We start from the raw sequence: 260,580 nt of genomic DNA on the forward strand, positions 1-260,580 counted from the left end.
GATCATTACAATCTTGCTCTCCTTCCTATTGCCTCTCTGGCACGAGGAAAACACTGCTGTGGTCACAGTGCTTGTCCCAGAGAGGGACACGTCGTGGCCAGACTTCTGTACGTCGGCTTGTACTTAAAATTAATGCTGCTTGCCACCCTATACGAGTGATGGAGAACTCTACCTTGAACATCTTTATCCGGATACTTCATTTTTTTTGTAGTAACACTTTCTTCCTGCTGCCAGCTTCACCTTAGGAAGGTAGCATCGGTGGTCTACCTATTTGGAGTAAGCTGAAATATTCCAAGTTGTGGAAGAGACTGTACAAAAGGCACTAAGGCAGGGACAGAGGTGCTAATGTCTGTGCACGGTGTTGGTGACAAAGCAGCAACGCAGAAGTTGGCTGCACAGCCATTAACCGTGGGTACTGCCGCTGCGGGGGTGAAAAGACTGAACTGAGCTGGGGGGGCTGGTGCGTAGCAGCAGGGTGAACGTCTGTAAATGTGTGGGATGTGGGGCTGTCTGAAAAAGTGACCGACCACGTAGTGCTTGCTGGTGTGGCTCCTGGGCTGCATAAATAACACAGTTATTGATGTATGGTATGGAGTACGAAGGTACAGAGTATGGCTGCTGTGGAGTATGAGGCTCCTGGGCTGCATAAATAACACAGTTATTGATGTATGGTATGGAGTACGAAGGTACAGAGTATGGCTGCTGTGGAGTATGAGGCTCCTGGGCTGCGTAAGTAAGCAGTAGTGATGCTAGGGCAATGGTGGTTTACCGACATCTAAACAGATTTTATTATTTTTTTTTCGGTAGAGGTAATTGCTTTTATTAAACTAATAAAGTGGTAAAAGTAGACAACCATTAAGGTATATCGCCTTGAGATTTGAAACGGAAGCCACAAGCCTCAAGCCAAACTGTAACTTCAGAACCATTGCTCTGTCTGCGGTAAGCTGCTCCTGGTGCAGGAACAGCTGCTTTCGATGGCTGGGCAGCGCTGCAAAACAGGGGATTGTTCCGACACCCCTTCAGGGAGTCGCTGCTATTTCCTCCGTATTGGATCAAAGAAAGGCCAGGCGACATCCTGATCCTTGCAGGGCTGGCAAGGGACGAGAAGCCCAGCAGGCGCTGGGGTCAGAGGCCAGCTGGCACGCAGGCACTCGGGTCTGGCTTGCTGAGTTTGCAGAGCGTGCGGGACGGAATCCGGACTTTGGATACGGCAGTAATAAATGTTAACTTGCGTCTGTGATAAGGTAGTCTTCCCTCTATCACTCTTCTGCTATTAGTTCTTGCACAGGGAAACTAGCTGATTGGTACCCACTGCAATTAGAGATAAGCTGTAAAGGGGATGTTGTTTTCCTTGGGGTTTATTCTTGTGGGGTTTGCTTGATCTTAACAAATGTATGTGAATATGCAACAGCCCTAGCATGGATTTAACAAATCAGTATTGGTGTGCTGTTCAAGGCCCTTAACGGATTTTTTTTTTTTTTTTTTCCAACCCTGCGAAGTTAAGTTTTTGATTTGACTAAAAAGCACTGTCCGCAGCATGCAACTGTCTCTGTCAAAATTCCTCAGTCCTCCTCTGGAGTGACCTTGTTTCACAATGCAAGCATTTTAACCTTTGACCTTATTTCACCCTGATGAGACTGCTAAAATAATTGACAATTGTACTTACTGTTGTTTAAAGTGTTTGCTCTGCCCCCTGAGTGTTCAGAGCAAACAATATTGGGCAATGCCGCTTTGAGGTGATTGGGCATCTGAGCCGTCTTGTGGGATTGATTATAAATTGGGGGAGACAAAAAAAAAAAAGGCATTTTGGCTTGGATAAGTTTCTAAATACCACAGCTGTCACCCAAAAAGGGTTACGCAGCTTTCCAAGTTGTGAAAGCTGCTTAGAGGTAAGACAACTTGACACTACATAGACATAACACATTTGAGGGAGAGTCACAGTAATAAACTTTTGGAAGTGTAAAAGCTGATAGAATAGAACAAAAGATAGAATGTGATATTTCTCCCCCCACCCCACCCACAAGTATGTGAGGTATTTTCAGACTCGGATGACTGGTCTATAAATTAGACAATCTTCAGCTGCTCATTTGAAGTGCAAGTAACATGGATCCATTCTAGGCATCATTCTGTCTTCATTGGTTATAAGATGGGCTGGTATTTCCTCTAGGACCAGGGTATCTGTGCAGGTTATTCCAGGATAGAGCATTTGTGTGGATCTGGGCTGTAGTAGTCTTCTAAATTTCTTTCCCATTTCCACCTATGGCTACTGGATTTTTGGTTACTCCCAGTACACATACATCTATTTTACAAGGTCTGATGCTCTTAGTGCTTGTTAGGGCTGATTCATCTCTTACAACCATCCCACCATCCAGTGTAGCTTTAGAGCAATCCTTTGCTGTCTCAAGAATACCTGAAGATGTACAGAGCTGTTCTCAAAATCATTCAATATGTCTTGCCTCTAAGGTTTGAAAGCCTTCCTGTGCTTTGGACTGTCCAGAGTAACGGCGAAGCCATTCAGAAACACGGTATCATTAATGAGCATGGGCCTGGGGAGAAACAGATGGTCAAAATTCCTGGAGCTTGGTAAGCTCGTGAAAGAGGTGATATGAAAATCTGCCTGAAAGTGGAATCAGTGGCTCAACAAATCCCTTCCAATCCTTATGTCAGCAAGGATTACTTTAGCTCGAAGTGCTGCCGCTGCAATGGGGAGCTCTGTATTGTTAAGTAAAAGAGCCCAAAGCCCTGGCACGCTCAGATATTACACGATCTCTTTGCCTAGTCAGTTCTAAGCCAGGAGCTTATTCTGTTTCCAAGCCCGGATTTCCTCAGACAGGTGATTCCACACCCTGGAAAGAAAGAAAATGATATTACTTGGAGATACTTTATTTGTCTCACCAAAGCGTGCAAGACACTGACTTGTACCGTGTTCCCCAGAAGGCAGAGACAACGGAATGCCATCTCCTCCTGACAAACACTGCTCGCTTGAGTAAGTTCTGAATCGGAAAGCTGTGCTCACCGGTTTAATGTACTCTCTATTTTTAAATCTGGGTTTTTAGCTGCATTGATCCGAGTTTGTACTGAGAGAAGAAACATGTATGACAGCTGAGAAACTGAATAATATGATTTCCCCCAGCTCATGTAGTATTGAAATATGGACCAAATTCTTTCTAGTAGTGCTAAAAGGGCTAAAGTTTTATTTTTTGTATCGAATGTATATTTCAAAGCTTCAGTTTGTCACAATGGGCAGATGCAAGTAGTTTGAGGTATATCCGAAGCCAGAGATCCCTGAGAAGACCTGAATCCAAAGCAGAAGGAGCAAGCACCCCGTGTTGGGTCTCCGCAATGTGATGCTGAGCTAGGTCTAGAAATGAATCGGTTCTTTCCGGGATACAAAATGTATTCCTTTAAGCTTGTCCTTCTGCTTAAAGTCTCTCTTCTTAGAGTTAGTTGGGGTTGGGGGTAGAGTCACTGTAATGAACTGGTGTGTTATCACCGTGTTTCTAACTCAGCTGTGAGCGCCTTAAGGGGTATCATTTGGTTCGGATGAGCAAGAGGATGCCAGGCTCAGCGGTGGGTGTTATTGCCGTGTCCAGCAGCCCAGGTCTCTCGCACAAGTCCAGCAGTGAGTAGGAGATCCTGGGGCTGCAAGGACGGAAGCCTCTGGCTGGGTGAGCAGTCTGCCTTCCAGTGGCACTGGCAGGAGGCAAAGTCCAACAACCATCTGGCCCAGGAGCTGTCTCCTCTTTACGTGCTTCGCTGCATCTCCTCTGCGTGCTGGGACGAGGCTGCCCGCTTGGCTGCAGTGATGGGAGGAGAATGGTGAGCCAAAGCAGTTGTGACAAGGGGTTGGTCCCTTTCGTTACATGTGCTGCCCGGGGCGCTCCTCACTGAGGGTGACTGTGCCTGCATTCCCAGAAGCTGCTGGTCTCGAGCGGCTTCTCAGCAGCGTGCTGACTTTTTGCCCCGTTCCAGAAGCAGTGTTTCAGCCCAGCTTGGGTGAACCCAGCCTGAGCTGCATGCAGCAGCTTCTGCTTGGATTTTCAATCTACTGCCAGAAAAAAAGGAGAGAAAAAAAAAAAAAAAAGCTGCAAAAGAATAGTGGCACAAGACAGGTAGTCTCTTCCTTATAAAATGTTTTACGTGCTCACTTTTTGGGGAAGACATGAATAAAACCATTTTGCTGCTCATACAGGCCTTGGGCATGTCCCAAAGTCTCAGTCTGCAAGATACTGAAGATCTCTTTGTCTCCAAGATCAGGTCAACTTCTGTCTGGACAGACCCCTTGAAATAGGGATCTGATAAAAATGAGGATTTAAATGCCTACCCAGATCAGTTGCTACGCCAGGAATTAAAGAAGAGAGCAGAAAGCATTTTACTCCACAGAAAAACGCATTTACAGAGGTAACCAACTTGGAGATAAGACCAACCTGTGCTGGTGGTGACTCAGTCACTTGTGTTCCCCTGTACCTCCAAGGGAAATACTTCACTGGGTGACCGTTCCCTAAGCCCCGGTGACTCTCAGACTTCAGTCCTGAACCTCCTCCGCGCGTCTGTGGCAGAAAAGCTGGAACAGATTCTTCAGTGTTAAAACTTCTCATGGTTTTAAGTGAACCAGATGAAGCTGTTTTCATGTTTTACAACAGTCTCTGGTAATTTCCATTATTTATTAACACATTTCCCTGAAAACTTTCTCTCCAGGGATAGGATGTGAAATACTTGCTTAAACAATAGAGAAAAGGGACTTTCTAAACAAAATAATGAAACTGGCAATACACCAAGAACTCTACATTAACACAGCTGAACCAAAAATACATCTGAAGTACTTTAAAGGTCATTTACCTTGTTGTTATGATGTAGGTAACATATTTTTCAGGCAAAACATAAACTCTTGTTTTTCTTTTTGAAGCACTGAGCTCTTTTTATTGTAAAACACTGTATTCGCATATGATTTTCCAAAAATAATAATCTCGAGGCATTTTTCTCTGAGACGATTTGTCTTGTCTTCAAGCAATTCTGTTATTTTTTTAATCTTTAAAAGATGAAGAATATACTGGTTATGAGACAATGAAGATAAAGCTCCTTTTTCCGTTTGGAAAAGGTGCACAGTCCTAGCAGGCTTGAGGAATCCAGGCATCTTCACCAGAAGGCTTCTCCAGCCACCCAACCACAGAAACAAAGTGTTAATAAACTCTCAGTAACTGTTCTTTTTTACACAACTGTTCCGATCGTCCTCCCCTCGGTGACTTTCAGTAAGCAGTGAATCTGAAAGTACCGATTCAATGCTGATATTAACGATGGGTCGAGTTCTGGTTTGTATTTTATATTTGGGAAAACTAAATTGAATACAAAATATTAAAGCCATTTTGTGCGTGCAGCAAGAGTACCGTTCCCAAAGCAATGGGTTTTCCCTCAATGGAGCTGCTCGGCAGATTTATCTACTAAAAGATCCAAGTGTGACGGGGGGCAGTTTTAGTTTCAAAAGTAATAGCTTTTAAGTTCCTCATTCTAGAAGGCTTTTTCCGCACGTGTTTACTCATGTGAGCCTTTACCACAGGCTTTTACAGAAAAAAAAATTGTCTTGCTCAGCAGGATACACATCGCTATTAAAATATTTTTTTATTTTTTTGGAATTGCTGAAGTTATTAGGATGACACACGTTTTTTAAGGCAGATTTACGCTTAATAATTTTGCTAATTGGGGACCAAATTGCCTAATGCTTTGCAGGACTGAGCCTCCGTTGCAGAAAGCATTAAGTCGTGTGAGGTTCTTGCCAGATAAGAGTTGGTGTATTTTGTCTGGCCCGAGCCTGCGTTTGCTCAGCACGGTTAGGTGCAAGCAGAGTTTGTTCGGTTCACGCAGTAAATGGGACAACAAAGGCTGCTCGTGCTTTTTGAGCCAAAAATACATCGATATTGTTGAATTTGGAACTTTAGAAGTGCGCAGGTCTAATGGCAAATGCATGCGATCGGTCTGAACACCGCGATACGGAAATGCTGGTTTAACCTGCGGGATAAACAGCCCAGGGTGTTCATAAAGCTGTTCTATCAGCCCATGAACCTAAAATGAAAGGGATGTGGCAAGCGTGGAGCCCGCCAGCTTGGAAAACATGCTCAGAAAACAAAAAATGTTGCAGCCCACAAACCCACAAAAGAAGTTTTAACAACAGACCTTGCAAAAATTTGCTGTGTTGCAAAAGCAGGAAATCCTAATTCGGTGTTTGATAGAAATATCATCTAATAACGTATACAACTTTGAAGAGAAACAATTGAACAAAAGATTTTGCAGGAGGAGGGAAAGAAAAAGGTCAGAATTTATCACTAAAATGAGAGGTACGAAAACCGAAGTAAACATACTGCTCAGAACACTCCCTCTTACTAGAAAGTGTTACAGAAAATACCCCCAGCCACATCGTAACAGATATATATGTATTTTTAAAGGAAACATAGAAAACCCTTGCAAAACTGTGTCGAGATTAAAATAATGAGGCGATCTGTTTAGGCTACTGGTATATTCAGAAATGGAAGCTGGAAGAAACATAAAGTTACCGTAACTTCTACCAGCCCATGGTGGAGAAGGAAATTGTTCCAGCTCCTTTCGGCTAAAAAGGGAATGGTCGAATTCTGACCCCTGCTACGAATGAGGGAGGCCCAGAACAAGGACCCCTGAGTCCATCCCCTGGAGCTGTGGAGTCCCTGCAGACCGCCCTGCTGGAGTCTAAATCAGAATCTGGCAGTAAAACAAGAGTTTCTGATGACACAGCAAAACCCCCAGCTTCCTTGAGCTTTTTTAAGTTGTTTTGACCAAAAAAGAAAAAAAAAAAAAAAAAAAAGTAAAGCAATCAGTAATTCATTAGAGGATGGCAAAACGTGAGTGAGAAAAAGAGCAAGGGCGTAAAACTTTATGAGCAGAGAGGTTTTTGCTGACGGTACAGGTAGAGATACCTAAGGTGAAGTACGCCGGTAACCGATAAGAGAGCGCACACGGCGAGAGGCCGCCGAAACACCATCCCCGAGAGCAGCTGGAGCTGGGGAAGGGCAGGAGGGGGCGGTTTTGTGTTCGGTGGCTGGGTACGGCCGCGATGCCCGGGCCCTGCGCTTCTGCCGGGGCCGTGCTGAGGGACACCTCGGCCACACGCTTCTGGTGAAGAGCAACCCAAAGGGCTGCAAACCGACGGCACCGGGCGGTGGACAAGCAGGTCCTGGGCTTCCTCCCCGTCCCGTGAAGGCCTGGCATCGGGGCAGCAGCGAGAAACAAGCCCCGAGCTCGCCGGCAGCCGGTGACACAGGCGGGGGGGGACGAGGTGCGGCGCGGGACACCTTGTCCCCGGGCGGTCGTGCTCTAGAGCGGGCACGGACACGCCGGTGCCACGGGACAGGGCAGCTTTGCCCTTCCCCGCTCCGCCGGGCCGGGGAGGGGGGAGATCGGCCCGGCTCCGCCCGCCGGGGCCGCGCTGCTGACTCAGCCGCGGGGGGGCCCGAGGGCGCCCCGGCCCCGCGGGCGTGGCGGACGGGCGGGCTGCCCGCCGCCCTCCGGGCAGATAAAGAGCCGCCGCCGGAGTCTGCCCGCCCGCCCGTCCGTCTCTCGGCGCTACCGGCAGCATGACCGCCATCGGGGCGCAGGTACGTCGCCAGCCGGCACTGCCGGGCGATGCCGGGGGGAAGAGGCGCCGGCCACCGGGGCCGCGCATCGCCCCGCCGTGGGGCTACTTATTCGGCTTGTCCCTGCACGGCCGGGGTCGCCCCGACCGACCCTCCCCGGAGCCGCGGGGTGCAGCTGGACGGAGACACCCCCTCCCCGGACAGGCAGCAGGTCCCTCGGCTCCGTGGCTCCCCCGTCCCCACCGGCGGGGCTGCCGCCGCACCACCGCTGGAGAGGGCTGCGGGGTGCTTGGCTTAGATTTTAATTAAATTTCGGGCCCTCTCGGAGGGTTTCGGTGAGGAGGGGGTGCGTGCTGCCCACGCTAGCCCTCGGGGGCTACAGCCGGAGTTACCCCCGCAGCCCCGAGGGAGCCGAGCCGTGCCGGCTCCGGGATGAGGAGCCGGGTCCGGACCGGTGCCGCCGCCGGCAAGAGGAGGAGAGCCCGGCTGGCTGCAGCCCAGGAGGGCTGTGGGAAAAGAACGGCAGTGGGAAAAGCAGGGTAGTGATGGCAATCGGGTGTCCGTCTGTCTGTCGTCCCCCCCCTCTCCTGCCGCCTCCCCCGTCCCAGCCGTCGGCTCCATCCTCCCCAGGGGCCGGCGGTTTCCTCCAGCCCTGCCAGAGCAGGAGGCTGTGCCGTGGGGCAGGGATCCTGCTCAGCCCCGGGAGCCTTTGTGATCCCGAACCCGGGCCTTGACGTGGGAGCATTGTTCCTGCAGCCGGGGAACCGGCTTCACCCACCCTTCCTTTCTCCCGGGTACAGGCTGTAACTGCGCCGCCTTACCCTGCGAGAAGGGCTTTGATGGGCACAAGCAAATCACTTCAAACGCTGAAGTCCCACAGCTTTGTCGCGCTGGTTTCATTTCACCCTTAACTGGTGCTGATAATTCAGGGTTTTTTCTTCCCCCTTCCTATCCTTTAAGGCGCAGAGGCTGCTGGCACACCGGAGACCACAGAAATCCTTCTTTGAGACGTTCATCAGGAGCCTGATCATCTTGTGCGTGGCCATAGCAGTGGTCTTGTCGTCCATCTCCGTCTGCGATGGTCGCTGGCTGTTCGCGAGGGGGCAGCTCTTCGGACTGTGGCACTTCTGCACGGTTAGCAATGGCAGCGTCCTGAAGTGCGTCACTGACCTCAGCCTGGCCAAGGTGGAGGGGCTGAGTGTGGGGGTGATTCCCATCAGAAGCATGGTTTCCTTTGCCGTTGTGGTTGCCATATTTGGCCTGGAGCTCTTGATGGTGTCCCAAGTCTGCGAGGATGCCAACGCAAGGCGGAAGTGGTCAATGGGCTCGGTTCTCATCCTGGGCTCTTTTTTGCTGTCGGCCACTGGGGTTCTGAGCTTCTCCATCCTCGTGAAGGATCACCTCACCTTCACGGGCTTCACGCTGACGTACTGGTGTGAGTTCATCGCTGCCTTTCTCTTCTTCCTAAATGGGATCAGCGGACTTCACATCAACAGCCTCACGCACCCTAGGAACGGGGTAGGCAAAATCTAGGCGCAAAGGGTGCCTTTGTGTAATCAGCTTTGCCAATTAGACTGGAAAAAAGGGAGTCTAATGAAGTTTGAAAAGGACACCATGTCTTAAAATTGTGTGCAAGGAGGGGAAGCGTGAGTCAGTCTTGATGTCTGTAGAAGACATACCTACCCAGCGGGCAGCGTGCAGGGCTGCACAACATGAGCAAAGCAGAGACTGGGGCTGGCTGCTGCTGAAATGTGGTTTTCTGGAGGAGTGGCTTCAAGAAGAGGGCATCCTGATGAACATGCAGAGGGGCGGCAGACTGTGATCTACACACGTGGACTCAATTTTGAGGCTTACACAAAGCCTGTACTGCTGTGGGTTTGGTGTTGCTGTGCTTTCCCCTGTACTCGAGCCTGTAAGGTGTGACACATATTTGGTGTGTCTCATGGCTTCGCTCTGTCTCAGGGACAGGTGATTTGTGCCCAGCCGTGCTCGCTGGCTTGGAATATTGAAAATCTTCACTGGATCTTACTCCTCCATTTCTCTTTCAAAAGAGAAGGCACACAGATCTTGAATTTGTTGCTCGTTTTGTTTCCTGCTGGCACGTTCCCTGCATCTGTCCTTCTCTCTGGGAGTTTTTCTGGGACACGTCTGACAGGGGCACAGGGACATGTAGCTGTCTTGGGGCCAGGGACAGGTGTTAGGTGATACAGGTGTACGGGGAAGGGTTCCGATGCCTTCCTTGGGCAGCAGTGCACGCTCCTGTGCGTGTGGCCTCTCCCTGCTGTCACCACTCGTCTGCTGCCTCTGCAGGACACGTGACAGTCACCCAAAGTGGCTCCCTCGCAGCCCTTGCAAAGCTCTCTTTAACGGGGCATTGCTTTTCCTGGTTTCTTTTTTGTCCCTTTGCGGCAAGAGGGACAAGCTCTGCAGGGACTTTAGGTGGGCGTTGTGGCTAGGCAGACCATGCTGAGACCACTGCACCTTCTGGGGTATGTTTTGGTTGTCAGGGTTTCACGCTGGGTCAATGGGAAATCTCATCGCATAGCTGAGTCTCCTGTAGCATTTCTTCTGGGAGGAGGAAGCTGTAGATCCCCCTGACCAGACCAAATCCTTTTCATCCCCTGATTAACAGTGGGCCTGGGAGGAGAAGCCCAAGATTGCCTAAGAAGGGGCTGATGGGGACAGCTCTAATCCGTCACAGCTGATGGAAATCCAAAGAGAATTGGCCAAATTATATTTAGGCTGGTCTTCCTTCTGCTAATAATGCCTGAATCAAGGTTTCTACAATTGCTGCAGCTTGGGGGTTCCCTATGCTGTCTGATGTAAAAGGGGAGAAGACCTCAGCAGGTGACCTCAGAGGTTGGGTTGGCCCACCTGTGTTCTCTCTGGCCAACTGCACAGCACTCCATTGCCCAGATAAGTGTCTTCAGAGTATTTTAGGGTTTCTGTTTTAATGTTTGTTTTGTATCTGCTGGTAAAAATGCTTATATTTTTGTTTTAGGACAAATGTTTTTACACGTTTCGCTTCTGTAGCTTGTCTGATGGCTATTGAGCAAGGTTTTCACTTCCTGTGCAGCAAGTTTGACAGAACTTCACCTGAAACAAAAGCATTGTAGCGCAGAGGCTGAGAAGGCTGTGTAGGCAAGCCATGAGTAAACAGCTTTGTGTTTGAGAGCCACAAATTGTATGGTCAGGCAGGACTTACATCGACGCTTGCTGAACATGCTCCTGTGGACTTACTTGCTTCCATGAGGACAGTCTCCACTCCTTCTCAGATTTCCGTAACTTTTAAAGATAACGCTCCTAAACCTGTTTTGGAATGCAGTTTCAGACCAGGCTGGCTCTGGACGGTGCCAGTTGTGCTTTTGCATGAGTCTGCCCAATTTCTGGTGAGATAATACGCAGAGCTGTGCTACCCAGCCAACTCCTGAAGGTCTTGCGATGTTCAGGGCTCTGTTGGGGTTTATTGACTCTCTCTGAAGGACAAGGACCTTGTGCCCTTAACCTGCCTCTGAAAAGCTGCACTGTGATTGTGTGTCTCTTTGTGAAGGTGCTTTTGATTTGCTGAATTGCACTGTTGAAGACATGCTAGTGGGCTGGACTCGCAGATTCTTGTGTGAACAGTGCTGTTGGCTGTAGCAGAGCCACTTACCCCAGAGAGATTCCGCAAGGTCTGGCCCCAGATGGTTGCACTTCGGTGTTACCAGGTTGTAGAGTGCTTTAACTAACCGATAAATGAGTTGTGGTGCCCAGGGGTGCCTGTTCCCCTACACGAGGTGAAGGGGTATCCATGGCTTGTCTAGAAACATGGATTTAACTTCAGAGTGCCTTCTTGGTGACATCCCAAACTGGAAATCCATTCTGCGTGTACTCCCCTTCCTGCTAGTGGGAGGCTGTGCCCCCAGCTCCTTCCCTGGGGGAAGGCAGCCGTAGCCAGGCAGAGTCTCAGGCTGGTGCCTCCCACTTGGGTTAGAGGGAGGCAGTGGACAATTGGCCATTAAGTTCACCCAAGACTTGGTGCAATTGTGAATGGTTTTAGGATGCCCTCTGCTAGGTGAAGACGAGGCCTTTTCTTGGGGGTAGGGGATCCTCTAGGGAAAATACAGTAACTTTTTTTTCCAACTGGCTTTGTATAGTACTGCTTGACTTACTAATGCTGGGAGAAGATGCATTTTGGTGGCTAAATACTACAAAACAGGATTGATTATCTCGGAGATACCCTTATACAAAGCAACCTGTACAGCAATGGGTAACTGTTCATTTTCTGAAGCCTGTGGAAGCGTCAAGCAATATTCCTGAAGTTTGTGAAATAAATTTCTTTGAAATAAGATAACTGTAATTCTCTCTTCTTACATTTAGATGTTGGGGTGCAGATTTAAGAGGATGAGTGGGGTTTATGTAATCTCCCAGGCGCCAGTTCTGTGTGTTTACCCAGCTAGACCGATGAAGAAATGACTGCTTGGCACTCTGCCGAGCTCCGGACCAAGGGAGCCGAGGCTGCTGCACACTCCCCTCTCCTTTCCCTTCCTTGTCCACACCAACCCAAGCAGCCAGCACCGCTTTCTTGGCTTGCAAAACAAGAGGGGCAGTCAGCTGTGCTGCTTCGTGGGAATTAGAGATAACCTTGTTGGCTCTTAATGATTTCCTGCTGTTGCATGTGCTCTGTTTACCAGCTAAAGAGCTCTTTCCTGTGTCCTTCACCTCCCTTTTCCCACACCGCACCCTCTCTCTGAAGCATCCTTGCTCTTTTCCCCGGCTTTGCTTATTTGGCCTGCAGAACTTGTATCTGAGTACAAACGGATTTATACAGTTTTGTTTTTTTTTTTTTTCCCTGAGCTCATGGTACTAAAAGGTTTAATTAAATGTCAGGAAAACAGATTTCCACCTTCACTGCTGAATTAGTTTATGTAATCTCAAGTAAGTTAATTAGCACCTGGTGTTCTCTTTCTGATGGGAGAGGTCATTGGCCTGTCTCAGATGGTTTAACATCTCTTAAAAGCTGGGTAATGAACATCACCTCTTGTTAATGAGCTGTTTAGACTTGCTCAGTTACTGACTTTAATTGGAAACTTGTGCATAAACCATTGCTTGTGGATAAGAATACGGAAATAATGGCAGAGGGCATGCTAACTAGGGAGGTATCTGGACTGTTAATGGTATTTTAAGTCTACAGTACCTTCATCAGCTGTGCTTGGAGGGACAGCTGGTTTGGGGGTTGAGCACTGCTTGTTTTTGTGAGTCAGGGCAAGGTGATTACAGAAGATGACTGCCCTCTGCCTTCTCTTCCCCTCTGCTGGGGCTACGGTAAGCAGGTAATGGCTTTTCTAAACCTTCTACATCAGCTTGCACATGGAAAAAGGGCCTCCTTTCTGGGCTGAGGACAGGTCTGCCCCGCGGCGGGGGGGGGGGGTGTCCTGGAAGGGGGGGTGCTGGTTGGATTCCTGGGCCCTCTCGCCTTCACATGGCTCCAACCCCTCTCAGTACCACCCCCTTCTCAAACACTTGGGCTCAGCTCCCCCGAAGCCCGGTGAGGCGTTGCACAATGTAATTATTCACTGCACAACAATACTGCTGCTTGCGTCTGACGTTTCGCTGGGAACTTCCTCGTTGCTGTGTTGGGAGAGAAAAACTATTAATCACTTCCTTTTAAATTCAGCTCCAGTTTGTAGACCGCTGATCTTCTGGCTGCTGGAGCTGCTGCCTGCGCTGCTGGCTTGCAGAGCTGGAACTGGCTTCTCTGGGGACGTGGAGTGAATAGCCAGAGGCTGTCACCAGTGTCCCAGAACAATGATGACCACTTGTCTGGAAGATGGTGCTTAAGCCCTATTTACTGATAACAAACGCCTGCTTTACATGGAATACCGAGGAGCAAGTGTAGAGAAAGGGAAGTTGGTGAACTCTGAATATGGAGTTTGTGTTCAGCTTGTGTTAGTAGTTTCAGGCCACAGACACTGGAGTCTGCATGTTTTGCACCCGTTCATCTCCCCACTTTTTTGCAGCGCTTGCTGAGATTTACTTCCCTGTTCCTCTTCATCTGCTTATAAATATGTCAGTGCTCCTGGAGCTAAGTAGCTCTTTTCTTTAGTATTCGTCAGTACACTTTATCGAGAGGTCCCCAGCAGGGAAGGTGCTTTTGCATCCCTGTGCAGAACATGGGCGTGGTGAGAACCCATCTCACTATGGTGGTGTTTGGCTGCAGCTTTCTACATCCAGATCACAAAGTCAAGGACTCCCAAGGCCAGCTGACATCTGAGGGTTTTTATGGAGCCTCAGGTCCATACAAACCAGGCCATCACTGAATGCCTGAATCAAACATGTAACGCAGAATCTGGAAATATTTCCTTTTTTTTTGTTTGTTTTGTCATTTTTTTGTTATTTCAGGCAAGTCAAATAAAACCAAAATGGGCATGTAAAACAACTACTTATGCTAATACTTTTTTTTTTTTTTAAATACAAAAAGCAGCAACATTTTGTTTTGGGGCATGTGGTTCACCGTTGTTTCACTAGGACTCCTGTACAAATAGGTATCATGCTCAGCCTGGGCTCCACCCGACCTTGTGCCATCAAATGCTAGTCCTAACCATGCACTGCAGGGCTCAGCTCTTACACTGGCTTGTGGGAGAGCCAATAATCGCATCAGATCTAATTAATTACATGTTATTCCATCTCTGAATCTATATTTCTTCATTTATGCCAGAAGAAAGCACTTGCATTTAGAACAAACAGCTGCTTCGGCTCGACTGGTAAATGTTTAATTCTCAGAGAGGGAACATACAAGTTGTTTCATTTTTCTTGGTCTTACTTGTAGGCCAGAGAAAAAATTAGGCTGATGGTTTTATCTTTTTGGATGAATCTGACTTGCTAAATGCGCTGGGACAGAGTGAACCCCCAAGAAGGCTGAAGGCTCTGCTTGGCTTGGGTAAGTCAGCAAGAAGCGAGGTCTTTCACCCAAACATGCGTGGAAGGACCTTCACTTCTCCCTTGGTCACGGGACTGATCCTGCTTCTGCTCTTCCTTCCACTTGCTTTGCCTGAGATTTAAAGGACAAAGTCGACTCAAAACCTTACTATTTCCAAAAACGTAAGTTGAGAAATAAGTCCTGGAAATGTTTGCCAATAGACTGCTTTATATTTGATTATTTTTTTTCTTAGTTTTAAAGAGGTTCAACTCAAAAACCTGCTTCAGGTAATTTAACTTTGAAAGCATCCTTTGCATTTCTCTGCATGTTTGCCTTCTGCTAAAGTGGCAGAAGTCTACCATGATGGTTTGGCGTGAATAAAAGTTCCTTAGAGCAGCTTTGGCAGAGAGGTTGGGGAATGCCGCCGGGTCAGCATTTGACATACCATGCATGTTTTGCCAATGTCTTGTAAGTGATTGGGAGGAGGGAGAAGTGTGATAAAATGCCACTTGCTTTCTGCTCAGACATCTTTGCCCTTGAAGAAAACCAGGCAAGAATTGCCCCAGCTGTGGAAACGCAGATACGACATCATGTAGGAGGCTTGACTGCATTTGTTCGATGAAATGTTTTGTCCCTTTCCCCCTCAAACCAGGGAAACTTGCTTAACAGTTATCCTTAAGAACATAAAACTGTAATAGAAGCTCAGATACCTTGTGACAGTGTATTACAGTGCGCAGTCTTGCAGATTTCAGCACGCTGAGGGATCATAGACTCTAAAGAGATTTTTGCCAGCCACTACACTGTTGTTTTTCACAAGACACTTTGTACTGTCCAGTTCAATTGAGTTTTAAATGCCTCAAGGGCTTTCACTGCTTCCCTTCAAAGACTAACTGGACAAGTCTCAGAGGTACAGACATGATAGGAAAGAGCCATCTTACTAAAGTTTTCTTGGCCACCCTTGGAATATGCTACAATAGCTTTTTTACTATTTCAAAAAGATACGAAGCTCCGAATTGGACCACTGTTATTTCCGAGGTCTCCACTGTCAGAAGAGGCAAAGGAAGAAAACTGAACCTGCCGCTGGAGCATGCCTGAGCAGCAGATATGCAGACAGAGAGGAAACAGGAGCTCAGCTGTACTTTATGTTCTTAGTGTCCATCATCCATCACCACCACAGAAAGACTTTGAATCTTGGTAAATTTTAGCGATGAATTAATTTTGCATTTCAAACCTATGGGCTGTGTTAAAGGATGGCATGTAACCTTCATCATACAAAATTGAATGTCCACCCAGCTTCAACAGCAGAAGAAATAGACAACATCTAAAACTCACCAGCCTGGCTTAGCCTGGAACGTGTTGGAGAACCACACGGGAAAATGAAAGGTCACATTTAAGGTAGAAATAGCAGCTGAAAAATATTGGTGTGGAAAGAAACACAAATGACTGTGGCCAGAAACCCAAGGAAGAGCATAATGTTTTGGCCCATTTTGCCTTGCAAAATAACTCTGGTGCTGCACAGGATATAAATGAACAGATGTGCTTCAAGAACTATTGATCGGCAGCCAAATCCCACTTTTGGATACATACACAAGACTCCCAGCACGGTCCATGGGACTTAACCATGTGTATCTGAGCATGGAGGTATCCTCCAGGCGTATGGTGTTAAAGCACGCTTGATCTTTGGAGGGTTGCTCTCCTGTGCTCTGGTGGGCTCAACCTCACCATCTGCATCTCTTGAGTTAAGCCACTTCCTCCGTTACTTGCTGAGGTGCTGAGATGCTGACGCAAGTGTTTGCTTAAATGCCACTGCCTCCATTTTCTCTGAACTTCCAGCTGAACCTAGGTAGAAAGGTCACAAAATACTTAGTTCAGCTAGTTTATCTTGGAGCCCTGCACTGCAGAGAGCAGTATAACAGGAAAAGGAGAGTGGGTTACTTTTGCCAAGGTTTGGATTTATTTATTTAACCCCCAGTTTAAGGGGTTAGGGTAGGGCCTGTTTCTTGTCACTTCTAGTGATATTGTTGTTGCAGCCACACGATTTTCTGTTAATTTGTTTTTCTGTTTACTTCCAGATGAAACTGTTCACAGAATTTAGCAGGCCTTAGTGTTTGATTTACATTTTTCCAAGATTTTTATTCTAGTTATAAAAACTGGACATTTTGGCACACTAAGGTAAAAAAGTGCAGATTTTCTTTTCAAAACAACTTTTTCTGAACCTTGTTAAAGGATGAAAGTATTTCAAACTCCCCTTCCCTTTTAAAATGACTTTTTCTTCCAACCTTAGGCACCCTAATATGTTTGGTGTTTTTTTCTTCCTTCCAATAACCTCAGGATCTCCCAGGTTTGGATAATGTTTCCCCCACCTCTACCAGCAGCAACATTTCAGGGAGCAAGTTCTAGCCCAGGAGCCTGGGAGTTATCGTATGGCTACACAGGAAACGGTCCCTCTTCCAAAAGCTTTACCTTATGAGTCCAAATAAACTTGGACTGGATACAGCTTTTGATAAATTCTCTCCCAAGGATCAAGCAAAGAAAACAGCCGTGGGATGACAGATAGTAGCACTACACGTCAGAACCAGTTGATTCTCAGTGTGACCGTGTGCGGGATGGTACTCCCACCCTCTGTTCCCAGACAGTAGTAATTCTATCTGATTTATGAAAGGTCTGCAATAGTTGAGAGGTGAAGTTTGCATCTGGCACGCAATTACTTAGGCTTGCCAGGTCTAGGAGGTATTTCACAAGTGATGTTAGGTAGCTGGGAAGAAAACCCTCAGATAAAATGTATAATTCATTGGAGAACATATCCTACTGATTAATGAGGCACGCTTGAGCAATAAAAGAAAATGTTATATACACAAAACTCACCTCACCGTTAAGAAAACAATAAAGTACAGCCACGACAAAGCCCTAAAAGATAAAAGAACCATGGTCACAGAATTAGAACTGCAGTTTCAGCTTTGAATGGGGATGAGGCATCTCAAGGGAAATCAGACAGTTTGGCTTTGCCATTGGGACTCTGTTGCAGAGATATATGTTATGCCTCTCTTTGTTTTTTAATTTTTATTTTAAAGAAGTAATAGCTTGTCAAATATTACCTGGAATGATCCAAGAGCCAATTCAAAAAACAGCTGGATTTCCATTGTGCCACTGCTTGCGTCTTCAGGGAAAAAAGCGAAGATGATGTAGTGGACCCCAAAGAGAGGGATGAGGAGGAGTGTTGACTTTGCAAGTCTCCTGAGAATGAAAACAGAGGGAGAAGCCAGCATAGAAGGAGGAAGAGGGGCTCAGGTGGGCTCACATGGCATAAAGTTGTGACTTAAGGGACATACTTGTATTGATTGAAATCACTGCCTCGTCCTTCAGGCGACCTGAGCTTCCTCATCAAGATTCTTAAAATGTTGACAAAAAGAATGAAATTAACCTGAAAAAAACAAAAGGAAGGACATGAAATAAATAAAAAAAAAGGCAAAAAACCCAATGCCCCAGTGCCCTGTCACCGCTTATGTCACTGCTAGGTATCAGCAGAGCCAGTTTGGGCTGAGCAGGCAGAATAGAGGGGCTGGGGCTGGCCTGCCCATGTCCCTGTCCCCGTCCCAGACCCTGTCCCTGCCTCACCAGCCTGCCTGGCCACCCTGGGCTTGGGTGCTGGCTGCTTTCCCTGCCGGTTTGGCGCAGCTTTGGTTATGGGGACAATCAGGGCTTATTATCCTGGCAAATCACCAAAGGGCAGGGAGATCAGGCACATCGGTAGGATCCCTTCTGGCTGTGGAGTTCAGACAGTTTGGATGCCCGCAAATGGGCAGCACTGGAGCTACTGCTTGTTAACTGGGACTGCAAATGCTGTTTGTTCCCTGCCGAAAGACACAGCGTGGTTTGGGGTGATAGAGGCAAAGTAGTTAAAAGTGGGAATAGGAGAGAATCAACACTGAAGTTCTTCCTTTTGCATTTTCCCCCCCGTCTCCAAGGGTGGATATCAGATAAAAATGCTGATCTGCTCAGTTTGAGCGAAGGTGAAGCAATAGCTGTTTCTGCTCATTTGACCCCCAGGCAAAGAGCAGGAGTCACAGGGGAGGCAGAGCCTGAGCATGCCTCTCTCCTATGGCCAGCGTGTAGCGACCTTGGGTGTTATTTGCCCTTCACGTCGGGACTCCCGACATGGCTCTGCTCTCCTCCTGCACCCACACAGCTCCCCAACACACACCCACAGCCCTTCTGCAACACCCTGCACCGTGGCAGGCCCTTAACCCTCCCCTACACCTGGAAACGCCATCACAGAGGTGTATTCTCTTCATGGTGGCTTGTACGTGACTGTGGGTGCTGGAGCAGGGCTCTGAGGTAGTGTGTTTCCCTAAGAGAAGCCATCTGCTGTAGATGGGACAGACCCAGGATGTCCCCAGGTTCCCTAAACTATTGGTTGAAGAGGGAAGAATTGTGGCTGCGTGGTCTGGGCCACTGAGGGTGACTGGAGAGGGCTGGAAGTTTGGGGAGCTGGCAAGGGGTGAGGAAAGTAACAGAGCTTGGAGGAGCTAGGGGTGGGGAACGTGAAGGAAAGACTGAAAATCTGGGGGATGTTGGTAGGGAAAAAGGAGGTTCAAGCTGGGGATTCTGGGATTTTTAACCCACTAGGCCAGGCACGAGCAGTGTAGGCTGAGTAGGACTTTTTGCTGATGAAAACTACTGGGGAAGGGGGGACAGAGGAGATTCCTGCTGGTAGGGATTGCCCACGGGCAGCACAGCAGTGAGTGTTAGCCTAGGAGCACAAAGGAGTTTATCGGTGTTGATTTTCTGCCCTTTGAACTGCTAAGGACTGTGCGCTGTGAGGAATAAAGAGATTAGATCTAAATTCTGAAGGGACTGGTTGTTTGTTTGTCTGTGGCTATGGGCTTGCGAAAAGCCTCTTTTAGGTTAAAGAGGCAGAGCCATGTAGGCGGCTCCAGCCTTAAGAGGCGAAGCTCGATGTGATCAGGATTTTGAGGAAACTTGGAAGGAGATAGCGGGTGGTGGCTGTCAAAAGATAAATTTAGATTGTGCTTTTTGCCTTCCAGAATGCCTGGGCCTTGTTGGCATTTAAATATTGCTGAGTGGCTCCTGGCGCATAAGGGTTGTTTCATTAAGAAAAATAAATGCTGTGGCCTCGTTAAGTTGATCCTGAATAATTTGTGTGGTCTTCCGCTTGTCTTGTGGGAGTGAAGGATTGTGCAGTGGTAAATAGGAGAAGAACTTTAACCCACCACCTCTGCTGCTTGGGTTTCCAAGAGAACATGCCAGTGTTGCAGTTTGTGTTTTGCAAACATAATGGCTCCTACTGGCAACACAAAAACCTCAACCAACTCTTGGGTTCTCATTTGGAGTGTCAGTGGGTTACTGGAGAGTAACTAGCAATTTGCATGTTTCTGGACTAGGGCTTCAGATAGATCGTTGCAGAGTGGTTTGCCCCAGAGCATCTCTGTTGGGCAGAACAATTATGTCCACAAAGCAGCTCCAGCCCCTTGGTACCTAAGGCTCTGAGGGTGAGCACCAGCAAATGCTCACACCATAGCTGCTGAGTATTATATGTACCAAATTGTTCTTGACATCACTATTGCCTTGTACTGGGCAGGTTCACTCTGAGCTTCAGTGCCTATGCCTTATTTCAGTGAGCAATGCCATCATAGTATAATTGCAATCCACTAACATATGGTGCATGCAGCCTTTGAGCTGCTTTCATTGCTGAAAACAAAGGCTAATGGTCATGTAAGGCAAGTTGGTTTTGGCTTTGCTGAGAGGGGGATTGACCGGGAGACACAAAGGCAATTGTACTGATGTACAGCCACTTGGTTTCTCCTCCAGAGCCCTCCTTGAAACAGTCCAAAACAAGCTTCCACAAGCCAGCCAAGTTCATATGAAATCAACAGGATGTGGAAACCTGATCTTCTTGAGGCTCTTGCTTCTTGGGAGGACACTCTAGCTTTCCTTGTGAACTTAGCTTCAGGGCATTTGTTACTGACTAAATCCTGCTGAGCAGAAGTTGCTTAAGCAGTAATTCATGTGTCACACCAGTTCAGGCACATGTCTAAGATCAGTTCATTAACACACTTCTAAAGCATGTTGAGTAGATGATCTCTTGACTTCACAATATTTGAAAATACAGTTTGAATCTGCTTGTCCCAGAAAAGACTTACAAAAATAGACAAAACTACAGGGCCTCTAATGATCCACCAGGTATTGGCATCAGTGTTAATGTCCCAACACCTGTAAAAATAGAAGAGAAGGTGCAGTCAGTTATGAAAACACTGGTGCCTTTTTCAAAGAGGTTTAGTCTGTTTTGCGCTTCAGATAGGCCCCTATTCCCTTCTTCTATGAAATTAATTTCCTGTTCTCACTTAGCTGTACAACATTTCTGACAGAAAACTGTCCACCTGCACAGGACAAAAGTACATCCTGCCCTTACAGTGGAACCACTGTTCAAAAGTTTGAAAGGGAGAAGAGAAAGGAACAAAGTTTCACTGATCAGAAAGTCAAATAGAGATACTGAAAACAGCATGGGCTGAATTCATACTTGGAGACTACCTCCTACCCCTGAAAATGCTTGAACAACATTTGAGGCTCTTTCTCAGGTTGCTCAGCTGGACCTCTACTCCCGCCCATGCTAGGATCCAGGCTTGCACCACAGCGGGGTGGTGATTGCTTTGCTCGGCTTCCAGACATTAGGAACAAGCAGGACCCAGTGGAGCAGCCTCCATGGGGGCTGCATGCTTTCCCCTGGCGTGCCACATGCCCCCCCTTCCATGCAACTTACCCAATATTTTCATGGAGTTGCCTAGCAGTCGCCCATGCAGCCACAAACACAGTTGGGGCACCTGTGATTGGAAAAGCTAGTTACGGCTCTGCAAGTCCACCCCAAAGGCAAAACAAATCCACAGTTATTCTTACTGAAAGGATAACCAGTACCCCATCCGAGGGTGATGAACCTCCAGAGAAACTTCCTTTCCGAGAAGAAAGAAATAACCAGGAGAGTGTGGAGGTACAGTCCCTCCACGAGGAGCCAGCTGTAGTTAGACATGATGCAATACTGAAAGAAGACCATGGTGAGCTTACACCCAGCCTGAGGAAAGAGAGAATAATTAGCTTCTGCCTGGGTTTGTATCTATTTTCTAAGAGAGCACAAGCTGTTAATAAATCTTGGCAAATAGAGATTTTATAGCAATTACGGGACTAAATGGGTGGCCTTGAGACAGGTGTTCACATCACAATAAAGCATGGCTGGCACTTGTAAATCCATTAATCAACTAATGCGTGAATGTGTCATGGACACTGGGTTTGGGTTACTGTCAGAGGAGTTTCCCTATTACTACCTTACTAGTATCAGGAACACTAATATCACCTTAGAGAAGGACGTGAATGTATTTGTCAGTCTTTTTATCCTAAGAAAAAGGGTCAATAAGGACAAGTTAAAATTTGCTGAAACTGTTTTTCTTCAACAGCAAGAATCCAGCAAATCTGGAGGGCTACAACAAAAAAAAACAAAGTACCTTGTTTTGTTTCCTTCTCTAATTCTCATCTTTTATCTCCAGTGCTCACCTCCAGTCCCTCTTACCTCCCTTTCCCCCCCCAGTTTTCAAGATATTTTGCTGGCAATAAAAAGAAAAAGGAAAAAAATTCAAAATTTGGGAGGTTCCTTTTCCAGGCTCTCTGGGTGCAAATCCATATCTTACTGCAGGTCTCACACTGCAGCATGTCAGCAATATTTAATGTGTTCTCATACTTTTCCTGCCAGCCCCATCTACCAGGACCTAAAATCTATGTGATCTCCACCCTGGTGGTGTATCCTGTGTTCACAGCTTGAGACACCCATGTTTAGGCATTTCTGGGTAAACGTGCTGAACTCCTGGTGTCTTCCGTGGCCATCTAGTCAACACACTCAAGATGCAAATGCAGGTACCTTTTTCGGACTGACCTGGATGCCCTCTGCTCCAATACTTTTAAGGGCATCTATAGCTAGGAGGAGCTGCGCCTGTGTTTCTGTGTGTATGCCGCAGCCTGAGCAGCTTTTGCATCCTCATGCCTCCCTCACCCACAAAGAATACTCCAAAACAGGAAAATCTCAGACAGGAACAACCAACATGTGGGATCAAGTGACAGAGAAGGGACAGGGCATACCTCTCTTTTCTTATAACCTCTATAACATGCTGAATAGAAAGCTGGGACAGAGATTTCCTTCCCTGCACACTAACTACTGCTAGGATCCTGCTGAGAAACCGAGGCATGGAGCAAGCTGGAAGGCAGAGGGTTACCGTGTATGCCCCGCAGTAATTGATGTCTTCAGAGGAAAACAAAACAGCATCCTTGATGAAGTTGGACAAGGCTCGCAAAATGAATGATGTGAAGAGATGCATGTGGATGTAGTTCCTCGTACAGCGAAGTCTTCTGTTACAAAAGAGAGGGATATCCTGTGAAGTTACATTCCTGGCCACCGCAGTTAGCTTGTGGCTGTAAACAGCAGGTTTCAATCCTTGTTAATGCTAAACTGACAAATTAAGAACACTGTTTTTCTGTCTGTGAAAGGAAGACAAATTCATTTCCCAAGAGGGATATCCTAGGGAAGACCTTAAAAAACTGAAGTCACATCTGCTCCACTCAGGTACTAAAACAAGCTGAACGTTGCCAGAAGAATTGAGACTTTATGCCAATATGCTTGGTCTAGCGTCCCTCCCTCCTTTCTGGAGTAACATGAAGCTAAGGTGTTTATCCACACCTGGGTGGATTTATTTGATTTGCCTGCACAGTGCACTTGTGCCTGCAGTGTTTTCTGTATTAAATCTCCATATAATCTGGATCCAGAGGCTGTGCAGCCTGAAGACAAGTTTGAAAAGTAGTTGAGGTTCCTTCTGCCTGGAGGTGACTCCCTAATACTGTAAGGGAAATTCATTTCACTGAATCAGCAGCAAAGTACAAATTCCAGGCTATAAGGATGCGTGAAGATAAGCCGACTGTCAGATCACTGCTGTAAACCTGAAACACCTTCCCAGCAGTCAGTGCAGCAGCACTTAGAGCAAAGTTTTACCCACAGTCTCAAGTAGGGAAAAGAAGAGCAGAGGGAAAGACACTGTCCAAAGGACACTGAAGTCATGAGAAGACCTCAGCAGGGAGGTGGTGCAAGCACCAGTCTACAAAATACATCCAGCTACATTTTGGAAAGGACAGGAGAGCACAATATGAGGAGCAGCCATCACATTTTCTGGGAGACAAGACTCAGAGATCATTTTTCTCACTGATTTCTGTGAAGGTTTTCAGAAATACTTCAATTTTTAACTTGCCCTGAAAGCCAACAGAAGGATCTGTGTCAGCTGAGATGACCAGAAGTCCTGGCCAAACAGAAACCAGAGATGCTTCTCACCTGAAAGAGACCAGGACCACTAACGCTATCACCAGCGTCACGAGGGAGGTGCAGTATCCAATGGTGTACATGGTCTTCAGAGTCATGAAATACGAACGCTGCAGGGAAACGCATTCACATCTTTATCTTTGACTGTCTGGTAGAAATCAGCCCACACCAAGAGTCTCCTCCTACTTAACAAATAAATTTCCTTGTAAAATCAGCTACTGAAGTTTTACCCGGAGCAATCCATTCTGATCATTTGGAGGAAGCATTTATGCTGAAAAACACCTATAAGAATAACCCCACCAGAGTTAAGTAATTCAGTCTCTCCTTAACATGGTCCTCCCCCAGGGCCCCAGACCAGCAGATCTGTGGTCACAGGAGCTCAGACTCACTCTCGCCTCGTTTGTCGTGTCATTGACATTGTAGCCACAAGCGATATCAGGTCTTGGATACGGGTCTGACCAACCCTCACTCGTACAGTTTCGGTAGACAAAACCTGTGTGGTAACAACAACAAAAAAAGACAGAATCAGGTGTGATCATTTCCAATTGTATCTTTGTTCCCCTTGGGGGTCAGTCACCAACGTGTAGGGTTGCTCCAAGAGCAAAGAGAGTATTTTCCTTCAGGCAGTGCACTCTGCATAGCTGGAGGTGAAATGCAGCTGAGCTGATTATGTTGATACTTGCCCAGTGTACTTGTGTGGGTCATAATATTGTTTGCCAACTCAGGGATGACTGTGATGGATGTGTTTTTATTAATTGCAATATAAATAATACTGTTCGGTACATCTGGTGTTTCTTGGCCAGCATTCCAAGATCAGCAAACACATGACTTGTTCAATCACAGATTCATACTCCACGCAAATCTGATACTTTCCTGAATGCTCACACCGCCTTACTGTGGTTTGGCATGGTCTGAAGAGAAGACAAAAACTTTAGATGGTCATAGATTTTTGATGAGATATAAATGAAAACTAAAAGGCTTTTCCTCACAGCCAGGCCTGGGCATTATCTTACACTGTTGATTTCCTTGCTTACTTGAAAATTAAAGACTAGGATAGGATTCCCCTAACTTTAGTTAGACTTCTGAAAGCTAAGTGCTTGAGTCCAACTGTGTCCCCCATGGCTGTCTTTCTAGACAGTGGAGAAAAAGAGGCATTTGCAGAATTCATCTCATTTTCAGACAGACATACTCAGCGGGCAGTTTGTTTGACCCACTTGTGCTGGGATGTCTGACTTTTACACTCCTAAAGCTGAGTGAAATGGATCCTCAGCCAGTTGCACGTGGTTGAATAGGACGGGTTTGAACACATCCATATTCCTGTTTGGCACTAAAGTGGAAGTGGGAAGTCCTGCCCTACACACCTTACAATCTCACTGGAAGAAAATGACCCTAGCAGGCATGTAGGTTATGTGCTGAAGAGAAGAGAAACTTTACAAAGAAGTAAAACCACTGCCCACTGGCCTAATCACATTCATCTCTTAGGTAGGAGCCACACTTTAGAAAGATGGAGTAAAATCCTGGCTTTGCTGCAGTAACGGCAATACTAGCAAGGACTTAGAGAGGGCCTGAAATCAGCAGCCTTTCTTAGTAGAAGCCTGGCCAGGAGGGACCATAAAAGTCTACTTTTGCCCACACATTTAGCCATGGGGACTCTATGGCATCCAGTCCCTGCAAAACATGCTGGCAGTGCTGAGGGAACAGAGGGAGATGCATATGAAGCAGTGTTTGGTGCTGGTTTATGCTGTCTGGAGTTCTGCTGGGACTGTCAGTACAGAGTCAGGGCTCCTGCTACCTCTGGCTAATTCTGGTGACCTGACAGCATGTCTGCACTTGATTTGAACTCACCTCTGTGAAACTGCAAGGCACAGCAACATGCTGAGATCTCCATGTGGGAAGAGCTCTGGGTGTGTCAGTATCAGACTATTATTCTGATGCTTTTACGAACATCTTGTTCCAGCTTAGCATCACTGGAAGGGCCAGAGTTGCTTATACGCTGTTTTCTACCCAGTGCAGCCACAACAGGAGAGAAACAGCTTTCCCAAACAGCTCTCCCCAACCTGCCTTGGCACTCAGCAAGGGAGTGGTATGGTGGCATATTCTCTGCTTCAGCTGCAATTATTAAGATACACGTATGTAGAGCAGAGTGTTGTACATGTAAGTGTGCCTGTAACTGGTTTTCACCTGAGGAAGTCAAAGTACATCAGACAAGAAGAGGTGAAGTTCTGCGTTGGTGTGTGCATGCAAGTGCATTACAGGTAAAGCATGGGAGATTATGCAGGGCATCTTATACTGGTGGATGTGAGCACAATTTTAACAATCCTACTTGCTTATGGGTGACACACACACCAGGGAAACCTCAGCATGCCCTGCTTGGAGCAGACTCAGGGTCTGCAGTCTGTCTAACCATCAGTGCTCAGTGTTTGCTGGTGCCTTGGAGCTGCCTAGGCAAGGGGGAGCACTGGCTAAAGGGATGGCCATGGAACTGGGGTTATCCTATGTGGCCTTCTCCTCTGCCTCTGAGTCCCCACAGTCGTCACACCTTGGCCCGTTTCATGCCTGAGACGTAATGTGCAGGTCTGGATGTGAACTTCAGTTATGTTACTTGTTTCCAGTTTATTATGTTTCTCTGGTCTGTTATGTGGGAAGGGGCCAGACAGTCTGGGCTGCAAATGCAAGTCTATATGTCAGCACAAAGCTCAACAGCACTGAGACCAGGGTCTGGTCAGAGCTCAGAGCTATCTGCGTCCCTTAATGTATGGGCCTTTGGCATTTGTGGCTGCCCATCTGCTTTGTAAGTGGTGAGGAGAGAAAACTTTTGCTTTTTTTTCAAGCAAACAGATCTCTGTTTTTCTTTTGCAAAATTGCTTCGAACAGGACGACTGTAGCAGTAATTAAACACGTGAGTCACAAGCCAACCACAGTATAAAGTCAGAGAAGAATGTGGCTGTGAGAATGAGAATAAACTACTGCTGACTTTGAACCAAAATGCCAGATGCAGAGTCCGAAATAAGATGCAAATGCCAATAGACCATGTCTTGGGTTTCTGTTGTGAGCAATGTCACTCTGATTTTTGCTTATCAGAAGTGGTTCAGCTCTCAGCTTCTTGATAAGGAGGGCAACTAGAGTTTAAAGCTGTTAGACTATCTCAAAGATAATGCAATGCGCATTTAAGATGTAATTATGACCTTTGGATGTACAAATTCCTGTTTTCCTCACTGGTGTGAAGGCCAGAGGCAGGTAGAGGTTCCCTCTAGTGGCTGTACCAGCAGGGAGTTCATTTAATACAGCTGAGGGCCGGTATCATTATGCTAAAGATTTGTGAGCGCATGCCAGACGGATGATTTCTTCAGCGATCTGTGTCTTTGTGTAGTTTATTCTCTGTCTTTAAACCAGATTATAGGATTCAATTGGCAGCTACTGTTTGTGTGTACAGAAAGTAGTACAGTATTTATTTTAATCTGAATGGCTCATGTCTGATTTTATTTAAAGAGCACTAAGTGCTTCTCCTCTGACTTATCTAATCTTTATTAGACAATGTAATACTTTGTCTCCCATTCCTCCCTCCATAAAATGAATCTGTCTGCTTTTTTGTAAGTACTGGACCTCATTAATCCGTGTCCTATAACCGAAGAATGCAAAACCTTCTTCCGATCTGAATCATTAACTCGCTAAAGAGAAATGTGGACGTCGCTGAAAAGCAGAACTGAACAGAAAGCAGGCAGAAACTCCTACTTAATGGCTCACGATTACTGTAGTATAGTGGGAATAGTTCTCCCTTCATTTCTAGCTTACAAATCCCAGAGAAAGGACAACAAACATTGCTTGAGCTCATCTTTTTGAGTAAGTTGTTTGGCGAGCCATGAAACCTGAGTTCCCATGAATTTGTGCCGCTTTTGTGGAGCCTGTCACAGCCAAGGGATGAATCCCCAGTGCAGATTTCCTCTTGATGGAGGAAAAAAAAAGAGATCTTTTCCCCCACCTGGGTGGCTGCTTTGCCAAAACTTGTATGAACTGTAACACTGTGTAAAGTTTTGTCCCTGTCAAGCTCAGCTGAGATCAGCCACTGGCTCTAAGAGTTATGAGAAGGGGAAAGACGAACAGAAATAGATGAACACAGAGCCTGAGTGGAGAAAACATTTTCCCTTAAGAAACCATGCTAAAAAAACCTGCTTTTCAGGGTAGCATTTATTTCCTGCATTTTCTCCACCTGGCTAACAAAAATAAACACTTAAAATATCTTGCTACTTTACTTCCAGGGTTTCCCCCATTTAGCTTAGTGCTAGAAACAGAGCTGCTAAGTGACCATCCGTCTTTAAAAGCAGCAGGGACACAATTTCACTTCAGATTCAGACCTTATTATTTACATATTTGTAAATAATACATTTTAAAATAAAATAAAAATAAAAAACACCTGGGCAAGAAAAACCATATTTTTAGTGTTACCTTTTTTCCCAGTCAGCATCTGGAAGAATTCAGGGCAGTGAGCGTTGACAATCTGTCCCACTGCAGATGAAGGCCAGCAGCTCATGTTATCCCACATTCCAGAACATCTCCCTGGGGGGGTAACAAGGAAACATTGTGCAGCATCTCCCATGAAATGTCTCCCAACAATGAAACACTATGAAACATCTCCAAGCAACGAAACACCATGCAATGTCTCCCAAGGACCAAGGCAGCTACAGGAACAAAGATGCTCAGTACTCTGAAAAGCAAGCTGGATGAGACAGAACAAGTCCTGCTGAGACCCGTCGAGACCTGGATAGGGCAGAACAGCTCTTGCTTGCTTCAAACCAGCCCCAGCAAGCTCCAGGCCTGTCCCGTTCTGGTCCTTGACTCCACCATTCTTTACTAGCCAAACAAAGAGCAACTTGGGCCCTTGTAAACTTTGCATCAGGCCCTTGGCTACCCATCTGTCTTCTGGTAACTATTGAATGGCCCTGAAAAGATGAAGGAAACCAGATGTGAATTTTTTAGCTCACTTTTCAGCCTTCCTAAAGCTTCCACTTTGACTCACCCTGATGTTTTCCTTACATAATCCTTTTGTAAACAGAAGAAGATACAGCTTGACTAGGAGTTGAAACAGCTTCAGAAAGATACTGGGGGAAGGGCAGAGAGGAACAGTATCAGTGTCATCCTGGTATCACCATAAATACTCCTCTTCTTGTTCATCTCTTTCATTATGCCAAGGCTGCACTGGAGTGAATAACGCTAATAGACTACTTGCTGGGCTTGGCTGTGGGTCTCAATGGCTTTTCTGCTGCAGGAGAGCAAAACTCTGCCAAGCTCTGTCACTCCTGTGGGACTGTAAAGAGAAGGTCATCACATTTACAGGCCAGGGCAGAACATGGATGCACATCAATATTCTGGCAAAATCTGACCGTACTGTTCTTTCCAAGGCCAGGCCCCTGAGAGTGTAGAAGGACCCATCTCAGCAGTCAGTGAACCTGGAGTCCTGCTGGGATCTCTGCAGGCATGAGCCCGTGGCTCAATTGCCCTCCCTGCACCTTCTGCCACCTGAAGCCTCCGTCAGCTGCAGGGACTGACCGACACGTCCCAGCTTCACCCCATTTCCCTCAGGTAGGTGCAGGAGCTGCTTGTATTAAGTCGTGGTTCCCTCCAACAGTCAGCGTTTGAGGTGGGCTTTTCCAGCTGCACCCTCAGCTTGGCCGTGTTGCCTTCTGGCAGGGCTGGTAGAGATGCATCAGGGAGCCTATGGTCACTGGAGTACAGCATGACAGTGATCTCAACTTAGACATCTTGCTTAGGTGCTTGAAGCTGGCATGGATTAATTTTGGCCTGCAGTGCAGAGCGTTAATAGAAAAGATCTGCAGTTGATGCCCCTTGTGCCACAGAGAAACTGCAAATCTGGTCTTTCTTATTTTGCTCTTCTCCAGTCATAGGCTGAAATCATTCTGGCTGGTTCTCTTTTGCCTCCTCTCATTGTCATTGGTTTTAGCAAATCCTCCTCTGTGGGTTTGGTAATATGATGGGAAAGAAAGAGGCCACTGGAGCATGCCAGTACCACCCTATGCCTGGTGGGTCCCTGCGTGTGCTGAATGCCCTGCATGCTTACTGAAAGCGAAGGGGAGTGCTGAGTGCTCTCCTCAAGTGCTTTGTGCTTCATAAGGCCAGCTTCCAGTAGCCTGACAAAGATATTTTCATTTCCAGAAACGTATTGATTTCCTCCTGCACAACAGTCCAAATGCCTGGAATTTTCAACAGACAGGGCACTCAGCTCTGGTGTCCCCCCTGTGCCAATGTTTATATGACCTGGTAACCATTTACTTCAAAGCAATAGTTTAAATGCAAATTAAACATCACCTTGGGTGATATTTATGCCTAGCTGTGTTACAGTATTTGGGTTATCTAACCTTCATACCAACACCACTGATATAAAGCCCCCAAATCAGACTCAGTGCACAGAAAAACCTGTTGGGATGGTCTTCTCCCTGGAGGAGAAAACAAAACCCGGCAGAGCCATTCCTCCTGCAGGAGGCAGGAGGGCTTCTTGCCAGCCCTCAGGGAGCAAAGCCAGTGCCACCCACCCCTACCTACATAAAGAGCCTCCTGGGTGGAGGCAGAGCACAGCTCTTCTCCTTCCTACAAGCTACTGGTATCACAAGGACAGAGGTAAAATACTGAGTCCGTTATACTGCAGCGAGATAAGAAACACTGCGCCGGTACCTTGTACCTGATTCACTGGCAACTAATCCTGTGTGTTTGTACCATTTCCACAGGGATGTGAGCGTCACAGTAGAGACAGCTCTGTGGAAGCTTGTCCCCTGCCTTGCCTCTCTTCGTACCACTCCACTTGATGCTGCCAGCCCACACCATGCAAAGCTTCTGGGGAAGATGCAGGAGCAATGGGGTATGGAGGGCGACCTACAGCTTAGAAAGCCACCTTACTCTCTCCCTACATGATCCACCAGGAACATGCACTGGATACCCAGAGCTTTGTTTTTCTCTTCTCCAGACTAAATTCCCTGTATGGGATTTTCTCCACATGGACCTCAGACATGCAGATAATCAAAGGCTGGAGGTGTCTGCAGAATACAAGCAAATATTTTCCAGAATAAAAGCATTATTCCATAATTTACCGAGGTAAAAAACCCTCCTCGAGTAAAAACTAGCAGAAGGAAATTTCTGGGCTCCCTCTTCAGAAACCAATACTTGGGGAAAGATATGTATCTTACTCCTGTTTATTCTTCTGGGGTTTCACTGCCAGGAGGCGTGTTTGCACAGTTACAGAGACAGAGAGGGGCATAGTCACTCTGGCCACTTCCAGCTTAAGGCTTTCTGCTACGTGAGTAGCCCTGAGCCCACGGCAGTATGCCTTGTTTGATCTGAGTTGCCAGAGTTACAAGAGCAATTTTAACAGCTGTTGGAAACACTTTCTCAAAAATTTAACATAATCCTATACTTTTACCTTCTCTATCTATAGATTTGGGGAGAATAGCACAGAGGGTAGAATTATCCTGTTTAAAAATTTCCAGTAACAAAAGGCCACAGGGGAATTTTAAAGATTTAGACCCAACTTAAAACTAGATTAAGTCTCTGCTGAGGAGCTATTATTTGCCTGAGATAAAACGAGACCATCTGTAAAACGGTATTGCCTGCTAATGCTAGTGCTGGTCCTGTGAAGTTTAACTTGTTTGCATCTTTGGAGCTCTGGTGCAGAGGAAATGCAGAGCTCAACATGTCACAGGATCAAAGTCAAAGCAGACAAATAGGTAGGTTGTCAAACCACCCTCCTCTTCGGTGAAGGGCACCAGGGAAGGAAACAAAAAATACTGATTTATTCCTATCATCAAACTTCTTATATGCAATGAGACCCATCTGCATTCTGGAGTCTCTGGCAACCTGCCATAAGGCACCCTGTCACTGCTACATGGGTGTAATGCCCTGAAGCTGTGCTCACACCCACCAGTCTACAAGGCTCACAGGGATAAAACAGAGAAAAATGCTTGGCATGCTAAGAAACCAGGCAATGGATCTTCCCTCTGAGTCCTGCCCTTGTGCCAGGTCATACTGAAACAGTTCTGTGTCCCCATCACTCTCTGCTAGAGTGTTGAAGGCTTTGAAACTAAGAAAAAGCCTCAACTCTTGCTCAACATGGTAACTTATCTCTGGCCAGGACACCCTCTACCCTGCACATCTCACAGGAGCTCCTTCACTTTCCACACTGGTGAGGACCTCATCATGTCACAGTCCACAAGTTACCCAGAAACAGTTCAGTCTGCGAGATGCTGTGAATGACACAGACCCATTCTTTGTGGTGATGGCCGGTCACACACAAAAAATAGTCACACCTGTTGCCTCCATCCAATGTAGTCTGTGAGACGCTGACCCGACTGCTGCCTGGGGGAGCGAACCCTCAGTTCATTGGCAAGCTTCTGTAATTGCTTGCAGTTATCTCTCTGACACCCCTGGCACGTGAACACACTTGCTCAGCTGTGAAAGGAAAGCTGTCTACATGATGAAGACTCAGTACCACTAGATGTTCTCAGGCCAAAAAACTCCTCTATATGATGATAAATCCTCTCTGAAATGCAACAGCTCTGTTACATGACAGTAAGGTAGAGCGAGGAGGAAGCAACAAGAACCTTCAAACCACGTGATTTAAATGTTGGCTGCTGGTATTGATTGATTTTGAAGGCAAATATAGTTAAGTAAATTTGCACTTGCTGGGCTGACTTTATAAAAATATCCTTGTCCAAGTTGAGAAGAATTCCAAATCCTCTGCAATTTGCAAGATTTTGTTGCTGATGCGCTCCCTAGTTGTGAGGACTGCAGTTGAGCAGCTGAGTTAGAAGGCTCCTGCGACTCTGGCTGTCACAGTAAGGTCAAAATCCAACTCTCGGAGCCTTATAACAGATCTTACCTGTTTTTCTGCTCCTAAAAGAGAGATGCACACAAGACGCATGCCTCCTATGGGAAGGAATGCGGGGTTATCTGATTTTGAGGCCACCCAGATCATCTGAAAACAGTTTTTATCCTGCACATTCATTCAGCCTTTACCTGAGCTCAGGAGTAGATCGTTTTCGGGCGTTCTGTTCTTTGCCTCCAGGGAGAGAGTCTCAGCACATTTTTCTTCCTCCTTTTTCAGGACACTCAAGAGGTCGCAGATAGGTGGGACAGCTCTGACCTGCAAATTTTAAAAGCAGTGGAATCACTTTTCCTCTTAAAACTTACGTCCTTTCAACAGGATTTACCCTTCTTATGCTCATAATCCCCACGCAACCCCATCAACTGATTGTGGGCAATATTTCCTTGAAATAGTCAATTTCCTTAAAATACAGTCAATTTTCCTAATTAAGTCTGCTTTTTTATAGTAGCAGCAGGCAAGCACAGACTTTCTGCCTTCTCCTTTTTGCTGACATTACTGTTATTGAGAAAAATTAATGTGTTATCCTGCTAAATTAAGTACAGGAGCAGGATGCTCTTCCAAAAGACTGCAGAAACATCCAGGGCACTGCTGGACTCTCCTAGAGCAACAGAGAATTAATTACTTGCCCCTGGCAGTGTTAAACCATAGACCTGGCAGCTCATTTTCCTGGGCACAAGTGATCCAAATATGTCCACTGGGTGCAGACCATCCAAGCCTGTTTCACTGCTACTGATCAGGAAGCTGCAGGAGCAAACCTGAAAACAGAATCTCACCCAGATTTTTGCAAGAACCGAGATGGTAATTTATCCTAAGGTCATTTTCTTCACCTTCCCATCTTGCCCCATCTTCCTTTCTGACAAAGCAGTATGGAAATGTTAGTCTTAATTCAATCCTGATGTAACAATTAAATGTGCAGTTTATGTTACGTTTAGCTGGACCAAAATGAATGTACAAAACATCTACTGACCATTAAAATGGCATGTATTAAATGTTATTGCAAATTATTTGTAGGACAATGTCCCAGTTGTTATGTCTTGCAGTAAAAAAGTACTTCTACCATTTCTATTATTTTACCAGTTTCTATTATTTTTGACAAAAAAACCCCCACCTGAATATAAGCAGGTTCCCATTATAACAATGTAGATAATTTTTCTCCTCATGAACAACCCCAAAAATCTTTATACATTCCCACTATGGAATTTATATGTACATATATATGTGCATATGTATATACACACACATACTTAAAAGATTAAAAGCAAGTCATCAGGATGTATTATTTGAGAAGTAGCAGATGATAGATTTTTTTTTTTATGTACTTTCCATAGGAAAAGTTAACCCAGCAGCATCATATTACTACTCAATCTAATCAAACTCCTAGTATTGCTGATCATTTTCAGATTAGATTTAGGAGAGACAATAATCACTGAAAACCTTGTAATGAAAACTATTACTTTTCTACAATTAAATTTTAGCCTAACAGACATCGGCGACTATACTCCCACTCACTTCGGCTGGAAGTATTGTGGATATTGTATTTCTGAACAAAGTTCAGTCTTTTCAGCAGTGTATCATGCCTCATCTAATTGGTCTGTTGTGTTTAACTTCAGCGTCTTTCTCCCTTGTCTTCGTGCGTCATGAAATAAATAAAATACAAATGATTTGGTTTTGCATATTGTAATGAATTTTCTGGAACCACACATGCAAGGAATTCAGATAAAATAAACAATCCTCTGATGCCAGGATTTAAGTGCACTTTTAATCTACGTAATATTTGAAAAAAATAGATTTTTAAAATCCATTTAGTCTTTGAATAACATAGGAATGTCTGACTGGAGTAACATGTCTAAAGAAATGTAATTGAAGCCTGAATTTGACAATTTCTAAATATTGATAGATTCTTAAAATGTTCATTATTTACCACTCTCTGTTGTTATCTATTTGAGTACCAATAGTAGAGCAATTTAGTACATTTTCAGAGTTCACAAGTACAAATTTGACAGTTAAGACCTACAACATGCTTCTGCCGTAGTAACTCTGTCCAGAAGTTGCCTTGAAAATACATTAAAAAACAACACCAGTGCTGAGTATTTGAAGTGGCCAACAGGATTGGTTTGGTCTGCATGCAGGTTTTTCAAGATGATACTGAACATACATAAAAATAAATGCTAGCAATCACGTTGTAATAATCTTAGAAACAGGAAAATTGTTCATCTTAAATAAGCCTATACATCTTGTGGGCACCGTTTCCTTTTAAGAAATGTAGGTCCTTAAGAAATCTTTTATTCCAGAAAGAGATTTAAAGACTACATTATTTCTTTATGGCTAGAACGAGGCCACACGCTTTTAGCACATTCAGCTGCGAAGACCACGCTGATGATCTGATACAGTGCTATTTTCTTACATAAAATGCGTTGCTCAAGCAGGAATGTGGTGTAGTTAATGCCTTACAATTAGTTTTACCCTGACAAGTGATGTCCACCCTATTCTTGTGATCAGATAGATACCACTGCCTGGTAACAGACATGAAGGTAACAGGATATTAAACCCAGAGAAAGCAGGGAGCCTCCGGGTGCTGGTTTAAAGACCCTGCTTTCCACAAACGCTGTCCCTCGGTCGGTCTTTGCCAACGCTGGCATCCGAGGGGTCAGGCTGGGAGCGAGCGAGGCTGTGGCAGGTCCGGCACAGCTGTTTGCTGAGGGACACGAGATCCGGATTCCCACGGCCAGATAACCCCACTCCACTGTCGGCTGCGCTCAGTCTCACTCGTGTTTACCGTCCGCAACCGGGAGCAAACAGCCTGCCCCTGCGCCTTGAAATTGAGGAGAAAAACGGGCTTCTCTCCATGTGTTTTCTTCGTCCCTTCCTAACCAGTTCACTGAAACAGCTCCCAGGCTGTCAGATTTTGATGACGGGGCAAGACATCCTCATACTTTGTTTGACATATTACATGTCTTTTGTTTAAAGACCATGTAAGATATCAAAAACGTTCCAATCAGAAACAGCTGTGCTAACTAGATGTCCAGAACGGGCAGAAACCTGCAGTTTGTGATATTAATAGCAACAGCCAACTACAGTTTTGAACCTGTGAAATGAATGGACCTAAATGCTATTTAATATAGATAAGATTTGCAGCCACAGAATTCACAACCGTTTAATTTGAAATTAAGTGGGTTTAGTTTACTGAGAGGACTTAAAGGAGAACAAAAGATGTCTGGCAAAATCAAAATAGGTATTTTGAAGGAATAGAAAAAGAACAAGCGAAGGAGGTGCTCTCAGTGGCACCCTGAGCAATGGCATTTCTTTACAGAGTCCCTTAAGTAGTACCTAAGAATAAGAAACCAAAATTACAATAAAGCCATCACAGTCGCTATTTTTACTGTGGAAGATGATCAAAAGGCAAAAAAGTCTGCAGATTGCATTCAGTCTGCAATTAAAATGTCTAGGCAGAGCTCAGGTTTTCTCAGAGTTTGAACCAAATCCCCTGCTGGGACAAATAGATTGATTTTTCTGTTAGTTCCAGTGAGACAGTGATTTTTTACATTGGCCAAGAGCTTGATCCTTTCCCAGCTTCTCACACCCAAGCTGGACATATTTCAGCCTTGGTTTTGTATGCTTTCAAAAGCTGAGCAAGCTGAGCAGCACCTGGAGATCACAGCCCAGGTTCAGCTTTCCTTCCCATCCGGTCTGAGCACCTGGAGCTCAGCAGTGACAATCTGCCACATAAATACCCAGTAAAGAGATAAAGCTAAAAGAAAGAAACCAAACTTTGCGGGTCAGACATTGCTATGCATTCCTTCAATCTGAATCAAAGGAGGCTTCGGTAATGGTGGGCATTGCCCCTTAGGGGATTGCTTGCTGGTGTAACTCATCAAAGCTTCTCTAAATGGAATTAAGTTTTTTCTCCTTCATCACAGAACCTGCTCTGTTTACCAAAGCAGGTTAATAACATGGCTGTCTTTATACAGATGGGGAAAGTGAGGCATGCTGCTGTCTTTATATAGGTGGGGAAACTGAGGCATCCACCATCTAACCACCTGGCCACCATCAATTAGTGCAGGAAGCAGCAGAAGCAACAATTAAAAAAAAACAATTAAAAAAAAATCCCAGCTGCTACACAGACCGTTTTAAACAAAGACACCACGACTTCATGGAACAGAGGTATACTTACTCAGACAACATGTGATTCCATGCAAATGGGAATAGATAGCTCTGAGCACCTACCAGGACGGCTGAAATCCAGAAGATGATCACCCAGATGGTCCACATAGTCAATCACAGTCTGTTTCCTTCACCCCTTGCACACTAGAGGTCACCAGGCTGGCTGGCTGTAGGCTCTCCAGTGTGGCTCTCGCTCCTTTCACTTCAACCCTTTCCCTCCTTTCTTTTTTTCCTTCACAGCTTTGACCATCCTTAGCCAATGTTTTTCTCCAGCTGCTGAGCCCAATAGAGCATCAGCAATGACAGGACTCCCCTGACCACCCTCCAAGCTCTCCTCCTCCTCTGCAGAAGCTTCCTGTCCCAAGAATAACAGCACCTCTGTTGAGCGTGTTCCTACTATCGTCTGCCTCCCTTCCTGGCTGTTATTCACTGTTATCGATGGGTGTCACTGGGGAATGGTCATTCCTCATGCTCCCATGAGAGGAGGACAAAGCAGGTGTAAGATGTCAGCCCCACAATGGCCAAGGTAATCAATCAAGGGGAAACACAGCGCTGGAAAAAGTGTCCTGCTGAGAAACAGGGTTGGAGGAATGTGATGCGGGCTGCCTGCACTGCTTCTGCTCCCGACAGCTCTGCACATGCCTCCTGCAGCGAGCACACATCCCCCAGAGCCAGAAATCAGGAGGCTGGCGGAGCCTGCTGCAGGAGAGCCGGCTGCCCGCGCCTCCCACCCAGCCCAGGCGAGCACAGCTGCCGGAGCTGAAGATGACCTTCAGCCTGGGGTATGCACCAGAGAGAGGGCAAACGGGGGATCTTGTCTTCCCACCCCTTTCAAAGAGGACTCTAAATGCTCCCTGGACTTCACCCTCTCATGCAACACCCAGAGAAACAGCCAGTCTGCATATCGTCCCGGTGCTATAGGTTGCAAGATGTCATTGTGTTTGGATCAGTGTCATACGTCGTTGGTGGGATGTAGATTCCAGCTGTCCTGGGCTCCCCACGGGCAGTTCCTCAGCAGTCCCCTTCCCTGCAAGCAGGGTGCTCTTCGTTTTTCCAGGTTTTGTTTCTGAGGCAAAACTATTGCAAACGGGCTGTGTGCTTGACCTGGGTGTGGGCTCCCAGCTGCCAGAGTAGGCGCTCCAAACCCTTGCTTGCCAAGTTCACTTGTAGCACAATAATGAATACAGCCTCAAAAAACAGCCAAAGTTTGCACCATGCACTAGTGCTCTTTCTCAAAGCACTGCACTCCTCAGTTTGGCAAAGTTTCTCGAAACATCTTTTACCATCTTTTCCAATTTACCATTGCCCGTGATCCCCGACAGGTCAAATGTGATGAGTTGCTGCCCAAAACTTAAGGTCTGCTCTCTAATCTTCTGAGGGTGCGCTCCAGATCTACCAGCAAAGTCAATGACTGGCCATAAAACATCTGGCTCGTTACCTGTGAAAATCCAACTATTGCATTGAGCGAGTCGTCAGCTGAGCAGCACAATGAAGGAATCTGGGTTCCTCTGACCACTGTGACTCCAGCTCATCTCTTACATGTTCTGCTTAGAACCATTGAATTGCAATGCTCTGTTTCCCTACACGCCACCCTCATGTCTCCCCACATCCCCAAAGCAGGAGTCGGGCAAGCAGCAGCATTTGCTCTAACCCCACGCGACACCTCTCCCTGCCCAGTGCCGGGCTTGCCTGTGCTGGCTGCCCGGCTGCCACGCTCACACAGCATCGTTTCCCTTGCAAAGGGCAAACATTTCAGCCTTCCTTGCCCCTGTCGGCACTAAGCTTGTAGAAACTTTCATTTCTTAAAGAGCTCTGCTTTCCCACGGAGTTTGGTTGAAATTGGTCAAAGGGTTAAACAAATTGTTAAAAGGGGGGTCTGAGAGGCAGCCAGACAATGTCATTACAGTAGTCTGAAGAAACCACATTGGTAATTGCTGCATCATCTCGGTGGGGTGCCAAGTCATTCTCTCTTTTCCTTTGGCTCAAGGAATATTTTATTATTCCATTCATATTGTAACAGCTTCCCCTGAAAGCCACCGCTCTTGCTGGCATTTGTGGAATTGAGGGAGCTTTGCTCCTGAAGGTACTTCTGAATGTGGGGAATTTTCTGAAGTAGGCAATGGTTGCCCGGGAGTTTCAGAGAGAAGACGTTGGATTTAAACACAAATGGTGTGACTGGAAAGGCTAATATTTTGTGACCCTCCCATTGTACTCATGTGCAGGCTGAGCATTTGAAAGAAGCTGGATGCAAAATAAAACCTGGAAAATTCTCACCTGTGCAAATGATTGCTTGACTTGCAGCGCAGCAGATGTCAGCACAGCTGGACAGACAGCGTGGGCTGGGAAACCTAAGAGCAGCAGCAGACTACAGAGAACTATTAACAAGAATTCACATACCCTGAAATGAGGTGTTTGTTTAATTAAACAATGTAGCATTGCACTTGGCTGTGTGCATCTGCCTTCATTCCTACTCAGTGTATTCGTGTTAATTTGTCACAGCTGCAATTTCTTTCAAGGCTGTAATCTAAACCAGAAATGAAACATCAGAATTTGCTCATGCATAGAATCATAGAATTGTCTAGGTTGGAAGGGACCTTTAAGATCATCTAGACCAACCATATGCAATCTTGAAAGACTTTTAATTGTAACTTTAGGATAAAAGAAATTACTTTGCTTTGTATTACTCTGATTGTAGGACTGTTTACTTATCAAACACTAACCAACTTTGATATTCAATATTTATTTATTAATACTTAATTTTCCATTAGAGCTTCTGTCTAATAATACATTTTTCTCCCTTCTTTGTTAAATAATTAAATTGTTTGTAATGGCTCTATTGCAACTGGACAATCAGGACATGCATTTTTCATCTGAAGTTTGGAATATAGAGATAAAACTGAGGTGAGAATCACCTATTTAAATCCTAGTTCACAGTCTTTATTTATACTAGCTGTCCCAAGGAAATCTGCAGATTTGCTGGCTGATAATCCCCTCTTTCCACCTACCTTTTCCACTGATTTTCTACCTCTCAGGAAACTTTACAGAGTGCTTTTCCAGAGGCGCATCATATTCACCTCCTCTGATGTGGAAGCGGAGATGGATTCTGGTTCACACTCGACCGTCATTGTGCAAACAGGCAGATGTACATACAAATTATGTTTCTCTGGGAGGAGAATCATAGAATCACAGAATGGTTTGGGTTGGAAGCGACCTTAAAGATCATCTAGTTGCAACCCCCCTGCCCTGGGCAGGGACACCTCCCACTAGATGGAGGTTGCGGATGCCCCATTCCTGGAGGTGTTCAAGGCCAAGCTGGATGGAGCTTTGAGCAACCTGGTCTAGAATCCATCTCTGCTTTCACATTGGAGGAGGTGATTATGAGAAACACGTTAACATGCTATTTGCTGTACTATGCTCCCAAAGTCTTTTTCTTCAAAACAGGAACAAAAACCCGGCAAACCCATGGACCTAAGCAAGTTCAGCATGGGACGCTGTGATCAAGCTCTGGAGCTGGCAAGTTCATTTTCAGTCCAAAACTGTGCCACGTAAAAAACACAGCATTTTGCAGAGACATCTCCCTTAGCCCTGGAGAGCTGAGTCAGGCAGCCCAGCCCCCTGTGAGGGTTCTCCAGCAGATCCATTCTGCAAGAGAAAAGTATTTCAGCCATCTCCCCAGCTTGTCAGGTGAAGAATAAATTGTCTGCCTTAGTCTAATTTACTCAGGTGAGGTAAATGGATAGTTTGGAAAAGCACTAGTTTGCTTTCTCCCCTGATGTTTGAAAGGGCCAAAGCTCCATCAAAGCCAGATAGAGCACATGGAGCTACGAGGAAGAGGTGCACGCACCCAGGAGAGGAAGGCTGAGACAGGAGGTTTGGTCAGGCAGGAGGTGTTTTAGGTACCTCTCTGAGGGGTTACACACCTTTAGGGTGATGTTGCACATACATAGGGGAGGGGAGAACCAGCTCTGACAGAAAACGTGCCGTGAAATGGTGGGGTAGTGAGCTGCTGGAGTTCACGTGAAGCTGGTGTAGAAGCTCATCCTGAACTTTTTCCTAAACCCAGCTTGAATGCAGTCATCACTGGGCATTTCTTCCCAGCCTCATCAAGGGGATAGGCATCATTCTTTCCTAATCAACAGCAATTACATTTTACTAAGTATGGGAACTATGTTCTCGGAGCTGAATTTTATGATCTGAAGTTTTTCTTCCTTCCTTTTTTATTCAAACTGAGCGTTGGTTTTGGTCACATTTTACCTCTATGTTAGAAAAGATGAAAGAAAAGAACTTTATTCTTAGAATATACAAGAAAAAAAAAAGTTCTGGAAATACTTCTGGCTTTCTATATTAAGCCTGTATGTAAGACATAATGAAAAAAACAGCAGGGCCATGAATACAGGTTGCCCCAAATGCACATTGATGCCCAAGACAAACGTAATATACCCATGGCAGAAGGAGCCGGGGCAGCCAATACTCTCAAATGTACTTTTTGTGTTACCTACTGCAGGATTCCTTTGGTGCTAATCTTTCTCTTTGGCTCCTCTGCCGACTCTGTTGGGAGCCTGGAGGGTTTACAGGTTTGGGACAACACTTACAAGGGATGCCAGGGGGTCTTCAGCGAAAGAGGTTGCGTCTACCCACACAGCAACACTGTTGTGTTTAAATTCAGCATTTCTCAGTCTCGTCAACCTGTCCACATCGCCTGTCTGGAGAAAGAAAAACAAGAAGAAAATTGTGGTTTCCCTTCTCCCCTGTACACATGTAGTTAAAAGTAAAAAAATTATCGGTAGCAAGAGCGATACACTGAAAAATGTTTTCAGGATCATGCGTTAAGGGACTGCTCTGTAATACTGAAAAGTGAGAATTTATAGGTAGTGGTAAAAGACATGGCCTCTTTTTTTTTTTTTTTAAATATTGTAATGAAAGTTTCCAAGTCCGTTTTAAGCCAACGCAGGCCCCGATGGGCACTGCTCGATCCCGGCTGGCTTCGCGTCATCTCACCTCAGAGAAGAGCCTTTATTTGCGCCTTATCAAGGAAGAACAATTTATGTTAATTAATTATAACAGACGAGTGTTTTTGAAGAAAAAAGTGCCTCTGTCGTGTCTGCGGCCACACTGTAGTTCCTGAAAACGACGCTCACCAGGGGAAAAAAAAAAAAAGGTGGGTTCTTTTCCTTTTTGTACTTTTCCCCTCAGAGCCAGCTGACCTGCAGCGCTGGCTCCCCACCGACCCTGAGGGGATCTCCCCCCGCCCGCAATGGGCGGCCCCGAGCGCGGGGGGTCTCCCCCTCACCAACACCAACCCTCCCCCCCCCCCCAGCCGCGAGTGGTGCGGCCCAGCTGGGGCTGCCCTGTTGCCTAGCAACCGGCGCGGCCAGCCGCCGCGCTGAGGTGAGGGCCGGGGCGGGCCGCGCCGCCGGCGGGGGTGTCCGGCTGCCGGGCCGCCGGGAACGGGAACCGCTGTGAGGGGAGGAACGGGGTTAACAGAGGCTCCCTCCGGGCCGGGAGGACGCGTAGGACGGAGGAGGAGGGGGGGGTTGCCTCGGCCTGCGGCGCTCGCAGAGGCCCCTCGGGGTTGGGGCGGGACGTCCGGCGACAGGGGCTGCGGCATCGGCGGGGGTAGGTGTTGTGAAGCTCTGAGCCCTTCTGCCCGCTAACAAACTCCGCTAACCTAATTGTGTAGGGTGGACCTTGAAAGCACGTTTCCCGTTGCTCCTAAAGCATGTCGATGCTTTTGCAAGTCTCAGGCAGAACGTAATGGCATTAAACTGCATCCCTTTCTTGCGGTGCTAGGAGCTCTGAGGCACAAAGGGATCAAAGCCCCCAAGTGCTGACAGAAGGAGGGTGATACCCTCCCTGGTCTGAGGGGATTTGGGGTGAGTTTTGCCACTGCCTGCAAGGGAACCGGGATTTCACAGCCCCAGAGTTCTCCTGTTGGTGTCTTTGCACAGGTGTTCTGGAAAACTTAAGAACATCAGTCTGTCAGTCAGAGATTCCAGGACCTCGAAATGTAAACATTCGTCCTGTATTAGCCCTTTGAGGAACACTGCAGTGTGGTATTAAAGTTGGTGAGTGACGATGGTAGCATCACTGTAAATTGTTGGTAAGTTTACACGGGGAATCCTTTGCTAATGTAAGTCTGTCTACAGCTTTTCAAAGCTTGTATTCCAGATGGGGAATGCTGACCAAGAGAAGGAGGATGTCAGTTGTATAAATTAAAGTTGAACACAAGTGGAAAGAATGTAAGCCTTATGTTTAGAATTTTTTTAGCACGTTTTTGCCCGAGTTTGGTTGGTCTCACTACCTCAGAAGAAATTTACTGTTCTGCACAATAATACAGTTCCTCTTACAGATTTTCTGTTGCAAGTGGAAAATTTGTACTTGGAGGCATGGAGTGGAAAATATTATTGAGGCCAGGGTTCTGGTAGCACATTATTTTAAGCTTCTTGCTTATTTATTATTTAATACTGCACAAGACCATAAATCAAAACAGCACTTTATGAGCTTGAAGCACCTCTCATCTTCTGCCTGAAAGATCTAAAGCAGACTAGAAAACCAGACAAATACCAGAGATGAGACCATAAAATGCAATGGGGGAGGTGGACCTCTTCAGTCCTCAAAAGTGCTGATCTAGGTATGTTGGGCATTGCTTTGATCCTCCCCTCTGCCTGTCTTCTCTCAAACTTTTATTGATCAGTGTTAATTTTAGGTTGAGGCCCTTTAAGGTCATTCAGGCCGGCATGAGAGTGTTAAAATGACGAAACAAATACAATACTGCTCTTGGTACTAATGATTCAACTTTGAAATTGTTGAATCTTAAAGCGCTGCCATAGTTAGATCATACAACTGAACTCTGGTGTCCAAGCAGCTCATTAGCCTTCGTGTCACTGCTGCAGGAGCAGGAAGGTGCCTCGGGACAGGAGCCTGGCAGGGGTCTACATTGTCTAGCGTTGGGTGAGTTCATTTGTGCATTGATATTAATGCAGTACCATCCTGAGCTATGCACCCACCTTCCTGTTCATGAAAGAACAAATACAAAATGAAGGGGTTTCAGACCCCTTCTTGAGGGTTGAAAAACCCAGCATGGCTTTTGAACTTGTTACTTTTTCCAAAAGTATCTTATCTTATTCTCCATGTAGTTCTCTGGTTCGTAGAAGAACCAAGGGGTGCGTGCTATATTTATGCAGATAATTTCTTGTGGATGGATTGTGTGTGGTGTCCTTTTTCTGTAGTATTTGCACTTGTCATTAGAGTAGTTTATGTTCTGATAACTGTGCTTACTTAACACAGGATACTTGTGGCCTTCTGGGTTCAGTTACTAAACCAGTTACAGTTCACTAAACAAATAATCCAGATGATGCTATCCAAACAAAAGATTCAAATGCCAATTTTCTTATCCCTCATATTAATATTTAAAAATTAAAAATGAATCTGCAAGTTAACAGCCCAAACACTCAGGAGAGATTGGAAGAACATTTCTGCAGAGATTAGTTTGGATAGTGGAATTATCAGAAGAACCTTCTCTCGTTCTCTGTGTGGGGGTATGTGAAGGAAGAGACAGATGTTTTACACAGTCCTGAAAGCCAAATGTACCCAGTAAGCCCTAGAACAGATGAACATGCCCAAAATGTTATGGCTGGTGGCGGGAGCAAGGTTTCATGGAATCACTCTGTACTTCAGTAGGAAAAAAGTAACTCCCTCTCCTAAATGTTTTTTTGTCAGTTTTAGGCAACAGATGTTACCAGTGCAAGGGAAGACATCTTGATCATTATGTTGTTTTGATTCACCCCCAGGTGCTGAGGAACTTTAGTACCATTCAAACTCCATTTCTGTCCTAACATGGATGTGGTTCAATCGACCTCCACAGAAATCACAACTGCTAAGAAGTCCTTCAAGAAAATTCCCAGTGTCCTTCTGGGCAGCCTAGTGGAGGAACCTGAAAAAAGACATGTTGTCCCCAATCACCTGTTGGAATCAAGTAAGTTTCTGCTCTCTCACTGTTCCCCAACCTTGAAGTAATCCTAGGAGGGACTTTGCTATTTTTTTTTTTTTCACAACTCACAGACAAAACTCCCATCCTGTTGCTTAAATTGCATCTTCCTGTGAGCCCAAATCATAGGAGAGGTAATCAGGAAAGACATAGTGGCTGTACTGATCCTGGCTGACCCTGAAGTTTTGGGGTGGCTTGCTGAAGCCGTGATGCCAAAAGATAAACTGGCGACAGGATCATGTCTCTGCTGGGGTAGAAGATTCTGCCTTAACTTTCCAATTAAAGAGTCACACCTGCTTAACAGAAGAATTAATCTCTTTCTTGTTATTTTCTCTGTAATACATTGGGTGCAACATAAATATACTTAATCAATGTAAGTAACAGTCATCATGTGTGTTTCACCTGGTCTCCTTTTCTCCCTGTTTCATTATTTATCTCTGTAGAGATTTATTCAGAGCTTCAGAGGAGCAAGGTTGCACAGGCTGAGCCTGCTGTGTTACACTATGGAGGGTATGAAGTTGGAAAACATCACCAACAGACGCTGGTGAGTAGCAGAGCAGGGACCCTCTTGGGGCTTATAAAAGGATAACAGAAGCTGAGTAGACTGCTTGTGGTCTTGAGGCCTTTTGCTCTATGGAGTGCTCTAAAAAGCTGCATTTAAAATCAGTGGCCCTGCGGTAACAAAACATGAGTAGCATGCTGTGTGCATCACTGTCCTTTCCAGTCTCTGTTCTACCTTTCTGTTTCTTTGTGCCTGTGAGCACTGTTAGTGAAATGCGACTTGCACATCATGAATGAAGGGTTCATGCTTTAAGTCCATAAGAGACTGTTTTCAAAATGCACTTGGACTGTCACTGTGTCTGCAAACATGTTCACTGGTGGGAAAATTTTGAAAGCACCTTTGGCTTTTCGCCAAGAGCAATTTAATCTAAGGAAAGGTACTCAGTGCGTAGGTTTGATTAACCTTTCCTTGTGAATAGGTTGGGTATTTCCTTTTCTTCTCTCTGCTTTCCCTTTGTCTGCCTTCTTTATTCATATGGTAAGTGTTTTCAGGCAGAAGTTGGGTAATTATGGTGGACTATGTTCTCCAGATATAATGAAAGTAAATAAGAGGCAGGAGGCTTTACAGGCTGAACTGTTACCATCCAAAGGTTTGTTGTTTTGCGATCCAAAACAAAACCATAGAATATTACATAATTTCTGTTGTTTCACTCTGTAAAAGTCAAGTCAATAGGTTGTTTCATTTTTTGTTCCATTGGCACATAAGGAAAACAGGACCAGAATTTGATTCAACAGTAGCTTCTTCTTTAGCAAGACTGTTATTCCTAGGTAAGGAATTGTGACTTTGTTCCAAAGAATAAAAATGCAGGATGCAAGGTTTACATGATTTTCTTTTAAATTCAGAGCATATTCAGAATTATTTCTGCTAAAGTAAAAATTACTGCTTCCTTGTTTAATACAGCTTCTTTGCTATGGATAGTCTCAGAAAGTACAGTTGGCATTCTCAATTGACCTCTTATATTGCAAAGTGTTCTGTGGTTTTGGTTTTCTTTTGTTCTACAGAAGCTGATAAATATTTCTGGTGATGTAATAAATCTTCACATAATACCACCCCAGACAAAGTATTTTCAGATCAAATACAACAAAACAGTAAGTGTCAGAAAGCCTTCACACTGCTCTTTGCATGCTGCTCTGGTTTTGTGTCTTAAAAGCATCTTTTACATGAGTTCTATCTTATTTTGGGTTGTTTTCTAGCACCGGCTTGTCCCTGGCTTGTCATATGCAGTTACTGTTGATTTTTGTCCAGATGAGTGGCGATATTACTATGACTGCATCCGAATTCACTGTCAGGTGAGGATTTATTATAAAATGTGTTTACAATTCTAATGGAATGAAACAACTATTAGGGCATGATCATAATGGTAAAGTAAAGGTACCGTTAATCTCCTAAAGCCATATAGGTTTATTCCCAGTAAGTCTGGGTTGGAGTATTTCATTTTAAGCATCTAAAATTTTTGTCTCTATTAACATCCTAGAGCTGTGGGTAGAATATCTTCCTCATTCTGTTATTATTTGTCAGTAGAGCAGCCTTTGTGCCACACTGATGTAATGTCTTAGCTGAGCAGTCTTGGAGGAGTTCTAGATGCTGAAAGTATGGAAAGACAGATGGATACCGAAAGCAGGTAGAACATCAGTGTCCTGAGGTGCAACACAGTGATGATCTTGAAGATGTTTTAAGCCCACTTACTGGCCAACTACTAGACAAACATTTTCTTTCCATAACATTTGTTCATTATAAGAAATAAATATTTGCCCCCTTTTTCTTTTTTTTGCAGGGAGAAGATACATTAGTCGTTCCTGTACATGCTTACCCTGCTGTGAATGTTGTAGAATTTCCATCATTTATAAATCTGTCTGATGTATCAGTTGGTAAGAGGTGAGTTAAGGACAGACATTTGTCCACATTTTGTGAGACATACACAAAATCTGAAAAATCTCATTTTCCTCTATTTGTACAACGTAACATCTTGGAAGCTTTAAGGAAGTAGGCTACCATCTGGTCTGCAAAATAATTCCTTACATGAACTGTTTCAAGCGCACAGTGCACTTTCACAGGAAAGTAAATGCTGTGCAAACTAAACATATACATAGATGGAACTGGGGTTTCAGTTAGTCAAAATTCGTGCTGACTCACTTCAGTCATCGTGTGGTAAAGTGACATGGCTTCTGTTCATAATCTGTACACTCCCGAGTGCTATGTCTTTTTAGCGTTAATAAGTCCTAAGTGAATGCATCTTCCTTTCAAGATGAAGGGTTCTGGAAATGAAGGTATGAGCAAGTAATGGTAGGTGTAAGTGATAGCAAATAGCTATCCTCAGTCCAGAGATTGATCAGTCATTAGTTTTTCTTCTTCTATTTAAAAATATTTAAAGTGGTCTTCTGATATGGAGCTCTAAATGGCTTAGAGACTTCATCTAACTCTTTCGGTTGGATAGACGTAACACTGACTGTTCTCATGAAGTAATCGGTAATAATTGTTAACAGGAACCAGGAAGGGGAAAAGGAGAAGGGAGATCCTGTTGATTAGGGTCTAGTTCTGTAGTATATTGACCATATTAGTTGTAATTATGGTGATTTGTGTTAGTGTACAGATTTGAGTGAATTCTAGGAACTGAAAATCTTGGCAGCTAGGTTTTGTCTTAGCCTATGAGTTGGAAGTAACTCATTCATTTTACTGAAGCACAGAAATATGAATACGCAAGGCACATACAAGGAAAACGGAAAATTCTGCAGTAAAAATGAGCCCAGTATTGTAGAACGAACATTTGTGTCTTTTTGTTTATTTGTTTTTTCTAATTCCCCTTAATCTGTAAAATAAGTGAATCCATCAGAAGTGACGTTACAGCTTTCTTACAGGACTGAACATAACTCCTGACTTTCTGGGTGCCTCTAGGCATGATATGATTCTGTTTATTTGCTCCATTTTTATAACAAGTGCTGAAGTATGCAGAATTTTCATACTCTCAGAATACAGAGAAGAGATTAGGCAAAGTGCAAGATAGAATTTAAATAACAGGAAGATTTCTCGACACAACAGGGATGCCCCTGAGGGAACTTGGAAGAGTTCCTGAAGAGAAAACCGATGGTTTCAAACCTTAATTTTTGCCAGTATTTTTCATCATTAGGCTATTAAAAACTTTCCTAAACAAGAAAGCTCTCTGAGATACTTGATACTGTACAGAGCCCTAGGGACTATAGGCTCAATCCATAGAAAATGGAAAAATCAATGGAAAATCGATGGAAAAACTGCCTTTTACTTCCATAAGTATAGGATAAGACTTATATTCTACCACCCAGCTTTCTCCATCAGGCAACAGGATGCATAATTTTCTTTTTTTTACGGCATTTTGGTTGCCCTACAAGCTGCGCTACACCTTAAAAACCTCCCCAGTCTGCTGTTACATCTGCTTCATGAACAGGTCATATTAAGGCAGAGAAAAAAGGACTTTGCTATTATTGTTTATTTCCTTGGGGGTTTCAAAATGTGCTTTCCAAAGGAACACTGTGTATAACGTGCATTCTTTGCTAATCAGCAGGATAAGATTTCAGTCAGACAGTTTACAAAAACCAGAAATAAGCCTGGTAAATTGGTTCTGATTTGTAGGATGATGGATGGTGTTACACCAATGCTTTTGTGTTTCAGTTTGATACGTGAAAAAGCAAGACAAAAGCAAGACAGCTTGAAAAGATGTGTGCTAATACCCCTCACACAACCAGCATGAGACATAAAGGGCTTTTATGAAAATCAGGCCACGGCATCATTATTTCTAAGGTGGTTGAAGTCCAGTCATTCTGATGTGTTGGAGTTTTCAACACTTTTGAAGAGTGCACAGTCTTTTCTCATCGTTTTCCACAAGGAGGGCCATGGGAGAAGGCTGATTTCTGGTTCTGTATTTATTGTTGCTTCAGTTTGGATTGTTTGTACTTGCTAGATATTGCAGTTTGTCAGAATTTGAGGACACACGTAAATAATTTCTAAAAAGTAAATTTTATAAATTTTTCTGTAATTAGATTCTGCATGGATAGGAGAAAGTTAGTCAAGATGTAAAATATCCAGCATTCAAATCAAGATTTAGCTCTCATTTCCTCACTGAGTGAAAGATTGAAAGATCTGAAGTATTTTGCTATTTTGGAACAATGAGGAATGCCTGTTCTCACATTAATAAGTAACCTAACCCTCTGAACACATATAAATTCAGTGCATGTTGTGTATAATATAATTTTCCAGCTTGTAATTGATGATCAACTGTAGTTTCATTAATTTCGTTCTTCCTTTCTCTCTTTTCAGCAAGGAGTATGTTATCCCATTGCAGTGCAGCTGTCCAATAGATTTTGAATTCCACATTGATTTTATTCAGCCTCACAGAGCCTTCACTGTCCAGCCAACATTTGGTAGATTGAACTTATTTAAAATTCTAAATGTTAAATCCATATTCATTAAGTGTAGTTACTTGTGACAGTGTTTTCAGTGCTACACAGAAAAAGCCTTTGCCTTAGAGTGTTTCCAAGTAAATGCAGGCTGATAAATATTAGTCCTATGCAGTCTCGTGGCAAATAGCCCTCTGTGGCTGGCAGATTTCTTTTGTCAATGCCCAGCTACAGACCTCTGGCAAAATGTGGGATGTCCCAAACAGTCCATCCAGCCCCCGGAGAGAGGCAGGAAGCCCAACATTCTCGTCTTTATCACACCTTTCCCCAAGGACTGTTTGGCTTCTGCCCCATTAAAGGAACAGATACCTGTCTTTGTGGAATAGGTGTGCATCATGTTACTTGACTGGGGGCACAGAGGAAATAAAAGGTTACCTCTGCTCTATCAAACATATCCCTTGTTTTTCCCTAGTGGTCTGGAAGAATTTGATAGAATTGTGTCTGTTGCTTCAGGAGTCGTTGCAGTGATGGGCATAAAGCACAGTGTCACAGGTGTTTCATGGGATGGCAGTGGGTATTAGATTCAGCCTAGACATCTGTGTATGGGCTTTACAAGAGGCAGGGACTTTTGGCTACAGTTTGCTCAGCTATTTTCATGCCTAGTGCTGGAGAGGTCTCTGTCTTGAGGCAGGTATAACTGTTTGCAGGTCAGTTGCTATTAGTGTTACATTTGCCAGGTGCCAGCAGAAGCATGTAAGTGCCCGAGTGTTCTGACAAAAATGTGTAAGTGAATGAGACCTGGCTGCGTAAGTCACCTAGGCAGCCTGGTCAATTCCAGAAAAATACATAAAAATCTAAATAAATAAAAACCTTCATAAATCTGGTGCTTAGTACCATTAGTGACATTGGAATTTAAGCTTTGATTACTTACACACTTCAATAAAGGTTACTTTTGTTCCTGGATGTACAATGATATGAATTTGCCCTGTCTTGTCAGATGGATTTTCATTCTCCAGAGGCAGTGGTTGGATTCTATCATATGTGTGGTTCACAAAGATGAACTATGCTTCTACCTTGTTTTGGGTCATTCTTTCAGGGTAATATTCTTTTTTACTTTGTGCTTAAAGAAGTTTTGATATATCAAAGGAGGAAAGGAACAATATTACAATTGAGTAACACTAGGGAGAAGTTGTAAAATTCATCAGAAGTTTTTGGTTTTTTGCATTGTCATAAACAAAGTGGCTGGAACTAATTCATGCTTTCTAAGTTGGCTTATTTCATGGGAGAAAGGGGAGCAAAGATATCCCAGAAAAAACATCAACCCAGCAAAAGTTAAGTCAGAAACTTTGGTACCTAGAGACTCTGAGGCGCTGAAGGCCATCTGAAAAGCACTAAGAAGTTTCAGCTCCTACTCAAGCCATTGTGCTCTGAGATCAGTAATGATGAAATACTCTAACAAATTACACACACGCACAAAAAGAACAATGAAACTAACTGGTCTTTAAAACGACAGGATGCAGAAAACCAGGCAATGGTCACTTTACAGAGATGAGAAATTAGTATTTCTGATGAGCTGAATAAACTCCTTGATGCAGAAATGCTGAGGAGCATCAGGGCCTGTACCGTGGGGTTGCGCTGAATGCTTAAGGATATGAAGGGTGGTTAAAGCGATTGAGAAAATAATGGAATAGGTGATAAGGAAACAAGACCAAATAGAGAAAGATAATGCATCAAATCGAAATGATTCCCCCGACTTGGAAGAGCCCAGAAGAATATGCTTATAATGCTTTGCTCATGAAAGCAGGGAGTTCCAGAGACTTAAGACTGGCAGATGCAAGTGAAAAATTTCTACATATAAACAGGCAATCATTTCCACAACAGTAGGATATATTATAGTCTTACTGACAAATCTCTCTCCTGTTGCAAAATATCTTGAAAAACACTTTGAGACCTGAAATATTTTCCAGGCCTAGTGCCATTCATTCAAACATTAATACTGTTTAAAAAAAATGTAGTCCAGAATCAATATCAGCATACTTAAGTGGGCTCACATTAGATGGACTCTTACTGTTTTTCTCCTCTGATCACAGGAATCATTCCAGGCAATGGGAAAGTGGAAGTAACTGTGAAATATTCCCCACTTGAATATGGAACAGCACAAATGACAATGCAGTTACTGATTTCACAGTTTCACTCAAAACCTTATGTATGTGTATTCACAGGAACATCAACACCACATCTGGGTTTAATGTATGTGTGTCTGACTGATCTTTGAGTATTTTTACCCAGTGATAAAAAATACCTGTGTAGTAGGATTTCATGCCATTTTGCTGTAATAATTTTAAGCATTTGTGTCTATGGAGACTTAAAATGCAGCAATGCAATTAAACTGTACCTATTCTCTTATGTAATTTGCTCAGAATGCCCTTAATCTGTATGAAGTGAAATTGTACCAAAATAAAAATAATGAGAAGTTACATATCCTTAAAGAAGTGTTGAGCATCCTCAGCTTATATTATGCCTGCTCTATATTATTCTTATTACTAAAGCCTTCAAGATACAGAGGTTTTTGAGCGGTAAGGTCTTTTGGGCTGTACTTAATAATACTTTGTGAACTCCAAAGACTAGAAATTTTGGTTCCAGTTGTAATTTGGGAGAGAAATTTCTGGTCTCCTTGTATATCTAAAGGGGATGTAAATGTATGTACTAGATTTATATGCCATTTACAGAGTACTTACAAGAGCAATATATGTCCTTCTGACACTTAGAAAAGAACATTTTGACAAACAACAAACTCTTCCAGAGAAAAAAGCTGTGTTTGCAGGAAAATCCATGGTGTGGAGAAGAGGCCAATTCAGCCGACCACGATCGAGGCCTATTCAAAAAGTAAAGGTGTGAAGAGATAATAATCGCAAGCACTTTTTCTGGGCTGAAAATCTTTCTTGTTTCTATTTCTTCCTATTAATTTTTATCTCGTAGGAAATTGAATACCAGAACCTCAGATTCCCCACAGACTTGTCAAACCCATATGCTGTAGCTACTGTTTTGAATCAAGAACCAGGCAAATTGAAGATTAAGGACTTGAAAGAAGGTAATATAATTAAGCAGCATAAACTTGGTCTTAGCATTATTTGTAGATTTCTGATGAGGAACTCAGCTTCGGAATTGCTGAGGTGATGTGACTGCAGTTTCTGTAAGAAATCTCAGTTTTATGTCTTAATGAGTTCAGTTACCATAATAGGTGGATTTCGCAATTAAAAATTCAATCTAGTTTGAGGTGTGATACGGCTTTCTGATATTCCTGCAGTGCTTTGCCAAGGCAGTGAAGGGATAAAAACAAGAGAGATGAAGGAAGCCATATTTCAACTAAAAATCAAACAAAATATTCAGGAAGAGGAAGCAAATCATCTGAAGTGGTAAGTGTGGGTTAGCAGTAACAAAACCAGGGTTTGCTTAACTAAGGCCTCTATGAATGATGTATGCAATATCCACTAGTGCGTAATGCTGCCATTTCATGTCCTGATAGGTTTGTTTTACAACTAAGTTACCATTGGTTTACTTTCCTTTTTTTTTTCTCTCCTGCCTAAGGGCAGTCTCAGTAGTAATTCATAGTAGTACCCAATGAGGTCTTTGATTGTCTTCTGGTTGCACGCAGAAAGGAACTTGCTGAAAACCTCGTTCACCTAACCTTGCTCTCAGGCATCTCATCTTGTGCCCTTAAGGGCAAAGGAAGTTTTTGTCAATAAATCAAGGCTAAAATGTATATTGGAGTGAACTGAATTGCACACATACATCAAATGGCATAAAGCAAAACAGTCATGAGTGTAAGCACACTGTGGTTTCATTTGCAATCCACAGATCTGCTCTTATGCTGCATGTTATGGACCTGTATACACCTTAGGAAGAGGAAAATAAGTCTGTTAGCCTTTAAGTAAAGCAAACTATGCATTAAGTAAAGCATTTTTCATGCCTCCACTTTAAATGCAGGCAGGTTCATAAAGGCAAAGATCCAATGTCTGTGGAATTTAAAAAAGAGATTCTTGAAAACCGACAGAGGGAAGAAGAGCAACGCAAGGTTAGTCTTTGCTGTTTTTTTCTGTAAATTTAAAATCAAATTTATACTTTCAGATTATGCAGTGCACTAGTGAATTGTATCAAGTTCTCTGTCTTCAGTTTTTCTTCATACATCAATGCAAACATGTACTAGCTCTAATTCTTACTGCAGTTATGTCTTTATTACGCCTGTGTATCACTGTTTCTGAGGTGGTTTTATCTTGGAGGTAGACAGAATGATAAGTTATTAAAGTAACTAGATATTTGCCCAACCTAGCAGATTTGCACCCAGACACATCACAGTGCAACGTTGCAGCGTAATCCTGTCAGCACCATGACCAAATCCAACTGTCTGTTTACGTTGTACCTCCCTGAAGAGCTGGTGTCCTGAATGGCTCACAGTCAAAGAGCTAAACCCAGTCAGTACTCTCATGGAGAGCCATGGGGAAATAACTCATCAGGTTGTTCTTCTACACCTGCACCTTCTCTGTCTTTGGTTTCTTCCAGTCACCCCAGACTGCGGGTCACCTTCCATGGAGGTGATAGCAGCAATACTTGGTGGCAGGAAATATTTTTCCCTATGTGGCACAGCCCTCAGGGACAGGTGGGGCTTGTCCGTCTTGTCCTGCCTCCTGGATACTCAAGTAGCTTCTGACGTCCCACTGACTTCCAAGGAGCTGTTTATGGGAGTAAAATTATTTATAGATAAGGTAAAGGCTTAATTGATACACTGAATTAGGCACTGTGAATTAATTAAAACATTAATACTAACAAGAAGGAAGTGAGTAAAAAGAGGATCTAAATTGTGAGACTGATGTATCAATGAATTAGAAACAAAGTATGTTAACTTTGTTTAGAAACATTTATTTACTTACCTGTTAGCCACAGGGGCTTGGATATCTCTGGTTGGTTACGCAGTTGCCCCCACGACTTTCTGACAGAGGCGCATTTTTGCTCATGCTGTCAAATGACACCTAATGACACCTCTAGTGTCATTAGGCCTCACAGAGTATTTACTGTCCCTCCATCAGTTGCTCAAGTGGCCACTATGTTATACACGGGAGTGGCAGTCCTGGAGACCTGATCTATCTTCCATTGTACTAACTAAAACCTCAGTCCATGAAAATAATGGGAATTTCACTCTGTAGAATAACCCCAAGGTCTTTGTTTAAGACATAATGGTATCCTGGAAATGAAACAATAGGTAAGCAGGACTGGGATGGAAGAGACACAATGAAAAGAAGCACTGATATTCAGCCAGCATACCCAAACACTTTGAGAAGTTTCACATCTCAAGAGAAGTGAAATGATACCAGTAGTAACCTGTTTGGCACCATTGGAAACCATGACAGAGATGTTCACAGAACACGGAAAGCTGCAGGAAATTTCTGTAGTGCTGTCATCTGAGAAGATGTGTTTGGGTGCCAACTTACGGTGTTGGTTCTGTAACCCCCCTCTGGCTGATTCTGGCTATGCAAAAGAAACTGTGTTTCATTACGGCAGAGATCTGATTGAAACTCAGACCCAAATAGACATTATTTTACTTTGTTTGACTTGCTCAAGGGTTGTAATAATCACTCCCTAGAAGGGAATGAAGTCTGTGTTTTGTCAAGCACCTCCAGAAAGTTAAATGAGTGGATTCCACTAGTTGTAAAGGAAAAAAGAATTCACTGGATGCTTTGTACTAATGTGCTTGTTCTTCCTGGTGACAAATTAGATCCAAAGAGGAGATCCTATCCTGGAACAGGAGTTTCAAAGGAACAAAGTAGAAGTTTCTTTCAGACGTGTTGTCCGGCCTGTTGACCAGGTTTGTTTATATGTTATTATCTCCTGCTATATGCAATGATCCCCTACTAAGCCAGCAAACATCCATAGATATTTGGCACTGAATACTTTTCCTCCTAATATTCCTATTTCTGTGTCAGTGTCTTATTTTCCATTTTACTTCTAGTACAGTGTTGCAACCACAGGTCAGATTGACAGGAACCTTTCTGGTACTTAGATTTTTTTTGTCCTTCTCTGTGGTGTGGGGTACTTCCTAAGATCCATTCCCTACGATTATTGGGAGCTTTGTGTAATAGATACCCTCCTACTGAAGGAACTTAGAATGTTAGCAACATAAAGTGCCTTCTTCTTGAGGAACATGATAGCTGTGGGAGTTGGTCTTTTACTATACACTTACGCCTGTTTTACAAAGTGCTGAAAATTGTTTGGTGAGGCATGGCATGGGGTTGTGTGGAGAAGGTGTTCTGAGGACCTTTCTAATCTAAATGTTGGTTGAGCGGCTGCCCTCCTGTTGAGAGGTACTGGACTCTGTGGCCACTGGAGTCTCTTCTAGTGCCACATTCTTCTGTCACATTAATTTAAAACTGAATTGAATGCATCAAGAAAGGGATTTACTTGTGTTCAAAGAGTATTCTGACAATTTAAGGCATTAAATATAGAGACATCACTTCTGCCTCAAGTATGTCCAGAGCCAGAGATCACTAGATGTGGAGAAGTTATTCTGGAGAATTATCACTCTGAGTTTACCCTGGTCTTTCGCCCTTCTTTAGGTATGTCCTATCAGCCATTATTGGAGACATGATACTGGTTTTGCTGGGCCCTTGGTTTGAGCCCTTACAGCTATTCCAACTTCACATCTGTGCAAGACGAAGTGTGCATTCAGTAGAGACCTTCTCCGTTCTCTTCACTGTCTGAGTGCCCGCGTGTTGCACTTAAGTCATAGTATGTGGTTGTCATTTGGGTGGATGCAGACCATGCTACGTTATATCTGATTACCTCCCATTAAGCCCTGCACAAGTGCAGGCTTCTGGTTAAATGCCAATACTGCAAACATTTTCATTTGACTAAATTTCAGTGTTTAGAAATTTCATATGGATTCAGGCCAAGGAATGGCTTGGGCTGGAGGAAATTTCTCCCTTGTCTAGTTGTAGAACAGGTGTCCTTTTTCTTTTCTGTTTCTGTTTTTTAAAAAATACCGTGCAGCGTCCAAGTGTCCACCCCACATTCAACTTGCTCCATAATGACCCCTGGGACAACAGAAACAGGATGTTGAGGAAATTCCAACAAGCAGCATACAAGGTAAGGTGAACAACCAGAATGCAGTGTGGTGGCATGATGCCTTGGAAATAGCACAAAAGAACGTGCAAACTAGCACATAAGGAGTCTTCACAGCTACCCAGGGATTTGATAGTTTGATAAATATGTCCCTCCACCAGGAAATAAGGATATGGAGTAAGTTTTGTATTCAGCTGGTGCTTCAGCTGGTGATTCTGCTGGTGCTTAGTATTGCAATCAATACTAAACAAATGCAGATGAATTTAGTTTGTTTTTCTTTTTTTAAATAAAAAATATTTTTGCACAAAAAAGAGAATATTTCAAAATGCGTATAGAATACTGTGCCCAGTTTTGGGCCCCTGGTACAAGAAGGACATCAGAAAGCTGAAGTGAGTGCAGAGCCACCAAGATGGTCAGGGTCTGGAGCACTCACTCTGCGAGGAAACTCTGTAAGGAGACAGTCAGCCAGGAGAGGGAAAGTAGAGGGAGAGAGCAGCACCTTCCAAAACATCTATTATGTGGTTATTGATGATGAAGCCAGAATCCTTGCAATGGTGCATGGTGGGAACATGGGAAACAATGGGCATAAAGTCAAATAAGAGACATACAGACCGTGTATAAGGACAGCCTTTTTCACCATGAGGACAGTCACTCATTGGAGCAGGTTGCCCAGAGAGGTTGTACCGTCTACATTCTTGGATGTTTTCAAGACCAGATTGGATAAAACCCTGAGCAACCTGGTCTGATCTCATCACTGACCTTGCTTGGAGCAGGAGGTTGGACCTCCTAAGATCCTTTCCAACCTGGAAGCTAAAAACTAATCAGTAAAATCACTTACCTCATTTGGTTTAAATATTATCTTGCATCTCCACTGCTCTTTTCACAGTAAATCTAAATGTAGCAGGCAATATGGAAATTTCCTGTTCTCCTAGTATCCAGTTTGGATATTTTTCTCCATTCAATTCACAATAGTAGGCTCAATACGGAGGTCCTGAAATGAAATGCCCTTTCCTGTATTGCTCAAATAAGGAGGTGGCTAAATGACGCCTTCTGGTATTAATACCTAGGGCTCTTCATTGTTACCCTGCAATATATGGCACTAGGCAAATTGCACAGTGCAGGTTACTACTTATTCTCCTCATTCACAGAACCATAAGTATTCATATGGCCCTGATAACTGATAGTTTACTCATTTTTAAATCTGTATATGCCAATAGTCACAGCTGAAGGATTAGGACCTAGCAAAAAAAAAGGTCTAATTAAACTGTAAGACTAAATGCAGGTTTGAACTGGTTTTGATGTGTATTGTCACTGTAGAGTTGAGGTTCATTCTACACCTCTCCTTCCCCATTTTCTCCCTCGTGAACAGAAACTGTAGTAAAAATTCTCAAATAGAGATGTCTGAGTGAGCTCTGTAGAATAAATACACTTGTAATGTATGTATATTTCTATGGCTGTAGATCTTAGAGTGTTCAGCTTAATATTAAACTTTAAAATCATTGTCTCAGACTGTGATTCAGATTCGGCTAAATCGTTTACTGCTTCTGTTCCGTGGGCTAACCAGAGAAGCCAGAGGTTTGAAGGAAGGCTCTGTGTCTGGTAAGGAGCAGAAAAACAAGGTGGTATTTTGGCCATGAATTACGATAATTCAGGTTGTACTGCAGTGTGTGAGGTGCGTTACATATAAATGTAGAGACAGAGTCCTTAAAAAGGAGTCTTCCAGAAAAAAAGAGAAGTGTGACAAGGTAGAATCATAGAATAGCTTGGGTTAGAAGGGACCTTTAAAGGTCATCTACTCCAACCCCCCTGCAATGAGCAGGGACATCTTCAACTAGATCAGGTTGCTCAGAGCCTTGTCCGTCCTGACTTTGAGTGTTTCCATGGGGCATCTTCAGGTAGAAGGTGTAATGGCAGATGGTGTAAGAGAGGCCTTCTGACTTGTATCTGACTTGCTGACTGAATGAGATAAAGGACCATGCTGGAGTGAGCGGGCTGTGATGTCCTTTTAGAAAAGGGGAAATCAGATCTGTCTGCTAGTTAAGGTATTGTGTCTGCTATCTTATAGATGTGGCATTTAAAGCCTTTAGGAACTAGTAACTTACCTTTTATATTAAAATTACTAGACACATCCTGTTTTAAGAAATGTTAAATATATATTTTTGGCTTGATTCTATTTTTGAAACAGTGTATTAAGATATGTTACAAAATCATCGTATTTGCTTTCCATTCATGACAGATAACAGGAGTTTCAGCAAACCAGAGAAAAGTGGAAAATGGAAGGACTTTTCTTCCAGCATATCTGAAGATCGTATATTGCCTTTTGAATTCCCTTTTTACAGTTCCCGTGAATTTCACCGTGATTTGGTAGGTATGGTAGCTAAAATGGTGGCCAACATTCAAGATGATAGAATTTTGTTGAAGATATTGACCCTAGGTCCAGTACTGCCTTTATTAAAATTTCACAATGTGACTGGTGTTCTGGGGTTGTGACAAATTAATTCAGGACTTCAAATTTACTAAGGGTGCTGCTGAAAACAATAAAAAAAATCTTTGCATTCTCTTAAGTGCATTCTAAAATTCTGAGTAATACATTAATGATCAGAATTGGTTAACATCCATGATTTTGCAGAAGAAAAAAAATGACAAAAATAACCGAAATGCAAAAGTCAAAGAAAGGACAGGAGAAATATCAAACAAAATGTATGCTTAATTATTTCCATATGTTTTCAAGTAGCTGTGCTGATTGATTGCTGCCAATGCAAAACAAAATGGCCACCATATTACTGAGTTTTAAATGCTGTGTTCTTTCAGGCACCTGATGCTCTTGGCCTAGTTCCTATTGAATCTGTAGATGTGAAAGTCAGACACATTCTTCCCTTTTACGACTTGAAGGTGAGTCAGTGCAGCTCCCTCAGCTGTATCATGTTTCTCTCTTTCACCAGTCCAGTTAGATACGTTTTCTGATTCAGTGGCCCCAGTGTGCAGCCCAGTACAAAAGTTGGAAAAGTTGCCTTAATATGGCTCTATGATTAGCATAGAATCATAGAATGGTTTGGATTGGAAGGGACCTTAAAGATGATGTAGCTCCAGCCCCCCTGCCATAGGCAGGAACATCTTCCACTAGACGAGGTTACTCAAAGCCCCATCCAGCCACTTCAACACTTCCTGGGAAGGGGCATCCATAACTTCTCTGGACAGCCTGTTACAGTGTCTCACCACCCTCACAGTGAAGAATTTGTTCCTAATATCTAATTTAAACCTACCCTCTTTCAGTTTAAAACCATTCCCCCTGTCCTATCGCTGCACTCTTTGATAAAGAATCTCTCCCCATCTTTCCTGTAGGCCCCCTTTAGGTATTGGAAGGGGCTGTAAGGTCTCCCCAGGGCCTTCTCTTCTCCAGGCTGAACAACCCCAATTGTCTCAGCCTGTCCTCATAGGAGAGGTGCTCCAACCCTCTGATCATCTTCGTGGCCCTCCTCTGGATCTGCTCCAAAAGGTCCATGTCTTTCCTGTGCTGAGGGCCCCAGAACTAGACACAGTTCTCCAGGTGGGGTCTCACCAGAGCGGAGTAGATGGGGAGGATCACCTCCCTTGACCTGCTGGCCATGCTTCTTTTGATGCAGCATGCTTTTATCAAAAACAATTCTCACCTGTTTCCATAAGTAACAAGTTTATAGTCAGCAATAGTCCTCTCTGTCCAGACAGAGAGACGAATCACTTCAGCTAAAATTTTTATATCTCAAACAACAAAATCCTTCTATGAATGAAGATACTGCAAGCCCTGCACACCACACAGTTTTTCCTTTGATTGTAGAGTTTTATGGAAGTGACATTATAAAAGTGCCCTTCCTTTTAGAAAATAATGGAAGTCTTCTGTTTATTTGGAATATAGTTCTGCATGCTTAGTTCCTTCATCCCTGCATAGAAAATGCAAACATCTCCTTCTTGAAATAGATAATGTTTTTTCAACTTTATAAGTACAGAAACAGTCCCTCCTGACTTCTAAACTCTTTTCTCTCCAATTTTTGAATAGCAGAAGATCAAATTCTGCACCCCATCAAAGTAAAAATATTTCCTCAGGTTCAAATCAATGTAGATTTTGGCTCAATGTCCATTTTCTTTTTTTTTTTTTTTTTCAGGTGGTGTAGCAAGTCTATAATCTTTCTTGTAGCGTCTTTTCCCCTTATTACATATTGCTTCATCTATCAGTGTTACGTATGTTACTTAACACAGCTTTTCTCCACTCCATTAAGCTCAGTATATTTGATCAAGAAACTGATAAATCCATGATCTTTCATAGAAAAGCGAGGTCTAGTGGGAGGTAGAACCAGATGATCTTTAAGGTCCCTTACAACCCAAACCATTCTATGATTCTAAGTATGGCTTCTCAAAGTTTTGGTCATATACCATGTTCCAGAATAGTGATCCATGTGATAAAGCTGGAATGTTCCATTCCGTCTACAAGTTAATCAAAAGTGATTATTGTCATCTCCTGCAGCATATCTTTTATCTTTGCACTTAGGTTCCTCAGCATTTCAGCATTATGAAGTATCAGCCATTTTGTACACACTATGCAGCCACAAGTTACAAACCTCAAAAACTTTCCCGACCACTGAGGCAGGGAGCCCAGGTAACAAGTCCTCTCAAACACTTTGCTGAAATCACTCCCAACCCTATGTTTCTACAATTATTTAATTTATTTTGTCTCAACATTTTATACCAAAAAGCTCTGAAAACCTTGTGTGTCTGTGTTTTTAAAGGATGAGTTGGTTCAAGTAGTTGCTTCTCCTGAGGAGCAGCTGGAGAGGATGGATTTTCACAAGCCATCCCCAGAAGAAGGAGCAGAAAGCCTCTTAAAACTGGTTCCTCCCCAAGCTTTAGTCTACCCTACAGAGAGCAACCCACTTCGCATTTTTGTAAGTAGAGGCTGACTTCGACAAAGAATCTAAGAAAGGAGGGGAAAAAGTGTTTGTTTCATCAGAAGCCTGATGTGTAATTGGTGAGCAATTTTCTTGCTCAGATTATTATGTAAAACTATCCAGAGTGAGAGTAATCCTTCCTGGTGCAAGCCCTGGTAGGTAGGAGTCACAGAGCTTATCCCACTGAGAGGGGCACCATTTAACTTAAGGTGGAAATTGATCAGTTTAGGGGAGGGATGATAAGGCAAAGTTGCCAGTGATGGCAGAGAACTGAAACCCTTCAGTCTCACACTCCACAAATGGTTACTGATCCCAGGATTCCCTGGACACCATGGGCCCCCTCCCTTCTTCTCCATTTGTTTCCTCATTTGGATGTTAGAAAGAACCCATGATCTTGGCATCTCAGTCCTTCTATAACCTCGTGCTCTTGCCCAGGTAGGTAGGACAGGTGCAGTCTTTTCTTTCTGTTCAGCTGGAGGACTGCAGTTCTGCCTGAGCCTTAGGTAAACTGAGAGAAAGTGTCAAACTCTTTGCTCACATTGCTTCCAGCTGCCTTAGAGTTTCCAGTAGTTCTCATAGCATCCCAAAGCCACATTTCCAAATTATTAGGCCCAGAGATTCAAAAAATCACAACCATGTGCATGGGAAGATTTTCTGTTACTTAATTGTCATGTAGATTGTGCTACTTGGCACCTACTACAGAAGGTATTTCTCACACAGTGCAGCATAGCCCAGAGGTCTGTGAGGTGTCTCTGAGCAGGCAGAGACAGCTGTATCACTCAGCAAAGTGCTGTGCGTGGGTACAGGCAGCATCTCCAAGCCAGAGTGACACTGTGCCCACCTTGGGTGGCTCCGTCTTTCAGCATTACTTAGCTGCAATGGCCCAGAGCCCAGTGTGCTAGTCTGGTGGTCTTGGCATAACATATATGGATAGACTTGTCCTCCTTGCATGCTGCCAGGACTCCAGTGGACTTACTGATGAGAACCTCTTGGGCATCTCTTTCATCCCTATGTCATGTCAGGGTAAGAGCCAGGCACAGCCTGATCACACTCTATCCAGCATTAGACTTTATTCAGAAACAGATGCAGTGCGGTGAAATAAATGGCAAAATGCTCATGAGCTTCCGTCACAGGGAGGCCAGTTCCTGTTCTTGGATTCTGGACTGTTCAGAGAAAAAGCAATGGATTTTGGAGTAATCGGGTGATAGTTTTTTCTTCCATACTTGGAGACAACACCTAAATTGCTATATTTTAGACAGCAGAGAGCATGGATAAACCAGGCAGATTATGGGTCTGTGATGAGGGGAAGAGACAGGAAATGAAGGGTCACACCAAACAGAACAGTCACAATGAGATAAAGGTGTGATTCTGGGGAGACTACATTAATTGTGAGAACTGAATTTTCATCAATTTCATTCCTTATGGTGCTCAGAGCAATTTTTTTAAATAATCTCTTCTTTGTTTTTAGAACCCCACTCCAGGATTAGTTCCCGTTTTACCTCCTTTGGCCTATTCTGAAACAAATATTGAATATCATCTTTGTCCTCATCCAAAATATGTCTTTACCAAGGAATGCCCCAAAGGATCCAGTATTCCGGTCACACAAAAGAAATTTCTGCATCATGAGGTATGGCCTTTTGGGTTTATTGTATGAGTACCTGGCTTCAGTATGTTCTTGCTGAGAATTTGCTCCAAGGAATCCAAAAGGAAGATGAAGAGTCGTCCTAGACAGAAGATATTGTCAGATATAAATTATGCATGCACCTAAATATTAGGTGCATGGGTCAGAATAACTTGTTCTTGTCTCTTTATCCATGTCTCTTTTTTATCCTTGAGTATTTCTCTGCTCTTTCCTTCTTTTCACTGGCTATTGTTTTTCATGACCTTGCAGTGGAGGAAGCGTCTTTTAAATATGGAGAACTGCAGCCTCCCCTGATTCTATTCTCAGCCAAGAAGTCAGATGCTCTGTCCTGCAGCCTCCCTCCCCACTGCGTTATGTATTGGAGGTCTGATCACTGTAGCACTTGTCATTTCAGGAAGTGATTTGTGGAGTAATGGAATGGAGAAGATTCTTGCCTGTGGTGCATTCCACTTTTTCTAACATTCCCACATTAACAAGTACAATACCTAGGTAAGAAAGAATTAGAATATACAGTGCCTCTACCCTGCACCAGTTTCTGCTGTCTGTAACTACATTGACCAGTAACTAGTCCCACAGATAAAAATGGGCCTACGGGAGGATTTAATTGCTGCTCAGAAATCCAAAACCAAGGGACAAAACCCCTACTGACCTCCCTGAAGGATGGGTTAAGAACAATATCATGAGAAGAAATGCCTAGCCCTAGAAGGAGAGTTCCAGTCTGGACTTTCAATAACACCTCTCCTGAATGCTTTTTGATTCAGTGCTAGAAGATCCCAGGAAGTACAAACTCTGTCTGTCCTGCAGAAGTATGAACAGTAAAACCTTTAACATATGGGCACCTGCACCCAGTGGTAGCCAACACCTCTCAGGCTCATGTTCCCTCGTATCACGGCAGTTTCTAGTGTAGTCAGATTTTCCAGGAATATTTAAAAGTACATCATCTTCATTGTAACTACAACTACTGTGAAGCTTCAAAATATAAGCATTGAGTGCAGTTACTCTCTGCTCACTTTAAACTAATACCATTTCCATCGCAGGGATCCTTACAGTTTAGACATGCTTCCAAGAGAAGTGCCACCAATGCTGTGTGACTTACCTGAGAGAGACAGGGAGAACATAATTGACCAGTAAGTTTCTCCTCTATTTTGTATTCAGCGTGACTGATTATGTCTTAACCACTTGTATGGATGTGTCTAAACCTGTCCCAAGAGATCCTCAATGACAAAAGCACAAAGTCCCTCTTGCATAAAACACACTTTTGGTTTTGATGGCTAAAAAATACTTTTAAAAGGATAAAGCCCAATTCTTATTCATCTTACTAATTTTTAGTGAGACAGATGAAACTGAGTACAAAATGATTCTTACTCCAGAGATGGTGAAAGCTGAATTTCCACAAATAGGGCAGGCCCTCTCAGAAGAAGACAAAGAGAAACCAGCAAAAGAAGAAAGGTGGGTATAATTTGAAATTGGGGGAGAGGAATGGGAAGGAATCTGAAGACAAGCATCCCTTGCAGAATTATGTAGAAAGAAGAGATGCTCTAGGAGCTCTGTCACAAGTTGAATGCAGATCTAGTACTTTGAGCAAATTTGCGCTGCAAATGCGATCTCTGGATTGGGCTTCAGAAAAGAGGTGTGAATGTGACACACTGGCCTGGATGTCTCTCATTTTACTTTTATCAATATGATCTAACACTTGAGGGACTTTTCTTGCCTTCACAGAGATATTCAGTGTTCTTGGACCAGTGGCTTTTGCCTTTCAATGACCCTTTTGGTTAGATATTTATTAATGCTGGCAGAGGAATGAACCCTTAGAATGCTTTTTTCTCAGGCTTTTCCTCGGAGTGGGTCACGTTTGCTCTGCTGTCCAAGCTTTACACTCCACCAACACACATTGTGTTTTAGGCACACAGCACAGCATGTAAAATAACTTGCATTCAGAAACACAGAATTACCTGCTCCCTAAAATGTTGTGAACTGGCCACTGTAAGAGCCAAATTCTGCCTTTTGCCTCCAGTGTTGTCAGGCCAATGTCCTGAGTTTGCATCTCAGCAGAGAAACCTTGAGGGGGAACCTAAGGACAAGGAAAGCTCTGAGGGACAAATGGGTCTTTGATGGGGTTGATGATTTAGTGCTTAGTGACATGGTTTAGTGATTTTTTTTTTATCAGAGTTAGGTTGATGATTGGACTAGATGATCTTAAAGGTCCCTTCCAACCTAGACAATTCTATGATTCTATGATTACCACCATGGTTTAAGAGCAGCATTTCAGGACTGCCCAGCAGTTCTGTGGGGCTGGAAGCGGAAGTGGATGCACTGTGTGAAACTTGGAGGTGTGTGATGTTGCAGGAAGGACGCAAGGCAGTGTATGAGCCGGTAAGTGGGACACTGTGGGCAGTGGGCTTGAGCAGCAGGCAATCTGGGTAGGACAAGTAATTGCAGAGCAACATGGGAGAAAGTCCTGAGTTCTAACTGGGTGTTTTCCGTGTGTGACTTGGAGCAAGTGAATTAATCTTTCTGTCCAACAGTTGCCCCCTCTTTAAAGTGGCCGTGATGTGACTTAGATGTCAGGATGTGCATAATAGCCTGAAACTTTCAGAGTCATTAAGAGATTTGAGTGTCTCATTTTCTTTAATTTTAGAGAGAAATTATTTGATTGACATTGAAATCCTGTGCAACTGTGAGCGATTAAACTTTAAAAGTGTTACGTATTATGAGCTCTCTGACAAAACACTAATTGCTGTATTGTGATTACTACAGCACTGATTGAAAATAATTTGCTGTAAAAACACAGGTGTGTCAGACTCAGTGCTGCTTTTTGCATTTTATGACACTGCTTGTCGGAACATGGGGATTTGGGATAGCTTGTGTAACTAAAGAGTGACCTTTTTTTTCACAGTGATACAACGTTGGACAGTGCTTTTACTGGGTAAGTAATTTTATAACCATAAGGTTCTTTATTTTTGAAGTTTTAGATGTTTTCTTCAAAAATTGAAATGCTTTTCTATATTAAACACCTCTATTTACTTGATTAAAGCTTCCTTATTTGTTTGGCTTTGTAAAGAGGGGAAAAAAACTTTATTAGCAAACAATGAAGTCCCAATCATTTCTTTTGTCACTGGAAGGTTCTTTGCTGTTATCAATGGGGTGGTGTTTCACTAGAGGACAGAGCACACATTGCTCCTCTACAGCAGTTTCAGCATTTTATCCTTAAGGCAAATGAGTTTTTCATATGGATGCTCTTGTTCTGGACATTACAGCATATGTTCCTCTATAGATAAAATGTAAAACTCAGTCTACTATGTGTTTACTTATCAGATGGTTAGCTTTCCTAACTGGCCAAGCCAAGAATGAATGTTCTTTTCACAGTTTCACTCCTTTTCCAGTTCTGCATAAGTAATGGAATACCCTCTGTGTATAAAAAAGAGAGAAATTATATATGAGTGTCTCTTCCTTTGTTTTTGTCAGCATTCCTAAGTAGCTCTCCTGGCTACTATAAATACAAATGACATTTTAAACTTCTTGCAGAGACGTGCACAACCAACCAGAGGGACATTTTCAACCCCAAAACAACGAGCTCAGAGAGAAGGTTCAAAAGCACATGGAGATGATGAAGCTGAAAGCACTCAATAAAACCCTTATTCTGGGATAAGAGTAATTTTACAAAGTCCGTGTTTTGGCACTGCTTATCCTGTTAGTGCGTGAAGCTTTCTATGTCCCAGCTACATGTACAGCGAGATCAGCAATGTATTATGCAAAGAGAACCACCAGTTATGCCACCTCTGTCAAGGACTCTCACTGTGACCATTACCCCAAACACAGTAATAGCTCCAATGAGAGTCCTCAACCATGTACCTGCTCCTTTTGTCCTGGTGTGAAGGACCAGCAAACCACAGTACTACCATGTAAATAATTTGGTAATTAATTTATAGCCCACTGCTTTCAAATAAAATGTGAAAAGTCCTCATGACCAAATTCTTCTGATTTTGTTTTTTTAGTTATGACCTGTACTTGAATTTTTGCAGGTAAGTCACTAAATCTCAGAGTTGGCTGTAAATCATGCACTTGATATTTTTAATGAACAGGAACCATAGAATCATAGAATAGTTTGGGTTGGAAGGGACCTTTAAAGGTCATCTAGTCCAATCCCCCTGCAATGAGCAGGGACACCTTCAACTAGATCAGGTTGCTCAGAACCCTGTCCAACCTGACCTTGAATGTTTCCAGGGATGCGGCATCTGCCACCTCTCTGGGAAACCTCTTCCACTGTTTCACCACCCTCATGCTAAAAAATTTCTTCCTTCTCACTAGTCTAAATCTTCCCTCTTTTAGTTTAAAGCCATTACCCCTTGTCCTATCACAACAGGCCCTGCTCAAAATTTGTCCCCATCTTTCTTATACACCCCTTTTAAGTACTGAAAGGCTGCAAAAAAGGTCTCCCTGGAGCCTTCTCTTCTCCGGGCTGAACAACTCTCTCAGCCTGTCCCCATAGGAGAGGTGTGAAGACTGAGTCAAAAAAGTAGTTGAGTACCTCAGCTTTCTCCTCGTTCATTGTCACCAGTTTGCCAGTCTTGCTCATCAAGGTGGGGTGCGCATTCATTGACATTCCTTTTCTGGCTGACATACCTGGAGAAACCCTTATTATTATTCTTTGCGTCCTTTGCCAAGTTCAGCTCCATCTGCGCCTTGGCCTTCCTGTCCCCATCCCTACACAACCAGGCAGTGTCCCTACACTCCTCCCTGGATACCTGTCCCTGCTCGCACTGCCTGTGCATTTTCTTCTTGCCCTTTAGTTTGACCAGCAGGTCTCGACTCAGCCGTGCGTGTCTCTTGCCCTCCTTTCTTGATTTCTTACACCTGGGGATGGAGAGCTCTTGCACTCTAAGAAAAGCAAGGAAGACCTGAACACAGTTGCTGTCCACAAAGATAATGTCCAAGCAGATCTCATTAGCTGTTCAGGGATTAATTCCATGCACAGCTCTCTGGGCAAAAGGGTGCATGGATTGGGTCGATGAACTCCAGAGCCTCGTGAGAGACCTGTAACGCTCGCGGAGTATTCCTTAGGAAAGGAGATTTCTCAGCATATCACCTTTCAGCTGAGACGCCTCCTACTTTATTGTGGGCAAGCTGGACATCAGATAAAATTGGTTTTATCCATAGTGAGCTGACGGTTCGTTTTGAAGAGCGGTGCAGGCTATTTGTGCTGAAAAGCACGTATCTTCTATACTAAAAGGCATGGAAAATGCAGCAATACGTACTGCATTCCTAGGAGCCATACTGCTTTCCAAAGAAGAGCCATACTTCTTTCCATACTTAAAAACCCTGAGAAAAGCAGTTTATTTCAGAGAAAGGAGATCAGTGCAGACAAACTGGAAAAAGCCCGGGGAGAGGGAGAGAGAGAGAGAGAAAATGGGACAGCAGGGTGAAACTAAAGTCACAGAATAGCCTGCCTTATACTAGCTACATACTTCAAAGAAATAAAAAGCCGTTAAGTGTCTGTTAACTGTCTAATTGGCAAGGGATTGTTCAGAATGCAGGTCTGGATATCCGCAGAGCTTCTTCGACTACAAACAACTGCTTAAATATGTACACATTTCTTTTTTCTTCCTGAAGAAAGCAGTTGATCTTTTAAGAGGCACACTGATACTTGAGCATGTTTCTTAACATGACCATGACAAAAACGTTCTCAAAGTTTACAGTTCATAATTCACAGTTTAGATAGCATGGATCAAGCAGAGATATATGTTAGGAACTGTTATCCATTAGCTAAATTTCGATGTCTGGTGAAGATGGAATAAGTGTTCAGAAACAATGGTGATTAACCAAAGTTGATCTCTTTTTCTTGCAGCAGTATCCTCTTTCCTCCCTTCTCCTCCACAGAGGTTCCTGGTCATCCCAGTGGAAATCAGTCATGCTTCTCCATTCTCCAGTGGCAGACACCAGCCTTCAAAGAAATGAACCTCCTTTCTGTTTAAGTGATCTTCCTTTCTGTGTTTTAAGGCTTTTATGGACCCAGTTTCAGTGTGCAGAGAAGGTAAGAGAAAGCTATTACCTTGCCCTAAATTGTTCCTAAAATCCAAAGGGACAGCTAGTAATGAACAGACCTCTGTGCATTATATCCCTGCAGGATACCTCATAATATGAGGCTGACTCTTCTCAAGGTGATAAGCTCTCAGAGGAAATCTGGCTGCATCTAAGAACAGGAAATTTGGCTAAATAATTAGAAGTCTTGGGTTTTCATATGAGGGCACTTAAGTTGACTACAGAACACTTTCAGAAATGGGATATAAACTATAAGAGTTATAACCTGCAGGTGGTGGTTATTCACAGTTCTATGCCTGTTCAGTGTTTCATGAAAAGGACTGAGGTATTACAGAAAACAAATCCGAAGAAAAAGGAATGATGTCATGGAAATTGGGCTTTTGGTGTAACGTTACCCAGTGCACTGGAATATTTCTGACAGTTGTTTTTATCTGGATTATCATTTATAATGTACTGAACCAGAGCATAAATTTTGGAGTGCGTTTTTATATATATAGTTGTGTCTAACAGACTCCTAATACCTGTTAATAAACACTCAGTACTTTATAAGGTCTTTTTTACAGATTAGCCAGCAGGATTCAATAGCAATTGTGTGACATGTCAACATTCAACATCAGTGCTATTTAAAAAAGCAATAGGACAAACTTCAGCCTTAAAGCTATGTTTTTGCAAACCCTGGAAAACAGTTTATTAAGGCACCTTTTAATCTGCTTTCTTATGACTCTACTAAAGAGTCAAATCACACTCTTTGAAGGAAATGTAGCATTCAATTTTTGATTAATCCCATGAATGTGCAGGTTGAGTTTACATACAGATCACAAACTAAGATCAATTAATATGTTATATATAGCCATATTTGCATACATTCTGATATTAATTTGTGGATTGCCTTACTTTGGGAATCGAAGGGCTGCATTCTTACTGATTTCAGTGGGAAAGTAGGAATGTGTAAATTGATATGCAGAATGTGACAAGTTTATTTCCATTCACTGCAAATAAAATTGCTGCTGCTTCCATTGTTTGGAAAGGATTAAATTGGCTAAATGACGATGCAACAGTTATACCAATTAAGATATATCCATCTTGCCTGAAAAAGCCTGTCTCATTAGCGGTTAATAAACACTGATTCATACTTTGGCTTTTCTCCATTTTATTACATAAGAAATGAGCATTAGCACCTAAATCAAATGAAATGTACATTGTTAAAATGAAGAAAATCTTCATGTTTTTATGTGGAAGTGATCCATGAGCTTCAGTGCTCAGTAACTGCGTTATTAATCTCACTTACTGCTCTGTGATGAGAGAAAACCCATCAAGGTCTTTAAAATGTAAATTAATTATATTTTATAAGAAAGCTGGGAGAAAAACAGCAGTGTATGTCTGATGTAAAGGAAGTGGGTGAAATTATATTTTAATCTCATAAGAATAGTCTCGTGAACCCCAAACTAAAGAAGCCTTGTTACCTCCGGATTTGTTCAGTTATTCCGAGCTCCAACTGAAGTTTTTCTTGTGGCCTGGGCATTTATTTGGTCTCTCTCCTGCACAGGTTTACTTGTGTCTAGAGGGAGCAATGCTCACACTGCATCCTTTGCCTTATGGAAACACTGCAAAAGCTTCTCCCCAGCTGTTTAACCACGGAGGATTTTAACTCCTGCTGAGACCTCTCCTGCTCTTTCAGTTTGGTTGGAAATAGCCAGCAGGTTTAGAATTTGTCAGGTGAGACATAGACAAACAGTCCAATTTCCTTAGAAAACTGGATAAAGGCAGATAATAAGGGCTTCTCTGTGCACAAGTGTGGATAAATTTCTTTGTAAATGTAATTGTGAAGTGCTGCTCTGCAATCAGTAACTGCAAAAGTCATACGGTTCCTGTAGACACACACAACTGATGTGCTGAGGGCCTCTATGACCTCTGAAAACCAGAGCTGTCACTGATGTAGCTAGGTTTTGCATAGAAGTTATTTTAAGTCAGAATTGGTTTAAAAATTTTCTTTTCCTCCTCTGTTTGCCACTTCTCCTTCTGTCAGCCTGCACACTGAGTACCAACAGTGGTTGGCTGAAATAAATCTTCTTCAAGCAGTTGCACCTAGCAGTATACAGTGATAAGACAGCCTTCTCAAAACCTTTAGTTTTTTTTTTTTTTTTCTGAAATTTAAAAAGCCTTCAGAGAGGACTTTTAAAGCAGTGAGCAGTGTCTACGGCTGTTTGGTCTGGTGGCACAGGAATCAGCTCTTCTAGCCTGAGCAAGCTCTCCGACCTCCTCCAGCTGTACCAGCTGCCAAAGGATGGTCAGTGGTAGCTGCTTTGGTGTAGGGCGCTGGAGAGCCACCAGGAATACAGTGCCACAGTCACATACAGTTCTTCTCTGGGCCTTGTGGTGTGGGACATTGTCAGTAGCAGGGTCTCAGCGTGTGCTCAGAAGAGGCCTCCTGTCATTCCCAGGAATGGGAGTCCCATTCGTACCGCTTCCACAGACCGCAGGACTTGGTCAAAAGTGTCTTGTGATTCTTCATTTTGTGGACATCTCAAGGAACAGGTGTCACTTCTTTGAAGCTGGAATTCATCAGAAGTCTCCCAAAAATACTGCTGTATTGCTCCATCCTTTCATTGGCTATGTAACTCTGTGTCCTCTAAGAAAACTGAATTCATCAAAACGAAAACCAGTGCAATATCATGGCAATACCTTCAATCACAAAAAAGATCCAGAAATCACACAATTTGGCCAAAAAAAGCCAGGCACATCTGACGGGGCAATGCTGTGCCACTTAACACCTGCAGAAGCTAATTGTCTGTGAGGGACTTCCCAGATTATGTCTGTATGACCACAGCAGGGACTTGAAAATTAAATCAAGCTGCTGCTGAAAAACTCCAGGTGATTTCAGAACACCTGCAGGAACTATTTTTCCAAAGCACTGATACATCGAAAAAACATCTTCTGATGAGCTGCTCACTTGTGCCAGGCACCATTTAGATGCAGCACATTCATATTGTACAGTCCAAAGTTAAGCTGCATTTAAGTGAGTGAGGGCTCTCCAGGGTGAAGAGCAGTAGCATATCCTTCTGTCTTTAAAGAAATAAAATTTCCAGGACCAAATCCTACTGTTGAGCAGATTTTTAAAGGGCTACAGTTTTTCCTGTAGCGGCCTTTCTAACTACTTCAGTCAGGTTCTGTGAGTTTTTAATTGCACAAGGGACTGAGTTAACTGATTATTTTTAATCAGTCGATTTTGTCTGGCGTCAGAATTCTGAACCAAATTATACCTCCATCACCAACTAATTACTGGTTTATAATCATTTCACAGTGTGGAGTCTCCAGTAATCCAGTAGGCATTGCCTACAAATCAACAATGCCCTTTGTCACCTCAGGGATATCAGTTGCACGTATTGTTGGCTGAGTTTCAGAGCACCAGATGAAGAAACCAAGGCTTATTTCCCTTGAGTTTGGATTTGCATGATTAGTTCTCTGTATGTTACCCTGAAAATGGACGTCAAGTATGAAGAGAGAATTGCTTTCGAACAATTCTCTCTTGCTTCCCTGCCTCTGAAGCACCTTTCCCTGCAGGCAGCATCCTTTCCACAAACTTGCTACTTCTGGTAACACAGCAGGCACAGATGTCCCTGTGTAGGTACTGTCAGCAATCATAGACAGTCATTTTATATATTGGTACAGGAAGGCCAGATACAACTCAGGATGCACTCTTCCTCAATGGATCCTTCCTCCTGGAAAGTGCTGAAGATCCTACTGATGAGCTGGCTTTCAAACCTGCCTACCAGAAACACCCCAATTCTGGGGTCCTAGTGCAGTGAGCACTTCCTGTCTGCATCCTTCCCTTTTAATCTGCACCACTGGAAATACTGGTTTATGGAACCAGGGCAATTTCAGTGCCATTCCTAGTGCGTTATCCATTTATTTTGCTATCAGTCAATTTAGTATAGTCACATTCTTGCCTTGCTAAAAGCAGGTGATATAGAAGCTGTGAGCTTCTATTCATGGTACTAATCTGAGCATTCACCCACACTCCTGCTGGGAGGAGTGACTCCAGCTAAACTGGACAGTTCAAATGCTGGTAGCAGAAAACGTAGGCGTCAGTACAGACTGGTCACCGACATCAATGTGCAGCTTCCAAGGAGGCTCACAGTGCCCACATTTAAATCAACCTTGATTAAAACTGGCATGGACAGCTAGTCAGACCTCCCACCTTAGCAAAGACATGCTCTAAGACTCCTGCATTTTAAAGTGCAACTCGACATCTTAAGAATTGAAAGGTAACAGTGAATAAAAATAACAGGTATACATAATGAGCGATCCTCATTACTCAATCAACCAGCAGGGAGAAAAAAAAAGAGTGGAGATCTGAAAGAGCACCCCTGGGTGTCAATGTGAAGCTTCAGCTGATGTAAACTGATCCAGCCCTTTCTTGAGAACACACAGAATTTTTAATGTGGTGGTGTTTGTACTTCATATTTTGGAAGTGAGGGAAGAAGAGGTCCATATGATTTCAGTGTTACAAATGAGTGTCAAAAGGCAGGACTGCTGGCCACATCTTCAGCCAATGTGCTCAGTAGTGCCAAATGTGGACACTTAAAGCTCGAGACAGATTTCCAGAGTGTCTGAATTATTTTTAATCAATCTGCATTTCTTTCTCTTTTACTTCTGGTTTCTGAGCTGCAAGTTATGCTCAAGTACATTCTCTTGCTTTTTCTTTTTTCTGAAATTATGAAAACTGGAACCTTAACTTCAAATATATTCAATTAAAAACTGTGTTGCTTAATCATCCGCAAAACAGTTGTTTATAATAGCACCAGCCACTGTGAGACGGCAGACTGCACTGCTGGTGTCCTAAAACTGGTATTTCTATCCTGGTATCAATAAAGATGAACCAGCTTCACCTGAAGACTGATTTAGGGTCTGATCCTGAAAAATCAGCTTCTGAAAAATCATCATTTTGAGATATATTTGGTTCTTTCTGCCTGCCAGTGTTATTTGAAATTACTGGCTGTCATCCTTGATGCTTTCCTATCCAAAGATGGCACAGTAAGGGCGTAGCAGAATACCTCTATAAGAATTAAACTGTAAAACAGCAGAGTCTGTGTTAATATTAAAACTACTTTTCTGCCATTTCCTTTGGAGACTCAAACACTCTGTTGATCAGAAGAAGTTCCTGGTCACATTTGGAATGGGTGTGATAATTGTGGCTATGTCTAGCCATTGTTGGATTAATTATCCTGATGTATTATTTAGAAGACTCTGTTTATACCAATAGGCAGATAAAAGGAAAGTTAATTTTGCAAAAGTGACACACTGAATTTTATTTAGAAGTTTTGAGTTTAGGCTCTGATCAGCGTTGGGTGAAAACAACAAGGATTTTGTCTTGTCACCGACATCAATGGCATTAGTATTAGCCCTTTTAGGCTAATACATTTCTTGCTACATTAAACATTTGCCATTGACATAATCTGATATTTAAGGTGATAGGTTGGAACTTGGTGCCCGAGAGATCACTTCATCCTGCTAGGCTGGGGTTACACACGAGGGGCCTGACAGTAGCCTGCTTTCCTTGGAAAGCCTTTACTTTGTTCTGCTGTTAAAAGCTGTTAAATGTTCTGTGTTAAATCCTGTGTGTTTATAATGGCATCAGATGCTGCTGCGAATCACTGAGGGAGCAGATGGCAAGGAATTCAAGTAACTAACTTCCTTTGATGCCCCTGGCAGAGAAGCATCCAAGTATCTCCATAGATTTGAGCCAAAGAGCTGTGCCAGAATGCAAACAAAGGAATCTTTAACCTCAGGCATTGCAGCAACTTGCTGATTGTGGACAGTCCTCCTTTCCATCTCTCAGACCCCACAGGTTGTTTGCGCTTATTGCTCTGGAGTGTGTTAGACTCCCAAAGGGACAGAGCAACATTACTAATTTATACTAATCACTCTAAAAATAACGAAAAAACAGTGGAAAAATATCAGGGAGGAGCCAACGGAAAAGCACAACTATCCTATCTGCTCTTCCAACCCTTCAAACATCCCAGTGAAAATCTTTTTAATGAAACATGGCGATATAACTCTGTAAGTACCCTGAAAGATGCCAAAATTTCCCACCTTGTGTACTGATGACATCTCACACAGGAGAAGTAAAGCTGTTCATGTACTTTTGGGAAAGAAATGATGAATTCTTCTGTGATTATGGTTATTATTTAAGTGAGTGTCTGTTCCAGGAGTTGGAGATTGATGTACAATTGAATGTCACTGCTAAAGTGGATTTTATGTATTAGATTAAAATAAATATTCAAGGTAGGAGGGATAGATAGTGGAAGAAAGTGCTTCCCAAAAGCATGAACTGACAATAGATAAAGTCCATGAGAATGTCTCAGTTGAAAAATATTTTCACAAAGAGTCTCTTCATCAATTCAGAACAATCCAAGTCTGATAAAATGTTGATAAAGAAACCCAAAGGGGGCCATCTGTGATGGAAAGAGTTGCCTGTGTTTAATCACCAGATTTTTTGGCTTTAAGTGAAAGTTACTGGATGAGACTGAACACATTGACCATGTAAGAGATCATGATAGTCTCTCATCCTTAAGACAAGTGAATATACTGGTCTGTCTCTGTTAAAGTATGTAAATGTGAGGAAGTGATGTTTGCAATCTGATTTCAGACCCCTGAAAGTAAAGAAATCCAGACACGATGACACAGAGTCAAAAATAACTATTTACATCAGCAATTACTTGTTTAACCTGCAAGCAGAACTCAGATCAGTTAGAAGTCATTTATATACAGCTCAGCACTGGAAAGCCTTGCATATGTCCGGACTCTTGTTTGGTTTCATAATTTCTACATTTGCCTATCTCTTATCTTGTTCCCTTTGAGTATTTGAGGCACTTGCTATGTGTAACAGAAACAGTGTACATAAATACCCAACAGAAGTCTAACACCACAAAGCTTTCCACTGACAGCAATGGAATAATACCTTCTTGGAAGCAGGAGCACTCTTGGAAGGCCTATTTACAGATAGTATATCTGAGGCAAATTCTTACACTGCCAACAGTAGGACAAACCTGAAGTTTCATGGAGAAGACCCCAATAATGTTTTAATTTTATCACTCAATGTAATATTGGAGTTACTGGTCCTTTGTCTTCACCCATGGTAGCCAGATCTCAGGAAGCTACTTGGCTGTAATGGACTGTCCTTCAGCTGGAAAGATTCCTGGTCACTTATAACACTTGAACCACTGAATGCTTTAAGGAGTCCTGCCTTTTACAAATACTCCCCAGAAAAGTCTTTTTCAAATGCATTCTTCCTGTGACTGACGTAACATGACAGCTTTGTATTTTCTTATGTTATACTAGACAGTGCCAGGGAGATATTTTGTTTCTTCTAAAAGTATTCCTCTCCTTTCTCTTTGCTTAAAGATATGATTATACTTCTGATTTTTTTCAGCAAGAAAGGCTTGACTGTTCTTCAGACCTGTACGGTCAAGGTAACCTGTTTCCAACTGTATGTTTGAGGAATTCTTAGCATCTTTTCTTTGATGAGATTATCAGCAGCAGCCGAACTCTAAACACATCAGTAATCGTTATTAATGGAACTACCCGTATCATCACCTTATTCATATCTCCAGGTAAGTTCACATTGCAGAAAACAGATACTATTTTATGTAAAATCTGCAGCTGTAGACTTGAACAGGTATCTCAATGGCTGTTCACAATCTCGGAGTGGAGATACTCTGATTTAGATCCTGATTCTGGTTAAGACCAGCTTTCAAAGGCTGAAAGAATTTCTATAGAACTGTATAAGTTTCTATTTAACCCTGTTAGCTGTGTCCTGTATGGGCAAGATTTTCAAAAAAGGCTATAGATGTGTGACCAATATTAGACACCACAAGAGGGATATGAACTTATGGACTCCATGTGATTGTAAGGTGTCTCCAGCCAGGCACCCAGAATTTCTAGTCAATTTTAGAATTTGGCTTGAGTGATTTCATTAAAAGGCAGCAATTCATATCAGAAAACTATTTGACAAAAAGCTAACTGTCTCTGAGCTATGTAACTAATGCATTTTGAAATCTTTTGACTTAATGTATTTTAGTTTTTCTGCAGCTACTTGAGTAATGTAAGAGGGAACGTCTTGTTTTCTTTGGAATGGAGATACTATTTGTGAAATAGCCTTTCCAGGAGTGAGTCACTGATGAAAGGAGGAAGTTCATTTAATATGCTCCCATGAAAACTGCAAAGAGAAAATGGTGTTTTCACTTTGTCTGAAAGAAAACTGTTGACAAAGTCTGGCAGCATTAAATATGGGATCTTCAGCTGCCACATGAAATAAACTCTTTCCTTTTGTTCTGATTTTGACGGCACTCAAAGCAAAACATGATATCTGGATTGTCAAATGCTTAGCATCTCAAACTGCTGAGCCAAACTCAGTCGGTGCTAGAAAAAAGTACAGTGTGAAGTATTTGATCCAGTGACGTGTAATTAACTCTAAAGCTGAGCCGTCTCCACCATAGTAGGGGACCTGGCAGTAGAGAGTGCACAGATTGCGAGTCCAGGGAGTGGGGCATCAGGTGCCCACCCACAACAGTTCTTCTCCTGAGCATGCCCAGGATCTGGTGTACCTGTGAGTCTGAGGTGGAGCCAGACACCACTTCTGCTTGTGCACATGAGATGTGCCTCTGGACTGCATGCACAGGCACAGGAAGGACCTCCTGTGAGGCACCTTTCACCCCAGCGAGCTCCGACCACAAGTTCTGCGTGCCCAGGCTGGAAGGTAGTGCTGCTGTGAGAACACATGAAACCTGTGGGCCAAGTTCAGCCTTGGAATTCAGTTCCACTGAATTCATTTGGTAGTTGCCTGATCAGCTGAAAGTCCTGTTGGGATTTGCTGGCTTCAACTAATAATTGTCACGATAGGTTTATCTTAATTATAGTCAAAGTCAGAGGCTTCATCTAGGACCCTTCAATTACACATGAACCCTTGTTAGACTCTTCTTATTAGAGCCTTCATTTTATAGGCTATGCATCTAAAGTCATGAAACTATTAATTCAGAAGAAAGATTGTCTCCCAGTTCTTAACTGTTGAGTCTTGATTGACTCATGAGAGGTTCCATTCAGGAGGATATAACTTTTTAAACTTTCCTTCTAGGCCTTTTCAGCATGTCCTGCCAGATTCAGGCCTGCCCTCCAGTGGATGTATTTTCTGCACTTTGATCTGACTTCAATTTTCTATAAGAAAAAGCATTACTGAAAAACACCAACCAAAATCACACAGTACTACTGGAAAAGCTGAACAGTTTTCAAGGAGATCATTAAGGTGAGCCTTTGCTCTGCTCCTCTGAACAAAAGATTTTGTGGTAACAAACATATTAGAAATAAATGCAGGAACTGGAAAGAAAAGAGGTTTTTCAGCTATAAGCTAATATCCAGGGAGAAAACAGATGCAAAAGAGCTTGGACAAAGAGAAGGAGCAGGGTTAGTATTGTGTTTCCAGTTTGAAATCAATCATGACTTTATTGGCCGTGGTGTTCAGAAGAGGAACATTTTCTCAGTAAACAGAATCTTCGTCTTTTTCATACTCGCTCCTTTGTGAATGGCACATCCCACCTCACCAGATTTTATTGGTAAATGGGGCAGGACAGGCTTTTTTTTACTACTATTAGTCTACAGGCTACATTGGGATTCTCTCACCCAGCCATTGTTGAAGAAGCATCCCCAGATGACACGCTGTTTGAAACACTTGGAGCATTTTAGCCTTTTGCAAAAGAACTCACCCAAAAAAGAATTATACAGGACTCAGTTTCTGTCTATGATTTCTCTTGCCACCACAGTGGATGTCATGAAAAAGGCTGGAGCAGTTCTGCTGGTGGAGATCTACAAATAGAGCTGGTTTGGTGCCTGGTCCCCCCAGCCACAGTAAAAGGGAGCGTGAGGGAGGGGGGTGTAGAGCTGGGAGGGTAGTGCCCTCACAGTACAGCCACTACACTGGGCGGAATGGTTCAGTGGGGTGGACTTAGCCCTTGCCTTACTCCCACCTTCCAGTCCCCCAGCAACATGTAATGGAAAGCACCAAGCTGTGATCATATCCTGTAGAGGGAGGAGGGGACTTTGCACCCCCCCTATTGCTTTGTGACATGGGAACATAAGAATGGTCGTAAGGGTTCAGACCAAGAGTTATCCCAGTATCAAACTGCTTAGGGAAGAATAATGACAAGCCCTTACAACACTCCCCCAAACCTCTCCCAGTCTACAATTGTTCTCATCTCAGGGATTTCCTGAGCCTGATGTGCTAAACCTCAACAAACCTCTCAGCACTTGTCCAGCCTCCTCTTGAATCCACATGACTTTTTTCCATTCCAGTTTCCCTTGGCAAGGGACTCTAGAATTCTCTTACCCATGGCTTGAAGAACCTCCTCTCATATCTTCCCCAGAGATTCACAATTTTTCTTTTATGTGGGAGAGAATGATAGGAACATTCCTGCCTTGGAGTTTTTTTCTGACTCTTATCTCTCTTTGTTTGTTTGTTAATTTTAAAACCTTATGCTTTTGCACTAGCCTTTGTTTACATTTCCCAATAGATATATTTTTCACTACTGATTGGCGGCCGGGTAGCATCTATCTCAGTTATTTACACATAAATTCAATGCTAATGACAACCTTAAGCTTATATTCTCATGATTGGTTTCCTTGCAGGGCAACAGGAGTTTTAAATTATCTCAATAAGGAAAAGGCTAAAAGCAAAATCTCCCTTAAATCTTTTAATTAGAACCATGACAGAGAACCCATGGCGGGGGGGGGAGGTTTTAATTTGTTTTTCTTTATAATATATGAAACTCAAATTTTACAGGAATTCTTCTGAGTGGAAGAGATGATACTTCAACTTTTTTCAAACAGGGTTTTTTTATCAACAGGGTTTTCCATAGGCAACTACTGGAATGTATTGCACTGAAAATACCCTCTGTTTAAGAGAAAAAATGCTGACCACTTTGATAATATGAGGAAGTTTACCTCTACTAGATCTTTCCTCTGTATACAGCGACAGAAGTTCATCAGGAATGACAGCTGCTCTCTAGCCAGGTGAAAAACTGGTATCTTAGTAGTTATGCCAAAAAAAGGGACTATAGTGAACAAAACTAGTTCCAAGTCCCAAAACTGAGGACACCAAGACACATAAAGTCCTTTTCCCCATGGTTCCTCTGTAACAGAGTGTACTATAACACAGAGATACAAATTCTTATTTTCAGGACAGCAGGTAGCTCATTTCTTACTGTTTTTTTTTCCCGATCTCAAGCCCTTTCAGAGTCTACTAAAATATACAGTAGGATAGCACTGTACAAAAAGTAAAGAGTACAAAAATTAGTATAGTCCTTCTGCTAATAACGTTCCCTGCCTGGTTTAAGGAAACTGTCTTGGCCTGTGACAGTGTCCCTCCTTCCTTCCCACTTGTGAGAAACTACAGACACTTGTGCTTTCCCTCTGCAGGGGGAGAATTTATTCTCTCATTGACAAATACTTCCTCAGAAAAAAAAAATGTTCTGTTCCTTAAGTATCCTGTGTGTTAAATTTCACCTGGTAAAGCGTGGCCATAAATGAAGGTAGTGAGCCTGAAGTTTTAGAAACTGAGTGGCAGAAGCTCACTTATTTTCCAGACAAATGGTTTTTCTAGTGTAAACAAAATGAAAACATAAGAATTTGATATCCAGAGCTCCAAGTGGTCATGCTGAAATGTCACTTCCTAAACACCTGTTTGTGAGCATTTAATATGCAAGAATTGAATTTACCCTGAGAATGAACAGTATTTGCCATCAGAAATGAAACTCATAAAACAGCAAGATTATCCCAACTGCTACCTTTTTCCTAAAGCAAAAAATATGATTTTCATTTGGAGGTTGTGTGTTTTGGAATTTTTTAAACCTTAGAAGTCTAAGCACAAGAGCAGTATAGAATGACTCCAGTTAGCACAAGCCCAGACGGAGCACTGGCTTCTCTGATTCAGTAACACTCTCTCTCTTGCTTTCGGAATAAGACCAGGGCCACAAATACACTGCGAACATTGGCTAGAAACCGGCTAGGATTCCTCATTGTATTACCCACCCAGTTATTTAACTTCCCTACCCTAGTTTCCACTCTTGGAAATGGGATTTAATAGTGTTAGTGTTATATATGTTGAACTTCAGGTCAGACAATCAGCTGCTCTGTATTAATTTGGCTCCACTGAATGTAATGGAGCCAAATTAGTTTGCAACAGCCAGTGATGTGTTTCTAGTCACTCACCTACTCTGATATTCCTCAGTGCTAAGCATTTGCTTACTTTTCTATGCACTTCTCTTTTTATCTGTAATGAAGGACATTCACCGTTGAGTACCAATCTCAATATTCCACTTATACCCTTACATACCACTTACGTACTTTCATCACTTACCAAAGGTTTGGGTGACAGAAGAAATCTTTGGGAAGATTTTTCACTAGGACGTAGCTTAGAGAGCCTCCCGTACCAGCAAGGACACCTGCACCTGCACACAAAAGTTAAGTAGGAAAGACTTGGAAAATCTGGGCTATTTAGCAATAGCAATAGCCTTGCTATTGTATTGCTGTCAGTGACTGACCTGAGCAACGTGCTCAGCACCGGGTGGGATGCTCACAGGTTAATGCAGTGCTGTAGATGGTGTCTCTGCTGTTATCACCAATAAAATATCTATGTAACTCTTAGCTGGATTCAGGACTGCTAACTCTTAAACAGTTGCCAGGATCTCAGTCCTGGCCAGCAGAGGCCACTAAGAGATTACAGGAAGAGCTGCTGTACACGGCCCTGGAGGCCTCATTTAGCATGCTCACTGCTGGAGAGATAGCATCTGGGATACGGAGTAGGACTTTTACTAAAAAGAAGGAATCTTCTGAAGATTTTCAAACTTTCCAAGATTTAAAAAATAATCTTAGGATGAATATTGCTTTTGCCCCTTGTCTGTTCTCTGGGCTGGTACTTGCCAGCAATGAGCTGGAGCAGGGGCAGAGGGAAAACACTTTATAAAACTAGTTGTGCACAGTGATAGGGAGTACTTTGTAACTACACCACGCAGTTTGGTACAGTTGGCCGAAGACAGACTGTCAGCATGCTTGTGTCAGGGTCTAATGGTCAAGCTGAGATGTTGCCTGTCATCCCTTTTGGACAGACAGTGGTGAAAGCTCAGGTATAGCCCATGGCATGCAGCTGTCTGTGTCGCAGGGATGCAGCCAAGTGGCTGAGGTCAGCTTTGAATCTGCTGAGTCTACTGTAATCTCATGTTCCTCTTGGTGGGGATTTTGTGTTTGTGAGCAGCAATATTAGCCTACTCCAAAGTTGTCTTTTTTCCTCAAGTTTTTCTCAGTCCCTTTGGGTTTTTTAAAACCCACCTGATACCATCATGTCTTTCCCCAGTCCAAACAATTCATTATTCTGTGCCTAAACTCATTCAGTTTTAGGGTACACATTGCTACAAAAATAGAAGCATTGGGTAAAGGAAGCCAGTTTTGGCTTAGTGATGTCCTTCCACAATACTGTGCAATTTCTTGAGCTTGTCAGTGTTCTGCAGCTGCTCATGAAGAGCTAAGAAAAGTCACCCAGTGCACGTCTTCAAGTGCAAAACTCTGGCACAGAGCAGTTGTGGCTGCTCACGGGGGTTTCAGGACACTCCTGGATTCAGCACTGATTCTGCTGTTAACACACTTTTCACTGACCTTTCTGGAGCTTTGAAGGCAGCACTTCCCCAAATTCAGATCTTCGTTTCAGAGCCTCAGCTCTTTGCTGAAAGCACACACTGGAAACAGGTGGTAGGAGCTCTTCAGAGGGAACACTTCAGTCAGGCTCTATGTATTTTCCTTTCTCAAAGAAAAGGCTAAGCAGAAACTCAGCAGGAGCTGGGAGGCGTAGCCTTGCAGAGAGGCAAGATGCTGTCATTGCTCCTCGGCAATAACTTGGCTTGAGGAAAGTGGCTTCTGACCAGCTGAATCCCCAGCCCTGTGCCAGCCTGGCTGTGCCATTGCCAACTGTGCCTGTGCCGTCTTTGGCAGCCCAGGCTCCAAGTGGGAGATGGCAGGCAGGTGTTCCTTTGTCAGGATCCATTACCACGAAGGGATGTCTGAGCAGGCAAAAACGCAAACAGCATTCCTCACAGTTTCACAGGCGTTGCTCCTGTTGTTACTCCGTAGGTCTGAATCTGATGTGTGTCCCACGCTGTGTCATATACAGACCGCAGACATGAAGAAGGCTCAGGCAAATCTGCACTTTACATAGACTTAATTAAAAGTGTAGTTATGACTGAGCCCTGCAGCAGAAAGGAAGGAGCAGAAAGTGTCAGTTTTTACCTCCTTCTCCTTCTGGGGAGAGAAAGTGTAGCAGATGATGTATTCATTACTTCTTCAAAGCCTGGGTGTGAAAAACTAGTTTCAGAGGGATGTGTTATTAGGTAAAGCAGGTACAGTTTATCAAGAAACCCCTTTGTTTTGTGACACTTCAAACAGAAAGTGTCAGGTAAACAAGATGTAGCCCTCCAGGAAACTTAACCAAGAAAGTTTCTCCTTCCTGGTTTCACCATTGATGGGGAGGTACCAGCTGGGACAGCAGTTCTGTAGTTCATGAATTCTCTTCCTCCACTGTTTGACACTTTTAATGCATTTCACATAGGTTGAGCACTCAAATTCCTTAAAGAAGATGTTTCTGTGAGCTCAGTGAAGTCCTTTAAGCACTTAAAAATAGAGCAAGAGGTAAATTGTACTGATTACAAACTGAGCTATAAATTATTAGTAAGCTTGTTCCGGAACTTCATCATGCACTTGAAAGGCAATTTGTACAGTCCAATGTGTGCCAGTAGCCTGTACCAGCATGTGCTTTCACTCAGCAAAGTACAAAAGGTTTTAAAAGGATGTGGAGACATTCTTTTTTCCTAGAATTTTCTTGCTTGCTTTTCACAAACTGACATGACACAATCTATAAAGTATTTTATCCTCCAAGAAATGCCTTGTGGTATTTTTAGACTGAAGACATTGTATCTTGTCCTCACAGATCCTGTCACAGATACAATCGTTCAAACAGAAAAGAGGAATAAATTCATGTTATAACAATGACAAATTTTAAAACAAACAGATTTAACAGGCTGCGCTTCTAAGATTAAAATGTATAGTACAATAATAGAAATTGTACTTGGCAAAGGCTTTTAAAAATAAACTGAAGTTCCCCTGTCTCACGGCAGTTCTCTGCTGATTCTGTTATATGTGAAATACGGTCCAATCTCAGCCAGATTTGACTTTTCGGGTGAGAAATTATTTTTCCTCAATCCAGATTATAAATTGCCTACCAAATCTGGTCTGCATACTAACGACTCTGACGGGATGCAAAGCTGCCCTGTGACAGCCTCCAGGGATCTGTCCTGGGCAGACAGGTCATCGCTTCTCTGGGACAAGCTCTGCTCTAGCTCTGTTTTCTGCAGCCTGCCTTCCTGAAGTGAAAGCTCTTGTGTTCAGCAGGTGGCACCAGCTGCTCACGGCCAGTGAGATGACACAAAGGTGTGCTGATGCGTCTTGTGAGAAAATCTGACTCGCCCAGAGCCAGCAAAGTGTCAGCTTCAACACACGGGCCGTCTCCGGGAGCACTGGAAAATGCTGTCCTCACTGTAAGGGAAGTTTATTTTTTCTCTCCCTCTGCTGCCGTCACAGATTGTGCTTTGTATTCTTTCACTTTCTCGTGCCTCATCTGTGCAGCTGTATGATTTGCGTGTAGCAGATGCAGCTTTTCTCAGTGCTCTGCTAACCCAGATGCCCGCTGCGACTCGCCGTGTCAGAGCAGTGTGGGGTTTGCTGGCAGGAAGGGCAAGGCTGGGCCAGGGACACTGGGGCAGACCACCCTTTTACCTGCTCTGCTGGATACGCTGCATCCCACTGCACTGTCCTCACATTAATGGCCCCTCTGTAGAAAGAATGAGTGGATGTGTGAAATAAATTGCTGTTACTGGGTTTATTATATTGCTAAAAATACGGGCTGTTCAGCGCCTCTTTACTGCCCGTTGTACAAAAGCAGTGAGAAGCCAGGAAGGAGGCAGACACAAGGCATGGTACGAGGGGGTGAGCACAGAGAAGCAGAGCTTTTAAAAGCCAGGGACATGTACTTCCATGCCCAGCTTTGCTTATGCTCCCAACTGAAGCCCTCATCTTGGAGTCTCCCACATGTGATTATTTTCCTTATTAGCTTTACCAGTCCAGACCAGGTTTATAGATAATACTAGTTAGTCCTGGATTAGACACAGTTTAGCTCGTCAGTATCCCACAGCTAGGCTTGAGGTTGGTACCGTTTTATGCCAATGGAATGATTCCCCAAACAGGACATATATAATTCTTTTCAAGACCAAATTACACATCTCTAGCTAGAATAATAGATAGAGTCACAGAATGATTTAGGTTGGAAGTGACCTTAAAGATCATCGAGTTCCAGCCCCCCTGCCCTGGGCAGGGACACCTCCCTCTAGAGCAGGTTGCTCAAAGCCCCATCCAGCCTGGCCTTGAACACTTCCAGGGATGGGGCATCCACAACTTCTCTGGGCAACCTGTTCCAGTGTCTCACCACCCTCATAGTGAAGAATTTCTTCCTGATATCTAATCTAAATCTCCCCTTTTCCAGTTTGAAGCCATTACCCCTTGCCCTTGTAAAAATCTTGCTGAACAATGTAATACAGGCTCATTTTAGCTGCTCAGGTCATATTTAATTTCTGGACAGAATAAAGGAGCCACAGCTTTCCCTGGGGAAATGCACTCCAGAGTTGGTGGGAGTCTTTGCTTGAGAACAGGCAGTAGGAGTAGATACAAGGGTTTTGCCCTGTGATAGGCAGAGCCTGGATATTTCTTTCCTTAACAGAGTGAACAGTGCACGGATGGAGAGTCTGAACCCAGAGGAAACTAAACAATAATTCCTTGTCGAGTGACAAGGAGTGCCAAAAGGGGCTTTAATCAGGTCTTGATACAGAAGCCTTTCTCTTAACGCAAGAGTAAGGTTTTATCCTTACGTAAGTGTTTTCTATTTTGCTGTGGATGCATGTGGAAAAAAACATAGTGCACCTCTAGTATTTGCTAGCATTCATGGGGGAATTTCACACTGGTCACAAACCCTGAAGCCACAAGAAAGTTAGAAAGTCATCTTCAGTAAACCCTTTGGTATCACACTGGTATGCACTTAAATGGATATTTCAGATTAATTCCTTTGCATATTCTCTATAGTTAAAAGAAAAAGCGTTGGCAGTGGTTTTTCATAACTCCCCACCTTTAAAGTGGGTTGCCTTAGTTACCATGGCCAGCTTGAGAGACAGCAAATTTAGTACTAATACATTTTCAAAGCCCTGCAGTTTCTGTAAAATCTCTGTGTCATAATCAGCTGTAACATATGCTTTTATCACAGTGTTAATAAGCTACAGCGGTGATGTCCAGTCAAGTTAGATCGGAGGTGCAGGCTGTCACAAGCCAGAACAATAGCCTTGGGCCATTACCTTAGTGACTGTCCTGCGTGTATTGGGAGAAAGAGGTTGTTAAATTTCCCTACAACTGGAAATAAGATTGGCCTCAAGTGGCTCAGGTATCTGGTGCTTGAAAGCAGTCTGCTGCAGTCAAGATCATACTTTCCCCGATAGGAAATTGATAGGTCTTAAGTTGTCCTCTTGATCGGTGATTCAGTATTTCCTCTGACATTTAAGAAAACTGCAGGAAACTATTATTCTTCAAAGGGTAACTGCTATCCATCATAAACAGAGTTAACCCAGGTCTCCTCGGCTATTGATTTATCTTGTTCTCATGAGCACAGTATTTTGTTTGAGAAGAGCTCGCTGTGTAACCTGTTGTGATACAAGTAATTTTTCACCTCTACTCCTCTTTTGCTTTTGTGCAGCTTTTAAAATTTTAAGTAGCACGAGCTGAAGTTTAAAGAAATTTTATATTATTTCTGTAATTTTTCAAAGTTCCTATAACCACTTTAGCTCTGGAAAGGAACTGTCTCTTCACAAGGTAAAGAGCTGTCAGCAAAGAAACAAGCAGTGCTCAAGAGAGCATGGCTGCTTCATAGAATCATAGAATGGTTAGAGTTGGAAGGGACCTTAAAGATCATGGAGTTCCAACCCCCCTGCCATGGGCAGGGACACCTCCACTAGAGCAGGTTGCTCAAAGCCCCATCCAGCCTGGTCTTGAACACCTCCAGGGATGGGGCATCCACAGCTTCTCTGGGCAACCTGTTCCAGTGTCTCACCACCCTCACAGTAAAGAATTTCTTCCTGATATCTAATCTAAATCTCCCCTCTTTCAGTTTAAAACCATTACCAGTTCCTGGTTTAAAACCATTATCAGATTCTGAGCTGAGGTGTCCTGGGGGACAGTACAGGATGGCACATGGAGTTCTGCTTTCACGGAAGCATCTCCTTCACTTGAGGAGCAGCTGCAGGCTGCGCTGCAGGACTGACGGTGCTCTGTTCATCTGTACAGAGGGAGCTCTCTTATTATCCTTTAGCCTGAACCTAGCCTTTTGTGATCGGCTGAGGGAAGAATAAGGAAAAAAATAATAAATATTTGTAGTTTATTTATGAAATTAGCCAGTATGTATTTCACTGCAGCCCCACTGTTTTTCCTACTGAATAAACTGCCACCTGTTGGTGCTTCTAAACTGCATAGCTCTCTGAGTTTGAGCTAAATATCTTGAACTCTGTAAGAGTAGTAATTTGAAGGAGCAAAACACTGGATCTACCTTTTATTATAGCTTTTGCTGGTAGCAAAAGCAACATTCTAAGTCTTCAAAGCACTAACAGCGTCCCCCACCCCCTTTTTTTCCCGAATATTCTGTTTTTCTGAAAGCTCCAGCTTTGGGGCAGAGATTATCCATGTGAAGTGTCACCCTGTGGCTGAAATGTCATCCTGAAAATGTTTTACAAAGCTTTAAATGGCAGTGGGGAAAAATAAATAACAAGTCAGCCTCAGGCTTTGGTCACTGTTAGAACAAAACCAGGTGTATTTTTGCATGTAAACATATCTCCTGCTATACGTAACTGTGCAAACTAACCATTGCATGTTTTTTAATGTATGATATCAAGAGGGCAGATACTCCTTCAGCTGCTAGATCCATCAGTTTCTGGTCTTTCTTCCCAGCTTTACAAACAGAAATGCCCTCTGGGGTCAGACCGCTGGTCCACCTGTTCTCGGTGGCAATAGGAGTTGCTGTAGGGAGAGAGAGCATGAGCCCAGTCGTTTTCTGAACGACTTTCCTCTCATCCTCCCCCTGTATCCACAACTGTTGTACCCAGGGCTTTAGGGAGTGCGTTTGCGGGTCTTGCTGTTTGAGAATTGATCTAATCTCATTTTGGACCCACTGATACTGTCTGCCTTGCCGCCTCCTCCAAGTTCTAGAGGTTTACTGCCCACTGTGCAAAGAAGTACTTTCTTAAGTGTGCTTTATAATGATTTATCTTTGCAACACCCCCAGGAAGAAGAGGATGTTTATCCCCATTTGACAGAAGGGGAAGAGCAGGGGGGTTGTTTCCAAAAGTACCCGTGAGTAGTAGATGTCTCATGCATGAGTTTGTCCAATGTGAGGCATTTGGGGCTTGATTTTTTTCAGATGCCTGACCTGATTTCTATCCCAGACCAGTCATGCGCAATGATGAACATACAAATGGCGATCACTTGTGGTATTGTTAGATTTATTGACTGTCCCATAATTAAATACCAATTCCATGGCAAAGTGGAGGCCAAACCTAGTTCTCCTCAGTCGTGGTCAACTTCCTTTTCTCGGAGGTTTGTGTCTGGCTCATCATTTGTTATCTTGTGCAGCCGATGTCAAAAAGGGGCCACAATAAAAGCTGGCATCACTCACTGATGTTCCGGACTTATCCACTGAACAAAGAGTAGCATTTGCCTGATCCAGGGCAAAACGCAGTGGAAAACACGCTGTAGAACTGTACAATTACAGCCCGTCTCTTAAAGCATATACAGAAAGGTATGCAATTAATATTGCTGAGAGTAAAAGCATCTCAAAAAGTGTCTTTTGGTTCCCGAATAATGCTGTATTCCATAAATGCATAATTCTCAGTAGTTCAAGATCTGAACCCCCACAATATCCCCATTAAAATCAAAAGAGGAGGGGGAAAACAGTATCCTCATTCTCCTGAGCAGCAAGCGTCCTGACCCAAAGGTTATTTCTGCCTCACGTCCTTCTGTATTAAGCAGCAAGTGGTGACAGTGGGATTCGGTGAGGTCCCCTGAAGGAAGTGAACCACAGTACCGGGTGGAGCGATCCAGGCCCCTCCGGGGGCTGCACTCTTTTGCAGTGGTGGGTGACCCCACACCTTGCAGCCTGAAACGCAGCTGCCCCAGGGCAGGTGGGAACACACACACACACATTTCCAGCAGCGGTTCCTCAGCTGTTCCTGCGACGAGTTCACTCACTCTCACCCCTTTCCCTGCTCGGGCGCGGTGACTCTCCCCCACACACACACCAGGCTACCGCTAACACCGCTCGGGGTAGCCATGGCCGGCAGGGCCCCCTGCCCCCGCCGCTGCTCCGCGGCGCGTTCGCTAGGGGGCACCGTAGTGGCGGGCGGCTGGACGGGCGGCGCGGGGCGCGCCTCCCCGGCGGGCGGAGGCGGCGGCGAGGCGGGAAGGGGAGGGCGCACTCGGTAGGGGCGACCCCTCGGAGCCGGGGGGGCGCTCCGGCGAGAAACCATGGATCCCGCCGCCGCCTCCCGCCCCGCCGCCCGGCGGTCGGGCGCCTTGCCGCTGCTGCTGCTCTCGTCCGCCGGGCGGGCGCTGCTGTGGCTCGGTCCCGTTTACCTGGCGGGGTACCTGGGGCTGAGCGGCAGCTGGGTGCTGCTGGGGCTGGCGCTGTGGCTGTGCTGGGGACACAACCGGCGGTGGAAGCGCGACCGGCTGGCTGCCGCTTTCGCGCTGCTGGAGGACGAGCGGGAGGCGGTGTGCCGGGGACTGGCCGCCCGGCAGCTGCCGGCTTGGGTGAGTGAGGACCGGCGGGCACCTGCCGCGCATCCCCCCGCAGCATCCTCGGAGCCCCTGGGAGCGGGGATGCTGCCGGCGGCGGGCGTGCGTGGCTGGGGAGCGCCCGGCGGGAGCGGCGGAGAGCGAGGTGTTCCGTCGTAAGCGCCTGAAAGGGGAAAAAAAGGAGGTGGCGGTGATGCCTCGGTCCCAGCAGTAACGTCTCTTGATTTTGAAGTCGTTCTCAATAAAAGGGAGTACTAAACTGGAAGTTGTTTTAGTCCGGGAAATGGGGATCTTGCTGTAAGCGTGCTTGTAAAATAGACTGCTGTATCCCTGGAGAAGTCTTCTTTCAAGTATGTGCTGTTGCATTGCAGGTATTTTGGTGTAGAGGATACTTATTTTAAACCTTCTCCTCTAGAAAGTTCTCCCCTTCTTTTTAGTGTCGTTTGGAAAAAAATATAATCTACAAACATAATAGTCTCAGCCTGCTAAACCCCAAATATTCAACTTTTCCATACCATCTCTTGATGGTATGGAAAGCCAGCCCCTGTTTGTTCTTCACATTTGTTCCTAGCCACTCTGGGGTTTAAAGTGAAGAAACTTGAAAATCTTAAGTGCACATTTTATTCTATGGCTTTGGTTATTTGTTGGGTAGCCATTGTTGGCTAATGGAAACAGATGATGAGGGGTTTTCTTCATCATCATTTGCTTAGCATTTAGAAACGTGTCAGGGACTGGTAGGGAAATGCTTTTCTTGTAAGAAAGAGAATATCAAAGAGCTCTATTTGTAAGGAGCGTTGGAGTGTAATGGAGACATTTATAGTCAGCAAACTGTTTTATATAGCCTACAGCACTTGGCTCTCCTTAATGCTGTGGGAAACGAAGGCAGTCGGCACTTCTGAGACACGAGGCCAGGGTCTCCTAGCAGAGCTGGTGCTGCTCCCTGCGCATGTTCCCTCCTGCCGGGCGCAGAAGTCTCTCTCTGAATGAGGTTTCTGCTTGTTTGTACTGACAGAGCGTTTCAAACAACTCGGAATGTTAATGAGTGTGGTGGTGTCAGCTCTTGCCCTGATGCTGTAAGAAGAGTGTTGTGTTTTATCCTCAAGTGCCCTGAATCTTGGTAACAAGAAATTGAGTCTCTTTAGTCATCATTGAAAAATCAGAATCGCCCCCACCAGCAATCACACAGTTTCAAAAGTTCTTAGGTGATGTGGCTGAAAGTATCAGGCTTCATTAGTGCATGGGCAGGCGGTCAATGGAAGGGACTATTGATTGCCCTGAACTCGGCACACATGAGGCTGCACTGAGAGCACTGTGTACCCCAAGGCCAGGAGGGGTTTTCACAAACGGGGAGACACAGCAGAGCCCACCGCGATGGTCAGGGGCTGGGGCACCTGCTGGGTGAGGAGAGGCTGATGGGGCTGGGGCTGTTCAGCCTCCTTCAGGAGAAGGGAAGGATTAAGGGGGACCTCACCACTGTCTCCTGCTGCCTAGCGCTTGCTCACAGAGAAGGTAGAGTCAGACTCTCCAGAGGCCTCTCCTGCCTTGTGAGTTCTTGGAGCTGGCTGCTGGAGAGCAGGATGTAGGACCTAAGGATAAAGGGCCTGCACCTTGTGCTTTTAGTTTCAGCATTTATCCATATTGCCACTTCTCCTCCTTTCCTTTCCTGTGTTGGTAACTCCTTCTTCACCAGTTGGTGTTTGCTTCCACACCATGCTTCTACTTGTTGGGGTTTTTTTTAACTTTAGCTTTAATTTTCCTTCTATCCCCTTACTTGATTTGATCTAGTTCTCCCCTATGCCAGTCTTGGAGGCTGATCCTCACCTGCTGTCTATTCAGTTTATTCTCTGTGGTGTCATCTTTTTTTTTTATCTTTAATTTTTGCCTTTCAGTGTTCATGAGCCTTCAGCTGAAACAGCTCTAAAAATGTCCCTTGTGTTCTTCTCTCCTGACATGCAGAGGTGGGAGTAGGAATACAATTGATGCTAGGGGGAGCATGGGTTGGATTTGCAGTATTGTAACCCTAGGAAAGGTTCTGGAGGTGTGAAGCGATGGCAGTGTCTTAGGGGATTGGTAAATAGCTGTCTCCTCCTGTGCCCTGTAGTAGAATGAGGAGGATCCATCCAGTCTAGAATTAAGAGCAATCATTGATTGCACTAGTTGGTTAAAAACCGCTCTCTTCCTAAGAGCGGTGCAGCGGCTCCTTCAAACGTTGCTCGGGCTCCCCTCAGTCGTGGTGGTATCAGCTGTTAGGAGATGCATTCGTATTGCAGCTTTTCCTTCGGGGGGGGAACGCTGGGAGGGTTCCCCTCATCTCCTTAACCATCTGTTTCAGGGAATTTGCAAGGTTATATTGCAGCACCAGTTTCTTGGCTGAAACCAGCCAAGGAGTTTGGAACAGAGGGGTTCCTGTGCTTATGTGGGCAGGCTGGGCTTCCTCGGGAAACCAGGCTGGAAATCTGCTCGTGTCGAGTAGAGTCACATGTGTGTCTTGGAGATGTGAGGCTGGCTGACTTCAGCCTGTGCAGCCTTTAGCCTGACTTTTGTAAGACCAGTCAGTGCCCGGAGCAGAGGCAGCTGAGCTTCCACCTGGATTCTGGCTCCTGGAGCTGGTGGTGACTTCTCCCTGTTACTTTGGCAGCTGTTAGCAGGTTGCAGGTGAGAACAACCAAGTATGCTGGGTTTCTTCCTGGTGTTAGATTCCTTTTACCAGGAGAAATTGATATTACTGGGTACGGAACAGTCCTTTTAAAACTTTGCCTGTTAATTCCTTGTTCATGGAAAAGGCTTGTTTAGACTTTTAGGTTTTGTTACCCCAGCACTGGGAGCTAAGAAACCTGTCCCTTAAAAAAAACCAAAAAAAACCAAAAAAACAAAAAAACCACAAAAAACCACAACACACACACACACACCCCCAAACAAATAAACAACAAAAAACCCTAAACAAACAGAAAAAATCCCTGTTGGATAGACTCCTGTGTTGTATTTAACGAGAATGGCACTGTTGTGTCAGACACAGTTTTTGCTATGGCTATGATCCTTGTGGCCTGCTCCAGGGCAAGGCGGAGCCATGCAGAAACTTACACATTTTCTTTGCTTGCTAGTAATTGGCCCTTACCTAGTGTTTTTGATCTTCAAAGCTCTTTTCAAATGCTAAGTAATTTTTGCAGCATTCCTAAAATATTGGCAAGAAGTACGCCTGCTTTTGTGTATGGGGAAAACTGATTTTGATAGTGTGACTTGCCCAAGGCTACAGGATTAAGTCTTGTTCTGGGACAGTGTTAACTTCTGTAGCTCTTGGGTGGCTGGTTTTGGGCTTAGTAGGAAGTGGTTTGGGCTTCTCTTACCTGTGGTGTACTCATGACGAACTTGAGGACAAGACCTTACTGCCAGGACTCTCACCAGTAACAAGGGTCAGAAGTGAGTCTGAAGTCCAGAGCACAGGGTTAAAAAGTATGGAACTGCAGATGTCTTTTTATTTTTATTTTTTTTTTCACCAAGAAGCATTAGGACACAGTAAGTTCTTGGAGTAAGATGTTGGGTCGAGAAGAAAGCTTGGTGGTGTCACTGTGCTGAATTAGAGCAGAACTCATCTTCTGCCAATGGGACATGCATGTAATAGGAATACCCTGTGGTAGGAAAGGCTTTGCTTTGCTCAGAGATTAAGTCTTACTTGTGAGTGGATAATTTAGATGGAACATTTGGATGCCATGCTCTGCTTCTTCTGCAGAGCTGCTCACTCAATTCATACCATTGAGTGCAGCTGACCTTTGGTATTGGGAACCCACTGAAAATTGGTGGACTTTCATAATAGCAGAAAGCTGTTTTTCACCAAAGGCATGTAGTCAGCCAATGCCTGTGGTGTTCGCCTCTGTGAGAGCCCTGTTATGTTAGCCAAGGAGCTCCTGGTGGTCTCTGGTACCTTTGAGCTACAGCAGTGCTATTTCTTCCGTCTGTCAAAGGAAACGGAGGCACATCGTGCCTGGGTAGGACCTGTGTTGCAGACACGTGAATGAGGCGGGATGGAAATGTACCACAAACGACTGCTAATCCTATCACAGCAATCTGAGGTGTGACACAGGGATCTGTGATTCATGGCGGTTGCTTTTGGAGTTTGCCCTGGGCTGTCTGGTTTGGGTGTCTGTGGCTCAAATACTGAAATCAATTTTGCTTTTTCTTAAGGTGGGTCTAACTGCTGCCCCCTTCTCATGGTTTTGCCTGTTTCCTAATGTGTGCTGTTCCAGCTCTCCTTGGCCACCAGCCTGCTTCTTGGATGCCTCTTGCAGTTGCATTTCTAGCAGCTTTGGCTCTAGAGAATAATCCCAGCCAATTTTAGTGTTTATATTGTGCTGCGTTTCTCCTGTTAACATTGGTGGGTCTCACGTGTGGTCTGTGACTTTCTCATTGGGATCTGGTGGCCTAACTGTTGCCCAGCATCCTGGTCTGTCCTTCCTTTTGGGTCACATCCCTCTTCTTGCTGTAAGATCTTTTGAAGGACAGCTTGCCACACTGCTTCCATCCCTGCTTTACCCTGCCTGTGACTGATCCGGGGCTGTGGAGCAAATCCTGCAGAACGCTGGTGGATGGCAGTTGCCTTGGAGCTGGGGACCAGCTGCCCTTGGGCCACCCAGGATTTATGTGCCCTTGTGGAGGACCTTTTGGTGAAAGACAAAAAACTGGCAGGTGAAGTGGAGGTCCCTTGAATCACATAATCTGCCTTACTGTAAAATGTCGGCAGCGTTTTATCAGTATTGATTGTCCCTTCTGGTGCTGTGTTCTCACTTTATCATGCAAATAGAGCTGGGGAGGCTGACATTTCACTGAACTTGCGTTGTCTTGTTTAATGGAAAAGTTGCTATTTAGAGCATCAAAAGAAATTGCTTATAAAGAGTATGGTAATATCACTTTGTTTTTTAATGTAATAATTTGAGGTAATTTGAAGCATTATTTGAGCAAGGGAAATGGGCTCTGAAATCATACTTGAAGCTGGAATAAAAGGCAGGCTGCTGTCCGTTCCATCCAAGCATCTCTGAGCACTTCTTTGAAATCTGCTGAATTAAACAACAAGCCTTTGGCTGAAGAGTGTAATTCACAGCTCTACTATAAGGAGGTAATGTCTTGTCCTACCCAGTTACTATTACCAGGCTGGATGGTAGTCGAAGGAGTCCCTTTGTATTGGGGTGCTCTTGTAGAGCTGAGCAGGGCCCGAATGTCCACTTTGAGAAGCTGCTGCACCGTCCTTCCCTTCTGCGATAACCTGCTACCAGCTTATAGCACTGGCTGAAAATAAGACTTTAATGTGTGATTGTTGTAAGATGATTGTGGCTTCTTGGTGAGGTCTGAGAGATCAGTTAATTACTTGAGTGGCCTCATATCCGACTGTCCTGGTGGTGATTCAACAAGTCATCACAGGGAACTGGAGGGATTTTGCAATGGACACAGATACTCCTTGTTGGCGTTTGTTGTTTCCAACTTGAAATCATGATGCATGAGTGACTACTTCATTCTAATTTGTCCATAGCATCTTAAAAAGCTCTGAGAGGTGGAAACGCTGGATGGTTCCACACGGCAGTGTATGCTGATAGGCTTGAACTCTCACAGGGCTTCTCTTCCCTGAGGCCATTGGCGCTATGTTAGTATTAGTGGAGAAATGATGCCACAACCAATAAATTGAGTTTCCCAAGCAGGTTCCAAGCAGGTTTTCCAAAGTGTGTTGTTGGGGTGAGCCAGTATAGGAAACAGGTCCTGTACAGATCGTGATCTTGAAGGGAAGCAGGTTCTTTTGGCTTCCCAAGGTATGACCAAGAGAAGGATGAGAAATCTAATGCTGCTTTATGTCAAGAACAGGATATGACACTTGCTTCAATCATATAAATTTGCCCAGAGGCATACTGGTACATCAGTGCACGTGCGTTCTTTTCCCTTTTGCTATTTTTTACTATTTTATTTGCCTTTTACAACTTTTCAAGGAGGTAGTAAATTATAAAGGCTGCATATATGAGGGCACAGGGATCTCAACTTACTCTGAAACCTGTTCCACACTCCATGGTATGTTTTACATGTGTTGCAGCATGCCGAGACAGATGGCATGTGGCACTCACTTTATTTTTCTTTGCATCCAGGTTCACTTCCCTGATGTTGAACGAGTGGAGTGGCTGAACAAGGTGAGGAGCTCTGAATGCCAGTTTGCGAGGCCGTCTGCTCTGAGCTGCATCGTGGCACAGACTCTGTGGGCCAAGCCTGGGAAAGTTGTCCAGTCACTACGATATGGCTCAACCATATCAGTGTCTGTACTTAAGTCTTGGAGCCACTTAAGTATAGAATTGCCACTGGGGTTTTGGTGAGAGCCAAATGTGTGCCTGGTTGATACAGGTTTGACAAATTTGACCACTTCATTCTGAGACTAGAAAAACAAAAAAAGCGTGTGTGTGCGTATGTGCGTACAGATGTGTATATATGTGTGCATGTATTGTTACTATTTTAGTAAAAGTAGTGGCATCTCCTCTTACCAGAGAGGTTCCCAGAGAGCTCTGAGGCAGATGTTCCCATCAGCAGCTCTAGTCAAGCTCTCACGGGAACTGGACTCTGTGGAATTCAGAGCAAAACAGCTGAACTTGCAAATTAGCATCCAGTAACTATCCTGTTTTTCTTTTTAGCAAACTTTCTTTTTGATGTAAAAGCTCATCTTGCTCCTCTCTAAATAAACCTAACTCCAGGGAACTTTGTGACACTTTAGACTAATTAGAAGCTATTGTCCTTTCTAGGCTGGCTTGGCCCCTGTGGTTAGAAGCAGTCATAGGCTCTATGAGGCTGAAAACTCACCCTTCAGTTCCTAAAACAAATTGCTTTTCTGAGGAACTAGGATGGATCCTTCAAGAATGATGACTTAAGAGCACAAATGTGACTTGACTTGGTATTTTAAAAGGGTGGAGATTAATAGCCAAGTATTCTGTCTGTTTCTCAACAAAAGGTATATTTCTGCTTTTGCTGTTCTTTAGGTTCTTGTACAGGCTTGGCCATACTTTGGGACAATCATGGAAAAAACATTTAAAGAAGTTGTTGAACCAAAAATCAGAGCAAAGAATGTACATCTGAAAACATGCAGCTTTACCAAGATCCACTTTGGCGAGAAGGTAGCGTGAAACCTTTGCAATGATTGATGTTCAGTCTTTTCTGAAAAGTTCAGATGCAAAGAGAGTATTTGGGAGTCTGAGTTCAGCTCTTTAATAGCTCTGAGTGTTTAACAAAATGGTACAACTCTGCTACCTCCTTTGCTCCCTCCTCATGTTGATTTGATCATCTTCAATGAGAAGGAAAGATCATATAGGAGAGACACATCCCTTCCCACTGGCTGTCAGTATCATGGGACTGGACAAGAAAAAAGGGCATATTATCCACATTTCTTTCTGTTATACACATGCAACAGGAGTTTTCAGTGCTTCCTAAGGCTTGCAGCATGGGCTACTTGTAAGCAGCCCTGTATCTGAGGACTGCCAAGGCTGTTCACACTACTTCTTTAAGGGAAAAACTTGTGTGGTTTACCCATACTTTGCATGCAGTTGTGCGAAGTCTTTGATGAATACAAAGCCTTTAATAAATGCCTCTGTACTCAAATTGATTGAAGTGAGTAGGACTTTTCACTTGGGTTTAACTAGAAAGATATTAACTGTGTTGTATCTTGTTTGTCTCTATTTCAGTGCCCTAGAATCAATGGAATAAAAGCATACACCAAAGAAATTGACAGAAGACAAATTATCCTGGACCTGCAGATATGGTAACATTGCATCTTTGATTATGTAGATGGCTCTTAACTCACTGCCCATTTCACCACCTGTGTGAGAGTTGTCATGGTGGAGTGGACATGTGGTCCACTAAGATCAGCACGAAGTGGAGAGGTCCTTATCTTATATCAACCTAGAATGATATGAGATAATCTGTCCCGCAGCTGGATGTCCTCGGTACTTACAGAGGTGAGATGCTGTGCATCAGCCTTTAAGTCAGAAAGCTGTGTCATCTGCACAGGTCTAGGTGTTACCTCCTCTGGCCCATCACTGCTGCCATGGGTATAAGAACATGTCCCCTGGCTTTGCCATTCATGGAAGCAAGAACCCAAGCTTTGGAACTGTATTTCCTGTTCTGACAGCTCTCAGGCACGGAGGCACTTGGTCTGTCTATTGCCCCGCTATGGTTCCTCTTCAGCCCAACCTCTCCAGTTCTTCCAGAACTACTTGTGCTACTTATTTTTTAGTTCCTTCCCCTTATTTTTTTAATGCCTTCCACCAGATTAATCCTCTTGTTTTACTCACTACTTGTTCCATGTGCCACCCAACACATTTGCTTTTTTTGATTACAGCCGTTCTCCGAGCAGAAAAATGCCTCTAGGTCTATTAACAACAACAAAAGTAGATAAAACAGTTGATACCTTCCAGGCTGTTTTGAATGAGCTTGTGTGTTTTGTTAACATCAGAGCCACTGCAGAGCTAAGCTCTCTCCTCGTTTAGCCTGGAGAACGGAATTACTGGGGGAATTACCACTTGCATGCTGCTGTAGCTCTGTAAGTTTAGTGGGCGATGGAGATGCCTAATTTAAGTGGCTTTTCTTCATGGTAGTGCCAGGAAAAAGCAGTGTGAAATTACGAAGTGTCTTGGCAGTAGCACAGAGCTGCTCAGAACTGTGCCTGCTGCTTAATGTGGCAATGGCACGGCAGCATCCCTAGCCCCGGCAGAGCACTATTGCTCCCTGCAAAATGACATGCTTGATTTTCAGCCAGAACATGTTGTGCTTCAGTGCTGTCAGTGAAGTGTTCTTTGTAATAGCCAGACCAGTTTTAGGGCCTTTGGCAAATCATTCGTGCTTTCCACATTGAGATCGAGGGATTTGACGCCTTTAAGGCTCTGCAGGTCTCTGCTCTTCGCTGTTAAGCTACTTCTCCAGGCTGCTTCTCCCACATACTCATTTTCACTGTCTTTTAACAATCCTCTGCAGGGGGATTCCCCCACCTCCTCGTTCCTATCCCTCTGGCAGACCCATCAGCATCTCCAAACTGGCCAAGCGCTCCTTTTCCTCATCCTGACAATAACTTAGCCTGAACTGTCATCTGATAACCCGAGTTCTTTCTGTATTCACACAGGAGTGTTCAGACTACCTTGTCTCTGATGGGAGTCTCTTCTCCTGGGCTGTGTTAAGGACCCAGCTTCTCTTATCTTAATACTTTACAGTATCAAGAGTTACTTTACAGGGGGAGAATTGCACATGCCTTTTCCAAAGGGATACATAGACACCCAGGTTAGTCAGACTTGTCAGTGTGTGCTCCTGTAGCATCCCTGCCTTCAGTCAGTGGATTGCCATTGCATCGTGAGCGCTGGGCCCAGCTTTTCAACCCAATTACAGAAGGGATGCAGATACCTGCACTTGTACAAGCTTCTCCAGTTCTCCTCCGTGGCACAGGCGTGCTTATCTGCATCTCCTTCTGCAATAGGTGATTTCCACCCAGCCTACCCGTCCTTGCTTCCACCCTCTGTAGGCCTTCATTTTGCTTTTGACCTTGTCCAGGAGCTCCTTCTTCATCCATGCAGGCCTCCTGCCTTTTTTGCCTGACTACTTCTTTCTTGGGATGCAGCGCTCCTGAGCTTGGAGGAGGTGATCCTTGAATACTAACCAGGAGTAAATGAGGAGTAAAACTAATGAACAGAGACCGCATCCTTCCTACCAGGCACCCTGGTGTGTGGGGGTGATGCCTGTACGAAGCAGACTTAAGGATAGTTAAAGGTTATGGCTCTGATAAAAGGGGTAAAGACTTCTCTGACATCTAGACTTCAAAACCTGATTGCATGTATTGAAGCGTCACTGGAGAAAAGAGACATCTAGGACTGGGTGGGAAGAATTTTTGACTGTGTGGAAAGGCATAAACGTTGTAAATTGAAACACCACAGCTATTATTTGATGCGTTGGACACTGGCAACAGCTGAATTAAAAACTCTTGGATTAATTACTGCAAATTGAGGAACTCATTTTGGCTTCTCATTTAGACTTCTATTGTGACAAAGCTCTACTAGCACCCAGTGTAATGAGCTGTAAGATAATGTCAAAATTGTGGAAATTAATAAAACGTAAAAATAAGTTTGTTTAATTATGTGACTGGCTTATAAGGAAGATTGTGTTAATTTTGGCATGGCCTGTGAGGTTGGTTATTTAAGAAATGAGAATGCTCTGCCGTTAAAGGCTTTAATTTGTGTGTTATGAGCTTTTTAAATTCTGCTAAGTGACTCTCTGTAAACAAATATTTGAGAACTTTGCTTGCAAAAATGGAGACAAATTCACAGGCTTACACATTATTGGCAGGTTTTTTTTGGAGGAGGAGGGATTCAGTCTATGTGTAAATTACAGCGTGAATTAGTGGCAGCTGCACCACTGTTTTCCCATATGCATGTGGTCAGAGCAAAAATCTTGTCCTTTTTCTTTGATTATGGGGTGAAGTTATGCACGCGGGCGGCAAGCGCAGCACATTCGCTATGCTGCGGTACCTTTACACCCTGCTTTACCTGCAGGGTGTTTTGTGTGTCTGCAGCCAGAAAGAGCTATTTCTCAGAGGACTGAGAGGGAACTTGGTAGCTCCCTTCAGTTGTTTTCTGCCAGAGGGATCAACAAATCTGCTGGGTTCTGCTCCCCGGGGAGTGGCTATCGGTTTCTGCATAAGGTGATGTTTGTACTTTTATTAAAGCTTAAGGTGGTTTCCAAATTATGAAAGTACCACACTCAGCATTCGTTTTATTTAAAGCCTGATGTTCTCTGTGGCAACTGACCAAAATCTGGTCTAAGTCGTTGTCTTTTATTTCAGCCTCAAGGAAACCAGGTTATTTTTAGTGACGAATTTGTCCTTGAAGTGGGCTTTTTGGTTGTGGGCAAGGTGTGGGCAGGATGGCTCTGCATCAGCTTGGGAGCTGGGTCACCAAGTTGTGGGGTGGGATCAGGCCTTTGGCAGAGAAGGGAGCAAGAGGGCAATTGCTATAACTTTGAATTTTGAATGAGCCTGTTGATCCCCTGCTTGGAGCAAGTCCTAAGAATGGAAAAGGAACCTTGAAATACAGATGTTGCTTTGACATTTTGCAGGTAGATCAATATCCCAGCTGCCTGCAGGGTTTCACTTGTGAAGATCTGACCCTTGTTCAATGTGCTCAACTTTCCCTTTCCAGTTGCTTTGAAAATCCATCTCTGCACATGGGGTCATGCTGTCAATCGTTAAACTAATTTCCTTTATACTCTGTATAGCCCAGTGTTTCTCATTGAACTATTGCAAACTGTGGAATAATGTGAGAATTTTCTTTCAGTTACATAGGGGACTGTGAGATTCACATGGACATATCGAAATTTAATCTTGGAGTGAAAGGCGTACAGGTGCGTGCAGTGCTAACGGTGTCTGTTCAAGGCTGTGTGTGGCAGGAGGCAGCACGTCTCAATGGGGAGGTCACGACAAGTGGGAAACCACCCAACTAGCCAGCTTGGAATGATTGGCTTTATCTCCTTGTGTTTTGGCTGGGGAAATGATGCCTTCCTTGGAAAAGCACGTAAATACCACTTTTAAGCTTCTGAAGTGTGACTCTGAAAGGTCAGTGCTAGAGCACCAAGCTTGTGTAGGCCACCTTTTGCTACTGGAGCTCAGACGAGCTGTGTGTTGGTAGAGAACTTAAAAAGAGCCAGTTTTGCCAGGGTGCTCATAAGCTGGTTTAGATCAGACCAACAACCTGTTCATGCCATGTTGACACCTAAAAGGCAGATCACTCCATTGTACCATTGTACGGCAGTCAGGATTGTAGGCAGATTCCACAAACTTAGAAAACATTGCCCGATATCAATAGCAGTGGTTTGGAGGGAGGGACTTTTAATAAAATGTTTTCAAGTAGGATTTTTAAAATTATCTCCATCCCTGAGAAGATCACAGTTTTGAAACTGCAGCCTGAGAGTACCTTCAGGCTCAGTTCTCCAAGCTTGGTCTCTTCTGTTTGCAGTTGTATGGGACGCTGCGGGTGATACTGGAACCTCTTCTTACCGACGCACCTTTCATTGGAGCGGTGACCTTGTTTTTTCTGCAGAAACCGGTGAGTCAGTAGCGAACTGCTCTCTGCAGCCTTCTTGATACTCGGTCTGTCCTAATGGATGGGTAGGTCTTCAGCAGGCGACACAAGCCGTCCGTCGCTGGTAACCCAAACTGCACGACTGCAAGTGCCTCACCTGCGAGGTGTCTGAATAGCAAATTCCTGATTGTTCAATGTTCCTCCTGAACCCCAAGAGGATGGGAGTGGATTTGCTCTATTCTCTTGCAGTAATGCCTAAAAAGTTACTTGCTTCACTCTCGGAATGGGAGGAATTTGCCATGGTGACAGCACAGCAGCCGTTCTGTAGGCCTTTGCTGCAGGGTTCCTGGCAGATGGATTTTAAACCTTCGCATTCATAGATTTTAAATGCAGTCATCATGGAGACCATTCAGTCATGGTCGTCCTTTGAAACCTTGCCTGTTTAAGGTCATGTGCCTTGCAGCTGAATTGTTTAATAAAATATGAGAAACCTTCTAGTCCTGTAAGAACCAGTTCCCTTACAGCACGCGGCTTTGCTTGCTTATGGGTTATGCTCTGCTTGAGTTCATGGAAGTCACACATTTTTGATCTTGGATGAGGTGTTTTTGTGTTTGGATGTAGTAGCGTTATTTTAGCACATGGAAAAAAAACTTTTTGTTTACTTTGTGAATAGAAATACAGACTCCTGAAGTTGGGTGGTGTTTGTAAATCCCCCTGCCTCGGGGCATAGGCCAACCCTCAAGTGAAAGGATGAGGAAACAACTTCAAAGTCTAGGTAGACTGTTGAATTTACTGCACATGACCCCAGGGCATCTGCCAGTGGCCATTGCTGGGGGTGAATGCTTTCTTTCCTGGTGCTTGCAGGATAAGTCCCAGCGATACCCTCATTTCAGGTATGGCAGGTAAAACAGATAAGGGAATTCCTACCAGCTGTTAGTTCTAACGTATAGATGCAGTCACTTTCTGGTGCAGGTTTTGCTTTCTTTAAACAGCTGGCTTTGTTTTAGAAACATTTGCTTCCCCTTTAAATTCTACATTTGTGCTGAAATAAATTGTAATTGTTGTGTATAATTTTTCTCCCTGATCTTGTTGTAGCACTTGGAAATCAACTGGGCAGGCATGAGTAACCTCCTGGATGTCCCAGGCATTAAGTGAGTGTCTGCTTTGCTTCACTTTACTCTTCTTTAAAAAGCCTTTGGATGTTGGGATGGTGTTCTTCGATAATCCTCAAAGCTGTTCTCAAGAGCCTTGTGTAAAGATGTCGTGCTGATCCTCATCCCATCGTGGAGTTTGCAAAACCTGAAGAGGGTGCTTTTTACATTCTATCAAAATGGCTTCAGTCACTTCATTGCATTTGGGGTTAGTAAATCCCCCAAACTACAATGGTCTAGAAACTAAAACACAAGCCCTTCTGTTTCCCATGTGCTAGTTACTTGCAAAGGCAGATGAGGTAGATATAGGTGACTGGCAGTCTGTGCTTACCTTTGTTTAACTTAAAGAGAAAAAAAGCAAGGTATCACAGGGTTGTGGTCCCTCTGACAAATTGAAATACAGTCCATAATAAAGAAAACTGCACCAGATTTATAAGGAGAAACGTTCTTCTCTGTCTGTGTCATCTGCTCACCCTCGAAGTTCTTCAGAAAATGTAGCTCTTCCCCAATGCCTTTTGGGTTGATCTTGTACCTGAAGCTTGCACAGCAAGGATGAAAATCCTAGCGGTTTTCAGTACTGTAAGTTTCAAATTGTTTCTCCAGATCAGAGATTTGCTTTTTCCTTGCTCCTCAGTGTAAGGAGAAAATCGGTTACACAAGAACAAAATATATTTGGTTACTCAGCCATTGCCTTTCTCCCTTTAAATGCAAATGCAGACACTTTGGCTCCTCTCTCTTCCCCTGCAACTCATGGTTTGCAAACTTGTAGGAAGTTGCAGGCTACTTCAGGTACCAGTTCAAGCACTTAAAGGCCTCTGAAGACCTTTGATGTTGAGTGAGAGGAAGCTTTCTTTTTTTTGTTCGTTTGAGGCCAGAGTCGCCTTTTGCCCTGAAGTTTGCCCTGAGAGCTCCAGTTTTTATCAGAGGAATGAATCTGTTCTTTTCTAATGCAGCTTTCCTTAATCCTTGCAGGGAGAAGAAGGTATGTAGGTGTTCCAACCTACAGCCTCTCATATAATTAAGTGCAAATTTGGTGTCCTAAATTTTCACTCCCTGGTTCTCTCACAGGGATTTGAACACAGAAACCCTTGCTTGTCCATCAGCACTACACGTGAAAGCCAGGAGCAAAACATGCCTGACCGTGAACAGGCTGAAGTACAGGTTGAACAAGAGCTCTCCCTTTCAAATGAATCGGGCTTACTTAACAGAGAGTAAAGAAACTGGATGCAGTCGTCTGTCCTGATGTACAAGCTGTTATTAGTTGGGTGTACCCTGAGACTCAAGAGAAGGGACAATTCTGTGACCTTCCTTCTGGGTGTCTCTTGACAGGAAAGCCAACAGCCTGACCAAGGGCTTTCAGGCTCCTGGTTTAATGTTTGGGGTAGGAAAGGACTTTCTGTTCGTGTGAATCCAGCCTCATCTGTGAAATGTGACAATTCTGTTGCACAGTCTTACCCTGAGAAGCTGACTTACATGCACTAGATTTATCAAGAGGATGAAAGTCTTTCAGATGTTTGGTGCTTTCAGGTTTCCCTGTTAATATTGCCTTCTGCTCATGCCAAGTACTTTGAAATCCTCTTATTAATCACCTGCAGAGTACTGGGAGTCTATGATAGCCATATGCATCTTGCTCAGGAGATTGAGGTCAAATTAGTTGTCCCCACCATACAAATAGAGCAATTCCAAATAAAAGGTTTGAACTGAAAAGCTAAAAATGCGTAAGTTTTAGGTTAGACTGGAAAGTTCCCTAAACTCCAAGACAGACAGTACCATCAGTTCAGGCAGCATACCAAAACCAAACTACTTTGAGGTCTTAAGCCTCCTGTGAAATACTGAAAATTCCAGGTTCCCTCCTCACCCTGTCCGTCTCTGGTGTCGGCATTCCCAAGGAAACCTAGAAAGCACATGAGTTTGTAGGACTTGTTGGGGTGCACGATGATCTCATCATATGGCCTAAGCTCCCATTCATCACTTACAACCTGCTGGAGCCAAATTCACATCCAGCCCCAATAACCCTAGCCTGGAACGTCCCTCCATGCAAGTGGGTGCTGCACCGTCTGTGCCACAAGGCAGTGGCCGTTACGTGCAGAACGGTGGGAAACGGATTGAAAGGGATCTTGAGAGGCTGCTCCGTGCTCGTCTTCTCCTCTGTGGCAGCTCAACTGGATGAGAATTAATGATAGGAGACAGCCTAGCCTTCCACAGTGATCCCCATCCATCTTTTGGGATTGATTCTGGTGTTAAACTGCCCTCTCTATTTCTTCTTGTTCTACGCTAAATATCACAAGCATGGGTTTCTTCTGCCCGTGTGCATGTTTTGCGTGAAGGTAGGCAGTATCGTTCCTTTTGCAGCTCTCATTTCTTGCACCGTGCCTCATTTTTTCATTCTAACTGAAATTGTGATCAATTGTAGGGATTTAGATTGCTTTTTTTTGTTTCTCCCCCCGCCCCCAACTGCAGTGTAATGTCGGACTCGCTAATTCAAGACTTCATTGCTGCACGGCTGGTTCTACCGAACAGGATCACGGTGCCCCTGAAGAAGAACATGAATATTGCCCACCTGAGGTTCCCTATCCCACGTGTGAGTTTTTTTCAGTAAGAGTGATTTAAGTTAAATGACTGCGCCTTTGCCACACCGCGGCTGCACACGAGCTTGGTGTGTGAGGTTCCTGCACATCCAGCCCATCATCTGTTTCAGCCTGGATTGTAGGCTTTCTTTAGGTAATGTTTCAGGAATATAAAAGCAGTTGTTGGATAGTTTATAATTTGGGGGAGTGAGGGCTGAGAGCTACTACCCTCTATATGTGGCGTAAGAAGTCTCTTTAGACACTGAGCTCATTTACTAATTTAAACCTTTAGTCTCATTTGAGAATACCATGGATCTTCAGTTAGAGAAGGTAAATACACAAGCAATGAGTGCCAGACTACTTCCTTTTTTTTACTGATGATGTGAAGGGGTATAAATATGGAGCTCAGAGGGTGACATCTCTTTGCTACAGAAAAAAAATTGGGGAAAAATAAGCACTCAGATCTCCTAAAGGCCTTACATATATCCAGATCTTCAGTCTCCCTCCTCCATCAAATACCTAATACACTCATTAATGAGGGTAAATAAAAATGAATGACAAAGGAATGCTCCCTATTGCAAACTTGCATCACCCAATTGAAGTTGAATGGCCTCTCTGCAATGAAATAAGAACCTGCCAATGGATACTTAATTCCTGCTTCAGTCAGTGGGAATTGATCTTCACTCCATGCTTGATTTGACAGTGGCTGTGATCCTGTGTGCATATGTATGTTTCTGTTTTAAATATAAATTGAAGAATATTTCCTACCCAGTTATCTAGATTGGATTGTTTATCTCTTTACATTTGGGGTATATTTTTTCCCCTAGGTAAATGTTGGGAAAAGTGTTTTAATACAACTGTCATTTGAAATGTACTGCATCAAAATATATGCCTTTGCAAACCTGTCATGATGACTACCCTTGCTGCCTGAAATAACTAGTTTTAGGAGGCAGCATATTATAATTATTCAAAGATCACATTTTCATGACCAATTCTGTATCTTATTTTATCCAGGGGGTCATAAGGGTTCATCTGCTGGAAGCTGAAAATCTTGTCCAGAAAGACAGTTTCCTTGGTGCAATCAGGGGGAAGTCTGACCCGTACGCTCTTCTTCGCGTTGGCACGGTGCAGTATCGAAGCAAGACAGTTTCCCGAGATCTTAATCCCATTTGGAATGAGACATTTGAGGTACTGAATCTTTTGATCTTTCTATCTGTAGGATGCACAGCCGTTTACGTCCCTGTGCTTGGAGGACCTCCTCTTAACTGACTGCACTGGAGCAGGTGGACTTCCTTGTTACTTGATTGATGAGGCATTTCTCTCCCTTAGAGAAGTTCAAATTTACATTGCAAACTTGAAATGTCATTCAGGTTGAGCTGGTTTACATATGTGGGTTTTTGGAGGCGGTGCACAGCACTGCTTTAAATATCAATCGGTGCAGTAGTCTGTGCAGCTGTAGTCTGCTCCAGCATTGATTCTTCTCTGCTTATTAGGGATACCAGTTTGAGGGGTGTAGCTTGTAGTTAAGAAACAAGCAAACTGGTTTGGAAATGTTTTCACCTATACGCAGTTGTATTTGTTACGTATTTAGCCGTGAAACAGCAGGGAACGTCCACAATGTGTTATACAGCTGTGGTGCCGTGTTCTTGTCCACAGCCTGTATGAACCCCTGTGAATGCTTTTAGTTTTTAATCAATACCTCTTTCTCCTCCAGTTTGTTGTTCACGAAGTGCCTGGTCAGGACTTAGAAGTGGACTTGTATGATGAAGATCCAGATAAAGATGACTTTATGGGCAGGTAAATTAGCATCACCCTTGTTTGGGGTCCATTGACCTCTGAAACGGGACAACCAGATTATTCATACCGCAAATTTAATATTGAAGAAAGCTATTTTTTTTTGTCCGGATACTGATACCAAGTTATTAGTTCCTAGTCCTAGGAAGCCACTAGAAGTGGTGGTTACTACATGCCTGGAGATTTACTTCAAATGTATTTTAGTTTTGGAAGTATTTCAAGGGGGAGACTTCAAAAGTGTAAGCGTGTACACACACACACACACACACACACAAGTAATACGTAGAAGTTGCTATTTGGAACAGATGAGTGTGGGCTTTTTTGGTGGCGATTTCTTCTCCCCTCCTCCCCCCAGCAGCAGCATGCTATATGCCTAAATATACACTGAAATGTTTGCTTCTTGTCTTTCAGCTTGCTTATAAGCCTAGTGGATGTAATGAATGACAGAACTGTTGATGAGGTAAAGATCACGGTTTATTTCTAAACGTGATTGGTGGTGTGTGCTTACATGTACTCGTTTGTGCTCTCCCTCTGCTACTACATTGTTTCTGTGTGCGTGAAGCTTCCTTGCACACTTGCACTATGGTGTTTTCACAAAAAAGAAAATACATTTCCTCAGAAAACTTGGAGTAGTCGTTAAAATAATTTTTATGATCGAGCCGGCAACCTCAGGCAGCCCTGAGGTTACGCTGAGCCAGCAGCGGGATATCTTTTGTGTTGGTCTCTCGTGTCCTCTGTGTGCCAAGTGTTTTGTGCGAGGCCACAGATAAAGTTTGGTGAGGCCGTCTGATTGCTGAGGGAAGAAATGATCCCATCTCACTGTGGTTCATCCTGCAACCCAGCACTCTGCAGGCAATGCCAGGGTGCTGCTGGTTGGAAATACCCACGAGCTTTGCCTGTATATGGGTATCTTATTTTGGGTTTTTTTTCTGGCTTGTGTTTCTAAGAAGATGGACATTCTACAATCTAAGTGTCAAAAATGCAAGCCAAGGCGCTCAAAGTACAATTCATATTGTTTATTGCACGTAAGTTGCAGAGACTGTAACATACATAAAAAAGATTATTCTGCCTCACAGTTCTTAAGTTGCTCTTTGTTGTCTCCGTTTAGTGGTTTCCCTTAAGTAAGACAACAAGCGGACACTTGCATTTAAAACTGGAGTGGCTTTCACTAGTGAGCGACCAAGAAAAGCTACATGAGGTGAGTATATTTGCTTAAAGGATTCAGATACTCTGATCCCTGTCCAGTGATCAACAAAGGAGTGTGTAAAATTAGGAACCCCAGGCAAACTCATGGGAGTTTATTTTTTCTGACAAAGTTTTCATGTTATTTTCCCTCCCCGCTGCCTCTCCTGAAGAGGAAGGGTGTTTGCTTGCCCCAGATCCCTTGGTAATCCAGGAGTAACTCAAATCTGGCAGCTCTTTTTGCTTGAATTAGCAAAGCTTTGTTTGACTCACTGCAAAATGGCCTCTCCGTTCCCTTCTTTGATAATTTTTTCCCTTTCCTGTTCATCTAGGGTCTGTGGAGGACCCCTGTCCATAACCCCTACTAGTCATAGACAAATACTCAGCACTGGTGCTTGGTAGGGCTGTGGTTCTAAACGGTGTCTTACTTGTCCAGCAGAACTGCTTGGATAAAGCCCATCTGCCCAGGATGCTGTTTCTTCATAATGAAGCAAAACCATTTGAGTTCCACTGAAGTGAATAACATTTGTTTCCAGGCTTTGCTCTGCTGTCATTGGGTTACTGATGTTGATATGTGTGGTAGAGCATGTGTCTAGGTGTCTCGCTGCACAGGGGAATCCAGCCAGTCCTGCAGCAGAGAGATTAAAGAGCATTAATTGAAAAGACTTACACCTCTTCTCACTGGTCTGCTTAAACCTGCCGTGCTCTGTCAGCTTGGGCTCCTCTGAATTGCAAGTTTTAGGAGAAAGGTGAAGCGCTGCTTAGCTTTCAGAAACCGTCCCTTAAATTTGTGTTGTGTTTTTCGTTGCCCTTGGTGAGTGATCGTGCCTACCTTGGGGTTTGGTTTGTTTTATCTTTCCTGTCCTTCACAGGATAAGAAGGGTCTGTCTACAGCTATTCTGATCGTCTACTTGGACAGTGCCTTCAACCTTCCGGTAAGTGCAAACCCCATGCAGGCAGCCTTCACTCCTTCACCTTGTTTTTTTTAAAGCCCACAAATTAATTGTTTTTAATTTACTTTTTTACTAATTTTTGGTATTTTTGGTAAATTTACTAAATTTACTCTTTTACTAATTTAGAAAAACCACTTTGAGTATTCGAATGGTGAATGTGGAGCGAAGAAGATCAAAAATAACAAGTACCTCAAGGTAAAATTTATATTCTTCTCCCATGCTCGCAAAACAACATTTTGGATTATGTGGTATCGTAGCAACTGAAACTAGCTGTGGTTAAAAAATAAATAAATCTCACAGCTGCCAGAATCCTAAGTGACCAGGGGTTCAAAATAATGGTTGAAAGCCCACCCCACCCCAGTGACAGTCTAGGAGGTCCAAGGGAGAATGCAGCACAGAAATACTTGATTGTGTGTGGGGTTGTCTTTATTTTTATTTTATACTTCGGAGAGTAAGAGCCTCCAGACATCAGACCAAGTCATGTTACCCTTTCTGCTGCCGCAGGGGTTCTTCCCATGCTGAGCTGTTCCAGTTTGATCTCCCACATTGGGATGGGAGGGATTCAGAAGCCACTCTGTCATTCCTGCCTCCTCTCTCTTTGCTTCAGGTTGCTCTTTCAAAATACTGCATTTTGCTACTGGGATGTAAATGGTAGGTGTAGGGAAGAATTGTCTCCCTTTTTTTTCTTGAAGAAGCTACACACAACCACAGCTCTGAGCAGTGGATAAAGCTTCCTGTTCTCTCTGAGTAGCTCCCCTCCTAAATGCGATCTTTACAATTGAGGTGAGTTACTAGCACTGTGATACACATCACATTCAAGAATCCTTAATGCTGGACTTCACTGTGTACACTTTTCTCACTGTGCCAAGACCAGATCGTCAGCCTTAGTGCGCTAGTGCAGAAGGGCACAGTACAAGAGGTTCAGTATTATTGTTTCTGGAAAGGAATTGTTATGTATTTCAAGTAAGAGTAGTGGTTTAATATTAGCTCCTATAAACTATAAATGTCTCTTTTTTTTCCTTTTTTTCCTTCGTATTGAATTACAGAAGACAGAACGAGAACCTTCCTCCTTCGTCCTGCTTACGGTAGGGAACAAGACTCAGAAAAGCAAGGTGAGGCTGTTTGACTCTTCTGCTTCCCTTAGTCAACCATAAAATAGAAAATATTTGTTGCCAAGTAGTCCCTAGGACGGGTAAGACTAGTGAAGCTGATGTGAAGAGCTGTAGTTACAGTGATCGCTGCAGAGGCCAGGAGGTGGGGGTCAACCAGCACGCGGAAGCGCTGTGTCACTGAGCTGTGCTTGGTTTGTAGGTGTCTGATCTGCTACTGTACAGATGGGTAGTTTTGTGCTCATGGCCATGAGGTTATTTTGACCAAGCTACCCTAGTTCTGTGAGGGTTGCAGAAGCAAAAAAAATGATAGGTCTCCAGTCTGGCTCATCCTTTCTCAGGGCAGGGTGTCATCTGCATCAAGCTGGCATTTGTCCCCTCATCAGATTCTCCTGGCTCCTGTGTTTCACAGCTTTACTGAATGTTTTTCACCTGGGCAACACGTATCTGGATCTCCTCCATTTCATTTTCAGTTCCTTTTTCATTATTTAATATTTATTTTTGCCTGATGAATATTAGCAACAGCTGAGTTCTCCCCTCCCAGTAGGTGCTGTGTTTCTTGCCCCATAGCTGGATGTGGAAGAGGCCGCCTTACATTGTTTTGGACACTCAGCAAATAGGAATGAATCCTGTTGGCTACACACGAGCATACAGGACCGGCACCTATTTTCATATGTTTCTTCTGCGTTTTCCAGCCAGAAACTGGGCTCTGCTTGCATCTTTACCTTTTTTGGCTTTCCCTTTTCCCCCACCACATCACCTGCCTCTCCCAAGCTAGGTCAGACTTCCAGCTTTCCCCTGCTCCTTTCCCCTTGCTGCCAGCCCTCGTGGCCTGGTGGAAGCAGCTGGTTTATGAAGCAACGCACAGCCCCCTGTGGGTGCTTTCCATACTCTTTCATCCTTGAAGTGGACGGTGCTGAAGCTGTGCCCTCCTGCTCGTCCCTCAAGCTGTCCCTGGGTGCCTGCAGGCTGGAAGCAGCATCCTGGCTCTCTCTGGGTGGAAAGGTGGGAGGGAAGGAGGGAACGGTGCTTTGCTGCAGGTGAGGCAGGCTGCTGGTCCAGGCAGCAAACTCCAGCTCACCAGACTTGTTCTTCAGCATTTCCATGCCCCACGGGACTTGTTCTGGTTGTGCCAGAGACTTTGCTTCTGCACACTTCTGACCTGGAAATTTCACTCTCTCCACACAGCCGGGGTGTAGCATCGCTGAATAAAACAAGAGGGTCGCTATGACCCTCTCTGGTGATCAGTGTCCAGGTATTCTTTGGTGCTTACAGAATAAGCTAACATAAATACCACAATCTTCTTGTTGCAGACCTGCAATTTCAGCAAAGATCCCACATGGGGCCAGGCTTTCACCTTCTTCGTCCACAGTGCCCATTCCCAGTCACTCCATGTTGAGGTGAGAGAAAAGCCTTTCCTTTGAAGACAGAGTGCACATCCGTAGGAAAAAACCTCTTTCATGGTGGATATGATCTCAGTGCTGATTTTCTGGGGTCTTCCTACTTAAAAGGTGGAAGAAGCACCCGTTGTTGCACAAGAAATTCTCTGTCAGACGATGCTGGTATCTACATTTGCTCGAGGACCATGTAACCCATAATATCTTAGTTCAAAACATGGGACATTTCTAGCTCCAAAATGCAAAGGAGGTTTTATACAGGTTTGTGTGTAGTGAAGCCATGAATGTTTTTCTGCCAGAAATCGCAGGCTTCATGATTCTTAACCAGACTTCTATCTCTTTACCTTGGTATTTTGGCTCGTTAGGAAATCCTGTATCTCACTCGCGTACGTTGCAGTCACAGCCAGTCCTACGGCTGTTCACTCGGCTACAGAAGTGGGCTTGAACTTAGAAGGCGTATTGAGGTTAAATAGGCTAAAAAAAACTATTACCTAAAAAGCTCGTAAAGATTTAGACCAGTTGTCATCCCAGCTGCCTGGGACATTTTCCCCGGAGCAAGTAAGGAAAGTCAAGTAAATCCCAGGGCCTAATTTTTCTGCTAAGGCAGTTCCTTCTCTGCATAGTTGGAAATGGGATTTTTACTCCAAACATAATAATTTGTTACACTCCTGAAGTATCGGCATGACCGTTTGGAAATCACCATACTTGATTGTATGTCCTGAAGTAAATAAGCTCATTTTGATCTCCGTCTGAAACACCTTCTTGCTTTCCAGTGTGCCATCTAATAAATACTTTGTTCTTTTGCCTCCTAGATAAAAGACAAGGATCGGGATAGTGCCCTGGGAACGTCAGTGGTATGTCTCTCCCACGTACTTAAGGACCCAAGCATGACTCTGGACCAGAGATTTCAGCTGGACCATTCCAGTTCAGACAGCTTCATTAAGATGAAACTCGTGTTGCGGGTGAGTTGTCCTTTGCCACCTTCACTCAGCTTCCCCAGCGGAAGCCTCCGATTGTAACCAGGCAAAAGAGATGAAAGGTGGGAGAGGAGAAATGCAGCTTTGCCTCATAGATGAGTAGAAAGTAGAAGTGTGACAAGGTCTTTAAGTGCAATTAAGAGTGCGTGGTGGATCTGAGAGGTATCCCCGAGGCTTCCTGAAATGTAGTGCGGTGCCATTGCTGAAGGTCTTCTCATGACAATAAAGAGTTGGACTGAGAAAATCAAAGCTGCTAAACACCGAGAGACTGATGCTTAAGACTTGTTCTCTTGCTGTGCTCTTGATCAGTGTTTAGACACTGTTAAACACGTACAGAGTAGGACAAGGGAAGGGAAGGGAACGTCCCAGCTAATCCCACGGGCTTCTTTCACCTCTAATGGCAGATTCCTGCTGTTGGAGTTTTGTGGTGAAATTTCCTCCTAGGTGGTAATGCTGCCATTAACCCCAGTGCTTTGGGAGCAGCGCTGATTTCTCTCCCTTGTGATTTTTAGGCCTTGAACGTTGAAGAACCCGATCCACAAAGAGTCAAGGCTGGTGTCAATGTCTCAAAGCAAGGTCCCGTGCATGCCATGGAGAAGGGTGGAAGCCAGCAAAAGTTTGCCTCTCCACCAAAACCAGAAGCCTCAAAAGTACCTCCAGCGAGCAAAGACTCTGCAGCAGTTGAATCCCTGCCAAAAAAGGACAGCAGAGAAGACCTGGACACAAATGACAGTTCAGCAGCCCCTGTACCAAGTGAAACTGTTGCTGGCCTTAATGAGACAGAGCGTGATCAAAAGGCAGAGCATCACCCATCGTCGGCGTTGCAGACCAGGGCAGCCGTAGCGCCCACCTTGCCGGTCGTACAGGAACTGAGGCTTGCGCCCAGCGTTACTTCGCTGGGTTCTCTGCCTTCTTCTTGCTTTGAATTAAGCAGCAGCAATCTGGACCTTCAGAAGTACGTGTTCTCCTGGCTGAATTGTGCTTCTCTTAGGAAGGTTTAGGTTTTATAACTCGCTGTTGCACACTGCTGAATTCAAGACTGCGAAGTAATTTGGGGTCTTGGAGCTCAAATCACCTTACAAAGAATTGTCCCAAGTATTCCAGTCAACAGCAAAGTAAATTACAGGGTCACTGTCAGATCAGGTGTAAAGCGAAAGCATTTCCTTCTCTGGTTCTCCTAAGAGGTGCAGCACGTGTCGGCTTTATTGTTGAAGAGCCTCTCGCACAGAACGTCCTGGGTCCTATAAGGCTTGTGATTTTAGCAACAGGAGGTTGGATGTCCGAATATCCCCCTTCTGTGAAAGCGTAAACTCTTGATAAGCGTATCTGTCTGCTTAAAGTTTTGAAAGCTGTGTTTTACCCAACAAATTGTAAGACTCTCATAATCCCGTGAACACGGTGTTTGTGGATGGGTGTGCTTGCGTGTGTGTCCCTCCCGCAGAGCTCAGCGTGAGGCTGCAGGTACTCCGTGCTGTCGAGGGGGACGGAGAGACGGATCTGTCTCCCCTCAGGCGCTGAACAGAGCCAGTAGAATCCTTAATGAACTAAAGTAACAAAGAAGGTCCGTATCAATTCAGAGAGCATCAGAGCAGTTACCAACCTGAACATCAAACCCAGCTCCAGCTGTTCAGTCTAGTACTTCTGGACTGGCAAATTCTCTAGCTCCGGACGGGGCCTCATTTAGAAAGTGTTTTAAAACCATTTTTAATCCGTGTTTTGGATTTGAAAGCACTTTAATAACATGCAGAATCAGGTATAAAAAAAGGTCCCGTTTTGCATATGCAGACATCCTCGAAGGAGCTCACCGGTGTAACACGTTCACCGGCGCTTTGCTGCTCCATCTGCAGCAGGCCAATTGGGTGCTTTTTTTGGCCCGTTATCCCGTGGGGCAGAAATGGGGTACCTGTAAGTAGCTGTATTTAAAAGCTTTTGACCGTGCAACTGTCTTACAGCGGGAGTGAAATGCCTCTGGGGGAGATCCAGCTGACGGTGCGGTACGCTTCCGTACGGCAGAGTCTCGTCGTGCTGGTGAACGGCTGCAGGTAACGCTGAGGCTTGCTGGCCTCTCTCTGGAAAGGAGAGGGGGAGAGCTCCCGGAGCTTGTGTCACCCAGCAAAGCTGGAGCAGAACCATGAGCAGTGTACGCTGCCCAGCCGAGATGCCTCGGCGTCGGCTGGCTTCCGTCTACGGAGCTTCACTAAGCCCGGGCGGGTGGAAACCAGCAGCTCCGATCGGTGCCAGCAGCAGGTTTGCGAGAGTGGCCAGCGAGCAGTGCTCACCGCAGTGGAGATACTTGAACTTCCATCCACCCAAAACTCCCTCTGAACACCGTTGACAGCTGATGCCTGTCTTGGGGGGGTGTCACAATAGGCGTCACGACAAGGATTGACACCTACTGACCCCTAGTTTAAGATGTCCCTACTTACTGCAGAGGGGTTGGACTAGGTGACCTTTAAAGGTCCCTTCCAACCCAACACGTTCTACGACTGAGTTTGTAAACGTTAATTTAGGACCCCCGATAAGTGGCCACACGCTCAGTAGTGAAAATTCTGTTTAACTTCACATCCAGTTTTCCTTGCTTATGTTCCAACTCCCAAGATAAATGTTTTTAACCCATGAAGGGCTGGTCTGATTCTGGGAGGGACAAGGTATTGAAACACAGAGTGGGAGAAGCCGCCTTGCTTGTCAACACTGTGTTTCTTTTAACAGAAACTTGGTGCCCTCTTCCAATCGTGGGGTCGATCCGTACGTTCGTATCTACCTGCTTCCAGACAGAAGGTGGGCAAGCAGAAAGAAGACATCCGTTAAGAAAAAAACTCTGAACCCCCAATACGATGAGAAGTAAGAAAATGTTAATTACGATTGCTGCTGAAATAGTTGTGGTCTCTGTATGATGAAAGGGCTTACCTAAGGTATGCTCCTGTTGCTCCTAAGGGTTGTCTTGTGAATGTTTTCAGGTCTTCTGGAAAAAAAATGGCACGTTGACTGTGATTTGCAAGTACTCAGTGCTCGCCTTGCGCTGTGTGGTGTTGCCTGTGCCCCTGTGATGCTTAGAAGTAGAGCTTTTTTGAGAGCTGGTTTTAATCCCATATTTAGAGGAAGGCGCACATAGCTGAAAATACGTGAATATTGGGAGATCCTGGGGGGCTCATTTTTTTTCCTATGTTGGGTCCTTTCTGTGTGTGTCAGCAAAGGTCAGAAATGGCAAAAAAAATTTAAAATATTGCGTCTCTACGCTCGAAACACTAGAGACGTGGAATTTGCTTCTGCCTATTCCCAGTTAACTCCACCCGTCTGGTGCCAGCACGGCTGTTGGGAGCAGCATCTCTTTCTCCTCGCCCTCCGTACCGTGGTGTCCTGTACATCCGCAATTAAGCGTGGCAGGTTGGGCTACACCCAGCTCCAAAACACATTACCTGTTTTACAGCTCTGACTTGGGGGAAGAGCTATTCAGGTGGGCAGAACGGAGATGATTTAACCTGGACAAAACTCACTTGACACGAGATGATGTGTGCCAGAGGCGTGAGTCAGAGCCATTAAGAATTTAATTGCCAGAGGTTTCAGCCTTTGTCTTCTCTTCATGTGGTATAAGCCGACTTTGTAAACTTGGAGGGGTGGCTCAGCTATTTCCTCTGAGTAATGAAGGTTGCATGGAAAACATGCTGATCCTCCATGAAGGGGGGAAAAAATGATGGTAACTAGCATTTCATCACGGGTGCATGTTTTCCTCCTTCCCTCTGGCAGGGTGAACAGTCTGAACAACCGTCTCGGTGTCTCTCATGAGGCCCAGAAGAGATTTCTTAAAATCTGAATTAAATCTAACTACAGAATTGCCTTTTCCGTGTTATCCTTCCCTGGCAGAGCTCTGGCCGCTGACGCTGCGTTCTGACGCTGTTTCCTGGCCACAGCATTTTAATTTTTGACTCGAGTCTTTCCTTTCCAAACTCTACTTTTAGGTTTGAATTTTTTGAATCTTTGGAAGACGTCAAGAAAAGGACCCTGGACATCGCAGTGAAAAACAGCAGGCCCTTCATTTCACAGGAGAGGAAGGAGCTGGGGAAGGTACGTGTACAGACATTACGCTACCGATTTAATAGAGCTGAACAGTCGGAGCCATTCCTGTCACCCTGAAACGCCCTTCCTGTAACCTAAGTCTCAGTAGTAGGACTAGCAATATGGAAATTTCACCTGAAATCAGGCTGTATCCGTGTGGAAGCTTGTGTGGTCTCATGTGATTCAGGTGCTCCTGGAATAAAAACATGTTTCCTGCTGCCTGTTTGGGGAATGGCTCCAATAGCGCAAAGACAAAGCTGAGAAAGATTCATAGATTCATAGATTGGTCCAGGCCGGAAGGGACCTCCAAAGGTCATCTAGTCCGACCTCCCCGCAGTCAGCAGGGACACCTCCTACTAGACCAGGTTGCCCAGGGCCTCGTCGAGCTTCACCTTGAATATCTCAAGGGAAGGGGCCTCAGCCACCTCCCTGGGCAACCTGTTCCAGTGTTCCACCACCCTCACGGTAAAGAATTTTTTCCTAATATCCAATCTAAATCTCCCCTTCTCCAGCTTAAAACCATTGCCCCTCGTCCTGTCGCTGCAGGCCTTTGTAAACAGACCCTCCCCAGCCTTCCTGTAGGCCCCCCTCAGGTACTGGAAGGCCGCTATGAGGTCTCCCCGGAGCCTCCTTTTCTCCAAGCTAAACAACCCCAGCTCCCTCAGCCTGTCCTCATAGGAGAGGTGCTCCAGCCCCCTGATCATTTTGGTGGCCCTCCTCTGGACCCGCTCCATCAGGTCCATGTCCTTTCTATATTGAGGGCTCCAGACCTGCACACAGTACTCCAGGTGAGGTCTCACCAGAGCAAAGTGGCAGAATCACCTCTCTGGATCTGCTGAAAGATGCGTAATTAAACCCCAGAATTTGCCAAGCTTTGTGTGAACAACTTCGATTCTGTGAAAATAGAACTGGAATCACTTCTTCGGTGATAAATTTCCAAGGAGTGCTGGCAGGAAGCTGGGCTGCAGGGCTGAGGCTGGCTTGTGCCCGTATCCCGGGAACGCGGGAACCTCGTCTCCCTTGAGCCCGAGAACTCGCCCGTGGGTCCGCCTCGGGCAGAGCGCTGGCTTGGCTCAGCAATTTGTCCGCTGAATAACAGATAAGAGAAATCCAAATTTGTTTTTTAAAGGTGCGGATTGACTTGTCGCGGGAGGACTTGATAAAAGGTTTTGCACAGTGGTAAGTTTCCGTCTCCCTTCTTCCAAACCCCGCCAATGGCTTTGCTGCCGGTTTGCGTGACTGGTGCTGGCGCGCCGGTAAACGCCACCTGTGTTTTGGTGAGCAAGAAGAGTATCTGACCTGCAAACGCAGGACTAACTCAAACTAATTTGGTAGTTTTATCTAAGTTGTACGTTAATCCAGTTGCGAGTGCAATACCTGCCCCGTGAAATAGTTTTAATAAGAGGCCTATACGTCAATTATAGTCTTCAGCGTATTTTAAGTTACCATAAAAGCCACCGGGATACGTAAGTAAAAGAATTATGTTTATTAAAGTAACCTTGCAACAAATTTTCACTTGGATAAAGATCTTAACTAAATTAATACTCTGATCAGCAATATATATATATGATAAAACTTTAATTACAAAGCACTTACAGAGACTATTATAATAAGCCACTTACAGTTTTGCTTGTGTGTTCACTGTGGTTCAGACTTAAACCCTAAGCGCTGGTCTGAGGCAGAGATTAAGAACCAGGGCTTTTTCCCCTTCTACGTCTGTAGTTAATGGCAGTAGCTCTTCCTTCTCTCTCCTTCAATGGAGCCCGAGGAATGCAGCGTGGGTAGCCCAGGAGCTTGCCACCCACGCAGGCAGTGAGCCAACGCTGGCCAGCGGGATAGGAAACCCCAGTTGCCCCAGCCCAGCTCGTGTCTGTGTCTCACAAACTTACGGCAATTACGGGAGCGGGAGAAAAATGTTGCGTCCAAAGTTCCTGGCAAAGAACTGAAGTTCGAGGCCACTTCCGAAGCCTGGGAAACACAAGCAATAGAGCAGCCTGAGTTCTCTCTATCGTGCCAATTAAAACTTTAAAGAAAGCCTTAAACTACTGTAATTACTTACTGTGTCTGTCTTGCAGGTATGAGCTGACAAGAAGTAGACGCAAGAAAAACTGATTTCTTCTCCCGTACATAAGTTACTAATTTTTCAACTTTATATGAATGTACAGATCTCTTTTGTAATTAATGTGTTTTGAACAGTCACTGCAAGTTTGAAGCAGTTTCCAGCTCAGGACGTGTCAATTTAAGGATCCTACTCAGTGATTAGTTCTCACTAAAGTAAAAAAAACAACAAAGAAACAAACAAAACCAACCCCACACTGGGAATAATTTGTCTCTAAAGAACGAGTCGTTTATTTTTGCCGTTTCTGGCACATCTCCCCCAAAGAACCCTTAAGTACAAGTATTCTCTTAAGGAAGTGTTGTACCTGGAAATATTTTCAACCGTCAGCCGAATGTCATTCCTTTGCTCGGCAGCCCCGTTTCCCCAGGATCCCATTCATGTTGTTTTAACATGAAAGCATTGCACTTTTAAAAGAATAAATTTTTGAACAGCGTTCTTCATCTGTAGGGCTACAGAACCTGCTGAAAGAAACTGTTTAAGCCTCCTAATAGCAATTGGTTTTTTGAGAAACCAAGAAATTGATATTCCACTGTTCAGAAGCAGCGTAGCAGATCGTGGCTGCGGGTATGTATATAATGAGCTTCCAAAAGCAGGGAGGTTGGTTTACCAAGATGTCATTAAGGTTTCAGTTTGTGACGTCTTAACATGTTTTGTTCTTTGTTGACAGTACATTTCAAAATCTTGTAAACCTCGACAGCAAAGCATTCTGCCTGAGGAACAGCAGAGTTTTGTAAATTAAGCTTTATTAATATTGGAGCAAAAATATATCAAAATATTTTTGGAAGCTTGGTGTACTTGTTTCTGTACAATAAACTTCTAACTGTCTTGCATAAGAAACTTGATCTATGGCTTTCTAAAACTGACTTTTGAAATACGACCATGGTAGTTTTAAATCCAGGCCAGGCAGAAACCCTTAAACCACCACCTGAAGCAAGTTGCAAATCTTTTTTGGCCTAGATTAATGTAATCTAGTCTGCCTCAGTCCACGACCAGCCAGAATCTCACTGAATAACCATTTGCTTGCATCCCAAACTTATCTGAAGACGTAAACAGGCTCTCCAGAAAGCCACGACAGGCGAAGGCTGAGAGTGTTATGGCTAAGGCAGTTGGAGCACCTTTATCTCACGCTTACTGCGCCAGCGAGGTTCAGAATGCTGGGTGGTTACAGTCTGTCTGCCTCGCTGCTGGGGCAGAGTGTTTTGGGTCTCTCTCTGGGCCTGAGCAGACCAGTCGATAGCTGTTACAGTATTGACCATGAAACAAGAATTAAAAAAAATGAAAAAATGCAGCAGCTTTTATTTATTTCAAAAAAAAATCTGAAACTGTTGATTAGGGTAACAGAGGTAGCTCTAACGTCATATACATCAAGGGATACATTCACAGGTAAGATAAATGTTGCTAGAGAAGAGCAAAGTGACTCTTAACTAGTTACCAATTTCAAATTTCGCACAGCAGGTAAAATATCATCCAGGTTACTGATGTCTGAAACAGAATGAAAAGCAAAAGGGTAAGGTGTCTGTACCTAAAATGTCTTCAAGTCCAGCCAAAATTCTAACTTTAATGTTAGAAATACAGCTAGTGAGGGAAATAAACTCCTCATACCTTTTAATGCTCTTGGAAAAAACTCAATTTAGCTTATCTTAGGAGTAATATGATTGAATATATGCAACTTAAACTGTTTTGGTCACTTCCTGAAGGAAGATGAAAAGGAGAGCGAGGCAAAAGTTAGCACCTTCCCTCACATTCTCCTTGTGCTGTAGCACACCAGGAGTAAACAAACCACGTGTGAGCTATTTAAAGCTTTAGGAGGAAGCGCTGGCCTGCAGGTAATTACAACTGCTGCAAATATTACTCACCTAGAAGACAAAGCAAATCTTGAATGAGAGCTTGAAATGGTGGAAAGAAGCACTCGTGTTCTTCTAGCTTCCTGATTATACTGAAATGTGCAAGTGAGACTGTTGGATTAAAGGTGCAAGGGTGTTTTAAGTTCATCTCTCTGGCTGTTTTCCTGTGCTATGTCATGACTTTCTGAAAACACTGCTACTCAGTAGCACACAAAACCATCTACATCAAAAATCGTTCTCAGGTTCTGAAACCTGCAGCCAACAAGTGCTGGCTGTCAAAAGAGGATCTTTAATTTCACAGTTTATGCCCTATATCCTCCTTACGTGGCAGCAGGTAATTTTCGACGGGCACGTTGGTCTGTGTGTGCTCGATACACCGCCTGGGGGTGGCTGATGGAACTGCCTCAGAGGTGGAGCAGGGGTTGCTTTATAAACAGCCGTTCTCTGGCTGAAGCCGTGAGGGGTGCAGAAAGCCTGGAGTTCGTATTGTTCAAAGTCAGCCTGCGTCAGACTTGCTGCCTGCTGCAATTCAGCGTTAGTACGTTTGGAGAGCCCGTGCTGAACGCCAGCTCTTACAGTCTGCCACCAGGTGTATGGGTGTTCTCACCTGTTGAAGGTGGAACAAGATTTGTCCGGTTCCCAAAAATATTTGTAGGCAGCTTGAGACGTTCTCTTAGCAACTAATGCGCTTCAGTATGACAGCTGAAACCTTGCAACACTTTCTCCTCCCCACCCACGTACAGTATTTGCTTTGTCTCCTTATGAAACACGCATCCTTAATAAGCTTATTTGATCTCCTTATCCATGCAAACCAACAAGGTGTTTCGGAACCTTCTGGCCTTAATTTTTCTCGTTGTCAGCTTTATCCTTTTGGAAGTATTCAAGATTGGTTTCATGTAGGATAGTCCTAACTCCTTTGCTGTCATAGCTCACCGACTTTGTAAGAAATTATTAAAGTTTCTTTCAATACCAGTTTTAGGCAGTTCTCTCAATTACTAAATTTGATGTTTGAAGAATGGTCACCAACGGAACAGCCCCACATACCTGTGGATGTCTTGGGTCCCCAGAAGCTGCTGTACCTGCTCGGTCACGTTCTCATTAATTATGTCACACAGTTTCCCAACAGTATCCACTACCACAGTGGGTGGAGCTGAACTGTCTGCGGAAAAACAAACACTTCATCCTTCTTGTAACACTAATAACAGGAAAGTATTTTAGGCACAATCCAGTTCTTGCAGGTGCCCAGATCTTATTTGGCTTTCACACAGCTAAGCACACAAGTTCCATCCTTCACAGAAAACCTGTGGTCAGAAATGAACTAACGTCAGCCGGGAACGGTGAATCTCTCACTGACCCTTCAGTCACAGAGAACGTGTCAGAGGTGTGTACTTTCACAGCAGAGATGGTACTAAAGCGCACCCTACAATGTCTGTGGGAATTGGCCAACTGACGTTATACAGAGAGGGAGGGTTCTTCATTCGGTTCCTGTAACACAGCAGAAGCACACAGTGTAGGGGCCAGGCCAACAAGGAACCTGCCGACTAAATACTCTGTTAACAGCCAGAACTTGTTTTGGTATTGGATTTTACCTGCTGTGATTGAAGGTAACAGACTCCTGTCCTTTTCTCCTCAATTTCAGAAGGATAATTGGAGGGTCGGAGAAGGCATCCTCTGAGCTCCATTGGTTTGGGATTATTAGGGAGACGAGGCTTCCCCGCCTCCTGTGCTGGCTGCAGGCAGGAAGGCTCCTTCCCTCCTGGACTGAGGCTCAGAAGACTTCAGTAGTCCAGGAGCCTTGTTCTGCGGCTGTACACCCTACAGTGCAGCCAAGCCTTTAAACCCAAGAAGTTCTCCAGAAGAACAAACCAGAGAATGGGTACCGGGAAGTAACCAAGTGTGCCCCTGAGTACTGGCACTTACTTTTTTACACTGAACAACTATTTTTTTTATTTTATTTTTTTTTTTTTTTTTTTAAGTTTAGCAGTCTGAGATGGAACTTTCTGAGGATGACATAATTACGCTTGAATGAATTATTGAGTAGAAATCTACAGCAGAGGTTGAGGGTTTTTTTCTTAAACTTGTTGAATCTTTCAAGTAGAGAATGAAAAATAGAGAACGGACAAGAAGAATCATGAAGTCAGCTCACAGGAAACAAAGCTTTGTGAAAAAAATAATTAAAAATTCCATTTCATCTGTTATTCCTTTCTTTTGCCTCCCTGATATTCCTCAGCAACTGCTAAAGCCTTACAAATAATGGGAATTTGCTATTTGAAGCCTTAGTGACATGGTTTAGTGATGGGCTGGGGTTTTTTTATCAGCTTTAGGTTGATGGTTGGACTAGATGATCTTAAAGGTGCCTTCCAACCTAGACAATTCTATGATTCAATTGACAGCAACCTATTTTTATCTTCCCAGTGAAGAACGTACCTAGTTTACTCATTTCTCAGCAGCTCAACATATTTTCTATAAAGAGATCAGCCTCTTACTTGTCTTTTTCGTTTGGAAATGGGGTCAGAACAAACGCTAGGTGGTAAGTCGTTACCTAGTTCCAGGAGCTCATGGAGATTTCTCATAGCGTTGGTCATTTCCCCCAGCTTTGTGTAAACCTCATTCATCCGCGGATAAACGCCGTTCAGAGAATTCACGTCAAAGAGCTTCTGGAAGTGAGAGACTATCGCAAACAGGGTTGGTAAGGACGGCGTCTGGCTGTTCTGTAGCAAGCGGAAAGAATAACTCGTCACCGTTACTGCTTAACGAAGCAAGGATTCTTTCAAACCGCGAAACAGTCTTAAAACTAGTCTACGAAGAAAAATGGGTGTCGCTTCCCTTATTAAATCACGACGTTTCAAATATTCCTAAATCTGAAGACATATTTTAAAGCGAGTTTTCAGACACAAATATCCAGCAAACCAAAACTCCTCTTTTTGAAAGCTTTCTCCTCAGTTGCTTTGGTAAGTAGGCATAGGGATTCTCAGCGCTGACTGAGGAACAGACAGAACGGGATAACACCCCAGACTACAGGGCAATGCAAATTCGTCGTTGGTCAAATGACTTTGATGAAAGCAGTCTTCCCCAAGGTGAATTTAGCCATTATGCTAAAATGGTCTTTGACTATTGAAGATATTCAAACAGCCATTTCTTAAACCCCGCAAGGCTTTCAAATGTGCAAATCTAATCACCGTGTGAAGAACGCATTTAAGAATTCCACATTGACTTGTGATTATAAACCCCTGGTATGAATTACCTTTTCCTTATTTTCTATTTCTTCCAAAATTGCATCTACTGTGAACTGGAGGTCTTCAACTCGTATGGATTCTCTGTTATCCTGTGGATCTGCAGTATGCCAGGGCACCAGCTCCCGAGACAGTTTTCTCAAGGACCTATGCAAATCCTTTTAAAAGAAGGGAGGGGACACAAGTTATTTTAATAACTTCTTAAAAGTTTTTTTTTTTTTTGTTACAGAAACAGGCAGATTTTCTGTTTCTCATACGCAAAAACACTCCAGTACTGGAGACCGTAAGGTCTGAGTTTTCACAGAATTTAAGCACAGGATCTTGCTTACATTCTTTGATTTAAAAAGAACACTCATAGTCAAAAAATCGAAGTACTTAATATATTTTTTCAGTGAAATAAGAAGTGTTGGTCACTGAGTGGTTTTAAACAACGTTACTTCACTTGTATTTAGATCAAAAAAGTTCCTGTTCTGGCCAGACAAAAGGAATAAAAAAGAATGCACCATCACTACTGTGTGAAGTACACAGACTCCAAAGCTTAAGTGTCATCTTGGGGTCAGTGAACAAAACCACGTAGACGATATTCCCAGAGGAATCTCTCTGGCCTGCAGGCTCACTGCACATTATTTCACTTTACTATGGGTTTAAAGTGGTATATAAGCGAACAGCGGAATTTTTTTTTAAATTGAACACTGAGCCAGGCAGTAACAAGAGTTACACACGGAACAAAACCCAACATGCAGGGAGAGACCAAGGGGCGGTCAGCAGCTTAAAGGAGGAGCACAAAGCCAAGTACAAGAATGCCTTACCTTTAGGGCCACGAGCTGATCTGCCCACATTTCTATAGTAAGCGGGAGGTGCTCAAATCCACATTCCTGTCCATTCTCTTTAGTGTGATTTTGCACTGGCCCTTTACTGCGCCTGTATATTAACGGAGGAGCTCTTGGACTTCGCAAAATAGAATCGATATGGGACAACACCTTCAACACCAAATAACAAATGTTATTGCTCAAATATGTATGACATTTTGTAATAAAACCCCTCTCCACCACAGTCACGACTAAGTATTGAATCATAAATAGCTCCAGTAAGTTACTATCAATGAATTTTACAGATGCATTCAATATGTAATAGATTCAAAGATTAAAAAATATACTAGCTAGAAGATAGGTAAAAGTAATGCAAATATCCTTCCCTTGAGGAACATTTAACATTTATCCACTTGAGGCATTGTTGCTTCTTCCACATTTGCATTTTACTAAGTTTTACTATACTTCCTTTTTTTATTATTCAAAGAAAAATAAAAGCCACTATCTCTTCAGGCACGTTTAAAACTGTAACATAAAGATCTGTTTTGCCCAAGACCTTGAAAAAAACCCCAGTCCTGAAAAGACTTCAGCTAAATAATTGATTTGATGTTTGCCAACCTGTTCTCTGCTTCCTTCCTGTATTTTCAGGCAGACAATTAAGACTGCCAAATCCAGAACATTACACATCTAGCGTAGAGGAGTTCATAAGAACTCTTAGATTGGAAATAGCATGCTTCAGCTTACATAGTTAAATAAAACTCATGTATTATATTCCATTGTAACAGCGCTAGATACACAAGAGTACAGATAAAATTTGCACACCTGTAAGTATTGCTGGCAAACTGCCTGCAGCTGATCTGCTCCTGCGCTTCTCTCAGGTTCTTTCTTTTCTTCTGTTCTTTCTCCATTGCTGCTCCCTGACGATCTACACCCCAAACACATACAGTGGGTTACACAAGTAGCCTTCGCAGGAGATGCCACTTTTAACTTGATTAAAGAAGCAGGTACGTAGCATGTAGATTTACACCTACAAAGCAAAATCTCCATTTTATGATGCCTGCCAATAGAATTCCATCAAACTGAACTAGCTGAAGAATATAGTATCTAATGTAAATATCATTAATTTATCTCAAGTCTCCAGGCTGAGGTTATTCCAGGCTGCATGCTAGTTTAGGAGGGACATCACCAGACTCTATTATCAGAGTTCTACTACAGCTGAAGACTTAAAATCCAGAATTTTACTCAAAAATGTCAAATTCCACACTCACAGTCTTTATCTGCTTCTGCTTGCACATCTTTCCCGGCTTACTATGTATCGCTCATTATCCTTCTTGTCAAACCTAAGATGACTTTCTCTTAAACTACCATCTAAATCATACCTACTGCATGAGAGAAAAGACCATTTAAGTATACATGATGTAAAATGAAGAACAGAACACTTTTAAAGTTTAAGTGATGTCCTTTTCGGGCTATAAAATATTCAGCATTGAGTATACACATGCACAAATGATTAAGTGAAATTACAGATAAAAACACTTCGCCAGTACTGGATCTCTAATACCTTCAATGTATTTTCTCAGCAATGTTTCAGAAAAAAAAAGCTAAGTCAATTTCTAAGAATAATATGGACATTGCCAACTCGTACTTTCTCATTCACAATCCATAGTGTAACTGGCTTTATAGCTCAGGGAAGCAGCAACCACCCCAGTTTGCTCCTGTCTGTTATTGCCTGCGATAGCACTCAAATCAAATCCAGAAAGACAAAATGTCCCCGTTCAGAGACCACACCATCATTTCAGAGACACACAGGGTGTCTTTGAAAATGCAGCAGCATTTGCTGCCCGTAACCAGGCTCCCAGGAAGGGTGATAAGGTACATGCTTTATAAGCTGCCATCGACATCACAGGTTGCAGAGTATCTTTGCCGTAAGTTCAGAGGGTTCAGGAAAGTTACTGAAGAAATATACTTACTGGATAGTTTTCTGTAAAGTTTTCTCTAGTTTCTTCACTTGGTGCTTGTAAAGTTTTAATTCCTGTGCAGTTGGTCTGTTAGAAAGAAAAAGTACCAAGACATTATATGTCTTGTCTTTGAAGGTATCTATAAAACTCAGCCACGCAAAATAGTAAGAAAGCTTTGCCAGTGCCGCGACAGCATTCTGGAAATGAAATTCTGCAGCATTTCTACATGGCAACAGCAATAAACAGCATTTTTACATTAAACAGTTTACATTACATAACATTACATTTACATTAAACAGTTATTTTTAACCATTAGCAGTTGTTGTTATTAACAGTGTAGGGAGGGAAGGTTGACTGTTGCTGCCGTATCTTATTTCTACGCATCGCTTTAAAAAGGCAAGATTTCATACTACACTTTTACAATTGTTGCTGCTTTCAGTTTCTTTCTTTGTAAAGCAAAGTCTGCTGCAATGCCCTTAAAAAGGATGATACTTATCCTTTCTCACCTTATTTCCAGATCTTTCTTGAGATTTATATTTTCAAGCAAAAGCTGTTCATTCCTGGCTTTTGTTTCAGTAAGTTGTTTCTGGAAAGACTGCAACATAGACTGTGTTATTTCTTTTATTTCACTCATTCCATAATGAACAAGCCTGAACGCTTTGAAGTACATGTGTGTTAAGAAGGTTTCCCATTTGCCTGTACAGCAAGGCAGCAGGGATGAGGAATTAGTCAATTAAGATCAAGAGGCGGCTGCATTAGACCGCAGGTCTAATCACAGAGGTCTGTTCAGTCCCTCCCCAGCAAAGACGACTCACAACATTATAATACTGAATCTTTGCGTAAAGACTGCGAACCCTGCCCAGAGAGGCTACAAATTAAGAGGACGTGATAAGAACACGGGGATAGAAATCAAACGCATATATGTTTCTACGTGACTCTTGAAGGGTTACCATTTAGAGATCTACACTGACTTATCCTTCGCAGTTCCATACCGTGAGCAGTGCTCTATAATTAGGAGTAGCATCTAGATTTAAGAATTCTTCCTTGCTGTTTACTTCTCTCTGTACCTGGTCTTCATCTTTTTTGTATTTCCTATTGGGAAAAATAAATTGTTTCAGCTTACTGTAATTCGATTACCTCAAAGATCTAAGCTGGCTTAGTTAGCAGTTATGTATGATAATAATGTTTCCATAAAGCACAAAGTAAATAGAACAGAAATTCTGCCCTAAGATCCACTGCTCTTCTATATTATTTCTGGGAAGCTGTTTCATATACTAAATTAGGTGCACTTATTCCTCAAGAGAAATTCCAGTACAAGCAAATCCCATTTCAGTTTTCAAGACAGTCATTTCAAATTAGAGGAATGTCTCAGGTACCTGCTTGTTGCTTTGTACCACGATAGAGCTGCAAAGCTGGTATTCCTTTTGTTTAGGGAGATGAGTTGACTGAGCACTGCTAATGCATTAATTCTGCCTGTGAACCACGGCAAAAGAGGAAGAAAAAAAACCAAAACCAAACACAGAAAAAAAAAAAAAAGAATTATAGCTCAAGTGTCTAAATACCCCCAACTTCCCAGCTGTCCTGGCCTCCTCACTGAGCAGCTGCTTAGCCTGACTGACAGCTATTTCCCGGATGAATCCAAACTTCCACAACCATTACAATCCCTTGCTGTTTCTTAAATGCTAGTGACATGTGGAACACAGAATATTTACCCTTACAAGCTTTAAGAACAGTAAGGAGTAAGAAAATTTGAACAGTAGGGCCGTAAGACATTAGAAAAGACTTACCTTAGCTCCTTTTTCATTCGACTAATTTGAGATTCATAATAATCGATTAGAGAAAGGAACCTGAAGAAAGGAAAAATGCCGTTTTGAATGTCAGATATTCTCAAAAAAGTCACACCTGAAAGATACTGTGACCACCCCACAGGAACAGGCCAGCTCGCTGAACTGCACTGCACTGCACTTCAGAAGTGGCTGCATCGAGTACTGCGTTCTCTCTCGCATCAAACAGTCAGTTTTCCAAAAACAGAAGAGACGTACTAGACAACCCAGAGAAGGGCAACGAAGCTGGTGAGGGGTCTGGAGAACAAGTCTTATGAGGAGCAGCTGAGGGAACTGGGGTTGTTCAGCCTGGAGAAAAGGAGGCTGAGGGGAGACCTTATCGCTCTCTACAACTACCTGAAAGCAGGTTGTAGAGAGGCGGGGGTCGGTCTCTTCTCCCAACTCACAGGCGACAGGACCAGAGAAAATGGTCTCAAGTTGCACCAGGGGAGGTTCAGATTGGATATTAGGAAAAATTTTTACACTGAAAGGGTTATTAAGCATTGGAATGGGCTGCCCAGGGAAGAGGTTGAGGCACTATCCCTGGAGGTATTTAAAATTTAGACGGGTTGACATAGTGCTTAGTGACATGGTTTAGTGATGGTTTTTTATCAGAGTTAGGTTGATGGTTGGACTAGATGATCTTAAAAGGTCCCTTCCAACCTAGACAATTCTATGATTCCATGAAAAGCTAAATCCTCCTGACACCCTCCTCATCTTGTGATTATGTTTACCCAGCAATCTCAACAGCGTGGCACAGACCCAAGTGCTGGGGTTCAGCCACCACTGCAGGAGGTAGAGAGCACAAGTCCCACATAGCCCGGGAACATCCACCTCCAAAGAAACTAAAAGTGCTTTCCAAGTGGTCACAAGAAATAGAGCCGCAAAACACTGAACAGCTGAGAAACTGCCTTTTCTTTTTGGGCACTCTGAGGCTGTCTGTTTTGGAGAGACAGAGAAGAAAGCACAGGGAACCAAAATCAGTGACCCTCCTTCTCGTGCAGTGAGGGGACAAGAAAAGGGCTGCGCACACACAATCCCTTCTAAACGCTTCCCAGGTGAAGGTCACTAGACAAACATGGAAAACCAGGCGACATCAGCACAATAAAGTGATGGCTACCTGAGAATTGGCAAATTGCTTATTATAGCAGAACTATGGAGATCCTACTGCAAGAGACAGAGGCTTAGAGTACTTTCTCAGAACATTCACTAAAGTACCTGGGAAGCCTTTCAGCAAGCCCGCAGTCAACAGCTGCAAAGACCAGTTGCACTTCAGAATTGACTGCAAACTGGAAAGGTGTTTTTTGTTTTGTTTGTTTTTTAGGGGAGCAGGGGTGGTGTTTGTCACGTTTTGAATTCACTTTTTAAAATGTTAAAACCCCAGGATGAGATCACCCTGGCAGATACTGCAGTTCCAGAGTAGAATAATCATTCCCTTCTCTTTGCTGACACCTAGTGTATGCAGGGGCTGGGTTTTTTTCACTTTCTGCCACAGATTTAACCAGCTGACATTTATTCGACAAGAAAAAAATTACTCCATTGACATACCATTACAAGAACCCACATTTCAGCTGGCACTTCTAAGGCCTCAAGCTTTTTTTTTTTTCCCTCATAAATATCAAGAACAGTTAATCACTTTAAAATCTGTTTCTTCATTTAACGTTACAGGTCATTCACCAAGATAAGAAAATTGCTTACTGCTGATCTAGAAGGGACTTGGGAGCTCTTTTGCAAAACCGACAAAACATTTTGTTTTGAGTGGAAACACGCTGCTGCTCTTCCATCCCAACTTTGCACAGCTCCCTCTGCAAACGAGCAATAATCTTCTCCTGTTCTTGCAGCTTTTCCTGCTGCTGTTGATATTTTGCCTGTGAACAGATAATGGGAGAATTATGAAATTATTCTAACCTACAAGCTGGAGACTCTGCTGTACATGCCCAAGTAGGCACCTGGTCCCAAGGAAGCCTAGTACTTGGGTTTTAGCCATACTGAAGACGCAGTGCAAGAAGGATAGAGATATTTTTCTAAGTTATCACTAGAAGATTCTGTATGGATTGAAAAATCCTAGCTGTATATAGTGTACTAACTCTACGACTCATGTTTATTTTGATCAACGTAAATATTTTTAGAGCTTTTAAAACAAGTCAAAAGTTTGAATCCTCAGACAGCACTACCTAAATTACCTGTGAAGCCTGTTGATCTCTTTGAAGTTCTTTGACTTGATTCTGTTGCTGGCAAACTTTAGCTATTGTCTCATCTTCCAGCTGACAAATTTTGGACTTGATGTTTTTCACCACATTTTCCAAATCATTAGCCCGTTGCTCTTGTCGAGATGCCCGACCTCGTTCCTGTCGTATCTCATCTCTGAAAAAAAAAATAAATTTAAAAATCCTTGATTTAAATTAAACACATTTCACTAAAGACAGTGAAGGAAGCACAGGCCTGACAAAAATTATCTGATGACACTCAATAATAGCCTGTGGCAGCAGGTATGGGAAATATGCTGGTATGGGAAGCAACAGCAGACAAAATAATGGAAGAACTCAAAAGGAACTAGGCCAACATTGTTGCATATTGGACAAAAAACTCAGGAAAACGTTCTTAAGCCTCAGATGTTACAATAGCTCCATCTGGCAGGAGATGGACACTAACAATACTTTTGCTTTGCATTAGCAAGTAAGTTCCTTCCACTGTCTTACCTAAGACCACGATTAGCCTCCATAAGTCCCTGCATCATTTTCTGCTGTCGGTCTGTATCTTCCACCAGCGTTTTTAATGCAAGCCTTATGCCTAGAGAAGCCTGACTGTCCAAGACAATCATATCTGGAGATACAAATAATAAACAAAGACATAATGAAAGGCTTTTAACAGCTGAAGAAGATCACATCTCTGCTACCGTTTGGAAGTGACGGCTTTAGAGGTGCTTTGTGAACTTTGGATTACTATTTTCAAATACAAAAACTTGTAAAATTAGCATTTCCTTACCCGGTATATTTCTGCAGCTTTGGGGGGCAGCAAGGCTCACCGGTTTCAACCCGTGACGCATTAATAGCTTGTTTAGGCTCTCCCATTCTGCCTTCTCCTGCTGCAGCTGGGAGATGGGGAGAAAGGGACAGAAGTCTGAGTTCCCAGGATCGGCTCAGGGTCTCCTGTCCCTCCTGCTGTGCTGGCACTGGAGGGTACCAAATGCCCCCAAATAAAAACAAAACAAACCCCAAACTCCCAAGAAACCCCAGACACTCTAGGCAGGCGTGTGAGACTTTCCATCAGGATCTGCTAAAAATACCGGGAAAAAGTGTACTTAAAGGAATACCCAGTTTTCCTGATCACTATTAGAAGGACAAATATGTCCAATGAATAAAACTGACCTTTTATAAAACCCCAGACAACCAGCCCTCAGGTCACCGGTGGGCCTCGACCCCCCGCCCCAGCCCCGAGAAGCCTCAGAGGAGGCGGGTGCCCGCTTTGTGTGTGTGTGTGTGTGTTATTGTTTGGGTGGTTTTTTCCTCCTTTTCGTTCTGTGTTTAAGCACCGAGCAGTAACAACAGCCACCTCAGGTCCACCACGGTACCTCTGTCATGGCGAGGGACGCCCGCTCTCGGCCCGGCGAAGGGGCAGGCCGGGCCCCGCGCCGCCGCCCTCAGACGCCTACCGGGACCCGGGAAAGGAAAGGGGGGGGGTTACCGGGTGGCAGCAGCTTCAGCAGATCCCGGGCGGCGACAGGGAACAACCTCGTAGGGGCTGCCGGCGGCGGGAAGGCGCGGAGCCGGTCGGGAGGGCGGCGGGCGGGTAACGGCGGCGACAGGAGGGGAGGGGAGGGGAGGGGAGGGGAGGGGAGGGAGGCGGGCGGCCGCGGGGCGGCGCTGGCCGCCCACCCGCCGCCATTTTGAGTCGCGGGGAGCCGAGGGGGAGGAGAGCCCCGCTGAGGTAGGAGTGGGGCCGGGAGCGGCGGGGCCGGGCTGGTCCGATCCCTCCTCAGGCCCTGCAGCCGTCCGTCGGGCGGGAGGCGAAGCACCTGGCAGCTGCCCTCTCTTCACTGCCGCCCTCATCTTGTTGCCCGGGCTGAGGGAGCGTCTCCGCGGGCTCCTTGGAGACCGCCTGGCTGCCGGAGGAGGAGGAGGAGGAAGCAGCCATTCCGCCTGTTGCCGCGGGCCCGGCGCGGAGGAGGGGTGGGAGGTGCCGGTAAACCCGCCCGTGGTCCGGTGGAGCCCTGCGGCTGGAGGCTGAGGCGAGCGCGGCCCGGAGGAGTGGAGTCTCCTCACGGGGTGTGGAGGATCACGGCGACCAGCCATAAGCTGTTTGAGGAGGGAGTTAGAATGGTGGCTGTCAGGATTTAATTTTAAAAAACCCCGACAAACAACCCCAGAGCCTTTTTGCTGGCAATAAACGTGGGTGGTGGGGAGAAATTTGCCGTCTCTGGAGTTCCTATAGGTCCCAGTGCCCTATCCCCCGCTCTCTGCCGGCAGGCCTGGATTAGGTGGATGCAGAGCAGTTAATCCTGTCCGAGTTTTCAAAACAAGCCCTTATGTATAATAAGAAGTAAATCTCATTTGGGGCTGCTGACTGGGTTCAACGGGAATATGCAGTGAAAGGAGGGCGGCCGGCCGTCAGTACAAAGCCGTTTCCCTCGGATCCGAGCCGGTGAGGGGATGTCTGAGGGCAAACTCTGTGGAAGCATCTCGTTGTGTTTGGGTTCAGGTTTGATTAAAAAAAAAAAAAAAGTAATGTATTACCACATTACCTTGATGTGTTTTTAAGAAAAAAAGAGGAAATTGTGTGTTCTGGGATGTTTCCTAACCCTTTCGGCATTGATCCTAAATTAACTGCTAAAATGCATGCAGCAGGGTTGGTGTGGTCGCTGTGGGTAGGCTCCAGGTGCCACCTCTTTTGGCATATCTTTTTGTGCCTCTTGTGTCGCTCAGCTGGCAGGGACAGACGTGGGTCTGACCTGGGGACCCCTTCTTTGGCGAGCAGGGGAAGGGGAAGCACAGGAATACACCCCACATCCCCACCTGACTCCCACCGTGTGCCGGGGGAGTCACAGGAATCATCCCATAACTTTAGGAACAACCCAGACAACCTCCTCGACACTTACTAGGTGGTGTAGACAGCTCACTGCTGTGATAATTAAATCCTTGTATCCTTAAAACGGTTTCGCTGTTTTTTAAAACTTACTTTTCAGTTCATGAACAGAAATGTGTGTGATTACTGACAAAAGCAGACAGTAATACAGCACTGTACAGCATGTACTAGAGCATGTTTTCAAATAGAAGCTTAAGGCAGAGTGAAGGAGGTTCAATTTTTAAATGTACAATCCTCTGTTACGCTGAAGGGAGACCCTAGAACTCGCAACTTTAATTCAGTTTTCACTGAAAAGTGTAACTTATCAAAAAACTCACTTATTTGCACTTACTGAAATTATGCTTATTGATATGCACAGACAATGCAGATAGCTCTTACATAAATTCATCTCTTTACTGAAAACGATACATTAAAAATATCAACAGTGTCGTAAAACACAGTCATGGTCTAAAAGCGTCCTAAGTAAGAAACAAGTGATTTCTTTGTGGTTCCCATAGACTTTATGACTGAATTGCCAGCTCCAATTGATAATGCAATTGTTGAAAACTACGACAGTGGTTTAGAAAAACAAGGAGACTGAAATTGTTGGCTGCGCTGTTTCACTTTCCCTGGGGTGGCAACAGTCCCTGCTCTGTTACAGTTTGTGACTGAGATGGGCAGCTCTGGATTTGGTTCCTGCTTTGCTCAAGTTGGCCATTTCTAAGCTTTTGCTCACAAGTTTGGCAAACCCTTTTTCCATCAAGTAACTAGCACATTTATGATGCGCTAATAAAGTTAGGATAAATTGCACTTAGTAATTTTGTAAAAGAATACTTAGATTTGCCTTTCTGCCTGAGAGGAAATACTGTATTTCTTCATATATACGGCAGTGCATGATAGCTTATGACACTTTAAAAAATGTCATTTATCTTCAATGGAGAAAACAAGGAAAATTTAGGCCTCAACACTTCTCTGCTGCTATCCTGCCTTTTTTTTTTTTTTTCTTGCTGCTAATTGGATTAAAAGCCGTTTTGGTTACTATGGCATCCCGTGAGGAGATTACTGTCTGTGAAGATGAATTAAGGTAAAAAATCAGAAGTGTGGTGTGAGCAGATGTGGAAAGATATCCACAGCTCCAGTGGTCACTTATGATTGCATCTAAACATTAAAAATCACTTAAATGAAAGGATATCTTGCCAGATCTTCTCCCTTGTGGGTGTTTGTGTGTGCAGAGTTGCATTTCTGAATAATGTTTATGAGAAATATTACAGACAAATCTGTTAAAACCGGTAATAGCTAAACTGGTCATCCTGACTATTTTTCAAGTGTAAAAGGCTAAACTGCTTTCTCAGAGGCCAATCAAAATACCGTATTTTAAAGCCTGCCAAGAAATCACAGAACTGTCCAGGAGCATCTGAATTCTAAGTATAATTTTGTGACCATACTGTCACCTGAAATGGAAGTTTTAGACATTAGATGGATATATATGTCTTTGTATGGTGTTTGTCAAAGTGAGTCTGTTTAACTGTCTGTTTATATTTTGTGATATTTTGTCATATTTGAATGTTTGAAAAACAGGAGAATATAAGCAGTTCTGTAAGCTCATTCTTTCAAGTCTCATTTTTCATTTGTAAAATGCGGCTTGCCCTGAAGCGGTAAAGCTTTGAACTGTAGACATCAGTAACTGAACCCTTTCAACGATAATTAATTTACTTTGTTGGTGTTTCCATAGGTCTCGGTACAGCCACTTAGAGAAGATGACAGATTTGGTGGCTGTTTGGGAAGTAGCTTTAAGTGATGGTGTTCATAAGATTGAATTTGAACATGGGACCACTTCAGGAAAACGTGTTGTCTATGTTGATGGAAAGGTGAAATTGCTGTGTGCTCAAAATTCACTATGATACAGATGATATTAGTGCACTTCCGTGCAACAGGCATCAGAACAAACAAAAAACTAATAAATGCAAGTGAAGTTAATTAACTTTACCTAATTTAATGAACAGCATCATTCTTTTTTTCAGTTACAATTAAGGTGTGAGTATTCATGAAGTGCTTTCTGTCCTTGCGCAGAGGCACTCTAGACATACAGAATATTGTGTATCTGTTCATTCTGAAATGATTTTAAGTGCTGAGCTGTTTCCCGGTTCTAGTTCAATTTTTTTTTTTGATACTAAAGCATGCATTCAGGTTTATCAATTAATACCCATTGTCTTTGTTTTATTCTACAGGAAGAAATAAGAAAAGAATGGATGTTTAAATTAGTGGGTAAAGAAACATTCACTGTTGGAGCAACCAAAACAAAAGCTACTATTAACATTGATGCAGTCAGTGGCTTCGCGTATGAATATACTTTGGAGATCAACGGAAAGAGCCTCAAGAAATATATGGAGAACAGGTCAAAAACAACCAATACTTGGATACTGAGCTTGGGTGGTACAGATTATAGAGTTGTTCTAGGTAAGTAAACATTGAATGACTTCGTGTTGCTGCCTTTGAATAAACTTGTATGCATTTAGTAACTATTAATTAAGAGAAAGCACGGTTCATTGGCTAGTACTGTTGCAGTGTAAAGTCCTGGGTGGTCTGAAAGTTTGGAATTAGATGCCAAAGACAGTCTGAGAAATAATGGTTTTGTTATGCCTGTATGAGCTTGCTGTCAGTGTTCTGTTCTACAGCAGCATGGTCTAGATTAAAAAAAAGAAAAAGATTAAAAAAAAAAAGGTTGGAAGGAGTTAGGGCTTCTGTATCCATAGAGCTGCCCTGGCAGGACAGTTCTCCAGGTGAAGCATGTTATAGAAATGTTGTTTGTGTTGTGATCAAACCCACTGTGCGTGTGAGTTTGTTAACCAGGTAACCAGGCTTTCCTTCCAAAAATCATAAGCCAAAGTCAAGGAGTCTTTAATTGAAAAAGTACAACAATGTTATTCAACATACTTGATAGATTAATCGGCACCCTTTTTTCTGCATCACTTCTTAACTACAAATTTAATCTAAAGCCTTCAGATGACTCTTTTCACTTTCTTACTAGAAAGGCAATACATTTCTTCCTTTCTGCCCCTCTTTCCTAAATACATTACAAGCAGCCGGGAGGAAGGGATCCTCTGAGGAATTTGTCCCCAGCAACTAATGGGGAGACTCCCACCTTTATTGCAGTGTGGTTAGACCTGGAGACGAGATCTGGGGGTAGGATTTCTTCTTAAGCTTTGGGACAGAATGAACTGCCGCAAGATGAAGGGGGGCAGGGAAAAAAAGACACTTTTAATGCCAGAAATAGATTAGTCTCCTCACAGACTTTTAATGTCCTTACGCTCACTAAAAGGCAAGCAGTGTTCAGCTCTCTACTGATGTCCTGTGGATGACAATGTCAGTAACATGAATTCAAGAGCAAAGTAATTTCAGGAGGATGTGCTAGGACAAGTAAAAGAATATCCTTTTCAAATGAAAAAAAAAACCTGAGATTCGTATTTGAAGTGACACTTGGGTTTTCAAGGAGATTTTAAGAATACGAACAGTTTGATGGATGTTAAATAATGCTGCTTCTGAATTAAACAGAGCTGGAAAAAATGTTAGAGCTTCATTGAATAAACAGTACTCACATAATTAGCAGAAATTACTTCATTTTTCTGTCCTCAACTTCTTCAGTTTAAGAATGTCAGAGTATCTCTGACAAGATTCAGAACCCAGTGTTAATAGCCAGGAGTAGGGAGAAGTGAAAATGTATGTTCATAGCAGAAGTTGTTTGCCCACTGATGACAGAGCCTCCCATCTCTCTGACATAAGAACAAACCCCGTAGCCCAGGTGCTGTGGCTAATTAGGAACTTCTTTTGGGAACTGAAAGTGAAATTCAACAGTAAATTTTTAAAATTTCTTAGATCTTCTTGTCTGGGGGGGGGGGGGGGGGAAATATCTTGTTCTTTATACTTTTTGTTTTCTTTTTCCTTCACAGAAAAGGACACTATGGATGTGTGGTGCAACGGTCAAAAAATGGAAACAGCGGTACGTGATCATTTCCAAAAGCGTTTCACGATGGGCGATGGGCAGATAACCAGAGCTTAGCAAGATAAGCCACAGAGGGGCGCGTCACCTGGCTTTACCACAGCCAGCCCGTACACTGTCAGTCTGTTCCCAGTGTCCTCCACTGTATTTTATAACTGACAGTATTTCGGTTAGGATGCCAAACATCTCTCTATTTAAGGATAAACAATGCTTTCGTTTACACTTTTTAGACAAGCAAAATAAATCTTCTGGGTCCTTTTAGGGCAAAACCTTTCAGGGGAGTGGGAGGGACTTGAGTTTGATGTGGAATGTGGAGCCACCTCATCCAAACCCGCTCGTGTTATTGGTGACTGAAAGTTGAACACAGGTTATGGCTCACGATGGTCCCTAACACTTGGGGCTTAAAGGTCTTGTTGGAACAAATCAAATCTTTTGCCTTTCTGTCTAATTAGTTTTTAGAGCAGGCTGACAGCTAGAAGGCTTAATCTATCCGGTGTCTTTTTATATAATGGTGGCTTTCAATATGCACACTACGTAGGCTTCCCCATCCTTGAAGGATGTGCTTTCTCACCAGAGAGATGTCACTGTGATTACTACTGCCACAAGTAATCCCCCGGAGGAGTACAAATTGTAAAACCAACAGTTTTGCTATACTTGAGAATAGGATGAAAAGATTCACCAAATGTTTCTTGGGTAATCAGTGGAAGAAACATCCTTTCTCAGTGATTCACAACTTCTGCTCTTGATGGTTCTCTGCCTTTTCTATAGTGTAACAGATGCACTAGGAGATATCCTTGCAAACTACAAGTGCAGGTTTAGTTGTCAAACTGTGCTTGCATTACAGTGAGACACAGATTCATCTGTTCTCCCAAAGATGACGGCAAAACCACAGCCACATGTGGCAAAATCCGTAACATGAAATGACGTAACTGCAGCAGGAGCCATGCATCCGAAATACACAACTGTTCTACTCATTTCAGGGGTCTCTTGATCTTACTGTAGAAGACACCGCTAAATACTTGATGTTTTACTGCCACTTCAGCATAGGTTTGTGTGGTACTTATTGGCTGTACTGTACGACTCGGAGGGAAACTGTCTTTTCTAGTTGTGTTTTTTTTTACTTATGTGGATCAACAATTCACAAACTCCAAGTTTACCATTTCTGATTATGTGAAATTTTGATTGTCACCTCATACCCACAAATCTTTAACTGGATGCCGTGACAAAGCCCTGTCTGAGGTTCTGCAGCTTTGTTCAGATTTGCGCTGTATTTGCCGCAGGTACCTACGGCTGCTCTAACTGTGGGAGCTACAAACGATCTTGACCTTGGAAACAGTCCGACGCGCTCAAGCTTTTATTTTACTGATATAGCATGTGTTTGTTTTTATTCTTGTCTCCTTTCCCCCAGGGTGAATTTGTAGAAGATGGGACTGAAACTCACTTCAGCGTTGGTGATTACAGCTGTTGCATTAAGGCTGTCAGTAGTGGAAAACGAAAGGAAGGAATTATTCATACCCTTATCGTGGATGACAGAGAAATCCCGGAGGCTGTGGAGTAGCCTCTAGTTAACTGATTACTGTAGGACTAAGATCAGAAATTCTCAATTACTGTGGTAATTATTTTAATATGTACTACTTCGTACATCTGGTTTGTGCTGGGTTTATTTTCTAGTTTCTGTATATGAAATTATTCTTTTTGAGGACCAGAAGAAAATTATATACGACCTCTTACATTACCAGTTTTTTAAAAACTATATATATGTATAGAATATATATTATATCACTAAGTGCAGCAAACATTGGTGAACTTAAGTAGAAATTATAACTAGAAAAATGTCACTATAATAAAATGGGAGATAAATATTCAGTAAGACTGAATCCTTATAAACTGCAGGTGTATGTGGAGGGAGGAGGAATCGCGTGCTGGGCATTCAAGTAAGCTATTAAAATTTTCTCAGTAATTATTTTTTCTATTAAACTGACTACCAATGTTTTTCAGATGCAGTTAAGAAAGTTATAAAGTTAATAAAAAGGTTATTAATGAAATACATTGTTACCAGTACTTGTGTAATAGTATTAAAATAATACTGCTCTATGAAACCTGTTCTTTATTCCAAGTAGGATAAAGGATGTTCCCTTGTGCCAAAAAAAAAAAAATTCCTTATGGTTTTCTGAAAACTAATGCTTGTTAGAAATCGTTGCAGTAGTTCAGAAACTCTGTACTGAGTTTTTTCAAAAAAAGAAAATAGAAAAAAAATAATTCCTGCCATGAAACTCCTTTAAAAAATGAAACTTCTTGAAGCAAGCTGAAATAAGAACCTATTCGTGTTCAATGCTGTCTTAAAAACCTTAAATGTACTGTGTGTTTTCCTGACAGTACTGTGTGACTCAAGAAACACGAGGAAGAGCAGGACAAAAATAGAGAAGAATTGGTTGCTTAAATGGAAAAATTGAAATATTGATAGACTGATTCTGTTTTTAAACTTCCAGCATGCTCTCTAAAAGCAACCTTGGGATTTCTGTGAGGACAAGACTGGTATGTGTTAGATGGTTCTTACAAGTTCATGGGGGGTTTTCCCCATTTAACGCTAGAGCGAACTAGGATCACACGCTGCCAAAGCTGCCCTTTTGCAACAACGGAGACAGAGCTGTTCTATAAATAATTTAAAAAATACAAACAAAAAATGAATATTTTCATTTAAAAGTTTGCTTTGAAATGCTTAAAAAAATATTTCCACTTGCAACCTCACTCAGAGTTCAGAATTAGACTTTTGTAACTTAATTTCTTAGACTTGTGAGTGGTACCTAGCCATGACTATGACTACTGTCTTGGGAGTTGCAGGTGTAGTACAAACGTGCTGGGAATTCATTAACAAATTATTTTGAAAAGTTTTATTAAATGCTAATTTCGTCTATGTTTTCAGGTTCAGACTGCTCTCCATTAGGACAGTGATTTACATGTGGATGAAATGCTTTTCATATGACATCGTTGTTTTTTAATAGTTTTATTGCGAGCCCCTCTTCTCCCCAGGTAATTACAGTTTTAACCATAGGTGACTTCTCAATCTAGAAGCCGGCCTGATAGTGACAGATGAGCCTTTATTTTTGTCTTACAGCACTGTTATAAGCCGCTTAGGTGTTTAGTTAGGGCCACAACTGCTGGTTTTAAATGCTTCAGCTTGGACAAATCTGGTAGGAGCTTTCAGTTTGGGGCAATAGATTTGTTTCGAACCCTAGTAACATTAGACATAGTTTCAGGCTTTAGTACAGGGGTTTCACAGCACCCGAGAGCTGGGCTGAATCCCGTTTTACATTGAAATGAGTAGAACAGCTCTTTGGCTTTTCCGTTCACTGCCGAAGCAATGTGGGGACGCCTGGCTACAAGGCTCACACTGTCATCTTTAAAAGATACTGGTAAAGGTAGATTAATTGAAGAGCAGTTTCAAGGTGTAGCTTGAACCAGTTCTCTACTATTTTGTAGCCTTCCAGAGAGATTGAACACCACAGAGAAATCTGAAGCTCAAATACAGTCCAAGTCATGTTCTTAAGACTATGTGGAAAAATAACAGGTTGGCTGACAGTGTTGTTCATACTTTTTATTTTGAATTGCATGTATCTACAATGCTTGGAATCTCTTAACTGATAAAAACTGTAACAGCAGCTACTGTTAGAAATCATGAAGTATTGCTTCACACTTGTCATAACTGTGTATTTAATAGCATGTCCCTAAGGGGGAAAAAGCTTTCACCTTATAGATTAACCTCTTTAAGTCAAAAGAAAATTTAAGAATCAAAGGCACAACCGAGATCTCTTGGATTCACTAACACATTTTCTTGATCTGAGATATTTTGCATATAATGGAAGAATGACAGCCCACAGAGACATAACATGTATAGTCACATCCTCAGAATGCTTTAAGGCATAAAGTAAATGACCAGATAAATGTTAAACTGTATTTTGTGATGCTTTCCCTTCTGTTTCACAGATAATTTTTTTCTAGTCTCCTTAAGGTATTGACTAATGGTTTTTGTTCACGGCTATTGCAGAGCACTTTACATGAGGCACTTCGATCACAGCGTGTTACTAGGTAGAGTATCCTCCTAAAATCTAAGTACTAAACTTTGTTCTGAGGGGAGTCTTCAAGATAGCTACAGTTCTGATTAATTCCAACTCAGGATGCTGCTGGTTTCCTCAGGGGCCCTCTCTCTCGCTGGGGAACATGTCAGCAAGTATTGTGGAAGGGCCCCAATACTGTTGCAAATGACAAAGGTGTCAGGATTGTATTCATTATCTACTAAGCTGTCATATACCTTAATGGCATCCCCCTCCACTGCTGGTGGTGTAATATAAGATGGCTTCCCTTTAATGTATGAACCTGTTATTACATCAGCCTCAAACACGTACATTTTAGAGTCTGTTTCCCACTTCTCTTTACCCTCGATGAGGCTTTTCGGGTTCCTTTTAAAGTAGATGCCAGTTCCGTATTTTTGTTCTGGAAAAAGAAAGAAAAATTTTCAGAAGCAAATGAAGAAAAAAAACAACTCTAACAATGGGTTCTTTTGGGGTGGAAGTACTAAGAGACTGCTTTTTGATTCAGTGTGACATTTTATGTTCCTGCTCCACGCGTGCCATCCTTGTGCAGGTAAATTTGCATGCAGTGGATCATTGAAATCATGAGCAATGACAGCTGGTGGCCGTTCCAATTTAACTGCTACTCCAGTAGTGGCCGTTCGGATTTAACGGTTAATCCAGTGAAAGAAACATCAATATAACGTATTTATATAAACACTTCTGTCATAGTGTCCTAGGGGCTCTGATAAGCACCAGAGAAGGTAAGATTTTAATAATGCAAACTACAAAAAAGTGTCTGGGCTAGGCTAGAATCCAGGCTTATCCTCCCAAAGCCTTACTGACTTTACAGTATCAGGAAGGAAAACCAGGAAAATCTTACTGTAGATAAAAAAGTAAGTTCATATAACCCTAAAAGCAGGCAAGAAACAATTCTTACTTGGAAATGCCACTTTTCTGGATTTTAATCCAACGTCAGTAGTCAGTCACTGTTCGTTTTGATTAAAGATGCCAAAGCAAGTGATTACCTGCTGGTGGAGAATACATCCTGTGAAATCCAGTCTGGCATACCGAGCCACAGAACTGAGCAGGAACACACTGGTACAGCTTGTGGGTTATTTTGGAGGTACCATGGTTTTGTTCTTTTTGTTTTTTCATTTGTTGGAATGCAGCAGATAAAAAAGGATTATGTATCTTTTCAATCTGTAACATAAATAACAGTGTAGTGTAAGCAAACGGAGACCAATATCCATGAAATCCATGAATGCTCTTGTTCAGGCTTTGTTCTTCAGTGTAAAAACCTTTGATTTAGTTTATGCGCATTGATCACGTAGGGGATAAGCTATGTGAAGTGTGCAACTGATCCACAACAAAAGAATGGCACCACTATCCCGTGCCTCTCAGTGAAATCCATAGGAATATATCCTAGTATGCTGATTCCCAGTACCTGACTTGTGCTGAACAGACTGAGCATCAACCATACATGGGAATAAGCTGTGCAGGTGCTCACAGCCTCACCTTGGAGAGAGCTGCAAGCGTCCTGTGAGGGGTGGAGAACCAGCTCTCATCGATTAACACTTTACAGCTCTTGGAGAAGAAACAGATCCACAGGTAAGAGGGCTTTTATGTCAGCTTGTGTCGGGGAAGCGTGGCTGCGTGCAGCGTCACACCACACACAATTACGAGGAACACAAAGCCCCGTCTACAAACTTGAGTCTTTCTCTGTGTTTTCTCTGATTCTGCACAGCCACCTCCTCCTCCCGCTCAGTAAAGCGCCGATAGCCACGTGAGATCCCAGCTTCAACACGCTACTCATCAGCTCATAACGCTGACAAATTCAGTTGCTAATTTTTGGCTCGCAAAAAAACAAACACTGCATGAGCGTCCTGGACTATTGCACTCGTTCTAACGTACCAATCTCTTATTTCTCTAGAGCCCTATAAAGGAACATTTGAAGCATGAAATAAGACAGAATATACAATACAGTTAAAAGAACAACTCAGAATTTAACCACACCTTTTTTATGATTATTTGCATTATGTTTAAAATACTTTTTATTAGGAGTAAAGACTACGTCTCTTGTAAGGATTAGGCTGATTTGATCTTAATTTTTAAAAGCAGTATATTGAAATAGCTCATCTCAGTCTTTTAAGCATATGTTAAACATGTTGGTTCAAATGTATCAACTGAGATTTAGTTTTTCCATGAATACCCTCCTTACCTTGAGAACATGAAGCCCAGCTTTGTCAAACTGTTTCTGTCTGTCTTTAAACTCCTGAAGGTGTGATTCCACCAGTGAAATCTGGACGTGCTTAGTAGTGTTTGTCTTGTGAAGGTGTCCTCCTGAAAGCTGACCTGCTTCTGGTTGGCCTGGATACAAATCAGAGAGTAAAAATTTCATGTATTGTAATATCTGAAGCAAAGGCAAGGAGGAGGGATCCAATACTTTAGTTTGGTTAAGAACAAAGAATGTTAAATATTCTCCAAAGGAATGCCAAGTCTAATATTGATAGGGACTGATATGTATATATATAGAGAGATATATCCTTTTATTCATTTTTTCGACATTTATTAAAGAAACCAGAGAGAGGGGGAGCCAAAGAAAAGTAATTTATCTTCTCCATTACATCTGTCCACAGCCCAGCTTTCACAGAACGGTATCTACACGGTATGACTATAGAGCCACGAGGAAAAATTAATCACTCGGTAGCTCTTTGTAACGCCACTACCTCCATCAACTGTTAAGCAAGGTCAAGGACTCCACAGAACAAGTCCACTGGCGGGTCCTGCAGCAGCAGTGCAGCTGTAGCTAGCAAAAGAGCTCAGCAAAGGTATGTGTTAATTAAGTGTTAATTTTGTAAGTTTCCAGTGGCCGGGCTTTAAAGTGAAGCTGTCCTGGTGGAAGCCAGCGTTACAGCTGGCTGTACAACCATGGCCAGTCCCGGTACAAACTGTACCCTACTGGGAATATGGCCAAGGGACTGACCAAAGCTAACCAGCGCTCTGTCAGGGGCTCATGTGAGAAAAGTACAGCAGTATCGGTAATTAAAGCCATGCTCAGTATGTGTGCGAACTGACTGCACGTCTGTCCACTCTTAGCAATGCACAGATATACGTTGCTTCATGCTTAATCTTATTTATGCATCTAATTACTTAATTAGTCACTTATTTACTTTACATACACATAGAGTAAAGTTCCTCTTGTTTGGCTGTAGTCTCCTCTTGCATACGAAGCAGTAATTTTTCAGTTGCGAGCACTGCATCAATCACAGCATCGGGGGGGCCCTGAAATTCCAGCCTTGCTTTTCCACCGAGCACTTCTTCTGATACACTTAGACTGGAATGCTGCTTTCGAGAGAGTTCTGCAAACTCTTTTTTACCAAGGCTAAAAATGTAATTGTTTTCAATAACAGCACGGTGACTTTCCTGAATTTGTACCAGGCTTTGGATCCAGGATTTTGCTGCTTCCAATGCTGTACTTGTGTTCCCTTTAAGTTCAATAGCCAGGCCATTATTTGCAGTCTCTTTTATGCTTTGACTGCCTGACTCTGTACCTGGAAGAAAGATGGTTTTTTTTTATACAAGCGTTGGAAGAGTGAGGAGCTTTCAAGTGCTCTCACAAATTCCTATATGGCCAGAAACACACTACTCTCCTGGTATGCTCAAAAAAAAACCACCAACCAAACAAAAAGATTAGATACCAGTAGGTAAGGTTTCCAGGGAAAAAAAAATAACCACATACATGCAGAATTTATTTGCCTTCCACTAAATGACTTCCAACAAGTTAGGCATTCAGGATGATTTTTATGTTTGCAAGTCTTAAAGGGAGTGCCCAGTTCCATTCCTATCAATGTAAAAATGCAAAGCGCTCACACATTTTTGCCCCCTCACAAAACATATATGCAAATATTAATATTATAAACATTATGTTAGTTTTATAAATATTATGTTTCCCCAATACACATATGCAAATATTAAGTTCTTTTTAAAGGAACGTGATTTCATATTCTCAAATCGGAAATGCTCATTTACTTGAAATGCCTTGGTCTGTTCATTACTTACTCAGAAGATCACTTCTGTTGCAATATTGCATTTCTCCCAGATTTTGTGCTGCTAACAAAACTCTTCTCTGGAAAATCTTCAAAGAAAAAAGAAAGAGCAGTTTGCAATCCCTGTTGTCAAATATGCTATTTGTCTCTTCAAAACTCTGTTAGATAAGCAGTTTACAGCTTTACTTGCACCCTCCCTCCAAATTCTGAAATTGTTAACAGATTATATTTGTCAGCTTTTCCTAAAATTTTATTCCTGACAATATCAAGGGCATTCCTCTTCTTCTACGTCTCTTGAGGTCGGACACCTTACACACTGAATGGCACCTTTACCAGCTCCTTGTGGTTGTGGCATATCTGGAACTCATGGAACCACAGTCCATAAAGGTGTTCATTACTTGCAGTTCAGCACCGAGGAAACTGAACATACGTAAGTCTATGGGACCCGAGGAGACACATCCCAGGGTCCTGAAGGAACTGGCAGATGTAGTTGCCAAGCCACTCACCACGATATTGAAAAGCAGTCAATGCTTCAAGATGAAGAGCATCTTGAAAAGATATTCATGGCAGTCAGGTGAAGCCCCCAGTGACTGGAAAAAGGGAAACATCGCACCCATTTTTAAAAAGGGTAGAAAGGAGGATGCTGGGAACTACCCATTCACCAGCCTCACCTCTGTGCCTGGGAAAATGATGGAACAGATCCTCCTAGAAGCTGTGCTAAGGCACAAGGAGGACAGCGAGATGACTTGGGACAGCCAGCATGGCTTCACCAATGGCAAGTCCTGCCTGACCAACCTAGTGGGCTTCCATGATGGAGTGACTACATCAGTGGACAAGGGAAGAGCTATGGATGTCATCTGTCTAGACTTCTGTGAGGTCTCTGATACGGTCCCCCACAACATCCTTCTCTCTAAATTGGAGAGGTATGGATTTGATGGCTGGGCTGTTCAGTGGATGAGGAATTGGCTGGATGGTTGCATCCAGAGAGTAGTGGTCAATGACTCAATGTCCAGATGGAAATTGGTGACGAGTGGTCTCCCTCAGGGGTCTGTACTGGGACCAGTACTGTTCAATATCTTCATCAATGAATAGTGGGATTGAGCACACCCTCAGCAAGTTTGCAGACAACACCAAGCTGAGTGGTGTGGTTGACACACCTGAGGGACAGGATGCCATCCAGAGGGACCTGGACAAGGTTGAGAAGTAGGCCCCTGTGAACCTCATGAGGTTCAACAAGGCAAAGTGCAGGGTCCTGCACCTGGGTCGGGGCAACCCCTGGTGTCAATACAGGCTGGGAGATGAAGGGATTGAGAGCAGCCCTGCCGAGAAGGACCTTGGGATACTGGTGGATGAAAAGCTGGACATGTGCGCATAGGATGGTTTGGGCTGGAAGGGACCTTAAACATCACCTAGTTCCAGCCCCTCTACACCAAGAACCCCCAGGTTCTTGCACCTGTTGGAAGAATGGATGGTGGAAGTTAAATGGAAACAAAAACAAACTCTGCAGTTTTATAATAGATGGCTATCTAAAATAGTTGTGTATTAATCACAACAGCCAAATATTCCAAAGGTGAAAAATGGCACACTGCAGTTGAAATTATCCACTGTTTGTTTGCAACCCTTCTTTCATGTTAGGTCATATAATATGTTGATAGTGTTTTGCCCTAGGAACTTCATACAAAAAAAAAAAATGGCTGAAGAAATTTCCTGAGGAGGACTAAGTTTATTCCCTAATGAGTTAAGAGTAGACTCTTTCTTATAAAGTCACTGACAGTCATAAGAATTTCAGAGCTCCCTCCCTTTCTTATCAGACCGTAGGGTGAAAACTCTAGGTTTAGTGAAGAGAAAATAAAGATTTGTAAAGATTAACAATACCTGTCAATGAGACAAATAGTTTCATAAAGGGACCTGCTGTTCACAAACGTTCTAAGTAGTACAGAATTATGATTATCTTAATTTGTAGTCATCTATGGGGATATTTTTACAGTTTTGGGTTTACCTTATTGGTAGCCAACAACAAATTTGTTACCTGATAGGCAATGTAGTCATCCGGGCAAAAGACAAACTGCACATCTATCTTCTCCTCAGGCTTTGCCCTGGCAAAATTTAAAACTTCTGTGATCATGATCTCTGCCACTGTTTCAATAGGCAGCACTGACGACCAAATCCCATTTGGTGAAAAAGAAATTGAGGGAGATGCGTACTTCTGAAGGCAACACAGGCATCTTGTCACTGCCTCTTTAAATATCTGCAAGAAAAAACAGTGGTTTAGTCCTTGCATCACTCAACATGAAAATCAATTAAAATCCAGTGTAACTGGTCATCACCTGACACGGTGACACGCTGTGGTGGTATGGCGGCCATACAATGTGCAGCACAATCTCACAGGGCAGGTTATACCCTTTTGTTACTATGACTGGCTTAGAAAGTGAAGAACGTCTAAGATGAACCATAAGCTCATTCTGAAGAGCTGAACCCGCCTTTTGCAGCAGCACGCTTGAAGCTGGAGAAGGGTCACCATCCGCAGACACAGAACTAACAATAGCTGTAGTCTGGAAGAAAAGAGTACAAAGTTTCAGTGTACTTCAAGTTTACTAATTGCAAGCTTTGCTACTATAGAGAGCACTCTTTCTAGGGACAATTCCTTTAAAAAAGCCTGACGGCAACAGATCAGCTGTTTGAAAGGTTCGCTTACTATCACTAAGGGCAGTGCTGGAACACATCAAAGTATGCACCTTCTAGTGGCAGCAGATGCCTACTTTTTTTTTTTCATAAGCCAACAGCATGCCTAAGACTTGTTCAAGCCATCAGAGTGTATTCAACGGAGTTACTACTGCAGCTGCAGAAGCGACCCACGCGTGCCTCATCAAATGCACTTCTGCAGCCAATTATCAATCAGCAGGGGAGAACAATGGCTCCCCGTGGGAGGGCAGCAAGCCCACACAGACGCTCCCCGTGGGAGGGCAGCAAGCGCTTGTCAGCAGACTAGCGGGGTCAGTGCACGCAAGGAAACTGCTATGGTTGCTTCCAATTCCCAGTGAAACCAGCAGATTCCCGCAGTAGGTCTTCTGTATTTCAAATTAAATATGTGAAATGCACAAAACTTGTTTACAGAATGCTGATTAACAGCTGTAATTGTCCTAACTTTAATTGTTAAAGATTATCTAAAGAGACAAGACTTTGGGGTATATTTTCCTCATAGTCTTGAAGGCGTGTGGTATCTTTCAGTGCTGTAGAAACGGTTAATAAAATTCTCTGCAATGTCAACTTTGCGATCCTTTGCTCTCACCTCAAAAAAAATGAACTTCCCATTCAATTAAGATACTTCTTTAAAATAAAAATTTTGAATGTTTTTAAGATACAATATTTGCTAAAAGCAAATGCCATTCCTGTGATGTAGCTTCCAGTCTAAGAGCTCTGTTGGATTACTGTGACTAAGCTCACATCTTTCCTAGCTAAAAAGTTAAATGAATCAGTTGAAATGATGTGCTGTTTAAAGGCAAGGTGCACATGATCTGTATAAGTTATTTTCAGCTCTTTCAGTGTTTGCTGAATAACTCCAGTAGTGACATCTATGAGAATTATAAAAAAAAAAAAACAAGGCAAAAAATAAGAGTAGATTTCTAGTGAATGCATGATAAAATGTGAACTTCCCATGATGTTATAATAAGATAAACATTAACACAGGGATATAATATTATCAATCATCCAATCTTTAGCTGCTTCCTATTATCCCATAACAGCATATATACAAAAAAAAAAAAGAAATAAAAACGTTCTAATATTTAATACTCACTTAGAAAAAAACCCTACCCCTTGCCACTATAATTTATTTACCATTTATAAATTCTCATCAGGATGAGAAGATAACTACTTAGTGGACCGATACAATATGTGTTCTGAACTCCTGGGCTCTAAACCCTGCAAAGACTTGGAGGCAACTCCGTGTTCAACATCTTACGGGACAGTCTTACCCTCTGCTCTTCAAGGAGTCCTCTTATGATGCGCAAGCGAATGCCTTCAAGTATGATGAAAGCTGATGGCTGGCTTGGTGAAGCTGAAAGAGGTTCCTGACCTGAAATAGTTTCCTGAAGTGAAGTGGTATCACCCAGAAACTTTTCACAGGCCTTCTTCATTTCTGCAACTGTAGCCTCATAAATGTTCACCAGGCGGATTTCCCTCAGACAACTTGGTGGACTTGCTTCAACAAATTTCTTTATAGCCATTACAATCACTTCAGCACACAAATTGAGAGGGAAGCCAAAAACACCTGAACTCACAGCTGGGATAGCAACAGACTTTATAGCATTTTCTGGAGCGCTAGCATAATTCAGAACATTCACAATAGCTTCCTGAAGTAGATAACAACATCTCTCCTTTTCAAAATCCGACCATATCGGGCCAACTGCGTGAATAATTTTCTTACAAGGAAGCTTCCCTCCACCTGTCACTGCTATTTTGCCAGTTGTAAGCTTTCCATGCATTTGAATATGACGATTGCTTTGCTCTTGTATTTCTGGCCCTCCGGCATTCACAAGGGCTAAAGCAAGGCCTCCTTGATGACTGAGACTGCCATTGGCTGCATTCACCACAGCATCGGCCTTATGTCTTGTGAGATCATCCTTACAAACACAAATGTCAATTCCTTGCTTTATTTTTTTCCTGTATACTTCAACAGTGCATTTTGTACTTTTGAAGGTCAATGTGCAAGCAAACTTTTTGTAAATGAGATTACTTAGGCAGTTCTCTCTTTTCTCAAGAGCTTCATAGGCGTCTTTATTGAGGGGGATCATCAAGGTGTCCTCATCCATTCCCATGCTTGGCCCTAGGAATAATGTAAAGTGAAATCCAAAATACTACTGTCAAAACATTGCTTTTTACATAGAAGTGTGGTTTATACCTCTCAATTTTATCCTACTGTCGTTACTTACCCATTTTTTTAGCATAGTCTGATCTTCTCTTTCCCCTTTTCATAGGCTTAGAAAGCCTAACTAAGCAAAGAAATCAAGGTCTCAAGTGTTGTTGATTATTCTGTTCAAATTAACCACCCCATCTAGTAGCTCCTTTCGCACCTTTCCTCAAGACCGTCTCCTCTTTCCCTCCAATGCTTTGTGAATCACAGCAGGAAAGTGAAAAGTTCAGGTGCACTCTGTGAACATACTTGGATGCTGAGAAACAATCAGTATTGTGCTATAAGCTGTTTCCCCGTAAACCTGGGAAATGCTTTCAGTTTCATCTTTTCCATCAACAACCAGCTCCCTTCCTGTAACTGAGCACAGGCAGACATGGGAGTGGCCAGCTGCTGATTGGTGTCCTCCGAGAGACCATGCGCCCTCCTCTGAAGCAGTCTGTCTTCAAGATTGTCTTCTGGTGACCCAGCAGATGTCAGACCTGGTAAAATATGCCCTGAGCCCCCAAAGAGCCTGCTCAAAGTCCCCTCACCAGAGGGATTACCAGCGTATATAGCCTGTAGGTCTCATGGGCAAATACCTTTTCCTCAGAAGTGGTTTCCCTATTCTTCCTCCAAAGGCACTAAAAGATAACAACAGTATCACTGAGCCTGCAGTGATTTGAGGGTTTGGGTTTGCCTTACTTTTTACCTGAGGAGGAAGCTTGGTTAAGATGTGTCTCCTCCGGTTACTTGTCCTCTCTCTCACTTTCCTACTGTTTGTTCTCCCCATCATTAGGCTGCCACAAACATTGCCGGTGACATATTCTTAAATAAATCACTGACATAATCTGAATTAGAAAAAAAAAACCAAACAAAAGACCCCATACCGCAAAACCAAATTTGATTTAGAGCACCACCTTCAAAGAGCAATGCAGCAGCACAACTGAATAGGTTGAGAATACATGGTGAGAAGGAGGAAAAAGGAGCAGATGAGCATGAGGGGAATGTCTTTGAAACAGATGCTGTTACAGGGCTTTGTTGACTGGCTGCAGGGCCACCGTGGTGCTCTGCTGCATTTGCCACTAAACCACCTCCAGCTGAGAAAGCCAATGTGAAAAGCCATGCTGTAATCCAGGCTTCAAAATACTCATAAAAACAGAAAACACCACTTCTCCCCCTCTGAGTTTGTTGCTGAGAGGGCTGAAGCCCGCCCCTGCCCTCTCCAGGGCATTCTTAGCATTTTGTCACTGATTTCCAGCAAGGTCCAAGGGGGAGTCCCCCAGGCCTTTGCAGTCAGTGACTCACAGCCACACTTGCCAAAACATTCGTTTAACCCTGCCACAGAGACCTTATGCTGAGCTTTGTCTTTAATTCTGTGGATCTCCTTTGGTCTGCGCTTAAAGTCCACAAGCAAGTTCTTTCTTTCTAAGGAACTTGTGAATCACAGAGGAGTTGGAAGGGACCTCTAGAGATCACCTAGTCCAACGCCCCTGCCAAAGCAGGGTTGCCTAGAGCACATTACTCAGGACTGCATCCAGACGGGTCTTGAAAATCTCCAGAGAAGGGGACTCCAGAACCTCCCTGGGCAGCCTGTTCCAGGGCTCTGTCACCCTCACCGTAAAGAAGTTTTTTCTCATATTAGAATGGAACTTCCTATGTTCCAGCTTGTGCCCGTTGCCCCTCGTCCTGTCACTGGGAACCACTGAAAAGAGTCTGGCTCCATCCTCCTTCAACCCACCCTTTAGGTACTTGTAAGCATTGATAAGGTCTCCCCTCAGCCTTCTCTTCTCCAGGCTAAAGAGTCCCAGCTCTCTCAGCCTTTCCTCATAAGGGAGATGCTTTTTCAACCCCTTCTTTTAGGGAACAAAAATAAAAGAGTGGGGCAGGTTTTACATTATCACTGTGGCTATACAGCCCTCTCCCGGCAGACATCAGCAGTACTATACACAGTCGTTATGTTAATTAGTTTAAATCAATTTGTCTGAGCTTAATCAAACTTTCCTCTGGGGTACGCTACCTGCTTGTCAAAAGAGCCGTAACGTTTCGCACCGATAAAGCATACGCACTTGATTCATCAAAACACTTCTGAGCTCTTAACTTTCAAGAGAGAAACGCAAGCAAATCCTGCTGAAGTAATGAAAAATAACGTTGGTTCATAACCGTGCCTAATTCATGCACTTCAGGTCGCTTTTTGGCTATTCCGCGTGGACGTTTTCCAGTCTGTAGCTGGCGATTTTCAACCGAAACAGAGGAATAAAGCCGTCGCAGACGGCTAAACGCGAGGCTTACCCAAACCGCCCTTCCCCGGCGAGCTCTCTGGACTGTAACTCTGTTGTAAAAAAAAAAAAAAGAAACAAACAAAAACAAACGAACGTAAGAAAGAGAAAATACATGTTACTTCCCGATGGGCTGCGTTCCTACGGGAGCGGTTCTGTCGCAAGCACCGCCTTTTCAAAAATCTGTGTGAAGTTTTCTACTGTTTTAAAACGCTAAAAGGGTGGCCGGGCCACCGCGGGACGGGTCACCCACAGCTCCCCCGGCTTCTGAGGACCCGGCGGGGGAAATTTTACCTCATCCCGAGCTCCATGACAGAAAACACCACTTTTTTTTCTTTCCCCCCAGTGCCCAAACCCCATCAGCAGGCAGGGGCGAGCCCGTCCCGGCCTGTGGCACAGGGTCACTTCCAGTCGCAGCCTCCCCGGGGACCCTGAGGAGGGCATCCCCGGGGGAGCGGGGTGAGGGGGGAGCACAAGACACCCCACCGCCTCCCGCCCCTTCCCCAGCCTCGCTCTGTTACCTGGAGGATCCCCATTAATCAGCGGCCGTCTCCCCCTCAGCGCCGGGAGTCGAGGCGGGGAGAGGCGGAGCGGGAAGCGAAACCGAAAGCGGGGGAGCGGCGGGGGCATCATGGCAGCGGGGAGCGGCGAGGGCATCATGGCGGCGGCGCCGCTGCTAGTGCGGCTCTGCCCGGCGCCCAGCGCCCCCGAGAAGGCGCTGCTCAAGCTCCAGAGCTACTTCCAGTCAGGGAAGCGGTCGGGGGGCGGCGAGTGCGAGGTGCGGGTGGGCCCCGAGCCCGGCACCTACTGGGTGCGCTTCCAGCAGGAGCGAGGTAGGGGGACGGAGCGGGGAGAGGGGCTGGGGCGGGCGGTGCCCGCGGCTGGGCACGGCCCCGCCGCTGAGGGGGCGAGGGGGCGGCTGAGGCACGGCCGCCCCCGGGGAAGGGGGTGTCAGTTGGGCCGCAGGTCTCTCAGGCGTGGGGGTGGGTGGGGGGGAGCGGGAAATGGCCGTCGAGGGTACCATCCTGCCGGCAGTGCAGGGGTAAAGGGCCGGTGGTCTCTGGCCGCTTGTAGCCGTGGAGTTTTCAGGTGACTTTTATCAGCCTCATCTCTGCCTGTCCCCAAATTGCTGCAGATAAGAGGAGTGTGGAAGCCCGCACGGATCACATCTTGGAAATGGGCACCCAGAGCCTGAGGATTGTCATCCAGGCGGGAGAAGGGGACCCGGGAAAGAGCCCGGTTGCAGCGCAGGCCTCGTCCAGCTCTTCCCCACCTCAGCGGGCAGCCAGAGGCCATGGGGACGCGGCAGGAGAAGTCATCACCAAAAAGGTACGTCAGGAAGAGCAGTGTCGCGACCTGCCCTGCTTGTAGATCCACGAGTCCTTTGCGTTGCTTCAGTATTTCGTGCCAAGCAGATTTCAGTTAGATTGTCTTAGTCAGTAAAATGGGGGCAGGGAGCGACTTTTGAGTTCTGGGTCACACGTCATCCAGGCATGTTCCCAGGCAGCATGTTGTCCAGCATGGCTTTGGCACATACTGGGGACACGCACTGTTCCCAGAGCGGCACCAGGGCAGGTTTCAGCAGCTGTGCTGTGAGGACAGGCTGAGAGAGTTGGGGCTGTTCAGCCTGGAGAAGAAAAGGCTCCGGGGAGACCTTATAGCTCCTTCCAGTCCCTAAAGGGCGCCTACGAGACAGCTGAAGAGGGACCTTTTACAAGGGTATGTAGTGATAGGACGAGGGGTAATGGTTTTAAACTGAAAGAGGGGAGATTTAGATTAGATATCAGGAAGAAATTCTTTACTGTGAGGGTGGTGAGGCACTGGAACAGGTTGCCCAGAGAAGTTTTCGATGCCCCATCCCTGGAAGTGTTCAAGGCCAGGCTGGATGGGGCTTTGAGCAACCTGATCTAGCGGGAGGTGTCCCTGCCCGTGGCAGGGGGGTTGGAATTCCATGATCTTTAAGGTCCCTTCTAACCCAAACCATTCTATGATTCTGTGATTTGGGGATGGTATGCACCAAGGACTGCTCCCAAAAGGTGGAAGAATTTTGTGAGATTTGGATCCCTTCCTGATACACAGACATCTAATGCTATTTGAGCATGTTTTGCACCTTCAAACAGCCCTAATTACTTCCATCCCTCACCTCAGTGTTAAAGGAATCTGCTTTGATGGGATGTAGCACAGCAAACTTACACTTCAAAGTGTCTGAAATAAAGTTATGCAGAAAAGAAAAGATGAGCTGTGTGTTAGGGATATGGGGTAGGGCCAGGCTACGTGTTACATGATGTGGATGTGGCTCTACCGAGACACTGATGTCTGGCCCAGAGGGTTTACCCTCTTTCGCGTAGTACCATAGATGTAGCTTTTGAGGTACAGCATGTGCCGACATCATGGTTATCTGAAATCCGTAGCAGTATGCTGCAAATTTCCCTATCCTCCTCTCTCTGCCAAGTAGAGATATGAAGATGTTTGTTGTTATTTTTCAGAATCCTGTTTTTTGCCTTAACCCTTAGTTACTAAAGCATGATTTTGGGGAGTTTTTTTAAGAAAGATAGTAAAAGAAAACTAGAAAGTCTAATATAGTTAAAGAACAACATGATATAACTTATACATGCTGGTAAAACACGTTGTGTCTCTGTCACCTGACACAAAGGGGACAGATGGGTTCTTTGGGGATCCTTGGCAGAATGACGATGGCACTAAGTTGTAGTTACAATTAAAGCTTTATTTTTTTGGTAACAGGATTTTATGATTAGCGAAGCATAGATTTAATGATCTGAATAGAACAGAATTTCCACAAGCAGAATCAGCGTAGCGCAGTTTTATAAGTAGCATAGCACTGAACTTTATAGCGTGGCTTAGCTTTTGGTTTCTAATCACCTGGACCCTCTAAAGATTATTTCAAAACTTAATACTTGGCTTGCTGTATTGATACAACGATCATTATCTAGACTTGAAAAACGCATAAAAGAGTAAGAGTTGTTCAGTCAGTCCTTGGAGGAAGCAGATGTTGGGGGATTACGGGTCTCGCTGTCCAGCAGCAGTTGCGGGCCAAATTCCCACTTAGGGCTTGTAACTGCTTGATTTTGCAGACAGTGCTCTGCATGTTGTTCCACTTCCCTTTTCTGTGATCCATCACCACTTGGTTGGCTTGGTGCCTGGAACCTTCAAGGCCAGTAAGGACGGGAGTAGTCGGCCTGCTGCCCAGGAACCTCGAGGACAATAGGGAGGGGAAGAAGAAATCTGTTTGCTTCGTCTACTTCAGGGCCTGATAATGAGGGGGAAAGGGACAAATACGCGACCAGCTCAGGCACAGGGAATGGCCGTTAGCCCTCTAAAATGGCGTTAGTTATGCTAACCACATTAGCAGGGGTCAGGAGCAGGGAGTACTGGTCACGGTCTCAAACTAAGGAGCAAAGTTACTGTCTTTGTTCCCGCGATGCTGATGACGTTAACAAATTAGACTTAGAAGCTGATTGCTTTACTTACATGTGTGTGATGTCAGTGTACACGTGTCATAAAAGAAACACTATGTACAAAACTTCCCGCCTGCCATGCGGGGGGCCTGGGTTTGTTTCCCAGCCAATGCACCAGCCCAGAGAAGCCGTGGATGCCCCATTCCTGGAAATGTTCCAAGGCCAGGCTGGACGGGGCTTTGAGCAACCTGGTCTAGTGGGAGGTGTCCCTGCCGATGGCAAGGGGGTTGGAACTCCATGATCTTTAAGGTCCCTTCCAACCTAAACCTTTCTATGAATCTAAATGTGTCTGTAGTAATCTGGCCCTACTGAGACATGTAGGGCTTTTCCTTACTCCGAATACAGAAGCAGAGAACCTTAGGAAAAACAAATACTGATATCTTCTCGTCTTCTCCTTAGATATTTCTTACAGTATCTGCAACTTTGAATACCAGCATGTTCACTGAAGAGCAAAGGGATAAAATTACCATTATATGTCCAAATTTGAAAAGAGAAGGAAATCCTAATATTGATGGCTGCGAGAAATTGACAGGAGATTTTACAGATATTGAAAAAGCTTATCACTACTTTAAGGATATACTTGCAGGCCATGACACAAATGGTAACTTTTCCCATTCTGGAATTAAGAAGGATTTGGAAGATGAAAATGGTCTGAATAGTGAAGAAATGAATGAGCTTACAGTTCTGTCGGCTCTATATGAGTATTTCAATCATACCTGCAAAGAACAAATCAAAGTACTACTGGAACATTTTGGAGTGCGTGTAAGAAGTAAAGATCTTTACAATGGAAACACTTCAGTTTGCTTCATTTCTGACAGAAGTCCTGCATCAATACAACAAGCTAAAGATTTTTTTATCAGAGCTTTTCAGAAAAGCGTAGAAGATCTGAAACAGGAAAAAATTCCTGTAAGAAACAGTTCCACATTAAATGAAACAATAATTAAATTAAATGCTAGGTTTAAGTGTCTTCTTGCCAAAGAGGAAGGGAATCAATTGCTACTCCGTGGCCCTGTGAGTGAGATTTTAGCTGCCAAAAAATTTCTAGCAGAGGAGGGTGAGAACAGCCAAACTGAAAAGAATATGAAAATATCATCTGAACTGTACAGATACAGGAATGGAGTAGAAGTTGATGCTTCTATGTTTAAATTGTTGGAAACAACATTAAGCAAAGAAATTGAAGGCATTAAAGACAAATTTGATACGGTAATAGAAAAGAAAGACAGTTCATGTGGCCAGAAGGTGTTCATAATATTTAGGCCTCAGATCAAAACTTCTGATATGTCTTCACATGCCACTGAAAGTTTCATCAATGCATTGCAGGATGCCTTTGCAATGTTAAGAGAAAAAGTCATCACCTGGAAGCTTTCAGAAGATCAGAAGAAAAGATTAAACATGCTACTTAATGGAAAACAATTGGAAGATCTGCATGTAAAACTTAAGAAGAAGGAAGGCAAACTCATCTTAAGTGGTTTACCAGAACATCTTTATGCTGCTGAACAGCACATTGTGAACCTTCTTAACATTGGGGACTCAACACAAACTATAAGTAGGACACAACTGTCCTCTGATCTCAGGTATCAAGAAGCTACAGGAGCATCTGTGAAGAAATACAATAGCAGGCAAAACAATAGTCTTTCTTCTGAAGGACAGCCTAAGGCGAAGGCAGAAGAAGGCGACAAAGACGTGTGTCCGATTTGCATGGAGACAATTAAGAGTAAAGAAATTCTGAGAAAGTGCAAGCATGCGTTCTGCAAAAGTTGCATCAAGCAGGCCATGACTTACAAGCAAGCGTGTCCTGTTTGTAACACCGTCTATGGAATCGTGGAAGGAAACCAACCCGAGGGAACAATGTCATATGTAACGGTGTCTTCATCTCTCCCTGGCTATCCCGGTTGTGGTACTATTGAGATTAGATATAGTATGCACGGTGGTATTCAAACCGTAAGTATATTTAAAGATTCATAAAAGATATTTTTCCCTGTCTTTAATTTGTACGGTGGGAATGACTGAACTGAAATCTAGGGAGTGATGTCATGTAAACAAAATTTTGTGAGTATAATGAGGATTCTCTGAGACATTCTCTTAGCTGCCGAGGCCAAGTGACAAAAATGAACAGCGGGCTGGCTTGTAAGCTTTCCAGGTGAGAAATCAGCTTATGTTAAGTGCTTAGAGTCATGACTAGGACTGAAAATGGGATCAGTGGAAAAGCCAGGGGTGGGGTGACATGCGTTTGGGAGAGCAAAGAGGAAAAATGAAGATAACAATGGACGCATGAGTGATGACAAGAAAATGTGAACAAAACTTACATGAAAGAAATTATTTAATGAGAAAAAAACCTCAAAGTCAGTCATCAGTCATGCTGTGTCCTTTTGAATCAAAGACAGGATAAAAAGTATTGCGAAAGCTGGGATCTGTGATTTTCACACTTTTCAAAGCATTTATGATGTACAATGTGCTTTTGTTTTGTTTTTCTACAAAACAGAGCAACCATCCAAACCCAGGGAAACCCTATGGTTCAACTAATCGAACAGCGTATTTACCTGACAACAAGGAAGGGCAAGAAATTCTGCAGCTCCTCAAAAGGGCCTTTGACCAAAAACTGATTTTCACAGTGGGGCAGTCACGTACTACTGGCGTAGGAGATGTTATCACGTGGAATGATATTCACCACAAAACTTGCACGTTTGGAGGACCTACCAAGTAAGTAGTCTTCTTTTTATGTAATTTTGTTGCTACTCAGATGTGTCAGGAAGGCTAGCCTGTGAGCATTTCCCACATTGGAGCTTTCAGATTTTGTCACTATCAAAGCGATTGTGGAATGCTCTATGGATCCAGGCTTGAATCATCTTCACCAATTTGGACAGTTGGAACAAGGGTGAGCTTAGTCTTCTGCTGCCCCTCAGGCCACTCATTCACCAGTGAGTTGTGTAAAGCACCTACTCAGTTAATAACCGCTCTGATGAGAAACTACTTCTAGTAGAGGACAGGACAGCGAGCTCTTGATAGCGGCTAAGGATGGACTCCTGATCTCAGCCCCTTCTCTTACCCTTGTTTTGCTCCAGGAGGTGCTGGTCCGTTATGATCCCAGTAAAGACAGCACTCAGACTCTGTAAAATACGATTGGAAATCCTACTTATTAGAGCTCACAGAAAGAAGAAAGAGATTGTACTATAGATACGGTAATGTCCCTTTAGATGTGAGGAGCCACAGGTTGCGCAGCATTCAGTGCCTCCGATCAGAGCACAGGACGCTGTGCCGACCCCATCCATAGAAAGGGTTACCCCATTTTGGTTGTTCGAGCTATTACAGGATTTTCTTAGTAGCAAACAACTCTGTTCAGCACTTCTTGAAGACTCATGCTGCTCTTCTAGATAAAGGCAAGGACACGCAGGTGGCATAATCACAGGCAGGGAGTGGAAGCTGCTAGCAGCACCTCCCTGAGAGCGAGATGGCTGAGTCTGTCCTGCGGCCATGGGATGTGCACAGCCCACCACGGGCCTGAAGGCCACGCTGCACACCCAGCACGGCACAAGCCTGGGTCTGCCCCAGTTAACTGTTACGGGGATCACTAATTCCTCAGCGTATAGTGGTCTTCTGGTCAGGATCACTGCATTCCACCTCCTGATGCACTTACAATAAACCATTCTTAAAGATACGATTAACTACAGATTATATCAGTAAACTGTTTGGCTCCTGGAAGAAGTCTTAGAGACACAGGACGGGGGGCTTGGAACAGAACTTTTGAGCTTGTTGCAGCCTCCCGGGGCAAGTGTCTTCCTGCAAGCTCTCAAGATCGGTGTCTACACCCTCCTTCCTGGGCTAGGATCATAAAAGAGCTTTGCTTTCAGAAGAGTTTTACTTTATCACCCCCCACCCCGGCCCCTTCCCAAATGCTCTCCCTAGTTATCACTTGCTTCGTACACACTTTTGGCGATGCACTGCTTAAAATCCAGAGGTGCCATTATATTTGTGTTTCGAACGCTTGCTTGGACACGCCTCAGGTCTGATGTTCAGAAAGACACATACCCAGGCGCCCCATCATTTTCCAGTAAGACAGGAGGCAGCTTTTGAAAATCAAGTTCTTAGCATCAGTTTGGACAAGCAAATTCAGCAGCTTAACCTTAAAGTTTAAAACCTTAAGTTTTTAGCTTTACCCTAAAGAGGTGGTACAGAGGTGTCTGTACCACCTCTCTGACCTGCAAAATAGGGTCTGTTTTCTCTGTGGAGTAAGAACTATGTGCATAAAATCTGTGAAGTGTTTTAAGAGACTTTGATGAGAAGGTTCTGTAGAACTGTCAAGTGCTTCATTGCAGAAGTAGCCCGAACAATTCTTTTCTTTCTCTCCTAGTTTTGGTTACCCTGATCCTCATTATCTGCGGCGGGTTCGATCAGAATTGAAAGCAAGAGGAATCGAATGAAGAAATTTATCAACCGTCAGCTCCTAAGTGTAATAACTCAACATGTAGCAGTTAATTTACTATTCAGACACCAAGAAGAAAGAATTCACTTTGTTCAACTGCTGTACTTAAATCACTTGTATTTCACAGTCACCTAAGGAATCTTTTTTCCGTCGAAATGATATATGGTTTTTTTGCATATCATTTAGTTCACTGAATAATGCTTCACTCTATGAGTAACCTTTCCAGAATTTGTGAGTCCAGCATCAGTGCTTGTTGCACTTGTCGAATATCAGATTGTTTATCTTATTTTACTAGTGAATCTGATACGTGCTTTTCCTGACCACCAAAACCGATAGATCCCGTACTAGTTCTTATTTGATCAAACGCTTACTTTAGCTTTGTGTAATTAGGTCTGTCATCATGGATATAGCATCATGTAACCCATCTGCTGGAAATTTTTTATGCAGCTATTATAGTATCAGCTGCGATGAGGCCGTGATCTTTTGCTTCTTTTCCTTTTTCAGGGTAGAAATGGCATTAGCGGTTTGTGTTTTAAACGTGAAATTGGCGTGGATAACGTATGAGGGGTTCGCCTGGGTGCTGCTGGGTTTTTAACCCTGCAGGAGTGCTGAATGCTCAGAGCTGCGTTGGAGTAAAGGCAAAGCAACAGTGCCTTTGGCCAGCTCCGGCAACGGGGTCCTGGTTCTGTGCCTTTGGTTGTCAACTATATTCTTCCCATTTTAAGTCAACTATAAGTCTACTGTATTCTTCCCATTTTAAGTCAACTGTGTTCTTCCCATTTTAAGTCAACTATATTCTTTTAAGTCAACTATGTTCTTCCCATTTTAAGTCAACTATGTTCTTCCCATTTTAAGTCAACTATATTCTTCCCATTTTAAGTCAACTATATTCTTCCCATTTTAAGTCAACTATAAGTCTACTGTATTCTTCCCATTTTAAGTCAACTGTATTCTTCCCATTTTAAGTCAACTGTGTTCTTCCCATTTTAAGTCAACTATAAGTCAACTATATTCTTCCCATTTTAAGTCAACTATATTCTTTTAAGTCAACTATATTCTTCCCATTTTAAGTCAACTATAAGTCAACTGTATTCTTCCCATTTTAAGTCAACTATATTCTTTTAAGTCAACTATATTCTTGCCATTGCTTCCAATAGATAGTTTAAACTGTATTATAAAGGTACCTTGTCGCTATTCTGCACTGTTGAAATAGCCTGCTAATTACCTTTGGGGTGGAGTGAAACAAATAGCTTTCACCTAATGCAGCCATGATTTTTGGTGAGTTAAATCATTTCTGTTAGGCTATTGAATGTAACAAATAAAATATAAAACCACCATCTGCTTAGTTCTGCATTCTTCTGTACAGGTTTTTCCTCCTGTTTTAGATATGTATAGCTGTATATTTTTTTTTTAATTTAGGAGCTTCCCAGCAATGCCATGATTTGGGGTGATTTGGAGCCCATGCCACATTCTTTTCTTTATTTTTTTATTAAAGATTCCCACGTTGTGACTAGGCAGTACTACTTTACCACCCTGACTTTCAGATTTCGTTGTGCTGGGCACTGTTTGCTTTCCACGTGGGCTGGGACACCTTTCCTACTGTGGTTTTTGTTTTACTGAATTTGTTTTCACATTTTACACTATTTCAAATTCCCTCCCTTTTCTGTGCAGTAAGATACCAGCGCTGCAGTGGTTTCTAAATGACGGTGCTTTTCTGCACACTGAAACAAGCCTATGAAGACCGAATCTACCCAACTTCTTTTGGTCTCTCTTTTCACTTGCTGCCCCAACCGGCCAGTTCAGCGATGTCAGACACCCCACCACCTGAGAGGTCACCCGTTCCCCTGTCACAGGGTTTTGGGGGCTGAGTTTTGGAGCAGAACCCTGCTGACTGTCCCGGAAAGCTCCCAAGCCTTCACCCTATAACCAGCTGCAACAGACCTTTGCTTTCTAATCACAGCCGCACAGTTTAGGAATAAATCCACCTGATTTAGAGACTTTGACCTACCAGATATCAGCTGGGCACACAGTGTGGCTGAGAGGGAACAGTCTAGGAGGTTCCTGGAGTGTGTTGGGGATAACTTCCTGACACAGCTGGTGGGGGAGCCGACTCGGGAGGGAGCACTGCTGGATCTGCTGTTTGTGAACAGAGAAGGACTCGCGGGGGATGTGACAGTCGGAGGCCGTCTTGGGCAGAGCGACAATGACATGATAGAGTTCTCAGTTCTCGGGGAAACAAGGAGGGGAGCCAGCAGGACTGCCATCACGGACTTCCAGAGGGCAGACTTTGGTCTTTTCAAGAGCCTGCTTGACAGAGTCCCTCGGGAGGCAGCCCTGAAGGGCAAAGAAGTCCAGGAAGGTTGGATTTTTTGAAGGAGAAAGTCTTAAAAGCGCAGGAGCAGGCTGTCCCTGTGCGCTGTAAAGAGACCGGGGGAAGAGACCGGCCTGGCTGAACAAAGAGATAAGGTCACAGCTCAGGGAAAAAAGGAGAGTTTATGGCCTTTGGAAAAAGGGGCAGGCCACTCAGGAAGATTACCGAGGTGCGGTAAGGTGTGGTAGGGCTATGCAGGGAAAAGATTTGAAAGGCCAAAGCCCAACTAGAACTTAACCTGGCCTTGGATGTTAAAAACAATAAAAAGAATTTCTATAAATATATTAGTAACAAGAGGAGGACTCGGGAGAATCTCCATCCTCCATTGGATGCAGGAGGTAACATAGTGACAGAGGATGAGGAGGAGGCTGAGGTACTGAATGCCTTCTTGCCTCTGTCTTTAGTAGCAGAGTAGGTTGTTCCCTGAGTACCCAGACCCCTGAGCTAGCAGACAGGGGCAGGGAGCAGAATGAAGCCCCCATAATCCAAAGGGAGGTGGTGAGGGACCTGCTCCAACACCTAGATGTTTTAAACAAGTCTATGGGGCCAGATGAGATCCACCTGAGGGTACTGAGGGAGCTGGCAGAAGTGCTCACTGAGCCACTTTCCATCATTTACCAGCAGTCCTGGCAAACTGGGGAGGTCCCAGCTGACTGGCGTCTGGCAAATGTGACACCCATCCACAAGAAGGGTCGGAAGGATGATCCAGGGAACTACAGCCCTGTCAGTCTGACCTTGGTGCCTGGGAACGTCATGGAGCAGATCATCCTGAGTGCCATTATGTGGCTCGTGAAGGACACCCAGGTGATCAGGCCCAGCCAGCATGGGTTCATGAGGGGCAGGTCCTGCTTGACAAACCTGATCTCCTTCAATGACAAAGTGACCCGCTTGGTGGATGAGGGAAAGGCTGTGGATGTTGTTTACCTGGACTTTAGCAAGGCCTTTGATACAGTCTCCCACAGTATCCTCCTGGAGAAACTGGCTGCCCGTGGCTGTGATGGGAGTACTCTCTGCTGGGTTAAAAACTGGCTGGAGGGGCGGGCCCAGAGAGTGGTGGGGAATGGACTTAAATCCAGTTGGTGGCCGGTCACGAGTGGTGTCCCCCAGGGCTCGTTTTTGGGGCCAGTTCTCTTTAACATCTTTATCAACGATCTGGATGAGGGGATCAAGTGCACCCTCAGTAAATTTGCAGATGACACCAAGTTGGGTGGGAGTTGTCGACCTGCTTGAGGGTAGAAAGGCTTTGCAGAGGGATCTGGACAGATTGGATCAATGGGCCGAGGCCAATGGGATGAGGTTTAATGGGGCCAAGTGCCAGGTCCTGCATTTTGGTCACAACAACCCCAGGCAACGCTACAGGCTTGGGGCAGAGTGGCTGGAGAGCTGCCCAGCAGAAAAGGACCTGGGGGTACTGGCGGACAGCCGGCTTAACATGAGCCAGCAGTGTGCCCAGATGGCCAAGAAGGCCAACAGCATCCTGGCCTGTATCAGGAATAGCGTGGTGAGTAGGAATTGGGAGGTGATTATCCCCCTGTACTGGGCACTGGTGAGGCCCCACCTCGAGTGCTGTGTCCAGTTTTGGGCCCCTTACCACAAAAAAGACATTGAGGTGCTAGGGTGGGTCCAGAGAAGGGCAACGAAGCTGGTGAGGGGTCTGGAGAACAAGTCTTACGAGGAGAGGCTGAGGGAGCTGGGGTTGTTCAGCCTGGAGAAAAGGAGGCTGAGGGGAGACCTCATTGCTCTCTGCAACTACCTGAAAGGAGGTTGTAGTGAGGCGGGGGTCGGTCTCTTCTCCAAAGTCCCAGGTGATAGGACAAGAGGAAATGGCCTCAAGTTGCACCAGGAGGGGCTTAGGAGGGATACTAGGAAAAATTTTTACACTGAAAGGGTTATTAAGTATTGGAATGGGCTGCCCAGGGAAGCGGTTGAGGCACCATCCCTGGAGGTAGTCAAAAGATGAGTTGACATAGCATTTAGAGACATGGTTTAGTGATGGGATTTTTTTTTATCAGCGTTAGGTTGATGGTTGGACTGGATGATCTTAAAGGTCCCTTCCAACCTAGATGATTCTATGATTCTATTCTATGATTTGCAACCAAAGTCAGATATTTTGCCTGGGTTACAGCAAGGGAGGAGAGCACGCACCTGGGCTAACTGTTGAGAGCACACTGCATTAGGAAATAAAAGATAATCACCCACTGACAGAAAGAGGCATCCCCATGAGTTTGCTCATGACACCTGGATTTAGCTGACACCCACCTGTGCTTACCATATTTAGTGACATTTGGTCATCATCCATTTCCTCAGTGAACTTCCAGTGAAGTTATGTTGTCCCTAAATAAGGGTTCTTTACCTGGTGTGCAAAAAACAATCAACGTGCTGGGCCGAGATATTTGTCTTTATTTCAGTTCTGCAGAATGGGGTGCCGGGCGTTTAACAGCAGCCAGCAACACCTCACCTTCCTGACAATATTGACAGCGGTAAGATACAGCCGACCGGTGAGCTACAGCTCCTTTACCATCCCTCGTCGTACACCTACATCCAAGTTAATGGTGTAGACATTTTGGGAGATCCCCTTAATTAGCAGGCTCGTTATTTGTGAGAAGCCACGCTTTTTAGTAGCGTGTTCTCCTACGGCTCCTCTCAGATACTCTCTTGTCTAACCTCCCTTCCAAGGACTATACATCTTGTCATCCTGTGCTTGAATCAGAGACCAGGAGCATGCTCCCTCCATGGGCCTTCAATGAGCTCTCGACAGGGTAACCCTTCAACAACTCCATTTCTTTGATCTTGGGCTTCGGTTAATTGTTCCTACATCTAGACCAGGTGGACTAGATGATGAGGGGCCTGGAGCATCTCCCTTATGAGGAAAGGCTGAGGCACTTGGGTCTTTTTAGTCTAGAGAAGAGAAGACTGAGGGGGGATCTGATCAATGCTTATAAGTACTTAAAGGGTGGGTGTCAAGAGGATGGGGCCAGTCTTTTTTCTGTGGTGCCCAGTGACAGGACAAGAGGAAATGGGCACAAACTTGAATATAAGAAGTTCCACCTAAACAAGAGGAGGAACTTCTTTACCTTGAGGGTGGCAGAGCACTGGAAGAGGCTGCCCAGGGAGGTGGTGGAGTCTCCGTCTCTGGAGACATTCAAAACCCACCTGGACACGTTCCTGTGCAACCTGCTCTGGGTGGACCTGCTTTGGCAGGGGGGTTGGACTAGATGATCTCCAGAGGTCCCTTCCAACCCCCTATCATTCTGTGAGGTGCAAGGACGTAATTAAGTATAATTGTTGCTGCATCTAGTCCAGGTGCAAGAGGTCCAAGTAAGGTTTAATTTCAGGAGCTCAGCTGGAGTTCAATCAAAGTTCTATCAGACTTGGATACAAAGCCCTCGTGTAACTTTGTAACCATATTCTTTTGGCATCAGTTGGGGGGGGGGGGGTGTGGAATTTTCATTTATTTGTCTCATATTCGGGCACATTAGTAAAACACACAGCAAGAAACGGCTGAAAAGGGGGAGGGGGGGGAGCCCTGAGCACCCCGCCGGGGATGTCACGCTGGTCCCAGGAGAATCCTCCTCCCTGGCAATCCCTCAGGGTCCTAGGAGCCTTTCTGAGGGAGAAGGACGGGAACGGGCCATTTTACTTCGTGTCGCGACCGGATTTGGCAGCGCGAGGCGGGGAGAGCGAGCTCCGCGTTATTTGGGCCGAAACATCTGAAGCTCGGGCACCGAAAAAAAAAAAAAAAAAAAAAAAGCCAGCCGTGTCTGTGTCGCCCGGGGGCGCGGTGGCGGTGGCGGCGGTGGCGGGGCGGAGCTTTCCGCCGCCCTCCCCGGCGGAGAAATGAAACCGAAAGAGAGAGGGAAGGAGCGGGGGGGGGGGGTGAGGGAGGGCCGGGACGGCGGCCATGGCGGGGCAGCGGCCGGGCGCCTTCCCGCTGCTGGTGCGCGGCGACTGGGGCGCCGCCGAGGCCTCGCCCGCCCTGAGGAAGAAGCTGCTCTGCTACTTCCAGAGCCAGCGGCGCTCGGGCGGCGGCGAGTGCGAGCTGCGGGCCGGGACCGGAATCGGGACCGGGGATCTTCTCGTCTGCTTCGCCCAGCCCGAGGGTGAGCGGCCGGGGCGGGGGAGGCTAATGGCCGGTTTGGGGGGGGGGTGGTGGTGAGGGGGAGAGGTGGCCGCCGCCCTCCCCTCACCACCGGTGCCTGTCGTGTTGGCAGTGAGGCAGCGGGTGCTGGAGCGGCGGGTCCATGAGCTGGACTGGGGGCCCCGAGGGCGGCTGTCGCTGCTGGTCACCGAGGTGCCCGCCGACGGCGACCCCGCGCAGGTGAGGCGGGAGGGGAAGGGGCGGCAAGGGAGGAGAGGGGTGGGCGAGCGGGGCCGTGGGTGACCTCTCTCCTCTCGTTCCGCTTCCAGGAGCCGGGACGGGCCGGCGGGGCCGAGGCGCCAGGTAGGGTCTGCGTGCGGTGCGGTGCGGGGGGGAACGCTCGCCACAAGCCCGGCGGCGCTGGCCCACCCCGCGGCTCGAAGCCACCGACCGAGCCCCTCCGGTGGTGCGGGCTGGCCGTGAGCTCTTTCATTTTCCATTTCCAGCCCTCTCCTTCCTTGTTTGTTTTTTTTTTTTTTTTTTGTTTTGGTGGTCTTTTCTTCTCTTTTCTTTTCTTTTCTCTTTAAACCACAAAATGAATCTAATTCGTAAAGCACAGCCCTTAAGCAAGCTGCCAGGCGCGCATTAAAACTGAAGGAACTAACTTTTCTGTGCAGCTCTTGTTACGGATCTAGCTGACATCGTGTGTCTTCTCCCTGCGGGCCAGAGTTTGCCTTATCAGATGTAGCCCACTTGCCTCTACACACAAATTGCTTATTTGTGCTAATGACAGGGGTGCACGGGTGAAGATGGAGGGCAGGGACTAGAGAAGTGGTCTGACAGGACTGCTATCTTTCGTTTTCTAATTTAGCTGTGTTCCCTCCTGTTCTAAACTGGCAGGTAGAGTTGTCGTGGGGAGTCAGGATACGTCATGACAAAAGTGCCCGGTTTCTAAAGGCGCTTCCCTCCAGAGGAGAGGTGTCCTCGACAGAGCTCTTGTTCGACAGCACGGTTCTTGTATGAGGATGGTGCTGGAATGTACAGGGGGAGCTGCTGCCGGTGGTTCATGCAGCACCGCTACGTGCCAGTTTGGTTTTTAACGCTATGGCTGAGGGTTTTTTGAGCTTAAAGGGTGTTTTTGTAACCGCATGCAACGTATAGTCTGAAAAAAGTGAAGCCTGTGATTCTGGCAATGTCAAATGAAACTAAATTCAAGCTGTGTTAGCTCCCAGGTCTACAAAAGCATGACCACCTTCTTCTTGAAGTACACAATAACTGAGAAAGCATTGTCGTTTATCTCTAGTTAATGAACCTGAGGTGTCTCTTCCCACCTGCCAGAATGAGGAGGCCCCTGTGCTCGCTCAGCAGGAGACAGGTAAGTGTGCCACTTACCAAGCAAAGGCCAGGTGTATTCCTGCTTCGTTGGTTTTCACTGACCTTTATGCTGCAGTAGCGCCCAGGTCACCTGGGTGGCTTGTGGTGTTTGTCTAATGTAGTGTAGAAATCATGATCTCAGGCTAAAATAAATAAATTGGTTGGGTTTTTTCACTGTATGAGTCCCTTTAGGAAACTCCCCACTTCACTGACTTCCTCAGACAGGTCAGTTCCTTAGGGAGAACATGCAGTGGATACTGACCTTTCTGGGTAAGGCTGTCCCTATCCAGACCTTCCCAGCTGCCACCAGCCCAGGTACACCTGTGGTAGAACATCAGTAGCTGTGTACCCCAGGTATACCTGAGCTCCGTGGCAGCCAGCACATGTAGACCCATGGTGACCCACAGCAACGGCTGGAGCTGTAAATGGAGAGGGTGCACAGGCAGAAGAGTGATGGTTCCCCTCATCGTGGATGTGTGAAGGAGCTTTCATAGCCATTATCTCTGCTGTCCTTGCCTGGTGATGAATGGAAGCCTGTTCTCCTCGCCTGTTGATATGGCAACTCACACTAGTGATACAGTCAGCTTGTTTGGGATTTAAAGGCTGTTGTGGAAAAAAGCCCACCGCCTGAATTACTGTTTATTTGCCTGTTCTTTCCGCTGATCTTATCTGTGATCTGAACAAAGCACAGTGTAAAAGCTTGGAAGATAATATGCTTGGGTTTTTTCTTAACTTTTGCCTAAAGCATAAGGGTGTGATCTTTCGTTTCAGAATCACGTGAGAAACTGGAAGTGGAAAAAGAAACGTCTAGGAAATCTGCCATAGTAGTAACCACTGCCTCTGGGGAGGAAATAGAAGATGAGATTGTGGAAATGTACTTTGAAAATAAAAAGAAGTCTGGTGGAGGTCCCATCAAGTCCTTCATCAAAAAGGATGAGCAAATGATCATCACCTTTCAGGACGAGGAAGGTATGATCGTCTCTTATGAGTCTTATATTACTAAAGCTCCCATTTACACCAGGCCTTTGCTGGTGCTGGCTCTCTCTGTGAGAAATTTCCAGCAGAAATTACGTATTATTCCCAAAGAGTGACAGGATGTAAAAGGAGCAAATGTGCCTGTCTGTCCAATGCAGGTGTGGGTTTCTGACAGTGTTTGTAATAACCCCAGGGAAATAAGTGGTTTTCTAGCTCTTTCCCAAGGCTCGCAGAGAATTATGCAGGAGAAATGATGTCGGGAGCGCTGCAGAATAAGGAAGCTTTAATTCTAGTTCAGGAGACTGGATAACGCATAGTACAGTATTAACTGCAGATCATGGGTAAACGTTATTTTGTCGTATTTTCTTTCATATTCATTTGAATTGCCAGAGTTTTGGAGATCGGGAGAAAAAGAGGTAGTAAATATTACTTATTTGTAAGGCAGAGAAGTGAATGCTCACCTCTGGAGAAAATTATTTTGAAGTAGCTTCATTTTATCTGTAGTTTTCCTCTATGCTAAATTGCTGTTGGCAACTTGTTAGTGTGTGAAGGATGTATGCAAAAAGAGGAAACTTTATGCAGGAAAAATAGTGAAATACGTTTAAACATTTAACATAGTCAAATGTAGTTACATAGTTAATAGTTAAATATTTGTTAAATACACAAGGTAAGCAGGGTGGAAAAGCCTTTCTTTATTTGGTGTTTGTTAGATGTTACTAATCTGGAGAAGAGTTTCTTGCACTTGAGGGTAGTAGAAGTACTTGAGGGTACTTCAAAAAGTAACTTTTTTTTTTTTTTTTTTTTTCCTTTGGGGGAGGCTGGGGACATCTGGATCATGGAGTAGCTTTTATCTTGACCCTAATTTTTGATGTGGTTTTGCTTTCTTTCTCTTTCCTCTGTGGCACAAGAAAATATGGCTGGCCAGATTTTTAAAGCAGAGTATAATTTAACGTGTTGCTCTGCTGTGGCAGGAAGGTCAAAGATCACATCTTTGTTTGTTTTCTTGTGGAACTAGATGCCCAAGAAGTTTTGCAGAGGAAGCACCACTCGGTGAATAAAATTGATCTCTTCGTGAACCCGTGGCAAGCAGGGACTCTCCAGGAGCCGTGCCAAGTGGAAGACTCTCAAGGATCCCAGCCTTCCACCGTAGTTCTGCTGGAAAATGTGGGGGAGACAGTAAAAGATTGCATGTTAATTATGCTGGTAGAGAACATCAGTGGCTTGTCAGAGGATGATGGTGACTTCAATGTGGAAATGATTCCTGAAATACGTGCTGCTGTTGTTGCTTTTACTGGAAATATTGGTAAGAAGGAGTCAGAGTTGCGGATCTTTATTAACTACTTGTGCGTGTGTGAGGGAGACTAATCAGGAAATAAATGTTTGCTGTCATAGGTTTAAGGTTCAGTCTGATTGCGCGTCATTTTAAATGAGGATTTACTCTCCTAAAGTTAATGACGTACCTTTTATATGTGAGGTGTAGGGGCCAGTGTAGGTCAGAAGAGGGCTGGCTCTGATTTGGACAGTAAACAGAAAAGACAGGACTGAAAACAAACTATAACTTTGTACAAGCAACAAAAGGATGTACTTGGTCTTAGAACAGATTGATGATAAAGGCTCTCCTTGCCAAAAGGTGTTACACGTGTAATAAGTTTGCAGGGATTTGAGGGGAAAATTGAACAAGTACATGGAACAGAGCTTTTTAAGGTTATTAAATAGACTGCATCAGGCTTGGGAAATCTACTGTAATAGATTGGAGGCTGGGAGAGGATGAAGGAAGCAGCATCTCCTTACAGCTGTTCTCTAGATACCAGCTGTGGCCATTGCTGGAGACAGGATGCCAGGCTGGGCGGACCCTGGGATGCTGAGGCAAGTCCAGTCGTCAGAGCAGCAGCTGTCAGTTATGTGAAGTGTGGAATTAACGCTTGATGCTGCAGTACCAACTAGTTGTTAAGCTCGTGTGTGCCCACTGTGGTGGTTTTTTTTAGCGCTTTCTATTCTGCCTTATCAGTGATCGATGACAAAGGCATCTTCCAGGTGGCGGAGAGGTATCAGATCCTACTTCTCACCAGTGAGAGGTTGGGGGGGGGACTTCCTGGTTCCTGCCAAGATGTATGGTTGATGTTGTTAACAAATTCCATCCCAGGCCATGGGCAACAGTAAGTGGTGTGACAAGACCAGGTTCAGAGTCGGTGTAAGCCAATGCCACAGCTGTTGTTGTAGGGATAACAGCGCTGCATTGCCAGGAGAGCTGCACCGGTTCCAGGATTCTTTGGATGCTGCTGCGCTTGAGTCCTTTTAGGGATAAGGTGATTTTACGTATGCTTGATTCTGGGTGAGGAGGTGGGACAGGAAAGCAGAGAGAATTCTGTCTTCCATGTGGAAAAACTGTAAATCTCTTTAGAAGGTAGAACATGGTGAAAACCAGGTATATGCCACTTTGAATCAACTTCATGGGAATAGTTGTATTACTGGTCATACATAAGAATAAAGTTGCTCAGAAATCTTAAAGTTGTGAAGGGATTAGTCCATGGTATAACTAAACCAAAGAAGTTTTTCGTCTCTGAGAAGGCATAGGGTTTTCTGCTTTAGAAGTCAGAAATTAGGTGCCTGTCATATCGTGGTCCAGTCCCAAATTTTTGGTGTAGCCTTTAGCAAATAAGTAGATCCTTTAAAAACTTAATTCTGTGTTTGCCTGACAGATGTAAAAGTGACTTGACTATCTTTTACTGTAGTGATAATGGGGGGGAAACATAGCCAAAAATAGAACGTGTTTATCGTAAAACTGAAACAATCCAAGTTTGAACTGTTTGTTGACTTATGCCTGATTAGTTGTGTATAAAGCCATAGACCAAAAATGAACCCAATCCTCTTTGCTTTTGGAGTTACAGAGACCCAGTGCTACACAGTAGGAAAACTGGTGACAAATTCTGGCTATGGTAGTTGTGGTCAAGAATTGGGACCAACCATGCAGTGAATACTAGGTGACAGATCCTGAATATGTGAAAAGAAGGGCACTTCCAAGTCAATACGTGCTCTGTAATTCAGTGCTTTGGTCAGTGCACACAGCAATAGCCTGCTAACATAGTAGAAAAGTGAGCTACTAATTTGATTTTGAGTTTTTTCTTCTATGTTTTTTTTCTTTTTTTGTTCTTCCTTCTCTTTCTAGCCACAGAGGAATTTGTTAAAAAGCTTAACCAAAACCACAGAGCAAAGCAACAAAATATTACTGCACGGTGCCTTGAGTTAACAAGAAGTGTTAGGGCTGAAAATATACCACCGAACACAGCCACTGACTATATAACTGTCTACTTTGAAAACAAGAAGAATGGAGGTGCACAAGTGGTGGATGTTCAGCAGCTGCCTGATGAAGATGCAGCTATCATTACATTCAGGGACCATAAAGGTAATGCAGAAATATGAAGCCTTTATTTCTCTGAGAAACTTTCACTTAAAGATCAAAAAGTGGATTTTCTAGAGAAAACGAGGGCCTACTTTGCCCTCATAAAACAACAGATCTGGCGCTTTGTCAGCAGATCTCAGCTAACTGGAGTGAAAGCTTAAGTTTAGGACCAGCTGGGCGCGAGGCATAAAATTTTTTCCTCTATACAGAGTTATTTCACCCAGGCTTTGATCCTTACAGAGTTGAGGTTACAGTTTATTTCCATAGAGAAAACAGCCCCGTGTACTGCATGAGACTTCTCCCCACTGCACCTTCTCCACCAGCTGCCCTGCAGCAATGTGTGCTGTCTGGCTCCTCTGAGGACAATTTCTCGGACAGCTTTTTGCCCGGAGAACGGGTGCTGTGCTAATCCAGCCAGCAACAGAAACAAGTCACAGGTGATAGGAGAAGAGGAAATGGCCTCAAGTTGTGCCAGGGGAGGTTCAGATTGGATATTAGGAAAAATTTTTACACTGAAAGGGTTATTAAGCATTGGAATGGGCTTGAGGCACCATCCCTGGAGGTATTTAAAATTTAGACGGGTTGACATAGTGCTTAGTGACATGGTTTAGTGATGGGGTTTTTTTTTTATCAGAGTTAGGTTGATGGTTGGACTGGATGATCTTAAAGGTCCCTTCCAACTTAGACAATTCTAAGATTCTGTGAGTGTCTGTGGAAGGTGGAGAACAAAGGGGAAGCTGGAGGCATTGCAGTGAAGGAGAGAGCTGAAAGGAAGTCAAAGAAAATAGATGCCCTTTTGAGGGGAAAGGGAGGAGCTGTGGTTTGATACTGCTGGGTAACAGCCCAGACAGCTGCTGAGTTGGACACTTCAAGTACAGCACATGACAGAAGGGGGGAGAGTCTGTGCTCCTCCTCCAGGAGGTGGACAGTGTTGTTTCTTAACTGTCTCTCTCTGACTTAGTTTTTGGCATTTATAAACCATTAACTCTTCAATAACTTGGAATTATTTCGATCTGGGAAGGGGGGAAAATTAATGTAGAACTATTCGTAGACATAACAAACATTATGATGTCGAAAACAAAGTTTGAAAAAAAAAAAACAAACCCAACCAGAAGATCTTTGGTTTTAAGAGCTAGCATTAATTATTTGGGTTTTTGTTTGTTTGTTTCAGATGTAACCAAGATCTTGGCAAAGCAGCATTCACTCAACAAAACACCAATCTCTGTCTATCCTTACTACATCTCGCTGGGAATAGCGCTATATGGAAAGGAAGGGCCACAAGTAAAGAAGCCAGATCCAATTACAGTGCCTCTGGATCAGTATATCTGGTGTTACTTGCAGACGAATGATAATCTAACTAAGGCAATAAGTTGTGAAATGGCAAAGTGTAATTGTGTCCTAACGTGGCCTGAACCCCAATGTGCAAACCCCAAAGTTACTTTGCATCCTTCAGCTGCTTTGTCTGAGCGGAAAAGATCAGTATTTCAATTGATCAAGACATGGAATGAAAGTGTTTCTCTGGCATTTTCACGTAGTATATCGAAGTACAAAGCAATTCAATGTCAAGTAAGCACAGAGGGGTGGGAAGCTATTAGAAACGGCTTTACCCATGATGAAGTTATGATAATCCCATGTATTTCCAAGAATTTACTTGTTCTGGTGGGTGAAGAAGTTGTTGTGAAGAGTGTTGAACAAGAACTGAAGTTTCTGGTAGACAAGGCCACCAGAGAAATTGAAAGAGAAAAGCAAAGAACTGAAGAAATGGTGGAGATGGGTCCAGGGGAATATGCAATTGTACAGAGTACTGGTCTTGAAGAAAAAATTCGTACAGAGTTCCCGGCCCTGCAGATAACTTACGATCGTTTGCAGAAGATAATTAACTTATGTGGAATGCCTGAGGAAGTTTATAAAGTAAAAGGGGAAATATTAGATAATATACGCAAAATGGCAAAGAAAACAGTTGATATCCACCCTTATATTTTCAAGTTTTTAGAGCGTATTGATAATGAAACCCTGTCACAGAGCCTGTTTATGTCAAAACAAATTAGTGCCTTTTATGAGCTTAACAAAGAAGCTATCATCTTGGAAGGGAGTACTCCTGAAGATCTCCTGAAGGCAGAAGAAGAAATAAAGAGGGAACTGGACTACAGAAGCATTACTTTGGTGGATGAGTCCATCCTCCAGAAGAAGGAATGGAGTATGCTCACCAAGCAAAACTGCATTAATGAAGCTGTAACAGTCACTCACGCAGAGAGTCAGGTCATCATTGCTGGTTGTTCTCAAGCAGTAGCAAAAGCCTTTGAGGAACTTTCCAACTTTATAGACGAAAACACGCAAGTACAAAAGGTCATTGCAGGAAAGCCCACGGCAGTCATCATGTTTTTTGAGAAAGAGAAGAACGGTATTTGGGGTGACTTGCAGAATAAAGGTGTGAAAGTTGGCTTTAGCACGCAGAAGAAATGTAGAGTTATATCCTTGAGCGGGTCAAGAAGACAAGTGCTGAAGGGAGCCACCTTAATTGAGGAAATTCTGTCCGGCCTGCATTATAAGCGTGTGGTAATTAAAGAGCCAGGAGCCAAATCATATTTCAAAGAGCGAGAACACTTTTTTGCCGCCACTGCAGAACAAGACTTTAAGTGTCTAGTCAGGCTGGAAGAGCAGCCAGAAGAACAGCTGGAAGAAGAGCAAGACCATAGTAATATAGGCAAGCCCTATGGGCAGGTGACCGTAGGTAGAGTTGTAATAGCGGTTTATAAAGCTGACTTGTGCTCTTACCCTGTGGATGTTGTGGTAAACGCATCTAATGAAGACTTAAAACACATCAGTGGCCTTGCGGACGCACTGTTGAAGGCGGCTGGTCCAGAGCTACAACAGGAGTGTGACGAGCTGGTGAGGAAGAACGGGCCTTTGCAGCCGGGGTGCGCAGTTATCATGGGCGCTGGGAAACTCCCCTGCAAGAACGTCGTTCATGCTGTTGGGCCCAGGTGGAGGAAGGAGGAAGCAGAAAAGTGCGTGTTCTTGTTAAGGAAGACAGTGAAGAAGAGCCTACAACTTGCCGAAATGTACAATCATCGTTCCATAGCTCTGCCTGCTATAAGTGGGGGGATTTTTGGCTTTCCGCTGGAACTGTGTACGTATTCGATTGTATCCTCCATCAAGGAGACCTTGGAAGAATCCACGGGGGACAGCAGCTTGAAGGAGGTTCACCTTGTGGATATTGTACAGAGTAACATTCAGGCTTTCTGCAAGGCACTGACAGAAGTGTTTGCAGATGATTCACCTTCCTACAGGTCACTGCATCAGACCGGTAAAGTTCCTCTGCCTAGGAAAAGAAAAATTACTCAAAAGAGCAAGAACCTCCCATCGTTAACAACTGAGGAAGGCCTTGACATCATACTGAAAAAAGGAAGCATTGAAGATGCTACAGTAAGTGTTTTAAATTATTTGCTTTTAAAATATCAGTGGGGTTTTGTTGTTTGTTTTTTTGTTTTGTTTTGTTTTTTTTTTAAATGAATGCAAAAGCAAAAACTGACCAACCTTAGACCATCATTTGTAATTAGCAACACAACATGTTTGATATATTACTGAAACTGGCTATCACTGCTGATAATAAGAATTGCTGTTAGATGGCTGTCTTATGTGATAGATACAGACAGCTGTGTAGCGTTGCATTTTGTCGTCTACTAACACAGAGGCACACGGATCCCTGTGGTACACGGTGCATTGCAGTTTAGCAGAAGGAGCTGGGTTCAGCAGGAATGGTTCTGGGCTCCAAACCCCCCTGACCCTACCGTGCTGGGCAGGAACCACCTGCCTGCAGCATTGACCTTCCCAGAAATCCTGATTACCGGAGCGTGGTACGAGCACAAAAGCAAAAGAGGGATGCTCGGTGTTGGTTAACGTGAGGACCCTGCCATGTGAGAGCGGCTGGGCTGCTTCTAGATCCACCGTGGTCTTGAGGCAGCACAGCCATGCACGTCCGAGCCCTGTACTCAAAGCCAGCCCGGTTCTCCCTGCTTCTGTTGGATATTGATCTGGAGAACTGTTATCAGTTATGTCACTGGTGAACACTGGCTTGAAATGTGCAGTTCCTGTTGCGTTTCCTGTGGAGAATCAACTTCACTAATTGATTTCTAGTTGCCTCCAGTATTGCACTGCTGTTAGCTGACTGATAGCTTCCATACAGAGATCTGGAAGCAACTGGAAGCAACTCCTTTCAGAACTTTTTCCATAGTGGCTGGCAAATCCTTTCAGGAGTGGATGCCTCCCACAGCTTGTGCGTGCAGCTCCTCCAGTTGGCCAGGGCAGAGTATACATTAAAATGTGTAGAGAGGTCCTTCCTGAAGAGCTGAATTTAGTGCTTGATACAACATTCATAGCCCTTTGTGTTTCTCTCCCTTGTAAGTTACTGCTTTTCTTACTTCTTCCTCCTTAGCTTTCCTCCAGTCTTGTTTGTTTTCAGCATCTTCTTTTTCTCTAGACCGGCCACATGTGGGAGGTCCCGCTTACCTCAGCAAACACAGATTTTTTGGTCTGTGAACTTCTTTTGGAGAACGAACTTGCATAAATGTTTTTCAAATGGAGGTAGAATGAGTAGACCAGGGATGTGGAATTTTAACTTTCTCCCACTGAGCTGAAATTAATTTCACTCTTAACTTGGCTTTTGTGTATCTTCAGACAGGCTCGTGGTATTAGAATTGAGCATAACTTCTGGTTTATTCTAAAACTTTGTTCACTCTCAGATTGCTGTCCCAAAAATTTAGTTTGTAAATCAGCAGGCAGGCTGTATTTGATGAATTGGTGCAAAACTTAAATTTGATACTTAAAAGCTAGAGCTTTTGCTTGTGTGTTTTTCAGACGGATGCTGTTGTCATTAGTGTGCCCAGAGATCTCCAGCTTGGTAAAGGGCCGCTCTCTAAAGCTTTGCTAAACAAGGCAGGACCAATGCTTCAGATAGGCTTGAAAGAAGAAGGCCAAGGAAGAATGCCCGAGGAAGGCTCTGTGCTGAAAACAGAAGGATACAATCTGGGTTGCAGTGTTGTGCTTCACGCTGTCGTACCTGCGTGGTCCCAGAAACACAGATCTTCACAGGTATAAGGGTTTCTATTTGCCTGAACTCTAGTTTGACTGGGCTTGATAATGGCTTTAATGCAACTTCTCCTTTGAAACGAGGGACAGTTTCATAGGTGATGAGAGTGTTTGGGCTGTTTGTTTTTAGCTGTGTGGTGAATCCCTTGTTGACTAATATATTCCTTGTGATGTATGCAATTATTGTATTTTAGTACCAAGAGATAGATAAAAGGGACAATGTTATGTTGCACATACTCCAAAAAATTACTTGCAGTAATTGAAAAAAATAATTGTGTTTTACAGGTCTTGGGCTACGTCATCACAAAATGCCTGCAGATTGCTGAGGAACTGTCTTTAAAGTCAATTACTTTCCCAGCGATTGGGGCAGGGAATTTAGGATTCCCGAGGTCTGTTGTTGCTAAAATACTGTTTGACAAAGTGTTAGAATTCAGTAGTAAAAATAAAGTAAATTCGCTTGAGGAAGTTCACTTTCTGTTGCACTCGAAAGACACAGCTGTTATTCAGGTGAGTTACCATGTTTTTCTGTCTCTATTACATGCTTTTTTATTTGGGTCTGTCTCATGATACTTGGCTATCTGATGATCCCCAAAGAATCCGCAGGGCTGGATTCTTTTATAAGTATGTACAAAAGAAGTTTGCTGACGGTCTCTCTTGTCTGCACTAAAAGTTCTCTTTTTGGTTCTGCCCCTCATGGTCACCTGCCGGTCCTGTACAGCTCTGCTCCCTTCCTGTCCTTTTCTGTTCCCTGGCAATAATACAGATGAAAGTGTAATTGCTCTTTGTCTCACGTCACTGAATTCTTCAGTATTGTAGGACTTGCCTAATGTGTTTTTAGGAAGAATAATTATGCTAGGATTGCTGTGCTGGTGAACTTCTCCATTAGAAAACATATTGGTATTCTGCATCCCTTCAGTATTGCATTAGCACAAATATCCATGCTCAAGTTACTCCATTTCACACGTGAATCTCTCTAAAGAGAGCAGTCACGCTGTGAATTAATGTCCAAATAAGTGTTCGCATCTGTTGACTTCTGCTGTCTTGTGCAGTAGCTAATACATTTTGAAGGGCCAAAAATGAAGGCTGCTGCGCCAAAGCCTGAGCTGTTGTGCATAGAGAAGGGTGGCATTAGCTGCAAGACTTGAGGTGGGCTGTAAACTAGCCCCTCAGTGTAAGGAGGCCATCTGTTAATGTGTCCCTCTGGAACAGAACCAGGGCTTTGACTTGGTTATTTATCAATTCTGCCTGTTGCTCACCTTGCTCTCCGAGACCAACAGTGTGTCAAGACTTGCCATCAGCATTATGGCAGATGGCAAGTAATGGTGAAGTGATTTGCGTTAAGCTTTTTTCTAAACGTTTTTTTAACTTTACTTTTCAAAGCTTTATTTCTACTGTGTAATCCAAAGACTTCTACAGGGGTTGACTGTAATTTCCTTCTCTAGGAATTTTCAGGTGAACTTGAAAAAAGATGTGGAAATACTGTACATGTTGAAGAGCAGAATGCTTCTTCCAATAAGGCTAGTGAAGGCACAGGTAAGCTTGTTTCACAGAAGTTGTGTGCCTAGTGGATTTTTTTATTTTTTTATTTTTTTTTTTAAATATTCTAGGGAATTAACTCAATATGGATGTTCAGATATTTGTTTGGTGAGCATGTCATTCCCAAAGTCCGAGTAACAGTCGAAGTGGCTGCTGTAAAGGCAGCATATAGTATTTTCAGGCTGAGTGTCTGTAATGTCTGAAACAGAAGGGGGGGGGAAAAAACAATGTACCTGTGATTCATTATCTGGATGGTACCCCTACAAGTCAGGACAGCAGAAGCTATCATGTGCTGAGGGCACAAGTAGGGCTTTTCCTTTTATTGCTGCAGTACTTGATTAGATCGTGAACAGATTAGATAGTCTTCTTATGTCCTGGGAAGGCAGGTGAATTCCTGGTTATATGCCTTAAAGTGGCCTCTTTGGAATACTCTTAAATCTTTTACATGCTCAGATGAATAGCAAAACCAAGCTGAAATATCTTTGGTGTTACCCAGCCTAATGGAACTGCAGAGTATAGAAAATAAGTTACGTGTTGAAAACTCAATGAAGTTTTTACAAATAGCGCGTAGGTAAAAAGTTCCTGTTGTGCGGTAGAGAACCTGCCTGAAAACTCTGCGAGACAGAGGAGCAAGGGAGCGAGACTTGGGAAGTTTGCTGCTCTCTCACCTTGGAGTTTCACAAAGGCTTATTTAATAAAATGTCACAAAGTAGTGTCTGCATACCAGGTGTGCAGCAAAACTTCTTTTTCTGCCATCTCAGCGTGAATAGCAATGGTGGGAATACGTGAAGGTGGATCGGAGACTCCCGTGGGAAGGAATGATTTTCAGTTAACGTGGCAGGCAGCTCTCTTCACGAGCTGAGTCTGGAGGCAAACTGTGGTCTCTGAAGGTGTTGCACCCGTGAACAAGTCCCTTACCTCCTACCTCATCGCTCCCTTCTGCTCAGGGTCTGTGTTTCTTTCCTGCAGCTCTCCCTGGTACCTCTTTAACCCCAGCACAGGATGTACATGAAATGATGATTGGCTCCGTGGTGTTCCAGGTGGTAGAAGGCGATATTACCAAGGAAGAGGGAGATGTCATTGTAAACATAACAAACCAAACCTTCAACCTCAAAAAAGGTATTTTAGTTGGTATTATGTGTGAAAACAGTACATGCAGGTACATGCAGCTGGAAGGGCTGGATAAGGAAAGTAGGAAGTATTCTTTTCAATGTTTCAAACCCTTTTGTTTCACAGCGTGGTTTCTGTTTTGCTTCTTAGGATACAAAGGTTCAATTAGTGTCTGCAACTTTGTTTTTCCTAGTTAATCTATGTTACAGGATGGTGTGTTTAAGACACTTGCAGAAAGAGAAACTAATAATTTTAATTTTTTTAATAGAATGTTTTTATAGAACATCTCTCAGACTGGAGAATACAAACCTCAGTGAGGTTTTGTCCTTGCTGAAACTTGTTAGGTATTTTAGACATCACTTTGAATTGAAATTTAGGCAACGGTGCTTTTCAATTATAACCTTTGCTGTTATCAGGGTTGAGATATTCTAGATACCATGAGTACAGAGTTCTGCCTCAGATGGGACTTTAATGGCATTAATAACAGTAACAGTGCATTCCTATGCCTCTTCTCATTTAAGGTGTCTCTCAAGCTATTCTGAGTGGTGCTGGAAAAGCGGTTGAAGACGAATGTGCTCGCCTAGGTATGGTACAATGCTTCTGTCCTCCTTTCTGAAGGTGTTCACGTATGGCAGAGGATCTGTTGAAACACTTTCTCAGTGCCTACTGTACATCCATCTGTATTATGCACTGTGTTACATCAGCCAGTTCTTAATCAGTTAATGTGATATTTGTAAACATCTAATGAGAGAAGGAAAAGAAAAATCTTCAAGAAAAGAGGGCTTCTAAGTATATGTAAAGAACTAAATCTATTCATTATTGCATCCTCTTATTCCAATAAATCTTTCCATGATAAAAACAAATCAAGTCTACATCAAACAGAGCCAGGAGCAAGAGATGATGTTGGCAGAAATGTTTGCTCCTTTTGTCATGTTTGAGTAAGAAAATACATCTTTGCTGTTGGCTGAACTAGCAACCCACTACCGCATCCTCTGTGTGACCAAGAGGGCAAAATTAGTGAAGTTTGGTTCCTGCCTCAGAAGAGGCATTTATTTGTAGATCAAATTCAGCTAGTGAACAGCAAATACAAGGAATGGAGAGCAGGGATGGACAAGTACATGGTTTAAAACCCCACCAAACAAGGGAAGTGGGAAAGAGGCTGGTGTGGCGGTCAGCTTGGAAGAGGAGATAAGAGGTAAACCTCTGTTGCGCAGACCAAGAGGGTGATTCAGGCTAGGTACCTGAAGGTGGATGATGTGCTTGTGTGTGCGTGAAGACGGAGTGTAGGACTAGTCTGCATGAAGTTCTTTGAGTCTGCAGAGCAAACTTGACAAATAAAGGCCCACAAAGTTTATTTGCCAAATGAGGCAAATATTTCACAAACATAAAATGAATCCTTGTGCCTTGAAACTGAAAATAGAGAGAGGAGGGGGTTGCACAGTTTGTGGAAGGAGACGTGAAGCTTATCCTGGGGTATATTTGTCACCATTTATCTCCTAATAAGGATTAGTACACATCTGTATTGTGGATAATTCTTGATTATGTTCTCCTACTTAATGTTTCAGCCTCACAGCAGAACAAGAGCTATATCACCACCCAACCAGGAAAGCTGCCATGCAAAAATATAATTCATTTTGTTGCCCAAGATGATATCAAGTTTCTCGTCACCACAGTGCTTCAGGAGTGTGAATTACAGCAGTACACCTCTGTCGCCTTCCCAGCAATTGGAACAGGTCTGCGTCTCCCTTTTGAAATGGGTTCAGTGCATGTGATTCTGCTGATCTCAGGTCTCAAGCAATGAGTTTGATTTATCTGGAGGGTTTATTCTTTGGTGAAAGTGTATTCAGAAACTGCAGACCTTAAAACTGTTATTAGAAGCTTATGAAGACCTAGAAAGCTTCACTCCTTGCAGTCAGCTGGTATGTAAAGAGTGCTCTAGACTTGACACTTCTGCTAACAGGGGCTTGAAGGTATGTCTGTACTTCCTGCAGAACCATAAATATCTGTCACAGCAGCCTGATACTTGTGGGCAGCTCATCAAAGAATATGCAGGGAGCTGGTACTCCGTTGCTGAACTCGGTAAATGATGCAACTCTGGCTCGCAGCTGCACAAGAAGGGTTGATATGGGTGGAATGTCAACCTGTCAAAGAGGCCAGGTTGTTCGTTTTTCCTCTCTTGTTGTTTTCAGTTTGATCAGTAGAAATCCCTAGGGTCGGAGAATCCAGAGCTGGGCCCCACGCATGCAGGGACCTCTTGCATGAATAAAACTAGACTTGTTTTTTCAGCAAAGAAGTTGGCTATTGTGCCATTGAGCGTCAGGCCTGTGGCTTATTGGGTAACCAAGCCATATCATCTACATCATAACCTGATCAGTCACCATGTCAAGAAAAATAAACTTCCATTTTTCCCTTGCTGGAAAGGTGGTCTTGAACCTCCTTCTTATAAATAGAAACCTTTCCTAGTTGCCTGCCTGAAGTTATTTCCAACTTGTTTGTGATCCAAGTGATTGTGGGTATGTTCATAACTGTTCTTTTAAAGATGTTTTAACCATTTGTAACAGTTATTAACGCTTTTTAAAGGCAAAATATTTATAACTTGTTTCAGGTGAGGCAGGCCGTGATCCAGCTATGGTAGCTGACAACATGATAGATGCAGTAACTGACTTTGCAAGTAATAAGTCTGCTCCATCTGTGAAAACTATTAAAGTTGTCATCTTTCAGCCACATCTGCTGAGTGTGTTCCATAAAAGCATGCAGAAAAGAGAAAGGCCTGCTAAACCAGCAGCCAGGTCATTCATTTCCAAGTTGAAGTGTAAGTAGATGTCACTTAAATACATACCCCATCCCTGGAGGTGTTCAAGGCCAGGCTGGATGGGACTTTGAGCAACCTGGTCTAGTGGGAGGTGTCACTGCCCATGGCAGGGGGGTTGGAACTCCATGATCTTTAAGTTCTCTTCCAACCTAAACCATTCTATGATTCTATGAAATACGGGTTATAGCTAAATCTGTTTAGTACCAGCTGGTAATGGTTAATGTTAATTACAACATTTGTGTATTTCCATGTAGCACTCTGGAGCTCTGAGAAACCTTCCCCAAAGGTAAAAAGCAAACGGGTTTTGGAGAAGAAAATTGAGCTGGCTGTCGTGCAGATTTGTGGTGAAAACAAAAAGAAAGTGGAAGAAGCTGAAAACTGGTTGAAAAGTGCAATTTTGAAGGAACAGTTTCAAACAGAAATCACAGACGAGTCTATCTTTCATTTTGGTGAAGCGGAGAATGAGGAACTGTGTGACCTACAAAAGAAATTAAAAATTGCTCTTTGTTTGGATGGTACCTCTGTTCGAATTTCAGGTATTGAGAAAGATGTCTGGATTGCTTATTCAAGTGTTCAGGAAATGATTCACAGGGTAAAAGCTGCTAAACAGGAGATGATAAGGGCAGAACTTCTACAAAACTTAATTGAGTGGAAATATTTTGGAAAGGATTCCTATATACCCTTCGACAGTCTCACAAATATGCGCTTGGAAGATGCTTTCATGGGAAAGCAGAAAGACATTTCAGTCGTCGTTGATGGGAAAAAATACTTAGTGAATGTAAAAGATAAATACGCTGTGGATGACCAAGGAAACCGTACATCTGTTATACGTGTTGATAAATCTGAAGGTAAGTAAGAGTATCTTGACAGACTGACGTTCCCACATTAAAACTGCGTTCACCCAGCCTAGTAAGAGTAAGAAATGGTAAGAGTATGTGAAATACTGTTAGGAAGTTTGTGCAGGTCCATTTCTGGAGAATGTAGAAAAGAACTGAATTGGGAAATACAAGAATCCCACAGCTATTTAAAATATTTAGAAATGTAGTTAACGTGTTCTGAGGTTCTTAACAGGCTCACTGGCAATAATTGGATGTTTGTAGCAGTTGTCATTCTAGATCTCAGCTAATTTCTGTTCTTGATATTGTACCCTCTTCCATTTATTTCTGGTTCCTTACAATACAAGGAGCCACCTTTTTCTTACTCATCGTACAGGACTTTTCCCAGTGTATTATTCTTTGTCCTCCTGTGACTCGGTTTTACAGGGGCACGTTTTATATCTTAACGGGAGCATCTCTTTTGTCCACTTAACACTTGAAAGTGAAACTGCAGCTCCCAGTGCCTTAGTAATGCCTCCTGCACATATTTTCAGATTTTTATTTTTTTGATCTCTTACCAAAAAATGCCACTTCTGCATTATAGGTTCCCTCAATTAGGACGTCTGTAGCATATGCATCGGTCAGTGTTACTGTTTGGCAATACAGCTAGATACTAGGCCTCACGTGAAATAAGGGAAGGAAAGGATTACTTCAGCTTTCCAGAGGGAAAGTATATTCTTTAACTTCTCAATTTAAAGCTTCCCTTGTTCGGATGCTTTGCTCCTAGTCTCCTAGTTGATGGGAGTTAACTACTCAGTAAACCTGCATTTGCTCCATGTCCTTGAAAACCTGATTTGCAGGGAAGGCCACTGGTAAAGGATGTTGCAAAGGATCCCTCTTCATCTGTGAAGAACAGATTTGCCTACCAATTCTGGCACATCAGTTTCCAGTGCAGTGGCAAACTGGAAACTACAACGCCCTAATCTTCTGGTAAAAGACCCATAGAACGCTCTTGGCTGACCAAGACCAGTAGGCACTAGTGATGAGTGAGGTGTATAGGTGTGTGGTCTTTTAGAAGGCTTTGTAGCAGGGCATATTTCATTGTAAGACAGAGTAAATATGGGTAAATATGATTGATCATGTTTCTTCTGAAGATCAAGAGTCAACACTTCTCCCTGCAACGTGGGAAGATATGCAAAACCAGCGACTCAAGGTAGTGGAACTAAAACCAGAAACAAGAGAATACAGAGATGTGCAGGAAAAGTTTATGGAGACCTGTCAGTCACTAAAAATTGAAAAGGTAAAAGCATGTTGTTGCTTCTGAGCATAAATACTTTGATATAATAAGTGATGAAGAATACTAATATGGAAATATAAATTCCACTGGGATTTCTGAAGTTGGACAAGTCTTTATGGCTGTCTGTAACTTTAATCAGCATCGGTTTAACGTTGCTGTTGAGGTATTTGGAATGACTGTTAAAAGTTGCTTCTTCAGCGCTGGGGAGAGTGCGCTTTCTTTAAATTGTTTTTGCTATAGTAGAGCACAGCATTGACTCGCTTAAGCCATGTGTGCTATACAGGTAGGCATGTCATCTGTGTCCCAGAAACCTGCAAAACTGTCCTGTATTGCTTCCCATGGAGTGTTTCTGTCGTGTTTTGGGCTGGGTTCTGCTGTCCCTCATGGCAAAGTCTGGAGTCCTTTGAAGAACTTATTTCATAATCTGGTATACGTGCATTGGAGCTCGGAGGAGAGTCTGGGAAGCAGATTGGATGCTTGATACACTATTGTTTTCATGACAGCAAGCTAAAGAGAATTAATGTGTCTTGCTTTCCAACTGTGCAGATCGAAAGGATACAGAACCCATTTTTTTGGAAGGCCTACCAAATAAAAAAGTGTGAAATGGATAACAAAAACGGCAACAAAAATAATGAGAGGCTTCTGTTTCATGGGACAAATAAGGAGTCGTTAACCTTAATTAACAACCGCGGATTTGACCGGAGCTATGCTGGAACGCATGGTAATGTGAATTTCAAGATAACTCTTTGTTTTCCTGAATAGGGCTCGAAGTGATTTGCTGGGCCATCTGTATAGTCCTGCCTATAGTATGCAAAATTTATTTGTTTTGTTAAATCTCCCTATTGCAAATAAACAAAACTGTCAAGGGAGTCGCAGGCTCTGAAGATGGCAGGTAATGATTGCTGGTACTGAAACGCTCACAAAAACACTTGTTTTTCTGATTACAGCTGCAGTCTTTGGAAATGGAACGTACTTTGCTATTAAAGCCAGCTATTCTGCCCATGACACCTACTCTAAACCAGATGTGGATGGGAAGAAGTACATGTACTTGGCTCGAGTCCTTGTTGGAGAATATTCTCAGGGGACAAAAGGAGCGATTACTCCAGCAGCAAAAAACGCTAGTAACTCTATAGATCTGTTTGACAGTTCAACTGATAACGTGAACCAGCCATCCATGTTCATCATATTTAATGACATTCAAGCTTACCCTGAATACCTTATCACTTTCACTAAATAAGCATTTTGATTACAGCCAAGTTTGCATGTCTTTCAATCTTTGTGAAGGACAGAAACACTTATAACAAAATACACAATGAAAATAAATAGTTTTATCAAATTAAGTTCTTAAAAGTTGTTTATTTTTAAGCAATCTCTGGCAATTTTTGATAGCACTGAAAGAGACTGCTTGCTTACATTCAGAGTAGGTGAGAGCATTTAACATTTGAGCTCAATATTCTACCGAAAACTGCTGTTAGATTACAGATCAAGCCTTTATACTGTATTAGCCTTTCCCTGCAGCCTCATGGCCATCCTAGTTGCACTAGGAAGGGAGGACTTGGGGGGGGGGGAGGATTGGAAGGGATCCTCTTTCAGCCACCGACTGCTTGGTGCTGCATTTCTGATGGCTTCTTGCACTCTGTAAATGATACTCTGCATCATGAATTACAATACAGTGTTCTTTTCAATAAACAAACTAATTGTAGTTAATGGCTTGTGTTTGTCTAAACCTCCCCTGATGTTTAATGTTGGTTTTCAACCGCTGAACTTCAATCAACTTGACGTCTCAAATATAGGTTTGCTTGGTTTTCATAGAATAACCCTCCCTGGTAAGGTAGTAAGAGGTTTTACAGAAGGTTATAGAAGTTGCATGGGTTACTTATATATTGCCTAAGAGAGACAGGAAAGGTGTTTCTGTTGCCATATACCAGCTCCAGCAACCTTCCTGTGACCTTAATGCAAAATTAATGGAGCAGAGAAAAGCACAATGGAGTTTGTCGGGGCAGGGCTGGTGGGGTGCTGAGGCTTAAAATGAATAGGTTATCTCAAAAGGGTGATCATTATCAAGCTCAAGTTCAGAGTTCCATATTGGAGGGGGGGAAGTAAACCATCATCATCATCATCTTTGTAGCATGTTGACAGAACAAAAACAGATGCCCTTCTCAGCCTTAGATATCTCCTTTACTCTTTATGAGGGAGGGAGTGTAGTGGTAGGACAAGAGAGAATGGTTTTAAACTGAAAGAGGGAAGACTTAGGTTAGATATTGGGAAGAAATCCTTTCCTGTGAGGGTGGTGAGACACTGGAACAGGTTGCCCAGAGAAGCTGTGGATGCCCCACCCCTGGAGGTGTTCAGGACTAGGCTGGATGGGGCTTTGAGCAACCTGGTCTGTCCCTGCCCATGGCAGGGGGCTTGGAACTAGGTGATCTTTAAGGTCCCTTCCAACCCAAACCGTTCTATGATATCTTAAGATCTAGTGAAACAGCAGAGTGATGCAGCACCTCCAAATTCTAAAAACCCTTGACTCCTCCAAATGTATCAAGTTTGACTTCTTATTCGGTTGGATGATTAAGAGAAAATCTTCCAATATTTGCTTTATATAGATATTTAGGTTGCTATTAGTTTAACGTTTTCCTGTGGGTTGGTGTGTCCATATGAGTGATAATGGTTGCAGGGTAAACAGTGCCGAGGGACATGTTTTCTAGGGAAGGTGGTATGAAATAATGTGAACCTCCAAGTATCTCAGTGGAGCCCTAAGCATCAGGCTGTTCATTCACTCGTGCTCGAAACGCTTCTTTGGGCTTTTTTGCTATTGATTACATCAGTTTTCTAACTGCTGAAAAATGTTGACTGTTGTATCCCTGGTGCTTGAAATCAAGATACGGGCGTGGGGGCTAAAAGTCTTGAGTTTTGCTTTTAAAACTAATAAATTTAATTGATTCCCATAACACATTAGGTCACCGGTTCACCAACATGACAGGAGGCAGAGGTTGACGGCTCAGGGTGCTTCACTGCAGCTGATGGGTCACTCTGACCTATCTCTCCAGGAGACACTAATGCATCTGCTCTCGGCTTCTCCATCACCACAAGAAGCTGTGGAGAACACTAAGGTGTTTTTTCACCACTACTTGCATTACAGGTGCCTAGGGCATCAAGCCTGGGTGTCCTGGTTTGAGACAGAACAAAACCACTTTTCAGTTAAGTCTTTTCTAACTGACTGCAGTCTCTGAAATTAACGGCATGTTTTTCAGAGAGCGCTTCTAGCAGTGATAACCTCTGATGTTTATGATGACTACCAAGGAACGGCATGCAGAGAGGCTCCTGCTTAGACTTATTGCTATAACAACCAAGGTCAGCCAACTTCGCAAAGTGCCAGGCTGGAGGAACACAGTGGGGTCGCATCTGCGGGGAGGAGCGGACAGGACAGGTGACCCAAAACTGACCAACGGGGTGATCCATCCCATCTGTATCGTGCTCCGTATAAAGCTGAGGGATCAAAGGGGTCAAGTCTTTTCTTCTTTAATGGCCGGTGTCCAAGGAGGACTCTGGCCATTCTGCCTTTGATCCCCATCCGTGTGTTCCTGAATCCAGATCTGGAATCCAGTTCCCATCCATTCCCAAGTCTGGTTCCAGCGCTGACCGCTGACGTGGACCATCATCCTGGGAGCTCGATACTGGTTTTGTATATGTTTCATTATTTCCTTATTATTACTATTATCTTTTCTTTTTATGTTAATATTTCATTATAGCTGGTTTAGGGTTGGTGGGGGTTTTTTCGTTGGTTTTGTTGTTGTTGTTGTTTTTTCAACCCATAACTCTCTCTCCCTTCTGCGAAAGAGAAGTCAACAGAAGTTAATAGAAGTCAGTAGCATTTGCGGTTCGGCTGGTGGCCAGCCCAGCCCAAACCCTGGCCGGTAGCACTGGGCTTTGTGCAGGTGGCGAGTAAAAGCCACTGCTGCTCCCAACCAGTTGATTGTCCCCTCGGGGCCGGGGGGAGGCGGAGGAGCGCCAGGGGACCTCGTTACCCCTCCCTCGCCCCAGCAGAGGGAGGGAGGGGACATTTTCCAAGCGCCTGAGGCAGGTTTGGGTGTTTTAGGAGGTCCCGGCGGGGAGAGGAGCTCAGGTGTGACGCCGGGACCGGCGGGCCCGGGGGGAAGCCGGCCGGGAGCGGGTGTGTGGCGACCAGGCGGCGGCAGGGGAGCGGCCCGTCCCGGCGCAGCGCCCGCCTCGCCCCCCAGGGGGCCCTGCCTGAGGAGAAAGGCGGCGGGCGGGGCGGGGCGGGGCGGAGCGGGGCGGGGCGGCCCCGCCGCCAAACGGAAGCGAAAGCCCGCGCTGAGAGGAGCCCGGGGCCACCATGGCGAGCCGGGGGCCGGGCGGTTTCCCGCTGCTGGTGCGCGGCGACTGGGGCGCCGCCGAGCCCTCGCCCGCCCTGAGGAAGAAGCTGCTCTGCTACTTCAAGAGCCAGCGGCGCTCGGGCGGCGGCGAGTGCGAGCTGAGGGACGCCGCCGCCCCCGGGGACCTCCTCGTCTGCTTCGCCCAGCCCGAGGGTGAGCGGCCGGGGCGGGGTGAGGGGACCGGCGGGGCCCGGGGGCTGCCCGCCTCCCCCCGGGCGGGGGGGCCGGGGAAGGGGTCGGTGCGTCGGCCGCCTGTGGGAGTGAGGGCGGCGGGGTCGGTAACTTCCCCAGCCGCAAGTTCCTGCGAGTTAAAAAAAAAAAAAAACCATATATACTGACTTAATTATCGTATGTGATGCGATATATACGGTCTAGCATGTAACGTATACATCTATAGCGTATAATATGTCATACACATCCTGTAATGTGCAATATAGAATGTATAATATGTATTTGCTTATATATATATATGCTTAAATTGGGCGCTTAGTGCTAGCCTCTAGATTGCGTTTTGAACAACTTCAGGCTATAAGTGAGTAAATACACCCTACCAGGTGTATATGCGTATGTATTAATTTTGATGAGCAGTAATATTCTATGGATTGCATTCGGGATAGACTCACAGAACGGCTTGGGTTGGGAGGAACCTTAAAGATCATGGAGTTCCAACCCCCCTGCCACGGGCAGGGACACCTCCCACTAGAGCAGGTTGCTCAAAGCCCCATCCAGCCTGGCCTTGAACACTTCCAGGGATGGGGCATCCACAGCTTCCCTGGGCAACCTGTTCCAGTGCCTCACCGCCCTCATAGTGAATAATTTCTTCCCAATATCTAATCTAAATCTCCCCTCTTTCAGTTTCAAACCGTTGCCCCTCATCCTATTGCTGCACTCCCTCCTAATGAGTCCCCTCCCCATCTTTCCTGTAGGCCCCCTTTAGTAATAAGGAATAATAAAGCTTATGTTAATATAGCTTAATATATATTGTCGTTACAGATATATATATATCTATTAAAAAGATGATGTATATAGTGTGCATGTATTTATATTGCAGCAAGGTGGAAAGCATTTAGCTGCAGTTGTGTTAAATGTACACATATATATGTATGTGCATAAAACCATATACATATATATATATACACACACTTTTTTTCTTTTTTTTTTTTTCTGCCTTGTCATGCTTCCCAGTTGCTGACTCAACCAGCTGGTAAGTTCAGGACACGCAGCCCCAAACCATTATTTTTTTGACGCTGGCTGGAAGAGGGTGTGCAAGGTGTGGGGCCGGTACTGGGACCCTCATGCTGCAGCCCTGGCACAGGTCTGCCTGCCGGCAACCAGCCATGAAGCGTTTGGTGCAGATGAGCTTTGCACCTCTGGTGGTGTTTTTGCAGAAGTAGTATCTTCTGCTGCTCTTCCATTTCTTTTCAGGAGGAAAGTCTTGTGCGTGCCGTGTTGGTGTTATGAGTTTAAAGCTTGTTTTGTGGGACAGTATATGCGTCCTAATGTAATGGTGGAAAGCGCTACATAATTTGAAGTTGTATTTCTGTTTGGATTGTCTAGTTGTATTTCTATTTGGATGTAAATCTATTTGGATTTGGGTTCTTTTTTTGTTTGTTTGTTTGTTTTATTTAGTGAAGCAACAAGTTCTTGAGAGACGGTCTCATCAGCTGTATTTGGGAGAAAGGGGAGTGTTGAAGTTTATTGTCACAGAGCCTGAAACAGCACTGGCTGCTGAAGGGGAGGCACTTGAAGAAAAATTAGTTCCCACAAAGGTGAATAAAAATTGTAATCCTAACCAGAGCTTTGAAATAGCGGTGAGAGCGTCAAATCAGTCACTGATATCTTGCTTTCATTTCATTTTAGGCTCTGGATTCCATGGGCAACCTTCCAACAAAAGGTAAAATATTATCCATCACTCTGTGTACTTCATACTTCTTACTTCTGATTCTTCATAAAATGAAGGTGTTGGTGATTTCTCCACACCCAGCTCCAGTTCTGTGGGGAGTTATGCTGACAGTTTCCGAGTTTGGCAGCCTGACTCAGGTGAGACAGGGAAGGAAATCTGGCCAGGGACACTGCAGACTCTATCACCAAGGATGGAGTTCACTGTGCCAGACTTAGACCACGCGCCTGGTTTTAGCTTCTAAAATAAGCCTTTTTAGGTTAAAAATCAGAGGAGCATCTCCAGAGAAGGATTTAGTTCCCTTTTTGTGCATAACTGCTCTAAGATAAGATCTACGTAGAAACACCTACACTGAAGGTCTTAAGCCCAGACCGGTGTCTTTGAGCTCCCTACAGCGAGGAGAGTCTGTAAAGGCAAACGATGCATCTCCCCAGCACCTTGGTGACCTCGGTTAGGTCCTCTGCTGAGCTTTATGATTCAGAAAGCAGTCTAGAAAACAGTACTGCATACCCAAATGTACCTGCATCTGTGAAAAGTAGTCAGCCCCGGGACAGACCGGTTAATCACGAAGTTCTTCAATAATTACCCCCCTATCTTTTCCTTTCTGTATGAAGTCTTGTTCAGTGCTGGTTTGGGTGGTTTTCCTCCTTTCAAAATTAGGTACTCAAAGCTGCCATCTACTGTTTTTTGGTTATACTAGAGAGGACCCTGAAAATCTCTAGATGCTGCTCTTGGTTGCTTCATTGGGTCAGCCTAGCTCTCGGTTTTGGCTTTTTTTGTGCTTTTTGTGCTTTCTTCATTGGACATAGCGGAGCAGATGATTCCTGTTAGCGATCTAGAAATCAATAACTAGCATCCATAGAGCTGTTGATTCTGTGGTTATTTCTTGTGTTTTCCTCTTGTCGGGCTCATGCTGGTAGGCCTCCAAAGGCAGCTGTCTTCTGAAAATGTTATGGGTTTGGTATCAGTTGTTGTACCTCAGGAGACCTTGTAAACCCTGTGAGCTGGCAGAGCTGCCCTGCCAGCCCTGTTTGTGATGCCACCTGCTCAAGCCTTCCCACCCCATGTCTGTCTCTCTCCTTGGGGCTGCCCCCCACGGCCAGCTTGTTGGATGCTATCCCAGGATTCAGGAATTTTTGTGTGTTCTTGACCAAAAGCAAGTAAGAGGCCTTACTTCCCCCACGTCCCTGGTCAGGTGTACAACTGCTCCACCAAGCTCCTCTCCCCTCAGTTGTATGTGTCCTCTACTACAGCCAGAGATGGTGGCCCCACTGAAGGCGGTGACTGCCAGGGTTTCACTGGATGCTCGTCTCCCAGCCATGGTGCGGGAATGTGCTGATTTACGAGACTGAGAGGGGCTTATGCTCCTGCTTGTGTTTGTTGGGGCAAGGAGTGAAGAGCTGCCTTTGATAGCGAGTAATGGCCATCTTGAGCACCCTGGGGTGCCCTTTGGCCTGTGCCTGTCCCCTGCCACCCTGCAGCGCTCTGTGACTGCCTTTTTCCATGATGTGTAGGACAGTTGTGTCACCACACACCTGGGTGACACTTTCGGTTTACTCAGGCATGTGGAGGAGCACATCGCTCTCATTTGGAGGTTCTTTCCCTCCTCTACCCTCATCTGTCTGTAAAGCTGGAGATGTATGTGCCTTCCTCTGGAAGCCACTGGACTTCTGGGGTACTTGGTGGGCAACCCCTGTTATATTTTCTATCTGTGAAATTCTGTTGCATCCGTGTGCCAGCTTTCTGTGCATGTGGGTCCTTCAGCGCTGTCATGCCATGGGGATGGTGCAGCACCATGGTCATCAGGAGGCTTTGCATCGAGTCTCGCAGAGCTACTGGTGGCCTATGGTGCCTGTGGATGTCCCAAGCTATGTTTGGGCTTTTTACACCCAAGAAACCGATACAGAGGCTGCAGGGTCTCTCACAACCCTCACAAACGCCTGAGCAGCTGTGGCCAATTATCTCAATGTTTTTTTTTTTCATTTTATTCACATCTCCTACACGGAGACATAACAGTGACCTTGGACTTGTTTACTCATGGCTATTTTTGTGCCACCAAAGAGACTGCCTGCAGACCCACAGAATGTTGCATCTGGTCTGTTTTGGATCCCTGCAGTATTTGGTTAGATGATCTCTCTTCTTGGTAAAGGAGAGAAAAGGTAAGCAAAATCTGTTTATTCCAGAAAATGTGTACTGATATGTCATGTGGCTTACTTCTTTTTCTGTTGCAGATGATGCAGAAGCCTCGCAGGAAGCAGAGAGTTTTGTTCCGAACAGTAAGCTCCAGGAGGAAGTTGGCTCTGCAAAGAATGTCGCAGAAAAGTCCGCGGAGACCTCACCTTCAGTGGTGTTTGAAAACATACAAGGATGCAACCTAAAATGCTTAAGCATGCTGTTGGAGAGCATCAGCGGCCTGGCAGTAGATGATGACTTCACCGTGGAAGTGATACCTGAAAGAAATGTTGCCGTAGCTACCTTTATAAAAAGTATTGGTAAGACAGGATGAACGCCGTCCTTCATTTCCATGTGTGTGTACGAGTAATAGCTTTCAGAGCTTGATTCTTCTCCCGTTAGAGATTCAGACGGTTTTTAAAAAGTACCTGGACTGTAGTCTCTCAAGAAAGATTTAAGTCTTAAATACAGCTCCATTCACTCCCAAGTGAATAATAACAGCACCAGAGGAAATGGTCTGAAGTTGCGGCAAGGGAGGATTAGATTAGATATCAGGAAGAATTACTTTACTGAGAGGGTGGTCAGGCACTGGAACAGCCTGCCCAGGGAGGCGGTGGAGTCGCCATCCCTGGAGGTATTTAAGGAACGTGTAGACATGGCACTTCAGGGCCTGCTCTAGTGCCTGAGATTGTTGGGTTGTGTCTGTCTGTGGTTTGTTTGTGTGTGGGGTTTTTTTGGGGTTTTTTTTCTGGTTGGACTCGATGATCTCAAAGGTCCCTTCCAATCATGAGGATTCTGTGAAACCTGTGAAAATGCCTGCGATCCAAATCTTACCCTAAAAAAAGAAAATTGTGGCATCTTCATTAATTGAAGTTGGATGAGTATGTTTCGTTCCTCTGTCTGATTTTGGGTTAGGTGGAGAACGATTAGAAGCGCACTGAGTACGGAGATGAATTCTGCAAATTATTGAAGTATATAAAGTCTCCATTTGAGAAGACGGTGAAACAGTGAGAAGTTCATCAAGAGATTAATAAGAGGGGAACAGAGATAGTGGTATAGTATAGTGGCAGTGAGTAGCAGAGAGTAACATGGCTGTGTGCATTTCCCCTTTTTTGTTGCAACACAGAGTTATTTGGCAGCAAGGAGAGTTCTGCTCCAAATACAGGGAGCAGTAAACTCGTCTCATTTTTCTGCCAGGGCTGATAGCGACTCAGGAAAACACGGTCAGTTCACACTGTTCTTCTGTTTACAGATACTGAAGAATTTGTCAAGAAGTGTTCACAAAACAAGAGAGTTAAAGAATTGAAAATAACTGCCAGGCTTCTTGAATTGACCCGGAGCATCAAGGCTGAAAACGTACCGGCCAGCGTTTCCACAGACTGCATCTCGGTTTACTTTCAGAGTCCGCAGAATGGAGGGGGGCCTGTGTCAGACGTCCAGCTCTTCCCCGAGAAGAACGCAGCCATCATTACTTTCTGTGAGCACAAAGGTAATGCTGTCCTTTGCCTGACCAAAGTGCTCCCAGGTGGTGCACCTGAAAGAAAATCACTGCAAGTTTGAGCATTAGGAGAAGCTTACTGTCTCTAAAGCCAGCGTACACTGTCCTGTTCCTGGGAAGTGCTCTGGATTTAGGAATACTGCTGCACGTCCAGGGTTTCAGAGTCTCTCTGGGGACTTTTTATGCAACTAAAGATTCATTTTAATACCTGCTTTCTGCATGGGTTGCTCCCATTCACCGCTTACAGAGGTTTTTATCTGCAATACAACATTAACTGTACTTACAGGTAGAGGAAGCAGGATCTGTCAATGACTTCAGCTATCGCAGTTAACTTTCAGAAACTAATTAAGGTCAGATATATTGGTTATCAGGTAGAATAGAGCTAAAGAACAATCTTGTTACTATTCTCTCTGTTTAATCACTGTCCCGTTTTTGTGCCAGCACAACCCATAGTAATTATATCTGTGTTAGGAGACTCCTGACTTAATAAATTCCTTTACTTTTAATTAAAGGTATCTGCCAGGTGATTGTTTTTCTTCTGACTCTCAGAATTTGCTTAAGAATATTTTGTACATTAAGTTAATATGTAATTTGAATCACTGTAGTGTAATTTTTAAGTCCCTGCCAATATTATAATTCCTTTCCTTTGTCCACTCCAACTGAAATGGCAAAAAAAAAGCAGCTTGAGGGTAAGGAGCATTTTATAGTAGAACGTCGATATGGCCCTGCTCTGTGGTGGAATTTCCATAGGAAATGAGAGCAAGGTGTAGCAGATAAATACAGGCACAAGCATATTTCCTGCAGTAGTTGGAGTCAAGTCCCCTTACCTTGTCCCCTCCACAGTGATTTGGAAATCAGGACATAAAAATAGCTCTTTCAAATGAAAAAAAATGTATATTAGTCAAGGTAATAGTTTTAACAACAGAGTCATTTGCTTGATTTAAAGTTAATGGTATATATGTGTTTATATGTGTGTGTCCTGTGTTTTAGATCTAAACACTGTCTTGGGAAAGCAGCATTTACTGGAACAGAAACCGATCTCTGTGCATCCCTATTACCACTCCCTGAGAACAGCTCTCTATGGAGAAGACAGACCAGCTTTCAAGATGCCAGACCCCATTGGGGTGCCACTCGATCCCTATGTCTGGCAGTTTTTACAAAAGCAGGCTAAACTGATGCAAGACATAAACCAGGAAATGGCAATTTGCCATTGTGAGCTAAAATGGCCCCAGATAGTCTGTGCAAACCCAGAAATTACATTGTGCCCATCATCATCTCTCTCCAAGCAGAAAAAGGCAATGATTAAGTTGATCAAGACATGGAAGCAGGATGCCTTGGCTGAGTTCTCGCGTATCATGGCACGTTATGTGGCCATAAAATGTAAAGTAAAATCAGTGCACTGGAAAGATACGAAAAACAGATTGGTGAAGGATGTTGCCTTGATCATAACTGATATTTCTGAGGAGATGGTGGTGATTGCGGGCAACAGAGCAGCTGTGGACAGTGCAGAGAAGGAAGTGAGGAAATGCATGGAAAAACCCATGAGTCAAAGTGAAAGGGAAAAACAGAGCATAGAAATTTCTGTGGCTGTGATCCCAGGGAAATATGCTGTTCTGAACAATGCTGGGCTGGAAAAGAATATTCACAACGAATATCCGTGCTTAAAGATCTTTTACGATGACACAAAAAAAACTGTTCAGTTGTGTGGATTACCTGTGGAAGTATATAAAGTCAAAGCTGACTTACTGGAAAAGATACTAAATATGCCATGCACATCAGTTCCCATTGATCCCTATGTTTTCAACTATCTACAGCATGTAGATAATAAACCAATGTCAGAGATATTATTCACCAGGAAGAAAATTAATGCTTTTTATGAGCTTGAGGATGATACTGTGTTGCTATTTGGACATGCTGCCAAAGATCTTTTAGAAGCAGAAAAGCAAATAAAGACAGGCTTACGGTATAAGTGCATCCATGTGGAGGATGGTGAGATCATTAAAAAGCAGCAGTGGAGTAGTCTTCTTGCCTTCGTGCGTAAGAAGTACAGTTCTCCCCAGGAAAATGTAGTCATTGATGAACCTGTTGGAAAAGAAAACAAAGTGATTATTTCTGGGTTTTCTAAGGCCGTAACAGAAGTTTATCAGAAGCTTAATGATTTTATAGATAGAAACACACACATGGAAAAGGTAATCCCGGCTAAGTCGCTGGTGGTAGTGCAGTTTGTAGAGAAGGAAAAATCCAGTGTTTATCTTGAATTGAGGAAGAAAGGTGTGACAGTACGTTTTGACACCAAGACACTGCGTATTTCCCTGAGCGGATCAAGAGCAGAAGTGCCAAAAGCAGTCGCCACGTTTGAAAAAATTCTCTCATCTCTTTATTTAAAAAGCGTGCCAATTAATACACCGGGGGCCAAAGAGTTCTTTGCTGAGAGGGAAGATTCATGTGTATTTGAGGCAAAGCAGAAATTTAGCTGTTTGATTAGGCTGGTAGAAGAACAAGAACAACAACGACAGATGGATGAAGAAGTTGTCAATAAAGAGAAAAGAAAGCTGTACTACAAGAAAGTGCTGCCAGATGGAGTTGTAGTAGCAGTGTATAAAGCTGACTTGTGCTCTTACCCTGTGGATGTTGTGGTAAACGCATCTAATGAAGACTTAAAACACATCGGTGGCCTTGCGGACGCGCTGTTGAAGGCGGCTGGTCCAGAGCTACAACAGGAGTGTGACGAGCTGGTGAGGAAGAACGGGCCTTTGCAGCCGGGGTGCGCGGTTATCATGGGCGCTGGGAAACTCCCCTGCAAGAACGTCGTTCATGCTGTTGGGCCCAGGTGGAGGAAGGAGGAAGCAGAAAAGTGCGTGTTCTTGTTAAGGAAGACAGTGAGGAAGAGCCTACAACTTGCCGAAATGTACAATCATCGTTCCATAGCTCTGCCTGCTATAAGTGGGGGGATTTTTGGCTTTCCGCTGGAACTGTGTACGTATTCGATTGTATCCTCCATCAAGGAGACCTTGGAAGAATTCATGGGGGACAGCAGCTTGAAGGAGGTTCACCTTGTGGATGATGCAGAAGAAATGGTTCAGGCTCTGAGTGAGACAGTAAAAACAGTGTTTACAGCTAAATCACCCTCAGTACCACCAGCACCACGCCTGGGAAACGGTAAGCTGAGAGAGAGCCAGGAGAAGAGAAAAGAGGATCTGCAGACAGTTATGACAAATGAAGGACTGCTCATCCGAGTGGAGAAGAAAAACATTCAGGAGGCCACGGTAGGTCTTTAATTTTCTGGTTCCTCTCTAACTTGATGTCGTCTTTAAATTCAAATAGAAAAGGAATGACAATAGGTTATATTGTTTTACAAGGCAATTGCCACATAAGTAAACAAGAGCTATGTGCTACCTAAACAAGGATGCAAGCGTGGAAAAATGCTGGATTTCAGGTTGGGATCTCTCACTCTGTAGGTGTTTCTAGTGGGCAACTTAATATATTCTAAAAGTATTTATATGATCTGTAACTATCCTGGTTGGATATTACAGGAAATCAGCACCTGTCTGGGCTGCTGTTTCGAGTCATGCTAACAGGGAGGATGCAGCTAATTTCTTACAGTTTTCTTCGGATGGGTTAAAGACAGTCTATGAAGAAGTTACTGGCCTCTAGAAAAGCAGCCCTGTAGAAGGGTGCATGCTTAGATCGTTTTGTCAAAGTCTAGACCTGATTCTACTTATTTTTGTCCCCTGTTTTGTTTTTTTCATTCTTTTTGCTAACAAAGAGTTTAACCGCTACTCATCTAGACCATCAAAACTCAATTTACAGCTCTGATGTAGTTTCTGTCCCGTATATTTTATTTGTTCGGTGATGCAAAGTGCATCTCATTCAACTGCCCTTGATTTTTCTGCCTTTGGTGTTTAAAAATCTCCCTATATTATTATTGTTGTCCTATTTTTTCAATATTAGTTGGTTCCATTGTTATTTTGTTGTCTGTAAAAGCCTATTTCAACGAAAGAGCAATAGTAGATGTAAAAAACCTCAGTATGACGCATATTTAAAATACTTTGTAATTAAAAGACCTCCAGTGGAACTGCAAAGCAAACAACAGGCTTTGGGGCTTTGCCTGTTTTACTTCATGAAAGCACAGCCATCTCCCTTCACCTCGTTTTGCGGTATGAGATGCTGCTTTTCTGGTAAGGTGTAGAGAGTCCCATGTCAGTGAAAAGGAGGAAAGGGGACATTTAAACTTTCTCCATTGAGTTTATTTCACCTGCCCAGACACTGGCGTCTGCTCAGAGTGAGGTGAGTCACAGCCTTGCCTCCACTGAGGGCTTGCCAGCTCTGGATGGATGGATGGATGGATGGATGGATCACCTGCTCTCACGTAGATACCTCTGGTGTCGGTACCCACAGTGGGTCTGATGCTGCCTACTATAGGTTTCCTACAAGTCCAGGAATACTCAGTATGCAGAAGCTGTGCTGAAAACCAGGTTATTTGTCTGTTGGCATCTTGTTTTTCCTGCTGTGCATTGCTTTGGTGGATGGGTATATGCCCTTGAAGTCTGGCTATAGATATTTTCGTTGCAATTTTGTTGCAGACGGATGTTGTCGTCAACAGTGTTGGCACAGATCTGAACTTTGGCACGGGCCCTCTTTGCAAAGCCTTGCTGGCAAAGGCTGGACCAGAGCTTGAAGCAGAGTTTGACAAAGAAATAGATAGAAATAGTGTGCTTCCTGATGAAGGGAGCGTGCTTTGCACCACTGGATGTGCTCTGGCCTGCAAGTATGTGCTTCACGCCATAGTTCCCCCGTGGGATGGATTAAAAGGACAGAACCTGAAGGTACGTTTTAATTATTTAAAAAAAAAAAAAAAAAATTCATTTTGAAAACAGATTTATTTGGGATCCTATCCTGAAGTTTCAGGATTTAAAATAGTTAGTTTAGATGACTAGACTCCATTTGCTTTTGTTTGAGTGACCTTAAAGATGCCGTGATGTGCTGAGGGCTTTTCCTCATACCAGCACAGTCTCTATGGAACTAATAATAATAAATGATGTCTGTTGTTGGTTTGTTTGTTTTTTTTTTTTTCTTGTGGATCTTTGCTGTGTTTACAGATCCTAGAAGGCATAATCCATTCCTGCTTGGAGAAAACTGAAGAACTTGGACTGAATTCAATCGCTTTCCCAGCTATTGGAACTGGAGGATTTGGGTTTCCTAAAACCCTCGTTTCTGAGTTAATGTTTGATATGGTATTCAAGTTCAGTAGTAATCACACTTGGAAGACTCTCCACGAAGTTCATTTTCTCTTGAGTCCAAAAGATCTGGATAACATTCAGGTAGTTCTTCGCAGGAACAAAGCTGCCTATGTTACATACTGTTCTAGTTATGCGTTAATAATATATTTTAGTTACATTGCTTTCTCAAGGGAATAGTTTAGCACTTTCTTACTGCTGTGGGCTGGCGACAGTGGGATGTCTCTCCATTGTGTCATTCAGTGTCTCTGGAATATAAACTGTCAGCAAACACAAGCTGCAGATGAAATTGGCCTCACTGCTGGCACTGTGAATACCTGTAGATCCTCACTCATCTTTTGACAGAGGAGTTCTGGCAACGCAAAGACAGTCTCTGTTATCACACTGTCCACCCTGAGGCTTCCGCTGTTGTTAATGATAACTAAACGCGCCTGTTAAAATGTGTCATATGGCTCAGCAAGAGCTATGTGACTGTTAATTGTAGAAATATTTGGTACGTAAACTCCTAAAAGCTATTTTTGGTACCTTTTTTCTCTTCTTAGGCTTTTACCACTGAACTAGAGCGTAGGGTAGCTGAAAGTTGCAATGCTGCAGCACCGCGGTCAAGTAAGTTGTGTAGGGGCAGGAGGTGGGACACGAGGGAGAATGTAAATGCTGTAAAGTGGTTTTATACGTCTCAGGAAACAGATGAAATGTCATCAAGACACAGAGTGGGTTTTTTTTTCTCCTAATGGACTGGCATTCTTAAACTCCATTTGTAAAAATCTTAAAGAGGAATTTCATTTGTTGAGGGCGTGCTCATCTCCTTGTGAGGCTAGTCTTACCGCATGGAAGAGGATATCCTGGTAGGAGAACCATCAGTTTGTCCTACTTAAAGGGTCCAAGAACTTGGTATCACTTTGCCAAACAAGCCATAAATAACATGTATTTCTCTACTTTTAATCTCCTATATAGAGATATACAGAATGGATAATTTCCCTTCCATTTATTAATTGACTGTAGTGTGACACAGTAGCAAAAACATGAGCGAACTGCATCAACGGCAGAGGCTTATTCGTAGGAGCACGTAGCTCTTTCTTCTCAGTTGCTGTGAGTATCAGTGAGATGGAAGTTAAGAGGGTGCAGATGAAATATGAACTAGATAAGTTTAGACTAGAAGTAAGGAACAGTTTTATATCTGTGAGGGTAAAAATGAATTACAAAATCCAAAAGTAGTGCAATGGGATCTGTATTACCAGCAGTGCTTAAGCTGGATACTCCATTTCCTGTAAGAGTTGATTCAGGAAGCTCTGAAACAGAGCTAGTCAGATCAGATAACCCCAAGAGTCCTTTCTGAATTTGTACTGCGTGAATTTACAGGAATAGAAATGGTTTCGCTTTCACAGTATTTAAATGGGAAGAATACTGCACCTTCCTTCTTCCAGAAATGGAGTAAAGAGAAAAGCAGAGGCTCTCTAAGTCCATCAGACTGATCCAGAGCATATTCCTTAAGAGGATAAATTGAAGTTTCCATCAGTGGAACAGAATAATACCCCAAGCTAGAGGAAAAGTGTTTTAAGGTGTTTTAATTTTCCCTTGCAGGTTTCATTAGGCCTGTTTCAAATGAAGTATTGGGAGTTCATGAAATGCAAATTGGTTCCGTTACACTCCAAGTAATTAGTGGAGATATTACCAAGGAGGATACAGAGGTTATTGTAAACATAACAAATTCAACATTTGATGCCACAACAGGTACTTTATTCAATATGTAGGTCTTTAGTTGATAAGTTTGGGTTAGTTTTTAGAAGGAGATAGGGGAAAGATTTGTCCCTATGTGAAACTTTTATGAAGTATTTTTCAGAGGAGAGAGAGTTGTAATTAGTCAGGAAATAGATCTTAAACAGTTTTTTTTTAATGTGTCCTGAATATTCCATTTAGTTTCCAAGCAACTCAAACAGAAGGCACCTGACCAGATTTTTCTTGTTTAAAAACAGAAATGCTTAAAGAAAAGGGAATATTTAGCTTGAATGTAATTCTGAAAAACTGCTCTTGTCCTGATATGTTTCACTGTAAGCCAAAGCCCTGGGTAAGTAAATTGACCTGTAAGAAGCAGAGGATTCTTTGGTGACGACGTGAGTTGCAAGCATGAAAAACATCAAATGATACAATGCAAAGCAGTCGGAGAGTTTGGTGAGGGACATACTACTGGCTAGTGAAACGACGAAATAGGAGTTATTCTTAATGATTTCTAATCAATAACAAAGGCGGTGTTCTCTTTGCAGCCAGTGCAGTGTGTCATGGAGGGTACTTGGGGGAGCTGACAAGGTTTTGCACTTTGTGGGATCTTATCCCAAATTTGGGGTATTTGTGGAGTACAGAAGTTGAGTAGAGTTTTAAGTTGAAATAGCTACATTGATTTAATGAATGTATATTATTTTTTGTATAATTTAAGGGGTCTTCAAAGCAATTATGGATGCTGCTGGTTCCCAGGTAGAAGAAGAATGTGCTCAATATGGTACGTTAAAACATACATTTTGTTGATTAAGTTTGGAGTTTTTTAGTTGTTCTCTCTGAAAACTTGAAGTTATTTTATAATACCCTACTCTGATGGTATAACTATTTTATCTTTAAGGAATTTTGAAAAGTCCTGTTATTGTTTGGATACCTACTTTGAGAATTTTTACAGCTGAACAGAAAATGGTTACAGTTTTCTGATGCTAATAAGTGCTGGGAGATTAATGTAATCTAAGTTCCTTAGCCTTGAAATTATTCTTGACTTAAGAACAGAAACAGTCCTATAGACTTGAGCATAGTTTTTAAGCTCCTGTATTGTCAGCTACAAGGGAGGTGAAGTTTTGAAACTGAACAAAGTGGCAGAAGACTGTCTTTGGGTGTAAGCATGTGCAGGGCTGGCTTTTAAAAGCTAGTAGCAAATCTGGGCTTCTATTCACAAATACGTAATTATTTTTTATTGAAATAATGTAACTCTGCTTATCGCCCTGATCACGAGTTCTTCTGTAGTCTGCGTTCTGCCACACCAATAGAGCAGTAAAATCCCACCTCGCTGTGGTTGGCCTCTACGAGCGCAGAAAGGAACACGTTCTGGTTTCATAAACAAGATGTTCCTGCTCTGAGTCCAGAAGTTAACTTTCAGGATGGGGTTTCCTGGATATTTTTCCCAGCCTTTGGCTCTGCAGGCTCTCCCTGTTATCAGCCTGATCCCAGCGCATGCAGAGCATCTTACAGTCAGTCGTTACCTTTGTGACCAGCAAACTGGTGTGTAACTCTGTTCATCAATCCATTCATCCTCACAATGTGACTCCATTTTGAGGTGTTTGTGATCAAACGTGAGTGCTCTGAAAAAACACAAATGTCTCTTTAAAGATTCCGTACCACAGTTCTTCGATCAGTTGGTCTTTATCTTAATGGTATTACCTTAATCATTCAGCTCTTCTGTGGAGTAATAGTTAGAGCTTTCAAGGAATAAGTGGCATAAGAAAGGATTTATCATATAAAGGAATTGTGCACATTCTATTTGCGTGCTTTTAAATAAAAGTGCGCTATATTGAAATTCAATGTAAATTCTCAAGTTGTACTTAATAGGAAACTACTTTACAGCAGAGATATTGGGAAATTAGAAAACACACAATTACTTGAATTTCTTTCTCAAAGCAATTCTGCAAAACCAGGATAATATAGCTCACAGTGGATTTCTCTTCACTTTTTCCACTTCTAGCATCAATATAACCAGCTGTCTTATCAGAAGAGGTAGCCACTTTGAAAATGTTATGTCTTCTTTTTTATCTTCTCTCTTCTAGCTGGGTTGTCTGAAAATGGCATGGTTATTACACAAGGTGGAAAACTGTTGTGCAAGAAAATCATGCACTTGATAAGCGGTAACGATGTGAAGAGTCAGGTCTCCGTTGTGCTTGAAAAGTGTGAGCGAAGGAAGTACAAATCTGTCTCCTTCCCAGCAATTGGAACAGGTTTGTGTTTTCTTGGGAAAGCGATGAGGGCTGTGACAGAGGTAGTTCAGAAAGTGGGACAAAGTTAATACCTCTAATATGCATAACTGTAAACTTGTGCAAGAAACTCTGTAAACCGTGATTTGTGAAGGTTCACTGTAGTCAGTTCAAACACCACCTGCACGCCTCAAAAATGCTGCTTTTTCCAAAGTAAAAATATTACAGTCAATATTAATTGAGCAAGAGCACCTGAAGAAAATGTATGGCTCCATAAAAGAGATTCTGCCCCAAAACAGACTGTGTGTCTCAGCTGGCCACCCTGCAATCTTTCTTTGACGTGCGGAAAGCAGACTCCACAACCTGTGGGGTTGTAAAGTAGGTATGTTTATTCAGCGCCGGGCAGCACGGGGGGGTCGCCCCACCAAAATTGTGTGCACCTACCGCGGCAGTTAGCTTAGGATTTCTACAATCAGATCTTACATATTCAAGGGGTGCCTATACATATCCATAACCTTTCCCCGAAAAGGTGGTCTTTATTACAATGAGTTATGAGAAATCATTTCCATAGTCTCCGCCTCTAACTCCTCCCAGCTGCACATGCGCAGTGTCTCCTGGTGGTCGTGGGCCAGGGTCTCGGATGAAGGCCATGTCTTCCTTGCTGTGTACCTCTCGCTTTTAATGTTAATGTATTGCTCCAGGCCTCAGGGTTGGGAAACCAGATGATCACTCTGTCAGGACAACTGAATACCAGTTGTTCCCTTATCTCCCATCGAGGCCGATGTGACCACTTTATGGTTTCAACACATCCTTTCTTTGCCTAAACACCTTGGCAATGGCTTTAGGCTATAGATACACAGCTTAAGCCAAGCAATGGCCCTGCTATTAACCCTTGAGTGTTATTTCCCCTTATCATCTTCAGACTTCCTGTAGACCTTGCTTTGGGATTTCAGCCACACAGAAAGGCTGTGGTTGGGCTTTGTAGGCAAAGAAAGATGGAGTTGTCCAGAGACAAAAACCTTGTCTGGCCATCTATGGAAATTGTGGGCTGAGTACAGAATACCTGCAGTTTACACCTTTTGAAGGTCTTGTTTCAGCCTACCTGCTCCAGCAGAGGGCTCGAGGCAGGCCAGCTTATTTGGCTTCAGCTTCTGGTTAGCTTGGGGAGCGGGGCTTGAAGAAAGCAAGGTGTCCTTCTCAGGCCAAGGCTCCCCTTGACTGGAAAACAAAATTATGAGCTGGTCCTTGCTCAGCATGCCAGGTTAGGGTCGGAGCTGGTGTTTGGAGTCCACAGTGATAGTTATGGCAGGTCCCCTGGACTGCCAATATCCTCTGCATGCTGGTGTCACCATGGCTGTCCAAGGGATGCTGTGGCTGAAATTGGCAGGCGTCCCATCAGCATTTTAGGATAAGCTTTAGGTTGCACTTCAGGCTTGTAGGGGAATAAAAGCAATCGTTTTGAGCTTGGTGTTCCTGTTCGTATGTTGAAATACACTGCAAGCTTGTGCCGAAATCCTCCGCTGATTTTGATTTTGTTTTACTTTGGTACCCAGCTTAAAGATGGGGATAGAGTAGCGATGATAAGGCTGAAGTGCTTCTTGAAGTCTCAAAGTAAACAGGGATGAATCCCAGAAGGGCTTCCTGGGTGTGTGTAGGATGTCAGCTCCTGGAGCTCACAGGCTTAGGTGTAGAGCTGAGGTTAAGCCTGGGGCTTTGGCCAGAAAGCATAGTAGGGGTGGAGAGAGGGACACCAGTCTGTGAGCTGGGGACACAGTCTGTTTCTCTCTGTTTTCAGACACTGCCTTGATTTAAGTACCGCTCACTGATACGTGCCTTTTATTTTTGTTTAGGTCAAGCAGGACAGTGTCCAGCAAAGGTAGCTGATGACATGTTGGATGCTATAGTGGAATTTGCAACCAAAACATCAGTACAGCATTTGAAAAAAATTAAAATCATCATCTTCCAGGCAAATATGCTCAGAGACTTTTATGAAAGCATGAAGAAAAGAGAAAGTTCAGATTCCTCCATAACAGGTTCGTGGGTATCTACGTTTATATATAAGTAGGTGGGTCTTCCTTGTGCCATGGGCACATATAACTAAAGATCTTTTATTTAAAACTAGTAATTAACACGTGTTTCTTCACAGTATTTTCAGGGGGCAGAACCCAACTCACTGAGAAGAAAAAGCCTGTGGTTTTGGAGAAGAAAGTTGATTTAGCCACATTTCAGATTTGTGGAGAAAGCAAAAAAAATGTGGATGCAACTGAATCATGGATAAAGAATTTAATTTTAAAGGAACAGTTTGAAAATATTATTTCAGATGAGCTAATTGAAAATTTTGATGAGAGGCAAATTGACGCTTTGGCAGATCTCCAGAGAAGAAAGCATGTTACCATTCAGCTTGAAAATAAACATTCCCCCCATCACATCAAAATTTCTGGTATTAGCAGGGATGTCTGCTTTGTTTCTGTGGAAGTTCAAAAAATGATCCAAAAAATAAAGGATACTGAAGAAGAACAATCCAAGGCAGAACTTGTTTATAACCTGGTAGAATGGAGGTATCCAGGAAGCAATGGTAGCTTTGTTGCTTTTGATAAACTGACAAATATGCAGCTGGAGGATGCCAAAATAGCTAAAAAACCACATCTTACTGTCAGAATTAGCAAGAACAACTACAATGTGGATCTGAATAATCTACAGGCTATTGATGACCAAGGAAGAACTCTAAACATTCAACGTGTGCCAAAGAATGAAGGTAAGTTACAGCTTTGTTAATAAAAAAACCTTTAGTAGTGAATATAGAATGATGATTGTGATAAATGCAAACTTGGATATTCCAAAGAAGTAAGAATAGCTTTTTATTTCCCCTCCAGCAGTTTTAGCTTCATAATTAGTGGCAGGTATGACTGAAATCAGAACATCTGTTTTAAATACAAATATTATCCATATGTTTGTGGCTAGTGAGCACAGATTTCATGCTGAAGTCTGACAAAGGAAGTGGTGTATGAAGAATGCGTGAAATTCTTCTGTGGTTTTCAGACTTGTTTTAGTTAGATACTGGTATGGGGATAATTCAACTAGAGAAATTACAAAGTCTTAACAGTGCATTACAGAGTAGTGATCTATTGAAGAGACAGAGTATTCTTGGAATAAAGTATTGTATAAGGTACTATCCTCTCAGCCCTCTGTGCAGTTGTTCTGTAAGATGTTCCTACAAAACTGAGCTAGATATCTGTGGTAGTAATGCAATCTCTCTTTTGCAGATAAGCAGTCAATAGAGCTCCCTGCGCAGTGGGAAGACATGCGAGAGGAACGAGTCAAACTGGTGAATCTCAAGCCATCGAGTCGGGAATACGTGGAAGTCCAGAACAGATTTAAGAAAACCTGTCCCAACTTTGTCATAGAGAAGGTGATATCCTATGGGGGAAACAAAGTGAATTCTTGGGCTGAAAACATTAATATACTTTCTAAATACCTGTTTGTAAGTTGCTTGCAACCTGTTACACCTTTCATATGTCAGTCTCCCCAGCACTCTACAGGATGGATTTAAATCAAATCAAATTTCCTAAGAGTTGCTCTACCATTTCTGCCTTCTAATAATACAAAAACAGTGACCATTGTTTTTTGGGCTGACTCTATGTTCAACTAATGTGGTACTCGCTAGTTAATGTGGTATTTCCAATTAGGAAATTCTATATTGAAATGGAAGCATAAGCAAATGCATTCAGAATTCAAAGGAAAATATAAAGTCCTTGCAGACTGGCCATAAAGCAGTCCCAGAGCCTTTCAGGCTAGAGTGTTGGTTTTAACCAAAGTGTCAAGATTTGATTCTGCTTATTGAAAAGTCTGCAACACAGTACCCAGAGATTTAATTGCCAGGGAGAAGATGGAATTATTCAGAATCAGGATGAGTGATAAATAGGAGAAGATGCAATGAAATGAAGAGTGAGAATATATGCTTGACAAATTTTCTTCTATCTTCCATCCTGACCTTCAATGAGCATGGTCACTAAGACACAAATAGAACAAAATATTAGTGTAGAATGGAAAAAATCAGGTAATGACATGAGGTCTTTTGCCATTGAAAATGGAAAGCTGTTACAGCAATGCCTTTAAGATTGTACTTAGACACAGATACATTGTTTTCCCCTAAGCTATATTCACGTTGTTGGCATAGGGAGCCAGCAACATCTATCCTCCCACCAGCTTATTTTTGTATAGGAGTTTCTTAGGGGTTGCTAAGCTACACAGTAAAGGAAGTAATTTTGACTTCCAAGCTGAGATCTGGAAGAGAAACTTAAATTCAACATAGTGCTATCGCTACAGGCTACTTTTTAGTGAGAAAATCATCAGTAAAGATGATTAAGATGTACAGAAAGCATCTGCTATCATTGCCTCTAGCAGTGGTACAACAGCCCGTTCCTAAAAATGGCAACGCAGAGCTACCACGATTGCCTGTGTACCTGGAATACCAGGCAAGACAAATGTATGCCCGAAATTATCCATCGTGAAAACCTCCTATAAGCTACTTGGGTTTCTGATTTTTGACGAGGCTCAATGACGAACCTTTTGACGAGGTATTCGGTTCCCCAACCCAAACCACACACTAACAGGGCATAGTGAAAGTCACTGTCATTCTTCCAGTTTGGTTTGGTTTTAATGCTTTCCTGCTGTGATAAATATTGGTCTCTACTAGGATAAATATAGTTCTATTTTGTAACTTTGCAGATTGAAAGAATACAAAATCCCTTCCTCTGGCAGACATACCAAATTAAAAAAAAATCTCTCTGTAAAAAGAACAAGTATCAAAGTAACGAGAAGTTGCTGTTTCATGGGACAGCTGCATCCTCGTTGAGCACCATCAACTACAATGGATTTAATCGTGGGTTTGCTGGAAAAAACGGTGAGTCATTACCCAAAGCAGTTAATTTCCTAGACACGTATGGAGTACTAGGGAATGTTGATGTTAGAGTGCTGTTAGCACGATATGAAGACTGGATAAAGTTGGAGAATAAAATGATAAACAACTCCAGAGTGTAATCTATATGGATAGAGGGATTAACCTGTTCAATTAATCCCATGTTGATGAATGCCACCATCTAGAGGGTATTAGGAAAATCTTGCCTACTCTGAAATCAAGCCTGGGCAGCTTTTGAGAGATATTTTGTATGATCTGCCTACAGAAAGGAGCAAGGGCTGCTGTTGAGCATCCTCAGCTGAGATACCAACCGCTAGCTGCTGGTATCTCTTCTCTTCTTATACAAAGGCTTGTAGCAAAGTAGAGGTAGAAGAAATAATTCTCCTGTTGCCCCCAAAGATAAGGACAGCACAATCAATCAGAAGTGGTGTAACTAGAAAACTGTAGTTATAATTACATAGTAGTTTTAAGTTGAAAAGGCTCTGAAGGTTTGCAATTTGATGGATTGCAGGCTGAACACCAAGGCTAAACACAGAGATGAACCCTTTTCCCCATAGGAAAGGGCAGACGAAACCTGGGTGTTGATAATTAGCTGACATCTGAGTGGATTCATATTTGATTCTGATAAAAAGGATTATTACTGGAATTTGCTGATTAAGCTCTAACCAAATTTATAACTTCTGCAGAGTAAAAAAAAAAAAAAATAAAATAAGGGGGAGCTTCAGAGATTCTTGTGGGAATAAGAACACTAACTCTATTTGAAAATGTTGTTTTTCCAAACAGCTGCAGCCATTGGAAATGGAACGTACTTTGCTGTTGATGCGAGTTACTCTGCTCAGAGTACTTATTCCAGACCGGATATGAATGGCAGAAGATACATGTACTTGGCTCGTGTCCTCACTGGGCAGTACTGCACTGGCAGCAAAGGCCTCATCACTCCACCTCCAAAAGACCCAGCAGATCCTACTGACCTGTACGACAGTGTGGTCGATGATGTGGATTCTCCAAAAATGTTTGTCATATTTAATGACATTCAGGCATATCCTGAATACCTTATTACTTTCAGAAAATAGAATATTCTTAGAAGTCTGGAAAACTTAAGTGCCTTTTACATGTGGGAATTAGCAGGGCAATTCTTGATTCTTGTTTACATCTAGGTTTCTTAAGCTAAGTGGTTATTTATCTATCCGTGTGTTTAAGTATGTCTTCAAATTATCAACCCAATGAGGCCGGGATAAGCAAGTATTTTAGAAGATGCTATTTCAATACTCGCATTTCAAATTCAGTGATGTGGAGGTGTAGCCAAAAACTGTGAGAGCAGCCCTGACCTCTCCCTGTGCGAGGCAGAGGAGACCTGGGGCCTGAAGTCAGAGGTGTAGGGTGGGCTAATGCATCCGTGTGTGTTCCTGGTGCTTTATGGTGGTAACTGGAAACAAGTGCCTGCCTCCCTGTGAGGATTTATTTAGAACATTCCATATTGGGGGAATAGCCCCTCTCCCTATTTTCAGTCATTCTCAGGCATCCGCTCGCCCTTGTTGGTGCTGAGAGTCCTGGAGGAAAAAAAAATCCAATATTAAACTGACATTTTGCATTCATTGTTTCACCTCTCCTTATGCTGTTGTGGCATACTTTTTTATTTTCTAGGTGTAAATCTCTATATTCATACCTGTTTCTTAGGGGCATTTTCTATGGTCCCCTGTGTTGTGTACGTCTATCTTGCACATACAAAGTCATCGCTTCTGGAATTTTCAAGGCAGTAAAGGGGGACTCTTAATTTCTTCTGGTCAGTGTCAAAACAGTAACCCTTCTGTAGAATTACCAGCTTGCAGAGAGGGACATACTCAGTTACCCCTTTTAAAATATTTGAAAATTTTTGAGAGTTCTGTGAAACAAATAAATAATGGTATTTGTACATCTTTGCAAGCTGTACACTTAAATTTCAGTGATGAATCTTACAACTGCCAATGAAAAGCCATATACACGTGTTTTAAATAAAGGTAGTTTCAAACAGCTGTGGTGTATCACAGAGTTGTTTGTTTGGTTTTTTTTTACACAAAGGGACACACTTCAACCTGAAGTGGCACATTTGAATGTCTATATGTTACAGTGATGCTATAAATAGTGAGAAGCTGAAAAGAGGTAGAACTGTTTTCTTGTGTTGTCTGTGTGAGAGCTGTGTGCGTACGGACTGCGCGTGGAATTGTTCTGCCGTCCTCCAAAGGAGACCTGTGCTGCGAATCGCTGCCGGCGTGTCTTAAACCCTGCTGGGATGTTCCCGTTGCCTGCACAGGGGAACAGTGCTTTAGGTCGAGGGAGGGAGGTCATTCTCCCCCTCTAGTCTGCACTGGTGAGGCCGCAACTGGAATACTGTGTCCAGTTCTGGGCTCCCCAGTTCAAGAGAGACAGGGAACTACTGGAGAGAGTCCAACCTAGGGCAACTAAGATGATTGAGGGATTGGAGCATCTCCCTTATGAGGAAAGGCTGAGAGAGCTGGGACTCTGTAGCCTGGAGAAGAGAAGGCTGAAGGGAGACCTTATCTATGTTTACAAGTACCTAAAGGGTGGGTTGAAGGAGGATGGAGCGAAGTGGAATCACTCTTTTCAGTGGTTCCCAGTGACAGGACGAGGGGCAACGGGCACAAGCTGGAACATAGGAAGTTCCATTCTAATATGAGAAAAAACTTCTTTCCGGTGAGGGTGCCAGAGCCCTGGAACAGGCTGCCCAGGGAGGTCGTGGAGTCCCCTTCTCTGGAGATCTTCAACACCCGCCTGGATGCAGTCCTGAGTAATGTGCTCTAGGCCACCCTGCTTTGGCAGGGGCGTTGGACTAGATGATCTCTAGAGGTCCCTTCCAACTCCGACAATTCCGTGACAATCTGTAAGTGGCCATATGAAAAAATTTCTGCTCTTCCACAGACGCCCATGCAACGCTCAAGAGGAATGTCCCGCGTGAATCCCCGTTTAAAACAAGCCAGAGCTTAGTAATAGGTTTTGGTCCAGAAGTTATCTTTTTTTTGCTGTCTTATGTTTAAGTCGGCAACTGCATAAGAACACCTGAGACACCTTGTTTTGTTCCGCATCCTGTTCAAGGATGCGAGGTGCCTTCGGTGATGTCTCAGCTGTGTCCCAGCCAAAACTGCTCGAGAAGGCTCCGGGGAGACTTGATAGACCCTTCCAGGACCTAAAGGGGTGCTACAGGAAAGATGGGGAGGGACTCTTTATGAGGGAGTGTAAAGATAGGACGAGGGGGAATGGTTTTAAACTGAAAAAGGGGAGACTTAGATTAGATCTTAGGAAGAAATCCTTTACTGTGAGGGTGGTGGGACACTGGACCAGGTTGCTGAGACAAGCTGCGGATGCCCCATCCCTTGAACATGGAGGTGTTCAAGGCCAGGTTGGTTGGGGCTTTGAGTGGGAGGTGTCCCTGCCCATGGCAGCGGGGGTGGAACCCCATCATCTTTAAGGTCCCTTCCAACCCCTGTCGCTGCATCGCACTGCGGCGCTCCCCCCCCGGCCCCTCCCTTTCCCTCCCCTCCCACCCCGCCGTTGTGTGCCGCGTCCAATCAGGAGCGCCCGTCTCCTCCCCCGTCCCTCCCTCGCTCGCCCATTGGCTGCGGCCGCTACCAAGGGCGCTGCCTCCATAGCGACGCGGCGGCAGGGTGGCTGAAGATGGCCGCCGAGCCGGGCGGCGGGCGCTCATTGCCCTACCGCCGTTACCGGCCGCTGCTCGCCGCTTTTGCAGCCGTGCTGCTGTTCTCTCCCTGCTCGTTTTCCTCCTGTCACCACCGCGTGCCCAGCGGCGAGGAGGTAGGGCCGCCGCGGGGGCTCCTCAGGCGGCGGCGGCGGCGGGTGGGTTGGGGCGCGAGGGGTCCCCCGTTTCCCGCTCCCGTTGTGAGGGGAGCGCCGGTCTGTCCCCTCATGGCTGCCCCGGGTCGAGGCGTGCGGGGTGCGGCCCCTCCCCGGGGTGTTTATCGACTGACCGGCGCGGTGGGGCGTGAGGGGAAGGGCGGGAAGGGGTTTTGCTTGAAAAACAGACAAAAAGCGGCTCCTCGCGCAGGAAAAGAAGCAGAAGGGCCTGGGAGCGCTCCTTGGCGCGGCTGTCCGGGGGGGCCGCCTCATCCAGCGGCTTGTTCTTCTCCCTGCCAGGTTGTCTATCGAGTTTCTCTCAAGGAAAATCACGTCTTGAAGAGAAATGTGGATCAGCAGCTAAGAATCAAGATTATATATGACAGAAGTGTCGAGGAGTGAGTATAGTGTTGTGGTGACTTTCTTTTTTTTTTTTTTTCCATGTCTGAGATGGGAAATCCTATTAACTAAAGCTTGTTTGTTTTTTTTGTTTGTTGTTTTTTGTTTTAAATATAGTTTGCTATCTGAGAAAAGACACCTTATAAAGGTATGTCATATTTGCTTCTCTCTTTTGCTTGTACATATTTTATTATGTGGATGAAGTTAAAGCTTTGCTAGTTCAAAGCCTTTAATTAAAGGTTTTGAATACCAGCCAATTCGTATCCACTAGTCAGGGAAACTAAGGCTTTGTGTACAGATTATGCCTTCATTCCAAATACTTCTAATGTTCTGATGAATGTTTGACGGGTGCTTGTTATGTCCCAATGTGTAGAGGTTTCAGGAACCAATATGTATATAGCTTTTAAAGGTTTTTTTGGCACTATTAGGAATATTTTAAATATCTCTCCTGGTTTCTTTTGAGATACTGTGCAAGTAAGGAGTAAAAGACAGGGCAGCAGTCAGGCTTGAGGATTGCAGAGACAGGAGCTCCTAGAAATTTGTGATGGACTCTTCACAGTGACCAGTAAGTTCAGGGCTGAAATAAATTCAGCCTCTTTGAAGTTGTACGTTCGTATTAATACTGACTTCCTTCTCATTTTGTCATTCCAATAACAAAATACAGGAATACCGAAACAAAATATTACTCAAATATAGTGATAACAGTTGAACTTCTTGTGAAGCCTGGATTTCCACTATTCTGCTATACTGCAGCATCTGGCAGGTTTCATGTGACTTGGTAGTTAATGCTTGTAAGGTGTTATATCTGCACTGCTACTGGGTGACTATTATTTTTGTTCTATTTAGAACAAACTTTTCCCACAAGCTATATCTTATTTGGAGAAGACATTTCAAGTGCGCAAATCCTCGGGTACTATATTACTAAGCAGGTATGTGCAAGTTTCTTGACAATTACTTGTTATATTTGATATTTAATGTTGTCTTGTATAGACTTTGAGAGTGTAAGAAATACCCTCCTGAATTGGACCAGGGAACCATCTGTCCCAGTGGTGGTAGCAGATGTTATTTAGGGAGAATACACAAATCTGCTGATCTTTTGTGATCAGCATCTACATTTGTGTGTTTCTGAGATTTAAAGGGGATACATGCCCTTTATTTAGGCATTTAAAGGTTTAGGATGGATATTAGGTTTAGGATGGATATTAGGAAAAAATCCTTCACAGAAGGGGTTATCAAACATTGGAACAGGCTGCCCAAGGAAGTGATTGAATCACGATCCCTGAAGGTATTTAAAAGATGGGTAGGCATGGTGCTGAGGGACATGGTTTGGTGGTGGTTTTGTCAGTGTTAGGTTAATGGTTGGACTCTATGATCTTAAAGGTCCCTTCCAACCTAGACGATTTTATGATTCTATGCTGCCTGTTTCCTTTTGCATATGTCCTTATTTATGAACCTGTTCCTAACTTCTCTTTGAACTGGTGGATACTCCATTAACAGCTGGAAGCATTACATCTTCCAGAGCAGGGTAACTAACAATTCTGACTGTGGAAGTTACATTAAATACCTGTATTACAGTATTGTTGGGTGCTGTAAGACTATTCTAAAATTTCTTTTTTATTATAAAACAGTGCTGACTGTCTTTTGTGTTTGATTGAAGGCAGTGTGCAACAAACCAATATTTAAGGAGGAAAGCTGACCCTCACAGATACTGCCTAGGAGCCTGCGCCCAACATACAAGATGTGGGCCAGTTATAGTTCCTGAGAAACACCTCCAGGTAAGCTAAGGCATCCACATGCTTCTTGACCTTTGAAGTATTATGGTTTGTGGAAATTACTAGAAAAGTTAATATCGCTAACAATGACATGTTTGCAGGAGATCACTAAGTTGGAGTGGCAGAACAGAACGACTTTAGTTAGTGGGAGTTTCTTTATCTGTTGAACCAAAACTTAAATAGAACTGGACTGTTTTCTGTTCTCTAAGCCTGTGTTATAATGAACTGTACAGAGAGGATAAGAGTCAAAGCTTGTTAAATTGCAGCTAATCATTATTCTCTTTGGTCAGTGAGTCAGATCTTCACAGAATTAATAATAGGTTTTGATTTTTTTGAAGAGGTTATCCATTGAACCAGGACCATGGTGCAGGAAATGCTTCTAACTTGTTTTCTTGCATGAATTTTTGATTCAACTACAGTTTGTGATCAATAGAATTCTTTCTTTCTCTCAACTTGAAGGTTCAGCTACAGTATTAAAAATGTACCAGATTACACGTGAAATGCAGTTGCTACTTATGTGTACTGTTTCTGTGAGCCAATTTTTTTTTTTTTTTAATTTGTAGGAAATAAAGGTGCTAATTTTGAGATACCTAGCTTGCCAGGCCCTTTTTTTTTCCCAAAAGCTGCCACATTCCTAGCATCTTATAAATCAAATGTCGTTTGGAAGCTATTCCTTGGGTCTGGTTTTGTTTGCTGTCTTCATACAGATTTTTCTCTGCTGCTGTCATGCAATGGGATTTATTCTTGGCTTCAGGCTAGTTGAATTTTGTCATGCAAAATTTCTGTCATACCTAATGTATTTTAATTGTTCCACTTGAACATTGTCAAAGCAATGCAGAGTGTGCAATGGGAGTGAGTGGCACTGCAGACCCACGGGCTTGCCTGACCAAGAAGGGGTTCGAGATGCTGACTTTGTACTTTACGTTAGTGCTCTCACCACTGAAAGGTGTGGCCATGAAAATATCATTGCATATGCAGCCTACTGCCAGCTGGAAGCTGAAATGGACAGGCAAGTATTTGCTCTGCTACAAACTCTTTTTTTTTAATTAAAGAACTTTCCAGTTTTTTAATTGTTTGTATGTGGAGTATAATTGTTTGCCTGTGTTGGATAGTATAGCAAAGTAGAAGTCATTATTGAAATACAGGCGAGCACTACCTTCACATAAAACCACAAAGCAATCAGATAGTGCTTAACTTGCAAAGCTGAGGCATTTAAGTCAAAGCTAATCCTCCACTCCTACTGCCTAAACTTTCTCTCAAGGTCATGATTCTATTGAAGTGAATGTGATACTTCCATAAATTTAAAGGAGAACGTGAATGGGTCCTACTTACGTGGCTCTTGTTTCTAGTTCGCTTGTAGTCATTGTAACAGACACTTTGTACCTCTATAGCGTCTTACCTAAAACTCGGATCTCCTGTCCTATTGTCACTAACACCTGTGCAGAAAACTGAATATAGAGATTGATCCCATCCCTCCCCATTTCAACAGTAAACTAGTCACTATGTTGTTAACAGACTATTTATAGTGACTGGGGAAGTTGTTTGGAAGGACTTATTTTTACATTAGTCACCACTTTCTTTTAAATATTCTGCCTCTTCAAGTGAATATGATTTGAATTTGCTAGTATTTTACTGAAATTAATTTAACTTTAAAACTGTCTTCCAGGCCAATAGCTGGATATGCAAACTTGTGTCCAAATATGATTTCAACACAAGCTCAGGAATTCGTTGGCATGTTGTCTACGGTGAAACATGAGATTATCCATGCACTGGTAAGGGTTGATGTTCTAAAGTGCCTTTCCCTGAAATTTGTGCCTGCTTCCTTACATACCTCCAGCTTGTTGCAGGAGAAAGATGTTTGGTGGAGGAAAGCTCTTGCTTCAATTTGTGTGTTAATTGCCTTGAAGTGTGGTACTTCCAGTGTACCTGGTGTGGGAGCAATAACTCCTTCACGGCATTTGACTTTATAGTGAATGTCTTAGCAAAGCTTTCCATGTGCTTGCTTTTTAACTTGAAGGGTTTCTCTGCTGGACTATTTGCGTTTTACCGTGATGATGATGGAAAACCTTTGACAACAAGATATGCAGATGGACTCCCTCCTTTTAATGAAAGGTATTTTTTTTTTTTTTTTTTTTGGCCCGATCAGTACTCCCATTGAAGGATGTTTTCATGTTGCCTTTTTAGGATGTATTCTTGCCTGTTGAAAATCCAACTTGATTCCATTATTAGAGTGCTTTGTCTTTATTATGTTGAAACATTGGTGTGTGGTGTTTTTTGAGTCTTAATGCCAATATAAAGAAAACACTTAGTTTATAACATGTGGATAATATAAAGCAGGATTTCATTTATCAGGAGGCTTGAAGTTTAGCATTAAAATTACCCGTGCTTAAATTTTGATGCTTGCTGAGCACCTTACTAAATTGAGACTTGTATTTTCTGTAGTCTGTCTAATGTCAGTGCAGTTCATTTTTAAGATATTTATAATTCAAGGTTTATAGTTATGCAGAACTGAAAATGTGTGTAGTCTGCTGCGTGATTTTTCTGACTTGTTTATCGAATAAACAGTTTACTTTTTACTAGTTGATGTTCTAGAAATGTTCTTCTAGGGTTTTGTTGGAGGTGAAAGGGTAGAGAGCTTTTGGGTTTGTTCACCTTCCTTTTTATAATAGCAATTCTGAGGATTTTTATTTCATTCCTTACACTTTTGGTAACTGTAGAAAATATGTCTTGAGCCTGCAGACATCTTTTTAATAATCTTACTTTGGCTTATCAAATCAGAGTTGTGTATATAATGAATGTATATCTTACAAAGGAGAAATATTGCATAATAAATTTAAACTTCAGAAAGCATGAGGAAGTATAGAGATTGTTCATGATTCTGTTTCTTACAGATGTAAGTCTTTGCACAGTAGCATGTATTTGTGGGAAAGATTTGTAACCAAAATATTCTTCTTACAGTCTAGGTTTGTATCAGTGGAGCAATAAAGTCGTTCATAAAGCAGTGAGGCTGTGGGACGTCCGTGGTGGCAAAATGCTGCGCCACGCTGTTTATCTTCTGATAACACCTCGCGTAGTTGTAAGTGTGGATTAACTTGAACTTTTACACGTTGTATGTCAAGGCTGCCATCACGTTCTCAAGTCAAAAATATTCTTTAAGAAGTAGTAGCCTATCATTGAGTACCTGTTTCATGAAAGTATGGCCCAAAGACTATGCAATGAAGACGGTGTAATTAGTTGAGAAGGGTGTATCCAAAGTAAAGTGGAAAATAGTTGACAGATAGTATGAAATAAATAGATTGACATAGTAAGAGACAATGAAGGGACTGGAAAGTAAATTATAAAAAGGTTAAGCAAAATTGATACTGAATAGTTTCCTTAATCCTATTCTTTAGATGTTTTCCTACAGACTTAGACACTGAGTACTCGTGTTGCCTTAACAGATAGCGTTGTCACTGCTTTTCTAATTTATAAGTTCATCCTATTTTCTACTTTTCTCCTTAAAAGCATTGTTTTAATGTTTTTCTAAATTTATCAATTACAAAATGACACAGTTAACATTTTGTCATGTTTAAAAAGACATTCCTCAAGTATTCTTGGAAATCTTTCTTCCTTCCCACGCCTCTGACTCTCCTCCATGTCCCCAGCAGAACATATGCATAAGTGTAATAAACAGATATTGGAAATAAGTTACAGTGTTAATCATGTTTGGCCACAAATCTTTTTGTTTGTTTTAAATCTAACACAGTATATAGAGTAAACTTGGTTTAATTACCCCTGTTTTGAAAATTGGCTGCGCTGATCAAACGCTTCAGAGCATTAAAGGTGCTCCTGGGTAGTGCTGCACTGGCAAAGGCTGGGTGTCTGACTGTGAGCCACAGTGTTGTTGTGATGCCTCTTAAGATTTTCAAATATTTTGCAGAAAACACTTTCCCATGCAAAACTAGTTGACACTTACAGCTTCCTAACAGAAAAGTGTTTTTCCCTGAAATGTTTGACAGGAGCAGGTTTGTAGGGTTCCTACATTGTTTGGGTTCCTTGTTGTTGTGTTTGTTTTTGGTTTTTTTTTTTTTTTGTATGGTTGTTTGTGTGTGTATGTTGTTCTTAGCTAATTCTGTTGCTGTGTTTTTCATGTAAACTTCCATGTTTTTTTTCCAGGAGATAAGTAGACAGATTGTTAGGTTTTGTGTCGGGGTACTTGCAGGCTTAGTCAGCCTCTGAGTAGGAGAGGTGTTTTGCTTTTGGAGGAAAACAAGATGGTATAAAAATAAATGCTGAAATACTTCTTTTAAAAGGTAATTCTAGAAGATTAGGACTGCATATGGACATCCATCTCAATATTTTGAGAGTTGTGTTGAAATGTTTTCTTTCTAGGAAGAAGCTCGAAAACATTTTAATTGTCCAATTCTAGAGGGAATGGAGCTTGAAAATCAAGGTGGCATGGGTACTGAGCTCAATCACTGGGAGAAGAGATTGTTGGAGGTTAGTCCTGATACTAGGAATGGAGGGGGATGTGGGAATGTCTGCTCCCCTGCCTTTATTTCTAGGTTTATAGTGGTACCTACTGGAGCCTTGAAAATAGAAGTGTATCAAACCTTACTGAAATAAATCACAAACAGTACTAAACTACAAATACTTAAATGTCCAATTTCTAGATAGATTTATCTTTTTGCCTTATTGCTAAGTCTCAGAGTATAAGTTTGACATAAGCTGATTATTGAAAAATGAAATGTCTCTTACTTTTGTCTGCAGTTTACCTTTTTGAGAAGGTATATTCCCTTTTTAGGGGGCGTTCCTTTGAGTCAATTCAACTTTGTCACCCTCTGCCTCTTACACATCAAGTATTTGATCATTCTGTCTAGTCAAGATAATGACTTCATTTTTATTCACGTGCTCTAGGGTTAGCTTTTTCCATCTCCACTCCAGAACCTCATCTGACCAAGGAAACACTTATTTCCCTCTTGACATTTAACTTTGTATCTGGAAGGTAACCCATGTAGTCTGGGTTTGGTCTGGATCCCACTCTTGTTAAGTATCCTAGCCATAGCAAATTTGGCGCTAGTAAGTCTGCTGATGCTAACTCCTCCTAACCATGATAGTAGAGAGGGTAGGCTTGAAAACTACATGTTTTGAAGAAATGATAGAAAGTTCAGTAACAGAAAGCCCAGAGTTGTGTAATTTAGACTGCGTGACTTCTGCTGTAAGCCTGAAGTTTCTCAGATGGAAATGACTGAACAGGCAAAAGACACGGGTGTTACAATTGGCAGTTGTAAGATGATTAGGAAACTCCAAGGTGACTGGAGTTGCTCTTTGAGGATGGTGTGAACTTACTTTTAAAGACATGGAAAATTCCACCGCCACACTAATAAAGCTTCCTTTGAAGTGCTGTGTTCCTTTACTCGTGTCCTGTGCACCTTGCTCCTGAAAAGAACTACTAGAAGTTCTAGGAAAATTAAAAATCAGTCTTGCACAAGACAATTAAATGAGCTTGGCTTTCAGCTTACCAAAAGGAGACAGAAGAGGGGGTGTGATTGCTACTGATAAATACTCTAGAAGAGGGAAGAGTTTTAATTTACCTAAAGAAAAATGAGTACATGTTGGTTGTGAATAAGGTTTCCCTGGAATTTGGAATGAGGTTTCTGACTTCTAGAATTCTGAATCTTTGTAGGGTGGAGTGGGGAAGTGGGTTGGACCTTTGATCCCTTCTATGAGGGAGGTTGGGATTTGATTGTCAGTAGTAAGAAGGGACTGGAAATAAAATGCTTTTTCATAGGAAGCATTTTCTTACAATGATGAATTTCAGCGGCTTGTAACTGGTAACTTTCAGAATGAAGCAATGACGGGATCCCATACACAGAACCGAGTCTTTTCCAGGATCACCTTAGCATTAATGGAAGACACAGGGTAAGAATTCATAAGAATGGGGTTTTTTTGTTTGTTTATTTGTGTTTGGTTTTCATTGTACTTCATTATATTTGGAATTGATGCACTTGTGCTTTTCCATGTGCAACAGTAGATAATCATTATAATTAGCTTTACATTAGACAAGGAGTTATACCAAGTGTGTTAATTTTTCTTCATTTATTTCAAAACCCATATATTCTTAATCTAGTCTTAAAAAATTCCCCCATGCATTGCAATGCATAGTACTATTTGTAGTGTCTGTTTATTTTTTTTTCTTACTGTAGGTGTTCTCTTAGTTGCATGCAGTACATATTGATTATTTTTTCAGCTCTCCTTACAGATAGAAAGCATATGTGGAGGAATGGCAAAATGACCTAAGACTCTGTCTTTCTGCATTCATTGTTCCTTTGCGGATCATGATGCCTTGCTATTGAACAAACAAGCAATAAAATTTTCTTATAGTTCATTGTGACTTGAAAAATAGTGGAATTGTAATATATTCTGTCGTAGGCAGAAAGGGATGCAGTTTCCCTTTTTCTTCATTTGAAGGCCTTAAGGCATAGTATGAAGTTCTTTGAACTGCTGTCTTGTTAATCAGAACACGAATTTTTGAATTAACTGTATTCTCATTTCAAAATATCTTTGCAGCTGGTATAAAGCAAATTACAGCATGGCAGAGAAATTAGATTGGGGACGTAATAAAGGCTGTGACTTTGTAATGAAGAGCTGTAAATTCTGGATTGACCAAAAGAGACAAAAGTAAGAATGGAGTCTTTTTAAAAAATTAAGAGGAAACCCTAATGCTTGTTTACATTGGTCCTTCAAAAGCAACTTGGTAAGAAGAAATAGAGGTAGATACAGATTAAGGAGGAATGCTGTCCTAAGTACCTTCAGAATGCACATGAGAAGGAGCAGAAGAATCTCGCCCAATAAATACAAAGCCAAACATCTTAGGGTGTAGAATGCATTTACACCCTAAGAGGGCTGTGCCTGGGGGGCAGGGAGGGGAAGAGACTTAATGTAAAAGTGTTTGCTTTCTTATCTTGTCCCTTTTAATTGGAAATGCAACCGGTATCGTTTTGCTATAGTGGATTGTGCTTAAAGCAACAGGAGGAGATGATAGCCATCTTCAAAAACAAAGAAACAAAGCCTTCATTATTTGTCTGTTAAAATACTCTTAAATATCTAGGACACAGCTGCTTAGTGGGCCTGTTTTGCTTGTATGTTTTTCCTTTAAAGTTTACAAAGCAATGTCGTTAAAACTAAATAAGTGAGTGCATTATACCTTTTTTTGCTGGTTTGATGTTCTTTAAATTAGAAAGGTCGTAGCTAGACAAATAAGAATAATTAGCCTCCAGAGAAGAAGTTGGTGCTTCTTTGCAGGATTGACTGACTGTGGGGGAGAGAGGAAACAGACAGGCTTGACAGACTGCTTAGGTAAATTATGAAAAACAGCTAAAAGTGATCTAATGTGATTTTTATTCTTTTTTTTTAAGGAGGCAATTAATCAGTCCATACTGCGACACTTTGAGGAGTAATCCTTTGCAGTTAACCTGCAGACAGGACCAAAGAGCAGTAGCAGTGTGCAACTTGCAGAAGTTTCCAAAGCAGTTACCTCAGGAATATCAGGTATGATGGATCTTCCTTTACCAAATAACTGGTTTCATTCTTGTGCTTTGTAGCCAGGTGTTTATATGTGGTTGCATTTTATTTTATTTTTTTCTTCTGAACTAGTGGACGAGAGCAGAGAATATGAAAAATGTCTGCTTAGTTTATTGTAAGGAGTCTGTAGGCTGAAAAAAGGCCTAGTGATCTTAGTAAAAACAATAAGGATGTTGCTTGGCTGTCTAACCAAATATCAGATGGAAATGTTGCTGTATAGCAAAAGTCCCCCAGAATGTTTCGTTTGAGGTATTTCTTCACCCAGTCTGCCTTGTGTCACTGCACACCAAGAAACTTGTTGTTTTTCATCCCAGAGAATGCTGATTGTAAAGCGGAGGCGCAGAGGAGGGAGCAGGGAGTGGTACATGAAAATGTGAATCTCTCTGCATTATTTAAGTATTCTTAAATACTTCTGGCTCATGAGTTGCTGTTAATAGCATTCCTCAGGAGTAATAGCTGATGTTCTTAGAGCTGTAGTGATTGGTTCTGTTTAAAAACCAGTTGTACATTTGGCTTTGCGCAAACTGCTTCACTACCTATTTTTTATTTTTTATTTTAGTATTTCGACAATCTTAGTGGAGTACCAGCAGAAGAACTGCCTTATTATGGTGGCTCAGTAGAAATTGCTGACTATTGTCCCTTTAGTCAAGAATTTAGTTGGCATTTAAGTGGTGAATTTCAACGCAGCTCAGACTGTAGAATAACTGAAAACCAACCAGGTCAGTTCTCAAGACTTCAGTATAGTCTTTAATACACTACATTTGTTAATCTGGAATGGGCTTGCTATATATCCAAATTAACTGGATGTGAAGTAAGTTTTACGGTACTAGCTGTATAAAAGCTGTGCTGGGGTGAGAAGCAAAGCACAACTCCCTTGTACACCTAGAAAGCAAAAACTCACATCTAATATAAGAATTTCATGAGAGCTGAACAGATTAACTCCAAATAATGCAACTGTAAGACAAAGAGTGGGAGTGTTGAGTCTCTGAAAAATAATTCCATTTTCCAGCTTTGTAGATGTTTGTTCAAGGCAAGGAGCTTTGTGAATTACTAGAAAAAGGGCTTGTTTCCTAGGGTGGTGCATGAACTTTCAATATTGCAGAGCTCCAGAATGCTGTAGGACATTACCTGTCTGTGCAGTTGTCTCAGAAAGAGATGAATAAACACCCTCTGCCCTCAAGCCAGCAATCACAGCCTGGGGGCAAACATATTCACATAGTTCTAATGAAAAGTGCTTTTTACTTTTTTTAATTGGGTTTCTTCCCACTTTATATTCAAGACAGTATAATTCCCCAATTGATGATGACTAACAGTCTGAAAGATTCCAAAAATAAACCTTGAACTGTGTGTGGAGACATTGACTAATTTAAGTTGATGTGGACTTCTTGTTCCCCTAGGAAGTTGCAATTCAGTGTATTTTTTTTCTACCTTAGATCCTACCAAAAACTATGGTGCAGAGAAATACGGACCAAACTCTGTATGTCTTATTCAGAAATCTGCTTTTGTCATGGAACAGTGCAGGAGGAAACTCAGTTATCCTGACTGGGGTAGTGGATGTTACCAAGTAAGTATGTGTTGGGTTTTTATCTTTATTTTTTTAAAATAACACCAAAGGAAAAGTCAAGCATAAAATATAGGCTGCTTGTTAGAACTGTTATAACTTTGCACTGGACACTGCACATGATCTTCTCTGCCTTAAATCGCTAGATTGTATGACATGCTTTGAAAATAAATGTCTTTTGACCACAAGCCTGTAGTTTAGATCATGCATCAAATTAAGCGTGTGGTCACTGGGATGGCTCGGGTGTTACTTCCAGGCTTGTTTGGGACTTCATCTGTATTATCGCTGTGACATTTTCTCCACAGCTTAGGAGTACTTATATAGGAATCTTCTGTTGTTGAAGCTTAATGTTAATTAGTCACTCTGATTTTTTTTTCAAAGGTGGAAAGCACTGTGCACATCACTTATTTTTTTGTTATCCTCCTTCTCCTCGGGACTATCTCACTAAAGTTTTCACTTTCAACAACACCAGCACTCTAAAAAAAGTAGTCATTAGCAGAAGCAAAATTTTACTCGTTCTCAGTTGATGATCTGCATAATTGCATGAAAACAGTACAGTCAATGCTTTAAAGCATTCTTGAACCATATAGTTGCCTCAGTGCATTAAAATACTTGCAGTTAATTATGCTGTAATGCCAGCTCCTTACTGAATGTAGTATTTACTTCTTGAAAGAACCTCCAAACCCCAAAACATATTTCTGATAAGTCATAATACAGACTTGTCTTTTATTCTTTTATTTTAAGGTTTCTTGTTCTGCACAAGGGCTGCACGTTTGGGTGAAGGACACCGCGTACTTGTGCAGCCGCTCGGGTCAGGTTTTAACTGTGAGCATTCAGATGAATGGTTGGGTACACGTTGGGAATCTGATTTGCCCGGCCTGTTCCGACTTCTGTGACTCCTGTCCCCCAGAGCGGGATCCTCCGGCTTCTAACTTAACAAGAGCTGCACCAATTGGTAGGTGGCCCTATTTGTTGAAATGAAACTTAATATTAAACATCTGAAAACTAAAGGTTTTTGTCAGCTCTGACTGTTGGGGAACAGGAAAGGAGTTAACTAGGTGTAGGATTTAAAGGAAGATGGCAAAGGTGCCCAGCTTTTTCTGTGCAGTCGTGCAGGATAGTTGCGGACATAGCAGAAATGTATCTGAAACGTAACTACTTCATGTCAATCTAGCTTTAGCCTAGCAATTTACCAGAAGATCTGATCTGTGTTTTAAAGGCCGTATCATTATTAAAACCTTCAAAATTATCACCTTGGTGGAAAGTGAGTTCTCACTTGTGTAACTTCCCATTGACAATGTTAATGCTGTAATTCAGAACATGACAGATAGGTGTCAGTTTGCTTTTTGAGGGAGGAAAACTCAATTGGCTGACTACCAGTTAGTGTTTTGTCAAGAACAGATCGCCTTTTAAAAAGTCACTTGATGAAAGAGAACGGTCTTTACAGTATTTTGCACTAGTGGTTTATTTTTAAGCCCTTAACCAGTTCTTTAATTGCTGGATGTGCTGTCTCCACTGTAGTTTTCAAGGAAAAAATAGACCTGTTTAGTTTACCTACACACTCAATTATTTTTTTCAAAATGGTGCAGTTGGGTTTGTGTGTACCGTTTCAAATACTTCTGTTTTGTCTCAGAGATACTGACATTTCAGTGGTTGGTGGAATGATTCCTATGGGTTAGATTTTTAGAATGAGAAGTCTGTAACCCAGGAGATTCACATCTTCCAGCATCTATTTGAATTCATGCTTGGGGTTTCTCACGCATCTGTGTGTGTGTGTGTGTGTGTGTGTATATATATATATATATGTGTGTGTGTGTGTATATATATATATATACACATATATATAAAGTTTTTTATCTGTGCAAGTTGACACTTGTGTCCCTGTGTTTCTTAAGCCTCATGGCTGTGTGATTACCTACCGTATGGACAAACTCCCTGATTTATGTATTGGGTTCCCCTCCACCCAGCACTTTTTTTTTGTCTTCAGCTTAGTGTTTTTTGGCTTGGGTTTTCATATGACTTGCAGCCACACAGATCAAAAGTATTCGTAAAACAATCTTCTGAGAGTCTATGGTTTTGAAATGCTGCTTCTCCCCAGTCATGCCATAGGGAACTTCCTGCTCGTTTCTTACAATACCAATAATTTTTTCTCATTTGTTCTCCTGATTGCTATTAGTGAAGGAATGCAGAAATTTATTTAATTGTAAAGGGAATAATTGTGTTACTTGGTTGATTTTAATTCCTAGTCTTGAAAGCTAGAATAAATCAATGCAGATTACTGCAAGTATGATTTTGCCCTTTGGTCTTTTTTTAGTGTTCTCTTTGTTATTTTATCTTCTCTTCAAATACAAAATTTATAAGCTTTATGGTGTTTTGTTTTTTATTTCAGACTTATGCTCCTGCTCGTCTTGCCTGGTTGTAACCCTTTGGCTATTGATGGCTAACTTAATTCCCCTGCTAACAGGGTTATTTCTCTGCGCATAGAGTTAAGCATGGGGTGAGAATATGTTCCAAGGTGATACACCATCATGTTGCTCTCCTTATTGCGGAGCACTGAGTTTTTTGCCTCTGCGGGCAGCTGTCTTCTGCTGAACCTCATTTCTCCTGGCAAGTATCGGTGCTGACAGTAGTCAGGGAGGTACTGACGAAAGCAGCCAGGGTTTGAGAGGAGGAAAAATTACCTTGTCATCTCAATAAGTGCCAGTATTTTCCTGAATTGCAACCTTTGATTTTATTTTTTTTTGGACAAGATCTGCTATGCCAACTGTGTTAGACTACCTGGCAACTCAGTCGAGATTGGAAATGAGAACTCTTCTGTAACAGAACTGAGGGTTGTTTTTTTGTTATGTCCTCTGTGTGACTGGTAGCAAAGCATCCTCAAACTGGAAATATACCTCAGTGGTTTAGTCTAAAGCCATGTAAAAATCAGTTATCATCACTACTAATAACCAGGTCTAAACAGGTGTGGGAATTGTTTGTTTGTTTTGTCAATTCTTACAATTTATGGGGGGAAGAAATAATTCAATGGCATAGACCAGTGGTTGGCAGCTGTCTCCATAACTGGATTCTGCAGCTTTGAGGCTTCTCAGAATTCATACGAGTCTGTGGGAGAGCGACTAATCCTTGGGGTTCACCTAAACCTTCCTACATGCACAAAGTGGAATTTTAGACTGGTAACCAAGACAACTGTCTAGAAATCCCATTCTCATTTAGCATGTGCCAGTTTTACTGTGAAATTCAATGCATCAAATGTTTGATTATTCTCAGAGTAATTTGCTAGGCAAATGCATTTCAGTACCGACATCCAGTCTATACAATTGGGGTAAGTTTTCTGGTTACTTTTAATTTTGTTGGTTTGTTTCTTAAATAATGACATTGTTATGTTTTTAAATAGTAGGAACATAAATACAGCTGCTTTCACTTTGAAGGGCAAACCCATAGCGATGGCAGCTATAATCTTACAGGACCATATTGACTTTTCTAGACCAAAACCTATATTGGATGTGTAAAGAAGTCTAATCTGTCTTTTTACTTTTTTTTTTTTCCTCCCTCCATTTTTTCTTGGACATATAGTTGATAATCCAAATATTTGGGTATTTGTAATAAGTTAGAGAATCAGACATTTTGAACCACACGAGGGCATACCTTGGTGCAAAATTAATCACTTGAATGACAAAATATGTAAGAGGAAGGAAATGAGCAAAATCTGTCTTGCTAAGGACAGCTGCTCTATAGGACGCTTTTTAAGGATTTTTTTGTGTGTTTGTTTCTGACTCTATATAATGTGTTACCAGTAATCCTATTCAGAGTGAAAGGAACTCTTACGTGGTGCAATCCATTGTCTATCTTGTTAGGATAGTTTTCATTCTTGGAAAAGTGTTAAACTTGAGGGAGCAGATGTGCCCAGTGCACTGAAAACCGCAAATATAGGGAGAAAGGTGATGTTACTCTGCTTCTTAAATGTGCTGTGATGTTAGAATTGTCAGTGACTAGATCCCTTTCTAAAATGAAAGGTAAGGGGATGGAAGGGCTAGGGAGTAAAATTTGCTTTAGCTACAATTAAACTTGTTTAATAATAGGACTTCCATTGTAATTGTAAGAAAATCTTTGTGCCTACCGGACTTGGGTTTTTTATTTATTTATTTATTTAAAGAAACTCTTACAACACTGCTGAGGCGAGGAAGCTGCACCCTAGAACTGTCTGAAGGTATCACAGCTGAGAGAGTACCTTGCACTGGGCTAGTTCCCCTTCTTAACTGCAGGTTAATTTTGCTTTGAATTATCCAAGGCCTAGGCTAGCCTTAAATAGGTGTTTCTGAGAAGCAATATAAATTAGGAATCAAATGCTTTAAATGTGTAGAAGTTCCAATTAAGAAACACTCAGATTAATAAGTAAACACTGATTATCTTAATATATGCACAATCAACAGTTGGTGTAAATTGATTCCTTGAAAATGTAAGGGTTTGAGAAGGCATCTTAGGTCCCAGAGGTTGATATTGTATTTTTTTGTCTGTTGTGCAATAATACAGTTTAAATGGTATCATTCAACAACAATGCTTTTGATACTTGAAAAGAAATTATTGGTTATTTTTTCTTACTGTGAAATATTTGCACTGTCTGAACTTTCTGGTTAACTTTATAACTGTTAAACTTTTTTACTGGTGTTAATTTATTGTGCTTGGTATTTGATATGCTAGTCTCCTGTCTGTATAAGTGTGAAATTTGTCATATTTAATTGAATATTTTTATTCTCTACACAGTTGTTTGTCTTGAGGGCTTTTCTTCTTTTATTCTCTCTACCTGAGAATTAACTGAAAGATGGCTTAAAAAGTCGATGCTTACCTACTTCTGAATTGTATGCGTTAATTAAAGAAAGAGGCTGTAGTGCATTGTACCTGCAGGGAAAAATCGATCTGCCTGTCAGAGCTCTTGTGGTCAGATTCACCACTACCTGCATCAGTGAATCCAGTGAAGTAAAACTATTACTGCCTTAATAATCTGAGATTTCAGTTGTAATTTCTTTGACGTGCAGCCCTGCAGCTGGCTGTGAACGGCAGAACTGGCCGTGGCTTTGGGGGGGCGGGGGGAAGAAGGTGCTTTAGCCAGCAAAATCCAACGTGTTCTGTCCCGTCGGTGCAGGAGCAGCTGTAGCCTTGTTGGAACTGCCCAGAAGTGTCTCGAGTTCAGTTTGAAGTGAGAATGAATTTGGTGGCTGTCAAAAAGAATATTTGAGTAAAACTTGACTACCTCAGTTCTGTTTGAGTCTTCTAGCCCGCTGTGAATTTCCAAATCTTAAGATGAATTAAGTAAAAACATGTCTCAGGTTCTTAAGAGCAAAATAAATACAGTAGGAAGCATAAGCCATTTTTGAGTGTAGAACACAGCCAAAACTTTAGCTTAAACTGATCAGTTATGTAGCCTTAAGTGTAGTTTCCCCCCCCGCCGTAAAAGTCGGTATTGGTTTTAAATAAATGTAAAGTTTGCAGACGCCTACTTTAGGTGTCCTGACCGTATTGTGGTGAGTCCATCCTGCTGCATCTCTTACGTGTGAAAGCTTTGAAATCTGGCCCAAATGAGCCTTTGTGTTTTTACCAGAGTAGGCAGGGCAGCCGGAGCCCTGGAACTAGTGCTAAGAGATAAAGGAGTTGGCTTGTCTGTAGCAGAAACATTTTCAGTATATCACGTTCGCAGTTTTAATCTTTTAAAAACATTCCATGTTTTACTCCCTTATGGGAGTAAATTAGTCTCACAGTCTCTTTTTACCCCACTAGTTTGGATCTCTAGCGTTTCAGTCGAAGGCAAGTCATACTTCAGGAACACATTTTTCTAGCGTTTCAAGCAATTCCAAGGAGGAAGGTTAGCTTTTGGCTGGAGTATGCAGCAAGTAAAATTAGACTGCAAAGCAGGCAGTTCACTCCTCTTGAAGTGAGTTGAGGTCTTGGGAGGCCGTCATGGCCTTGGGTGTGGATTAATTACTGAAAGACAATTTTTGACCCCCATTAATTGACGGTCGGTGCAATGCAGCTCGTTCTTTCTGCCGAGCACTAGTAAATTGGGAAGACTGATGTCACTTAAGAGCAGACATATCCAGTCTTTTGCAAGGGCCAGTTGTTTTTAATTCTTCCTGTCCTGCAGATCTTTATGCTTGAATATATTTTGTCCTTTTGCCTCCACATTTCCTACGAGTCATGGTCTTCCCCCTGTGAGCTTGAACAAGCAGCTTGCGCTTGGCTGAATGTATCGCTCCTTGGGATTTGCCTCTATTTGTATATTAAAAGCAATGAGATCTTAAACTACCAGGCTTCCAAAGTGCGAATGTTGCCTTTCTAATGTGAAGCTTCCCCTTGGAGATAAAACAACTGTGGTGAGAGAGCTGGCTGACCTTGAACATGTGTTTCCTATTTTGGTACAGAATGTAAATACAGAACAAACTATTTTACATAGATTTTGACTGGATTGAGATATAAGGGCTAATTTTTGTTATTTATGGAGTAAAAATGTCCTTATTTTACTGTGTAAAAAAAAAAAAAAGTATGTCATACAAAAGAAGAAAAAATTGTTTGTCAATAAAATGTCTGTAGAAAATTGAGTCGTCTTGTCCTTTTCTTTGAGAGCTGACAATTATTAACCGCAAGAATAAGCGCTATAAGGGACCACTGTTACAACAGCCATTTATTTTGTGAGAATTTGGAAAAATGAAATTACATCAAGTCTGCATATTGAACACTTTATTAAACTGTAATTTGATACACTTTGAATGTGAAACATTTTATATTATTTTTAGCTCATACATGACTGATCAGAAAAGTTCAGCCTGCCGGTGAAGTAAGGAGCTTCCTGAATTCTCTATCCCATCCTCATGTATGTAATACTTAAAAGTTATGCAATATTTATGTCTTTTTTTTTTTTTTTTTTCCACTTGAAATGGAAGATCATCTTTCCCTCTTTTGTGTAAAGGATTTGGCCATGCGATTCCCATTTCGGTGGAAGGAATGTTGCTGTTGCCCTGCAGAGCCGCGAGCCGCTGCCTGGAACCGGACATGGAGCTGGAAGAGCTGAGCCACCGTCGCCGCTCTTCAGCGGGATCAGTGATGTCCTTTCTGGTACCCGAGCCAGCTTTGCTGGCTATGAGACTGAGATTCTTACAATATAATTGCAAGTAATATATTTATTTATATATATATATTACTCTGATAAATGTGAAAGATATAACAACATCTCCACTCTGCATTTTTGGAGTAGATTTTATAATCTAGATTTTATTTTGTTTTTTTATCGCTAAGCAATATGTCAGCAAATACATAGATTAAAAACCCACTTGCCTCCCTTTCTGCTATTTCGGAAAATGAGATAAAGCAAAGGAAAAGTAGGTTACTCTTCCTTTTCCTTTGCCTTGTCTCAAAATAGGAGTTTTTCAAAAGGGTATTAAAGCTTATAAAATGTGCCACTGTTCATTTCATAGATGGCTTTAACTATGGAAAACATCAGGTATGTAAAGTTACCCAAGTACAGGTACGAGGTTTAAAAACTTTTATGTTTCTAAAATTAACGCCATTGGTAGCAAAATAAAATAAAATAAAAAACACAACAAAATAAAACTGGTTTATGAACCAGTTTGTGTTTAAAATTCAGAAGTAGATAGAGATCTCGCTCTTCTGGAGCGTAAAATGTGTTGCGTAGAGCTACAGCAGGATCAGGGCATCAGTCCACAGTCTGGAGTGATGCGGATGTCAGTCCGGCGGAGTTTCCCGGTGGAGTTAAAATACAGCCTGGTTTCAAATGCAATTTTACAGGATTTCTGTGCGTTTACAGCGGTCATTTCCATGCACGTATGAAAAAAAAATATAAAAATAATCAAGTATCGCAGAGGATTTTTCACTGTTACTTGTTACATCCTCAAAACAACAGCGTTGCCCAAGCTGGAGCTGTGTGTGCTTCCTCCTTGTCAGCCTCCAGCTCTCCCCTCTCAGCTACTCCCAATTAATGACTTGCTGAGAAATCCTGACACTAATATAAATGTATTTGGTTATTCCATTTTTTTTTTCTGTATTTCAACGGAATACAGTAAGCGTAATGAAGGTCAGACAACTACTGAGGATTCCTAGTGTCTTGAATTTCAAACAAAAAAACCTTCAAAACCCCTTCTTTCTCCTTCCCCGCCCCTTAAACTGTTTTATTTATACATCTGCTGACCGTTCTGAGCACAGTAACGACACCTATTTTTCAAAAAAGGCTTACGCTGGGAAATGAAATCAAGGAAGGGCTAAATGTCACAAAATACAAAATGTTGTTTGTGTTTGAGGGGAATGATGGAAACCCAACATTGGCCCGTGTGATTGCATCTTATTGCCATCAACTTAAGGGGTTTTTCTACTAGAATTTTTCTGTTTGGATGAGTTCTTAATTTTTTTTCTGCACCTTGTGCTGTTCTGTAAGCGGTATTAGTAGGCAAAATGCTGAGGTTCACGTGAGTGGGATTGAGCTCGTTATGGAAATTACGAGGGGAACTGTTTTCAATCAAGAAGAAGGTAGTTCTAGGCAAATGCCCACATTCAAACACTCTTAAATTGTACATTCGTTTCCTGTTCCTTGGGTATAATGTTGAAATTAAAGGCAGAATTTTACCCCCAGAACGAGGATACTGAAATACATTCTCTGTTGCTTTTACAGCAAGCGTTGTCACACAGCCCGGTGCTCTGCTTTATTTGCTGTGGAGTGGACAGACGTCCTGGAAAGAAGAGGAGGTGAGAAGGTGACCAGGTGAGGAGAGGAGATCTCTACATGTGCTCTGGGTGGTTCTGCAGGCACGCGATGAACTCCTGGATCGACTGACCCTCGTAGCAGATCTTGTAGATGGTCGTAAATAATGGAAACCTAAAAGAAGCGCGTAGCAATGAAAAGAGCTTTTAATGTTTATATAAACATTTCCTTTCTGTTTATAATGGGAAAAAAAATCTTTCTTTTTTTAAATGTTATATTAAAAGTGGAAAACTTTTCTTTCTCTTTACAATGTAATTTTAACTTGGAGGTACCTTTACTGTGGGAGACGATATAGTCTTCCAGTATAAAAACAAAGTAGTAGGAGTGAAATTGGGGCAATTAAAAGGAACTAGGGCTGATTTTGGGGGGTGACAGCAGAGATGAGCTGTTCTGGAGCTAAAATTCCTATCCAGTGTTTTCATTTACTGAAAAAATCTCAAATTGCATATCCCCCTTTTCTTCCTATGTGCAAAATGCATATATTATTTGTATTCATTACTGATATCTAAAAAACCTAAAAGTAATGAGAATGTTTAATGATTTTTCTCTTCCTGGCTTAAAGGGTTCTTTTCCCTTTGCAAGCTCTTAGTCATTATGTGGTAAAAAATTAGTCCGGTGAATGACTTGGAGCTGAGTGTGTAACTAAGTGCAATTATAGGGATACTTATTAGATCAAGTTTTGATTTAAAGTTCACAACCTGTCAAAATGAGCTTTTCTTGCCCTCATTTTTGAAAGATAATGCCACTTGAATCTTCTATATCTGTTATAATTCTAATAGGGTTTTTTTTAAGTGTTCATTTAGCAATGTTTGACCTCTAAGTCGTGCTAAAGTATAAGAGGGAATGGGATGGAGGGAAGTTTAGCTCTTCTATTGTGTAAGATGAGACAAAGGTTTCAAATTATAAATAATCTTTACCCCTTTGCCCCAAAGAACTAGAAGTACTTTTAACCTCAGCATTATTTGTCGCACTAACGCACTGATATCAGCACGTATCACCTTTTCAATACATATAAAATTTTTTGATTAGGAGTGTATTCCTGAGCTTTATACTGAGATAACCCAGTTCAGGTTTGCACTGAGGGCGGTGTTGCTGCAAGCTGTGACAGCGACGTCCTGAGAACAAGAAACCCTTTGACCCATTGATCATGTTTGCAAGCTGATTCTGTGCGTGGCCTTCAGCCTTATTTAGAGAGACAGGGACGTCTGGGTAGCTCCTTTAGATTTTTTTTTTTTTTTTTTTTGGTTTCCTATATGTCCGTGGCTTGTTTTTTTTCTGACGCTCTTTAGCCTTCATCCCATTCTACCGACCACGGCAACGAGGGGTCAGGCTAAGCTGAGCTCTAACGGTGGCCCAGGATGTAAAAAGCAGTTGTTACAGAAACGAACAAGATAATTATACACAAGTACCTTTGAGGAGGTTATGAATCACTCATCATTTGTTGTTGATTCACTTTTTTTAAAAATAAAAGCACTTACTTATCAAGCATATTTTTCTGTTTCAGAATCTTGTAGACTTCAGCTGAGGTCTGAGGACCTTGCAACTTTTGTCCGTTCAGCATCTCATTTTCCAGTTCCTCAATGGACTAGAAGAGAGAAGACTGATTACTTGGGTCAAGGGGGATACTGCTACCAGACCAGCAGTTATTAAGAAGGTAAACAGCTAACAATGCTTTTGTAAAACATGGAAGGATTTCTTCATGTGCTAGCGTAAAATATTTAAAAATCCTCCTTACTTTTCCTGTGCGAGCAAAGGCTTCTGCTACTTTTCTGTTGCGTCCCCCGTAGCAGGTAGTGATTAGGTCAGCGACGCCGCAGCTCTCCAGGAAAGTGGCTATTGATACTGGTCCCCTGCAGAACATCTTGGCAAAGGCCACCATTTCCATAAGGCCCAAACGTATAATTGCTGCCTTCGTATTATCGCCAAAATTCAGTCCATCGCAGAACCCAGCTCCCACTGCTACGATGTTCTAAAAAACAGTTTAAGTGTGAAATACAGGGGAGGGAAGGAAACGGTCAGGCACGACGTGCGGTTCATCAGCGTGTACTGAGCTTTAGGAAAATCCCACAGATCTGTCTTCACCAGAACAAGGTTCAATTTCCAATGGCCATGAGTTTATCTCATGAAGAAGGTGGACAGCTAGTTACTGTGGAACAAAAGTAGCTGGACTTCTAGAAGATTTTTATAAAGTATCCACCTTTTTTCCCATGGGCAAAAATCAAAGCAGCTTGTTTTATACAGTAGTATTGCAATCATGTAGCGTGTATGTAATTAATGGTTTGATCTTCTGCTAGTTACAAGTTGGGACTCACTGACCTTTCTGTTTTAACTATTTAAAGTATTCCACGTGGAGTCATGCCTTTCTAGGTTTGCTCTAAACAGACTTGGATTCTACGTACAGATGCTGCAGTAGATCAAATTTTGGTTTCTCCTGCAAAAATGGTCAGTAGAATTGCCCTTTTCTACAGTTCTAAACAAACCTCTCTGGATCCTAAACTTCTTCACAACTCCTCACCATTGTCCTGCTCACCCTCCTTCCCACCTCACAGTTCCCAACCCCTAAATAAGTCCCTCAATAAGTGTAGTTCACTGTGTATGAGTAGCGTCACCTAGTACTGCTGTTGAAGTGTTTGCTCCAGACGCGCACGTGCCCCAGTGCAAAGGCAATGCCAAAGCAAGGATTTCAAGAAGAGCAAAGATCTCCTAAAGAAGAGCAGAAACAACCTCTCTTCCCTCTGTGCCTGCCCCCAGTTCCAGTCTGTTGTCAAAAGCAAAACCTGGGGGTATTTGGTTTTGTACGTAAAGAAACTTTGCTTTTTGTATGTTAGGTTAAACAGGACCGATTCTTTCCTAGCCATCTTGACGTGGGCATTGCTGAATGCCACACAGACGTGTGTGCCAGCACAGAGCATCGCTGCTGGTGCAAACTTTCTAGCAGGTTACTGCTTGAACCATGGAAATAAGTTATTAGCGGGAGCCACAATATGTAATAAGAGTCTTTGTTCCATTTTCTTACAACACACAGGCAAGAAAATACAGTGGACTAAATTCTGCCCTCAGAAGCAGAGATGCCTCCGGTAAGATAAAGATAAAAATACAACTATTTTGAAATGCTTTGCCAGCAGTTATATTTTTAAGTAAAATTTCCTTTTTTTACAGGTTGGAAAACTGGCACATGGAATACACGTCCTGTCCATGCTCAATGACAAAATGGCAGGACTCATATTAGACCCTGTGGCTTATGGAAGACACTCAGGTGAGGGTAGAATTTGGCCCTAATATAAACATTTTGGTTTGAAATTACTCACTTTTAAGGCTCCACAAATCTCCACTGTATCAGAGTCAAGCACCACAGTAATCCTGAAATTGGGGGTCTGCATTAATTCTTTAAAGATTTCCCCTTGTTTTTCGTTTTTGCACCCTGTGGAGACGAAGGATGAAAGTTAGAGGGTTTTTTTTGCAATGTTTCAGAATTAACTGAACACAAATTAACTGAAACCCAAAATAAGGGCCCAGGGACCACTTTAGGTTTTGTGGTCCCAGTAACTGAGTGTTGCTAAAGAAGAGGTTTGTGTGACAGCAGTCACAGCAGCTGCTGGCAGCCAATGTTAAGTGTATGCAGGTCGCAGGGCATTGACCAAGCGTCTCTCAATAACACTTTAAAGAGCTTAAAAGTAGGTAGCGCCTAATGCAGCTTTCTGCCTGAGGAAGCTTGAATAACCACAAACCTTGCAAAAGGATAACATTTACAAATCGCTTTGTACAGCACAATGGTGTAATTGCTGCTTTGAAAATGTAAACTGGTATAATTGCTAAATGTTATTATGGGGTGCAAATGATTAATGCCCCATTAATTCCCAATTACAGGAAGATCCACAGATGATGAAGTTGAACGGTGGCAGTGCTCAAACACTCTTGTTACCGATTCTATGGGGGTCATATATCATGTCATTACAGCGCTTGCCCCAGGTATTGGGAGGAAGGGTCGCCAGCTGGGCAGAGACTTTTGAATGGAATTTTGCTTCATTTTTATATGAGGTAACTTGGTTTCCTTCAGGGAGAGCTCAGCAGTGAGGAGCTGTAGCATTTTCCATCTATTACTCCTGGAGAGGTTCTGGGTGCTCGGTGTTTTTGAGTATTAAAGAGCCTGGGCAATAGCAATCTGGTAGCTGTGGAGTTTCTGCCCCATCTCACTAGAAACTTTGGGTTTGCTTCTCGTCTTTAACGATAATTGAAGTTGGGGGATACCCAGCCTCTTTGGGGTGCCTGTTTCTGGACTATTTGGCTTTCCACAAGGACTAAAGTGAGGGGCAAAGCTCTTTGCGCAGTTGCACAGTCATCATCACAGCGTGGCTTCAAACTGGTCCAGCAGAAGTTAAATTACCCCCAAGAAAATGAATATTGCTCAACTCCCCTAATCGTGTCTAGTCCTGTTTGTGCCCAGCTGCTCTGCCAGCGGCAAATGCCCCACTGGTACAGTTTTCACTATTACTGTAACACAAGGCAAAGGAACAGTATTGCAACAATGGGGTTTTTTTTGTTTTTTTTTTTTTGCCTTCCCTAGCTATGGAAAGATGTAACTTTAATTTCGACTGACTTTAAAAAGCAATGGGTTTTAAAATCTACTGGATGAACTTTCCAAATGAGGTCAGACCCAGTTCTGGGAGGATCTGAGGCTATGTCTTGGCAAGCAGTCTGAATGGGAGGAAGGAACAGAATGTTTCTGGGTTGTATTTTTTTTTTTGGTTTGGTGGTTTTTTGTTTTGTTTTTTTTTTTTTCCAAAGACGGACATTTGAAGATGGAGAAATACACCTCTGGGAGCGTGAGCTCATACGAGCTTCTGATTACACTTCTCTGTCTAGACTGTATAGTGTATCATAGTGTATAAACTGCCGATGTACTCAGCATTGAGCTGCACAGACACAAAAGGTGGCTCTTGCCAACTCCTACAGAAATGGGATTAAACTGTATTTTTTAATGGACTAAATGAGCTCTCAGTGCTGAAATGCACTATCAGTTTGGATCTGATCCCGCCAGCACTGAACTCCCTAGAAATCACGCTGCCTCTCTGAACGAGCTCAGTGGGCACCACTCGGGAACCGTGATGGGATCTGTCGCATCCCCCCGGCTTCCTCTAGAGGTTCTTCTGTTGCCCAGCCACAGGTGACGTTAAGCCACAGCTAGCGGCTTTAATTGGCTCTTTGCAATAGTTACCAATGGTGGTTTCACAGAACTTCTCATCGGCCACTTCTTTGGCGATGTTGGCCCCCATGAGCACGCTGATTTCTATTTTCAGTTTCTCTCGAATGAGGTCAGATATGAGCTTCAGGCCTTCAGGACCCTCATCAATCCCCTGAATAAAAGATGATAGTCAAAGCCAAGTTTATAGAAAAGGAAAATGACAGCAGTAGAGCACTGGCAAAGCAGAAGGTGTCCTATTGCCTGCAGCTCTCTGGTTTTAATTGGAAGGATTTGGGTCTTATATTCACTAGCATGAGCCATTAATACAAGTGCTCTGGGTTTGTACTTTGATAATTGCAAATTCAAGGCAAGTTCAGGGAGAAGGTAGCGGCAGTGGAGGTAACCCTGCAAGAGGCCTCGTATCCAGTGCTGCTGTCCTGAGGCTTTTTTGATGCCATTTTTTTCCCTCTGTGTTAAATTCCTGTAGTACAGAACCAGCCTTTTAAATTTAGCCTCCGAGCAGTAGCTTTTTTGTAAGAACTAAGTATTAGTCTGAGTGCTTCATTGGAATTAAGGAATATACTGAACTGTCTTGGGGTTTTTTTTAAGCTAAAGAAAGAAGTAAATTTGCAGGAATTTCGTTCCTGTCCCACCTTCCTCTCCCCGGTGCACTGCTGCTCATGAAATAATTTCTACGGGGGGGAAAGGGGGCAAGAGCTGATATTGCAGTCTGAAAACTTGAATTACATTTCTGTCATTACAATTTTAAATTGGGTATCTCCTGTAATGCAATCAAAAGAAGAAGCAGTAGACTATATCCCCATGCTTTGCTTCTGGCTTTTAGTCTGAGATTCTCTTAAAATATTAATTCCTTCTAAGATTCTGATAATCTGGTATCTCTAAGCTTAAAAAGAGATTCCTCAGTTCATGCCAGATTTAAATTGCTTTGGTTCTACAAAATCATTAGTGTTATTGTGCGTTTTAATGCTGCCAAGAACAGCTTTAGCATGTACTTGGAAGAGGCACTTCGACCCAGCGCTCTTTCCAGTTAAGGGTTAATTGAGGCTGAGTCTGATGAGTATTTTTTCTGGCAGCAGCACCAGCTTATGCAGTCCTCTCTCTGCCCATTTTCACCTCCCTGCTGGCCCAAGCAGGAACCGATCCAGGCAAAAGATGGCTGGCAAAGAAGGTTACCCTTAGCCCAGATGGGTTGCCCCATCCTTTCCTCTCCGTGGCCATGGGAGCGGCAGAAGGGCTGGCAGAGGCTGGGTATGTTTTAACTCTTGTGGAAAGAGAAGCTCCTGTTTATGCAGAGCATGCAGCTGAGGGCTGGAGCTCCCACCCTTAAGCTGAAGGTAGTTATTTACCCCATACCAATCAAGTCCTGCGGAGATGACAACTTACCTTGATCAGGGAAATCCCGAATGTCCCGGGTTTTATCTGGCCTGCGATCTGCTCGCAGATTCGGCCAATGAATTGGTGTGGCAGAACAAACACCAAAATATCTGCCCCACTTGCTGCTTCGACCACATCCGGTACAGCCACCTGGGACAAGAGTGACAACTGAAATGAGCCCCAGGTAGGAATCCTCACACCTTCCAAGATACCAAGAAGCCAAAGCCATTGCAGATGCGTTGCAAATGTCCTTAATTTTAACTGGCACTGTTGTGTAACTGCTAGCTCTTCATATGAGCAACTGCAGCTCTCTTCTGAAATATCCAAAGCAGCCTGAGGTTTTTTAGGTTTGGATTTTTTAATTTATTTTATTTTTAACTTGCCTCCCATCTCAGCCCTGTGTGGATTATCTGGGGAACATGATACGCTTTCTAAACTTGCACCTGCTTGGGAAGCCCCTTTGCTGGTTCAGCTTCTTCAGGTGGTTCCTGAAGATACTGAGCAACCCTGTATGGTTCTGCTGGAATGAACGGTACCACTGGGCAGCACGGGAACAAAGGAGGGTGGTGAGACAGAGCCTCTTCTGGCAGTCTTTAGTTTCCAGAGGTCCCTAGCTAAGGGCTACTCAGGAGTAAACTATATCAAAAAGCCAAGATTATCATATTTGGGGTGGGATGGGTTGTTTGTTTTAGATATATAGTAACTTGACCAATAGTTAGAAAAAGTTACCCAATATGCTTAATAACTAACAAGCTCTATCGTCCTCTAAATGCTAGCGTTACTCAGAACAACAATTCAATCCAGGCTACAGAGGCAAGGGCAGGTGAATTTGAGCCTGCTGTCACAAGCAGTTGACAATCAGAGCAAACATTGCCCTTGGAGCAGACAGCCTTAGAGCCAGCGGGATTCCCACCGGGAGAACCAGAACTGCTGCCAGTAAGGCTGCTTCTCCAGGAAACCAGTAGAGCGGGAGGAGGGCAGAGGCTGGCAGTGCTGTACAGACAGTGCTCCCATCTCTCCAAAATACCACAGAGCAACGCAAGATAAAAAAAAGTAGTTTTTTTTATTTTTCCCAGTTGGAGATGAAGATGTGAGGGTCCCTCCAGGCTTTTATTGCAACCAGCTGATTTCTGGTGGTAAAGCCTCGGACTTTGCTATAGAGAGGATGAGGCTGATCTCAAGTGATGACGAGGAGCCTGTTGAGCTGCTGGAGGATTGTGAAAATAACAGGGGGGAGTCAGTCGTAACCCAGGAGAACAGTGTGCCAAGTTCGAACCACGGGAGTGCAAATTTGCAGTCGCAGCACTAAATGGTGTACTAAATATAACCACTCTCCAAGCGAGGACACCCACCACGTGCAACCTCTTAACTTCCCTTTTACAACTGCAACTGTTCAAGAAACAGGGTGCTACTTTCTTTAATTCACAAAACAGTGGCATTTGGGAAAAAATCAAGCAGCCAAAACTCCTCACCTTGCTTGCTTCGGTAGCAATAAATTACCTAAGCGGATTCACTTAAGCAGAGATGCATAACTTGGTTTTTTAACTGTTCATGAAAATTAAACACCTTCTATTTTTGGTGGAATTTATGGCATTATTAGTTATAGCAGCGTGTTGCTACCCTGAAATTGCCGTGGGCCGACAGCTCGTTGTTCATCTCCTTGTAGGCCACAGCTGTTACCTGTGCTGCTCGTTCCTTTTTCAGAAGGGAGAGCAGTAGCTTTCCCTTTTTTTCCCCGAAGATGCTGTGGGTTTAAAATATCTCAGCTCTGTGTAGAGAGATCTCTGCCTGCCATTTCTAGAGTTATGCTGATTTCTGCCAGAGAGGAGGATGGTGCGTTACCAGCACCTGACACAGTTGGGTGTTTGAAGTTGCGTGTGACACATGAGACAAGCAGAAGTCACAGAAATGAGTTATGTTTCAGCCTACTTAAAATGTTTGAGTTCGGCGGCAAACCAGAATGAAGCAGTGAATTACTTCCTAATTTTAATTTTGCCAGATGTTGCCTCCCTTATAAAAAATAACAATATTTCAGTAATACATTTTTTTTTTCCAACTTACCACATTTTTGGGTATTTTGTATCCAGGCAGATATTTAACATTTTCATGTTCCTGGTTGATTATTTCTGAGAGTTTTCTTCCATTGATCATCTCTTCAAATACCCACATCTTGACAGTAGGATCAAATCTGTTGGACTTCTGGACATTTTTGCCAATGATTCTTGCTATGGCTGATCCCCTTTTAAAAAAAAATAAAAAAAATCGAAATAACTAATGGGAAACAATTAGTTTTATTGTGAATTGGAAACACAAATTACTTTAAACATAATAACTCATAAAAGGCCTGTGCTATAAAGCTGTTCAGGTGCTTGCTACTTTCTGCTCAAAGTTTTATTCCTCCTTCCTCCATCAAAAACCCCTCAGCTTAAAACCACAGAAATTAGATCCAGAGAAAACATAACTGTAATAAAGGATCTACAGTCATATCAAAGCCTACAGAGTGGGAATGCGATGTACCATCCACAGCACTAAAAATGCAGTATCTGGGATTAAAATCTCTCTCGCTCTTCGGATAGTTCTTTTTTGATGAAGACCAACAAATGTAAAATAATCCGTCTGGGGAAGCGGTGCTTCACGATCTTGCTGTGACAGTCTTTGTGCATCTCATCTAAAATAGATGCATCCCGGTTTCCTACCGATAACCAAACAGTTGCAATAAGGATTTTATGTAAGAGCTAAAATCCTCAGAAATTGTTCTTTTCTTAAAAAAAAAAAAATAATATATTCAACCTGATGGTTTCTCTTTATATATTGCTGTAACAGGATACGTAATAGTTGCAGCCTGAGGGTATTTTAACCATCCAGTTTACTCTTCTTCAGTCATGCTGAGTGGTTTTTAATCTCAGTTTAGACAAGAATTTTATTTCCCCAGCTCCGCTGCAGCTTTGCAAACGTTTGCTTATTTTTCTTGGCAAGAGAGAATTAAAAACCCCGCAGAAAATATTGCAAGTATTGCTTAACGCTCTTTAAATTATATGGGGAGGAGGGGTGATTATTTTTATTCCTTTGCTCCTTCTTTGCATTTTAGTGCTACTTTTAATCTTTTGAGTACCGGCCGTTTTACTAACACAACTGGAAGAGGAGCTCCAGCTGCAACGCTCTTGTCCTCTGACCCACCTGTAACACACCTGCATGAACAGGCTTTACCTCCAATATCTTTTCTGGAACGGACAAAGGTCTCAACTACCTCCAAGACGAAGTCCAGGTAGGTCTGTGCTCTCAATGGGTCAAAGGGAAACCACGTTGTAGCCGGCTCTCCTTGGCTCAACCGTACTTTTGGCATAACAGGTTTACACAACGCTGAATTGCTCAACAAGTAATAAAAGGGCTTCATCTTAATCTTTCACGATAAAGAAATCCTGCTGCAATCGGGTTTCACTCTGCTTAGCGTTTACTATATACTGTAATCTGAGCGGCCATCATGCTTGCTTTCTAAAAAGGGATGATTGGGTTTGGTCCTTTAAAATACGTAAGCAAATGTTTTAGGGGTGAAATGTTTTAGGTGTTAAATGTTTTTGGGGTGACCCTTACTGTAGGAGAAATATTCTCTTTAAAATGACTTATATTCTGCTTGTCTTGCCCTGCTACCAACAGAGAGCGCAATCAAGGCCTGAGCTGAGGATGAATTGTGGCTCAGCAGAAAAAATGCTCTTCTTAAGAGAAGTTAATTTTATAAATAAACCTGAGATCTAAATTCATTGTCCAGGTTGTGCTGGAGACTCGGAGGCTTTAGTCTCCATCCAGCACAACCTGGACGATGAACTTAGACCTCAAGCCTATCCATAAAAATAACTTTTCTAGCTATATACCAAGTTCATGTTTCTGTTGAAAGATGCAGACTCCAGCTCTAACCTCTGAAAATCCTGAATGGGATTTGCAACTCTCAGTAGATAAATCTGATCTTCTAGCAGAGCTGTTGTTACCACAGCACTTGGATGTTGCCACCCAAGTGTTTTCCTGTTGACAAGGTATCACAGAATCACGGAATCTTCATGGTTGGAAGCAACCTTTGAGATCGAGTCCAACCACAAACAAAAAAAAAACAACACACCAAACAAATAGACACAACCCAACAATCTCGGGCACTAGAGCAGGCCCTGAAGTGCCATGCCTACATGTTTCTTAAATACCTCCAGGGATGGTGACTCCACCACCTCCCTGGGCAGGCTGTTCCAGCGCCTGACCACCCTCTCAGTAAAGTAATTCTTCCTAATATCTAATCTAAACCTCCCTTGCCGCAACTTCAGACCATTTCCTCTGGTCCTGTTAGTGTTCACTTGGGAGAAGAAGCCAACACCCACCTCTCTACAACCTCCTTTTAGATAGTTGTAGAGGGCAATGAGGTCCCTCCTCAGCCTCCTCTTCTCCAAACTGAACATGCCCAGTTCCCTCAGCCTCTCCTCATATGACTTGTTCTCTAGACCCCTCACCAGCTTGGTGGCTCTCCTCTGGACACGCTCCAGCAGCTCAATGTCCTTCCTGTAGTGAGGGGCCCAAAACTTGACACAGTACTCGAGGTGGGGCCTCACCAGTGCCGAGTACAGAGGCACCATCACTGCCCTACTCCTGCTGGCCACACTATTCCTGACACAGGCCAGTATGCCGTTGGCCTTCTTGGCCACCTGGGCACAGTGCTGGCTCATGTTAAGCCAGCTGTCCACCAATATCCCCAGGTCCTTTTCTGCTGGGCAGCTTTCCAGCCACTCTTCCCTAAGCCTGTAGCATTGCCTGGGGTTGTTGTTGAAGGTACCTTCACCATCTCTGAAGGTTTCTCAGCCGTAAAGGTAGCTCCAAAAATTACAGTATTTTCTTTCGGTTCCTCTTCAGACAAATGAGGTTTTGGAGGAGAAAGGGTTTAATGTTTAAAAGACATTGAGCAGTCATCAGGGAAAATACCTGCCACAAAACAAACAGGTCAAAACCTGATGCTTGTTTTACTTAGTTCATTTAAAATTCAGTCACCCCTGGTTAGCCTTGGGAAGAAGAATTGCTTTGTCTGTGAAGGTGGTGGGCAGCAGACTACACAGGCTGGGCAGAAGAGGGCTGCTTATGCAAATAAAAACCAAGGACCTTCACATACAAAGACCTCCTCCAAAATTCAATTTAGTGACAGTTAATAGAAGACTGAGAACTCCACTTAGATCATTTTTAAAAGTAAGTGGAAACTACCAATCAGGTTTTTTTTCCCCAGTTATGTTAATTCATGTTGGAAGTGATTTGCATATTGCTAAGAAAAAGAAAGCTTTTATCTGGAGATTTCCTATCAGTATAATGGGAGAGCTTTGATGTAGAATAACTCAAATACGACCCATTATTTACATATGTGAATATGAAAGTGTCTGTGGCACACATCAGATCTGGTGAGAATGAGAGCTGAAAGAACCCCCATGAAGCAGCTCGTCCCTTCCCTCTACAAAGGCCAGTCAAATATACTTATGCCATTCCTAATAGTTTTTCTGAGGAAAAACTTAAAGACCTCAGCAATTGCAGGTCTCTTTCCTTCCCCAACCGGCCCATCCAACGACTTTGCAATCCTTGGCATGAGAAAGGTCATCCTCACATTTAACCCAAGTCTTTCTTACTGCGGTTCAGGTCCATTTCTAGTCTAGAAGGGTGGAATATTGTTTTTCTACTTTAGACGCTTGAAGATGAGATCTTCCTCCAGTCTCTGTCTTAGCCAACCACCCCAAACTTTTTAAATTATAGTGTCGCTCACGTTGGAAGGACCATGAGAGGTCTCCAAAGCAGAAACAACACTGAGTTCAGATGGGTTGGTTACTCAGGGCTTTGTTCAGTTTAGTCTTGAAAGCTCTCCAAGGACCACCTCCTCTCTGGGCAACCTGCCCCAATGCTTTATTATTCTCACAGGATTGCGTTAGGGTTTTTTTCTCCTGTCAATATATATTGAGTCAGAACCTCTTTTGGTTCAATTTATGACTTCTTTCTCTTGTTTCCCTTTGTGCACCTCAGTAAAAAGCCTGGCCATCTGTCCACGTTGAAGACAAGAACCTAGTTTGAGCTGGATCTTCGCTGAGGACCCTGCAGTCCAAATGAATCTGAGAAGATTGGGAGAGCTTTTGGATCCTGATGGGTCAGGCAGTGAATTAAACCTCTATTTTTAAAAACAGATAACTGAACCGCGATCAATGTAAACACAAACCCTCCTGCACCTGGCTGGCAACCGCAAAACGCTGTGCAGCGCTTACTTCGCTTAACCACATCACCCAGGAGTCTCCTGGCAGCGTTGACTTAGTGAGTCCCCGTGACCTGCTGAACTTCTGCAGCTGACACAAGCTATTGCGACACGCTGCGTCACGTGTCAGCCACGTTTCTGAGCTGCAGGAAAGACTCAAGAGCAGTGATCTGAACTGCCGCCCAAATATTCAGGAGGAGTGTAAGGAAAAAAAAAAAATGTTTGCCAAAGACAAACATCGTATTTCTGTGTTGTGCTAAGACAACCTGTTCTGCCACAGAGGCTACGAATAGATGCGATTTAAGCACCAGAGCACAATGTTTACCTTCTCCCCAGAGATTTTACAGTCTATGCATATGGTAGGAAGCAAGAAACGGGCTCAGGCAGATCGGGAGTACGAGTAAGTAGATAGTATCGAATGAGCTGGGGTCTCTATCTCTGTGGCGTAACTCTTTCCAAGTTTGTAGGTACACGTGAAAAAAAGAGAACTTTCTCGAGCACAGACTTGAAGGACGACAACTAAGTGGCTTTGGAGAACGTCTTATGGCAAGGGGACAGCCTGGGAAAGGCAGGAGGTGCTTGCTTGAGGATGCAGCAGGAGAATGATGAAGGCTGTGGGCTGACCAAAGGTAAAAGCTGGCTCTCAGACGTGCAGCGATGGCTGTTGAGGGGCTTGGAAGTGGCAACGAGCTGCCTGCCCAGGCTTGGATGCCTGTGGTTAAGGTGAGGGAGAAGAGGGTGGCAGAGGAGGGACACAAGCGCTGGGATGATGTGGTGAAACTGGCAGTTGGGGAAATGGAGGTGCAGAAATAATGGGGCAGGGCTGCATCCCTCATGGCCAGAGAAAGACAGAGGAGTTCCCGAAGAAGCCGTAGCTGTGCAGTTACATGAGAAGGGCTGTATTGGAGAGGTGTCACGCACACAGAGCCTGTGGCCCAGAAAAAGCCTGCGTGTGGGGCTCAGAAAGCAGTGGACTGGTTTTGCAAGGCAGGAAGGCAAAGAGCCGTGCTTTAACTACGGTGTGTTCTCAGCAGCTCACAAGCAACCACTCCCTTACCTATTGATTTTTTTTTTGGCATTTGCTTCCACTTAGCTGTCAGATATTTTTAAAATCTTAAGGCATTTGCCCTCCTTGTACAAAAGGAATCCACCAAACTACCTGGAGGCTGGGTTTGCTAATCCCAAAGTGCATGCACATACCTGTTAGTCTGTTTGTTTGTGCTCAGCTTACATAAACCATAAGAAAAGAAAGATATGAAGTCCGGTGAGATAGGGTTTACCGATTTCAGTGGGGTTTGTCAGACCCAAGAAGCTCTGGAGGGTCACGCTTTTGGCCAGGCTGGAAAGGACTGAGCAGTAGCAGACACATTCTTACAAATATGGAGAATCATAGAACGGTTAGAGTTGGAAGGGACCTTAAAGATCATCAAGTTCCAACTCCCCCTGCCATGGGCAGGGACACCTCCCACTAGACCAGGTTGCTCAAAGCCCCATCCAGCCTGGCCTTGAACACTTCCAGGGATGGGGCAGCCATGTCTCTGGGCAACCAACCTGTTCAGTGTTCTCACCACTCTCATAGGGAAAAATTTCTTACTGATATCTGATCTAGATCTCCCCTCTTCCAGTTTGAAGCCATTACCCCTCATCCTATCACTGCATGCCCTTGTAAAAAGTCCCTCTCCAGCTTTCTTGTAGGCCCCCCTTCAGATACTAAAAAGCTGCAATAAGGTCTCCCCAGAGCCTTCTTTTCTCCAGGCTGAATGACCCTTACTCATCCTGTCCTCATCGGAGAGATGCTCCATCCCTCTGATCATCTTTGTGTCCCTCCTCTGGACCCACTCCAACAGGTTCATGTCTTTCCTGTGCTGAGGACTCCAAAGCTGGACGCGGTGCTCATGGTGGGGTCCCACCAGAGCGGAGCAGAGGGGCAGAATCACCTCCCTCACCCTGCTGGCCACGTCGCTTTTGATGGAGCCCAGGATGCGGTTGGCCTCCTCAGTGCTTCTGTTAGAACTGCCTGGGCTCTGCCGGGGGCAGGCACAACCAGCGGGGCACGGCTCTCTCTGGGATGTCGCCGTCCTGTCGCCAGGGCTTTCAACGGCTCGCACGCCTCAGCGATGCGGGACCCTCATCCCTCCCCAGCTCTGCTACGCCTGCCCCGCTCCCCGCCCGAGGAGCCCGCCCGGCTGAGGCGGGAGAGGGTCGGGCCGGCGGGTTCAGGACCATGGAGACCCTTCCGCAGCGCCCCCCGGGCCCCGCCGCTCCCCGCACCGCACCTGTTGCCAAGCCCCCCCGGCGGTTCCCGCTGGGCTGGGGCGGGGGGAAACGAGGAAGGGGGAAAGGGGAGGAAAAAAAAAAAAAAAGAAAGAAAAGAGGAAAAAGGGAGGAGTGTGGAAGGGAGAAGGGCAGAGGAGAGGCGCGGGGGGGTGTGTGTGTGCGTGGGACGACACGACACGACACGAAGGGGTACCCCCCCCACACCCCCCCGCCGCGCTGCGGCACTCACCAGTTCCCCGAGCCGATGATGCAGACGCGGAGCGGCGACATGCTGCGGGGCTGCCCTCGGCCCGCCGCTGCTGCCGGCGGCTCTGCCGGGCCCGGCTCAGCCCGCCTGCCAGCACCGCCCCTGCCGGCCCGGCCCCCGGCGCCTGCGGGAGGGACGGGCGTGAGCCCCGGTGGCAGTGCCGCCCCCCCCCCCCCGCCCCGCTCCAGGGCTCCGCCTGCAGCCCCGGGTCGGTCCCTGCCCTGCTGAGAGCCGGGAGGGGGGTGGAACTCAGTGCCCCGGAGGGGGAATGGGGAAAATGGTGCCTTCCACCCGGAATTCGCGGGGATGAGGAGCTGCGCGGGGACCATCGGCAGCCCCCCGGGTTTCTGCGGGGTGGGGTAAGGTGGGGAGGGGGTTTAGAAGGTGTGTAAGCATGGCCCTTAGGGGCAGTGGGAAACATCCCGAGGTCCCACCTGCCCTGCCAGCCTGATGCATTGTGGCTTAAATTCTCCCGACAGGTGAGGAGCACCGCCAGGGAAAGGTTATGAGTGCATTGGCAGAGCCAAATTCAGATGATTAATCATGGAATATATCACGGTTCTTTATATGGGACATCAAAAAAAGTTATCTGCAAGGAAGGACAAAACAGAGCATCGTTCCTTTTCCCCTACACGGTCTAATCATGTGTAATGCCCTACAAATGACCACATTTTACCTCTCAGCCCTCCGCTACACCCTGTCTCCTCCTCAAAGCAGCCTTCTCTCTCGTTTCTGAGCCAAAGAGATGCCTTTGCTACCTTCCCTGCTCTTGTCCAGGCTCCTGTCCCCACCGGCGGCTGTAGGCTCAGCGGTGACCACGTCTGCTGCCCTCGCACCAGGGCCTGTCTCAGTGGGTTTCTGGCTCCCTGTGACAAGGACGTTTGACCCCCGTGATTCATAGAGGGAGGGTGGCTGCCAGCGTCTCAGAAGCCCGTGGGTGTTTCTGGAGGTACACATATGCTCGCCTGCTGTCGGCTTCATCCGCTCGGCTATTTGGTGTGTCCTGATGGTGGTAAAAGTGTTTGGGGACATAACAAACGAACTAGGGCAAAATCCTGCCGTGTAATATCTTGAGAAAACGACCGGGACAGGCTGCTGAAAAGGAAGGTGTAGCTGGGACCCTGGGCACGTGTGGAGCCTGATGGGGAGCTCTGCGAGAAGAGGCATTACCCACACGCACAGTTTGAGCACAGCCAAAGCACAAGAGCCTTTCTCTGGTCCCAGGTGCGTTTTCTCCAGTCTCCTGCCTGTTCACCATGATTTACTCTTTCCCCGGCTGTACAGCTCCTCCGTGCCCCTTAGCTCTTCTCCCTTTAACTTGTTCAACCCCTGTGAAGGTACCTACTGTGGAGGTGAGGAGGAGCCATCATCCTTCCTGCCCTGTTCAGCCCCTAGACTTCTCTGCTTGTTGGAAGATCTTCAGTCCTGGTGAGTGCCCAGGTCCCAAGGGGAGGAGGACACACTCACTGAAGCACCGGCTTCTGCAACTAATGGGTGCAACAGAAGGTGTCCCTAGTCAAAATAGTACTTAAGTATTGCGAACTGTAATGATTTCATCTAAATTAATGTGGAAGTTTTTAATCGCAAAGGGGAGCTGTATCAGTTTGGTGGCCTCTGGATCAATGGGATTTATGTGCCCTCCACATTCCGGCTTCTCTGACCATTTGGTCGGTGCCCAGAAGCTGGCAGGGGTGAGACTGGCAGGGGACAAGCAGACAGATGGATATGGCAGCCCTTGTGAAGAGCAGAGGACACAGCCTGGGACTGCGAGTGCACGCATTAGCTTATACATCTGTGACACTAATTGGCCATGGAAGTAGGTGACTCGTGCTGCTGCTGAACTGTCCTCTGGGTTTGTGCAGCCACTGCTCCGTGGAGATGGATGGGAGGTTGTTGACGCACAAAGGATTGCTCCAGGCTGCCTGTGGCAGTTTTACATGGCAGGTTGGGATGTCAAGGCTGTCCCAGTGGCAGTGTGGTGTGGGGACATAGAATCGCCCCAAGAAATGGCTCCTTTGTCAGGTTCCAGAGCCCTGGAGCCATACAGCACACACCGGCGGATGCTGATGGCTGTTGTTTTATCAGGCAAGGAGAAAGATCTGTTCTTTCCCACAAAGGCACAATGTTTGTTTCGCACATGAGCCCACAAGCTCTGCCTCTCAGGTGTGAGTCATTAGTACATAAGAGACATAAAAGCTCAGTCCGCTTTATAGGGAGGGTGAAGACAACCCTCTTAAGGCCACCCCCGCCCAAGCTCACCTGATCTTCCGCACCTAATGGGTCATGCACGTGTCAGCAGCTGGAGGTTACGCAGCTGAACGGTTTTCCTCTGCCTCGCAGCTGCTGCAAACAGAAAAACCTCTCTGTCAGTGCTGCAAAGCCAGGGCAGCCGGCGGGCATTTTTTTCTAAGCCAGGTGTGGCTCTTCCGATGGTAGCGATGCCAAAAAATGTGACTGAGAAACGTCAGACTCGGCAGGCAGAGGATGGACAGGGAGGAGAAGTGGGGACGGGTGCTCTGGAGAGAGGGACTTGAGGGCAAGGTGAAGGGCAGTATGCTCTGCCCTATGCTATAGGTATAGCCATTGTGTGCTTTGCTTCCATGGCCACTGTTTGGTGATGTTTGGGCACCCTGTACTGTTGGGTGAGTAGGGTGAACCAGGTGAGTATGGGATAGGGCCAGATCTCTGTTCTCCTTCCCTGGGCGAGCCCGAGGTGGGTCTGGAAGGACACTCTCTGCCCAGGTCTTGCTGCCAGCTCACAGCCTTATCATGCTCCGTCTTAAAACTGGTTAGGCTTTTTTGCCCCATCTTCTCCTACTAAGAAGCTGTTTGAGACTGCTCTCACAGTGAGAGCCCTTCTCCTCCTTTTGTATCCAATTTATGGCCATATCCAACTTATAGCTATCTGCTCTAGCACAAGCACTGTCTATAAATGTGAATGATTCTTCTCCCCTGGTGCTTATTCCCCCACTCTGCCCGCCTTAAACCCCGAAAGTATTTACAGAGAGGAATCGCACCCACCTCACCATTCGTTCTGCCAAGCCCAGCAAGACATACTCTCTTATCTCCTCTTTTCTTTCCCTCTGATTATCCGGATGGTGCTTCTCTGTACCTGTTCCAGCACGAATTCAGGCTTGCTGAACACTGATAACCTCAATGATGCCCTAAAATCCCAGCAGAACTTTACCCAGTGCCTTGTACATATTTACTTGTTGTTCCTGGAAATCTGTGGCTTGCTACATATAAGACTGCATTTACCTTTTTAATAACTACATCAGGCACATGGCTCTTCCTCTTCTGTTGTTCATAGCAGATAAACTTTAATTTACAGCAGAAATTTTATCAATTTCTCAGTGCATGTCCCTGCATTTTGCGCTGTTAGATTTTATCCCATGTCTTTTTCTAGGGCATAACAAAAACGTAATTCTTCCTGTAGGATTTCCTCTCTATTGAAAATGTCTCCCAGCTTTGCCGTTAGCAAATTTCATTACCCCACCAGTCATTTTTTGCGCCAAGACAGCTAATGAAATTATTCAGTAAGCCCAGTTCCTCCAGTCCTATAATTTTGCTATCAGCCCCATCAGCAGTTTTCACCCCCAATACTATTCCTTTGACATTTTATAGTGTTTACGTTAACCCTCATCTTCTCAAGTTTAACTAATAATTATCTAGGTAATACCAAATCAAATACTTTACCAAAGTCCAGGGTGATAGGATTTATTAGTTTTCCTTTGTCTGTAAATGCAATTATCTTATCAAAGATGTTGAGTTAGCCTACTTATAACATACCTAGCTTGTACTTTAACCCATTTTCTGCTTCCCTCCATGCCTTTCATTACTCATGGCTAACATTTGCTCTAAAAAGCCTATAGATTTTGTGCTAAAAAGCCTATAGATTTCAGTGATGGAGATTATTTAGTCTTCAGAAGTGAATGGTAAAGAGCTCTTGAGTTTTGTGGCGCGTTGCATGCGGTAGTTTCCATATCCATGCACTTTGGCCCATTAAACTGTGCTGCCTCTGCTCTTTGGGGTTATGTTTTCTTCCTCATGGAAATTGAAGCAACATATTCCTTTAGCTTTTAGCCGTCTTCCCTGCTGTTATTGTCGGTGATCCTTTCCTTTGTTGTCTTTGTAATCATGCAGCTAAACCCTTTTTGTTCTTGTTTTCCTTCCCTGTGCAGGTCTGATTTGTTTTGATTTTGGGCTGTGCCTTTAGCTTTGGATGTTTGAAGCATAGTTTTCTCTGCATATCACTTCCTTCTCCTTTTTTTCACGAGGCTTTCTGCGTATTCCTAAGATGTCCCGCACTGTCTGCATCACAGTTCACGTCCTGCGTGGGCATATGGAGCTACAGGTCATATTCTCTGCCTTATTTTGTCTGATCTCTTTGGAGAGAAGTAAGGTTCAGGGAGCCTCTTCTGTCTTGTGACCGCTCGAAAACAAAGCAGAATATGAATTTTGCGCTCCCTGCGGTGGTGACCAGAGAGCATCCCTCCTCGGCATCTCTAGGAATGCAGGCTTCAGAGTTTAGGGAACAAGGAGCTTAAAATCAAGCTTTTTTTTTTTTTTTGCTACACCTTGTTGGCCGAATTCCACAGGACTCAACAGCAAACGTTGAGTTTTCTCACCTGTGGAGCCATGGGTCACGTTAAAGCTGGGGTAGGCCTGGAGTTCAGAACGAGGGTTTCCAAGCTCAGGCTAAGTGTGTGAGAGGAGCCTGTCTGGTGTGAGTGTCCACAGAAACCTTCCCCTGGCCTTCCCGAGGTCTGCAGGCCACTAATAACCTACCACTTCAACTCTGCCCAAACTGCAAGCGCCACCCCTGACCCTCACCTTACGCTGGGCAGCCTGGTGGACGCCATCAGCATCAAAATTACTTGTGTATCAGGGGCCTCTTTGTTTTCCGCTGGAAAATTTTTGCACATAAGCTTTCCCTGAATTATATTCTAAATAGAAGATTTGCATGGTTTTAAATGTGTATATATAAACACTAAATTATCGTATGCTTAATTACTTTTAATTTTGGGTAGTAAATAGTAACCATTTATACTGAGGTAGCATGTAATGTCTCAAAGCAGCTCTTCCAGGATGTTAGGTACAAATAAATAATGTCAGTTTATGTCCCTAAGAGCTGACAGTCCAAATTACTTACAGCTTTACAGCTTCCACACGGACTTCTTGCAGTCTGCTTTTACTGACTCATGGGATCTAGAAAACAAATCAACAGTGAAGTTTTTACTCCTCTCATTTTATTTAGTTGAATTCTCTGCTGCAGGTTCTGATTGGATTATATAGGAATAACAACTTTTTTCTCACACTTTTACTTAAATTAGTTTTCCAAAAAGGTGCTTAGCAGAAAGTGAGAATGGATTTTAGCCCTATAGAAATCTACATAATTCCAAGTAATTTAAGGAATTCAAGCAGAACAGACCGAGAGGCCAGTTGTAAGTCATCTGTACTCTTTAGGGCTTCCTGTAATCCAGCGGAGAATGTTCTCAGGAGAAGCAATAGGACTGTAGCAGTTCTTCTTTTCAGCAGAACTGAAAAATGCATTTGCCAGAAGAAAAACAGTGCTGGTAACTTAATTTTCTATAAAATAGATGTCAAACCCCAGGCAATAGATGTCTACAAAGACTTTCCAGAATCCAAATATACCGACTCTGTAGGCAGCACAGGCTGCGACGAGAAGGAAGGATGTCACTTGGAAATTATGAAGCGGATGCAGAATTGGTTAGAGCGTGCAGATACAAGTAGGAGATCTGGGAATGAGAATAACTCAGTATCAGTGTCCCACGAGTAGAGCTTAGATAGAAACACAGCAGCCAAATTATGAAGGACAGGTTTGCCTACAAAAAATTACCAAGTGCTTTGGCTTGGTTTCCAAACTGATCTTGTTGTCATGATACACCTGGAAATGGCATTTGACTGAGATAACAAGCAGCTAAACATGATAATGGGGATCTACAGCAGATGGAGAGATGCTCATGTTGCCATAGAAACCATGCAGGAAAAGTGTGTAGGAGTAAAGCACGGCACAGAAAAGCTTCTAGGAGAAGGGGCTAGCGACTGAAGAGCTGAATTCACTCAGCAGCTGTTAAGGTTAGTTCAGACATTAATAAAAACACATTAGCTTTTCAGGAAATTGAGAATCATGGAGGAAAGGAAGTACTAACGGTGAGCTGCAGAACGGTTGAAGGCAGCAATGCCATGGTGTGCCATAGGGTAGGGCAGAGAAAGGCTGGAGATGGCCATGAGTTGGATGAAAAAGCAGGGAAGCTCCTCAACCGCAACCACAGCGCACGCTCCCCTTGTGCCTGCTGAGCACACAGTGGACCCAGGCTGGTGGTAAGGGGGTGTGCTCTCCTTGGCCGCCTCTTCTCTCCCTGCAGCAAGTCCATCCATGCTTGGGAGGCACCCAGCCCTGCTCGTTCGGTACCTGCTCACTTTCCCCATGCGGAGAACCTGTTGGGTGGTCTCACAGTGCTGAGTCCTCAGTGATGGACTCACATGTGGCTACATTTATTGAAGAAGTCAGGACTTAAGCACACAGATGTGTGGTTTTGAATTCCCCACACAAAGGTCTTGAGAAGGGAGTTATCTGGAGGAAATCTCTGTTTCACTCTCTGTTGGGGCGAGTAACACGGTGGAAAAGATCCCCTTGAGCTCAGGGAGCAAAGTCACCCGGGGGCTGTTGAGGTAAGGCAGAAGGCAAGCCCTCCCGTGGTGTAGAAGGACCAGACAGAGGTGACGGGCTCCAGCCATCGCCCTTTGTGCTCGAGCAGCTTGCACTCTGCCACAGTGGGCAGTGGGGCAATTCCCTGAGCTGCCTGCCTGGGCTGGGGAGCTGGAGAGGGAAGGACGTCCCTGACTGACTTGAGCAAGCAGAGGGCTGGCGCTCGGGGAAGACCCAGGACACACATCCAGCTGTCAGCAGCAGCTCCAGAAGATTCCTGGGTTAAAATCACGCGTGCTGGGCAGCCATGCAAGGGCAGGCGAAGGGATTGAGATGAAGTGCTCATCGGTGCTGTGGCTACGGAAATGTCTCGAACTCTGGTGATAGCATGGTTATCTCCTGCTGCTGCTGGTGAGCTGCCTCTCCAGGACAAGCTTTAGTCTATGCAGCGAAATGGAAGTCACCGCCAAGTGTAAGTGCTTGAACCATTCCCAGGTGGTGGGGCTGGGTGGTGGGCAGACTGCTGAGGTCTAGAAGATAAAAGGCAATGTGAGCCTGCTGATGGCAATACATTGGTGTGGAGAGGAATGGGGCTGCTCTCATCTTTGCTCACATGCAATGGCTGCAAAGCAGTGTCACTTCTGCTATCTTTACAGTCCCATAGCTGCAAGATGAGGACGACAGCTCCAGGCTGTTGCAAGCCTCCCTCCACACAGAAGAATTAAGGAAAAAATGGCCATAGGCGGGCAGCAGCTCCAAAGAAGCTGCTCTGGAGGCAGATGCAAGGTCATAGAATCATAGACTCATAGAATGGCTTGGGTTGGAGGGGACCTTAAAGATCATCTACTTCCAACCCCCCTGCCCTGGGCAGGGACACCTCCCACTAGAGCAGGTTGCTCAAAGCCCCATCCAGCCCGGCCTTGAACACTTCCAGAGATGGAGCCTCCACAGCTTCTCTGGGCAACCTGTTCCAGTGTCTCACCACCCTCATAGTGAAGAATTTCTTCCTGATATCTAATCTAAATCTACCCTCTTCTAATTTGAAGCCACCACCCCTCAGTCCTATTCTTCACTGAGCTCCCAGGACACGGTCCTTTCCTCAGAGTGGGGAAGTTACTGGATTACACTCCGGGCTTCCAGCCAGACTGAGCCTTTGCTGCTGCCCCAATTTACATTTCCAGGTCTGGATCATGTTGGGGTGATGTAATGCTGGAGCCTGGAGCGTGAGTCAATGCAGAGTCACACTGAGTGCAACTGGAAATGGTGCCAAATGTGAGTGTGAGGGACGCGAATGGGTTGTGGATGGGGAGGGAAACTCAGTAGGCAACAAGAGCTGCTGCCACCTGTAAGTCCGGTGCTTTCAGCTGGACCTGCATTACAGCAGAATATGACACACAGGGACTGACAGAGAAGAGCAAGGAAATTAGGAGATGACTGACAGTGGCTGAAAAGCTCACATGAAAACAGGTTTTGACTCATTGAGGCTACAGAAGGAATGATGAATAACCATTAGAAGCAAGCATCAGAGATCCTGCCTGTCAAGCAGAGCAGCGTTTCATCTGCACGTTAAGCTACAGCAAAGCCACAGACCCAGTGACTCAGTGATAGCTGCAAGCTCCAAAATCAAGGACTTCTGTCGAATGATCACTGCAGTGAAAAATACTCTGGAGTCTGAAATAATTTGTATTACCTGTATGTACCTGGCCTTACTGGCCATAGTCAGGAGAATACAGTCATGTGCTCAGTAGGTTGCTGGAGACAGGTTTTTCCTTTAATCAAATTTCCTTTCTTGTTCTTTTGTCATGGCATCTAGAGTTTTAGTAGGCAGGTATCTTTTATTCTTAGTAAGAATTGGGAGTTATTTCGTGTTCACTATGTAGAAGAGCCCAGAAAACAAGTGTTTCCCACTATTAATAAACTCAAGTATCAGTTGCCTTGAGAAAGAATCTAAACCTAAGAACCCTTGATTGTGCAATTAACAAACGCAGTTGTGAAGCACCATTAGCATCGTTATTTTTCTGTCTGTTTTCTCATTAGCCAGCAGCCTTCCCAGTTCGGCAATGATTGTGAAAAATGGCACACCCCTTGCGGTGAAGGCAGGCTGCAATTCCGTCTGTCCTTTCCCGGGATTGATGCCTTTCCTCAGCAAGCCTGTAGGGGATGCAGTTCCCTTATCGGACAGGAGCAGTAACTGCTCATCTTCTGTGGACCGGCAGCCAGGGGAGGGCACGGGTTTAAAACTATGTTAAATTCAATCTCATCCAAAGACACTTTTTAAGTCAGGAAAAAAATCAACCCGGTCCAACTGAGAAGGGAGTGGTAGAAAATTTGTATCACAATTTCTATTTATTTTTTTAAATTATTGTTACTATTTTAAGCTCACAGGTGATGAAAAATATGCTGGATTTTAGAGATTTACTCTTTGAACATGGATAGATCTTGCTGCTCTGAAGAAATTATATTGATCTGAAGAGGTGCTAAGCGTGTATAGCCAGACTATAAGCTTCGGAAACAAATCAGCAATAGTAGGACATGGTTTTGATCAGATCCTGGATGGTTTCCTAAAATTAACAGAATGATAAATTATGGCAAATTGGGCAAATTTGCTTTAACAGGAGTTATAATAAAATATGCTCCACTTCAGCTTGTAGCCATAATCGAGCCTAGAGGGATTTGATCTGACAAATGTTGATAAATGTATGTCATCCTTTTCACGCTTTCCTCCTCCAGATCCACAACTGTCCCTGAGTTCTTCCTCCAGACCTAGAAATGGCAGCCGGTGGCAAGGCTCAGGCAGGCTGCGGGCAGGGCACTGCTCTGGGACCTCAATGCTCTCCCTCTGTCAGGCTTGCAAGGGATTTTGGGCATCATTTTGACCCACTAAATTATAACCGGGGAAAGAGACTGAGAGCAGTGAAGCTGAACACAAGCGATAATTAGTAGCAACCGTTAACTAAAGAGAAAAGGCAGCTTGAACTGTAAGTCCTTAGCAAATGTGACCAAGCTATTAGCCTTTCTATGCTATTAAGCATTTTGTCAATGCCATCTTACGACAGCCTCTGGTACTGCGAGTGCAACACCTGTTTTTTTTTTTTTTTTAAGAGAAAAAAGCAAACACATGGGGGAAGCAAATACAAGTTTGGGTATTGGAGAAGTTCGAGGTGGAGGAACATCCTACAGACCACCTGTGATGGCTCTGAAAGTGAAGCTCTGTCTCTCTTGGGACAGTTTGTCTACAAGCAGGATGGAAATAAAGCACACAAGTGGAATTCTGGCCTGACTTGCTTTTGCTTCAAATTTTCCCAGGAAAATTTCAATGGAAGGTTTCAGTGGTGCTGGCTTCCATTACGATACCATGCAATTACATTATGTTTTCAATTAAAATGTCAAGTGATTGGCAGGGGATGAACTAATATGTTTGGAGGGCAAGAGGAGTGCAGTCCTGGCCAAAATTGTCTTCGATGGACAACATGACTCTGCTGATCTGTTCACCTGTGGTTCCGTAAGAGCTGAAAAAGCTTCCTTTTTTTTTTCCCTGCAGTGACAACTGTGCTTCTAAAAAGGCAGAAGCGGGGGATTTTAGGCCTGTGCGGTGGTAATATATTATGTCTCTGTAAGAGAGACGATAGGTGTAGGTGTAGGCAGTCCTCACCTGGGGTCTGTTAGCTGAGATTACGTGTGCCTGCGCTTGGCAGGGAGGGATGGATGTGGGCTAATTTAGAGACAGATTAAAGCTTATGGATATATTTTAAAGACACGGTGCTCATAACATGCTATCCTCATTTGGTGGGCCAAGGCAAAGATGTTTTGAATGTCACTGGGAAAGTGGAAATTTACTGGTAGGAGATGGGAAAGCCTGGGCAGCCTTCATGGAGTCCGAAGCTGCTCCTGGGGAGGGGAATGTTCTGGGTAAATAAAGTATTTGTCTGAAGTATGTTCTCCTTTACATTTTTGCTT

The 260,580-nt window shown here is 43.6% G+C and overlaps 12 protein-coding genes across 14 annotated transcripts; 8 read left to right on the plus strand and 4 right to left on the minus strand.

Moving 5' to 3' along the window:
- Positions 1–7,598: 7,598 nt before the first annotated feature.
- Positions 7,599–9,131, plus strand: TMEM37 (transmembrane protein 37). Its single transcript, XM_074145808.1, has 2 exons — positions 7,599–7,619; positions 8,559–9,131. Exons 1-2 carry the CDS (start codon positions 7,599–7,601, stop codon positions 9,129–9,131), a joined length of 594 nt encoding a protein of 197 aa, XP_074001909.1.
- A 7,027-nt stretch (positions 9,132–16,158) lies between these two features.
- On the minus strand, positions 16,159–37,202 carry SCTR (secretin receptor). The gene is given in 13 exon segments (XM_074144903.1): positions 16,159–16,335; positions 17,362–17,403; positions 17,592–17,730; positions 17,826–17,917; positions 20,658–20,727; positions 21,275–21,335; positions 21,427–21,580; positions 22,770–22,902; positions 23,873–23,970; positions 24,250–24,353; positions 28,304–28,414; positions 32,879–33,005; positions 36,972–37,202. Coding segments are annotated over 13 exon segments (1,539 nt in total).
- Positions 37,203–44,744: 7,542 nt separating this feature from the next.
- CFAP221 (cilia and flagella associated protein 221) lies at positions 44,745–67,147 on the plus strand. The gene is made up of 24 exons (XM_074145628.1): positions 44,745–44,883; positions 45,339–45,439; positions 46,459–46,545; positions 46,651–46,746; positions 47,232–47,332; positions 49,745–49,848; positions 51,915–52,074; positions 52,593–52,716; positions 52,804–52,915; positions 53,132–53,240; positions 53,812–53,899; positions 55,595–55,684; positions 56,866–56,961; positions 58,446–58,536; positions 59,174–59,301; positions 59,749–59,829; positions 61,460–61,567; positions 61,698–61,853; positions 63,325–63,483; positions 63,893–63,987; positions 64,536–64,625; positions 64,828–64,947; positions 66,395–66,424; positions 67,024–67,147. The coding sequence occupies exons 1-24, from the start codon at positions 44,745–44,747 to the stop codon at positions 67,145–67,147; spliced, it is 2,589 nt and encodes an 862-aa protein (XP_074001729.1).
- Positions 67,148–90,237: 23,090 nt separating this feature from the next.
- Positions 90,238–119,870, plus strand: ESYT3 (extended synaptotagmin 3). The gene is made up of 23 exons (XM_074145202.1): positions 90,238–90,522; positions 96,627–96,668; positions 97,503–97,637; positions 98,202–98,278; positions 101,832–101,898; positions 102,510–102,599; positions 103,671–103,726; positions 106,187–106,307; positions 107,308–107,481; positions 108,008–108,090; positions 108,499–108,547; positions 109,196–109,285; positions 110,142–110,204; positions 110,349–110,417; positions 111,269–111,334; positions 112,645–112,731; positions 113,541–113,690; positions 114,218–114,660; positions 115,658–115,747; positions 116,415–116,546; positions 117,662–117,767; positions 118,888–118,937; positions 119,834–119,870. The coding sequence occupies exons 1-23, from the start codon at positions 90,238–90,240 to the stop codon at positions 119,868–119,870; spliced, it is 2,562 nt and encodes an 853-aa protein (XP_074001303.1).
- A 1,278-nt stretch (positions 119,871–121,148) lies between these two features.
- On the minus strand, positions 121,149–132,926 carry CEP70 (centrosomal protein 70). Its single transcript, XM_074145127.1, has 15 exons — positions 132,530–132,926; positions 132,244–132,367; positions 131,728–131,908; positions 131,243–131,412; positions 129,509–129,568; positions 128,714–128,813; positions 128,228–128,316; positions 127,734–127,808; positions 126,586–126,688; positions 125,764–125,934; positions 124,966–125,112; positions 124,264–124,432; positions 122,766–122,880; positions 121,734–121,813; positions 121,149–121,359 (listed from the first exon to the last, which is right to left on the minus strand). Exons 1-15 carry the CDS (start codon positions 132,588–132,590, stop codon positions 121,298–121,300), a joined length of 1,707 nt encoding a protein of 568 aa, XP_074001228.1. The 5' UTR covers positions 132,591–132,926; the 3' UTR covers positions 121,149–121,297.
- A 512-nt stretch (positions 132,927–133,438) lies between these two features.
- FAIM (Fas apoptotic inhibitory molecule) lies at positions 133,439–140,835 on the plus strand. 2 transcript variants are annotated; one of them, XM_074145487.1, is made up of 5 exons: positions 133,439–133,471; positions 136,338–136,473; positions 136,834–137,062; positions 138,553–138,602; positions 140,011–140,835. In XM_074145487.1, the coding sequence occupies exons 2-5, from the start codon at positions 136,363–136,365 to the stop codon at positions 140,158–140,160; spliced, it is 540 nt and encodes a 179-aa protein (XP_074001588.1). In that variant the 5' UTR covers positions 133,439–133,471; positions 136,338–136,362; the 3' UTR covers positions 140,161–140,835. The 2 variants fall into 2 exon arrangements, with proteins under 2 accessions (XP_074001588.1, XP_074001589.1); XM_074145488.1 differs by lacking the exon at positions 133,439–133,471 and adding an exon at positions 135,612–135,689 and having other exon boundaries at positions 140,011–140,692.
- Positions 140,836–142,204: 1,369 nt separating this feature from the next.
- On the minus strand, positions 142,205–154,437 carry PARP9 (poly(ADP-ribose) polymerase family member 9). Its single transcript, XM_074145485.1, has 10 exons — positions 154,407–154,437; positions 153,899–153,938; positions 150,693–151,543; positions 149,046–149,270; positions 148,748–148,966; positions 146,732–146,807; positions 145,852–146,223; positions 144,891–145,039; positions 143,698–143,872; positions 142,205–143,093 (listed from the first exon to the last, which is right to left on the minus strand). The coding sequence occupies exons 1-10, from the start codon at positions 154,419–154,421 to the stop codon at positions 142,762–142,764; spliced, it is 2,454 nt and encodes an 817-aa protein (XP_074001586.1). The 5' UTR covers positions 154,422–154,437; the 3' UTR covers positions 142,205–142,761.
- Positions 154,438–154,497: 60 nt separating this feature from the next.
- On the plus strand, positions 154,498–163,094 carry DTX3L (deltex E3 ubiquitin ligase 3L). The gene is made up of 5 exons (XM_074145486.1): positions 154,498–154,718; positions 155,021–155,214; positions 157,761–159,302; positions 159,844–160,061; positions 161,710–163,094. The coding sequence occupies exons 1-5, from the start codon at positions 154,517–154,519 to the stop codon at positions 161,777–161,779; spliced, it is 2,226 nt and encodes a 741-aa protein (XP_074001587.1). The 5' UTR covers positions 154,498–154,516; the 3' UTR covers positions 161,780–163,094.
- Positions 163,095–168,018: 4,924 nt separating this feature from the next.
- Positions 168,019–188,342, plus strand: LOC141463184 (protein mono-ADP-ribosyltransferase PARP14-like). The gene is made up of 19 exons (XM_074145484.1): positions 168,019–168,252; positions 168,364–168,470; positions 168,560–168,593; positions 169,534–169,605; positions 170,376–170,573; positions 171,595–171,882; positions 173,746–173,982; positions 175,151–177,405; positions 178,837–179,070; positions 179,353–179,574; positions 180,510–180,600; positions 181,573–181,722; positions 182,235–182,297; positions 183,279–183,446; positions 184,319–184,525; positions 184,780–185,373; positions 186,495–186,640; positions 187,184–187,358; positions 187,585–188,342. Exons 1-19 carry the CDS (start codon positions 168,054–168,056, stop codon positions 187,872–187,874), a joined length of 5,730 nt encoding a protein of 1,909 aa, XP_074001585.1. The 5' UTR covers positions 168,019–168,053; the 3' UTR covers positions 187,875–188,342.
- Positions 188,343–190,988: 2,646 nt separating this feature from the next.
- LOC141463018 (protein mono-ADP-ribosyltransferase PARP14-like) lies at positions 190,989–212,698 on the plus strand. The gene is made up of 17 exons (XM_074145234.1): positions 190,989–191,181; positions 192,658–192,797; positions 192,889–192,922; positions 195,160–195,420; positions 196,353–196,589; positions 197,589–199,864; positions 201,182–201,424; positions 201,698–201,919; positions 202,378–202,441; positions 203,417–203,566; positions 204,267–204,329; positions 205,633–205,800; positions 207,627–207,809; positions 207,923–208,531; positions 209,040–209,185; positions 210,505–210,679; positions 211,478–212,698. The coding sequence occupies exons 1-17, from the start codon at positions 190,989–190,991 to the stop codon at positions 211,765–211,767; spliced, it is 5,454 nt and encodes a 1,817-aa protein (XP_074001335.1). The 3' UTR covers positions 211,768–212,698.
- A 1,665-nt stretch (positions 212,699–214,363) lies between these two features.
- Positions 214,364–228,319, plus strand: LMLN (leishmanolysin like peptidase). Its single transcript, XM_074145521.1, has 17 exons — positions 214,364–214,501; positions 214,841–214,938; positions 215,057–215,087; positions 215,786–215,868; positions 216,597–216,714; positions 217,542–217,720; positions 218,378–218,483; positions 218,729–218,823; positions 219,670–219,787; positions 221,083–221,190; positions 222,536–222,612; positions 223,261–223,371; positions 224,109–224,241; positions 224,834–224,993; positions 225,708–225,838; positions 226,580–226,790; positions 228,225–228,319. Exons 1-17 carry the CDS (start codon positions 214,364–214,366, stop codon positions 228,317–228,319), a joined length of 1,992 nt encoding a protein of 663 aa, XP_074001622.1.
- Positions 228,320–232,550: 4,231 nt separating this feature from the next.
- On the minus strand, positions 232,551–250,090 carry LOC141462822 (glycerol-3-phosphate dehydrogenase [NAD(+)], cytoplasmic-like). 2 transcript variants are annotated; one of them, XM_074144872.1, is made up of 8 exons: positions 249,933–250,090; positions 243,235–243,412; positions 241,183–241,323; positions 239,812–239,950; positions 237,905–238,017; positions 236,332–236,565; positions 236,075–236,181; positions 232,551–234,710 (listed from the first exon to the last, which is right to left on the minus strand). In XM_074144872.1, exons 1-8 carry the CDS (start codon positions 249,971–249,973, stop codon positions 234,614–234,616), a joined length of 1,050 nt encoding a protein of 349 aa, XP_074000973.1. In that variant the 5' UTR covers positions 249,974–250,090; the 3' UTR covers positions 232,551–234,613. The 2 variants fall into 2 exon arrangements, with proteins under 2 accessions (XP_074000973.1, XP_074000972.1); XM_074144871.1 differs by having other exon boundaries at positions 234,227–234,710; positions 241,183–241,259; positions 243,240–243,412; positions 249,933–249,973.
- Between the last annotated feature and the right edge of the window lie 10,490 nt (positions 250,091–260,580).

This window comes from Numenius arquata, chromosome 3 (assembly GCF_964106895.1).
Source record: "Numenius arquata chromosome 3, bNumArq3.hap1.1, whole genome shotgun sequence".
Classification (NCBI taxonomy): Eukaryota; Metazoa; Chordata; class Aves; order Charadriiformes; family Scolopacidae; genus Numenius; species Numenius arquata.

Bases quoted from the DNA above. Each gene is read 5' to 3' on its own strand.
- LOC141462822 (XM_074144872.1), bottom strand. From the start codon at position 249,973: ATGTCGCCGCTCCGCGTCTGCATCATCGGCTCGGGGAACTG. The intron at 241,324-243,234 runs GTAAGTTGGAAA...CTCTTGTCCCAG, and splicing joins ACAAAATACCCAAAAATGTG to GTGGCTGTACCGGATGTGGT. The intron at 236,566-237,904 runs GTGAGTAATTTC...ACTGTTTTTTAG, and splicing joins AGATTTGTGGAGCCTTAAAA to AACATCGTAGCAGTGGGAGC.
- TMEM37 (XM_074145808.1), top strand. From the start codon at position 7,599: ATGACCGCCATCGGGGCGCAG. The intron at 7,620-8,558 runs GTACGTCGCCAG...CTATCCTTTAAG, and splicing joins TGACCGCCATCGGGGCGCAG to GCGCAGAGGCTGCTGGCACA.
- CFAP221 (XM_074145628.1), top strand. From the start codon at position 44,745: ATGGATGTGGTTCAATCGACCTCCACAGAAATCACAACTGCTAAGAAG. The intron at 46,747-47,231 runs GTGAGGATTTAT...TTTTTTTTGCAG, and splicing joins GCATCCGAATTCACTGTCAG to GGAGAAGATACATTAGTCGT. The intron at 58,537-59,173 runs GTAAGGAGCAGA...CATTCATGACAG, and splicing joins GAAGGAAGGCTCTGTGTCTG to ATAACAGGAGTTTCAGCAAA.
- DTX3L (XM_074145486.1), top strand. From the start codon at position 154,517: ATGGCAGCGGGGAGCGGCGAGGGCATCATGGCGGCGGCGCCGCTGCTA. The intron at 155,215-157,760 runs GTACGTCAGGAA...TCTTCTCCTTAG, and splicing joins GAGAAGTCATCACCAAAAAG to ATATTTCTTACAGTATCTGC. The intron at 160,062-161,709 runs GTAAGTAGTCTT...TTTCTCTCCTAG, and splicing joins ACGTTTGGAGGACCTACCAA to TTTTGGTTACCCTGATCCTC.
- ESYT3 (XM_074145202.1), top strand. From the start codon at position 90,238: ATGGATCCCGCCGCCGCCTCCCGCCCCGCCGCCCGGCGGTCGGGCGCC. The intron at 109,286-110,141 runs GTGAGTATATTT...TGTCCTTCACAG, and splicing joins ACCAAGAAAAGCTACATGAG to GATAAGAAGGGTCTGTCTAC. The intron at 116,547-117,661 runs GTAAGAAAATGT...CTCTACTTTTAG, and splicing joins AACCCCCAATACGATGAGAA to GTTTGAATTTTTTGAATCTT.
- PARP9 (XM_074145485.1), bottom strand. The intron at 148,967-149,045 runs GTGATGACCAGT...TTTTTCTTGCAG, and splicing joins ACAGCGTGTCACCGTGTCAG to ATATTTAAAGAGGCAGTGAC. The intron at 146,224-146,731 runs GTAAGTAATGAA...TCTTTCTTCCAG, and splicing joins CAACAGAAGTGATCTTCTGA to GTACAGAGTCAGGCAGTCAA.
- LOC141463184 (XM_074145484.1), top strand. From the start codon at position 168,054: ATGGCGGGGCAGCGGCCGGGCGCCTTCCCGCTGCTGGTGCGCGGCGAC. The intron at 171,883-173,745 runs GTAAGAAGGAGT...TTCTCTTTCTAG, and splicing joins TGCTTTTACTGGAAATATTG to CCACAGAGGAATTTGTTAAA. The intron at 182,298-183,278 runs GTATGGTACAAT...TTAATGTTTCAG, and splicing joins AGACGAATGTGCTCGCCTAG to CCTCACAGCAGAACAAGAGC.
- FAIM (XM_074145488.1), top strand. From the start codon at position 135,646: ATGGCATCCCGTGAGGAGATTACTGTCTGTGAAGATGAATTAAG. The intron at 135,690-136,337 runs GTAAAAAATCAG...GTGTTTCCATAG, and splicing joins GTCTGTGAAGATGAATTAAG to GTCTCGGTACAGCCACTTAG. The intron at 138,603-140,010 runs GTACGTGATCAT...CCTTTCCCCCAG, and splicing joins GTCAAAAAATGGAAACAGCG to GGTGAATTTGTAGAAGATGG.
- LOC141463018 (XM_074145234.1), top strand. From the start codon at position 190,989: ATGGCGAGCCGGGGGCCGGGCGGTTTCCCGCTGCTGGTGCGCGGCGAC. The intron at 205,801-207,626 runs GTTTGTGTTTTC...ATTTTTGTTTAG, and splicing joins CTTCCCAGCAATTGGAACAG to GTCAAGCAGGACAGTGTCCA. The intron at 207,810-207,922 runs GTTCGTGGGTAT...GTTTCTTCACAG, and splicing joins TTCAGATTCCTCCATAACAG to TATTTTCAGGGGGCAGAACC.
- CEP70 (XM_074145127.1), bottom strand. From the start codon at position 132,590: ATGCGTCACGGGTTGAAACCGGTGAGCCTTGCTGCCCCCCAAAGCTGC. The intron at 132,368-132,529 runs GTAAGGAAATGC...TTGTATCTCCAG, and splicing joins AAGCTGCAGAAATATACCGG to ATATGATTGTCTTGGACAGT. The intron at 125,935-126,585 runs GTGTGCAAATTT...TTGGTGTTGAAG, and splicing joins TTTGCCAGCAATACTTACAG to GTGTTGTCCCATATCGATTC.
- LMLN (XM_074145521.1), top strand. From the start codon at position 214,364: ATGGCCGCCGAGCCGGGCGGCGGGCGCTCATTGCCCTACCGCCGTTAC. The intron at 223,372-224,108 runs GTAAGAATGGAG...TTTTTTTTTAAG, and splicing joins ATTGACCAAAAGAGACAAAA to GAGGCAATTAATCAGTCCAT. The intron at 224,242-224,833 runs GTATGATGGATC...TTTTTATTTTAG, and splicing joins AGTTACCTCAGGAATATCAG to TATTTCGACAATCTTAGTGG.